This window comes from Rhea pennata, chromosome 9, assembly GCF_028389875.1.
Source record: "Rhea pennata isolate bPtePen1 chromosome 9, bPtePen1.pri, whole genome shotgun sequence".
NCBI classification, from domain to species: Eukaryota; Metazoa; Chordata; class Aves; order Rheiformes; family Rheidae; genus Rhea; species Rhea pennata.
The window spans coordinates 19,746,107-20,034,464 of NC_084671.1; the positions used below are offsets into that span (position 1 = coordinate 19,746,107).

At 41.9% G+C, this 288,358-nt stretch overlaps 2 protein-coding genes across 7 annotated transcripts; one reads left to right on the forward strand and one right to left on the reverse strand.

The window, feature by feature from the left end:
* Window positions 1-104,460: 104,460 nt before the first annotated feature.
* On the forward strand, window positions 104,461-234,786 carry DOCK10 (dedicator of cytokinesis 10). 6 transcript variants are annotated; one of them, XM_062582210.1, is made up of 56 exons: window positions 104,461-104,625; window positions 138,007-138,126; window positions 145,032-145,121; window positions 154,419-154,501; window positions 158,941-159,013; window positions 159,323-159,454; window positions 159,671-159,805; window positions 164,807-164,990; window positions 166,605-166,690; window positions 168,614-168,697; window positions 169,772-169,927; window positions 171,403-171,624; window positions 172,349-172,471; window positions 173,133-173,215; window positions 179,791-179,913; window positions 181,183-181,262; window positions 183,755-183,942; window positions 184,579-184,644; window positions 185,520-185,612; window positions 187,303-187,426; window positions 187,574-187,695; window positions 188,315-188,401; window positions 188,974-189,066; window positions 191,022-191,140; window positions 193,722-193,791; window positions 196,083-196,196; window positions 197,372-197,443; window positions 197,945-198,091; window positions 199,630-199,713; window positions 200,432-200,528; window positions 201,296-201,340; window positions 201,845-202,020; window positions 202,145-202,261; window positions 203,509-203,620; window positions 204,342-204,463; window positions 204,544-204,658; window positions 204,810-204,876; window positions 205,616-205,663; window positions 206,302-206,403; window positions 208,625-208,749; window positions 209,694-209,806; window positions 210,539-210,676; window positions 212,236-212,418; window positions 213,007-213,117; window positions 214,523-214,738; window positions 215,465-215,522; window positions 215,853-215,951; window positions 217,348-217,454; window positions 217,933-218,061; window positions 219,084-219,197; window positions 224,635-224,781; window positions 225,793-226,003; window positions 228,191-228,381; window positions 228,976-229,076; window positions 229,414-229,552; window positions 234,253-234,786. In XM_062582210.1, exons 1-56 carry the CDS (start codon window positions 104,461-104,463, stop codon window positions 234,370-234,372), a joined length of 6,621 nt encoding a protein of 2,206 aa, XP_062438194.1. In that variant the 3' UTR covers window positions 234,373-234,786. The 6 variants fall into 6 exon arrangements, with proteins under 6 accessions (XP_062438194.1, XP_062438195.1, XP_062438196.1 ...); XM_062582211.1 differs by having other exon boundaries at window positions 217,939-218,061; XM_062582212.1 differs by having other exon boundaries at window positions 204,357-204,463.
* A 30,062-nt stretch (window positions 234,787-264,848) lies between these two features.
* LOC134144272 (guanylate cyclase soluble subunit beta-2-like) lies at window positions 264,849-281,261 on the reverse strand. Its single transcript, XM_062583066.1, has 16 exons — window positions 280,443-281,261; window positions 279,611-279,684; window positions 278,754-278,848; window positions 278,404-278,564; window positions 277,922-278,021; window positions 276,445-276,665; window positions 276,256-276,358; window positions 274,738-274,841; window positions 273,720-273,936; window positions 270,538-270,858; window positions 269,649-269,797; window positions 267,204-267,350; window positions 266,766-266,920; window positions 265,968-266,182; window positions 265,766-265,879; window positions 264,849-265,000 (listed from the first exon to the last, which is right to left on the reverse strand). The coding sequence occupies exons 1-16, from the start codon at window positions 281,259-281,261 to the stop codon at window positions 264,849-264,851; spliced, it is 3,147 nt and encodes a 1,048-aa protein (XP_062439050.1).
* Between the last annotated feature and the right edge of the window lie 7,097 nt (window positions 281,262-288,358).

Here is a 288,358-nt window from a genome sequence, read left to right on the forward strand (position 1 = left end):
ATAATGCTTGCCATGTGCTAAGAAAACAAAATTTCTTGTGGCCAACAGGAATTATTGTTGAGCAGCAGCAGAAGTTCGGGCAGCCTGAGATGCAATGGTCAGAGCTCGCTCTAGGGTTAAAATGGGCAATTTCACTTCCTTTTCATTGGTAACATGTGAGTGCATTTGAATGGAGTTACAAAGAATGTAAACTTACTATTTCTTCTGATTACAGAAGTAATATAGTTGTCAAAACATGCAACATATAGTAAGTTACCAAAAGATTCTGGATATTCATACAGTCAGTAACCTTGTTTTACAAGTATGTAAGAGCAACACACTTCAGAAGTCATTTAGTGTTTCCGGTTGTCTGTCGTTCACGTAGGAATGCCTTTCTGGGAATACATGGCCAAAAGAGAATCCCCTCACATGCCATGTGCAGGAATATATATTAGGAATTACTGCATTAGACTTAGCATACATTCTCTTATACCATAATTTCTCCTTTACAAGGAGAAAAAAGATGCTCACGGATATCACAATGTGCATAATACCGTCCCCTGATTCCTATTCAGTGCTCTTGCTGTAGGGCAGGTTTTCAGAAAAAGACTTGTTCTGTGAAAGGCGTTTGGAGATGGGGAATTTATCTCTGGGAGAGATGTGGAACTGCTGTAAAACATTTTAATCAGGCATTTTGGCTCATTCCATTCCTTGCTGCTTAAAAATTGGCTGATCAGTTTTTACGACATGTGGGCCACACTGCTGCCTGTCTTGTGACAGCATTCTTTATAACTATTTATTTTTAAGTGAATTTAGTGCTTGTGAAAGGTGACAGATTTATAGCTGTAAATAAAGTGGGATTTTCAAAACCACTTGAGGGCAAATCAAACAAATTCATTATGTATTTCTGAAAAACTCAGTCTTACAGAACAATTCTCTGAAATGAAACAGAACCTGTTGAATATTATTTTGAAAGGTACGCTTTCGAATCATGTTTAACTGAGACCTTTTTTCCCTTGGAGATACACAGAAGATAAGGCTCTGATTGACTCATAATGTGACAGGCCATAAAGTGATTTAAGGCCCTACATGTAGTCTCCCAAAGGATAGCACAAACGTGAAAGTTGTCTTTCATAGCAACCTTCTCAACAGCATGGCTTGAAAAGAACAGCATTTTTAAGCAGTAACTTCCCTGCACTTTCCTTTACTCTGAGCAGGGTATTTTTCATTCCTCTTTGATCTCGGACCTTTTTATCATCACTAACAGTACCAGCACGGTTTGTGGATAATGCATCTTTGTTTTACTGCTGGCCTGCTCAACAACTTTCAGGAAGTTATTTTACCCCTCTCAGTCTGTTTCTTCCTTTGCTAAGGGAGAGCTATCATATTGGTAAAGCTCTAAGCAATCTACTTACAAGAAACCAGTATTATTAAATGCCTTGTGCTTTCTGAGAAATTACCATTGTAATACCACCAACTTGCATTGCATATTGCAGGTCACTAGTTTCTTGTAGAGATAAACTTACCATTTACTGGAATTCTTGCAGATTTTCCAGGTTGTTTTATCTACGTAATTATTTATATAATAAATAATATAAATTATAATAATAGATAAGCATATAGCGACTTCAACCCTTAAGGGTTGAAGATAGTATTTCTTTTCTACAAAGAGGGCATGTTAGTAGCTGCAGCTGTTTACTCTTATGACCTGATATTGTATTGGGAAAGAGCACTATCAAACCCTTAAGCTGGGTGACTGAGTAGGTAAGAAAGAGCTGGATTTTTTTCAGCCTACTACATACACTTTTTTTTTTTTAATTCAGATGTAATGGAAATCATCGGCAAACAGACTAGTAGACTTATTTATGCTCCATACCTGTGAAATGACATTGCTAAAAGAAACATAAAATTAATGTTTAAATTGCCTACACTTATATGCCAAAAGTTCAAACCCAATTTTAAAATATTTCATTTTCTCCTCTGTATTTCATGGATGTGTTCCAGATTTTGATACTGTTTTTTGTTTAAAAGAAAATCCATAAAAAAGAAGAGTCACAGACTGAGGGCTGTTAAAAGTAGTAAAGATCTCCTGAAATATCCAGTAAGACAATTACTACTAGTATGTGTTTCCGAAAGTTTTTTTCGGTATGACTCTGTAAGACTGAAGTGATTGTGTTTGAACTGTATTTTGTTGCTTAACAGGCCTCGTTTTGCCTGATATTTCTTGTATATATTTATTTTCATTCTATTAGCTCTGCTCCTTCAGCTTGCTGGTGTTTATTCTCTTTAAGTAATTGATTTATGCAGTCTTGTTTTGTTGCTTTTCAGCCTCACTTGGTCAAGCTGTCTGCATTTAGCATGCTCAATCCTTCTTCCTCTGTGATTGAGGCATGATACTCGAGGCAGGGAAGTATACACCTCTTCCAGCTATCCGTCAGCATTCCTCTAGCACTGCATAAATCTGCCTTGTTGTTTGATGAGCTGGTCCTTTAAGTTTAGCAGAGCTGAGCTGCTTTCTGCCTGGAGTTACCATTTTACAGCTGCCTAAAATATTTCTTTCTTTCATTTAGTAAGTGTTAATTCCTGATGTGTGTCTCTCTTCATGCTCCCCTCGAACAGAAATTAGTCATTCGGTCATTTCTGTTCATTTTGGAAAATGTTGCTCCTTTCTTACAGCTGCGTGGGGGAAGCAGTGGCTATAAGAAAATATGATATTTGAAGTCTTGTCAGATCTGGGTCATGTAGAACCAGATTTATCTGCCTGTCTAGTGATATAGCAGTTTCTGCATATGCAGCCCAGGGTTGTGGCCATCTTTGTGTATGTGAATATTGCATACTCTTGGCTGTCTCGTGGTCTACATTCACCCTCAGATCTTGTTCGGTTTTATTATTGATATATACCCGTAATCCTTGGTCCCATATATACTGACAGGCAGCTTTTCAAGTGGACTAGTAGGCTTCTGCTCTCAGCAAATTCAAATATAAAGTTTTTCTGCTTGCTTGACATTCACATTTCTGTCCCATTGAAACTCTTCCCTCTCTTTGCTCCGCAGAGGAATGTTTTACAGCTCTTCTGTGCTTTTTAAGTACCACTTGTAGTTACTTTTTCAGAGTGTCTCAGAGATTGAATAAAGAACCCTGAATACTTACAGATCTGTATTATTTCTGGCTGATATTCTCTGAACAGTGGATCAATGATAAAGTAGTCACTATTGCAACCTATAGGTTGAAGTGGGCACTTCAGGTAGGTCTTGTTGCCGAAGGCAGAAAACGGGAAGGGGGATTTCCGCCCTGCAAACCACTGTTTACTGTGAAAAAAGCCTGTTTGCTTGACCTATGTGCAGTGAGGGTTACCTCTCTCCCACAGTGAATACCAGCTGTTCTTTTAAATGCTCTTCTATTGTTTTTGGCTTACAGCTTTGATGTCTTTTTTGTTTCTGTGAATAAGATGGTTTCTTAGGATAGCCACTAAGAATTTACCTGTCAAATCAATAGCTAAGCTTGCAAAAGACTTCTGCTTAATAGCTCCACTACAGCCTGTTAAGATACAGTTCTCCTGCTGAGTATCATCTTCTATTTTACTTAGGATTTTAGAAGCTTTTGAAGCTCATGTTTTCAGAAAAGCAGCGCACATTACAGAGCTAAAGGAACTGTATATTTCATAGAATTTTTTAGTTCAGTTATTTCCACTGCTTTGGTCTTTCCAGTAACTGGAGCATAAAGAATCATGCTCTACCTTAATGCATCTGAGGGAATACTTTTAATTTACCTTTAGTTTGTCAAGAGGGAGCAATGAAAAATTGAAAGCCATGACTTTTTCTAGGGAATAAATCCTCAAAACATATTTTGAACAATTCATGTGAGCTTTAACTAGTCAAAATTTTCTTGAATGCAGGCAGAACACCCTTCACTTGATAACTTATTTTTGATTAAGAAATGTGTGCTCCTATTTCCTCACGTATTTTTTAGATTTTTAACCAGCTTGTACTCAGAAGTCCTCACGATCACAAAGTCTTTTTCCATACAACTGTGAATGAAATGTCGCAGCTCCTCATGCAGTAGTAACAACAAAGTGTAATGGATAGATTTTTTCCTCAAGCTAGTGATGAGTAGCACATACTTGTGTGTAATTTTTGAAGTTGTACTTTCTTCCCTTTCAACAGTTAAAAAAAAAAAGAGCAACAATCATTGAATCATCAAGTGTTTAAAGATATTTAAATTTCAGGGCAGAAACACACTCTAAAAAATCTTGGGCCTTCCAAATCATTTCAATCTTTGTTCTGTGGCTGTAGGATGTGAATCATAATTACTGCTGTTGAAGGTACACACTTTCCTAGAAGCCATGGAATAAAAGAGACAACACACCCTTCCCCAGCTTCAGTAGCATCACAGCAATCCCCAGCATGGAAAATACCCATGTTGTGGGGATTTGGGAGGTGAGAGACGGAATGCATTCGGCAAGCCCAATGCAGAGAGAATGGGAGCAGTTCCCATAATTTCCTTGAAGCTGTGTGATGTCTTTTTTGAATCAAAGTAGTCTGGTGTTTGGGCAATTCGCATGTCAACAAAATGTTGAAATTTTACAAGAGCAGCAGACCAAAATCATTCAGTCAAGAATAATCATTTTCAACTGAAAAACAATTTTTATGGAAATTTTTCATCTTGTTCAAGAAAAAACATTTGTAAAGATTGACAAATGGAAAGTTTGTGTGGTTTTTTTTTCTGATTATCATTCATTTTAAAAATTTCTGAATTCTTTATACTACAGTAGAGGCCAGCCCTGCTCCTTAACAGCACTATTACTGTCCCAGAAGAAATCTGTATGTCTTTTGGCCCCTTCTATAGATTAGTGATTGAGCAGTTAAAATTCATGCCGCAAGAACTGCTGTCTGTTTCCTTTGCTCCCATTTTAGCTGTTTACAGTCCTTAAGGCAGCGAGGTAACTGCGTGCAGCATTGCATGTGAGTGCGCGCCTGCCTCCCGGATTCTCTGTGACATCCTCCCAAAGACGGCACAAAGCAGCGGAGGAGGATTACGGATCACATAGCTGGTCCCTGAGAGCTTCTCTTCATTTTATTAAAACTGGAGAAGCAAAAGAATAAACTCTGTCTCTCTCTGCCAGACTAACTTGAAACCACAAGAAACAATGAGTGGTATCAACAGGCAGAGGAAAGGTTGTTTCTTTTGTTTCTTACTGTGAAGGTGTCCAAATAAAAACATACGTTTTGTGACTTCCCCACCGTCTGTTCTAACCTTCATATGTACTCCGTGTGTCTGTAGGGAATAAAAGTGCTGACTTCCAATCTAGGTACCTAGCAGCTTTGCATATGGTGTCAAACTGACACCTTTTAACTTGAAACCTGGTTATAGGAAATGAGGAGCCTTGGTGACGAATGTTTTCCTGTATTATAAAGGGAAATGCATTTGTTTTCACTGCTGGGAAATTTTCCAGGCCTTCACCACAAGCTTTTGGCAGAGTTGATCATTAGTAATTACTTACTGATTTCCTCCACTAAATGGCCGAGCTCATGAGAAAGAATAATATGATTTTGAGGATTTGAAGAAGGTATACTACACTACAGTCTAACAGTTGGGACATGGCTGTGTTGTGTAACAGAGCTACAGTACAGTGCCTTGATCCTCAAAGATGCGAGGGAAAGGACCTAATTTCCTGAACTAGCAAAACTGGCACAAATGTGAAAGCTCTTCAGGCCAGGAAGAGAGAGCATTTTGCATAGTTTCCAAGTACCTTCTAGATGCAGTGACAGCTAATCTGCTCCAAAGAGAGTAGCTCTTTGAAGAGAAGAGACAATCATTGATTTAATTAATCAAGTTGTTTTGAAAATGTGAAGGATAAGAGGGGAAAACGGATAAATCACAAGTTACTAGAAGTAACTTGGGGGATCAGGGTGGAAAGGTTAGATAATTGAAATGGTCCAAAGTCTAAAGCAGCTCTGTCATCTCAAAGGCAGAGTACGACATTTTTCCAGGAAGCTTGGCGCACTGAGACCTGCAGGAGGATTGTTTGGGTTTTTTTAGTAGAAGATAGCAAATTTCTTGTTTAATCAAGGATTGATTGCTTTGTTAAGTGGAATGTCAGACATGATGGATAGCAAGTCCAATACAACGTGCTTTTTTGTGCTGCCACCCTGTTCGATGATCTGATCATTTGATCCCTTTAAAACAAAGTCTGGTCACAGTTTATCAATAGCTCTTATAAAGGGAGATTTTCTTTTTCATTACTTACAGAAATTATGATCTTTTCTTTCATTTCTGTAGCTGCACCACTGGCACATTAAACCTACATGGTCAAAGTGATTTTTATGTACTTTATAGAAATAAATCATTTGTAAGTGATATCATGACTATATCTGTCTCCTATGACAACTGAGTCATTTGCAGCTGTGCAAAATGAGAATTGACACTAAAAGCCCAGGATGATTTAAGGGAAATGACAAACTCATGCTCTTGCAATAGTAAAGTACTGGATGTTTGTAGGGGGAGGAAACCTAGACAAGTGCAGAGCTGCACATTTCCAATTTATCATGAAGACTTAAAGGCACTTGTATAAAGTCATGCAATATGTGCCTGGAAGAACAGTAACCAATTACATTTTTTTTTTGTCTTAAATGCGAAGAATATCTACTTTTGCACTCCATATGAATCTTTCTGTTCACTTGAGTGAGAAATCTCCATAATCCGTATGGAAAATTGTGGATGCACAAAAGCACAGCAAATGGGTCAGATGTGACTGGCTTTCTGGGCCCAGGAGTCTATCCTGTGCCAGCCGTGTTGGGCATAAAGGTGGAAGGAGTGATTCTAGCAGTAAGGATTCACATTGGTTGTTTTCTTCAAGTTCTCTGATGGTTGATTCTTCTCCTCAATGTATTTATCTTCAAGAAAACACCATGTTAGTAATGCCAGAATGTGGAAAATAGAATTATTATCCTATTATTTGTCATATTGTGAACTGGGTGCATTATTTCCTTTGATGTAGGTTCAAACTTCAAGTGGGACTCTAGCCTCTCTGCTAGCTTTTTTCCTTCTTTTCTTCCATATAAATATTCTTTTGCAATCTTTGTTTATGAAAAGCAACATAGCCAATGTGCCTCGTCCAGCGGCTTGTATACCGTACATCAAAAATGCCATTGCTTCTAACCACTTAATCTTTCTTCGCTTGATGGAACCTCTCGATGTTAAAGGATCCAATTCTTTTTTGCACAAGTGTAAGTCTAGGGTAGCTCCTCTGAGGGCAGTGACATTACCTGCCAAGAAAACCAAGATCACGATGCCCTGCTGCATTCACAGCACCCCTCTGTCTCTTTGCAGTCCCTCCATCCCTTGTTCAGCCAGCTTCTCTGTCATCTGTTACTACTTGTAATCTCAGGGCTTGACTCTATCTCAGAGCAAGATATTTTGTTGTTATGAAGTCAGCCCTGTTTTTTGCTTCTTTCTTAAGTTGTCACTTACTTGTGCACTGCCTGTAGAGTGAGATTTGACCTTTAACTAGAGAGGAAGGGCAGCAACAGGGAATCAAAGAACACTAGAAGACAGCAGCTGGAGGAATCTCAACATAGTCACCACAGTAAGAGATTTGGGGATGGGCTACCAGGGAGTACGGAGGGAAGCCTCCTCTCAGGAGGCTGCTCTGTGATTTTTAGATCAAAGCTGTGAGTATAATCCACTCTCTTGGGCCTCAAAACAGGGAAGTCAAATGTAGATTCGCCTTTTCTATCCCTGTAGCTTAGAACAAGGATGCCTAATCTACATCCTGTGGGCCAAATTCAGTCAGCAGACCAATTTATCTGGCTGGATTTTTGCTACCCTCATTGTCACAGGTGTGTTGAACATGAGCATGGCATAAGTTAAATTGTTTCAGGAGTCTGATCCTTACTGCCTTTTTTTTTTTTTTTCCTGAGGCTTTTTGATTCCTTCATTATAGCTTGACTCTAAGAGGACCTGGGATGACTCAACCACTATACCAGCTTTTTTTGCAGATTTTTCCAGGTTTTGTCCAAAATTCCTTTATTCAGGTGTATTTCTGAGGTGCATGTTTCTTCTTTCTTCCTTTATTTCTAATTTAGGTCATAACATTTAGACAAATAAACTGCATTACTGAAATTGCTGTTTCTTATGTCCATACATGCCATTTGTATGAACTCTCAGTAGATTTCTGGTTATAATATTCATGTCAGTCTAATTAAATGCAATTTTCCTGCTAGAATGTAACATTGTCTCAGGCAAATAATTAGATCTGTGACATACAATTTCTCTATCTTTGCATTTGTAGCTTGCTTTTGGGGAGCCCTACTTTGCTGCAGGTCTGTGAGCAGGCCCAAACCTGAGTGCAGTCAGTAAGGATTCTGCATATCTCTGGGAGATAGTCAGCGTGGCAGTCACCAGGGTTTGGAGCACCCAGGGTGATGGAGCTTCCAAAAATTTTGGGTTGCTATTGTGTCTTTGACTTTACCTCTGTGGCAGCTGTGAAAACAGCTGGTGTTTCTTTCTTCCTATGTTTCGTTTCTTTTCTCTTCAAAAAGTGAATCAAGCCCTAAATGTTTCATTAAATGAAATCTAATTACACTGGATGAATGCATAGCCTTTGTTTTATTGAAAAGAAGAAAAACTATGAAAGAAAAGTAATTATGTGTGAGAAAAAAAAATGTTATGTTTGCAGCACATAATGAATGGTGCTGCTTCTTTCAAAGCCTGGGTGCTCTTTCTGTTATTTTTCTTGGCCCTCATTCTGCTTTTTGTGTGAGCTAGACTTGAGTCAGGACTGAAGGTAATGGGAAAAGTTTGAGCATGTTCTGGGGCTTGGTTGCAGAGATATATAGTAACTAGAACAACTCAAAGCTTCCTAGAAGCCTGGGGAGGAAACCTAAACAGCTCAAATGCTCTGAACTTGAGCAGTTCTGCATGTTTTCTGCAATGTGGAAACCCTCGCCCATCTGCCGTGCTTCTCTGTCGGCGTCGTGCATTTGCCGTGGGCCATCTTGCACCATGTGAGATGTTCTCCCTTGTCTAGCCAGGGAGTGAACCAGCTGCAGCGTAGAGAGGAAATCATCCATCAGTGCTCCACGTGATACTGAGCATGTCCGCATTTGAGCAGTACCAATGGGAGAGAAAGTGGGTTAGAGAGAGCCCTGCTCTCCCGGGAAATTTGCTGTAAGCCAAACACCCATGTTTATTTCTGCCTTCTCCTTTCTGTATTAGCTGGCACCTTGATTGCACTATCCTATGGGCAAGGCTGAGTATTTTCATGCCAGATGCAAGCTTTGAAGGTGCTGGGCAGCTTTTGTGCACGGTGGAACTTCACTTTTTTTTTCTTGTTTGATTTGTAAAAGGAAAGGCTGAAGGAAAGCAGGTCTTTCTCTGAATTAATGTTTTACATACGTTCTCAGGGAGAGTTGTTGGCAAACAGTTTTGCAACACGTTTCACTTTTTATTCCATCTTAATATAAACTATTATCAACTCATTTTTACTGCTCAAATTCCTTTTCAAACTGGGAGAATGGCTGCCCTATTGATTTTAGTGAGGCATTTAGCAGCACAAAGACTGTGGTTATGGAGTATCCTCTTTGATAAGAGCTCCATGATAAGAGGGCAATTTAGGCATCCATTTAATTACATGATTTGGTAATTTTATTATGTAAATGAAACTGACTTTCATAAAAATGAGTCTCTCTCACAGGGGTTCCCCCTCCCCACTGTTTTTACTGTTTCACACTGTTTTACATTTTGTGTAAAAATGACACAAACTCATAATTTGTGTAGAAAATATTATTCAATAAGGGTATTGTTATTTTTTCATGCACCAAGGAATCAGTAGCTGTACTGGTTTGGGGATATCTACTTGTCTAATTGAGTATTCTTACCCCAACATGATACTGCATTGGAAGGATCTAATTTTACAGTCATTAAAACTTACGAGTCTTTTCACTGATTTGTATGAGGATTCAGATTAGATCCTAACTTCTTTAGCCACAGGTGGCTTAACAGGTCTCTTAACACATGAGAAAGAAACACTTTCCAGTTCATCAATATGTGCCTTAAAAGTGAAAATACATCAAAGAAAAGGCCTGTGCTTGCAGTGCATGATGAACTATACCACTGCTTAATTTACTAAGTCCCTTATATAATGTGACAAAAATATGGAAGTCAAGAATATACAGGAGAAAAATATTTTTTAGAACTCTTTCATTTAGAATTTGTCTCCTGTTTGTCTTCATACTAATGAACAATATGTAGCTAAATTATTTTTATGGACTTTCTTTTTAGAAAACTTGTCAATAATGATTTAAGTTTTCATTCCATTTAACATTATTTTTACATTCTAAATATTAGACACTATTAAAAATTTCCCCTGAGCAGGTAAGTGATCACTTCAGATAAAGCAAAGAAATTAGTTAGAAAATAGAAGAGAAATTGATTACTTTGGGAAATTTTTTCATGAATCACTATTTAAAAAAAAGATCTACAAACCCAATAACTTCCTAAGAATCATCAAATATTTAAAGTTAGTTCACTAGCAGTAAAAAAAAAAAAAAAGAAAAAAGAAAAGAAAGAAAATATTTAAGCCTTTTAATCCTGTCGTCTGCTCTGACGTGAACTCAGGAACTTAATCATAGAAACCCTTGGATGCTTGGTGCTGATGATACACCCATCAGCTTTCCTTACCCGTATAGAAAGAACAGTAAGTAAGGCTAATTTTTCAGACTGACAGTCACTTTTGAAATCAGTTTTAGTGTTGGAATAGATCTACAACATACAAAGATTATATTATTTTAAAGTGGTATGAGAAATGGTAAGCTGATTTGTATTAACATAACTATTTGATTAGGGAAATCATATCAGCTGTGACATTCTTGCTGTGTTCTAGAAATAAATTAAAGTGGAAGGGTGGAGAAGAGGAAGGAAGGGAGAGCCAACTTTGTGAGGAATGTAAGTCTTGTAAAAATAGAGGGCTTGAAAATGGCATGAAAAGAAAGAATGACTTATCGATATTTGTTGTGCACAAGCTGGGGAAATGGAAGACAAACACTGGGTGATATTTTGATATGCCATTCTTAAAAGGCTGAAGGCTTTGCAGTAAAGCTGAAATTCTTTTAAAGGCTTGCTCATTGGTAATTCATGCACATACATAGCTTCCACTGACTTCAACAAGTCGAAGAGACCTGGCAGTCTCTAGCTGTGTGTCTGCAGGGGCCTAGAAATCCTCTGGCAGTGGCTGGATGTGCCTTTCCTAACTTGCAGCTCACCTTCTCAGCTGCACCTACTTCATGCTGTACTGCACTGTGCTATCCTAGTTTGCCTGCTGATTTGCTTACCTTGGAGTTTCCCAGTACAGTTTTGTAATTAAGAACTGATTGTTAAACACTAAGTTAAAATGTGGCTCTGACATGCTGTGAAAAGCCACAGAGTCCCTACAACATCCTTGTGAGAGTCATTTGTCTCTTCGCAGTGAAAGCTTAGATGTCAAAAATGTGGAAACCAGGACCAACTGTACAGAGTCTCTCTATCTTTCTTCCCTGGAGGTAACCTCGGTTCTCCCCAACGTGCTGGGGGAAAGAAAAATGTAGCAGACAGACGAAGCAGTTTCTACCTTCAGTATCTGACCTTTTCCTTCTCTGCACCCTCGCAGAGACACCTGAGCAGACTGGGTATCTGCTTCCAGGCCTCCCCGTAAGGGCACGTATGTATTTTCTTCAGCCATCTCTGCCAGGGGGCCGCTAACCTTCAGCAGAGAAGACAAGCTGTTTGAGGCAAGTATCCACATTATCTATCTCAGCTAAAGAATATCCACTTGTGAATGTGAGATAGGACTTACCTAAGGCTTGGGATGGTTTTACAGTCCATCTGTTTTCCCAGGAACTATGGAGATAGGCCTGGAGAGAAAGTTATTTTACAACATTATTTCTCATCCTTTTACTGAGGATATTTAACCAAATATGACTGCAAAGCAACATATTGCCTATGGTTGTGAAAGGGGAAATGTGTATGAAGTGATGTTGGAATTGGAATGTCCTGAATGCATACATCTTTCAAACCTCTTTATTTTGTACAGTTAAGTATCATGCATAAACCAGAATAGAAGGTAGAACACTGTGTAAGCAATGGGTCTACAGCTCCCGTAAGTAGAGAACCAATTAGCTGATGTAAAGATCTCTCTCTCTCTCTCTCGCCCACCTCCTAATACTACTCACTTTTTCTTCAAAGCAGAGGTTGCCAAGATCAGTGTTGCAATCTCCTAAACATTTTTGGCTATAACTTTTTGGGAGGTTATTTTTTTCTATAAGAGGAGTTTTCTCAAAAAATCAGCTCTCTCGTGTAAGTGGTTTCTATTTGACAGCTTTTAGTGGGAAAAAAAGTTAACTGAAAATTTTGAAAAATTGATCCATTAATAGTTGAAAGAGCAGGGAGAGAATTGGGATATCCAATCCTCCACTAATTAGTAACAGGAACTGGCTGTGCAAATCCCTTAATGGGGTGGGAATTCTTCTTAATGACTAAATATGAACTATTTCTACCTACCTATTCCACACTTACCATCCTTACGATGGTCTAACATAGCAGCATCTTCTCGAATGAATCTTTTGCCCAAGCGTCTGTTTTCTGTCTAATATTTTTCCTGTGGTCATTGACGATAACAGAAGATTTTCTGTCAGACTGCTATCATCCTTGTTAGGATTAGGCTGCTAAATGTGCCACATAAAGACACCTCTGCAATCCCAGAGAACTCTTAAATTGTCCTTAGCAGATTACAGTGAGCTATAAATTTCACTGGTACTGTTTAACGTTTGCTACATACTGAACAACTGGGAGATCATTCAGATCTTTTGTTTTATAATACCTATAGTATTCTGAATGGATCTGGTCGCAATCAGTGGAAATGCATCCATGAATATTTACATGCTTTCCCTCCTTTTTTGCTAGATTTCTGGTTATTTATGTAAGCAGTGATAATTAGCATGATCAGTTATCAGCAATGAGAACTTTGAAAAAGCTATTTTGGATAAGGCTGTTTAGATACCTAGATATATGGTATGTACCAAATTATTATGGTAGCCAAGAGAAACAGGTTCTCATATTTCTCACGGGGTACTAGGACATAAGTAGGATAAACTCAAGGTGCATGAGCCTTCAAGTGTGAGGTGACACAGGGTACCAAGCACTGGAGATATTGTTAGAGAACTGAGTATTTTGATTCAGAAAGTTCTCATTCAGAAATGTTTCAAATAGCAGAGAAGCAGCAGAACAACAGCCCAGCAGGCAGAAAAATGTGTTATCTGTAGAGAAATCAATTTAATAATTCTGCTTGTCAGACATCCTGACTTCTATAGAGATGTCCAGGAACCTTCTTAGTACAGTTACCTTCCCTTTTTAGTGGAGAACAAACTCTTTCAAGCAATTATTTTTGCTGGTGCCTGGAGCAGCCATTTCAAGCCTAGTCTGGCCAACCTTAACACACAATTAGTCTTCCCGAAACAGAAGTGTACAGTCATGCATGTTTAAACTTTGCCGCTCCAAGCACCTTTCTATATGTGGTACAGAATGGGAGAAGGGCGATAAATAACAGCAGACAACGGAGAAAGCAGGCACAAATGTGCCATCAACTGCAAAACTGCAGAAGAAAGGCTGGCATGTGAAACTGTTTCCCCATTACTGCTTGCTGAAGTAAACGAGAGTGCTGGTGACAGAAATCGCATAGATTTGTGTTCCTACCTCATTATCTGCTCCTGTTTCTGACTAGAACATTCCCAACCTGCACAGTAGCAAAACCCCTGTTGAGAGCCAGGAGCTTGGAGCTGCTGATGAATGCTGATATAGAAGAAGTGCTTCGGTAATTTTTTTCATGTAAATGGGATCGACAGTAGGTCAGTGACAAACATGAAAAGGAAAGCAGACATTTAAACAGAATGATTTAGTGAGATAATTTGTATGATATTTTATTCCTTTCATACACTAGAAGAAAAGCTTCTGAAAATGTAAATGAAAGAAGAGACTGCAACAGTCTGGGAAGCTACAAGATTGTATAGGAAGGTTATATTTGAATCAATTAGATAACCATCATTAGATAAAAGAGCTATGAACTACCTTTCAACTGAGTTTCAGTGAGCCAGAACTTTTTTCCCCTTTCCTTCCCCTGCTGTCCAAGCTAATATATGAAAGAGGTAAAAATAAATAAAGTTTGGAGTACATCACTCTCTCACTCATGCCTCCCACAGTAAAATGATCTGAATTTCATACTGGGAGCACTGTCTAAAGTATACAACTAGTCAGATCTTCATCTGGTACAGATTAGTTGACTCCATGGAGGTCTTCATAATGGGAAATTTATACCAGGGAATGACTTTGTCCTGTGTTGTGTCCCCTGACAGAACAGATTTTAACCTCTGATTTGTCATTCATTAGCTATTCAGCAAACGGATGATTTCTGAGATCACGTCTTGCACTGTATTTATGTTCTGTAGTGTGCAGTAATTGCAGGCACCAGATCTAAAGCAACCCAAAGAGGGACCACAATGCCAAAGGAAAAGTGTAGTTGGGTAAATCAGTTTCATAATTAAAGGTTTTTATAAAATGCTGCATAAAAAAGGGTGTGTTTAATGCCAATATTGTTTTTTACTTTCATCTCTAATATTATTTATGCTCAAAACAGGTGGCTGTTTTTATGAGAAGCTCGTGTCCTAGCTTTATTAAAAAAAAAAAAGTCATTGTCGTATTGGTTTAAAGTTTTGCAAGGTTTCCTATTTGTAAGCAAAACATTTTCCAATGTGTGTTTTAACTGTTGAATAAAGTAGCTGAAGGTTAGTATTTAATGCTTCCAAATATAATACAAGTCTCCTTGAAAATGGGAAGGTGATAGTTCTGTGATTGTATCTCTCTTGTATCTGTAGCATAATACAAAATTCAAAGTTATACTGATTAGAATTCTTAATGATCAGAATAATTGCCTTTAGCTGCCTTATACTTAATAGTTCATATTCTGCATCAATATGCAGGTGAACTAAGTACATAACTCCCTCAAGCTTTGAAATGAGTGCAGGCTTTAATGTACGAGAGCCTGAGTGCCTTCACTGACTACAGCGTGTGTTCAAGGAGCGCAGAGCTCCTCCGGAGCTGCCTCAGAGTCTCGCTGGTTGGGATCTGGAAGAGGTTCAGAATAAGGCACAGAATAAAGCAGGCTCAGGACAGGCCTGTGCAAGCCCTGCGGGGGTCAGTTCCTCCTGGGTACTATTAAATGAAATGCCCCCAGCAATCAGCAGCAAGTTGGAAAGCAGTCAGTCTATGAATGCTTGATTTCAAATTCCAGCACCCTCCAGTAAGTCCCAAACCTTTCCCCACCCTTGAGAAGCCTCTCTCCTCTCTTCTTCAGAAAGCCCGTCTCTCAAAGTATTTCTTGATTTCAACATCTTTTTTTCCTGTCCAGCATTGGTTTCTAGGGAAGCAGTCCTGAGGGATGGATTGATCCCTTAGGACTACAGAGACTCAGCTCCAAACCCGTGTTCTGCCTGATTCACAGTGTTAGGTTGAACCTGGGTCGCAGGAGCCCAAGACGAGGGCTTGGATCACGTGGCTGTTTCACTCCACTGTTCTGTGGAGATCTTGCTGCCTTTGCTGGTGAATGCAAATGAGCATTTAAGGGAAGAAGGGAGCTGAACCTCAGTGCCCCATCTCCATCTTTGCCTTTGGAGCTGTGCTTTCTCTTTCTCCGAGTTAGTATTTATTTGTATAAAGTAGAAGAACTCTAACAGAAGACAGAAAAAACCCAAGCAAGAATAGTTAATAGAATGAGTGGGTACTTAGTTGATATGCAAGGCAGGTTTGGTTTCCCAGTCAGGCTCAGGCAAAGCAGCAAAGTGAGTTAATTAGGTCCAGACAAATCTCCAAAGGTCAGAGGTATTGGCTGTCAGGGATTCAGTCTCCCATCATAGTCATTGCAATCTCCCCCAGAACCTCTGTGTTGCATAGGCACAATTGGCTGGCCATATATTTTGTAGTTCTTCAGCACACGTGATAGCAAGGACTTAAAATCAACCACATCATTACAGTGTGCTGTCTATATTTAAACATCATTCAAGACTTGTAGAGTCAAAATGCCGTTTGTTTAAAAATGGCATGAGTTCAGTGACATCAAGAGTTTTCTACTGATTTATGTGAACTGCAAATCTGGTATTATTATTTTTAAAAAAATGTAAAATTTGCTGTATGCCAGGCGGCAGGTTGCTCTGTCCTCTAATGAATTGCAGTGTATTTGTGAATAAGATGAACTATGAGCCCTTACATATTGTTGAAATGGCAATTGTTAAGACTGATCAAAGTCTCAATACTAACAGAAATCTAATCTCATCTAACCTTTTCCTAATCCTGGAGTATAAATAAGGAGATACAACAGAAGAACAAAAATGAGATCAAAACGATTTTAATAGATATACAGTTATCCAAAATACCTTTTTTTTTTTCAAAAAAAGCATTAAAATTCTTGAACAAGTATCTAAAATTATTGTTGCTTTAGAATTTCTTATTTCATGACTATTTAGTGTTTTTCTTTTAAAAAGCTGAAGAGAAACATGCACGAGTGAATAAGATAAACTTCTCATAAATAGTTTATATCGGTTAATAATGAATGAAAGCTGAAACCAGGCTCTGTGTTATGCAGATGGCATGGTTTAGCCATTTTATTAAAAGTCAAAATGTGTGAATAACAAATATATGCAAAGACAGTCTTGCAGAGGATATTAAAAATCTTTGTGAATGTTTCTTGCATGAGAAAACTTCAAAAAATGCTTTCTCCTTGGGCAATAATGACAGTTTAACTTTAAAGTAATGGATATCTGAGTGAAAGATCTGGTATCTCATATGAAGAGAGTGAATAGGAGAGTAAGAGGTGAATGGGCAAAGGTGATTAGGTGATTATTTACTGTTTCTCACAATACTATGGACAAAGAAATGAACAATGATATGATCAGGTATCTTCATAAAAGGAAGTACTCTTTATGCACACCATGTAATTAAATCTTGGAGCTCATTGCCATAGGAGTCATAAAGTATAATGGGTTCAAAGAAGAAAAGACTAGCAATTGGTACCCTTCAGTCATCGTGGTCCAGTGCAGAAATGTTTTCTTCAGCAGACTGCAAATCCTTCAAGGGCCTAGCAAGGGAAGATTCGCACTTTTAATTGCCCTGGTGCTTACACTCTTTGTGTAAGCTTCCACTGCTGGCTGCTGTTGGAGATAAGAGGTTGAATTTGAGGAACCTTTGTTTTTGCAGTCCGTAAGCCTTTGCTTCCAGTATCCTGGGGTCCTGAATCTGAGATGAATTTTTTCCAGTTAATGTTGAAGGGAATGGAGAGAGTACTCTTCGCCTGTGTGCTGTAGATAGGAAGATTCTCATGAGTGGCTGCTGAGTGTGTAGAACGGCATAAAGGTATACCACAGAGTGTGCCCCTCATCCCGGCAACCCGGCGCCCCGTGGCTGTGCCTTTACTTTGTGATGGGACGAGCTGCATCTGCTCTTCTCTCTGCCTGGATTTTCTTCCAAAGGAAACCGGGGTTCATAGACAAAGAAGTTGTGGTGGCACCTGGTCAGATTCCCAATAGGCTACTTGCAGGACAAGGACACCTTCTCTGCAGTCAAGACATAGAGTTGTCCTGCAGCAAGGACTGTTAGGTTGCTGTGAAGTGCTTCTTAGTGTTGATTTAGTCTCAGTATGCAGCACTGGCCAAGACACTGTGGGGAGACGGCAAAGACAGCCTCTGCTTGACTGCTGATGACTTGCTAAATGAATTTGAATAACTTGGCTTTGCACTTCCATTTTTTGCCCTGCTTTTCCTGCTCTGGCTGTTCAGGGTAAACAAGATTTGTCTGTGCCCTGAGCTATCTAGAAGCCATGTGTTTGCATTGTGAAGGCTTCTTTTAAGCTTCAGCACAGTTCATTGGATTGGGTTTGATACCATGGCTAAGCAGTTGGAAGTGTTGAGTGTGTTCACTATCCACCTGAAAAATATCACCTGAGACAGCAGGCTCTACAGGACAGTCTCTTTTCCTCCATGTATTTGTACAGTGCCTTTTACAATGGATCTTACCTTGATTGCAGCCTGCATGAGCTACTTAAATATAATAAATTATAAGAATTAAGATTAACTGACATTTTTGAAGAAAAGACCACTGTCTCTTCTTGCAATCCATTTTAATTATTTCCCTGTCCAAGAAGTAGCTTTCTGTCAGGCTTTGTGAAAACCTTACTAAATTTCCATTCTGAGTATTAGACTAGATGCAAATGAAGAAATCTCCATGGAATTATCATATTTTTAATCCTATAAGCTAATGCAAAAGATAGCAATGCAGTTGATGCTATTTTTAGGGACGCTGCCTAAAATTCTATAAATTCTTAGAGATGTTATCGAACATCAGAGGAGTTTTACAAATCACACTATTAAGTATGTTCACTTCTCAGCATATTCATGTGACTAATTCTGGTGACTTCTCTCATTAAGTACCTGGACTCAGCAGCCATTTAAATTTTTTACTGTATCCCCCCAACTGATGTAATTTGCAGGTGGTCTTACGGGATTTCAGTCTAGAGAGATTTTCCATCTGAGAGATTTTCCATTTTGCCTTCTATGCTGATGGCAAATGCTTATCTGAGAAAATGTTGATATCATGCTCTTGAATGTGTTCTTCAGAGCCGTAAGCAAAGCCCACTGCTCGCTGTGACTGTTGACCACATGTGATGTTGGTGATGTGCAGAAGTGCCGTGGAGGATCTTCCTCTTTTCTGGCCCAGAGTGCACGCCTAGCTTTGAGTTAGATGTAACCCTGCTCCATAGTAGAGGACAATATTCATGAGTTTCTCTGATTACTTCTCTTGCCCGTTTTTGGAGAATACAACAGTGACTTGCCCAATGAATGACTGTCTACAGATGAATTTTGAGCTCTCTTTGAGAAACTCCAGACAGAGGACTGCAGTGATGCACTACGGTGGCTCAGCTGTAAGCGGAAGGAACCATGGTGCACTGAGAGAGAGATCTTTTAAAACTAACATTAGTGGGTTTTCCCAGATTTACTGTAGCTCCAAATATTAACGTGAGCAATATTTCAGACTTTAAAAGTCCTGAAACTTAAAGGTTTGGGGGGGGTACTGTTGTTTAAACTGAACCCAGTTCCAAGCCTGAATATATAAATAAAACCATGAATCTGCACAGCCTTGAAATTTTAATCTAGTGGTGAAAGTTTTCATTTTAGCTACTTTCTAATTTGATGTTTCTTAGGAATGACAGAACTTCAAAGCTTTTCCAGGGATTAGCAAGAAGACCGTTTTTATGCTCTCTGCTTTGGTTCTTTAAGTGCAATGATTTGCTTTAGAAACCATGTTTTGATTGCATCTCAGCCAGGCTGTGAGAGCATCACCCTGAAGCCAGCAGGAGTATTTCATTCTCCTGACTAGTGCTGATCCTGAGTTCTTTACAGAAGATGAAAGAAGCTCCAAGCAAACATTAGGAACTTACCCAAGTATCATCTTATGGTAGGATGATGACCAGATGTTTGTGTGGGTCGGAGTTGCCTAATAGGAGAATGCAAGGAGTTTTTTCTTCGGAGTGTAAGAGAGAGATTTATGACTGAGATAAATGTCTTGAACACTGAGATAAGTATTCAAGAAGGGGTCAGGGAGGGATACTAGATGTGGATGGGAACAGCAACAAAACCTCACTGAAGCCTCTGAGAACAGATATTGCATAAGACACCTCTTTTATCACAAAAGCAAAAATGCTTCTGGATTGAAAGGCTGCTGGCTCTCCCACTTGGCCTTTTTATAGGGTGAGTAGAGTAGAGTAGAGCCTGAGAAAGAAGGAAGGTCTGCTGGGGGGGGATTAGATGTCCCATAGAGTTGCGTGTTATTTATATTTTGGGTCTCAGTAATACCTGTCGGGTATACATACATCTGTAGATGTTTGATATCTGAAAACTTTTATATTACTAATATTTACTGCTTATGGTAATTTAAGTTCTTATTGCCCAGTGTTAAAAATAGCATATTAATCTCTTGGCTATGTTCTAATCTTGGTAGTTATTCTAGGCGTGCGAAAAATAGTCCTGTAATTTCATTTGGTGTCATACTCTTATTACTCCTGTCTAACTAGTTGTACAGTATCAGCATTAAGCACCTTGGAAGTAGATTAGTCATTTGGTAGATGGCTACTCTAGAGCAGTTCGTGATTATGAGGGAAGTATGAGCTCTGGAGAAAGAAGAGAGCTGTATGAACAGTTGGCTTCCTCAGGATTCTGAATTCAGGTCCACATTCAGATCTAAATCTAAGCTTTTTATAAACTCTGCTATTACTGAGATCAGTTTCTGTTCTTATGCAGGAATTCAGATCTAGAATATGATTTCCACAAAAATCTAGATTATAGTCTCAAAAATTATCTATACATTTAAGAAACTTGCATGGAAGCAATTTTGGAATGGTACCCATAGTTCCTTTTAAAGCACTAAGATAATGTCCTTATCAGTGCTAGGCAAGCTGAGAACATGTGCTATCTTCACAAATAGAAAGGGATGTGAAAATGAGCACTAATATTTTCCAGGACAGAATTACTTTTGATGCTTTTTGATGCCTCTTCTGTATATGGATTTGTTACGACAGCCCATTAAGAATAGAAAGAATGAGACTATAGTCTCATTAGTAGTAAGTGTAAACAGTGAGGAGGGTTCAAGTGTTGCTTATCTGATTTTTTTTTCAATCTCAGCATCTTCATATGTAGGAACTTTTTCATGTCTGAAAGCTGAATTCATAATTATCATTGCTAATGAAATGTGACAAACTAAGCAGAAGATTTTATATTCTCAGTATGTGCAGCTGGTATAGATTATCCTTTGAAGACTGAGAGCCTTTATACATACCAGTAGTGTACGCATAGCTATGAATCTCTAGCAAACTGTTACCCTACTTCCAGTTTGCTTAAAAAGACTACTAAATTAATTGTGTAATATTCTGTACTCTAATGTTCTGTCACGTTAGCAGTGGTTATTAACAGCTGTTGCCCACTGTGGTTGCCAGCACAGTAGATTGGATCCGCAGTGGAGGGTTGTACGTGCATGTGTGAACGCTCCTACGCACACACCTTCACCTGTGTGTGTGCCCAGCGTCACAGAATTGTTGGGGTTGGCAGGTACCCCTGGAGGCGTACGTGTATGCACACATATCAAATCATATTAAGCTTTTCCTGGATTTTTTTTTTCGGAAGAGGCTGTTATCTAATGAATTTAAGTTTTTAAATTCCTTTTCTATGTCAAAAAAACTGACACTTCAAAATAAGTCAAGAACTTTGAACTAAATTCGTGAGTCATGTTCAAATCCTATTAGTTCCCCTAGTTTGCCTCTCTGATTTACAGATTGAAAGTCGCACTGTTTCTTGCATTCTCCATTTAATTTAGAATGGTATGAGATGCCAGAACTTTTTATCGTAAAGAAGCTAATAGCATGGGGCTATATTTAGTGGGAATTACAGTCTACCCTGACGCAAAATCCTGTAGATCTGAATTCATCCCAGCTCTGCAAAATGAAATGTGGTGAGTCTGCTTAGATCATTTTGAATATTATCAATTAGTAACTTCTGTAGATACTCTTTTGAGAAGGTGATAAGGATTTGGATGGAGCTAATTTGATTATTGTGAGCAGATAAAATGGAGATATTATTACAGAACACCTCTTCTGTAGAGTTCAGTATTTCTTTTCTTTGCAGAATACCATAATTTTCTTTTGCTATACTGTCACCATAATAAAACTTCTATTCTCAGTTGTCATGTAGAAAGACAATGCGAAATATATTGTAATATATGTATAAGGAGCTGAAGGCATGGTTGTCAACTTTCACAACTTTCTAGGCTAATGTTAAAATCTGAGTTCCTGGAATCCTGAACAGATGAGAATTTCTCCTTTCATTTTCTATTAAAGTAAATTTCTAGGCTCAGAGAGGCACATCAAGTCCTGAAAACACAACTCAACAGCATCCCCAAAGTGTAACTCAAAAGCAAGTAAAAAGATGAAATACCGTTGTTATCACTTAAAAAAAAAAAAAAAAAAAAAAAAAAAAAACCTCTTTAATGCTAAAACTGTAATTTTACTGAGAGATTGGGATTAGCTGAATTTTCTTAATTATGAGTTTTCTGCGCTAAGGGCAGGGATAAATTTCGGTTTTACTTTGATCACCACAGTGATTCACCATTTACACCGTTATGAACTTTGTCCCCCTCTCTGCCTGTTAGAAGAGAAGCTGGAAAAGTAATAACATCACCCTGTGCATGGGGAGAGTTGCTGACACTGGCTAGTAAGAAGGAACAGCATACCTCTGTGAAAACCGTGGCCACCTTATAGGGATTGCTGGATTTTTTTAGGACAGTCTTCATCTAGTTACCTCTGCTGTTACAGGTTTTATCTTTTGCATGGAACCACGGATAATGCGAAAGTGCTGACCAGATAATACTTGGGTATCTTGCTATCTTTAATGTGATTTCTCTCTCAGTAGCCATGAAAAGTAGGAAAATGGTGCTACTTCTATTTTTCAGATGGGCAACTGAGATGCAGAGAAATTAAGGATGTAATTCAGTGCTGTCTCTTCTCCCAGTGACAAAATTTATGTAAGAGGTTCTTGCCCCACATTTCAGTTTGCTGTCACCTCACCTGTCCTATTAAGGTCCACTTTAATGTGGGTCACTGAATCAAAACAAAACCAAACAAGAAACACAGTTAAAAATGTTCGTTTTGCTTGTTTGTTGCAGGTTTCTAAGTGGAAATGAGTGGGCAGAAGCAGGGAACTTCCTAAGCTACCTTCTTCTGAAGAAAGTAGACATGGGACCATGCTCAGGTGGGGTTTTAATGGTCACACAAACCCTGCTGTAGAGTTGAGGCTGGCAACTTATACCCAAGGTTAACTTTAATGGCTAGATTTAAAGCAAGGGGAAATACCTCTTTTGTTTTGTTGAGAGTCTAGCTTAAAATGTTTCAAGTCTGGTCCTTTGTATCCAGGTTTGTGCTCGTGGGCAAAATGCTCTTCTGCACTGGAAGGCATTACTCATTTCAGTGAATTTGACCTCTGGATTTTGCACAATACTCCATTAGTATTTGTGCAATGCTCCATCATTTTGATAAAATATGAACATTTGTGCATATAACTTCTATACTTTATTGTTTGCTGGTAGAGAATGTCAAATTGATTTATGGGGTTTGGAGGTTTTTTGTTTGCTTTTAGAACAAAAGGGAACATTGTGGCTATTACGACTATCTTCTGCATAACAGATTTTGCCCTATAATCTAACGTGGTAAAGATTTTGTAGGTATAACATGCCTTTTAGAAATATTTAGAATAAATATTTCAAGTGATGGGAAATCCAATTAATCCAGTGGATATAAGTTATCCAGATAGTTAGCTATCTCACTGTCATTCTTTGAGATGACTTCTCATTTTTTTTGCCTTAATAACTTTGTCAGGACAAGTCCAGGTGAGAAACATGGCAGATTTTTTTCCCAATTTTAAACCATTTTCATTAAAAGCAAATTTTTATTTCAAAAATTTTCAAATGTAAAGTAAGAGAAAATTAACCTCCCCCAAACCCCTCACCAACAAGTGTTTTTTTTTTTTTTTTTTTTTTTTTCTTGATTCTGAGGTTGTTTCAAAGTACAGGAAAATGGAGAATTACTCTCAATGCCCACATTTGCCATAGGTTTAGTTCCCTGATCTCTTTGTATGGCAATACTCATAGTAGGTATTATATATCTAGTAACTCAGAAAAAAAATTGTGTTTTTGTGTTTTTTTTGGCAACTTCTTTCTGCTTGAGCCCATAAAAACAACTATGAAGCTATAGATAGGCGAGACATAAGACATTGGTAAAGAATGACCGGCAGGGTTGCAGATGATTGATAGTTCTCTAAGCAGAAAAGATAGAAAAAAATATTTTCTTCAAACAATTGATGAGGACCATAAGAAGTGTGGAAATCGCCAAATCCCTTTATGTATTCTATCTGTTCACACTTTGCAGCAGAGCTTCTGCCTAGAGTCCTTCCTAACTTTTCTTAGCTTGCTTCCAGCTACAGATTTAATGTGAAGTGTATGTATTATGCCTAAGACCCTGATGCCAGAGCAGATTTTTCCATGTGTTAATGAAATTCTGATGGCTAGTCCAATGCAAGTTACTTGAATTACTGTTATGAGTATATGCATGGCCAGAATCAGGGTATCTAAGTCATCTTAGCTTACCAGAAGCAAACAAACATTTACTTTTGGCCTGTGTGTAACCTTCATGCATGTATCCGCTTTTTGTTCAAACTCTGATCTGGTGCACTTGCCAATCTGATGACTGAATATAACTGTGGTTGAGTTCCTCAATGGCTAAAGTGATCACCTCTAAAATCTAGGGTCACTTTTGAAAATTTGTATCACAAAATAAGCATTTGGGGAATGAAAGAAAAAAGTTAGGGCTGCTTGACTTGAAAAGTCTCAAAACAGAAAATGTCAGAACAACATGGTTGAAGTGCATATTAATGAATGTGAATAATACAAAATTCATTTCCGTAGACAGGCTTTTGAGCTAAATAGTCTCTTCAGTCTACTGCACTTCATTTTGTTAGCTTATCATTGACATTTTAACCAGTCCTTCCCAGAGTCCATCTGGTGGTCCATCTGTCTTCAGCGTCTAGAGTTTGCTATGTGACAAATGACATATAGACTATTAAAGGATAGCAATTAGTTACAACATTAAACTTAAAGGTTACATAAATTGTATACTTTTGTTAACAAACAGTGTTTCATTAAGGCAGGAAGATTTGGCAAATCAGCCAATAAAAGTATATTTTATATCACTGAGCAAGAAATATTTAGGTCAAATGAATTACTCTATCTGCTTACACACACACACACACACACGCATGTCTTTCAAATAACAGATGTTGGCTGTACAGTATTTTGGTTATGCAGAACCTTTTCAGTACAGTAATCTTCATTATAAAGGTCAAATCTGCATGCAAAAGAAAATACTCAAATGATTCATCAGCCAAATATTCATCATTCACTACAGAGGGAAGTTTATAGGGCTCATTTAAAGCAGCATAGCACCGGGGGGAGCTCTGTGGAGAAGTGTACAACTCTAAGGCAAGTTGTCTGAGGCAAAAAGAAGCAGGAGTAAGCAACTAAACTGTGAGTCTGTTGGCAAGGTATGAGCACGCACATGTGCGCAGGGAGCAGAAGACGTGGAGGAAGGCTACAGCAAGCACTCCATGTACCACACAGGTGGTGAAGTTGCACAGTGCTACCAGTGAAAGGGAGTACAAGAAAAGTGGGAACATTAGGTTGTGAAAGATGAAAAACAAGAAAAAAAACGATATATACACATTTGTAAATAAACTGGACGGTTGTTAGAAAATTACCTTTTCCTTTCATTTCTGACTTCCAGGGCCAATTAAGAGAGAAATTAATCTCATTATTCAATATCAACAGGATAAGTCATTGCATCAATAATTGGCAGAGTATTTTTGGTTGAAGAACGGTGAGAGAGTTGAGCAGAGGCTGACTTTGGTCTACAGGCAGATAGCTCTAGGCAAATGGGGAAAAGAAGGGAATACTGCCTCCTTTTCAGTGAATGGAAGGGGCAGAGACATCAACTGTATCAAAAAACTGCAAGGCGGCGCGCAGAGAAATAAATCCCCATAGAGATTCTGTCAGGTAGAGGGGCAGAAAGATGACCTATCCACAAGGGCACTGCCTTTGCACTAGAAGGATTTAGTAGCTTAGTTAGTCTCTTTTAGTTATTTCATGCCAAAGTGGCATTCATCTGAATTCCTTGCAGCCTATTGATAGATTCAGGCAGGTACAGCACCTTTCTCCTTTTGGCCCCCTTCCTCACTCAGCTCCTCTCTAGCTCCCGTCATCACCACCGTCTCTGCTAGGCTTCCTGTTCTGCTTTAATGAACGGGCAACAGGCAGGGTCAGCGCATGGACCTACTTATAATTACCGTGTGCATGGTGAAAAAATATAAGTACTCTGTTAAAATTCATCTTGATGATGGGGAAGGAGGGCACACATTGTCCTGAGTCCTACTCAGAAAACAAATATTAACCTGAACTTTTTACTTGAAGTAATATTATTATTGTTATTATAAAAAATGTTTTAAACCCTCTGCTCATCTCTGATTTTTCCCGTGGGAAAACAGGAGGGTCTTGTTCTGCTCTGCCACACAATGAAGTGAAAATACCTGCACAAAGTAACTCATGTTTGTTAGTGGTCAGCGTGACTGTAAATTATCTGTGAAGCATGTACCATAGGGACAGGGTTTTGACCCTTTCCCTGTTAGGGAAACCACCCTAGAATATGTGGCTGCTGTTTAGCCCTGATTGCCGTGGTGAACTGGATCTGGTCTGCCCTTACAGAAGCGCAGAGATGACTCTGAAGGGATACGGAGACATCCAGGGTCCCAAGGACGTGCTAGGGAGGATAAAGGAGCAGTGACCTGAGGAGACTGGGTTAGAAGAGGAACATGTAAGTATTAGGGGAAAGGCCGACAGCGACTGAGTTAAGGAAGAATTTGGCAGTGGAGGGAAGGGGAGAAGGAGAAGCTATTCACAACACTCTCCTGTTCCTCTCCCCTTAGGTGTCAGCAGAAATGAGAAGTGAGGGAGAACCCCTATACACGTCGTATTTCCTATGAAGAAGGAGAGAGGGAGAGAGACGTCAGGGAAGGTAGCAGGTGAAGCAGGCACATGAATGCCTTTTTGGAGGGAAGGTAGAGGCAGGAGACCTGGAGGCAGAGCGGTGCCTGTGCTGAGTGAACGTCAGAGCTGTCTGGGGCAGGGGAGGGCGAGCGTTTCTGTCGCTTGGTTGTCATTGCTATATTTAAAATGTCTGAGTGTTAACCTTTTTTTTTAGCCACTGATAACCAAAACATTCATATGCAAATAAGTTAATAACTATCAGTGTGTGGAAGTAACTGACTGATGGCTGGGAGTGGAAGGCTCCAGGCCTCCGACTGTCCAGAAAAATTGTCCCCTCACAAATTTCCAGTATGATCTTTCATGCCAACAAACTTAATTTACCCAGAAGTAGAGTTTGTCAGTGCTGTGGCTTTCTTAGGGCATGTAGAGCATTGTGGATTATACGCTTCAGCCTGTGTTGTCAGAAAGGCTTGAGAATAGAGAGCAATGTATACTGCGCACTAATTGCTGGGGTCGGTTTTGCAGAAGGACATGTCTATGCGCTTTGAATAAAATGAGCATGTTCTGGGTGTGCTTCAAATATCACGCTTCTAATCCAATCCCAAACTAGTCTGCCAGCCCTTTCAGTTGTGGTATGATGGCGAAAGAAGAACAGAGTAAGTTTGAAAGGCAAAGCATGATTAAGAGTTGTTTTCATAGCCACTCCTGCAAACATTTAGGCTGCTTCCGAGTGGGACAGACCCAGTAGTGCTGGAGGAAGTCAGCTTGGCTGCTGCCCACACGTGGTCCAGAGTTCTGGCTAGCTGAATAGAAAAAGGTGGAAGGAGGAGGTCCTCGTCTGTGATGAGAAATAACTGGTTGGTTTTCAGCAAGAATAGGAATTAGCTGCAGGGTGAGCTATAGCTCTGTGTGGGGACAGTGCTTAATATCTTTACTGGTAGTCAGGAAAAGAGGCTGAGTGGGATGGTAACAAAATTTCCAAAGGAAGCAAAATTAATTAAGTAAATGCAGGCTAGACATTGAGAGAAACTTAAAAAATGGTAACTGAACTGACAGAATGATGGTGATTGAAAATCAGTAGCGATAGAATGAAAGTATCTGAACTTGCACATTTAAAAAAAAATCTTTTCATGGTATAAAACTATCAAACCATCTTTCTGTGCTGCAAAATATCCAATAACAGTAATATCCATATCTCGTGGGGTACAACTGACACTGAGTACAAGCTCTGTAGTAAAAGTTTGTACGCTTTGAGACTAGTGGCAAATGTTGCAGCAGTGAATTTGATTAGGTTAGAGTTTTCCCTTCTCCTTTCCTGTCCTACAGTACAGGAGGGAAGTAAAATCAGCTCTCTTCATTGCAAAGACGGCCCCGTTCTATTGGCATGTGAAACAATCCCTGTCTTAGTCTGCGTTGTCTGCTTGTAAAATGCGTAAGCACTCTCAAATCCTTTACGATGAATGATGTTCTTGACACGTTATTATAGTCCACTAGACTGAAGCAAAAATCATAACAGTCTCTAATAATTTTCAATAGCAATAAAACAGCTATTACTCTATTTTTAAATTACTAAATTGAAATATTAAAAAGGCTGGTGCAATTCTTTAAAATATACAGCTTTTGTAAATCCTGTCCAGAACATGTAAAGTGAATTGCTAGTTCCAACAAAAACTATTAAAAGCCTTCCTACTTTTAAGTACATAATGAGTTATATGGCTGTATAACTAGTGGTAAGACATTTTACCCATTTATTCAGTTTCTATGGTTAATAGTTGACATAACATTTGCTTTCCTTTTGTTGATTTTTTTTTAACAGCCTAATACAGAGTGCCTAAATGTTGCACTTAATTTATTTTTCTGCTTGAATGATGAATGCCAATTTGTCTTGAGGCAACAATTTCACTGTCCTATCAGCTAGTATTCCTCTGTCAGCAATAAATGCAGAATACTCTTGAAAGAATATGCAGTAGCATCAGGAAAAATCACCGCTTTTACGAGAAAAGTTTTAGAATAAAACTTGAAAGTATCAAATTGCTATAGTAGTTTCTATATATATATTTGGAAAAATCATAATCAGAGCTTACAATTTTTGAATGAGATTTTTTTTATAAGATATTACTGTTCCCGATTGTTCCTGAAAATAGAGAATGAGCATGCATGGCATGCATCTTCTAGCATGATTATCAGTCTTCGATGCCTAAACAAAACAAATTCTTTCTTAATACCGATACCCTGCAATGATTCCTCTGCAGTCGTACTCAATCTAGTTTTAATTCCTAACTCCTAGTGCAGTTAGGTGCCAGCAGCATTAAAGATCTGGTCCCATGGCTTTCAGGCACTAAGCAGGTCTTGAGCAGGGTGGTATGTAATCCTTCTCTCCTGACCCTTAAAACTCTGTGCACGGTGCCCAGGACACCAGGTAATCTTGCAGACTCTACTGCGAAACGCGCGTTGCTTCGGCTGCTCTGCTGCTGCTAATGGAGCTGGCTGCTGCTTCGTGTCTACACACCCCGCAGGTGTGCTCTCAGTGCAGGGTGGACGGTGTTCGTCTTGTTTGTGAGGGTCTAATGAAGTTCTGTGAAGTTCAGTTGGTGTGAGAAACAAGCGTTGTACTGGCAGGATGTGGACTGCTGCCAGGTGAAATCCCATCGAGTCTGAGTGCCCATGTGGATGCCTCGAATTGAAATGTTACGTGGCTCCAAAGGCTGCACCACATGGTCTGCACCCAGGGCTGGAGCAGGGCGGTGATCAGAGGGGCAGCTAAGCAGCCCTGCTCTCACCTTCTGACAGGGAGGCAACAGGGAGGAGACGGGAAGGCGAGAATGAGTAATGAGGACAGAGGAGAACATCTGCAGAGGTGACCAAACAGGTCATAGGGAGTCTTGAATGGTAGCCCCAGAACAGACTGTCCTGTTCTTTTTGAGAAACTAGCAGCCCAGTGGTGCTTATTTAAATGCTTACACTTTTCCTACCAAGCATGAGTGAAAGTCAGGCCACTCCAAGTTACTGCCGTGTAGCCTAACTGCTTTCCAGTAGTTCTGAAGTGGAAAAGTAAATGCTCATAATTAGTGTCAAACTCTCTGTAAGTCAAGGACTGAGTCTCCTGTGTCTCCAAGACTAGCCATTGCAAAGCTGTTAGATTTTTATTCCCCTTTATCATTACACTTGCTAATGAGAAGGTCATTGCTGTCTTCTGTTTTATTTTTTTCTTCATTGCCAGTGAACATGCCCAACTGATAGTCTTAGAGAATAAAATCCTCTTTTTGATCACAAAGCAGACAACTGCTTGTGAAATGGCAATTTAGATCTCAGTGTTGACCTGCAAAGACATGAAGGAACACCAAAGACGAATATTTTCAGTCCGCAGCCACTCAGAGGAGACTGCCATCAAAGATAGTGCATCTGGCAATGATGTCTTATCACAGATAACCTGCCCTCCCTGAGACAGACTGCAATTTCCACACGTATTTCTGCAGCTGGCAGAATATCCTGAGATATACTGGAAAATTTAAATTCATTTCCAGCTGAAGCAAAAGGCTTGTTTTCCTGTGGAAAGAATAAGAATATTCCTTTCCCCAAAATATGATTCTGGAACAATGAAATGCTATGTTTTAATAAGCTTGAAACATATGATTTCCATGAGGTTGAGTGCTTCTGATTAATAACTCTGGGATATGAAGCAGCAGAATTTTTAACAGAGTGGCATTTTCTGAGCGGGAAACCTCTTTTTCTTTTCTCTTTGCCAGCTCTGTTTATGTAGGAAACACTTGAGCAGTTGGCAGTGTTCAGTGGGATCGGTATTTTGGTGCTGCGTAGGGGGGAGTCGGGGCTGGTGTTCAAGCAGCAACTATTCTTGGCCATTGGTGATCTGAGGTAGATTTGAACTGACAAAATAAAGATGAAATGCCGTAGGCTGTCGTAGCGCCTGGTATTGTCCGCTGAATGACAGGCTGTGTAAGGGAGTAGCAGTTTTCCATTTGATTCCTAATCACTCTTGCTCCAGTATTCTGTTCCTCCCTGATGACCCAGGCTCCTTTACCTTACAAAGACACTGATTTCCTTTAATGGTTTAAAATAGAATTCTATATTAGCTATATTGCATTTTTTAAATAAATGTGTTTGCTTCTAGATTCAACACTCCATTTTCACAGAGCTTGTTGCCCCAGAGCCTATCAGGCAGCTTGCATATGCTGTAGTCAGGTGGAAATATTGACTCTCTTGGTGGTTGCATCAAAGGCCGTGTGTAGCTTGCAGCAATGGAACATCGAGTATAATCGAAACTCTTAGTTAAACATACAGATCTCACAGTGAAGGAATTTGTCTATATACCTCTAGAGATATTTGAACCAGTCTAGATACAAGGATTGCTGTATCCTCAGCCCTGAGGATAGAGTTCATTTATTTTATTCCTAAATACTTCCCATTGTTCAAAAGCTTTTTCCTTGATGTCAGTTGATCTTGCCACTTAGCCAATTTCAGGAGTGCTTGAGACAGTTTTTTCCTGGATCAATTTTGACAGCATGTCCAAGCAATTTTTTAAAGTAATAATACTAAATAAATAGTATTGGGTTTGGTCATTCTTTCAGATTCAGCTTTATCCACATCTCCTTTCTAATCACATCAAAAGGCCTTCTAGGTGTCTTGCTTTATAATATTTCAAATAGCAAGCTTCAGATACAAGAGGTGAATAGGAGCCTCACATGAGGGATGTACATGGCATTGCATTTGGTAGAGCTGCTTGAATGCAGTGCACAGTGATTCGTGAATGAAGCTGCCAAGTCATATTATTTGTTTCTTGTGAGTATTGAGCCCTGATATCCTGACACTTGTGGAAATTCTCAAACCCTTGCACTCCACGAACTGATTAACCATCATATTATTTCTTTTTTCGTGTTTTCTTTCCATCTTTGATCTTACTGCACAGTTGGTTTGCTCCATTTTTTCAGTAAAGCCAGCTTCAGGGTCTAACCTTGAATTCCCAGGATTTGGTATGGGAGCTAACATCAGTATAAGAGGGAAAACCTAAGTTTCCTTCACAGTTTGTTTCAGCCTAGCAGTAAGTTTCAGTGCTACAAGGACCTCTTTTTGTTGTGGTCATACAACGGATAACAGTGGCATCCCCATTATGGGTTGGAGCTTCTAGATGCTATTTTAACAGAAATAATGTAAGAAATACTGGTTGTGCTAGCAGGATCTCAAACAGTATCTCATTTGGGATTCTTTCCTCATCCTAACTTCCTTTCTGAAGTGCTGGAAAGCTAACGGAGCAAATTATCTTGTCCAGCTTATGGTACAAAGGGAGCAAAAAGGATTTATCTAGGTTTTGCCTACTGACATTAATCATTTTGTAATGGAATGTTTCCTAGGACTTCCAGAAACACTGAGTAAATAAGATTGCCATGGGCATGGTACAGTTATATTTGAAAGTGAATTCAGAATAAACTTAAATTGCAAGGGTGTCACAAATCTGTCCTGATGTTGTCAAGAGCATTGCTGTACTGAGAATGTTCTCCTAGGTGAATTATTTGTTGTTTAATGTAGAAAAGATTGTGTAACGTAGGAAAAAAAGGCAGAGTGCACATTTTGGACAAAATCATGACTCTAGAAATGTTCTAAGTAAATTCTTGAAAGACAAATGTGTCAGCACTGGCCTTTATTCAAAGGTAGAGCAAATAGATATTACAGACCCATAGATGCTTTGAAATCTTCTGCCCTGGCAGAAGGGAAGGGCACATGAAGATGACATATTTTACTTATATGTGTATGTATAGGGTTCTCAACCAAGTGGTCTGTCACTGCCTACTTTTTTTCTTGAGTAAACAGCTAAAAGGCAGTCTTTTTATGTTCCACTGTGCTTATTTATATGGTAAAATATCTTAGTGAAAAGAAAAATTAAAACAAAATCTTTCTGCATTAGTATGAAACATATTACTCAAATTCCTGGAGACGAAAGCTCTCCTCTAAAGAGACAAGAAGCATTCGAAAACAGTTGACCGATTTCCCTTTGCAGTTTTGAGCTTTGGCCTGATGGGCGAGTAGAAGCTCAGAGCTCAGAAGATTTGGATGAGACTGCAGCCACAGTTTCTAAGGCCTGGGCACTGCTCAGCTTGTGAGAAACTGAACTAGCAAGAAATCAAGCATGTTAGAAGAGCCGATAAAATTGACTCTGTCTCCCAAAACTTTTCTGTTTTGAAAAATCTTCATCTTCAACAGAAAAATATTCCTTCAGAAAATTAACAAGCTTTGGGGAAGGAAGGAGAACAGGTTTACCACCCCTCATGTGTCTTCAAAATCAGCAGGTCAGAGAGATGTTCTCATGGTGTGAGCAGGGGCTGAGTCATGGGGAACTGGAGTAAGGAAATTATTAATAAAAGGACAGTGAATGTTGGCAGTGTGATACTCTACAGATGTGATTTGTCTATTACATTTAAGCTACCTATTTCTGGGTTAAAATGGAAAGATCTGTGACTCTACAGCCTCTCAAACGGAAGAGCCCCAGAGGTGACAGGAGGCTCTGGGGCAGGCACAGCTGTGGTGTGCAGTAACCACATCTGCTCTCGACAACTAACCTTGCCAAGTCCCAGCTGAACCCAGACCTGAACCCTGAATGAAACTATTTCTCATCCTAGTGGACGTTTGGGGTTAGGGTGCAAACTCTACGAATTATGATCCCAATAGTGTGCATAACTATATGGTGTGCAAGTTTGTGCATTACATTTGGGACCAAATATTATTAATAAATATTTGATTAAACCAAAACAATTTTCTCTAACCGACTGACTAGTTAAGATGTCCAGAGATGTAATAGCTACAGTTATAACCCATACTAGGTAGTGCACAGGGCTCAAACTAAATTCAGCAAGTTGCTGTTGCTATTGACAGATTCATACAAACTGACAGTAATTTATGTTGGAAGGGACCTCTGAAGACCATCTGGTCCAATCCTGTAACCAGAGCAGGCCCCAGTTGTAAAGGACAGCCTTTTCATGAGGTAGCTTCCTAAATAAGGCGCATATTCATAATTTTTGACATTCTTGAGGCCAAACGTGAGTGCAAAATTGTACCATACTTTAACTTCAGGCTGTGCAGTGAACATCTGCAGTGTATACATGTAATTTTCTATCATATTAACAACAAAGTTTATAAAATTATAAGTACAAAAATGTCAATGAATCTGAAATAATAAACAATTAGTATGATGCTTAGGAAAATACTGCTGGTACAAAATACTTATTTGAAGAGTTTGGTGATACATAGAAACTGATGTGTCTCCTGAATTGTTAAAATACTTGCAAATTTCCTGGGACGAATTTAGTTCTGAATATATTTCCCTTTTTTACTTTAAGATAAATTTTCAGGAACTTTAGGTTATTACAGCTGCATTTTAACAAACCAGATTATAAACTATGTGCAGAACTAAACTTAATCTGTAAAAGCATATGGTTATTATGGGGTGCAGACTTAGTGGGTGTGAAAGAAAGTGAGTTTCAGCCAGCATGCGTTTATCAAGCGTTTTCAATGCCAGCTACTTGAAATTCATTTTTTGCCATTTGGAAATGTTAACATTATGATTCTTACGTTTTTCCAGACACAAAGAGCAAACAGATACTTTCTATGTGAGTTAGGTTTACTTGATTAAGCAAATAGCAAATCAAACAAAAAAAAAAGTCTCCTTGAAAGACTGCTATGGTGTGTTTTTCTTCTGATAATCTGCACTGAATTTTGTTGTGCTCCTCAGCTAGAGGCTGTCTAGGAACGTAAAGGTGCGACGCACGGGCGCGGGCATTTCCCGCTCCTGCTGCTGCCCGCCCCGTCGAGCCCTGAAGAACAGCAGGCGAAACGCAGAGCGGGGCAAAGCCGGCCGCCGCTTTCCCGCTTGGTGCAGGGGATTAAACCCAGGAGGTGCTGACTGCGGTCTGTCCCCCACGCGAGTGTTTGTAACTGGCCGTGCTGGAGAGGGATCAGAGGGAAGGCAGCGCCGGCGAGGGTGCCGGGCCGGGGAGGGCTGGGGCTGGGCCGGGAGCTGCGGCGGGAACGGCTCGTCGTAACAGAAACGGTAGCTGACGTGCCAGGCAATGTTAAATGAAGCTGTGAAAAGATGTTTCAAACCATAAAATTATATGTTTATGCGGGAAAATATAAAATGTTTTTTTAGCACATTGGGTTTATAACACAAATACAGGTTTACTGACAGTGCAAATAGATTTTAATGTCCTGGTTCATATCTTATTTTTAAGATTACTTACTGCGAATATATATAAATATAGAGTAGCAGAACTAGAGTGCTGCCTATTTGCATAAGAAAAGGCCATTAGTTTTCATGTTGTTTCAACTGAAAGAATGTGATGCATCTAATTTTCTATATATCATACAAATCAAATTCATACTTTGTTCCTCTAAATATTGCTTTTATTGAAGCTTTCTTTGCGAAGACCATCTTATAATTTTAAGTATTGGCAAAAATTACTGGGTTTGAGGGGCTTGTTTGTTTGTTTTTAAAACACGCTTCCTTAAACTTAAAAAAAAAAAAAAAAGAAAGAAAAAAAAAGAAAGAAAAAGAAAAAAAGAAAAAGCAGCCGCTCTGTTTTCTGATTTTTAAGGGTGAGCAATATGTTGCATTTTTCGGTATTAGCAGTATTTTCTGGGATATGGGTCAAGCGAAACGCTAAGCTGAATTAAATCAAAGAGGGCACCGGTTGGTAGGAAGGAGCTTTTGCAGGCTGGGCGCCCTCGGCGCGGTGGCAGCGCGCAGAGCTGGGTTGCTATGGGGATGGGAGCGGGCGAGCGCTCATCCTTCCTCGCGCATCCTTCCTCGCCGGCAGCCCCTCGCGGGGTGCTGTCGGGAGGAGGTAAACAAGTGACTCATCTGATTACGAAGGCAGATTTGAAGGAGCCGCTTCTCAGACCGATTCAGTTACATTGGCAACGTTCATCTCTGTCTTAAAAATTAAGATCTACTTACATTTTTATTGAGAAAGAAGTAAAAATCGCTCAGTGTCTGATGTGCAATTTAGACAAAAGCAGAAATACAAGGTGAATCGGGATGTCTGACCCCAGTATGTCCTTTAGCAGAACTTAGAGTCCATTTATCAAATTTCCCTTCACTTATATGCGAGTTAAAAAAAAAAAAAAGAAAAAAAAAAAGAAAAAGAAAAGAAAAAAGAAAGACTCAAAATAGAAATGACACAAAGCAAAGAAGTCTTTGGAGAAAGGTCTCTGACTTAAATCTGTTTGGATTTATTTTTAGCTCTTTAAGCTATTTCTTGTCTTTCTGTCTTATATCAATGTCAGCAAACATGCATGAGGTGCACTAGCACTAGTTCCTGTTGGTTATTAGCATTGAGATAGGAGCATTTGGAAGTATTCCAGCTGTGGAGCAATACAAATGATATAAAGTATAAAATTAAAGTGTGATGCTGTTACTTGAGAACTCAGTCGGAGATCATGCAAATATGTCTCCTATTACAGTCCTGCAAAGTTATTTTTGTATGCCAGGCAGATCATTGCTAATACTTGTGCTATGAGAAAATGAAATCTCTGAGACCACACCTTGAGCTTCAAATGTGGTTCCTAATAGGTCTTGGGCAAAGTTCACACCCAGAGTTTTCCCCCAGAATTGTCCTAGTTTGCACTAAACAATGCTATGTTGCTTGCTTTGTGCCTGTTCTGTGTTTGTACACATTTTCTAAGGTGGAATAGTAGTTACTATGAACAGATAGAAAAATACGATAATTTCTGAGTTCTGACAGAAATGTATGCCGTAGGCCAACAACATCAGAAATGCCTACACTTCAGCAATAGGTTCTTCAGAAATCCAGTAAGACACTGTGAGATCAAAGAATATGCTTTGACTTAGCTCTAGTTCAAAACCAAAATGGCACGCCAAGCATGCCTGCTACAGTGGACAAGCCTGTGATGTGATTAGTGGTTTCCACTTGACAAATGAATGCCCTGAAAAGCTAAAAAAAGGTCATGCTGTAGACACTGGAGAAGACAGAAGGCAGATTCTCTTCTCCGTGCTAGCAGAAGCGTGGAGCCTTGCCAGAGTGTAGCATGCAAGCTCTCTTGAGAGAGTTTAAATAACATATTGGTTTGAGTACCAGGGGCCTCAGCAGGTCTCTGCTGAAGTAATAAGAACTTACAGTTGGAGAGGACCTGGAGATGACTGAATCCCACTCCCCATAGTCGCGGGTGGCGTGTCACATGGTCCTTTGTAGAAACTCAGCGAGCTCCTAACGCTGGGGAGGCGTCAGGTCCCGGTGCTGGTAGGGAGGCCAGTCCTCTTAGAACATTGCTCCTCTGACAGTTAAAAACCTTCTGTTGACATTCAGTTTTAAGTTTATTCAGGGAAAGTTCACACTCTTTTATTCTTGTGCCAGAGTCTTCTATTTTAACATAAACAAATCTTCTCCCTTTTTGGCATTTATCCCTGTGAGATATTTATAGACACTAATGGGCTTCCATCCTTTCTCAGCTTTCATTTGTTAGCAGAAGTATGCCAAGCTTCACCAGTCCCTCTTCATTTGAGCGAAATTATAGGCAATATTGTAGTCAAACCTCTTCTGTGTCCTGGGCACTTCCCCCATGCATGTTTTTGAAGCAGTAAATGAAGATGTCTCTTTGTTTCTGTCTCAGATGTCACTGTAGCACCTTGTTGTCATCCCGCATTCAAGCAGTATGCTCATGTTCTTCTTTCTGGTTTCTGCTGCCTTCGTGAGCTCCCATTTTACAGCCATTTTTTTTTATTAGTCCATTAGGACCTAACATTTTATAATATTGAATTTCATTCTCTTTCTGTTACTCTAATTCTTTCTGCCTGGCATTCCAGTCTTCTTTGCTGTTGCTGATACATCTTAAATTTGTGTCCTTGGTGAATTTCATTAGCATGCTCTTTGTGGTAAGTTCATTGATGAAAATATTAAATAAAATTGGTCAGCACAGCTCATTGTCATCTCCTATATATCCATTTCCCCTGCTCTCTCACAGTTCTTTTATCAGCCCTCACCTTTTCCATCTCAGCTAATGAACTCCCACGCGGCACTTACTTTGCTGAACTCCAGAGAGTCCGGATCTTTCTTTGGATTAGAAAATCAGTTGTTATCAAAGAAACCTAGGTGAAACCAAACTGGTATGACCTGTCATGTCTTGTGCCAATTCTGTTAGAATCTGAGGCTGGAAATAACCTAATTCTGTGATTTTTCTCACTGCAATGTGTAAATTTCAGTTTTATTTTCATATAAATCATGGTCATTTTCATATCCTAATTCCTTAGCTGATCTACCTTGGCCCTTATATTCTTTTAGATTTGGGGCCATACTCTGTTTTCTTTAACAGCGAGACTTCAGCGAGCTGCAATGGAGCTGAGTATCTAGCATGTTAAATGTGGCAGACCTGTGGGTGCCTGCTCCCTTTTGAAAGTGCTAGCTCAGAGATGAGCAATGTATCTGACCGATAAGCATGGGAATGAGCCCTCGGTACGGCATGAAATATCCCTCATTGCCATAAGGACTTCTGGTGGCCACAGAGCGGTGTAGCCACTTGGTGTAGTCACTGCAGTGCTGAGGAGTGACTCAGAAACTGCCAAGGTGGAACAGTGGATTTAAGTTATTTTTCATTTAATTTCTTTCTTTCTTTTTTTCTCTAGGTTTCATGTTATGTTTTGTAATAGGAATAGAAGATTGGGAATAGTATCTGGAATACAGAAAATTGTTTGTGAATGCAAAACACTGGGTGATAGAGTTATAAGGTTCTTTTTTTAAAGAGGGGGGAAGGAACTCCTTCCTGATGAAATGTTGTTTCTTAGTATGTTCTTTATTTTGGGAATATTCCTGTCGTGGAGGGCCACAGTCAGGTCCCCTAGCTCAGGGACTGACAGGATCTGTGGAAACGATCCTTGCACAAGCTCTTACCCCATGACACCCAAAAAGAGCTGCACTTGAACTGCGCTGGGGAAGGCAACCCATCTCCACTTCTTCTTTGTCCTGGAGTTAGTGCAGTATTACAGCAAAACATAGACTGTATTTTGCTTCTATCTGTAGAGACAAGTATGAAACTAAACTGTATATGTTAATGCTTCACAAATTTCAGTAGCTGCTTCTGAATATCGATTAACCCAGCCACTGAGTATTAATGATAAAAATCTTGTTTTCGTCAGCATCTTCTAACAACAAGTATTCCAAAGTTCATTGCAGTTTTAACTTTATTTATACGAACACTGTGGTGTGCACAGAAGTCACGCTGTAACTAATTGTGGGCAAAACAAAGCAGCAAATTAAGTGTCGCAATTACTGATATGTATTAAAGCATAGGAGCAAGGTCATCTGAAAAGATAGATTTCAGGGGGAGTTATCTATATGAAAATTCAGCATGTCTACACTACCATGTTTTTGTAGAAAGTTGTCAGTAATAATAATAATACCCTGAGGTTTTAATTATGACAGAAAATAAAGTTAATTTCAAATCTTATGCGAGAGCATTGCTGTTCAAGTACGGTAACATCCTCATGGTGCTCCGGGATGAACTTGGCATTGCCATTCTGCTAGCTTCTTGTCTACTTTGTGCTTTGGGGTTGTTGTAGGGCACAGACTGTCTGCTTATGGCATGACTAACTTTAACCCACCAAATGCAATGGAGCTGCAGCAGAGCGTTGTGCATCCCTCTGAGAGGAGCATCACCGCCGCTTTACCAGTGCGATTTGGACTTGCAGGTCTCTTGGAGGCCTGCCACGCAAGTACAGACCCGCTTGCTTGTATGAGTGCTAACAAGATCACAGCTGGAGATGGTATGGCTGCAGGGACTGTACGTTTCCATGTACTCTGAGTACTGTTTAGTGTTGGGGGGGGGATTAGCAGGGAGGAGTGAGTAAAAATTAGAAAGTCACATGGTGTACATTTGAAAAATGTGAAATAATAACAAATAGATGAAAAGAAGCCAGGTGTTGCAGGGTCAAATCAGTAAACTGGAAAAAAAGAACTTACTTAAATATTCACTCCGCTCTCTGGAAATCCAGAAGAAATAGAATTGGCTGAAGATCGAATAGGCTCAGAACAACATGGACACAATGTTGTGGGCAAACGTTAATGGAAAGCTGGGAGAGATTATGATCATGTCATGTTTGCCAGTCATCACCCTGACAATGACGACGGGGGAGGAGGGCAGAAATGGGAACAGAGTCTAAAAATGAAAGGATTCATTTGTCAAGAGAATTGGAAATTCACCACTTTGGAAAAATCCATTTCACAGAATTGCATTTATTAATACTGATGTAAAACTGTTTGTCCACCAGCACCCTGAGTCTTTCAAACTGTTTTATGAAATACAGCAATTATGCTTCTGTGACAAATATGACAGTTACTCTCCTTTTTTGCAAGCTGCTTTATCTGAGAAATATCAAAAGGTGCTTCTCAGATTATTTGTACATTCCAGAAGAGGAGATGTGTAATCATTATGAGGCAGACTCTGCTGTAACAGTGATGAATTCTACCCTTAATACTTTTCATTAATACCTCTCAAGTATGAATGCATATTTAAATGGAAGTAAAGGATAGCCCAGGATAAAGAGACAAGTAAAGCGGTGTAAAGCACAGGAAGAACAATAACAGCAACAACCAAAAGAACCCCAGACTAATTAACTGGAGCTGAAGGATGAAGATAGTTTGACTTTTATGGCTATATGGCTGAGTAACAGAGCCTGAGCTGTTACGTGTGCTGATCTCAAAAACAGAATGGAAAGAAATATGGGGCAAGACATACGTGAGGGGGCCAGATACAAGTTAAGTCAGGATTGCATATCATTGGTGTCATTGCATAGCTCTAATAACCCTTGCAAAGAGATTATGGACATAAATAAAAAATCCACTTGATACTGGACTACACAGCCTTACTGTCTCAGTAGTCAGTAAGACTCAGCTAGCTCTGGATTTTCTGAAGTGCGTTCTGTTTTTTAGTGCAGGCATGCCTTAAAGATGACTTCTTGTGGCATGGTTCAAATGACTCCTTGGCTAGCTCTTCCATCAGCTGTGAGCAACAAGGAATTGGAGGGAAGGAGACTTAGCTGTTCTGTGTGGCATGAACCACACATAAGTTACTGTAGACTCATACAAAAAACAAATGGAGGTTTGGGATGGTGAGGATTACAGCTAGGGAAGACAAAGTAGGCAGTTAGGAAAGGTCATTTTTGCTTTTCATTCTGAAGTTTAAAAAAGGTCAAGGTCACTTAAGGCATGTTGATATTTTAAGACTCAGGTGGGAGATGTAGGTACTGTATATTAAGTTTAAGGTCTAGGATTGGAACTAGGAGAGTCTATAAAAGTGGTGGAATATTACAATTCTTAGTGTAAGAACAAATGAGGTCATAAATTAGAGGTAACTGGCAGAATTCAGCTAATTAGAATTTATGATAGTGTAGGAGATGCTTTCTGCTATTAAGAGATATCAGGCTACCTTGTGTTAAATACATACTGTACATTTAATTGAGTTCTGGGATTTTGACCCAGTAGATTCCCCTCAGTGCAGGACTACCAGTCTGTTATGCTGTTAAAAATTTCCCTCTAGTCCTGTAGCTGAAGCTGGTATTGTTCTTTTACTAGCTATCTCCTGTTATAGGAAGGAAAGCATGGGCAGCAGCAAGACAAAATCTCCAGTTTTTCACAGGTCTGTGATGGCTCAGTAATATAGTGATGAGGAGAGATGGGCTTTCAGAGATTTGATCTCCAGTTCTGAGCAAAGTCTGTGATGATGTGAACAAAAAAGAAAGCCCATGCTTCTCTTTCTGCTAAATGTTTGTGTGGAGTTGCCTAAAAGAGGAGATTAATTTCTTGAGAGGTGTTCAAGGCCTCTTGTCTTGTTAAGAAATACTGAAGGTGAACTTAATTCCTCCAGAAAAATGTTTTAAAGACTCTACTATATTAGAAATTGAAGTTTCGGCCAAACACTGACTGATTCTGAGCTTCTGGGTTTGTCTGTATCAAAATCTGTTCCCTGGCATCCGTTTCATGATTTAGATCTGTTCTGAGCAATTCATACTTTTTTTTTTTTTTTTTTTTTTTTTTTTTTGCATTCCTTTTGCTCAGGTCATTTATGTTTGAACTCTGTTGGTTTCACAGGTAGATGCAGCCTTCTTTTATGTACTATGGGGACTGTTGACCAGTATGTAAGGAATATAACAATGAGGTTAATGATTTTTTGTTTTTGAATTGTCTTTTTAATACTGGCACTATGTTATCTACTTCTCCTTTCCTCTGAGGATAAGATAAACAACCAGTGATGAAAACCCACATACTGGGGTAGTATCAGAATTTCAGGTCAAAAGTAACCTCAAAAGTAACTTTTTATTTATAATTCAAAATTTACAAACACCAAGGCCCTGTGTTCTACTTCTTGCCTAAAAGCCAAGTTAAATATTCATTGTCATATTTGGAGGTCTAAATCAGTGCTAGTGCTTCAGCTTCCACCTGAGTTTGTTCCTGGTCCTTGGTACAAACCTTGGTACAAATCTTGGTACAAACACTGTCTGATTTTGTATTTTCAAGGCAACTGGATGATTTTCAGGTTTATTTAATAAAGCTGAAGTAAAGACTACTTGGGATCCCACCAAAATAATTCTAATGGAACTTGAGATTGTGAGCTTTCTGTTCAAGCAGAACACAGCAGCTTTTCAAAGGCTGTCAAGGATGAAATTCAGCAGGTTCAGCTGAATTCAACTGCTTCGAGAGACCAGGAAATAATCACTCAAACTGCTTGACATTTAACTCTTTGAAATATAAAGGCATCAAAGCCCTGATGTCACACAGGTAATTGTAGAGTTCTGCAAAAAGTTGTATGAAGTTTAGATCAAGAAGAAAAACTAGATATCGTAATACTCTGCTGTCTATATAGTGCTAGAGATCTGCAGCACTACAGTAAAAGCTAGAAAAAATGAACCCAAACAGAACACAGGATAAATCCCTGAGGTTCACAAGACAGTCAAAAACCATACTGGATATCTGAAAACCATTGACAACCTACTGTGAGCTGTCAGAAAGCTAACATTTCCACTGTACCAGTCTGTGTCAGATAAACAAGTTAATGACTCTGATACTATAAAAGTATTAATGGTCAGTAAAATAGAACATTGCTATGAATTCTGCAGAAGCAAACAAAGTTTTATATCTTCTCATTATAACTGTGTGTAAGATTTCCTTATGACGAAAGGAGAACTGAATGGAAAGAGCAAACATACAGATCAAATTCCCAGCATCCAGTGGGGTTATCTCATCTGCGGAAAATGCAGCCACCAAATTCTTTTTATTCACTCATTGCTCCAGCTAGTTTCCTCCAACATAATCAAATCCTTTTATAGCTTTTACTAGCCCAATGTCTCCTTTAACAATGTCAGATTCCTTTACTGTGCTAAATAAATGCAAATGAATATTAATGCACTTGTATCTTTTGTGTAATTCTCCTAACTTAGAGCAGAAGTAAATTTTCCCACTGTGCTTAAATTGTACCAGAAGGCAAAGGACAACAGTTTTTTTCACAGACTATAATAAACAGTAATTTAGAAACACAGCATAGGTAAGACAGGTTTCTCGCTGTACGGGTTGAACAAATTAGTGTTTGCAAATAGAAGATGATCATGTAGAAAAAGTCTTTCCAAAATGTCTAAAAAATTGTGCTTCTTCATATGCCGTAATTTAACTCTGCAAGGTATCCTGTTGGTAGGTAGCGTGATGGCATCCTAATTCTTTTTCCATACAGGAAAGGAAGAGAAAGTCCTTGGATGTTTCTATGTAATGCTATCCCTTCAGGCTTTTTTAGACATAGCAACATGCAAAATGTATCTATGCATTACTGACATAATTTTACCTGAATTAAGGGGGAAAAGAATCCATCAAATAGTAGTCCATCATTCTTGGCAAGAAAAGCATCTTATTCATTCATTTTCTGTACCTTTGGATTCGGTGTTGTTCAGTAATTTTTTGTCTTATTTACAAATGAAAAGATTCCATTGTTCATCTGTGTTTTGTTACAGTATCATATCATTTCAGATAATGAGACTGATTATATTATTTGACTTGTTGTAACAGGGGCAGCGGAATATAGTTGCTGGGCTGTGAATTTCTGATTATTTTATCTACCCCTCCAGAGTGGATCTAAAAAACATGAGTTAGCAGCTTGCTTAGGACAGTGCTGAGGGAAGTGATGGACACATCAGAAAGGGGAGTATTGTAACTCAGTGAAATCATGGAAAAGATTTGCCAAACTGTAGTTTATTCTGTTTCATATTTTGATCAAAGCAGGGAAAAATTACTGGTGTAAACTGCACTCTACTTTCCTTCTTCATCCTAGAGGACACATATCTGCTTGTTCTACTTCGCTTTGGTTTGCACCATGTGGGTATAGGGTCCTCTGCTGATCTTCATCCATTCCAATTCTGGCAGAAATTCTTCTTTGAATCTCTTACGTAGTGTAACTAGAGGGAATTAATTCCCGTGGTCCAGAATTGATATGGCTGTTCACAGTCTGATTTCTTCTTAAAGGATCCATCCACCCATCCATCTATCCTTTAATACAGTTCAACCAAAACTGATATATCTATGGAAAATAAAATAAAGATCAAACAGATGGTGGGAAGGCTTTGCCCACAGATATGAAATATTTATATTTGGATGAGTTCTCGATTGTTTACAATGACGTAAATTTGGAAGGGTTTTATGGAAGGCTTTTCCATTTAGGACTGTTTGAAGTATCAGATGGCATTTGTTTAACTTCAGTTGTAATTTATAGTTACAGATTTATACCAGAAGTCTGTAGTACATTTCATTTGTTCTACATGAATTTCGCTTTGGTTAGCTTAAATTAATTAGAAACAGTTTTAAGCTGTAGGTGCACATTAACTCAGCAAGCAGCTGCAGTAGTTCAATATATTTTTTCCTTCCTATGTACTGATGAATGTTCACCCCAGAACAGGTGAGCGCTTCCAGATCCACTTCAGTGTAAAGTGCAGAGGCTTACCTCAGGTTCTGCACTGGTCTGCTACTGTTTCTCATCTCATGTTAGATACTTACTGAAGTTAGGCTGAATGAAAAGGGACAATTTCTTCTGACTTCACTGACAATATGAAGATATCTGGAAGAAGAATTTGATTCAATTATTTTATTTACACTTGAATCCAGCCTGAAGTTCACCCTTCTGGATCAAAGCAAGAACTCTTTCTGAATACATTCATGGCCTTCAGAGAGTACATATCTAGTACTAGATTTGGTGGGTATAAGTTCAAGCTTATTCAGGAAAGCTGTGTTATTTTACACCATTAGATTATTTAAAAAGCATCCTGACAAGGGAGCATGTACCATGAACATTCAATTATCCTGATTAAAAACATACTTGCAGATATCATTTGAAATGTGAATAGAGAGGATATTTGTTTTGTTACTATTTATGTAGCTAGCTATTTCCTTTTCTCCACCGTATACAAGTACGTTCTCAGAAAGCTGAAGATCTACCTCCAGGCACTGTTTTCCAAGTTGGGCTGGAGTTGAAGAGAAACCTTGGTTCAGGTCAGCACCCTGTAGAGATTGCTGCTGCTGCCTACTCTGTCCTCTGGCTCTGTCTCCAGGTGGAGCGTGTGGCTGCACCCACACGATGGCTGAGACCACTAGCTTTTCAAAGTCACGTCCTCTAACTTCTAGTAGAGCCAGAGCTGATTTCAAGAAAGTTTGTAAATGTTCTTAGCAGACCATCTGCCATGCCTGACTGACTGAGAAGGCCACAGTCAAGTTACACGTTTTTCTTTTAAGAAATGAAAATAAGTCTTTCCACCAGGTGAATTCTTTACTCTTCCTAACAATACACATCAGAAGCAGTATTCTAATCAAAACGAGGACCTTACTACAGAATATGCTTTACTGAAGAACCTTCCTGGAATCTAGGACATAGAAAATCATTCAAAAATACAAGCTCCTCTTCTCCTTTTAAAGAGGGAGGTAGATCAAACCTTAAGTATGGGCCTCATTTAACCTTTATTTTGGTTTGATTTAGGATAATTGATGATTCCAGTAGTGCAATCACTCATATTCTTCATTCCTTTTCTTCTTGTTTCTGCCTGCTCAGTTGAAAGTGGCAGGCTCTATCATGAGCAGGTTAACAAAGATACACGACTGTTTTCCAGGGATGGATGAATTCTCTCTCACATAATTTAAGATACAATAAATCATTCATTTTGCTGAGAGAACTGATGCTTGTTTCCTCTAAGTTTAGTTTAAGACTTGAATGTGGGCAGAAATTGTAAGAACCTAAGGTGCTTTAGTTAAGAATTGTGGTTATTCAGATAACAGGATGTTGCCAGAGCTCTGGTTTGTAGCAGACTGCTGTTAGAATTCACCTTCTAAAAATTTGAGAACAGTCATGATTCACATGATTAAGGCTCCTCTAGGATACCTAGCTTATGGAATTGCACAATGCTGTAAAATTCATGGTGCTTTTAAATTCATTATCAACAACAGATTTTAGTGAGATACATGAATTACTGATATTGGGAGTTTTCCAGCTTTTCAAGTTTTTTGAGTGTTCGAGTATGAAATGAGTAATGAAGTTTAGTGGCAAGTTTTTGAAAACTTGTGTTGCAGAAAGGTAATTTGTTGTAATATTACTCCTCTGTTTTTGATGCTTTGTAGTTTTACTCATAGGGGTTGTTAATTATACCATCAGATCTACAAAAAAAAAAAAAAAAAAAAAAAAATTCTTTCTTACCATAAAATAGTCATCCTTTGGCCCTGAAATATAATTCAGAGTAGTTCTTCCCTGTGCTGAAACGAATTTGATAAGAAGGGAAGAGAGCACTGGATGTAAGCATTTTGTTAAATGCCCAATTATATTCATAGCTGGAGCTATAGTGATTCTTCCATGCCCCTTAATAGAAAAGCTGCTTTGCCAGTAATTATAATTGCTTGTCAAACTAACCTAATAGTGCAGTATTAGCCCATAGAGAAGTACTTAAACAAAGATTCAGGTAACTCTTTCGAATTCTAGGTACCTCTTTTGTGGAGGCTAATTGAATCACGGAGGTTACTCCGCGCTGTCCTCTAATAGCAGCATTCTTCCTTTACCTTTTACGTTGAACGTTACTAAGCAGCAACATCTTTCTGCACACTGAAGGAATGGACTTTTAATCCTGTCTGGAAATGTGATTTTACTACTTTGTAATGAATGCTACTAAATGTCTGTTTTTCAAAAGTGTGAAATCATGTGAAAATAACAGGAAAGTCTTTAAAAATATTTGGTTTAGAAGTGTTTAAGAATAATCCCTGTTCTGTCTATGAGAATTATTCAGATTAAGGCAGATTAAGTCATCCAGTTATCTGAATGTGGAGTTTCCCATCTTCAGTGGGAGTTAAATTATAAGGGTAAAGAAAGCAGTTCAAAGACAAGATTGTTACATTAGCTACAAAAAAGGAAAATATAATGCGAGGAAGGCAGGTAAAGTAATTTAAAAATTTAAATTTGAAAATTTAGAACACAGTAATTTTTTTCTGAGTAAAGATGAGTGAGTAGAGCTGTCCCAAGTAACAAGCTTTCTCATTAAGTAAATCAGTTTGCTGAGTAACTTAAAAATTTGATTTTTTTTTTGTTGAATTAATTTGTTTGGGAGAGTATTTATGTATAAAATCCATACAGCTTTTTATGTATAAGGGTGTTTCATTTTGAAATTAAAACTCTCCCTATCTTATTTACAACATGTGGAAACATTCTGTTTCTAGGTCTTAGTCCTTTTTACCTCTCCATTTTTTTCAGAACCATTCAACAAATTCAAATTTCCAGTCATTGTAAAGGTAGACTATGGACCAAAGAAATTCTCTTTCAGAATCACTTTAAGGTATCCTGCAGCAAGTCAGAAAAAGAAATTTGTTTGTGGGGAAAAAAAACGGTGACTAATAAGATATTGTCAAGAAGAAATTCAGGCTAACTGGGAAACCCAACAGAAGGACCCTGAGAGGTCTAGCTACATCTGAAATGTCGTGAGAGCGTTGGCAACAGTGTCGTAATAAAATACAGGAAGATGTTAAAATATCCTGTAAGATGTTAAAATATCCTGTCAGTATACTGTTTCTATGAGGTGTTACTGGTTTATTGCAAGTGATTACTTTATGTCATTTGTTGTTTCAATATACAACAGCCACCAGGCCACAAAAAAAAATGCCAAAATAAGATGATAGATGATATGATTTTTATTATGACATCTTGTTTGTGATGTCATAATAAATGTGATCTCCACATGTAGATGTCATTAGAAGACCATAGAAGGACATAAATGGCTGCACCTTCTGGTTTGCTGCTCTTTAATGAGTCTTTTCCGTGTATTGTAACTGTCTGGTTCGAAATCATTGTATGCTGTAAATTTATCTAACTATTTGGAAAACAACTAAATGTTTGCTGTAAGTGTTAACAAAGATGGTGGGACCCAGTTGCAGTAGAAAAGGTACAGAAGCAAGAGTTTAAGATGTAAGAATCACAGATCTCCATTACCTTCAGCCAGTGAGGTGTTACATTGTGCAAATGAAATGTGAAGCAGAAAAACTTAATTGGATTTTTTCAGCTTCTGTCAATTGTTACTGCAAATATTCCAGGCCAATCAGTATGGGAAATTAAAGTAGAATCTTATTGTTGGAGGGAATATGTCGAAGTGATTGTGAATGACAGATACAAAAAAATGAGGGAAGAACAATAGGAACATATCAATCCTTCCTAAGACCTCATCTGATATGAGCTATTCATAGAATGGTAAGGTTGGAAGGGACCTCTGGAGGTCATCTAGCATTAATCAGAAAAGAAAATTTGGGGTTGGATTCTCAGGTAGAGTGAACTGAATTGGGTAGTTTCTACTGTCTGAGATTTTGTCCCATAGATTTGAAATTTCACATTTCATTTTAGAGCATGTTAGAAAACTTCCATTCTTTTAGCTGAGAGAAAATTCTGCTAATTATTTTTTCTGAAAATTCAGCTTGTCTAAAGTCACCAGCTGCATTTACTGCTTTTGAAATGGAAAAGAGCTTACAGTTGACTGTCTCTTTGGAGGTACACATTTAGGATGCAGTGTTGTTGTCTAGCATCCAGTAATGGTCTGTAGCTACGGAAACACTTAGCTTTAGCAGAATTAAAGAAATTTTTTAAAAAAGAAGATGAGGTATGTGTGTATGTGTATACATATATATGTATATACATATATACATATATACATATAAATACATACATATATGAATATATATACTTCAGTTATATGGTAGAAATGAGTCTTCCAGATCAGAAACTGTAATATGTATAATATGGCAAGAGGATTATAGAAAACATAGGGTGATGTGATAATAAAGCAGCTGTGCTCAATATATAGCCATCATGCCTGCATCAGTCCAGATTCAAGTATTTTGGGGCAAGGTTCTCAGGAATTATCTACTATATGCAACTGAATAAAATCTTCTTTCATATAATAGCTATTCTTGTACCCAGCTTTCTAAGCCTCTGTCTTCAATATTTATCATGCAGGAAGGAGACTGTGAAGAAGCTGAAGCTTTATGCTGTTCCAGTTTGGAAGGGTTTAGTATTTAAATCTTACAAAACATTATTTTCTACTGCATCTCCCAATGGCAGTAAAAGGAATGTAGCAACCCTTGCAGAATCAGACTGTTCCACCACATGTGCCTTATGTTTTTCCAAGTAACTTTAATACACTGAGGCATGTCAGACCAGATAGAAAACTCAGCTCTCTGAAATAAGGCCATTTAGGTCAATGTGTCAAAGAAATTAAATGATTTCAGATTGCATTTATTTTCAGTGAAGACCTGTTATCAGTAAGAGAACTTCAGACTGTCAGAGTTGAGTAGTGTCTTTATTTAAATCCAAGATTCTCCTGTCATGGTAATAAACTTCTTAGTTTATTAACAAAAAAAAAAAAAACCAAAAAAACCCAGAAATATGAATGCCGAAAACTATGTTAATTCCACCGTTTGGTTGAGGATATAAACACAGCTGTGAGGAAATTCAAAGCGGTGGTTCCCACAGCAACTGTAGTTTTACCATAGAACACACAACAATATTCCTATATTTTCTTTTATAGCTGAAAATGTACCACTCTGTAAAAATCTGAGATACTGTACATGCATAGGGAGCGTTTTATTTTTTTTGAAGGAGCAGCATTATTGGATTTTGAGCTTCAAGAGTTTTTCATTTCTCATCTATAACTTCCCATTAAGATAGGGTTTTATACCACTGTATATCTATAGAACATGACAACAATTCCTTTTACTGGCACTCATTTTTGTAGTATCTCAAATGTGAAGATCAAAGTGATTAATGGATTCCATTTCACTCAGAAGTGCTAAAGAGAGTGCTTCCTTAGCATGACTTCTGTAATCAGGTTTAATTAAAATAATTTTTTGTACTTCAAAAAATGAGATTCAGATATTTGTTTGAATGTAAGTATAGTCATTTAATTCAATCATTAGCAATCACAGAGATGACATTATTAGTTCTAGCTCACTTAACATGTAATTTAGCTTGAGGCAAAGCCATGGGCTAAGTTCAAGACAGGCACCTAATTTTTTTTTCCTTTGCATTAACATAAAATTTTGTGAATGTAGCGAATTATTATAGTGGTTTAAATTATAGCAAGCTCTAGAGAGCTTTAGCCAAGACTGGAACCCAGTGTGCTGAGTATAACAGTTTCTGAGAAAATAGAGCTCCTGACACACACAGGTTATAGTTTAAGTGGATGATACAAATATGAAGGAAAACGGGCAGATTCTGCTCCCGAACCTGCTACTAGTCCAGCTATAGGTGTGGTATACCTAGGTATAATGCAATGTCCAGTGTACCGTCCACCACCTCCACAGCTGTATCTGCTCTCTTCACTATAAATTAACTGCTTTATAGCTATTCATTGCTTCCTGCCTATATTTTGTTTAACTCTAAGGTTTGTCATTCCTGCTGACATGAAACGCTCTAGAGCGTGCGTGTCAGTGTAAATTTGTTGCTTTGTCATCTTCCTTTGATTTTGTGTCTTTATGCCAGTAAAAGATTTCCCTGATTCTATTGGCATTCCCTGGTTATTTCTGGAGCAATAGGACATAAAATTCTGGAGGTGAACTGGATGAAAATAGTACTTCTAACGAAGAGCAGAAACCTTATTTCAGTTGGATTTCAGCAAGAGAGAAAAGGAGAGAGAACCCTCTCGTGCAGAGACGCGGTGGGTACGTCCTAACAGAAGTCTCGCCGGCAGCGCCGCCCGGGGCTGGCACGCACCAGGCGTGCTGCGTCGAGGGTCTCTGTGCAGAGCCCTCCGCCCCGGCAGGCTGCGTGCTCTGGCTGGGCAGTCAAAGAGCGCGCGCAGATCTCGGCCACGCGAATGGCTAGGTCAGTATAGGGGAGTTCCAGGAGAAGATGTAATTTTGGTATTGCCACAGTCCAATCCTAATTAGCGTGTTAAAATGTGCTCTTTGAGGTGGGAGAGCAGGCAGAGATATTTGAGAGAGAGGGATGGGAGCCAGAAGCCAAATTGCAAAATATTGGTGTGCTTGTGGGGGAGTGATAATAAGAGGGTTCTCCTAAAAGCTGGAAGGACCCACAGGGAGAAGTGGGATACTTGGCTGTGCAGAGCTAGGCCTGAGCAAAACAGGCTGGCAGTTAATTCCGATTCTCTCATTTGCAATTTATGAATAGATGAAAGGAACAACTAAAAACAAAATAAAAGTGCAATTGCCTTTTTCAGTCTTCATTAGCATTCTCCTCTTGAACAGATGGGGCTTCAGTGGTTATTTTTGTGTTAGGCTTTGTTCTGTTCTGTGCAATATTATGTTATTTTAATTATTTAATAGACTTAAATTTATAAATGAGGTATCTGAATTTTCATGAAGAAAAAGCAAGCTTTTCTGCCTGTGGCTGGGTGTATCGCTTATGTCAAAACTTAAAATCCACCTGAAATTTCCTTAGTTTCTGATTTTCTTATCATCCTGGAAGTGAGGCCAGGTTCAGAAAAGGATTCTCTGTGGTTTACAGATCACATTTGCTCTGAGACCATCTACCCTGATAAGTGTTTTTACCGGTTTAAAATTCAGCTCATGTTTTGTAAAATGGCTACTGAAATCTGCAGACATGGAATGGTGTCTGCAGACTCCACACCAGCTTTACCGCCCTCAGGTGCTCGTGCGGCCGTTCCCGATATTTTGCTGTTTTATTGGGCCGAAGGCAGCAGTAAAGCTCATGGACTGAGCTGAAAGTGTATCTGAAGCAACCTTTCTCCTGTTTTTTCTGCTTGTGTCTGCTTGCCCTTGATGCATTCACGTGTTGTGATGTGGACGGGTGAAAAGTTTTTTGTATTGTCATAAAAAGTGTAGAAGTGAGTAATTTTTAAATAAATATCAGTTCACAAAAAAAGAGGGAAAGTTTCTGAAAAAACAACACTACATGTGTCAGATTTAGCAAATATTTAAGTTAAGGAAAGGAGGTGGGAGTTCTAGAACGGCATGCACCGTTTCCTTCACGTTTCGTTCTGGAGCTGACTAACCGTCTGATTTTAACATTTGAGATGCCATTTGGAGATGTATTCTCAGTTGACAAAGTGACTTAAATAGTATTGGCAGGCTAATGAGGCTCTAAATAACTTAAGCAGAAAACATCAAATTAACTGTTTTAATCTTGCTTTTATCTAAAGAATCTGGAAATGTTTTATTTAAAATTATTTTTTTCCTGAGTTTTTTTTTTCAACTATCAAACCAAAAAAATCGTTCTCCCTGAGAGCAGGTGGGCGTGATAACCATACACTCTTTGTTGTTGGGAAAGCAGAGGGAGAGAGCAAAAGAAAGAAAAATGCACTCTCCTTCCCCATTTTTCGCGTTGCCTTTGGCCTTTGTGCTTTCTGCGGAACGAATGTTCATCGTCAGGAGCTCTTTTCTGTCGGTCACTCCAGACATCAGCTTTCCTCTGTTTGTCAATCAATCCTGGTGCGACAGGATTTCAAAATAAATGATAAAAAGAAAAGCTATTGCAATGCAAGAGGTTGACCATGAGACTTGAGTGAAACTGGCCACAGCTGATGAAGAGGGTATGTGGAAGGCAAGGCCAGGAACTGGGTCTTGGTTGGCCTCTGTTTTGCTAGGGGACATCTCCTGGAAAATACACACCTTGGAGCAAACTGCCCGGGCTGCCGTTGGCCCCGTTTTCTGCTTTTAATCACTGGGGCTAGTTTTGCTGCTGTTGTGCAGGTGCAGTCGAGCAGAAGCCCTCAAAGGGTGAGGGACGGGTAACTTCCGCAGAGACATGGTAGCGGTTGAAGGGTCTCAGGCCCCTGCCGCCTTCTCTCGGTGGGGATGAGGGCTGTGGCGGCAGCACCGGCTCCCAGGACTGGCCTGCAGGGATGTGGCAAGGACGAGTAGGAAAGCGGCGCGCGCCGGCCCCGGGCTGAGCTGGAGCCTGGAGGAGGTGGCATGGGGACACCTCTGCGTCGGGGGCGGCTGGAAAGCGGGAGCAGCAGGAGCTCTGGGACAGCGGCCGCCGCTGGGCCGGGCTGGCTGGTGCAGCGGGCTGCAGCTCCGGTCTTTGGCTTGCCAGCTGAATACCTTTCCCTCTTCTGTTTTACACCTTCGCTGTCTAACTCAGGGTAGGCTTTGTATCTCGTCTCCCTCTCCTCTTCGTTCCTTCTGGTTCTGACTTAACTTCTATTCTTCCTTCTGCCTCCTTCCCCATATGGCTTATTACGTATTTTCACGCTGTTACTTACCCTTCCGGAACACACCCAGCACGGTCCCTTGCTGTACTGCTCTCGGAGAGAAAATACTTGCCCTTTTTTTTTTTTTTTTTAATTATGAGAATGGGAGAGGGACAGAAGATGAAGAAAAAAAAGAAAAATAGAAGAAGATGTGAAGATGTTAAGTAGTTAAAAGCTGGAAAACTAGCAGAGAGATCTTTTAATTAAGTTAGGAAAAGATTTGACTGAAATAAAGTGCATGATGTTGCCAGTGCGTGTTTAAAATGAGCACCAGAACAGATCAGCCGTGTCGAAGAGGACTTCCGCCTGTCGCAGCTGCAGCGCAGGGCGTCCTGGGGCGGGAGCGGTCTCTCCCTGCTCGGTAGCCCTCCATGGATTTTCCCTCTGTGAACTGGCCCTGTCCTCAGGCCTATGCGGGTATTGAACTCCGGTGGCATTCAGTGTAAAGCATTTCCACCAGCCCATTACAGACAATTGCAAGCATGGAAAAACAAAGTTAATATTAACCCACGGTGGGTAAAGGGAGCAAGTAATGCCTCTGCTACCCTCTCACAACTTCATTTTTGAGGGCCAAAGGAGATAAGACCTACTGGGTGAAAGAGGATAAAGATGTTCCTTGTTATCCTAAGAGATGTACTTGGTTGGTTTTTTTTCTACACTGTTCTGATGGGTTTTTTTAAATTTCCATGCTGGTTCTCCTTTCCTCTTTAGTATGTTCTCCTTTACCTTCTGATCATTAGCTGGCTGGGTTGCAGGACAGACCTCTGTGGTGAGAACACTGCAAACTGTTTTCTAAATAAGTAGTGGTTACGGATGTGATGCATTCTGCAACTGGATTTTTCATTATGTTTTCTTCCCTTTCCTACTTCACTCCCCCAAATTTCTTGTTTTGAAATCACTTCTTGTACCGATCAGCCTGTCTGCACCTCCCCTGGAAGCACACAATGTCCCAACTCTCTAACAGTGTGCAGTTATCTCCTTTCTGGTTTTAGACAAGGTGTTTAGGTAGAGTTAAATTCGGAGGAAATTTAGCACAATATGTTTGAAGTGTGCTATGTTTTTAACTACTCTTTGAGAAAATTTTTATGTCTAGTTCCAGTATGTATCTAATGTGCATATTGACTTGCAGTTTTCAGTTCCTGTGTATCTAATTTTCTAGACTTAAAACTGTGGATTGCAAATACTGCCTTATTTGGGACCCACAAGAATCAGTAAGAGGAAATATACCTTCTCTGTTATAGGACTGAGAAGTTTAGTATTTAGTTGCTCCATATTTCTCCACATTTTTTAAAGAATTTTGTTTACTGTTTATAAACAGTATCTGACCTGTTAATTATTATTTATTGTTTATTATGCTTTTGTCTGAAGGTAATCATAGTAGCGAAGACCCCATTGGGAGAGACTTTGTACCAGTGCACAACTAAAAGCTATTCCTGGCTGAAAGACCTTGGCATCTTCTTTGAGTTTGTTTGCTTAGAGGCATTTGTGATTTATTTCACTGTTCCCCAGTCCAAAGAGTGTAATGGAATATTTAAATCCATGTTCTGCTTCTCTTCAACCTTGGGCTCACGAGTGGAAAAAAGTAGCGGGGAATGCAAGGTATTCCTTGGCTGCTCAAGGGGTGGTCTGTGGTATCTCTGAGCTGACTGGGGAGGAGTGCCTTGCCCCAGCAGAGCTAAGCGTGCGGTGGTTTAGATCACACTGATCAAGAGTGGGACAGGGAAGGGGACAGATAACTGAACATTGTCCACCTTTTTGAATCTGGTGATAGCACGTTAAGATGCCTTCTAGTTCAGTGTTCTGTGAGTGAACACTAAGGTAGATATAGATGCAGGGAATGAAACTTAATTCCTGCCAAATTTTCTCTTCCCTCTGTACCCTGAGAGCAAGAGCATGGAGGCACAGCGACGAGAGCCCCGAGCTAGGCTGGGCACATTTGCACTTCTGGTTTTAGTCACTGACCCTGCTTTATGAGGCAAAGCATTTCCATGTCCTATGCCTTAGTGTCCCCATTTTGAAATTAGCTACAGAGATACCGACGTGCACTATAAATCCCTTGGCGCTTTTCAATGGCAGGTCTCCCAAGTAGCTATTGCTGCTCGTGGGAGCGAGCTGCCAGGGGAAATGCAGTCAGGCAGGATCACCTCAAAAAGATACTACTGAAACTAAGAGTAAAATCTGGTTCACCAGTTTTACGGTTTATCCTCTATTTTCACTCTCTTTCTCCTATCCAGTACTTTAATGGCAAATGTCTGTTTTACATCAACGTTTATTTTTGGAGCCTGCCTCCTGTCCCGCGCTGTTCCGTATCCGACTCTGCGGCTTTCCTTCCCTGTCTCCCGGTGCGCCCTGTTTCGTGCTGCCCTGGAACCGAATCTCTCCTCTGAGAGGTGTGCTGCCAATGTGAGTCCCCGGACTTCAGTAGCAATCTTGCTTTTAATGTTACCTTAATGTATTTATTAAGCATCAGTGAGCTCAAGTTTCTCAAAGATCTTTGTAGGTATTGACGAGACTTTGAAGAATTACCATGGCCTCTATTGGCCACAAATATGTTCTCAGTATGAAACTATGGGAGAGTATTTTTAATTCTGGATGGAAGGTCTTTTCGGCTGGAAATCCAGTATTGACTGCCAACAAATAAGAGAGAAATTAGGAATTCCCAGACTGTTCCTACCATATTACGAATCTGGCCTCCTTAGCTATGTTTTTGGCATTTTTCCTCACCATAAAAGTGTGTGAACATCTTCTCATACTCACTAAACCAGGACTTTGAGACACATACTGGAATATTCATCAAGAGAAACTAAGGAACTTGAAAATATGCACATCTTGAATAAATCATTTATTTTTGAAAGAGATTGATTAAAGCTCTCTTTCATCTCCTGTAGTCCTTTTATTAATATGGGGGGGGAGGGGGTTCAGAATGAAAGGGAGTGCTTTTTTTGCTTTACACTGTATTTAATGTAAAATTTACTGTGTAGATTTGGGATAATTTTATTCTTAGTTTAACGTATGGTGCAACATTCAAAGTGAAACTATGTTAGTAAGTGTTGCTTTATTAAAATCTATGAAGAAGAAAAAGAAGGCAATCTGATCTTTCTCTTTCTACTTTAAATCTAGAAAAATGACACACATACTGCAACAGTAACCAGAATTGAGAACCTCACCAATGCTAATTTTGTCTTTCTGTCTAGCATATTGTTCCTCTTCTTTCTATACCTTGTTTATGGCTATTGGATTTCAAGAAGTTCAGGATTTCAGATGAGAACGTTGCAGCCAAGCTAATAAGAAAATTAAATTATCTTCAGTAAGAAATACTGTTTTTTAAAAGTATTGTCATCATTTTGCATGGGCATAAAACAGATCCCTTTAATGTGTTTTTCAAAAAGAGAGAGAGTTTTTCTCTTGCAGTTTTCCTCTACCTCATTCTTTCTTTCTTTGCAGCTCTCTTTGGCTCAGTGAATATTTAATTGTCTACTCAAAATGAAACTACTCCAATGGGAGAGAGAGAGACTCTATAAAGAGTACTATTAATATTATAGCTTCCTTTTACAATAATACATTGCAGTTATAACTCGGGTATCAAAATGTACTTGACCATGACTCAGAAGGGTCTGGTATTTCCCTCTAGAATGCACATTATCCATTCTCTGTGCCCTTCCCCCTTTCAGCAGCAAAAATCCTGTTGCAGGGGAGGGCAGTTTTTACTCCTATTTCCATGCAGAAATGGACCATTTAATCTGCTCTTGAACTTAATCACCTTATGTTGCCAAGTGCCATGTCACCAATACAAGTAAGAACACACACTCAGGAAAATTGTGTGAATTCATGTTCAGGACCCTGATCCAAATAGAAGGGATTTGAATCTTTCTTTCCCATGTGGATGTTCTCACCACCAGGCTGTTATTTAAGAGGAAAGTTCTGGTTTTGGAAAGCTTGCATTTTCCAGAGGAAAAAAATCCATCAGAAATTCCAAATTAGTGCTCTTAAAAGTTAGCATAGAAGGTTTAATAAAAATATTTGGGGAGTTTAAAAGAGGGAGATCAGCAAATTCTCTCCAAATGTATTTGCTTGGTAGGTCACATCCGAAAGGGTGGGAGCTTTTCCTTACTGGTGCTTTCAAACCACTGTCTTATACAAGCCTCTCTGGAAATGAGTGTTTACCTTTTTGGTATAGAAGTTGATGATCCTAAAAGAGAAGTATGTTATTTTTTTGGATTCTGTATTCTCTATTCTGCCTATCCAAGCTCTTTTCCAACTCTTATTATGCAGAATTGAAATAAGCCCAAGTTGAGGGCAATAAATACATCTCGTACCATCTAAGTGCAGCTGTTTTCTTTAGGGGGTTTGCCCCTCCTGTTCCTCATGCTACCTTAGCTTTGTTCGGCTCAGAGAGTCTTGGTATGCTCCTGGTCAGAACTGCCCTCAGCAAGAAGCATTTCTGCCGTAGGAAACGGAAGTGTATTCACCTGGGACTCTTAATCCCCTCTGAGCAATTTATGTTAGTCTGTGCAATATCTCACTGTTATGGCCCACCAGTTGCCCCGTAAGAGAGCCACATTCAGCCTCGCAGTGTACAAGAAGAGAGTGACCCAGCCCCCAACCATGGTGGCCCTCCGTGGAAATCACTTCCTTTTATCAATATTTTTCACCTACTGTGAAGATGTCCTAAACAACTAGCTACCTGCAGATAACCAGGCTTGCTGACAGTGGAACGTCTACCCCACACATTACATACACATAAACATGCAGTAATACTGTCATATAGTCATTAGTAGGAAATATCCAATATCAGGCAGCTATTCACTCCAGTTGATAGAGGAAGAGACTTTAGCCTTCAGCTGTTTCAGTTCTCTTAGTGCTCTCTGGTCCCAGGCTCTTCAGGAACAGGAATATTGGTAGTGGACAGACATAATTCACCTGTCCCTCAGGTGAGTTTGTATCTTTCTGTGTTCACCTTAACTTTGACTTTCAGAGACATGTCAAGGCTGTAAGACTGCTTTAGAAACTCTCCAATAGCATCGTGCTCTCCAGGAGATGCCAGTCATTTACTGGGACAGGGCATGTTCCAAGGTTGTAGGAAGATGTTGGCCAGAGGCTCTGTGTTTTGATGGCAGACAAGCGCTAGCTGCTAACTCTTGAGCTCTTTCTTGGTACCTGGAATTTCTTCTGCCCATTGGCTTTAGCTTGTTACTAGCACAGCAGCACAAAAATGGTGACATTAGATGAGGATATGATGCAGGCAGAGAAAAGCTTGTGAAAAGGGAAGATGCCATCATCAGCACCAGCATGCTTATGGTTATGTTCAATTTTAGGTAACCTGTTGCTTAGCTTAAACTAGAAAGACCATGAGTAAAGTTTCATCACAAGAATATTCTTTATATGGTGAAATAATCTGCTTTTGGCCAGCTTCACAGGCTCATTTCCTGCAATTGCATTGCTTACAGTTTGCAGGAAATCTGCACTGCCCATTGAAGCATGATACTTTCAGAAAGAAGTAACTTGATACCTTTAGAAGGAGGGTAACTTTCTCCTCAGCATTGAGTATCCCTGTTGTAGAATACAAATGAAGGTTTACAGCTGGTCATTCAGCAAAGCTTATTAGAGTGAGCTTCATTAGCTCTTTTGTATGATTTTGCTAAAGGCTAAGCAGTATTCTTTACGTCTTTGTTACTTTTTGCGCATGCTTGTGTGCAATCTAAATATAGGAACCTATAGAGATGCAATTGGTTACAGAAGACACAGCTGTGGAGATATTATTTACAATCAAATTAGAAAAAAAGAACAATTGAAGGGAACTGAGATCCCACTAATAACTGCTGGGAGCTTTGATTGAAATACTGTTTCTTTTTTCTTATATCCAAATGTATCATCAAGAGAGTAACAATTCCATGCAGTGGCTGTATTATTGGCATACTAGATTCTGTATTTTTTTTCACTGCCAAATTTTAGTTTTATCTATGTTGTTCACCATTTTATACAACTACTGTCTCAGATGAATCTGTTGTGGCACTCTTATGGAAAAAGAATCCAAAACCCAACATCATTCTCTTTTCTAATCGAAACCAAACTGCAGAACTGGTACCACAACTGGAAAAGGAAACATCACTTTCTCAGATCAACATCACTATGTTGTTGTTCCACCGTGTTGCTGGCTGAGGAAGAGGCTCTAAGACTAACACTGACATCTGTTATCTCTGACTGAGAAATAACAAGCTTTGGGTGTATGTTTGTTCTGACCTCACTTCCTTATTTTTCAGGTCTCTTGAGTAAAATTCTTCCAGATAGCTATACATCGCCATGTTGACTTCATGCACATTTTGTCACAACATTGTCTTGTGTTGTTCTTGTCCTTTAACACTCACATTTCAGGTTGTATTTAACACTCTGCTGCAACCTACTGATGTATTGAGGAACTGCATATTTGGCAATCATTTTGTACTAAGCTGCTCCCCTACCCCAGCCATTGCCCAAGCATAAGAGTTAAAAGAACTTAAGTATTTCATTTTCAACCTTTTACATATGCAGTCATAGTTTGGTGGAGATTGCTCTTCTATTTTGGTGTTTGTACGTTTGAAGTTTCCTATAATGCAAATTTGTGAATGGGTTGCAGGTTCTAAAAATGGCTGTCAAGTTTGATGTCACAGCAAGATTAGCAGATCATAAAGTCATGAGAGATTTTCCTTCACTGTTGTATTCTTGCAGAGCTTCAGTAAATCATCTGGCTTCCTGCAAGATGGTTAATAAAAATCATCTTTGATAACAGTTAAAAGCAGCCACTGTTTAAGTGCAACTTGATCTATTAAGGTACCGAGAGAGATAATATGTATAGAAGGTAACAGAATTTTTCTCTAATGAGAAACCTTGATACCAAGGTGCTGGGAATTTTACTCCTTCTGGCATGGCAGTTAGTATGTGGCCCTGCTAGCAGTTTTTCTTAGAATAGCTGTGTGTAGATACTCTCAAAGGCATGTAGGCTCCTAACTCATTAATTCTGGTAGAAATTGGAGACCCGATACTGGCCTGTACTGGCCTGAGAGGCAGGAAGATAGAACTGTTGTACTCTGCAACACCGACGCTGGGTGCCTGAGAGTGACAGGTAAATGTTAGGGTGAGACTAGCCAGCAGAATGTCCGTGTTCCTAGCAGAGACTAGCGAAGGTCTGTGCAACACATCTCTTCAAAGAGGACAGGCAGATGGGGAGATACCCAACTACAGGGAGCAGAACTGTGACTTGGGGCTGCAGACTTATGCCCCCAGGTAGTTGTACTTTGTGGTGTGCTTTCTAATCACTACACCTACAGTCCTGTACATCTTGCTTTCTGTGTTGTCTGCAAATGGCACCTGGGTGGAGTCCACCCCTGAATCAGGACTCTCCCTAATGGGGACAAAGTGATTTTGTGGAAGGGCAGACTCTGGAGAGGTTGTTAATTCATGGGAGAGGCAGGTTGTGGCAGGAAGCAGTCACTCACAACAGGGTATTCCAAAAATCTTATTAGATGTCTGTCCATATACAGGTACAAAGCTGATCCTCCTCCTCACTGGTACTGGGGATAATCCAGCGTTCTCAAGATCAGCCTAGAATATCAGTTAATGATCAAAATGAGATTATTATTAGTAAATGGACTTGAGGAGGCCAAGAGCCTCCCAGAAGCTGTTCTTGTACACTCTTTGGGGTTTTAGCATTTCAGATGAACAGAAGTTCCACAATCACAGACCAAGGAATCGATGCCAGGCTTTCAGGATGCCTGGCTTTCCAGTTCGGTGTACCTGAGCAGGAACTGAGGTCCCTGAGAAGATAAGCATTGCTCCCTTGTCAGCAGTCTGACTTCACCGGCCTACTGAGCCACCTCCAAGATAAAGCCCACAGCTGTAATCACTGCTCAGATCTCAAGAGGGAGCTCTAAAGTACTCTGCTGGTTTATTTATTACATCCTCTACTTTTGAACTTTAAAAAAAACCCCATTTTAGAGGCATTTAGATTGCTTGTCTGACCTATGGATCTTGTGCAATTTTCTCATGTTAAATCTAACACAGTGCTATCGAGTACTGCTTTAATTTGTGTGAAGACCTTCTGGAACAGCAGAGCCATTTCTGGAGCAGGCTTATGTGCCTACATAATCAGCATAAGTCAGAGAAAGAGAACATACTTCTATTTCCTATAACAAATCTCAGAAAGGAAATAGGGAAAAAGCATTTTGATGTTTGCTGTGAAGCAAGATTCAGCAATCTGCCTCCTTGCTGGAGAAGCCAAAGTAGTCACATCCCTCTGGTATTCCGTGCCTACAGTAGTTTCCCATTGTCATTGGGTCCATCAGAGATGAAGATGTTTGGCCTTTAGTACCAGCCCAGCTCACCATCTCAAGATCTAGTTCTTATGCCGTGCAACTTACCAGTGACTTCTGGCTACAAAAACCTTAATGTCAGTCTGGCAGTAACTTCCCAGAGAAACCCCAGTGTTCATGGGTTTACCGTTAATTGGGGTTTGACTTAGCCCACATACTGACTCCATTCAAGATACATGCTAACATTGTTCCTTTTCTGAAGACTGTCTACCAATAACTGAAGCCTGTATCAGAGGACTGGAGATGGAGGAAAGAATAATCAATGATGCTAATAAGGAAGAAAAGTATCCGTCAGCCGTGCCTACAATACTAATAAAGAACAGGCTGAGACAACCTGTCTGAGAAGTTCTGGGAGCGTATTAAGTATGGAAAGCAATATGGAATATAGACCATGTGCTCCAAGGAGAGACCTCACGTGATTGCTGTCGCAGAATCATTGTTGGTCAGCAGGGCAGCTTGGGGCATGCCAGAAAGGTCCTGGTCTTCTGCCAGCACTTCTGTGTCCTGCTGTATGCTTCCAGGTCTGATCCTGAGATGTTCTCTGTTAATTTTGGTGCCAGTAGCCAAACCAGAATCATTCATTAATTTCCCCATTAGGACCTATGAGTGTTCCTTCTGCACAGAATGGTCTAAAGAAAGAAAAGCTTCTGAAGAGCAATGATCTGGGAGCAGACATTCATTAGGCCATGGATGGCTTGGGCAAAGACAGCTAGGAGACAGAGGTATGAAATACTGTAGTATTTCTGGGGAGTGGGAACTCCTCCATGGTAGTCTGTAAAGGGAAGATGATGCCTTTATTTAACACTGGCAGTGGAAGATTTATTATCTGAATACTTGGAGGAAATTGTGTGAGGAGATGAGTTAAGAGCTATTAATCAGCAAGGACTGCTAAATTGAAATAAATGCAATCCAGCATACTTCAGACTGTCCTGGACATCAGAATGCTTACACAGATTGGGATCACAAGAAAATAATTTATGCTGGAGAAGTTTCACCCCAGGAGGAAATTATAAGCATATGTTCTAGGGCAGCTCTAAGCTAGAGCATCCTGGAATATTATTCTTGCTAATTAATATCTCAAAAACACGGACATCAGCATCTGCAATAATACTACCTTTAGTATATCAGCACATTAGTCAACACTGAGATTTCTCGAGCTTGATTTTAACAAAATAATATTTGGATCAAAGAGAGAGTCCTGCTGATTAGACAAAATGGCTGTATAGAAATGGGATAGACAGTGTATTATGTAGATGGAAATTATTGTAGAAGAATGCGAAACATCTGGAAAGCATTTTTAAGACTGTGAAGGGGGAAAGTCACTGGATCAAACTTGTAGAATCTGAAATAGGAAGTGTACTCTGTGAAGCATGGAAGTTCTGAAGCTAAGGAGAGAGCTTAAAAGTCTTATTTTATTCCCACTTTTATTCTTTCCTTTCTTTCTTCATCTCCGTTATGAAATAAAGGGCGGGAAGTCTGGGAAATCCCACCATCACAACCAGGCTCAGAGTGCTGCGAGCCGGCTGTTGTGGCGGTGCTGGGTGTTACCCCTTTCCCACTGCTGAAGGGAACAGGATTTCTCTTCACACTGTTGTGGCAGTCCTGAGCACAACTTCCCCTGTAGTCGTGGTCTGCATATTTTAGTGGCAACATTAGGTAATACCTTGACTTCTACAGAGCTGAGAGAGGGATAGAATTTAAGTTTGAAAAAAGGTAGAGGAATTTTCTTACTAAATCTGTGAAAAAGAAGAGTACCTGCAGATGGTACATAGGAGGCAAAAGTTTCCTATAAATTCAAAGCTTACAGATAAATTATTTGGTAATACTTTACACTATCCTTAAAAATGTGTGACAAATCTGGAAGGTAAGAAATTGTATGCCTTTTTCTAGGCCGATGACTCTAGATAAATGTTCTAGAGTTAGCAATTCTGAAAAAGCAGTTGTGATACTATGGAACATTGTTTCCTTCACCTGTTTGCTCTTGAAAAGTGTGCAACTGGTTTGAAATCTCTCTCTATTTGGGGACTACTACAAGTTAACAGTAGATGACATCACTGTGCCTGTTAATGTCAAAGACGGTGGTCTCTTTCCACCAGTGGCCAGACAGGCCACTATTAGCTGCATCTGAACACAGCAGGAAGTTAGAGTTAGTTCCCAAAAAGTGATTAGGCACTCAGCATGCAAGCAGGTGGGATTCAAGTGACAAAGTGCACAGCTGTGATCCTGAAAACCTTGCCAAACTGTTGCCTAATCATCTAAACTACACAGACACCCCAGTTTTGTTGGATAGTTCCCCATGTGTCCAACAACTGTGTTTCTCAGGGCCCAGTAGTGCATACTGGCTCAGTTGTGGCCACGTTTTTGTTTCAAAATACAGTTTTGGAACTGAGGAATTCCATGTCTGAAACTCTCCTCCCTAAACCACTTTGCCTCTCAATATCTTGAATTTGGGCCACGTGTGTTGGAAATGGTACATCAGAACAGATTTCTGCCTTCTCAAGAAATTTCAAACCCACATTTCCCATTCCTTTGGTGATTATAGCAGGAACTCCTCTGAGTGAAGCCATACCACTGTACAAAAATAATGCAGATTTCGGGGGAGCTGGAGAAAGAGAGCACAAAAAAAAAAAAGAGTGAACATATCCTTGTGTTTTGGCATTCTGTAAGAATACTGAAGTCTTCTGTAGAACAGGTCTTAAGTGGATTTTTGATTTGGTCCTAAGTCATTCACCAGAAATTACAATAAAAATCCATTGCAGGGCTGGAACCCCAAACTATATTTCCTGCCTTCTTATCTGAACATACTGTATTCTGATATTGACCATTAGGGAAAATAGCTTCCTATTTATTTAATCATGTTGGAGTTTGGTGTTTGATATCTTTTCACCATAATTTGCATTCTCCACTGTTAAAAGAAACTGTCTCACTCCAGGTCTTTTGCTGTCCTCTTGCCCTCATCTCTCAATAGAACTATTTTTTTTATTAGAGAAGTCCTCAACCAGTGTATTAAATTCCGCTGGTTTCCAGACATAGAAATATAGTATCTCTGTGAACCTGAAGCTCTGTGAACTTAAAGAGTTGTAATAATCAGTGCTTTGGCTCTCGAGTAGCTGGGCTGAGATAGACTCTTTTGAACCCTCGTGTGTTATTCCCGTCTTGGGCATATCCATTACTAGCTACAAACTGTCTAGAAGAAAGTGTGCACAATGTTCCCCATAGGAGTCATGCTCAATTTTCACTTCAAATAGACAAGCTTTGACCTTAGCAAGAACATAACAAGCTTGTATTGTTTGTTCCTTGGTGCTATTCCTTAAAACAATTTTACAGGAATTGTTTTGTCTATAGCTTTATGTCCTTCATTAGCTACTTCAGATAGGTGCATCACTGATGAGATGTTTCTGCCCATTTTACTTCTTTGAAGCTGTGCCTTAACACTTTTCCCTCTCCAGGCCTCTGCTTCCACTCTGAACTTTTACTGTGCTTTGTATTGAGAAGGATATAGTTTTGATTGGTTTTGACTCTTACTTGAAATTCCTCACTCTGTTTCCTAATGGTGATCTTTTGAAGTGGTCTACCAAAAGCTGCTGTGTGTACCCCCCACATGAGGTAAAGAAGGCAGGGAGTAAACATTTTACTGGCGGACTGTGGGGTTTAATACCGCTTAAAGTTGAAGTACCTAGCTGCTACTTCCCCATGAAATTAAAACTTAGAAAACTCTGACTCTGTTATTGTCTCCTGCTGCAGTCCAAACTTACACCAGTGCTCTAGGTCATCACATTTTGGCTTCTGGAGATGGTCCAGAGTATCTCATGCTAGGCAGCGTTAAGAATGGAAATAATGCTTAAGAGCTTTTAGGATTCACAGGCTGCATCTTTCTTCACCTGCAGAGTTTAGTCTGATGTTTTCCAAGTGTGCCTCATAGATTGGGGCAGAGCTGTTGTGGAGAGAATCCCTCAGAGTGAGAAGTGATGGCATGCATATTAAATTCTCTAGGAGCTCAGTGGTTAGAGCACTCATCTGAAATGCTGGAAATCAGGGATCAATTTACTGTTCATATGAGCAAATCTGAGTCCCTTTCTCCCAGGATGATGCCCTTAATCTCTGGCTATAGGGTCAAGGTGTCCAGACTACAGACCAGAGTGTGTGCAGCAAACCTAGAGAACACCTCCACTCTTGGGCACCCTTTCATCTTTCGTGAGGAGTCCCCAGTCCCTTCTCACTATGTGGCTGTGTGTCTGTCACCTAGCGCAGCAGGTGACCTCCAGGAAGCCAGGCTGTACTTAGGCATAAGCAGTAAGGCTGGTCACAGGACATGGCAAAGGCTGGAGCATATGGACCTCATGTCCCTCTATTGTCCTGTTGCAACAGAAAACCAGAATATTATTGCCTTTCTGTTGTGTGCAACAATCAAACAAGGATCAGGACAGAGAGGATGTGGAAAACTAGAGATATAGGTAATGACCAGAAGAGGGAGGTATGTAAATCCCTGTTTGTGTGTTTTGTTTCTTTGAGTGTACAGTGTAACCCAGTTTCCCTAAGCCAATATAGATTTGTCAAAATATATTTATGTTAAGATAATGAAATTTTCTTTTTTGATGAGCTAACTGGCCTACCAGAGCAGGGTTATGCTATATCAGATATGAGTCATACTCTTAGCACATTCTCACATGACAGTCTCATAAGCAAGCTTGGGCAGCATGATCTAGATGAAATCATCATTAGCTGAGTACACAACTGGTTAAAAACTGTCTAAAGTTCAAGTGTCAATCAGTTTGCTAAACCGGGAAGAGATTTCAAGAGAGATCTGTCCTTAGCCTAGCTGTAATCAATGTTTTTATTAGTGACATAACAGTAAAACAGAGAGTGCATATATAACTTCTGCAAATGATGGTGTGCTGGGAAAGGGTTGCAAGTGCTTTGATGTAGAAGATAACAATATTCAGAAATTTCAGAAATGCTCTGAAATCCTCCACTTTAAATTCAATCCAGGTGCAAAGCATTGGATTTAGGACAAACAAAATGCATGAATATGAAATGAGAGGGGACTTAGCCAGGCAACAGCAGGGCACAGGAGTGTCTGGCAGCTAGGGAGGAACACCAAAGATGGTCATGCTACCAGAAAGGCAAATCTCTCAGGAGTGAGAAGAGCTAGAAGATTTAGTCAGGAAGAGAAGAAAGCAGAATGTATGTGGAGAGGGGAGACATAGTAAGCGTTATAGATACCCTTATAAATATCCTTGACCCTACTTCAGAGAAGAGAGATGAACTAGATGAGCTCTTAAGACCACGCTGACCATACATGTCTGTTCTGTTCTTGCCTTCCTTGCCTAACATGAGAGAAATTGGGGAAAAAAAGAGAGATAAAGAGTGTAAAATGGAATAAATAATATGTGAATTGGATTTTCAATATTAATGGATTGTTAACATCCTTTCTCTTTTAATCATCTATTTTTAACTTAGCACTACAGGTGGGAGGCCATTTAAGGGAGCAGAGATTATATCCCACCCGTGACTAATCAGCTGGTAAGAGTCAAGTGTCACCACCCTGAGTGAAATCTGGCTAGGGACAAAGCTTTGAAGAGGGACATTACAGCATGAGCCCAGGGAGAAGGGAGACAACAATAATATGCATGTTTTTGTTGGCAGCATGTGTTATGCCTGATTTGCATGCATCATTACACTTTTGTATAAGTGTAACATGATGAGAAATTGTGCCTGAAAGTTTTAAGCTGTTGGAGTCCACATAAAAATAATGTTTAAGGACACAGTCAGGGACTCCCTGCAAGTTAAACTGGAGATACAGAAAACTATAATTATTAATGTACCATTAATGATAACTAATTATTTTCTAGTCATAAGAGTAATCCTGAGATTAGCCTCTGATGCCTATTGTTACTATATCCCAAAGGAGCAACTTGTCTCACAGAAGACTTGAGATGTCTTGTGGTTGAGTAAAGAGAAAATATTTTATATTACAACAGAAGTTGAAGAAATGGCCAATTTTAGCAAAAATTCATTTTCAGATTTTCAGTCCATGTCCTTGAACAGCTTACTCTTTAAAAAAAAAAATGTGCATCTATCACGTCCATCTGTGCTTTCATTTTGTAACAGGTCACTTCCTAACTTGATTAGCATTGTTCGTGCTCTGTTACTCTATTAGTACTTCTGCTTATAGATGCTATCATATCCCCCAAAAGATTCCAGAAATCCATCCAAAAGAGAAGATGTTTGATTCTCTGATGTGTAATATGGTCATGCTGTCTGTTGCTTTAGTTTAATTCTTATGAGATAACATTCTGAGCCTGACCTCAAATTGACTCTGTTGTTGGATGGGTAAGATAAGGATTTTTGTTTAAAAGTACACTCATTCACTCTGATTTGTCTATGTGTCTAAATCAACATATTGCCAATTTAGTGTTGGTGTTTGGAAATAGCAAGTGCTTGCTTGGAGACCTACACAAACTTAAAATACTTACATGATGCAAACAAACCAGACACAGAGGCAGATTTTAAACTCATAGAAATTAGATTAGAATCTAGATTTTCACTTACATAAATCAGTTATAATCAGATGCTATGCAAAGAGTTTATTTTGTGAATGCTCAGTGTGAACAATCTGAGTTCATTGCAGTTATGCATCAGGTTTTCAGGAGCGAGCTCCATGCCTGCAGTAGCCGTGTCATGTCAGTATTTCCACGAGGACCTTCTTCCCTCTTCCTCCTGCAAAAGCATCCTTGAGAGCTGGGGAGCTTTTTGCTTGTTGGCCTCTTTGTGACTGGGTGTAAGGGAGACAAGAAGAGAATGTGAGTATTTCTCCTTTTGCCCCCAAACACTCCCCTGGCAGGGAAAAACAATGCAACAAGCTGTGGCGAAATAAACCTCAATTAAGCATATTTCATGAGGCCGGTTTACATTTTATTCCTGACTAGTGTTTACAGTGTAGCACTATGTCGTCTGATTCAGAAGTAGAGGTGGGCCCCAAAGTCTTCTAGTCTGGAAAATACAGGTCTTTGGAAGTTTTACAGAGTACTTGGTTATATCAATTTGTTCTTCAAAACTATTCTGAGTGTTTGCTGGCATAAGTCATGTCTGGCAATGGCGGTTTTGTAGTGTCCAGACTAGATTCCAGGGAGGCCATGGGAGGCACTTTAAATCTTTCTGCATTTTGGTGGCAGAGTGACTGGGGAGGCTTGGCCTTAGAGCTGCTGTTTGTGCAGGCAGTGAGACTAGAAGTAATTTTGAACGCTGTGTGCCAGGCAGCAGGGGAAGGAGAGAGCAAAGCTTACCCGAAGCGCACACGATGGGGCTTATGTTCCCACTTTGAGGAACAGGGTGTTTGTCTGGGGGGTAAAGACTAGACTGTGCGTGAGAGGCGGAGACGGCTCCGTGCTGCTGCCGGGCGGTCCGAAGGGGCCGGGCCCCTTCCCTAGCACACCGGCTCGGACGGTAGCCACCGGCTACGCGCAGGAAGGGCTTGTGCCTCCCCTGCTGAGTTGGACGTAGTTCCCTTCAGCAGTGGAGGCAGAGTTTTCCAACGGGAGAGGGAGGAGGAAGGCAAAGTTAAGGGGAGAGACTACCTGCTGCAGTTCCTGGCTGCAGTTAGGGAAGTGCGAGCTGGTGGGACGTGTTCACTGCTCCACAAGTGGTGAGCTCTGATCGTGAACTGCAGCAAGCTGACTTGCACTGTTGTCCATTTTTTTTGCTCAAAAGGAGCAAAAAAAATCCCTCCTGCCCCAAAAGAAGCTACTGGAACACATCCCAAAGATTTGTCCTTTTCCCTCACGCTCTGGCACACAATCTGCAGGCTCCGTGCTGCTGGCTGCAGGCTGGCCGGCTCCCGCGGCCGCTCAGGTGGCCGGCCCTCCGCACCCCGGCCAGCCACCTCGGGAAGTGGGCGACGGGGGGCTTTGCTTCCTCCTGCTTCAAACGTCACTTGTTTTCTTTTGAAACCTGCTTCCGGCTTTTTAAAAATGATTTATGTACTGGGCTTTCTGCTTCATCCCTGTTGTCCATTTCTTTATTTCATTTTGGTTATTCTCTCCCTTTTCAAAGGAGTTGACTGCCTTTGGGCCTATGCAATGACCAAGAGGTTGAGGGGAGAGGGAGAGAGGAGCTGGCTGATTTTGCTGTATGCTTTTGTAGAATAAATCCTATTGTTTACCTGCTCTGCATTTTCATAAAGAAAAAGAAATTTGTGCAATATCTGCTTGTAAAAAGGAAAATGTGGCAAAGCCTCTGACTTTTACCAGAGGTAATTCAGTTAAGATTGCATTCAGCCCTGGTTCATTTCCACTGTAGCTTCTGATTCTTAGTATTTGTACTTGTGAGGGAGCAGGCTAAATACATGCACTTTAAAATCAAATTTAGGGGTCATGAGACCCATCCTACTGATGATTTCAGGCATTACACAAATCAAACAGACTGTATGTTTTGAAAAGAAAAAGAAGAAGTCTCCTGGAATGTAGTCCTCAATGCCAAGTACATTTTGTATAGAGTACCATGGAAAAAACAGCATTTAAAAATGGAAAGGTCAGAATCTTGACCTGATTGGCTTCCACAAATGGCAAAATGTGATTACTGTGGAAGAAGAATATATGCCATGGAGGCATAGAACATGAAAGTGAGAGTTAATAGCACAAAGACAATTAATCTTTTATTATCCATAATAAGTAGAGTGACAAATGTGTAGATGCTTTTACTACAAGTTTCAAGGTGCTCTGATCATTCCTAAATGGAGATTGTGATTCCATGGAATGACCTAAAGCTTCTGTAATTTTATATTCTGTTTTTTCAATCAACAGCAATAGTTCTAGTGATTGGGACTTGTCAAGTGCCAAGCGGAATGGGTGGACTTGCTATTTTAAAAAGTAAAGCCTGTTTGACCTAAGATTTTATCTTCTTGGTGAATATATGCAATTTAAGTAGTGCAAAATGTGACACAGACATGCACTTAACATGACAGCTGACCCAAGTCTGTCTACAAGTGCCTTGGTGATGCAATTAGATCATGAACAGAATTGTATCGGAGATTCCAGTTGGTTTCTCTCGGCAGTTTACATTTGATGTAAGTGGTAATGGAGAATTAAGAACACATCAGTCATGCAATGAATATGATAAACCTGATTTCACATTATTTTCCTTGCAGATCCAATCCTAGAATTTTGTGAGAATTTCTAAAATGTGCCTGATAACTTAGCAGAGAAAGGATGTGAAGGACAAGACTCAGAAGGGTTGTTCAGCACTGCCAGGTCTGAAAATTAATAGTAGCTTTGCAGAGAGAAATCTATAAACACCAATCCTATGTTTTGTGCATGTTCAGGAAATGTGCTCTGTATCCTGCAGACAGAAATGTGCTATCTGTCTCTAAAGAAGCCTGCACTCCTGCGGGTGCCAAACCGTTTACAGGATAAGGCAAGTGTCTTGTGAATCACTGAGTAATGATGCTTCTGCTCCATAAAGGTGCCTAAATACATGGGTGAATCTTCTCCTAAGCAAGTAATGGCAGTGTTGCAAACTCAAGAGTACAGTTTTGCACAGCTGAAGTGGAAAGCACTTTTTAATGTTCTACCTAGATATTTATAAGCCTCTCCTCAGTGCAGTGTCTGAGGGTCTCATAAATAATGTTGATCTTGCACAGGTAACAGCGTATTGAGGTGAGGAAGTCTTGATTCCTTTTTACAGGGGAGAGTGAATACATGAGAACTGTATGGTTGACCAGGAAATGGGATACAGTATTTAGGAGAATGATTTTAAAGAAACTCTAGGTTTGAATGAGCCTGATAAACAGTCAAAAATAGTTAAATTAGTAGTAATTCATTGCGTTTTTAAAATCATTTACCTAGAGCCATATCTAGCCTTGTTACTCGCCTAGCCCTTGTGAACTGAGCATTTGAACACCTTTGAACTATAACCACGGTGAGGTAGCAAAGTGCTATTATTCCCATCTTACAGAGAAAAGTGAAACAGATTTAAAAAAAATCTGCAGAAGAGTAAGAATCCACTCAGGTGTCTGTAGTATTGCTTTAACCGCTAGACAGCCACTCCTTTACATTTAACATTACACAGACCTAAGACCATGCAAATACTGCTGCGTGCGAACTGTCAGCAAGCACTCGGTTCTCAACAGCACGGCTTTCGTAGGGGCGAAGATGGAGAGCGGGCGGCTGGATGGGGCCTCTCTTCCACAGACCGGGAGAAAAGGTCAATTGTCAGCCTCACATTCTGGATCTCTTAAGCCGGGTGAAATTGTGGGTAAAATTAATTCTCCCTTAACTGTTTTTGCTTTCCTCGTTTGTCTCGTACAGTGAGAAAAGACTTACCTTTTGAAGTAGCCATTCTACGTAAGGCCCTTGCAGTTAGACTTAGGTCAGTTGTCACGCCACATCTGTAGCAGGTAGCTTTACTTGTTTTGTTACTGCAAGAATAAATGAACCTCCTTGGAATAAAAACAATTCCTTTTCTCTCACGGGGATATCATCTCTTACTCTAACAGAGAAAAAATGAGGATTTTTCCGGACTTCAATGCATAATTTGTGCCTTATTCCATTCATAATGCAAAGCCAAGTTAGCCAAAAGCAACTGGTTTGGATGCATTAATATTTCTTGTAGCATAAAATTAGAGGAGGGGGATGTATATCTAGAGTTCAGAAGCATGGATGAGGTGTGATCCACAAGTCATGTTCGTTCTTCAGGCCATTTGTCTGCTTTTTGCTCAGAGATACCCTTAAAGATATATGCAAGCTTTGTTCTCATTGAACCGCTGCCCTTGAATACAATGTATCCTTTCAATGTAACACATACCACCCTACTCTTTGTCTGCAATTTCACATATTTGACACTCCAAAAGGACAAGAATTTTGACACGGAATTTGATTAAATATGAGATCAAATCAGGTATTCCTTAATTAATAATAATAAAAAAATCTGACCTCAATGAGCCTGTAAAGTGAGTATACAACTTGTATTCTAACAAGCAATGTTATTTCTATATTAAGCCTTTTTATAATGAATATCTGTTTGCATGGTGTTTGAGATTTATACCTAATTACACATTTGATCATAAAAGTCTTTAAAGCTGTATGTATCTTATTCAATATGAAATATTCAACTCAAATCAGTTAATTACAGCTCTTCAGTGATCAGCCTACAATTCTAACAGAAATAGTTAAATTCGTATTGAAGCCATACCTAGCCTGTGGTAGGGTTCATTAGATATTTAGACCCACATTGTGACCGCCTTACCAAGCCTGCTAAAATAACCCTACTGATGTCAAGTGTGGCTGCTTGCTCAACAGCTACACCACATCTGGTCCTTTAGAAAAAGGTTGGCTGAAAGCTGAGAACCTTCTTTCTCTTGATATTCTTTAAGCTAAAAAACTGTTTATACAGAGTAGAAGCTGAACAGTAAAGTGGACCTACAAATGCAGCTATGAAAGAGAGATTTGCAAGCATATTACTTCTCTAATTTTATATTTCAATTTTGGAAGGGAACATTTTGTTCCATTTCCATATGTTCATTTGCTTTTATTATTATTTTGCATTTTGACAGGATTGACTCTGCATTAAAACTTCAAAGAGATGATGTATCTCCCTGAATTTGATAGATCCATCAATTGTCAAATGAAGATGCCAAGGGAAATCAAGTTTTGGAAAAATAACCCAAGCACAGTGCAGTTAGCAACCGTAGAGAGATAAAGCAATCCCCACCACTGTGAAAATGCATTCCACCTTGACAGATTGAATGGTGTTCAACGGGTGTACGGGAACAGCACCTAGGGCTGCTTGCAGGTAATGTTCTGAAGGTAACATAATCATTACAGATTGTGCAGTGCTGTCATTTGTAATAAGTCAGATGATAGAAAATGGGAATGTGAGTGCTAAAGTACTTGTAATTAAGATTTTTTTTTTGTCCCTGAAATCTTCATTAATTACATTAGTCCAGCAGTCATTAGCTTTCTTGTATTTCTAAGCTGAAGCACAAATTTCAACAAACATTTTTCTTCCATTGACATAACACCTGCCCCCCCAGCTTCTGTCACTGCTCATGACCGTAGTTTTGTATCACATCAGCACACACGAACTGCAAAAAGAAACTGACTGCTGTGGTTTTCTATTATCTGAGCTGCAAAAGCCTAAGTGCACTATATAATCAAGTTAAACTTTCTTTAGGGTTTAGAATCCCTCCCTGTATGTCGGTAAGAATATGAATTCTTTTGACCATGTGGCGTCCTATCGCTTCTGGTAAAATTCTAAGAACTCACTAACTGCTGACACAGCTGATTGCAAAACACAGAATTTAATAATTGATGTTACAGCTGCCAGCACAAGAAAGTTAATTCTTTAACATGATTTTTAACTCAGTAACTCTTTGGCATAATCTGAAATCCCCAGATACCGACGCTAGCCCTCTACGTTAGAAGACTGAAACAATACACCGGGTGAATTTGCAAGTACAGGTATAAAAAATGACAAATTCACATAATCTGCTTCAACAACCAGTACCTGAAATTTGAGATTATCAGACCTGTTAAAAAGACCAACCTAAATTGAGTTTTGCTGAGTGTTTTGCTTATTCCTGCTGTATGCCTGTGGGAAATGAGTACTGGAGGAGGCAGTCTTTGTTTTGCATGAGAGAAAGGGGAGCTGTTGTTCCATTTTAGCTACCACACAGATGTGAATGAAAATTGTTTGAATTCTATTGCAAAAAAGAGACCTAGCTTACATGATCTTACAACTTAATGCAACTACACATTTAAGATATTGTGTCCAACTAGCAATGACATTGAAACAAAATTGCTCAAAAAAAAAAATCATGAGCTTTGAGGAAAACTGTTCAAGATCCAAAGCTGGTTTAAGCTGGAAATTTGGTCCAGACACTCACTACCAGCCATTACATGTAATACTAAAATTAGTCTCCATTAATGACACTATTACAATCACTCAATTCTATGGTCAGTCATAAGCAGTAGTAGGAATAGCCTTCAAACTCACATTTTAAGAATGCCTTGTTCCTGTAACTCCAGTTCCCCAGCCCAAGACATACAGAATATCCAAAGCCACTATTCTGCTGTTACTGCTACTTACACTATTTCAATGCTTATCAAGCTGGAGTATTAACAGGATATGATGCATACATTTCTTAGAAGTCAGTCAGTTTATTGCTTTTGATAGTTCTCTCATTCTCATACATAATAAGAATACCTGTTGGATGATAGAAATATCTAGACTCATATCTTTAACTGTTATAAACCAATTTGGGGGTATTTAACACAATTCAGATAATTCACCTTGCTGGGAAATTTTTCCCTTGCAGACAAATGATTAAACTTTCAGCTATGAAGCAGTATTATTCTTGTTAAGTTGTGCTTGGCATCTTTGGTTAGTTTGGGAGAGAGAACTGAGAGCTGTGCACAGGTTGCAGTGAAGTCACAGCAGACTGGTGCATTTTTGTTGGTCGTACTTCAATTACTAGGTCACGGCTATGGAGAGTGGGAAGAGTTACTGCAGTTATTGTTTTCTTTTTGCATTACTTTTTAAGGAGGGATAAGTAAATTACCTGAGGCAGTCTTTTTAAAAAATAATTGTTATATCCAGAAAAGACGAAAAAGTTAAGTCAGAAAGCCTAAAGTTACATTGGCCAAAACCAAATGAAGTCCTGAAACATAGGGGCAGGTCACTGCCTGGTATGTGTTTGTGCAAAACCCGGTACTTCCAGTGCCTTATAGCCAATTACCTCCAAACAGAAAGGGTCTTTTCAGTGAAGGTAATGTGTAAATGAGGAGTACTTGCAACATTTATTACTCAATACAACAGTTTAACTAAATGTTAACTAATACTGTTGAGTTTTGTGCCTGGTTAGTCCTGAACTCAAATGCCTCCTTCACACTTGCGCAGCGTCATTGCCCATTTAAGGATTGGATGTGTATGAAGTTCTTTAGGTTTTATTTCAAATTTTTCTTACATTGATTGCTATTTACTTGAATGTGTGATCGCTCGCAGTTGTCTCCTTTACGAAACTTGCCACATCAACTAAATTATGAACATACTACATCATAGATGGCAATTTAAGTATTCTTGAGTAAGGAAATGCAAACGCAGTTCTCGGAGCAATCCTAAATTCTCCACACTGCGGCTTCGTGTTGAGACATAAAGTAGTGTTTCCGACAGCAGAAGATGCAGTCGCGATGCTGGGGGAAGAGCTGACTGTTGTCTAACTTCTGTGGGCCTAAACGGCCAGGCTTAACCCTGCATCAGCAGAGTTTCCCATAACGCAGGCACAGCGATGCCAAGCAGACTGGGGGGACAGGGCAAGCCTCCCGCAGCGCGGGGGCCATCGCAGCCGTTGCTGCTTGGCGAACGCTTCCCACCAGCTCTGGCCATGGCGGGGAGCCGATTTCCGATGAAGCCGGGTGGCCAGGCTGCCGCTCGGCCCAGCGTGTGCCCCAGCTCCCGCCGCGGCGGTCCTCAACCCCGGGGCCCGCTCTGCCTTCCCCGGCCGCCTCCCGGGACAGCCGGCGCGCAAGGCGGGCGCGCACCGACGGGCAGTGTGCCGGGCGCCGGGCCACGTCCGCGGCTGCTGCCGGGCCGGGCCGGGCCGGGCCGGGCGCCCGCGGGCTGCGGGCCGAGCCCTGCGGGTGCCGGCGGCACCGCGTGGGGCGCCCGGAGTGCCAGCGGGTCGCGGTGAGGCGGCGGCGCCCCGCCACGGTGCCGGTGCCGGTGCCGCCGCCTCGGCGTGCCCAGCCCAGCGGCTCCGCCGGGCCGCGCCGGGCCGGGCCGGGCCGGGGGTGCGGGCGGCGGGGACGAGCAGCCCGGCGGGGCGCGGCGTGTGCGGGGCGGGAGCGAGGGGAAAACCCCAGTTCCGCTTCCTGACGCGGAGCGGGCGGCTCGGCTCGGCTCGGCTCGGCGCGGCTCGGCTCGGCGCGGCTCGGCGCGGCTCGGCGCCCATGGCCGGCGAGCGGACGCGGCGCTTCACGCGGAGCCTGCTGCGGCCCGGGCAGGCGGCGGAGCTGCGGCACAGCGCGGCCGCCGCCGGCCGCTTCCAGCTGCGGGTGAGTGGCGGAGCGGAGCCGAGCGGAGCCGCCGGGGCGCCGGGCAGCGCGGCGCCGGCCGCCCGCCCCGTCCCGCCCCGTCCGTCCCGTCCCGTCCCGTCCCGTCCCGTCCGGCGGCCGCCGCCGTCGGGAGCCCGCGGCGGGCGGCGGGGCCGGGCGAGGTGCGAAGCGCGCTGCGCCCGCGGGCGCGGCTGCCTCGGCGGAGCCGGCGGCTGCCCGGCGCGGCCGGTCTCGCCCTCCGCTCGCGAGCGGCGCCTGTCCTTCTCACGTCAGTTTCAGCCTTCTCTTTCCTTTCTTCCTTCTGAGCGAGCTTTGCACAGGCAGATGTGAAATATGAAGACCCACGTATCAGTGTCAAAATAAACCTAATAAGCCTGGGGGATGGGGGTGGGGGGGCCCAAACACTTTGATGAAGTAGTTGTCAGTCAACTAATTTGATTAAATAGTTGTCAGTAGTTGTGATTTTTAGGTACTTAACAGCCCAAGTGTTTGTATATGTTTATAAGTACTGAAATGTGCGTACGTTTGTGGTGATTTCCACTGGAAATCCCTTGGAGGGGGGCTGAGGTCCTGCCCTGAGCCCTGAGTCTTTGTGGTGGCTTTTTATTCTAAATGATGATGCATGAGGCCAGAGTGTCCATCTCCCCCCATCATTAAAGTAGAGTAAAAAGGATGTAAACTGGATGTATACTACTTTAATATCATTTTCTCTTCCCTCACGTGACTGTAAGAGCTTCCTTAGCTGGGAGGCATGGGTAACAAATGGTTAGGGTTCACAAAGAAATGCCCATCTATCTTTGAGAATTGTTAGCACCATTTATTAGTCATTTTTATAGAAAGACCCCAGTGGACTTTTTTAAAGCCATGTGTTATGAGGGATAGATGACTCCTTCTTAGATGATTAAGGATATAATGATTTTGATTATTCATTTTTGACCATGACTACATGTTTTCTCTTCCAGTTTTTCAGGCAAGTTCATTAAGTGGAGTAAAAGCTGAAAGAAGAAAGTAAGTTGTCAGTGAATGTCATAACTAATCAAAGTTTATTCCACACTAGGGAAGTTACTAAATGCAACGTTTCCTGGCTCTCACTCCTTAAAACAGAGAACAACTTCTGCAACTCTGTTCCCACAATTTTAGTGGGCATTTTCTTCCTATGAGGGGCCTTGTCCACTGAGAACGGAGAGCAGCACTAGAATGGCCTGCTCTGCTGGAGGCAACAGCCAGTTCACACCTCCTGGCCATCTGTGTACCAAACACAGGTGGCTTTCTTTATGTCACCAAATTTGTGGGGCTTCTGAAGTCAGCTCTAAAAGTATTTTTAAAACACTTCCAAGTTTCCAACCAATGAAAGCTGGCAGAAGCTTATTGTCTCGCCTGTCTTCCTGGAAAAGGTCTAGGTGTCACTCGACAAAATCCTGAAGTGTCTGCACAACTATATGGCTGGCAGATTCCCCCTTTGGCATGTAAAGATGGGAATTTGGGCTGTTGTCAGATTGGATACATTAACTTGATAAAGCTTTTGTGGAAACAGTCTAAGAGCCATCAAGCTTGGTTAGGGCTCTGCTCAAACACTGTGCTGAGAACTCTTGCACAAAGGAGTCTATTTAAATTGGTATACTGGCTAAACTACTGCATTTTCTAATTGCATCTTGAAGTATTGTAAATGGGATCAAATTATAAGCACTTTTAAGAACTTTTATTTTTAATGTGCTCTGTCTCAACTGCAGTAATGCAAGAAAACCAAGAATTGAGACTGATGAAGCGAATCTGAATTTGATGGTCTAGTTCCTTTGAGTAGAGTGTTTTCTTAAGAAGTTGATAACAGATCTTGCACTGGTAATTTAAGAATACTATATTTAATTACTACTTATGCATTTGAGTTACATTTTATTCAGTCTCTCTTTAAAAGATCAAAACTTTATTTGTGGGGCAAAAAACTGAGTCTGACTTCCTGTTGACTGATGAAATGTACTGCTGCTGGATTTCATCAGGCCCTTTGATTTGGTTTCTAAAGCAAATGCTGTCAGATCTACAAAGATGGTCTTTTAAAGATATTAAAGTTAAGATTTGAAGAAGTCAGGCCCAATTCTGGTTTCAGTTATACAACTCAGTGGGGGCATTTAGGGACTTCCAGATGTTACGTTTCTATTCCTCAGCAGGCGTAATGGTTCTGAAGTCTTGGTTGCTTGCTGTGTTGAATATGCATGTCTCAGGGAATCTTAATGAAGTCACAATCTTTTCACAATATCTTTTTGGGTTGCCAGTGAAGGGCAAATTTGTAAATAATTCCTCATGCTGAGAACTTCATGCCAGGGTACAAAGCTATTATCTTTACGATTAAATTTCTTCTATCTCCATAAACCGTGAAAAATTGGGCCCTAGCATGAAGATAGGGAGAAACAGTGGGGTAGTTTAAGTAAACCTCCTGCCAGTTGCAGCGTATTTGACTAAGGAGGAGCAGGAGTAACTATCACATCTCAGCTAACAGGCAGGAGATCCCTGGGCTGCAGTAGCTGTGGCTGTGGCTGCCCACAGGCAGGCTGAGGGCTGCAGCGCGGGGCCGCAGGGACAGCAGGCGTGGGTGCTGGGGCCAGAAGGACCTCAGTGTTCTGGCTGAACTTGTACTGTTTTTGTTGTTTGTTTGTTTGTTTGTTTCCACCAGAAACAAATATTCCCCTGGAAGAGAAAAGTATAGTGTATTCAGTGAGAATACACTATATATAGTGTATTCAGTACTGGGAGCTACTGTGTTCCTCTTAACCTATCTTACCTGGTTTGTAGGGGAAACATGTTAGGGGGGAGGTATGGTGTAGCTCTTTGGAAGAGAGGAGAAGGTATTCTTTTGCACTACGTATATGCAAATGCATACATGAAAAAGGTATATATATACATATAAAATCATGGACGATTCATCTCAACTTCTGATCTCTAATGCAGATTTTTTAAGTCCATATTTGCCCAAAGATCGTATTGATTCTTTTGGCTTATCATGGGAAGCCTTGGTTCTCCCTGCATCTTGTCCAGGACGTACTTGCATCTTGTGTTTCAGTTATGCTAAACTTGACTTGTTTTGGAATGTCCTGAAAGTCATCACAGCTGCCGCCAAAAGCCTCCACAAATATCTGGCTGCTACCAGGCAGGGAAAGTGTAAAGGTGGGTGAATTAATCTTTCTGGTCCTGCTTTTGCATGTGTCCTGTGTTAACTTGCTGTTGGGCCTCTGTCAGCAGGTCTCGTAACAGCAACTACAATGGGGGCTTTTGTATCTTAGTGATTTGGTAAGAGCCTTGGGATCAAATGCCTGTTTGACATTAACTGTATTACAGAAATGTAGAGTATTGAATTGTGTTTTAGTTCTTTGCTATCTTCAAGTGTGTTGTTTTTCTTCTGTGTATTTTACCTGTTCTTTTCATTTGTTAATACTTATCCACTTAACGTGGAAAAAACAGGTGCTAGTATGCAGCACAAAATGCTCTTTGTAGGCAAGAAAAGAGTAATTAGGGGGTTGGGGATGGTGGCAGGAGGGATGTGTTTATCACTTGGAGTTGTACTCTGTAAGAAAAAAACTTCTTTAGTGCCCTAAAATAGAGAATATGGAAACAGACTGAAGGTGTCACACATGCATCAATCTTGTTTAGTAGGGATTAGTAGCTGTTTCAACAGAAGTAACATATTCTGCATTAATTACCCAGCTCTACCCACCTGCTAATTATTCAGCAGGTGATGTAGGGGTGGAAACATTTCAGGTGGTTTCAATCATTGCCTGGTTACTTACTGCGTCATCTTGGGTGAGCATTTCTTTTTCAGTTAGCAAAGACAATCTGTGAGTTTGGTCGGTGGAATAGATAGTTTTTAAGCATCATCTAGCAGAAGGTAAAGTGTTTATTGTATTTTGAAACTTTGCTGCAGAATTGTTTGTATCTTCTAATAGAAAATGCTTGTTTGATAACCGCTCTGTGAATGCGAAGTGCAGCTGCCCGCTCAGGCAGAGTAGTTGTGTGTGCAAGTGGCAAATTTGTTTGCCTGTTTGTTTTGTCTGCAAGTGCAGAAATGCTTTACTGGGAGTGAAGTAGGAGGGGCTAGTCACAGCTTCTAGAAGTAAGCTTGCTAGCTGCTTAGCTAGCCCTCAGCTAGCCCTCAGCTTCACAGTATGCCATGACTTGCAGGTCTTGGTTAAATTGTCAAGATACTAGTGGCTGCAGCACTCATCCTTAATGTGAAGTATTGTGATGCTTTTTTAAAATTATATAAATGAGTTGTGAGAGAGTCTTGCTCCTCAATAGTCTTGTATAGTTAAACAAGTTAATAGTGGTCTGGGATTAGGCTGTTGCTTCACGTGTCTCTTTACTTTGGCAGAGGTTTCTTCCCACTGGGCAGCAGCTGAGCACAGAAATTGGTGTCTAGTGGCCTCTTCCTGGCAGTGTTTCTGTGGTGGAGTGGGATTACGTGGCGTTTACTTGGCAAAAATGGGCTTTCTCTCTGTTGTTATTTTACTTTGGGCGTGTATAATTCCTCCTTGAAAGAGCAGGTTACATGTTTTAAATGTGCATTTCGTGTAGTATGTTCCTTATAAGCAATAAAAAATTTGATTTGTGTTATAGTTGCATATTTCTACTTTTAGAACTATTTTTTTAATTCTGAAGGTAGGTACTGAACTGTTGGTGGTTTCTTTATGACTCCAGGGATACACCTGCTGTTTTTTTTTTTCCTGCTATCTTCTAAAAAGTGAAACCCAAAGCTGTTTGCGTAGCATCAAAAAGAAGACCCATTGCTTTAGTACTTCAGGTAATGATAAGGGAGCTCTGACGATGCTTATGCTGTTAGATCACGTGGTGCTTTCTTATTACATGGCTATGCTTGAATGGGACTTCTGTGTACAAAATAAGGCCAATGAACGAAGCAGCACTGTACCTTCCAGATAAACTAAGTTTTCAGTATAAATTCTAACTGAGCTATTCCATAGACAGAGGTATTTCTAAAACTGAACTACGAATGGATCCTTTTTTCCCTGGTGATACTCTAATCTTTTCTGTTTGTCCAGGGTGAACTGAAGTAAGGCATTTATACAGGCAGTGAAGGTACTGTGGTGTTGTGCATAAAATAGACAATACGTGTACCTATGTGTACATGCACAATCTTTACAGGCCATCTACTAAATTTTTGTATTGTTCTCTATAGACTTTTTAATCTATTTGCTCTTATTTTTTTTCCTTTGATAGAAGCTGAAGTGATAGCCCAGTGAAATAATCTTAAAAGCAAGCAAAGATGAAAGCATATGTATAGAGTGAAAGCCTCATCCCTGTTCTGGCAATTGGGGGAACATTTAGTATTTGGGAATGATAAAGTAATATCTGCAGCCTAGGTGCTATGAAAGAATTTGCTTTTCTGAGCCTTTGCATTGGAGATCAGTTATGGTCTGTTCAGGGCAGAGAGCTTGTCAGGTAGATCTAGGATATTAGGAACCTTTTGTAATTGCAGTGTAACGTTGTGGCATTAAACGTGTTTGTATTTTACCCGTGAACTTTATTCATGAGCCTGTATTCCAAACCTTCATTAATAACCTGGGTAACATCCTTTCTTTCTTCAAAGAAGACCCACATTGTTCTTAACCAGTTTCTTTTCTCGGCGCTTTCCTCAATGTCAGAGGTGTCTAATGAGTAATTTCATAGCTGTTCTTCAGCTGGGGTATCCCAAGGACATTGCTGTGGTGTGGATCTGACGAGGACCTGATGGTTTTCAGCTGGCTGCTGGAGTCCAGGCATAAGAGCAACCCAAGCAAAGGGCACGGACAGGAATGCATGGCTTGCAAATTCTCCAGCTATGTGGCTGCCTCCTCTGCAGACGGGCAAAAGGGCCAGATTCTTTCCTGAGCGGCTCTAGGAACTCATCTGACACTTGCACCAGGGAAAACCAATGTAGCAGGGAGGGAAAGGAGATAACGGAGAAAGCGTCAGAGGGAGTGGGGGGAGAGACAGAAGGAAGAAAATGGTCTAGAAAGGTTAAAAACCTTTGAGAAAATGCGGGGGAAGAGAAGAGACTTTGCAGGGAAAGAGAAACTGAAGAAGACAACAAAGCGAAGGAAGGAAACGAAGAGAGCTACAAGAAAGGCTGGTCAGGTTGGTGAAACTTGTGCAAATAAGCCCTGAATACGAAATCCCCAGGCAGCTGTTCAGTAGGCAGTGAGACCTATGCGCTCTAGTTGAAACGTGGAGTTTTTAATAATGTCATGAATCTGACACTTGACTAACTCTTTGTTTTAAATTCACGGGAAGTGAGTCAGCTTGTGTAACTCAAAATGATCTTGGTTTTTAGAAGCTGCATTAACTTTTCCCTTGCCTGCAGTCCGAGGTTACGTAAGGGGTCTGGAGAGGGAGCGAGCGACGAGCAGGAGAATTGGGACCGCGGAGCCCCGCGTGAGCTGCGGCGGCTGGAGGCTGGGCAGAGAGAAGGCTCGCTGCTGTTGTGGTTTTTAACAGGCAGCTCTGCAGCGTGTGCGTCGCTGCCAGAAGTCAAAACATGTTTGTAATGTTTCTAGTACAAGGTCAAAAGGCTATGAAATAGTGATACAGATGGGATTAGGACACAAATAACAGACTTATTTAATGTATGCGTCGTGCTTTCCAGGCTAGGACTGTCTGTGGTTCACAGGATAGCTTTCTGAAGTTAGGTGAACATTTGTCTGGCTTACATCGACTGAGTGTTCTTTTATGGGCAAATGCCAGCGTTATCCCTGTTTTTTCAATAAGGACTGCCCAAGATCATGCAGTAAACCTCTAATAGACCCTCAAAACTGTTATCTTTGTGTTCATTTCCACTGTGGGCAATCTTGCCACATGTAGCCAAATAAATTGCCTGGCTGAGACTGCTCCCCAGTCTGTCTCGCTCATCTTCTTGTTGATATAGGCAATTTTTCTCCTCCCCTCTAAAATCTAAGAAAACAAGAGCAGCCTGCCCAATCCACCGTCTGCCAGCTGAATGGTAAGTGGGCGCTCCCCACGCTGCTCCGTTTCGCGCAGAGCGCGACAGGCTCCGTGCAGCGCTGAGCTGCAGCAGTGATGCACGGTAACGTGCACCAGCGAAGCCTTCCACGGTCTTTCTCTCACCTGAGAAACTCGAGAAGCTTTTTCTGCTTTGAATCCCAATACTGTGTATTTTGGAGCTCAGTGTAATGCTTTGCGGTGCCACAATGCAGATGTGCCGTAAGCTGGTAGAAAGATCAACCCAGTGAGGACACCTGGGCTGGTTTTGGCATATGCAGTTTCCTGCAGTACAGACGGCAATGGGCAGTGTGGTCACCATCCCGGGGATCCCAGGAGAATACAGCGAACTAGAGATGGGTCCACCATCTCTGCCAAACAATGTTTTATTTCAGCAGGCTTGGAACAAGGGGACTCAAAAAATGAAAAAGAAAAACTATAAATTCATTTTAAATTATCACTTAGATGATTTCCTTCCACTGTTGCTGCTCTGCTGTTGATGTGTACGTTATATAGATAGTTAGCCAGCTGTCAACACTGCAGTTATTTTCTTAGTTGTGACTGTAGTTCTCTACTTCTTAATTCTTGTTGAGTGGATGCAGTATAAGGCGATTCTGTCACTGAGTCTGAAATTGGCTTGTTTGCCTTTCATCTCTGAGAGTAATGTTGGTTGATTTAAAGCAAATATGATTCTAGGTTACTTTGACATGTTGACCTAAATTAAATGATGTAGATGTAATGAAATTTAATGAATGCAATGCAGTTAGATACAGCAGAAGAAAAGCTTTCAAAGTGTTACTATTTATCAATGAGTAATACGGAAATGTCTCTCTCTGAAACTGAGATGACTAAGTATGTTTAGCACAGCAAAAAAGAAAAATCTTGGTCTATTATCTTTGGTTTCGGTTAACATAGATTTTTTTTTCCTTTGAAACTAACTATCTAGATGCTTTGTTGGCTCATGTATTTTCTGCTTGGTGAACCTGCTTCTGCCTCTGTGAACAAACTGATGCATGTCAGCTGACTTTGAATGTACTTCAAATTTGAAAAAAAAATGAAATTTAGGGCTCTTGAATGTTTCATAATATGTGCCTATGCTTTTCCTAAGCTTAAGTTAAAGCAGCGATGAGATCTAGAAAAAATTTTATCTAAAAGCTAGCTGGAACACTTTAAGTATAGGTTAAATCTGTCTGTATTTAATGCAAGTTCCCCAGTGACCTTTTGTTCTAGTTCTGGGGAGGTGACTGAAGAAAGCACACTTCTGTAACGGAGAGAATCTTCTCCATGGGTCTGAGGTTTTGCCAGACCCCAGGACAATTTGGGAGGGTTTGTAAATGTCACTGGATTTTCAGTCCTGCCCTCCCCACTGGAGTTTCCCTGACTCCCAAGAAATAATTCAACTTAAATCCAACTCATGGATTTTATATTTTGCATTAGTTAAAGAAGAATCCTTTAAATCACAGGTGGTATTACCAGCAGTTGTCCTGTAACACCTGTGTTGATTTCCTACTATTCCTTTTGATATTAGGGTATATTCTCCTTACCTTCTCTTTCTTGGTGTGTTTCCTGTGTGCAGTCCATGATTAGAATTAATTCAATGTAGAGCCAGTACAAAGACTATCACGTAAGTGCTCAGCTGCGTGGCCTAACTGGGATTGAAGTGGGCCACTGTTCTCGTATGCTTGTGCGTACTGGGTACAAGTTGGGCCATACTCCACCTCTCCATTTGTTGGCATGCTCCCTCCCTGCCCCATGGCCTTTTCTGCCCCAGAGTCTGGTGTCTAGCTGCATATATCTAGCTGCTGTTGGATTTTATTGTTTGATCTGCTATGTGGGTGGTGTGAAAGGTGTGTGTGTTCTTTTTTTTTTCTTTTTTCTTTTTTTTAAGTTTTGTATCTTTATTTTAAATGCCTTGAAGGGAGTGAAGTTGGCATCCATGGAAAATACTTGCCTCCTTTCATAATTGGCATCTCTGACGGCATTGTCAGGTGTTAAATCTGCTAGTAGAGTGTTTACGTTGCTCTGATACAAACAATATCAAGGGGCACCTACTTGAATCAGTCAGTGCCTAATGGGAGACTATTTTGTTCAGTTGCCTGCTTGATTAGTAGTGATGTTGTCAGCTTTAAATGTTGCTGGGAATGATCTCTGCAGAAGTGTTACTGGCTTGCTGACTATGCGCATTCAGTGTTTTATTGCATATTTACAGTAAATGGATATGGCTTAGGGTATTTTAACGTGCTTATGTGTTCTGAAATGACATAAAAATGACACTTTCTAGTTTTGATGCCAGCCAAGGAAATGTTTTTTCAGGAAAGTTTCTTGCAAAATGCTTTCAGGTTTTGGATGGGAGACTCTTCCTGCCTTCCCTACTTTATCTGGTATTCACATGTTCCCCTGCCCCTTCTCCCTCTGCACTGCCATCCCTTCAGCACTTTTGTCTTGTGCCTGTATTTGCCTGGAGAAGAGTGGGGAAGGAACTGAGGCCCCTGTGCTCCCTGCTGACGGTCTGAGCAGGCGCAGTGCTGAGCACGTTCACCTCGGCCCTCGCAGGCTCCCGATTCCTCGCAGTCGTGCTTAGCGCTGCTGCACGTGCAGAACGGGCCCATCCGGGGTGCTCTGTGTGCAGGTGATGTGCCCCAGGATGGGGGATGGCACAAGTGTATTCAGGGAGAAGGGGGTCTGGGGAGAGGACCACCATGATGTCCTCTGTGGTGTGTAACGGTGCTTCAGTGGTTTCTAATCCCCAAATCACTTTTTTCTTCCCTCTCTTTTGTGCAACGCCTGCTGCTGCCTCCTCCTCCTCACTGTCTCTCCAGCCCTGACTATGGTTTCTGCCTCCAGGCCCTCTTAGCCCTGTGCTGCCAGATGTGGTAGCCTCAGTGGAGAGCCCAAACCAAAAGCCAACACTGCAGAGAAAGGGAAAGATATTTATACCTAGTGTTGTGCAAAAGGGTGGGAGTAGGTTGTGGGAGGGGAAAATGGACAGTCTTTCCCTCTATGTTCTTTTCCTGCTTTGGGAGCCAGTGCAGCACTCCTGCTCACATAGGGCAGGCTGTGAGTGGGCACAGGAGAAAGTACTGGGGGCTTGTTGTGTCTTTTAGGGTAAAAGCGATTGCCTGGAATCAGCCTGGCAACTACTGGTGGGACCATGCTGATCTAGCTAATAAATCATCTTTGGAGTCAGTCCTGTGAAGGAGCTTTTTCCATCGCTGTATGAGTACCGTGGCACGTGCTGGGTGTGCTGTCTCTGCTTAGGAATGCCTCTGCTGCGTTGCACAGGCTGTACGCTACTTGTGCTATGTATAGCAGTCTTTTTTTTGAGGATCAAAACGTGCATCCCTTTTCCCGTCTTTTTTTTTTTTTTTTTTAATAATAAAAGCTAGAATAGCCTTTGTGTACCCTGGCTTGTTGTGTGAAAGTGCCCAGGCCATCTATAAAGCAAAGGGACTGTAGATGCAGAACCTTTTCAGGCAGCTAATTTTAATAGTCTCAGAAGAAATACAGTGTACCTACTAACAAAAACAATTTTCCTGATGTATTGCATTCCCTTCCAGGTATTTGTAGTCCTTGGCCTATATTAGGAGAAAGTTTAGAGAAAAGCAGCATAAAAAATTAATGATGCTTAGAGAACCTTGATTCACAAGATGGAGTACAGATGGGGTGGCAGTGATCCATGGAGCAGCTGAGACGGAGGGCCAAATTGCTCTTGCCTCGTTGTTGCCTCCTCACGAGGAGTTTGTGAAGGTGATGGTTTGGGTCTGTGGAGAGATGACGAAGTGTCAGTCAGTGTATGTTCATCTGAAAGATATGAATGCTGAAGGATGGAGTACAAGAAAGGAAAGGGAGAAAATAATGAGCACCAGCAGGTTAGATAACAGGGCAGTAGTAACTGGAGAAATGACAGCACGGGCTTCTAGGTGTATTTGCAGTCAGTGTGCGCGTATATGTATCATATGAGGTCCTGGGAGGGTTGTATGTGCACAAGCCCCTGTATCGCCATCCCCTGTGTGACAGTCCTGGCACTGAAGCTCCTCTCGTGTGTTCTGAGTCTCAAGAGTGGTTCAGGGTCTGCTTAGCCATCCTTGCAGTGGAACTTTTGTGGCTTTGAACTTATAAACTAGGCTGAACAAACCACAGGGAAGCACATGGTACTGAACAACTTTGTGTTGACAAGGGGAAAACTTGGGAAAACAAGCTCTGGATTGTGCCTTGGACTTCCTGATGTGGTGTGCAGGGACAGGGGAGGGATGAGTTAGTGCTAAATGCAATAGTGAGTAGACTTCACTACTTAGTCCAGAATCTCATGTGATCTGTGTCTGTGGTATGCACACACTTGCAGCACATTCTAAAGTACACGCTGAGCTATCGTGTCCCAGCTGTCAGTATGTAGGCACTTTTTTCTTCTGTTCGTGTGTGGGAGGTGGACTTCCACCAGCACGTGTAGAGCAACTGCCGTAAAAATGCAGAAGTAAAATCTCATACAAACTTGTTATTTGAAAGTTCCTGTTCCAAAGCTGACAACTCACTGTAAGCCATGGTCCTTTTACATGTGGAAGGACTGTCTTTTCTCCTTGAGCTGTGTGATTGTAGGGCGCATCTGTTCTGCGAATACTATTTAATTCAACAGCTACAATTGCAAGCCCTGATTGAAACCAAGTTATGGAACATTAAGCAGGATTGGATAATACAGGTCTCTCCAGTGCTGTGTGAATTTATCTAATTGCTTTAGTTCTCATTAGACCTGGAGGAGCTATGGCTGTCTTTGAGGTTAGGAGACCATGCTAAACTGAAACTCAGCATAAACTTAGTTATCCTCTTTTCTAGTCAAACGGTAGCCTCCAGTTTAACAACAATATTGGGGATTTTCTAATGTACACAAAAGGTTGCAGCCTAGTTAGGGATAACTTTTCTTCAGGCATCTCTCTCAAACATTCTACTTGTTTTTTGTTTGTTTTTCCCTTCAGATATGTGCCCAAGCATTCAGGCGTTTCTGTGGATTTTCAAAGAGAATTGGAGATCATGAAACATGGCAAAACAGTGTTTTAAATCTGCTTGTTTTAGAAATGGAAAAACTTCACATGATTTTTATGTAGTAGCGCTACCTCCAGCCTTCAGTGGATGTTGGCCAAAAAAAACCCACCCTTTTTTGCCTCATTTGAATAAAAATGAGCCAAAAAGGATAACTGTTTGCAGACTGCTTTCAGATGGAAGTTGCATGTTCTTTGCAGTGCTGTGCACAGGATAAGCGGTAGTAGCACAGGATTCAATAATTAAACTTCCTGCCATGGAACATCATCTGCTTTTTTTTTCCTTTTATGTTGCACTTCAGCCACTACATAACCTACATCTTACTTTCAATTCTTTGTTTTTGTCCCTTCCCACTCGCTGCTGGCTGCCTTCGCCCTGTCTGGCCCCCAGCCCTGACTGCTCTCTGTGTCCGTCTCCCACTCTGCCCCCAGCCTCCCTTAATGCCCCTCTGTATGCGGGGAACAGACGCCACTTGTCTGAGCAGCACCCTATCTTTGCTTGCCAACCACACCGTCTTCAAACCCACTTTTTTCCAGGAATTCTTCTTGCCAGTTCTTCAAATGCGTAATCTCGCTGCTCCTTCTCTTAACTGAACAGCTGTCCTGCGTTACGCTGTCTGGCCATGCTTCCCACTCCCTGCCCCATGCTACCCAACGCAAAGGCTTCACATGGACAGTAAGTCTGTCTCCCAGCTTTAATGCAAAGTTTTACACTAAAAAAACTTTGATAAGGGTAATAGATACTAGAGTGATTATAGTAATTAAAATATAATTCAAAAAATAGGTGATGACTCTTCTTGAAAGAGGAGCTTTTTTGCTGTAGTTGTTTTCTTAAAGTGTTTTTGTTTCAGTGACTCCAATTTAATTACACTATTGTGGAATGTCTTAATAGTGATATATCAATAAATTGAGGTTTTTTTAAATAGGCTGAAGTAAACAGGAGTCCAAATTAACATCTGTTTCCTTGGAGTCGTGAGGCCTACGTTTTTTTTGTTTGTTTTTAAGCAGAGCTGCTTGGCAGCATGGCTCTAGCCTGCACACTGCTGGACCTTGGGCTGGGCCTCTGCGGGAGCGAGCTCCTGGAGGGCCTCCGTGTCCTGACCCGCCTGCGCTTCACCTTCCTGTTGCTGTTTCCCTGTGCGTTTTGCAGAAGAGCCCAATTCCTAATCTTAAAGAATCGGGCAGGAGTTTAGATTTAAAACTGAATTTCCACGGATGCGCGCCCCCGTGACAGGAGGCAGAAGCCGCAGACGGGTCCTGCTGCCGCTGCGCCCCGCCGTGGTCGCGGGGTTGGGGAGGCCTTGTGTCGGCGGACTTTGATGGTTAGAGGGATGAAACTTAAAACCCTAACGTTTTGCGTTGTCCTGTTAAATGCTAGGCTTCGATACGACATTTCAGTGTACTGGCCCATGGGTGCTGTGTGGGGGACGACACTGAGGTCAGCGCTGTTAATACTGAAAAACGAATGCGTTAGCCTGCCGTTCTCCTCTAATTTTGCTTATAAAGACCTTTTCTTTCCTTTTTTTGAAGAAAACACAGGGAAGTCATAAGCTTATGATTTTATTTAGCTAACTGTTGTTAGTATGTATACAGCAATAAGGATAAGGCAAAAAGACTCTGGTGCGATTCTCTTTGCTGTGCTCTCTTTGCTCCAGACATTCCCCCGCCACCAGCATGCCGGGCAAGTCCTGCCCTTGATAACTAACAAGCACTCCCTAGGAATGCTTTCCCCTGTCCCAAGGGTGCAGAAAATAACTAAGAAGTGAACCACGGTGAAGGAAAAATACTTTCTCGTTGTTAAGCAGGGTTGGAACAGTGTGTGGTGTTTTTATACAGTTAAAAATGGTGAAGTGTAAGTGCTGGGTGTATGACTGCTTTTAGACAGTTTGGCAGGAAACATTTACTATTTCCTGTTCTGTTTTTTTTTTTTCTGTTGGCTTTCTGATAAATCTTAACCTATATGAGGCATCGGCATTTGTAGCTATGCTGGGATGGACAGTGTCAGTAACAGCCAAACTTAATAGTTTTGGTGGTTTAGAAAGATTGAGTGGATTCTAGTTAAAAATACAGAATTTCCTATTAATTCCTTTGGATGTGCTGGAACTTCTTCAGATTTATATCTGCATAGTTGAGTTGGAAAGCTGGGGTTAAATTTGGCTCTGAAGTATGAGCCTATACTGGTGTTTTGTGCTTGTAGATCCAAAGCATAAGAGTTTCCAGAACTTGTGTGCCTTCGGAAGATGTTGGGTGTCTCAGCAGTCGTAAATCCAATAAGGATGGTAGTGCCATTGGAGAATGTGCTTCCCAGCTCACCAGATGAATCTACATGTGGAGGAGGATGATGGATCCATCTTCTCAATTATTTCCTTCAGTTGGATTTATACTCTTGTCTCCTGAAAGCCTGGGCAAGTGCTGTCTACAGACCAACGTGGAAGCAATGGCAGGATGGAGCCAAAACTACAAAAAGTGCTTTTTGTAACCCTTTTCTTTCACCATGTGTGGTCCTGGTGGCTTGCAGTAGCCCGTGCTTGTGTGAGCAGTGGCTCTGCAGGATGCCTTCGCTTAGGGTAACACCTTCTGTCAGTGTGTAGCAGTCTTTTGTGGCTGGCATTCGCGCTTCTGGGGGCTTTCCCTCAAATTGGTTAAGGATGCTGATGGGCAAGATTTGAATGCTAGGAGGTGCTGCTTCACAAGTGGTGAGATCTAGGAGACTGGCTGTTCTGGGTGGGGGACGTGGCGTGCCTCAGTGTCCCATGTGAAAGGCTTCTGCATGCTGCTGTACTCAATGTAGCATTACTACATCAAGAGCAAAGCACTGATATTAAGAGTACAGCATTGCAACTGAGCCTGACTTGAAACCTAAGAGATTTCGGTGCATGTTCCCTCTTGTTGTTGTTAAACTCTTCCTAACTTGCTCGACTTCTTAACAAAATCATAAATGACAGCATGGTGAGAGCTCTTGTGCTGGCTGCAACTCTGTTTTTACCAAGAAAATTATTTACTCATATATCTGTGCTTTCCTTGTTTGAGCTGGAGTTACTGAGGGACAGAAGCCCAGCGAATGCTGAACTCTTTGTAGAAGAGCAAGGGGGTGGTCCAGGAAGTTAATCATCTCTTTAAAAATGCAGTTGCATGTTCAGCACAGTTCAGAGAACAGATTGTTTCCTTAAAATACATCAGTAAATTTGCAAGTGTAAATAATTAAGATTGCTTGAAAAATACTATCTGGCTACTTTGTTCTTTATTTCCTACTTGGGTGGAGAAGTTCTGGAAAACTAAATAGAGAAGGGAAGGGGTCAGTGCTTAGGTTCTACCTAAAATTATGATCCTTTAGAAGTATATTTGAGGTGTGTCATAATAAAATAAAGGATGACATAGTTTCTGTCGCATGCTGGGTCAAATCTTTTCAGGAACTTTTCTGAAATGTTTCTGCAAGGACATGTATGGGTTTTGTTGGGCTTTTTTTTTGTTTTGTTTTTTTTGTAAATATCAGTTAATAAGCAATACCAACAGCAGACATGATTCAGACTTCAGTAATAAAAACAACTGACTTGCAACCAGATATTCATTTTGGTGAAAATGAAAACTCTTTCCACATATGTGTGTTTAGCTCACAGTTTCTACTTGTATTTTAATCTCCTTTTGAGTTTGGTATTAATCTTTCAAAACACACATGTTACTAATCAAAATATTATTCTTCTAGTTGGTATTTCAGGCAAAAATCTTTAAAGACATATGGTTTTAGAGACGGTGCTACAGCTTAGCAAATATAGGCCAAACAACATATAGTTGGGTTTTTTTGCTAATTTTTTATTTAGTTGAATGAAGAGCCCTGTGAATGTTAATTGATACCAGCAGTGTAGGTTCATTAGTTTTGATTTAAGTACAGTTTTAGTCTCTTCTGGGGTTCAAATAAAAGAGTGAAACCCTGGCAGGAGACATGAAATTAAAAACACATGTTAAATGGAAAAGCTGCCCAGGGCCACGAATGCTATGGTGTAGCTCGCTGGGTTCCCGGAGAGCTGCTCCTCGGCTCCCTGGCGCTGGGAACAAAGCGAAGCAAGATCGTTCCTAAACGGGGCAGGATGGAGATTTTCGTTATGTTTTGCATTTTCAGGCAGTTTTCACTTTACGTAGTGGTAAGGGCAGAACTGCGGCTTATGGGTGCTCGCTTAGGTGGGACGTGAGATTTGGCCGTGGAGCGGTGTGGGAGCTGCTCCTGGTGCAGCCCCTGGCAGAGGGGCGCAGGGTCCGGCTGAGGACGGGTGACCTGAGCCACCTCGCAGTCTGTGCGCTGTTGCTAGATGCAGTCTGGCTGCTCCCTTGTGCAGCCTGGGCTCTGGCTGGTGTGAGAGGAGTGGGAACAGGAGCATCCCCGAGGCTCTAGAGCGGCTGAGCAATGCAGCAGGGCCGCTCAGACCCTACCAAAATCGAGGGGAGGACTTTGGTTGTGCCATAGCAGCTAGCATAAGCTACTTGCATAATGCTAATTGCCATAAGACAATTCTGTAAAGGGAATTGTCTTATGGAAGCTAATCCTTACATTAGGAGGATCCTATGTGTGTGGATTTTTGTGTAGAAGTTCAGGATTTCCTCCATGCTCTTTTGTCTTAGATACATAATTGCTGGGACGTATATGGCATCGTGATAAGAGCAAAAGCTGCTTAGTCTGCTCCCCCTGGACCCAGATAACAACAGCTTAACCCACTAGGTTTAGGTTTTTTAAGCAGCATTTAAATTTAATTTTTTTTTCAAGATCCTTCCGCTAAAGCCTGCCAAAATTCCAAAGTCCTGATTCTGAACCTCTTTACTCTGGGAAAAAGTACCATGAGATTCTTGGCACTGCTAAGAAAAAAGGATCAGAAGACACATTATTATGCTGATAATGGAGGTAATACATATTCTTCTTGTGGGATCTTTGTCAGATAAGGGACACATCTGCTGCTGCTCAGCTGGGGGGAGTGAGATGATGGGACATCAGCACCCAGTACAATTTTGTTGGCCCCTGTATGTGGAAATATGAGGTAAAATTTCTCGTCTCCCTTATCACATTTTATGCCTCATTTTCCATTTTCCAGCTGTAGAAGCTTATGCTCGGAAATTGAGTGAGACTGTTCCTTTTGGTTTCTTGCTGCTGGCTGAACTCCTTGCATATGGAGCCTGCCTCAAAGTGAAATTGCCTTGAAATAATAAGCAGGGATTAGACAGCTGACTTTGGAGTTGAAAGAAGCCTGGTTGGGAGCCTCTTCTGCTCCTTCCTATGTTAGGTTAGAAACACAGCCTTGTGCAAATTGAAATCATGTGGTCTAAATGATCAGTTTGTAGCCACTTGTTCTTGTTAGCCTTTGGATTAGGTAGCTCTTCTGCTTCTGCTGTGTTTCCTGCTCTGCCTTACAGGGGACAAACTCAGGATCTGTTTAGCTAGGCTGGATAAACTGTGCTCCTTCAGAGTCGCAGAATAATTTAAATTGGAAGGAACTTCTGGAGATTGTCCAGTCCAGCTCCCCACTGTCCAACTAAATCAGATTGTTCAGACCTTTTCAAGTGTTGAGTATCTCCAAGGATGGAAATACCACAGTTTGTGGTGGTCTGTTCTACTGCTTACTCTTGTAGTGAAAAAAATGTTCATTGTATCTAATTGGAATTTCCCTTGTCTCGACTTCCTTACATTGCATCTCATCTCCCTTTGCATCCCCAGGGATAGTCTCAGCCTATCTTCTCTATATCCTTGCATCAGTTGAAGATAACAGTTAAGATTTCCTGATAGCCTTTTCTTAAGGGTGGACAAACTTATTTTTTCTCTCAGCCTTTCCTCATGTCATGCTTTCCAGCCCCTGTCCATTTTGATGACACTTCAGTGGACTCGATCCAGTATTTCCATGTCTATTTTTATGGGATACCTGAGAATTGGACACTGCTGGGTACTCTTCAGCACATCATTCCCTGATCATGTTAGCTGGTGTTTTCTGCAATTGTTTCCTACTGCAAGGTGACCAGAACTGCGTGTGTATTCTAGATGAAGCCTCACCAAGGGTACTCTTGTCACTAATTTTAAACATGATGGTATTAATACTTCCTTTGCTAGAGATATCTTGCATTACATGTAGGACTATGTTGAACTCTGCTCATATCTGTGTCAGTCTGGTAGTTCATTGCAGTTCTGTCATTGGCCGTGGCATGCAGTGCTCTGTCCTCTCCTGTCATTTGCAGCCAATGAACTCCTAGCTTGTGGTAGAAATCCTCATCTCCAATGTTTTGAATTAAAAAAAGTATTAATTCAACCTTGAATGCTTTAGAGAGCTTAACTCCTGGCTCCCTGGGGCAGTCCAAGAGAGTATGAGAAGGAGTTGTTTCTTGGCTTGAAAAACCAAAAGCTTCCTCTGAATGGCCTGTGCAGAAGCTGGTGGGAATCGGTGCTGGTTGCTGCCTTTCTTTCATGTGTGGAATCTGACTGTGAGGAGGCAGAAGGTGCTGGCTGCTACTCTGGCTTCCAAGAGAGGGAAAGAGAAGAAGGATGTGTACTGAAACTGGGAGGCAGCAAATGAACTAGTGCAACACCTCTGGCCTGATTTCCTGATAAAAACACACACAGAAAATGCAGCCTTTCTAATGCAGACAAATGAAAGATATGCTTTGCTCCTGAGTGGATGTGATAAAGATTGAGATGCTAAGGAATGAGAGACTGTCCTGGAAAGCTGTGACCTAGATGGAGATGCCATCAAAGTCAGCTGTCTTAACAGGGGCCACCAGTGGTGTGCTAGAGCAAAAGAGCTATTGCAATCCCTCTTGGAGAATGAGACTGTAGGTCAGTGGAGTTGATGAAACTCGGTGTATGTGGACTTCAGCATCTCAGTGAGAGGTGGGACAGAGTAGAGCAAAGTCATGTATCTCCTCCATCTTGTTTATGGCCATTGCTCAAGGCATGCCACCCATGCTGCTGTTGACTGCCTCGCTCCAGTTCCCTAAATATTTTTACTATGTGCTCTTTTGTATTTCATAGAGCCCTGCTTCTGTGGTTTATCTAGTTGGCTTGCGTTTGTACCCTATCTTGTGCAAGCAGTTTGGATTTGTGTATAAAGCCTGCCCTGTTGACTCTGTATCTGAGTCCACTCTTTTTTGATGTTAAACTTTTTTTTTCCTTCTTTAAATGATATGAGAAATGTAAAAAGAAAAAAAAAATCTCTCTCATTTAAATCTCCACCTCAAATTTTGAGTCATGTACACTTTCACTACTTGAATAAATTGTTTGGAAAGTAAAGGAGTGTATGAGTACCTAGGAGCAAAGCAAGGGATGCCTTCCATTGCAAGCTCTCATGTGAGCTGAAAAAGAGTTATTTTCAAATAATTTGAGACTGAATATGTTTCAAATATGGAACAGGTTTGTTATGCTTTCTTAGCTGGATCATGGGTGTAAAGATGTCATTGACTTGGACTGAAATTGGAATTTTTTTTTTTTTTCCTGACAAGATATCACAGTGTTAAAACTCTGCTTCTTTACTCCAGATTTGGGTAGCTTCTTTTTAAAACTAATTCTCATCTCTGTATTCTTCCTTTGTGTTCCTGGCCTATGTTTGAGCAGAAATACAAACTTCAGATTGAGACAAGCTGTGGCTGTTACATGAAATACTGAAATAGAAATTAGGTTGCACTCCCTGAAAACCAATAGAGTTTTCAGGAATACCGGTTTTTGTGGGCCTTTTTCAAGCCTGTTGAAGTCAGTGAGAGTTTTCAGACTATATTTATCTATCCTAATTTTTCTTCATTTTCCTGTTTTTTTTTTTTCTAGCTGTTTTTTTTCCTTTTCTATTCTATTGGATTAATGAAATAAAAGTCTTCTAGGAAGCAAGACTAGCTGCTGTTCATACTGGTTGTGGGGTTGCATCTCATTTAAATATGAACCTCTCTGAAAAGAGGTAAAGATTTCCTGACTCTATTTCTGTACAGTGATTTCCTGTACAGTCTTAGAGCTACCATTTTTTTTCCAGGAACCATCAGGGTTGTGTCTATTTTTCTACTATGGCTTGTTTGAGCAATGTTCATTTCATAAGTGTAAGTTTGGCCTTAATTGTAACTTCTGGTAAATGCTTTTTCCAAAGTTTATCTTAATACGTGTTTTCACTTAACATTGTGCCACAGAAAGGATAAATTTTTGTAGCTCCAAATAATACTCTAGTTTTGTGGGATAATAAAATTCTTAATTTTTCTGTTTTATTTTTATAGGTTAAATGCTTATTTTTCCTGGTATATGCTTAAGGAAACCACAACAATGCTCTTACCTACTCTTTTGAATATTTAGTGTTAGATCCAGAAACCACTAAAGTGCATGGGACTAAAGAAGTTTTAGTCGCTTTCTCTGGAGTACATTTTACTTAATCTAGGAATAAAACCTGAGAATAATCCTGTTGATCTCACTGAGACTAATTATAGAAAACTACCTTTCAAAGCGAGAAATGACTGGAGAATCAGCAGGGTGCTTCAAACCAGTTGAAAATAAGAATGTGACAATAATTCTGCATAGAAGCTATTTACCAAATGTAAAATGCACGTATATTGAGAGCCCCCTTTGTAGGTTGGAGGTCTGGGTTGTAGCCCGGTTTTTGTCATTAGCTGGCTGGAAGCTTCTTTCTCAGTCTTTTTTTATCCTGTTGTCTCCGTTTTTATCCGCCAAATTGTTGCGATGCGTCGAGCTCACTAATAAACCGCTGTGGGATCAGCCAGTGGAAAACCTCTATGTTGGGGGGTAGTTTCGGCAACGTATAAAACGGCAGAAATTGAGAGTACTCTGCATTCTATATAATTCTTCATAATTCTATATAGTCCTTTTCACCAAGCACCAATACGACAAGGTAAGAAAACCGCTACGGAGAAGCGGCGTTAGCGCCTGCAGCCACGTGCTGCCCGTTTCTGAGACGCCCCCGCCGCCCACGCTCGACGGCCTCCGTTTTTAGCAGGAGAGGCCGCAGCGGCGGGAGCCGAGCGCCCGCGCGGCGGCGGGCCCCCGGGGCTGCTGCGGCCCCGCGGGCACCAGGGCCCGGCGCGGGGGCTCCCGGGGAGCGTGCCGAGGCTCTCGCCGTCGCGGACGGCAGCGTGCTGCCCAGGCAGCCCTCGGACGCGCGCCTCTTCGTTTTCAGGAGTAAGCGGGCAGCGATTACTCTGCATATAAGTGCATATAAATTACTGTTTTTATACAAAACATAAAATATGTGTAATCTAAGAGCCCCCTGTACAGGTTGGAGCTCAGGAGCTCTGGGCTGTAGCCCGCTTCTGTCATTAGCCTGCTAGAAACCACTTAAAGGTAAATATTTTTATTAAAAGTAGTGCAGTCACATTTTTTTTAGATGTGAAGAGAAAGTTTTATAAACACAGTTATTTGTTTAACCTATGTTGCTTGTGATCCGCAGCCAGGAGAGCGAAGTGGTGATAAATTCGCCTTGCGTGTGCTACTCCCTAGAGGGTGCCAGACGCTTACTTTCTGCAGTCCTGTTTGCTCTGCAGCCAGGTGCCATCCTAGGGGTCTCATGGCAGCACCTGGAAGGCGTCCTCCCAAATAATGCCAGCCGTGCTTAGTGCTGCGGGGTGAGACGGTAAGAAATGGGCTGGGTGAATGATTTCAGCCTCTCAGTACTTTTAATTGTATTCTGCTATGTGAGAGGTTTGCACCACCAGCTTGGTAGAGTGAGTTAAGAATTGTTTGTGTCAGCCAAGGGTAGTTGCAACAGAGGACCATAATTTTAAGGAAGAAAAGTTAATACACCCTTCGGAAGCTATATTGACCAATTAATGAAGTAAATGCCTGCTTTTCCAGTTTGCTAAGGAATAGCCTGTGGAAGCTGGAGAAGTGCAAAGCTGGCATACTTCTGCCTCTGCATCACCTTTGGCAAGTCCCCTGGGCTTGCTTTGCCATGCTTGAGAATCCAGTTTTTCTACTATTTAGCTATTTTGAAGCAGTATTTTGAAACACAGTGGATGAATGTTTGTAAAGACTGTAATTCCTCAGTTGAAAGGTATGCTGGCAGTGGAAGGTACCGATGCTATTGGTGGCTTTCAGCAACTGTGACTATAAGCTTTCCTTGAAATAAATGTGTGTCTGCATAAATAAATGTGTGACTGCACTTCACTGCTTTTTCTCAGATTATGTGATTGCAGTGGTTGTCCCCTGGGCTGGCTGTGAAAGCTTTGGGGCGTAATTCTGTCGGAAAAGAGTACAGGGCATTTCCCAAAGACTCTTGCAGTCACACTGGCCTTCACTAGTGACCTGGTAGCAGAGGGAGAGGAAGGAAAAGATGTTGGAAATGCTGCCCTTGTGGCAGTGTGAAATTCCACCACAACATGGTATCCACCCTGTCCAGCTTCTTTGTTTTATATATTCATTTAAAAAAAAGCTCACTGAAAGATTTACATTTATGCCATTCCTTCCTCAGGCATAAAACGTACAGTAACATGTGAATGACTAGTGTCTTCTGTCAAGCGGGCCCCATAAAGACTGCATTTTAGAGTATTTTGTCTCTCTGACCTCAGTCTTGATGCTGATTGTTCAGAACTTGGTTAGGAGTCTGCTATTTATTTTCAAGTAACTGAGCGTGAAGAGAGACTCAAACTTGCGTAAATTTTTCCCTCTGTTTTTCCTTGGGAATGCTTCCAAGCCTGTAGGAAAACAAACTTTGGAGACGAGGACCTGTGATGTCTCTGATGGAAATTCCCTTTGCTAAGAACGCAGCAAGTCAGCTCTGGTTGTGTTAGAAGGGTGGTGTGGGTGTTAAACTAGAAGGTGCTGAGAGAAGACAAAGTGGTTCACCAGAATTTGAGTGATCTTCATCTGCATCAGGATAGAGACTGCAATTTTGCTTTTGTAACTTGCTTCAGGTGCTTGCCAGTTATGTGTATAGATCAGAGCTTTACAGGCATCTTACTGTAACTGTGGGTCTATATGTGGGGCTGCGGGTGATAGCCACTGGCCATGTGGCTTGTGTGGTGTGAGGAGCTGCTTGGCGTGTGTACCAGGGTGATGTACGTGGAATAGTTCCTTGCGTAAGTAACACATGTAAGATAAAGTTGGAAAAATGCAAGGCTGACACTACTCTTCCCAAAAGTACAATCGTGCTGTGAAATGGTAGAAGTGCCCCAAAATGCTCCAAGCTGAACTGTACCAGTGTATTGCCTTGGCTAGAAGAGTCTCAAAATATTGCTGGCTGTGCTGTTGAGGGTAGACAGCTCACCTGGCAAATTTCTGCCCTTTCTCTAATGAGGGATATCTGTAAAAGGACTTTTTTCTGTCGATTTATGTAATCACTTTGAATTTTGGGCGGATGATCGCTGTGAATCAGCTCTGGCCTGCCCCCAAGCTGCTCTGGGTGAAGGAGCTTTGTGGAAGCCCTTGCCCCCTTGCGTGCCAGCCTTGCTCGGCTGGGTGCTGCACTGTCCTTCGCTGATTCAGAACGGCGGCGTGAGCATGAGGCGCTTTAGGAGACGTTCCATGCAAAAACATGCATTGATTTTTTTTTTTCTTTCCTTTTAAGCTGGAAAATACCTGTGAATATTATGGAAAGGAAATCAAGGCATTTTTTTTATTTTTCTTGAATGTGAATACTTAAATATTAGGCTTATACATAAAGTACAGATCTTGGGTGTTTTCTGTTAGCCTCTGTTTCCTCTGCTTGTGGGAGAGTTACTAAATACAGTAAGTACTTCTTGAAATATAAAACTTTGCTTCTGATTCTCATGGCAAAACACTGTATAAACCATGCTTGCTGGTGAAACAGCCTGCGTGACAATACCTCCTTTTTTCTTTCTTTCCTTTTTTTTGTTTTCCTCTCTGTTGTAGAAGTTGGTATGCACTGAAATTCTCAGGTAGGCCACTCGGGAAAGTGCCCTTAGATGTCCCAGCAGGTAACTGCCTCCTGCAGAGAGGAGGCTGAGCCTCGGTTGCGGGCTGTATATATACCTGCATATGCCAAATGCCATTTCCCTCCTGCCTCCCCCAAAGACTGATTTACAAACCCACATCCTGTGTGTGCATCTGAGTTGTAAATTGTTTCATAAGCAAGGACTTTTTTGGTCTCACTTTACCTCTGTACGTTTCTCTGTGCTGTAAACCTCAGCTCTTTGCTATTTTCATTCATAGTGTTTCAACTTTATTACCTCTCCGTTATCTCCCCATTTTGTCGTGGGGCTTAGGCACTACAGATGAACCAAAAGCTGTAACTCTGCTTCTTCTGAGGCACCTACTGAACTCGATAGTCATTCTTAGTTGGAGTGGAGTTGTTACAGCACCAAGCGGTGAATTTGGCTGAGCTGCTACAGTATGGATGCCCTGGCCTTAGGTGATACTGTAATACTTGCACAAAGAGCAAATGAAGGAGAAGAAAAAGATATCAAAGCGTGTCAAAGAGGACTCAGCAGAACTGCACGATATTTGTACAATAGAAAAGGATGAACTCTGAACGTTTATCCAAAACCTAAGTAAAGCAGTGTACAGATGGTTTGTATCCTGTTCATTCAGATGACACACATTCAAATGACACGAAGAGAAAAAAGATTCCTTCCCACAAGCTTTATTTCATTAATTAAACTATTAATGTGATGTGTTAAAGACCTATGATGTATGAATTTTAGAGAGTGTTTGGTAGCATCTTAAGTCTTTGGGCCTGGAGAAGCAGAAGTGCATGAATATTGCAGAAGTGCATGAATATTACAGGAGAGAAATGAGTCGGTGCTTGCCAGAGGAGAAGCTTTTCCTTTGCTGCGAAGGGAGTTCACCTCTTCAGGCCTCGGCTGCCTGCTCGCAGAGCTGCAGCCTTTCAGGTGGAAGCTGATGGAGGAGGATGGTTAGCTGCTATAGCTGCTAGCTTAGAAATCCGGATGCCTTTTTTAACTCTACTCTCTTATATCTGACTTCACAGACATGTGGCCCGTTTCTGCCGTTGTGCTGCGTAGATTTGCTGCTGCACCGACCTGGCCCATGGAGGTGCCATGGACCACGGAGACCAGCGGGGCTAACGCAGCTGTCCCGCAGGCCCCTCCCCTGTGCTTTTTTTTAATTGGGATCTGATTCAGTGATCTGCTTCAGAGCTGCCTCTTGTAAAATACTCATGCTAACCCTCTTAATAGCTGATGCATGAGCAAAATGTATGCTAATGAGACCCCTACATTTTTAAAAATAAAATTGTTTTGATATTGGGATGAGAAGAAAATTGGTTTGATACTGTATATCCAGGTATTTTTAATGGGCTACAAGGCTCTCTTTCCAATTGTAAGTTGTGCTTCTGTGAGATTTGCTTAGAACAAAGTTCTTCAGCTCTACAGAGAGGTTCTTTTCGTGGTGTATCAGCTCTGTTTTTAATGAATTTTGTGTTTTTCTTGAATTTTGAGCATGGCCTGGGGGGCTAGTTTTAGCTCAATTTGGCTCATTAGGTTACTTGATTTGGGACTGAGTTTCGTTCTCCTTTCATAAGAGCGAAGGATAAAATGCCAAAATTGTCATGCCTACTTGCATCTAATATCTTAATCTGCAGATAACTGTAATGAAGTTGCTTGGACCCCTTTGATCCAAAGACCGCTGAAGTAAATGGGAGTCTTTTTTCCGAGAGCAGGGTGTTGAACCAGGCTCCAGAGTGTCGCTCCGCGTCCGCATGCACCCACATGTGCGTGCATCCGTGTGTCGGCGCTGGGCTGTGTTACGGAAACCAAATTTCATTTAAAAATTCCCCGCCGGTCCTCCCAAGCGGGCGGAGGCGGTGGCGCAGGAGACAGGCGTGGAGGCGGCCGGGCCGCCGCGGGAGCGAGCGCGGGAGCCGAGGTCTCCCGGGCGCCGAGCGGGCGCCGCGCTGCGTGCGGCCGAGGTGCCGGCCGCGCTCCCGGAGCAGGCGCGGGGCCGCCGGCGAGAGCGGCAGCAGGCACGGCTGCCCGCTCGCTGCAGAAATTGCACCGCTGCGCCCCGGCGCTCCTGTAATCGCGTTAGAGAAGTCAAAGCAGGCGCGCGGGGTGCGGGCAGGCGGCGCGTGCAGCCGGGCGCGCTGGCCCCGGGGAAGCGCCGCGCACGGGCACCCGCGCGGCTGCGGGCGAGCTTGTGCCGTCTTCCTTACACGCTCAAGGCGGTTTACTCCAAAGGAACAAAGGCGAGAAATTACTGGCAAGGAGTGTATGGCTTTTAAAGGGCATGCTGAGCTCTTCTGGCAAATGGTTTAATTAAAACGATGCTGCCTCTTGCCAGATCGCTAGGCAATTAAACTCTAATCAAACCCAGAGCAAAACATTTCCATGGCATGTTTTCAGTGCGATTGCTGATTCGTAATGTAAGAAGGAGTATTATTTGCAAAGACCACATTAACGGGCATTAGAGGGTTGCTTACGCCCTGGTGGGAATGGATGACAAAACTTACAGCCTTCGTTAGGAAGCAGAGCGTTATGTATAGGGTAAATATGTTTTTTCAATGCATGTATAATAAAGTTACACGTATTAGTTTAAGAGCAGCTTCTCTGGAAACCCTCTTGGAAATTCTTAGTTTTCCTGATGTGTAAGAGAGATCCATTTTCTGTAGATATTTTTAGTGTGAACTTCCTCTCAAGTGCTATTATCCAAGGCCATATAGCATTAGCCCTTGCTGTGGTTCCAGGTTAATCATGTGATTTTTTGAAGCACCTCTAACTGCTTTTTGAAGGGCTGGTGGGGCAGGAGCCAGGACACACAGTTGTTGCCACAACCGCCTGCAGCTTCGTTTCTCTGCCTGGATCCTGGTTGATGAAACACTAAACGCTTTGCTGTTGCTGTTCGTAGAAGGTCATCAATGTTTTGTTTCAGTGTGAGACCCTGTTAGCAGAGACCCGTCTTGTCGCATGCCTCCTGTATAGATGTAAAAATGCATTACTCTGCAGAAGAAATGCGTGTGTGGGAACACACAACAACTGTGCTATTGAAAGGCGTTTCAGGGCTGAACACTGCTGTTTCTCATTGAACCACAACTATTTTAACATGAGCTGGATGAAGCAGTCTAGCTTTTTTTTTTTTTCCCTAGCTTGTTAAATTTACAACTCAGATGAGATTGCTGTGTTTCATAAAACTGCAAGAAGTGAAAAGGTTGCAGCCCAAATCCCCCAGAGAGCTTAACCAGCTTTTGCTGTGGCAAAGCACCCTAAGCAAAATATTTTAAAAACAGCAATGCTGATAGTGACAGCTTATAACTTTCCAGATGTTTGCTATTATTTTGCTGCGTATGACTTTTTTAAAAAGGCATTTAAGCTGATCCTGCCCTGCCAGTTGTTGCTGCTGCCTGTGTGTGTGTTTAATGAACAGCTGGTTCTCTGGAGCCGGGAATGTTAATGCTTTTGCTTCCATGAAACCGGGATCAGAGGAGGAGGCTTATTGTACCAGACAGAGAGCACATTTTCTCATGTGAATTCAGAGGCAGACCGGGGGGGGGGGGGGGGGGATCTTAATACTGCGCGAGTGCATTTCAGTGGATCAAATCTTTCCTCTATCTGCATCCCAGCTATTTGGTTGTGATCAGATGATCAGGAGTCGAGGAAGCGATTGGAGAGTGAGCTGGCTGCAGCTGCACTGTAGGCTGTTTTCAGGGACAAGGAGCCACTGTTTTTCAAACATAGCATAAACATAGAAGTTATTTTGTAGGCTTCAGGATGCAGATATGGGCTGTGCTGCCAGCATTGTTCTGCTTCAAGCCTTTCGTTCTGTGGTACAGAGGAACTGTCCGCATATTTGCAGGCGGCGACGGCGAGAGGAGTTGTCACATGAAATTCTGCCGCTGGATAGCGACGATGAAATGAGCAGACCCAGAACTCTCATCATTATGGTACAGTATCCTTTAATCAGCTGAGAGGGTTGACAGAATGATTATTACAGATGTTGTATGACTTATCTTCCGTAGTGATGTAGTCAGTGAAAAAGAGTGTTTGATAGACTATTTACAACCATAGATTAGTCTCCTGGTAGATTTGCTGTCTTTGTTGTCAAACAGCTGAAATATTACTTTAATCTGAAGCTGTGAGCTACACACAGGCTGTGTAAAGTAAATGTTTTGTTATTTAATTTGCTCATGGGTTTTCTTGCTATTTGTAAGATGTGGGGCAAGCATTAGAATGGATAATGCAGTTATGTTTTATTTCTGACTGGGAATTTGGAATAACAGACAGCTTAGAAATTGTTTACTAAGTCTGTTCATCTTGGAGGAAAAAAAACAACCAAGCAATTTTTTTTTTTTTTTTTAAAAAAAAAGCCCTTTCCTTTCTGGCAGGATGCGGATGGAATTTGTATCAAGTTGTATGCAAATAATTTTCCCATATATCTTTGCAACAAACTGTTTGCAGCACTACAATGTTTGCTGGGTCACCAGTTTCCAGTTTCATGAGTTTCCTCCCCTCATGAATGAGAGGAATCTCAGAAGACTCAGTCTGAGTGTTGTTGTCTTCTGAATGAAACTTTTTTTTTTTCCTGTGGTTGAAATAAAATGAGCATGATAGGTTTATTAGGCATGAGTGACAAGGCTGTTCCTTATAAATCACTGCTTCAGGATGAAGAAGACACTTCATTACTGCTCTTACTTGCCAAATATATGTGTAGCTAGGATTTCAGACCCTTAAAGTGATTTGGGTTGGTGTGATGGCATTGTAACGTTTTTACTTCATAGATGGCAATGATCTGGTACTGTGTTGATCTTCATAAAATATTATCAAAATATTGCCAACAGTATTTCTGCTGGTTTACCTCAAAGAAATTGCACGTGTGATTTGAGTGGTAGAAAGAGCTCTTTCCTTTAAAGTTATGTTAAATTACGTCCTAAGTGCATTCCCAACACCTCACTGTAATGCACAGCGCAGTGACTTGGATGTAAGCAGGAGTTGGTAACATTAGGCAACTCAATAGCTGTCATGAGATCTGGCAGTGGTTTGAACAGTGCATTACTGCCCACAGAGGTGTATGTTGCAGTCATGGCAACTATGGTAGCTAGGATCCTATCCTAGCTGTGCTTTTCATGCTCAGCCAAGGGTCTCATCCAGCACATGGGTCATGGCTGCTCATCACAGGAAGGAAGGAGACAAATTTCATCATTGTGAAGCTGGTGATTAAGGCTCTTTTGCTTTTAATTCTAGTATCCATAAAACTAACCTTTTTTCCCCCTTCATATGGTGGTTAAATAAACCATCTCCAAGGCATTCAAACAAATAATTGTCTTCCTGCTGCTGGTACACTTCTGAGCATCATGAGATGAGGAGGGTCTGCAAGGAACTGCAGCAAGTCAGAGTATGGATCATCTGTGAAACTTGCTATGCTCCTTGGAAGAAAAGTAGAGTCCTTACACTATAATGATGTACCAACGCCCTACACCCAAATATTACCAGCAGCTTGAGCTGTGGTTCTTTGCGCAGTAAAGTCTGTGTGAGGGATCTCAGAGCAGCTGCAGAGCTGCTGCGGCCTGGGAGGGACGGGGAGAGCTGTCCACAGATCTGGAGAGCCGGGGATGCCCCAGGGGACGAGCACCCCTGAGATGGCAGTCTGCTCCCTCATGGGGCTGGGCTCTCGAGGATTTCCTCCTGGCTGCAAATCAGTCTACCCATTGTAGTAGTGGTACTAAGAAGCAGGGGCCCTGTGTGTTCTTGAAGGTAAGAGTTAAAGCCATGGTGTTTATCCTGTCAAAAGAATGTGCTCTTCCAGGAGTTTGGTGGGACCATCTTCTCCCTACTGCTTCCCTTGGAGAAGAGGAGGAGGAACAATTTGCCACATCACTTCAGGTTGCTTTAGATACAGGGACACGCTTCAGAGGAAGTAGCTAGCAAGCTGCCATACAATAGAAGACTCAGAAAAACAACTTTCTCCTCGTTTTTGTTTTTCTGCTCTTCTAGATGTGCATCATTACTGCACTTTTTCATTTATAAGCAGACTAGAAGCAGTTGAGTATAACTACCTAAAACACATTGCTATCAAGCTTTGCAGTTAGGCTTAGTAATGATGCAGAACACTGGAAAGTTCAAAACAAAGCAGGGCTACAGAGCATTTGGGTGGGGGCAGAAATAGATGGTACTGTTTTCAGTAGACTTCCGTATTTTGCTTGAAAGAGCAGCATAAGACAAGAGACTGCTGAACTTTAATTAAAAAAATGTATTATGATCCTAAAATATATATTTTCTCCTCTGTCTATTGGATAGTGGAGACAGTTACATAGATGAGCAAAAGAGTGTTTCTTTCAAAGTATCATTATTCACACTGCACAGCTTTCAGGAGTTAAACTGATTCCAACTAGACTACTAAGTTTTTGAGCCTGATGGTTGTGGGTGTTTGAGGTGCCCAAAGAAGAAAGGCAGAAAAAGTCTTAAAATGCAGTATATATGAAATATGCTTACCACTGGTAGGTGTAAGGTGGCCAAGGACTGTGCTACTGTGGGGACTGCTGTCAGATCTAGCTTTTTGTCTCTTGATGCTTTTAGGTGAGATGGTCCATCTCTCTGTAGCCCATGGGGTACTGGGTAAGTACTCCTGAGTGAGAGCGTCAATATTTGGTATCGACTGTAGAAAGCAAATGATATCTTCTTTCTGAATGGCTCTTGTAAGTCCTCAGGTGCTGCTGTGTTGTCTCAAGTCTTCTTGCCTAATGACTCAAAACTAAAATACTGATGTTGCCATGATGTGGAAAGCAATCCTACGACAGGGGAGAGCAGCTGGCCTTGCAGTACTTCTAGTCAGGTATCACTGATATGTAGTTCTATAGTTTTAGCCCCCTTTTCTCTCTCAATCCTGAGAGAGGAACATCCTTGGAGTTTTTCCAGGAGTTATGCCTTTGCCAGTCATGTTCACTGATATCAAAAATTGAGGAAGGTGTTAGAAGTCAATTTGCTCTTTTAACATGAAAAATCTGATTTGAAGGAGGAGGTGGTGATGAGGGGGGAAGTGTCATCCCTCTGTACAGCTCTAGTTGCCTTTCTCATGCCACCTGAACCAAGGCAATCTTTTGTTACTGAGTGTGGTGATCTTCAATCCTGGTAGTTACCTGTTGTTTTTGCCTGGCGGTGACAACAGAAGCAGTGTTTCTTTGCAGTGTGCACACAGCTAATGGTGTGCCACAGGGTCCTGGCTCCAGATGGTGGCACTCCAAGGCAGAGATGGTGCAGGAACACCACAGGGAAATACAGGGAGAAAACCTGAGCATAGAGCTGGCAACTGTTGCTTACTGACCACCTAATAATCACCATCATGAAGCATAAAATTCTGCTGCTTATCCTTGGGCAAGACAGACCAATAATTGCTTTTAGATCTTGATTAGTTCCATAGGATGGGGAAGAGATATAAAAAAGACCAAACTGTTAAGCATTTGTCAAAGTATTTGGGTCATCTTTCTGTTAGGTTTGGACAGAATCCTAGGAGTTGCTAGAGTCAAGCAAAATGAGTATCCTTGTGTATCCACTAACCAGGTGTACAAGTTGAATCATCGTCAAATTCAGTGGCTCTGCATTTCCTAGACCATTTTAGTCTTTTCTGTACCTATAAAGTTGTGTCTTTAAGAGCTAGTTCTCAGAATAAGTCTATGATATGGGGAGGTCAGATTTAAAAAACAATGTAGAGTGAATGCAAATGTCTACCTGCTTTTTCTGCAAGAAAAAGGAGACGGTGATGCCTAAGGAAAGGCAGCTGGTACTTGAGGTTAGGTAGTTTGGTGTTTGGAGTGGGAATGCTAACACTTGGGATGGCGCTTTGCATTTGGAACATGTGGCTTGAAAAGAAGTTGAGCTTTATCTAGCAGGTCATTCTGTGTCTCTTCACGTGCTCAATGATGAGCTCTTGCAGCAGAGATTTGTGTGGAAGATGAGAGCAAAGCATGATATTTGTTGAGGATACAATTCTTCTTTTCCCTTTGTATCCTGCTACACAACACATGCCAAAATGTTTTAAATTTCAAACAAAATGCGGTGACTTCAACTGAAATGCTACTGTCTAACTTCAACACAGCAATATGACAGTCCTACTCTGTTGCATTTTTCATCTCTGAAAAGAGACAATTTGCAAAGAGTTTTTTTTTTTTTTTGTATGCTTTTCAGTTACAAAAGAAATGGAATAACCTCTCCTGTTGCACAGATACAGGACAAATTCTCTGGCATATAGGCCAGAGAATAATAGAATTTTAGCTTTCTAAACGCAGAAGAAGTGATAGAAGTATGGCTCGAGAATCTTCCCTGGCAAGTGTCTCATCTCTAGTGCTGAAACTTGCATCTGGAATTGTGTTCCTTAAGCTTTGTTGCCCCATGTATTTTAGTTTTATGTTCCTAGATTGAGTAATTTTCAGTGCACTCATTTCCTCATCTGTATACACTTACCTAATAAAAATCTGCACAATATACATCCTAAGCATCATTAACAGGTAGCAATTCTGAAAATCATTTCAAGGTCTCACACTCATGACTTATAAAAATGAATATACATATCTGGTCATTTAGGGAGGACTAACAGTGGCTTTTGGAGGTTAGTATTAGATTTAACTCTGAAGAGAAACACCTTCCATTAGTCCCTCTTGGAGAAGGAAAGGAACATCTTTGGAAAGCCAAGTTACTAAGGGCTGTAAATATCAAAAGAAGTATGCAAAATATTCTCTTCACTCAAGTCATAACTTTCAATCTCAAGTGTATTTGAAAACAGCAACGAACATGTTTGACTTTATGCTTCACACTTAGGACCTCAACTAACTTCTGCTTTAGCTCTTGACTTCAGTAGGAATAGAAATAGGCCTGTATTTGAATAGATGGATAACGTTAGAGTGCAAAGAGACAAGAAGAAGCAAACAGTTGCTTCAGAAAGCAATTCTCACAGTGGTTCTCCAGGGTTCGTTCTCGTGCTTGAAATTCAGCAGGGCTGCTGATAGTTTCATAACGCTTGTCAGCCTCGTCCCTTTGGTGGATGTGCTCCACTGCAGTTCTTTGGGTCTCCGAGCTTTAATCAGCACAGTGGTGCAGGAGGGACAGAGTCCACCTCGCCACTTCAGAGCGGCGTTGTCCTGCTATCCTGAAATACGTTTGTGTTTGCTTTTTACTGGTTTTGGCAGCAGATATGACTCTTGTTATTGTTTGCATCATCTTCTCCATGTGACCCTAGTACTGCTCAGATTTCTAATCTGAGCAACAAGGTTTTGTATTACTAGTGCAGCAACATGTAGAGCATGTGTGAAATGTGGAATGAAATAATGATGAATCTGTCAATTGAATTCTTATGTGAAGTTGTAGTGAGTGTGAACTCAAAACAGTAAAAGGGGATGAAAACATCCTCTTAGAGAAGAGCATTGTTTTTTGAAAGGAGCAAACTATTTATTTGTAGGCATTGCAAACCTGGAGAAGTAGGGTATAAATTAAAGGAACAGGGAAAAGTTTTTGGGAGTAGCAGCCATTGGCAGCACTTCATGAAGACTAACATGGTTTTCTGTACTTCACAATAATTCTTCCTAGGATGCATGTTCAAAGAGCTTCTTGGGAGAGGAAAAAATGGAGCAATGAAAGCTAAAATAACTTGATTAAAGCCAAGAGGGAAAGGAGAGACACAAAACAAAAAAATTTCTGGCTTTGGCCATCTGCATCAAAGAATTGCACAGAACTGGTAAGGTCCGAGCGTGCAAAAGTGTGGTGCTGCCCAAGGGGCTCGAGGGGCTGCATTAACCTGTGCTTACATGGGCTGGGAGCGCAGGTGCAGCCAGACCTGGGTGCAGGAGCAGCATCTCCCACATTGCCCAGGCTCTGTTGCAGAAGCATCACCCTGTTTAGCAGCAGCATGGCCACAGTTTAGGGGAGCCCCGTAGGGATGCCTGGGCAAGAGGGTGCCCAAGGCACTTGGAAACAGGGCTGGTGCAGGTCAGCTCCTCAGCTCTGCCCTTCCAAAGGAGTGGTAAAGTAAAGCTGTACTTCGGAAAACTGCTTTGATGCCAGTCCTAAGCCCTTGCTCCCACTGACCTTAACCCTTCACTGGTCTTGGCACCCAGAGCCATCTCCAGAGCTGGTTTTGCTCCGTTGCCCCTGCTGACCATGGAGTAGAGCTGTTCAGGGTTAGTGCCAGTGGCTGCGGTTGGGACCTGTCACCAGGCTTTGGCTGCGAGCGCAGAGGTATTGATTTGGCTTGGAAATGGTGATGCCCCATAAGAGGTAACAGGGTGAGAAGGGGTGCTGGAAAGGGGACTGGTCCCTCCAAGAGAGCCGCTCACCCAGCCAGCCAACAGTGCTGCCAAAATGGAAGCTGCTGGGGGAGAGGAGCTGTTGCAGCAAAGACAGTGGGTGAGGAAGGAAGAGTTCAGCGACGAAAAATGGAGAAGCCAAGTGGAAAATACAGTTTCTTCTCATCTCAAAAGGAATTGGCACGCTGCTGTTACGCTTTTGTAAGATTTGCTATTTAAAGGCTGGTCACCACTGCTCTGCGTTGGCACACTGCGGTACTCTCACCGATACTGTTTTTTTCCCTCCTCCTTGCTCTTATCAAGAGTTTTATTTTTGTTTTACAGTGGGTATTAGTCCTCCCTCCCTGTGTTAATGCCGCCTCCTCTGTCCCCTCGTCCCCTCTTCTCAAAGGGGGACAATCCAGCTCTGATGTTGGCCCCCTGGCAACCCTCTCCATCGGACGTGGACTGGAAATCTGAATGGAGTGCAACAACACCGGGTTTTGTGCAGCTTCTCTGCTTGCAACTGTAATCTAAACAGCCTTTGCCTCTCTGTTTTGCTCCACTCCGCTCCAGAGTGACGTGATTGTAACGACGCAGAGAAGCCGCCGTTGCTCCACAGCCTTCCCAGCAGCTTTGGGCCAGCACGGTGGGTCATGTGGCGTGGCACCACGGGAGCGACTTGGGCTCCCCTGCCCTGGTAACGGCTCCTGGGCCCTCGCTTCCCAAATGGGGAGCCCGCCTCGCTGCCTGCGGGCTCGGGGCTGGGGCCAAAGGGGGAACAGAGAAGTAGGTGCCGTGAGCATGTCCACGGTGTAAAACGAAGCGCAGGTGCTGTAGTCACCGCAAAACTTGGTGCGGCTAGCGTTGGTGACCATATCTCTTGCCTTGGATCCCCGGAGAGTTGCCACCTGATTTCTAAAAACTCTCAAGAGAGTCCGACTTCTAGATTGCATTTCCTCTATGGCACAAACTCATGCTGAAAGACATTATCGTTTCATGGCTGTCTAACTGCTGTCAGCACAGGCGGAATCAAAGCTTGTTCCAGGCTGCCGTGCTGCCTGTAGCTGCAGAGCGACAGCACCAGCACGGGCGAATGGTTCTCGTGCAGCATTGGCTAGTAAGGGCAGAACCAAGGATTCGTCTTGGAGGTTAAGCAGCTTATTTGAGCCTGTCAGCTAGTGCTAACTGGCAGCTTTGTTTTGGTGACTATGCAAAATGTAGAAGCTGACAAGTGAACTCTCTGCCAGAGTCCTCGGGTAACCGAGCTCTGGTGGTTGCAGTCCAGCTGTTCCAGGAGCGCCGGAACAGGCGCAGTGTCATCACAGCACGTGCTGCTAAGGAAGGCTGCGTCTGGGAAATGCCAGAGCTGCTTCCTGCTCCTTTAGCCTTTGGGTCGCTTCCTTGAGTAATGAAGTCTTCCAGCCCCAGTTAGTGACTGGCGGGAGGAATACCGTGGTGGAGAAAGGATTATCATTAAGCATCAAAGAGCATGTTGCTGTTCGGTACCTTGGGGGTTTGGGGTGACAAGGCTCTGCCATCATCTTGAGGCACTATTCCCAGGGGGAGGTCTGCCTAAGGTAGCTCGGAGTGTGGACCATAATCTCCTACGCTGAGATGCGGTAGTGGCATGTACGTACACGCATCTCCAAGCAGAGAGAAACTCGATGCACTGATTCCTTCGCTGGCCCGGGGCGTCACTTACTTCAGCTCTGCTGGGACTCTTAGCTTAGACTCAGCAGTCTATATAAGTAAATTATAAATAAATATAAATAAATTATAACAAGTGAACATTTTGTACACATGTATAAAAATACACATTATTTAAAAGTGGAAAAATGTTCTTTCTCTGTTAACTTTGTGCCTGTAGGACAAAATGTGATGTTCTGTCTAAACAGAAACAATTTGTGTGCAATATGATACTCTTAAAATTGCAGTCTGTTAATAATTATTGCCAATTTGTGGTTAGCTTAAAACATAATAGATTTTGTGTGCATGATTTTTCAGTGAAAAATAGCTATTGTAATGTTTTTGTCAGACTTTTTTGTGCCTCAGGGATCTCTCTGAATACAGTTTATGGAAGTAACTGAACCAAACACTTCATGCCCTTAGTGTTTGCTTTTCCTCACTTCTCATCTGTCAACTTCTGTGCTCATTTTCTTTTCATTAATATTGATACTTGCTTGAAGATGAGACAGCCAGATTCAGTTCTCTGTTAATACTCATGTAAATTCAGCACAAGAAATGTTTGACTTAATGCAGTAAAACAGATCAGGAATAGAATTTTATGCTGCTTGCATGCCTCTTTTAAGAGAGGGGGAAAAAAAAAGGAAAAAAATGAGAGAGAGAAATCCTGAAGTTAAGGAGAGTAGAAAATGTGTGTGGCCTTGCTGGATCAGCCAGTGGTTAGCTATGAAACTAGTATGTTCAGAGTTGAGCGTAATATCATCAGTCAGGCATAACTTTGGCATTTCAGTAACAGTATGGTGTTACCCTGATGTTAACAACAGGTTGTGACTTAACTGCTAAAATTAGGTCTTTCAGAGGATAAATGTTACAGTTAAGTGATTAATTACTGAAATGTAAATTCCTGGAACCAGATGCTCCGCTCTCCTTTTGAGATGTCTCTTCCACTAGTAAATTATGTGTGAACATGTGGTACAGCTTTCTCTATAGCAGGTCTGATCTTAGTGGGATTGCAGAGGAGGACACTTTTTTGGGAGGAACTGAGCCCGGAATTGAGGCTTGAGAGTAAAGAATAAGAGTGGTGGTCACAGATCCCATCTTCATGTTTTTCCTTTCAGTGCCTTAGCTATTTCTGTCTTTACACCAGTCCCAAACATGCTTAAGGGGCCTCTTCTCATCTGCCTCGAGCTTCCCAGAGAAAGCAGCCAGCCAGGAGCCCCTGCCACTCACTCAGTCCATCCACCCACCGGTGGGCACCCGAGCTTGTGCTCTGGGGCTGGCTCCTGCCGTGCTCTCGGGCGCTTTTACCCCCTGCGCCAAGGGGTGTGGTCCATTAGGAGGTGGAGTTATGTGAAATGTTGTGTATGGGCAGGAATAGCTGGTTTGTTTAACAGAAAACCCAACAGCAAGACTTGAAGGCTATCTGTTGAACTGGCCTATAACATGAGAGGTCAAGCCTGTTGCTCGGTGCCTCTGCTCATGCGTGTTAGACGTGTGCTCTGTAACATGATCTTGAAGGGTACGAGAGCAGCAGGTGCGTGGCAATTACAGGGAGAACAACCTATGCCTCAAATCCGGTAAAAGTAGTAGAAAATGCCTCCTGATGGGAATTGTGTGCAGACTTTTCATTAATACCTTTTCAGATGTTGGTCACAGTTATGTTTTGTTGTTCACACTGCATCTGGTGGTTCTTGATCACAATTAGCCTCTTCTATCTTGCAATTTTGTTTCTGCTCACTGTGTACCAAAGGTGTCAGTTAGGGAAGGAGTTGTGACCACAGTGTTTGTGCATCTGTAACAGCGAGCAAAAATACTTTTGTTTAGAAACCCCCAGCAAAGCAGCCTTGACAGGTAGAGTGCTCATTCCTCAAATAGTTGTGCAAGCACAGAACAGTGTCCCAGATTGTATGGAAGTGTAAAGAAAATCCATGAGTACAGTTTGAACTGAAGAACTCTTTGGAAATAATAGAAACTGTTAATAGCTTATGCTTAATTCAAATTTTTATAGAAAAGATAAAGCAGATCTTATGAGTTTGGTAATGTAGCAGTATGTTTTAACCTTGCCTTTCTGAATCTGAATGAAACTCTTAATATTGTTTATTAAAAAGTAATTCTGAAATATTTTTGTTTTATAAAAGACAGTTCTTGAAGAGTTTACCAAAAAGGATCTGTCCAAATGAAATGTTTGAGATGAGTTGACATAAGTTTGTACCACCTTACACAGAGAACTCTCTTTACACAATATTTTTAAGCTGCCAAAAGCTTTTGCACATACCGAGTACTTGCCAACTTTCCTTTTTAAAACAAAATCAAAGCAATTTTTAGTTACATGAGCTGTAGAAAGCATCCAAAATTGGTGATTGAGCACTTCTTTTTGTAAAGTACTTTCAAAAGGCAACTGGATTTCTTGGAAATATTTTCACAAAGGATTTGCTCCCAGAGTCAGACCATGTCTGCAGTCTTTCAAGCAGAACAAGGAACTGAGTGGGGAAGAATTGCAGCAAACTCTGCTTTACTTCCCATCCACATCTTTTTCTGGCAGTTGCTCATGCCTGGCTGTAGGGTGTATCTGTAGAAAATCAGAAGTTAACCTCTTAGCTTCTGATCTTCTGACCAATTCTTTTGTATCTAGCTCAAGTGATGCTGAACGGAAATAAGGATCAGGATGTTCTAGCCATTTTTATAAGAAGAAAGTGAATTTTTATAAAATTCAACTAACTTGGGATGGGCTTAGGTTGTCAGTGTTCAGGTCTCTGATAGTAAGGCTCATAACTGAATGTACAAGAGCTTATCTTTGCATGTTGCATACAAGGAGTAAGGGATGAGGGTGGGGAGAAATGGGAGAAGGAATACCGGCTTGCTTTCACCCCGTTAGAGAAAATCAGCTTGAGAAAGTGAGGAAGCGGAACTGCTGATTTGGTGCTCTGCCTCCGAGGGCCTGGGTTTGCATGGCAGCTATACCCCGTTAAGAACAGCACAGTTCTGTGCCTGTTTTTAGCTCATTCAGAAGTCAGAAGTGAATTTTGCTTTTTGATCTTTTCTTCTAGCAGATTTCCGTAGCAGCCTCTTGAGAGGGCTTTAATGCCATGCACAATTCAAAACAAACATACTGGAATTGGCAAAATTACAGAGAAGAATGAGAAGGATCAACAAAGTGTGGAAGTTACTCTGAGTATATAGACAAAGATTGAGCCTTTAGCCTGGAGAAACTGCTATGAGGAGGTGCAATGGAAGTTGGAAAAATCAGGAGCGCTTAGAGGTGCAACTTTGCTTGCACTTGCCTCTGTCAAGAGAGGAAGGGACCATCAAATGAAAGTAGTGGGTGGCAGGTTTGAAAAAGAAACTTTACTTCACAGAATGAGTAAATTGTGGATTTCCTTGGCATTTCCCTCCCGCCACCCCTGCCCCATCTGTAATATCTGCAGAGGTTTAAAGAATGACTAGGAGAATTCATGAAAGAAAAATCTGAGAGCTATTAAATAAAGTATCATCTTTGGCCTAGTGCTTGCTTGTGTTTGGAAGCGTATTCAGGAGAAATACTGTGCTTGCTTGATGTCTTGTGCACTTGTTTCCTTAGGCACCTATAAATTCTTGCAGGTGCAAACACCTGGATTCAATAAACTTTCCTCTTACCCAGTATGACCATTCCTATATAAACCGGAATTCAGCCTGTAGTATCTTGGTGAATGTTCAGGTTTGTTCACAATTGAAACAGTAATATTGTAGTTTTTATCTTCCTTTTTACATTTGCAAGTATGTGAAATTCATTGTCTCCACTAACATGAATTACTTTGCATTTGTTGCAGTTTACTGTCCATGTGCATGGGTCTTAATGCTGAGAGTCAGCTGACGCATCGTAGCTCCCTTGCACAGGAGGACCCTTAGCAGCTGGCTGGATGTTGCTTGCTGCGAGGCTGGGATAATGGAGAGAATGAGTGTGTTATGCTAAATTTCTTTTTGTCAAGATTGGGGCTATAATTAGGTTTGATTACTTTACACAGACTCCCACAAAATACCCGTTCTGGGATCCTCACCACTGCCCATTCTGCTTCTTTCCCAAACTTTTATCTTCTTATTTTGGTAATACTGAAGACTGCACAGTTGTTGCAAGTATCAATTAGGATTAGCAGTTGTTAGTTATCAGTTTTTTTCCCAGACAAATCTTCAGTTCCCTAGCTAAATCTTAAGAGGCATTTGCTAATCTAGGTGATTACAAATGTATTAAGAACAATGCACTAATGAGCTGTGTTTGGACTCTTAACAGCAGAATGAGATGGTCCTAGCTTTTCTAGTCTTATTTTATGAGCAAAGGGAAATTAGAATGGAAATGTGGAACAACTCTTTTGATACACAGGAAGTTATGTCAGAGTGTGAAATATGGTATCAGGTCTTGGCGCTATGCATTAAACTGTTGATTTTTTTCTTCCTGTATCCCAAGAGATCAGGTAAGAGAAAAGGAAGGTCAAAAGGATGCAGGTCATTTTTTTCTTTTCTACATACCAAACTAGATTAATGTAAATCTGATTAGCAGGATTTTATACTTCATTCTTTCTTTGATAAATAAGATGATATTCTTTCCCATCTGGTTTTGAATTCCTAGGCTCTGTCATCCAGAATCCCATTATTTAACTTTTCGTTATAGGATCTAAATGATGAATTACTGTATGCAGTTGCTTTCTTAATTGCTTAAGATATTCGTGGGCACTAGAAGAGAGATTAAAGGAATTTGTAACACTGATACTGTGCTACAGGTATATGATATCAAATACAATAATGGTCGTACACTCAGCTTGCATTCATACAGAGGAAGTGTATTTTAGCAGTTAAAAAAAAGGCAATGAAAAGGTTCCCGGGGTATTTATTTATTTGGGTATTTATTTATTTGGGTATTTATTTATTTGGGTATTTATTTATTTGGGTATTTATTTATTTGGGTATTTAATCTCAGTATTATGGCGCTGCAAATACTCTTTTTGGCATTGAGTGAGTGAGTTGCCTGACCTCCTTTTGCTTCAGTCATTCCAGCTGGAAAATTAGAGAAAAATGTGGATTCTCTTTGTAAACCAGATGTTGTGTCTAAGCTGAGCTTTTCTTGGTAATAAATGAAAAAAAATCCTTTCTACAACTTAGCATAGACATCAATAGCACATATTAGAATTACAATCAGAAAAGCATGCAGTGGAAGCCAAAAAACCCAGCAGCAACAGAATGTCTAGGGATAGTAAATTTAGATGATTAGATTATTTAATGGCCTTTTATGGCCCTTCATCACTTTATATGTTTTGTTATCAAGAGCTGACTGTAGTCCAAGTAGATGAAAACAAAATGGTAATGGTTGTTTGAAATTTCCCAATGGGTCAAACTAAAGAAGAAATTAAAGTAATTGCATATCTTGCCTGTGTATGCGTCAGCAGGACTACATTGCAAATGGAAAGTTCAGTCTTCCAACCTGACTCCTGAAGTTAGAAGCAGCATTTGGTTTGCTAAAGAGAGGACAAGTAGCCCAATTTTCATCCAACCTGTGCAGAGATACTTGGAACGAAAGCCTATGCTTGACTGGGCTGTGTGCGAGCCTGCAGCTTCACAGCGCCGGAGCAGAGGCCAGCTGGCAATGCCATGGCACAGCCCCTCCTCTCTCCTTGTGTCCCTGCCCGGCTGCCCTCTGGAGAGGGCTGAACGGTTGGGAAGGAATGGCAGGAGGCATGAGACCCATGGCACTAGTTTTGTGTTGGTGGTACTGTCTGTGCTCAGCTGGAGGTCTTTAGGGTTTGCACTGGCATATTCTCCCAGGCTGTTCTCCTTTTGGTGGCAAGCAAATATGTTACATGCTTGCTTGGCACAGGCAAGTTTCCGCCTGCGAAAGCTGCTGAAATGCTGCAGTAGTTGAGTGTTTTCTTGTGGAGTTAGATGGTGCAAATGTGCTTGAAGCAAGGCTGAAGTGGGAACGTGTATGCGTATTTAGCAGCATTCCCAGATTTTTGGAGAGGCAGGAACTGCTGCTTTGTCAGCTGAGCCTACTTCCCAAATGGGAGAATAAGAAGACATTTCTCGTGAGCTGTAAAATCAGCAAAGGGGTAGCAGGTGGCTTTTGGACTGCAGACATTATCAGCAAGATAATGTGAGAGTTTATAAGGCTGTTCTGAGTTTACAAGGCTGTTTTGAGGTGGTGAAATATATGTGCTGTGAGAAGCTTTATGTGCGATCTGATGCAAATTGCCAAAATGCCCTCTCCAAGGCCTTTCTCCTGCAAGCCCCCCCCCCGGGGGCCCTTCCAACCGCAAATGAATCTTACTGACTGGCAATGCACAAAGGCCCTGGCAAGTGCAACCCGCTGAAAGCCTGTGACACCACCAGTCCAACGAGAGGGTGTATTTTACCCTTTCACACCCAGCAAAGAAACACAGAAACCTCTCTCAGATTTGTTCTGCATGAGATGCACTTATATCTGCGGCTTGATGTGAAGGTAAAAGCGCGGAGGAGAGAATAGCTGAGACCATGGCACTCTCAGCCAGAGAAGAAAAATGGATGGATGTAGCTGGAGCCACTGGCTTCAGGGGCTGTTGGTCTAGAAAGGTTGGTTAGCAGAGCTCTGGCAGATCTAAGAGGCTTCTTTTCATGGGTATTTATGCAGGGATGTTGCCACCCTGCCTTGGAGAGCTCACCTTGTGTGACAAAGTTGTTCATTACTGCGATGAATTCTTGGCCCTCTGTCTGGTCAGGGCTAGTTTTATGGATTTGTAGACAGAATGCAAGTATCAGCTATTTTATGACTTAGCAGAGTCTGTTTATATACTGGAGCTGATGTTTCAGCTTAAGTTGTTAGGCCAGGAGTGGAGTCATATTTCTCAAAAAAAAAAAAAAAAAAATACAAAGCAACCTTTTTCAAAGTCAGTCTAGTACTGAATCAGCTGGAAGCAAGTAACTTTTTTTTTTCCCCCTAACTAAATTGCTTTACTTGTTGAATTGTTCTGTTTTTATATTTTCCCCCTTAAAAACAGACACTTTCGAAGCTTGGACCACTATTGAACTTTTTATTCCAAAAGATGTTCTCTCTTTGAATTTTTGGACCACTGCTCGTGAAAGAATTGGGCTGAGATTACCGGAGAACGCAGTGCAGTTGGTACTGGTGAAAAATCCTGGCTGCTTCTGATCCCACTGTAGTAATTGGCTTTACCTGTCCAATGTGAAGCTTTTACCAGGTGCAGTTTTCACGTGCATTTGTAAACCCCTAGAGAGAAAATGCTCTTTTTGGCTTCTGGGAGATGCAGGTGAGAGCGTACGTGGTGTACGATCCCTGACAGCTCAGTCCTGGTCTCTCGATGCCGTTGGTAGACTCCCGTTGGTGCCTGCCAGGCGGAGCGTGTTCCGCTGAGCACAGTCAGCTCCCTCGCGAGCGCTCGGACAAGCCGCTGGGGGGGTGACAAACCGTATCTGCTGCGGCTCGCTTTGTCCAGCTCCGCGACCCGCTTTCAGCAGCGCTGCCCCGCGGCGCGGGGCAGGGCGCGATAAACAGCGACAGCGTGGGAGCTCGCGAGGCAACTGGGTGTGAAGCCTGGGTGAGGGGGGTGAAAGTCAGCATCAGCACGTGTGTTAATACAAGTTACGTGCTGGCACCGTTCGCGTGTCGTGGGGTGCGAAGGTGTTAATCTCCTTGTTCCCGTCCCCAGTAGCTGAAGTACAGCAGTCAGGCCTCCGGGGTTTGAGGCTCTGGCACCACACACTGCTGTGGGACAGAGAAGCTGGAAGGCCGTGTGGAGCGAGGAGGGAAGGACGGGGGCAGGGAGCCCTTTGCGGCCCCCTCCGGGGTACTGTATTTTTCGTTCCTTCTCACTGGTGCCCCAGTTGGCAGTTCACCTGCTGGACGCGTGCTAACATCAGGGTCAGTGCGCCCAGAGTTGGTTGTTTCTGCCCTGGGGGGCTGGATGTTTGGCATGACTGTCACCCTGCGGTTTTTCTTCAACCACTCTGTTGCTGTGCCGGCAGCTCCGACACTGGCCGTGCTACAGGCCGTGCTGAGGAGGTAGGCAGGTATCTCGCACGTGCTTTGAAGGATGAAGCAATAAGTTCTGATCCAGGTTTCTTTGTACTGGTCTCCGCTGCAGAGGCCGCTTGCATGATAGCATTGCTGTTGTTGCAATGGTCTGGGTTTGTAAACGAGGCAAGTTTTGCTATGAGAAGTGTATCTTCTGCTAGATAGCTTAATTTGATGCATTGGGGGGGGGGGTGCATTTGCTTTTGGATGCCCAAAATCCTTCCTCATATTTTCAAGAGCATAGTCCAAAAACTAGGTGCGTTTCTATGCGTTGGCAAAATAGGCATAATAGTCTCATGTGGCCTGTTCCAGCAAAAGGAGTTCTCTTATTTGTTAATTAAACTCCATTTTTCAAATCTGTTAAACAAAAAGTCTTTGGGCCTGCCACTTTAGAAATGTTAGCCTTGGGGGAAATAATGTTCTGGGAAGATAGATGTCTTGTTTTTAATAGAATAAAAGAATAGAAAATGAGCAAGATGATCCTTTAGCTTGTTGTAGCAGATTTAAGAGCTGATGTGTTGTTAATTGTTGGCAGTAATTATTGCTAGCATTTCAATATTTTATATGTATTCTAGTGTTAAAGGTTGGCACAGATTTCTCTTTGATTTTGAGACTGATAAGGAAGTGCTTGCACTCCTCAGCCGTGGAGTGTCTATGGTGGCTGCTGTGGTGGTAGTGAAGTCTTTTCCTCTCCGTGACGAGCCTCGATCTCAACGTGTGCTTGCAAGACCCTGAGCCTGCTCGGGTGTGACATTTTTGTGATTAGTATCTACTCTTCTAGTATTTTTCTTCCTTTCTGATTCAGAGCTCCCCTAGTCGTCTGTCTTGGAGGTTGCCCTCTCTCATTGGATTTTCCACATTTAAAGGTGTAATACTGACAAAACCCCGAGCCAGGAATTTGTGGGCAATGGCCATGGATGTGCACTTATTTATATATGCACAGGCATAAATATATATGCACAGACTTTTTTTTTTTTGACTTGCATCATGTTTGTACATGTCACTGTTCTTTCTGGACAAAAGCACCAAGCTGAAGGGAAGCATTCAGTCTCCTGTAAATTGCTAAACGTTTGACTTTGCCTGTGATTTTTCTGCTATTCACTGGAAAAAAAAATGCCAGTGTGGCTGATTGAAGCTTCATTTTGATCTTTCTTGGTGGGAGGAGGTGGAGTTTATTTTTAGGAGGGCAGGTTAATTCAGTATTTGTTATGTAGCAATTCAAGAATATAGCCTTTTGTGAGGTGTCCTTTACATCAGCTGAAGATGCATGCTTTGGAGATTGAATTTTTGTTTTTATAGGGATGCTGGAAAAACACTAGTGAAATTCATTTCCTGTTGATTAAAAAACATACAGTAGTTGTGGACTAGTTTGTCCAGCAGTACATTTGAACATATCACTATGTCATAAATTCAAACTAAAGTCAGTGAAACATGTCACAGTGCATAGATTTAAGAGAGAAGCAAATTAAGTTGGATAGAAGCTCTAGAAGAAATGGGGGAAAGAAGAAAAGAATCATCAAAGAATTCATGATCTCTACAGAAGGTAGTGCCTAGTGGCTATGAAGCAAAGGGAATATATCTTCTGAGAAAAGGCAGAGATATCAAATATTACTACTTCTATCTAGTTATTAATAAATTTCTTCAAAATTCTCTGAAAAGAAGAAAATGTTCATCAAAGCAGAGCAAAAAGTAATTAAACACTGAAATGACCACTGTTTCAACATCCTTGTTTTGACTGTACGAGCTAGATGCAGTAGTTCAATCAGCCAGGGCTGCAGTGGGTTTCCTGTGGCTGAGTGTCTCTTCCCCATTGTAAGTATAGAAGATATGCATTCGAAACAGATGGAATAAAATATAATCTTTATTTGCAGTTGCTGAATATTAGTTCTGTTTATATCTATGTTAACACTGTAGCTTATTTGTTATTTTGTTGCTTCAACCTTTTAGTGTTCAAAAAAATATAATGCTCAGTGCTTTTAGCACTGAATCAGTTAAAAAAAAAAAAGACTATCAGAGATATGAATAAGTGAGGTTTAATAATATTAGAAATGAAAATCCTTTGGAAAACAGATCTCAGTGGAACAAATTGGTTAAGGACCAACTGAAAGTTTGAACCTAGCTCCGCCTTTTATATTATTTGGAAGTTCATAAAAGTTCATCCCCGCTTCAGGAAGCAGTGGTTGCCCTCCTCTCCATGGCCAGGGTGCTCTAGCAGGACTCTGCAGCAATGCTGGGAGTGGGAAGTGTAGGGGAGAGCCTTCTGTGGAAGAGATGGGGAGGCTGAGGTTTGTCCTGGAGCATTTGGACTTTTAAACTGTTGCCAAAGTTAAACTGATGAGTGCAGTTTTTTTGAAGAGTTCAGGTCCTGTACAGCCTGGAGGAGCTGTGTACAAGAACCTTTTCCAGGTTCAGTCACTAAAGTGGTGCTTGTTGTCCGCTGCTCAGGCAATATCGCATGAGACTGAGAAGCTGGGGGTTGTTCTGTCCGGTAGAGTTACAGAAGGGAGTCGATACTCTGTGGAGCCTCTCAGAATTGATATCTGCTGAACGTTAAGTCAGCAGGACTGATGGATCCAGCATTAAATTTAACTTCTGGCAAGGACCTTTTGTCTTGGCAGCCACATTCACTATGTTATGTGAGAGCCACTTGGGACTCGGCAAAGAGAGCATGGTGGTTTGAGAGAAAACAAGGATCGTTCCAACTTGGTTAATGTTGTGGTTCTATATTGGTAGCCACTTGAAATGTCTGCATATCTTGGCAAAGGGTTTCTGTTGTCTTTTCTGTCTTCTAGTGCCAGACACAGATCCTTTTCACTGCTAAGTAGGAGTACAGTGAAAACTGTCTCAGGCAATCACAGCAGACTGGTAAAATTCAGTTTAACAGGAGTGATCATCTTAAAGCCAAATTATGAAGATACCAATGGGCTGTTTTTTCTAATTCATGACAACTAAATTCTGCTTGCTTTTCAGTTCTGCGCTATTGTATTTTACCTATGTGGAAAACAGAAGCAAACTAATCAGACTGATACATTATTTTGTAGTGCTCAGGCCTTATAGGCATTGCTCAGTGTGACTGGTTTCCTGGCGTGGAAATCCTGCATATGGAACAATCATGTGGAAATTCTGCAGAGGTTTGTTACTTTGGATCAAATACTACTAATGCTGAAAAATGCCCGAAAGAGTGCATGGAATTCAGAATTATTTGTTGGAAAAGGGGGTGGTGGTGGGGGGAACACTGAAGAAAAAGTTGCAGACCTTGAACAGAATACTTAACTAGAAAAAGTTATGAAAAAGTGCTTATATTTCAACTTGCGAAAAATTGAGAATTGTAAAACAGAAAAGCAATCGATTGTCTTGGTCGTGCACACTGATTTAAAGAATAAAAAACTCCCATTGCCATCATGGCTTTAACACAGTCGCATGGGAATTGGAAGAGTGAGAGGGCTTTTGTGCCAGCTGGGGGGCCGCAGCACTGGCCCCAGCCCCCAGAAGATCCCCCCGCAGCTCTGCTGAGTTGGAGTGATGGTGGAGGCTGCCAGCCTGCATTAAGGTGAAATTTGGGGAACCTACCTTTGTGAACTGTCTGGGAGCTTTATTCTAACTTGAGAAGATAGAGTTGAAAAATGGGATTTTTTTTTCTAAGTTACCAGGTTACAGGTGCCTTCTGACTGATGTTATTTATGGAGGCCAGCAGTGTGCGCAACAGGAAAATAACCCCTTAGCTTTTTCATTCGTGACGCTGTTGAGCTAGATTGAGTGAAAAGATCAAATACTACTCGGCTGCAATTCTGACGATATTCAAAGCCCTCCCAGTCCTTTTTGAACATAATGAAGTTGCTCTGGAATTACGCTACTACAAGAGGGGGAAATCTCTGAACATCCCAAAGCTGAAGCGGAGGCTCCAGACATTGCTGTGAGAAGTGTAGCAAACAAGGGAGGAAGAAGGGGGATGAACGTTACTTTCAGAATTCATTATTCCTCTTTTAACAGTTTATTTAAACAAAGTTGTTTGATACAAAGTCTTATGGAAGGAAGACATTATAATATCAGCGGGAAGTACTAAATCAGAAGATGGTTCTAGTAGTAGATTTTTATAAGTCAGAACTGTATTTTGAACAGGAACCTATACACTACTTTCTCTTCTTCCTCCCCTTTCTGTGGCTGCCTGCAGATCTTGAGCTTTGCAGGGCTTTGCGTGGAAAGGGGAACCGCCAGCTGGCATCAGAGCGGAGGTCGCCAGGCCTCGGCAGCCTGGAGCTCCTGTTGCACAGTCCGCTGGTCAGCTCTGCGTGCCCGGGCGTGCAGTTGGCGTGTGAGCACCTTTCTTCAGTTTGCAGGCACGTGTGCCCGTAAAACAAGGGTGCAGCCATTTTGGCTTTCAAAATCAAAAAGGGTGCTGAGAAGAAAGGATGTCGTGGTTTTTGAGACAGTGAGATATATTCAGTTTTAGGCTTTTTTTTCCTACAACTTCCTACTTTGATTTGCATTAGAGACAAGGGGGTAGGTATAGTTGTTGTTTAATGAGACACTGTCACCTTAATAGCGAAATATTATTCACAGGCAGAAATGAGTTATTGCTACTTTTCTTTTCCTTTCTGTTCCCTTACTGTGGCTGCAGCATGTCAGGTTTAGCCCTACTTCCCCCTTGAAGAGCATACATAGCTTTCATTTGTTTTGCTGAAGCTGCTGAAGCAAAGAGGTTACAGGAGCAGAGCTTTTGAAGTGATTTGTTTGCTGCTTGAATTCCTACCGTTACCATGAGCTTTCGAGGGAAAGTTTTCAAAAGGGAACCCAGTGAGCTGTGGAAGAAGAGGAGGACCATTAGGCGAGTGAATCGAGGAGAAATTCACAGATTGAGCTGCGTGAGTATGCTCTCCCCTTCTTCGGTCTCTTCTACAAAATTAGTAAAGAAATTACAGGCCAGATACTCTTCAGGCTGTGTGTATTGGAGAGCAGGATTTATTTCTTCGTGTGTATGTGTGAATGACTGAAAGTTATCAAGCTGTATGATGAGCAATTGCACACCAGGAATGATTAAAAGCAAACTTAAGACTTATAGCATGGAGAGTTCAGGAGCTTGCAGAAATCTGGTGCATTGGGGAAACTGTTCCACAGTGTTGCACTGTAGATCAGATTTGGACCAAGAGCTGTGTTACGTGATGGTCCTTCTTGTGCCTGGTAACACAGGCTCGCTCTCCATGGGAGTTGGTAACACTGCTTCTGGAGTAGCTTTGCTGCATAAATTCAGTTCTCACATTTTGCTGTGTGCAGTTCACACCTTTGGAGAGGAGGAGGAGAAAACCACTCTTCTGCAGCGTGATAACCAAATGGAGAAAGCTCAGAGCCTTTGGTGGAAAACTGGGAATGAAATTCTCCTCTGAGAATTTCTCTGCTCTGCTGAAACTGCCAGCTTGGCCATTGATGGCAACAGGACAGGATTGCATCTCTGAAAACCCAGTTGCATGACATTAGGCAGTTAATGTAACTGCTTTGTGCCTAAGGTTTCTTGACCCTAGAAAATTTTTAGGTAAATTTTAGAGCTTTTTTGTTGAGAAGACCTAAGTAAGTGCTAATTTTTGATTTTTCACTATATTCTCTTGAGAGTGACATTACTTTAGATAGCAAACACTTAACTTCCCTGAGAATGACTTTGAGACAGTGGATCCTTTTCATGAAAAGAGATGTTCAGTTTTCTTCTGTAATTTTGTGTTTGTGAGTAATTTTTTTTTTCTCTGCTGTTTTGTGAATATAACAAAGAATTGGTGGTAATAGAGTGAATAACTTTATTCTCGTTAGTCCTCTTAAATAAGAAGGAGAATATCTTTGTAGTTGTAGCATTTGGTCACAGATTCATTAACATGGTTCATGGTCCTCTAATAAAGTATTATGGTTGTGTATTTTATGTGAACATGAATCTTTTTGTCAAGGCTACTTTACAGTGTTGTTTCTGTTGCCTTGAGCAGTTGGCAGACAACTGAAGATGTTGTGGGTTAGAGCAGTCCAGTTAACTCAGAGGCATTGCTGGATTTTCAAAAGTTCAACTTTCAGAGAGTCTCTGAACAGCTGGCAGAATTTTCCAAAAAGCTTGCATTTCAGGATGCTGAGCTGAAAGCATTGCACTTAAAATTAGTGAGTACCACTGAGAATTCATGTAGTGTTAGGTACCTTAAAATGTGAAACAAAAGCAGGCTCGCATGTCTTAATTTAAGCTGTTTCCAAAATTCAGTAGCTCAGAGTTCCATGGCTGAAAAACATGACAAATTCATGAGAATTTCAAAAAAAGGTATCATCTCTGTGTACACTGAAGAAACCTGAACTTTAGTGAAGTTCCATGACTAAGCAATTAAGAAACTAGTTTGTCAGTTAACCTTTAATAATAGTAATTGCTTCATTTCACCCTGACAGCTTGGGGTAAGTCATGAGCTTGGTAGCTCATCTTAGCCTTTTGCAGTCTAACTGAATTTCTAGTATTTTAAGCTTTGGAGTTTTGAGTCCCCCAAATGAATGCTGTTTGCCCTGTTGAAAGCACCTAACCGTGGCAGTTCACAAGCGTGTGTTAGGAAGAGGACACTACTATGTGACTTCCCCTCTCAAATCCCAACTAGAAGGGATTTTAGTCACGGTTGTGCAAATCCTTACTATGTGAGTAGTGCTCATTAGAGCTGATTTTTGCCTTTTAGGAAAGAATGAGGAGGAGTAAAACAAAGCCTGAGAAATAACAATAAATGCGTGGCCTGACTGTAAAGGAAAAGAAGTATGTGTGTTCATTCCTCTTTGCATCCATGGATAACGCTGACTGTTCTGCTGAATTCAGTGGTACCAAAGAATCTGAAACTTGAATTGTTGTGTTTTCTAAGAGGGATTGAAGTTCATGTCTAACTTAGAGCACTTAGCAACTGTATACCTAAATTCTATCATGTTTATTTAGAAGTAGGTGGTGTGCCTTCTGGTCTGACACTCGTGGTTCATACTGCACCTCCGTGACACGACTGGCCATTGCAGCACCAAGGGCGCGTGCTGAGTGCCCAGGGAAGGCTCCCCTGGCCGATACCTGTTCTCTCCAGCAGTGGGATAGACTGGGACGGGATCACTGTGTCATGTTACTCTGAGTACGTTTCTCAGTAGTTTGTTTAGCCCCCAGGAAACATGGGCACATTTGGTTTTACTTTCATGGCTTGCATGCTATGTCTCTCTACCCAGTATTTTGTAATTGGAGCATGTTAGGTTTTTGACCTAAGGGCACTTTTTGCTATCAGTCAGGAGCTGGGTGTCTCCTTCGTGTTTCGGTCCTCTGTACTGCCGATCTTTCAGGTTTCAAAATGATTTAGCTTCCACAGAAGGAAATGGTCTGTAAAGGCCTTTGAAGATGAGGGTCATATTCAAAGAGAGCATTTCTTAATATACAGCAGCTAGACCTGTGTCTTCTGTATAGCAACTTGTATTATTTGCTAGAAACTTTTAAAATGAAATCAATCTGATTAACTTGAATTGATTGTAAATTGCTGATTGAGCTCAGTGTGGTTGACCAGATTTTGCTCTTGCTTTGTTGTGTATGTATAAACATCTGATAGACGACTGGAGCGTAGCTGAGGCATGGTTGATGACGAGGAAACTATTAAGTTTCATATTATTTTGAGAGCTGTGTCTATGTTGGGCTTGCATGGCTGATGCTTGTTTTTATGGATAAATCCTTAGTGGAAATACTTACAGATACATAATTATTACAGATTTTTTTCATGTTAAATATTAACTAATGAAGAGGTAACTAACCATAGAATAAGTAGGAAAAAAAAGGGAGATGCTCTGTTTCATTTAATTCACTGAATAGCATATATAAGACCTGCTCTGTGGGACAGTGACTTTCTATGAAGTGCTCTCTAGAAATTAGGTGGTATTTGTGAAAAGTTTATATAGAGCTAATGCAAGCATGGTGTTCGTTGTTTTTGCTTCAGGGACTTCTAAAGTGGTGAAGCCCTCTTTCAAAAACCTGTTTGCTGAATCTATATGTCTAGGATTTAATACCTAAATTTTGGCACTTAAGTCAAAATGAGCAAAGTAGTTTCTGCTTGTGCACTATGTTGCAATTTTGTCGTGAGTTTTGACAGTGATCAAAGCCCTTAGCTAATGCCTTAGTCAGGGCATTATCTGACGAACAGAAATTTTGGGTTTTGCGTCAGTCCTCCCATTCACCACAAAAAAAAAAAAAAAAAAACTCTAAGGTACAAAAAAGTAAGTAAAAAGCACACTTTAAATGCGAATCACAAATAATATATTTTTAATGCGGTTCTGTGCTTTTTCCTGTTTTATGCGCCTGTTTTAGCCAAAAGATTGTGCTAGCTCAGATGGGCAGGGGAACGGGTGGAGTGGGATCCCCTTGCAGCATCACTGCACACCTGCCCCAGTCTGTCCTTCCCACTGGTACTGGAGGTAGGTCACTCCGTTGCCCTTAACTGTGCTATTTGGATGGAAGCGGGAAACTGGCTTGGTCTAATCTTACTGCCCTAAGCAGATCTGCCAGGGCTTTATGGATGCTGTGGGTGTCAGAGCCAGCTTTCCCTGTGTGCTGTGAAGGTGAGCCAAACTGGGGGTTCAAGAATGGCTTTTCCCCTCTGGGCTTGTTCACCAGATAGGAATCTTCTTTTTTCCTTGCTGCTTCCTGGGAAGAGAAATAAATGCTGTTGCAACCTGTTACCTGTATCCGAGGAGGGTCAGTGCTACAGAAGACCCCAGCTTCAGGAGTCAGGCTTCCTGAAGAACTCAGGTGGGAGCAGGTTGCCTAGCCTATGAGAATCTTAATTTATAGGGAGACTGAGCACTCCCCTCCCATTCATTTGTTATGTCAGGAAAAGGTTGGTGGGAGTAAACATTGGGTTGAATTGCAAATTGGGGTAAGGAAAAGGGCTCTTCGGCTGACTAAAAGGAAATTACTCAGACCCAGATTGCTCCCAGTCAGTATCCTTCTCTGTCATTAGCATGTGAACTTATGCTTTTAGTGTAGAGGTCTGAAACTTCAGGTCGATTCACATGTCTACATCATAATTTTCTTTGTGTTTTCTGCTTAAATGCAAGCAATGGGAGTATGTTTCACACTTTGTAGAATCGATAAGGTTGGAAGGGACCTCTGGAGATCATCTAGTCCAACCCCTCTGCTCAAGCAGGGTCACCTGGAGCATGTTAGACAGGGTTGTGTCCAGGCAGGCCTTGAAGATCTCCAGAGAAGGAGACTCCACAACCTCTCTGGGCAACCTGCTCTGTCACTCTTGCAGTGAAGAAATTCCTTCCTTCCTACTTATTGAAATACTTGCAGTAGTTTTTTTTCGTTGACTGTTAACAAAAGCTTTGATTTGAGCCAGTTTTTCATAAGCTTTCTGCTGAGATTTTTGATGCAGATTGTGGACTACAGTGACAGACATGCACATGCATATATATATATATATATATATATATATATATATATATATATAAAGTAGACTTATGCTCAGTCAGAAGCGTTCTTTACATCAGTTCTGAGTTGGGTGGCTGGTGCATTTGGCTACCTGCAGGTACAGGGAGTTATGGAACAGTTTTGTTCCTGCTTGAGACCATGCACCTGCCCAGCTGAGACCATGCTAGGAGAAGCTCACGTGACTTGCAAGCAGTGTTTACACTGTGTTTTGTCAGGACTAATTTGAGCGTCTCCTTCGTGGTGCACGGGGAGGACGATTCCCTTCCCCTTCTGCAGGATGAGCTAACCCTGGGCGCCGCTCTCCCCTGTGTCAGCCTGAGCATCTCCCCATCGCCCCTCGCAGCGACCCAGCGGCTCGGGTGCTTGGGCGAAGATGAGCGATTGCACCTTTGGCTTTTGCTCATTTCTTTAGGGATAGATTCAGTGCAGTTGCTGTAAAGAAAGCCCTTTGCTGCCTCCTTTTTCTCACTAAGTTCAGGTAAGGGGAATAAAGTGGCCGAATGGTGCCAGGTTTGAGGACTGTATAAACGAAAATTTAAAAATCTTTAAGGTATTTTACCAGACTTTTTTAATTTTTCCCCTGAAATGACCTATGGGCAAATATTTAGTCCAGGCTTCAGAGGTAATTGTTATTTAGAAACTATCATTTTGATATTTTGGAAATCCAATATGTGAAATTTAATTAAAAATCTTACAGTTTCTTTAGAGGTCACGTTGTCAGTGGCACGGTGGCACTAATTCTAGTACCTAAAAAGGGGTTCCCGCTATCGATATATAGGGAGACAAGTAATTTATTTTCTTTCTACCTTGAATATTCTGCAGACTAGACTGCGTTGGTAGTTCTATCTAATATCTAAAACGTCAGGGCTCGTTGCTGCAGATCGCCATGGTGATATATGGCCTGGATTCAGAAAGCACTGCATCAGACATGCAATGTCAGCTCTATATTTGTAGTCCAGGGTGAGAATTCAGGAAATTAAGTCTTAAGGTACTTAAGATTAAGTCAAGTATAGCATTAAGCATCCCCCCTCTTACTCCCCAAGATGGATGCTTTGCTGAACTGACATTTCTGAGGTTAATGACAAATAAACAATGACTAATTATAACTTATGGAAATTAATGAAGAAATAAAAAATAATACAAATAGTAGTTGCTCGCAATTATTTGAGAATGGGTCGCTGGTTTGAGTAGTCTTAACCCTAGTGGCTTGTTGAAGTGCTTGTCTGGGTACCACTGAAGCCTTGGGAAAGCTGTAGCTGGCAGTGGAAGTTAAAATGAAAATGGCCTGAATTTAGCTCTTCAATATATGACGTGTATTATTCTTTTCCAAAAGGTAAAATATCTATTACTCTGAATTTTCTTATGTTAGCTTTTTTACCTGGAACGCTTACTCAGTAGACCTTTTGATACACAAAACAACGATGATTTCCAGTGTAAGCAATTAAGATTCATCCAGGCCAAAGCTGTATTTGTGCAGGATAAGTCTCATTTAGTCAAACAAATCCCTCACTGGCGTCAATCAGAATTTTCTTTGAATAATGAGGCTCCAATGAAAGGAGATGTATGTCTTCCTACTGTCTTGAGTCTCAGTCAGATCTTCTATAGGCTTGCCTGGCTTTGTGCTACTTAAGCTGTTTTTTACTATAGCATGTTGAAAACTGATTTCTGAATTGCTTCAAAATTTTTGGTTTGAATCACTGGGAATTATGGAGTTCAAATCTTTGTAATTGTTTGGAATTTTCCCTATATCAGAATCTTGTGGGAATCAGCAGTTCCCTTAATGAATTTTTTTGGCTTGTTGGCTTCAGCACTAGTGCTGAAGAAAGTATCAGTTATGCTGTGCAACTCTAAAAGACTCATTGGATTCCTTCCAAGTGCAGTTCCCTGAGAGTTAGTGACAGGCATTACAAATTAAACATTTTGGACCTGACAAGTGAACGTTTCTAGGAGTGAGGAGAGGGAGTGTCACTGACTATTTTCTTTATACTCATTTTTGCTTCTTTACATCTTTATACTCATTATTTTAATAAAGCTGTTGACTGTGGATCAAATATTGAGCCAAATGTAGCTTTTGTAGCATGACCAGAGGTGTTTGATAACTGGAAATAGCTGCATAACAAGCCAAGCAATCGTAAAAATGATGAGATCTGAAATAAAAGAAGGAAACATCTGACTGTGTTTTCTCTCTGTGCTTCCCTGTCCTTTCCCCGAGTGGCTTTGGTAGACACTGAATTTCTTCCTCTCTGCTTGAAATGCAAGAAGTTCACAGGTTTAATAAGTTTAAAGGTTTAATAAGTCAGCAACAAGAAGTGGAGTGTGTTGGGAGCAGGAACTTGGGGCGAGGGAGCGTTTTGAGCAAGTGGGACCTTATCTGTTACTCCCAACTCAATCGCTTGTGAGCGTGTTCGGAAAACATGATGCCCGCTGGACAGCAGGTCCGTTGGGGAAACATAATGCCTGCTGGGCAGTGCTGTCTCTGCATCCAGACCATGCCCTGGGGCCTCCAGCCAGCAGCCCTTCAGCTGTCCTACCATGTGCTGCTGATAGTCACCTGGCTGACAAGGATGAATGTGCGCTGCAGGTACCCTTCCCAAGGAAATCATCCCTTGGATTGAACTGTTGCACTGTATAATGGTAACTAGATGCGGTCGTTACTGCAACAGAGCACAAAAGTTCAAGTGACTCCATAAAAAGTATACGGTCTTCTTGCCTGATGAAGACAGACAAGATTTGGTCCAGTGCCACACTTCCTCCAAAAGATGTGAAATCTCAACTGTTTTTTAGCTTCAATTCTGACAGGCTTGGCAAAGAAATACTTAATATAAACTGGCCCACCCTGGTGAAATAAAATTAACTACGTATATTAACAATATAAAAATCATGGACTATACCAGATGCAGTACTTAACTAGGGCAAGGAAAGTAAAAACAAGAAGTCCAAGAAGCGTTTTACGTTGATGTCACCCCAGAAAGTAATTTAATTTTCTCTTGCAAGTTTTGGCAGACTTGGTTAATAGTATCACTGGGAGGGCCATAAAAATGAAGAACTTATAAAGTGGTGCTGTGGGTTCAGTAAGTGGCCCTGCCTCTTGTAAGAGTGTCCAGTTCAATATTCCAGGTGCATATTAGGATGAATTGTGATTTTTAGACAAGCCATAGCTTGGATGAAATATGAAGTCAGAGTCCTGCCTGATATCTTGACCGATCTGGCTGTTGCAATTCTTTTTGACTTTTTCGTGGCTATGCAGCAAATCTTCACGTCCTGAACGGATTTTACTTCGGGTAACCAGAGTCCATCTGCTTAAATTCTTTACTAGTTCAGATATGTCACTTAATTTTCTTCTTATTTGCATGAGGGCTTTAAAAGAAGACATGTATTTTAAACATCTTCAATAAATATAGCTAATTCTTAACACTCAGAATTTGGTGCTTTAGAAAATATTGATCTGCCATTAAAGCATTAGAAAATAATAGCAATTGGTCTGGTTTATTTTTAGAGTAGGGAAGTCCTTGTAATGACTGTCTGGAGACTGCTGGTCTCAGTTGCATCATTTCCTCCTTTAGCCACTTTAGTTCACAGAAATATGACTTTAGGAGGGTAATGTACAAGTAACTTTATCCTATAATTAAGAAAAGAAGATGGATATTAGCATCAACCTATGTTTTTCCAGCTGGAGGCAAGCCATGTGCCATATCTGGTTCTGAAAAACCACGTATGTGGATACTTTTGGTAGTTACTGCTGGGAAAATAATGCTTATTTTATCTGGACTATAGTTTAGGTCTCATTCAAAGAGTTGGGATTTTCTCAGTGCTCATGGAACAGTGTATCACTGATGGAGTTCTGGGCTGTTTGACCAGTGTGACATTAAGAAGCGACTGTCCCTTGGTGTATTGGTGTAGGTGCTCAATGGAGATTTCTGGGCTATTCAAAAAGCGTTTGGAAAAATTGTTCACATGCTAGGCAACACTGCTGGATTACAAAGTAAAGTGTACTGTTGTGATTGTTGTAACAGGTGAGGGGTTGGAGAGGGCCTTCTTACTGTATGAACTCACAAACCCGCTCAGTACAACTAAATGTAATTCACCACACACTTGAGATAGAGAATATAAAAAGCATTATAAAAATCTAAACCGGCATAACTCGATCTTGGCACAGTGATCGCTCAGCTGGTCCATTTCCAGAAAGAACAGACATGTTAACCGTAGGGCTGCCTCTCCTCAATTTATTAAAGCTTTAAATCAGCTCTACTAATTTACAAATCTCTGCTAGCCCTCTTAGGGAGAAATATCCTGATCCCACCATCACTGTTTCTGCCTGCCCATGAGAAAACTGAACAGTCATTCTCGGTGTTCTGGAGATAAACTGCTTGCTAAAACAGCTGCCAAATAGAAAATTCATCAGTGCTAAGCTTTGCCAAATTGAAGTCCTGGGTCTACAAAGGATAGAGTCACTCTCCGTATTGCAAAGTCTGAAGGTCTGTAAGAACATGCAGAGTATTGTAATGTTTTAAGGTGCAATAAAGGGTAAAGAGAGGATCCCTCTTTATTACATTGTGATTGATGTCAGCAGTGAATAGTCTTGGTTATCTCTGCAGTCAGGGTATAGAAGAGCCTGACTTATTGTTTGAATTGCTGATATATGAAGTTTATCATAATACCAGACTGCATTGTTTGCAGGTTTTTCATGTAATATTATAGAAGAAAGAATGGCATTAGTCACTGCATCAGTGGAAAAGCATCAGTGTAGCTATCCTAGTGCTTCACTGACAAGTTTTCTGGTAATTTTGATTATGTTGCATCTACCTGCGTTAGGTTACATTTTGCATTTACAAAACTATCTCAAAAAGACTTCTCTGTGCTGTTAGTAATGTTTCTACAGGATAACGCTCTGCTTTGCAGCACGGAAGGCCAGAGAACCAATGTTGTGGGAACAGTAATGTTCATACGCTCGCTGTATTCCTCCTCTTCGGGGTTTTCTTGAGTTTCGTTTTTGTCTCACAGAAGAGATCTCGTGACTGTCGGGAGAAGCACGGCCTGGCCATGTTTCAGATAGATACCGAGAGCGGGTGGCTCTCAGGTGCTGCCCCTTGCTGAAGAGAAAAGGGAGACCAGTGTGAGGGAGCTCTCCCTGCCTCCACCTGCACACCAGTCTGCTTGCTGTTCCTGCTGAAGGAGATGTAGCTACGCTCACTCCGTCCGTGCAGGGATTTCCAGGGGGAAGCAGAAAAACTTTGTTCTGTCAGCCCTGGCAAATCAGGTAGTGCCCATCTGCAGAGAGAAACCACGAAAGCAAGAAGTTTAGGGGGGGATCCCCCCCATATTTCAAGAGAAGTCCTGAAATTTGGGGGATTCCCTAGCTCGCTCTTTCAGTCTACAAATTGGATAGGCAGGCCACTACTTACATAGCTTCCTTGGGTTATGTTTTGTAAATTTTTTTTTTTTTTTTTGAAAGCTGATGTCTCTGTAGTTTCCTTGGAGCATGTGACATAGATTAATATGGTAGTGACACACTTCTGTGCTTGGAGAGTGGATGTTTATGGTTATAATGGCATTCTTGACTTACTAAAACTAAAGTTTGTTGTGGACCCATTAGTACTATGGTATGTGTTCTGGGAAGGGATGGTTTGCATATAGTTAATATCATGAACTGTCTGCAGAAGACATGTTTTTTAATGAAACTGCTGCTCAGGAAAAATGCCTGTGTGAAACACTTCAAAATTATCAATGCATGTACATCTTTACTTTTACTTTGGGTTCTTTTGTAAGTTGTTCCTGTAAGGTTGCCGACGGAAAATAACAGTAACGCTAGTACCATTTTTCTTTGCACTCAACCTGGTCTAAGCCCACTCAACTGTTCAAACCTGGTCATCATTCCACAAATTAATGGTACAGTGGAGATGATGTGGTCAGTGTGCAACTTGAGCATTTTCTCTTCAAGTCTGAACTTCCTGAAACTTGCACATATGTAATAATACTTAATAAATAGATTTAATATTAAATTTAATGAAGGAAAGCCTAAAACTTGTGGATAAAGGGTACAAGTGAGTCAATATAAGCTGGAAGGTAGTGAGAGAGAGCTATCAGTGGTGAGATGGCAGGATGAGCCTACCATAATGAGTTGTTCCTGTGGGGGAAAAACTGTAGGTGAGTAGCATACAAGCTACAAATGTAGACAGACTGAGCAAAAGCTATAGCAGGGCCAAGATTTGGGGCTAGAGTTATCACTACCTCGTATCTATCATCAGAGGCCTTCCTACTGACTTCACAAAGAGGTGTTTTTGCCATTACAGGGGAAGGAAGTGAAACATTAGAAAAATAGTACTAATTTAAGATTACTAAGAAAATGAAAACCAGGAAGAGTGGAGGGGGAAGCCTTCTGAAAGCTACACAGACACGTAGCTCTCGAGTTGCTATACAGCTTTGGAGTTAATAGATCAAACTGTTGAAAGAACAGCTCCAACTTTTAAATTTGACCTCCATTCTTGGAAGTGTTGAAGACTTCACTGAACAAGTTCCTGAGCAGCCTGGTCTAATTTTGCCTGCTTTGAGCAGGGGTTGGACTAGGTGATTTTTCCAACTTGAGTTGTTACATGATTCTATCATGAGCTGTTCAGCAGCTGACTACCTTCCTGAGAGCATCTATTTTATGTGGCTGTGTTACTGATGTTTAATTAAACTTTTCATGGATGCATTTAATATTAAAGGAGGACTTCAGCCTAACTTAGCAGGGAAAGATGGTAGATAAGGGCTGGGAGAAACCTTGAGGGGGAAAAAAGGCATTTGAGAACACAGTTAAAAGAGGGATGTATTTGGGGCTCAGGTGGTTCATTGGAGAAATTTGTTTTATGGAGATATGAAACTTTGTGATAGGCCTTCGTTCTGTACTGGTCTAGGTGAGAGGGAGGGGAAACCTTGTGTTGCTCTGGATAGCACAGTGCAAGAACAGGGAGAAAAACATCTATTTAGTGTCCACCATTGCGTCAGATTGAAGTGTTCTCAAGAAGCATTTCTGTACTTGCTCTTCACTAGGATTCTTCTTTTTCTCTCCCCTTACCTGCTTTCCAATCCCTTGTGCCAGTTCTCCTGCCCTTTCTCATTTGGTTTCTCTGATATTTCTAAATCTTTGAATAAGACAGATGTTTTCACTAATACATGAGCTTTTCATTTGTTTAATGTGTGCTAGCATGCGGGTAGGCTCCTCTTTTTCTATTTTGGGATTGTATTTGGGGAATTTACTTTTGTTTGGCTGTTCTTAAGGAGTCTTCTTGTATTACCACCATCTCAGGCAGTAGTAGTACTGATGGGACTAGTCCAGTTCCTGACAAGAGAAGCCTTGGGACTGGATGCCAAATAGCTTATTCCAGGAGAACGGGATTATTACCAAGGAAAATAATGCACTGGCACTCGCAGGCTACCAACAGTTCAAGAAGTGGAACTGTGAAAGAGTGAAGAAATTAGTCAGCTCACAGTAATGGAAACAAGTGGTAGTAAAGTAGGTCATTCATTCTGCAGCATATTAGCTGAAGGTTATATCTGCTGTTTTCAGTTCAAACTGTATCTGCCTGTCTATTTGTCTATGTGTATTTAGAGAGAAAGGGAGAGCAAATTACTGAGGATGACCGATAAGGTAATGTGGTGGTTTTGGCATCTGCAGTGAGCTGACGGATTGCTCCCGAATTAACGGAGTCGAGCTGGCTGTCACGGCAGGCCCCGCTTCCTCGCTGCCACCGCTGCTGCCCGAACCAGCTCAGCTGCCGCGGACAGGGAAGGGGTGGGGGGAAGAAGCCATTCATGTTTTGATGTAAAAATTGACAAATGCAGTAGATCTTAGTTCACAAATAGAAGGAGGGTTTCTGAACAGAGAGATTAACTGATCTTTTATTTTTCTCCATAGCAGGAAAAACCCAAACTCTTGGAGCCTTTGGATTATGAAGCTGTTATCACAGAAATTGAAAAAAATATTGGAGATGGTCAGTTTAAGGATCTGATATTGTTCCCCGACGATGACTTTTCAGTAAGTACATGGCAACTGCGTGTTGTTCTTTCTCTTGGGTTTGTCTGTTTATTCAGCTTATCCTCACTGTTAAAGGAAGAGCCAGAAGTTGCCTCAGGACTCTCTAAGATTTTCTTAATTTATGTGCAACTCCTTACTCCTCTCATGCCAAATTTGTTCTCTCTTTTTCTCCAATATTCGTAGAATCGTAGAATCAGTAAGGTTGGGAGGGACCTCTGGAGATCATCTTTGAGTGAATTTACTGTTCAGGATTAGATATGATGCAAAGCTGTGGTGGTTTTCAGACGTATTTCAGGAACTCACAAGACATGTTTTTCCATAATACATGCTTGTCTGTTTGCTCAGCGCAATAGTACTTTAGCCTGTGCTGGAATCTCTCCTTGCCATTGAATCTAATTTAATTATATTTCCATAATTTACTCTGATCCTGTATGTATTTAATATGTTTGGCAGCTAGAATCTAGCAGCCCATGGTGACTGGCCTTCTCCTCCAAGTTAGTCTTGGACAGTAGCTGTGATATATTTCCAGGCTGTCCAGTTACTGACACCAGGTTGCACAGAAAATGGTGCGGTCTGAATGGATTTGGGTTTATTTGATTTGGGGACTTCTTCAAATTCTCCTCCAATGAGGACGGACATCTGGGATGTTGTCCCTGAGCGATGCAGGATGCGGACTCCCCAGTGCCCAGGCAGTGCCCGTGGAGGTGCTAACATGCTGCAGATACTGGGAGCACTGGGCAGCTGGTGCTGCCAGAGAGGGAGGAGCCTATTGTGGTGAGGCTGTATGGCCTCCTTCGCTGCTGCTGGGCCTGGTGAGCTGCAGAGAGGTTGAGAGGCTCGGCTGCCACTGCCCGGCGAGCGCGGGAGGGCAGCAGCCTCTGCGAGGCAGGTGGCCACGCAGATTGCTGCTGGAACCCCGCCTGCATCTTACAGCAATTTCTTCAAAATCAGCCAATCTCTCTAAAAGACTTAGGTTTTGATGAATAGGTGTTCTCTGATGGAAATACGTTGCAATCAGTGACCAGCTGTAAGTGCTGTGCAGGGCCCTTCCCATCAGCTTGGTGCACTGCTGCTGTCCTGTGGGGCCCCCTTAATCTAACAGACGGCCTTGTTTCGCTAAATGGCTCTATTTCCTTGGTGGCATTAACTGAGTTAACGTGCTCATGGGATTGAGAGACAGCTGAACTGAATACGTTTCCCCATCATCGTTAATTCCTTTATCCGTTTTACACATTTGTGAGTTTATGGAATTGAAATTTAGCATCACAAAGCTGACTGGACTTGCTCTGTGTTGTCTCTAGGCCCTTGAGCTCCTTGATTTAGAGTAGCTGAGCTCAAATTGGTGGAGCAAGCCCTCTCAGTGAAAGAAGAATCATGCCCTGCTATTCATGGCCTCTGACTGCCTGTCAAATTATATTTTCATATTCTTATTTTAATTTCATTTTTAGCAGTTGTAGCCTGGCTTTTAGGAGCTACTTCTGTGGTTTTCTCTGTATTACATTTTGCAATTATTTTGTATAATTTATTAAAAACAAACAAACAAGGGTAGACCAGAGAGCTACTTGGATAGTAGAGGTGGCTCTTACTCACAGAAGAGCAGAGCCGGTGGTAGTTAGGGGCCATTATCTTGCAACAACACTATCTTTTTTTCTTTGGTGTCTTCCATTGTAATCAGCTGCAGTAACAAGAGCTTATGTTACCGGACAGGACTGCAGAGTTTTCATAGCAGACAGATTTTTTTTCAGCTGCAGTATATCTATTTATAGCCCTTTTCCTTCCTGCTCAAATATCACCTGTGCACAAAAGTCTGGGTCAGCCATTTGAGTAGAAAGAGATCCAGGTTTGACTGAATTAGGAGGTGCTCAGGCTGGCTCTGAGTGTTATTTAATGTGATAATGCCTCAGGAAATGGTGGATGTTACTGTTTAACTGTAATGATTAGAATTGCTCCAGACTTCGTGGCTCAGTGTTGATGCAGCCCTGGTTTGGGCCTGTGTTAGCACATCCTATGGGCTATGGGGTATGAAAATACCTCTGTATTGATTAACTGAGGCAGTGAATGTAAGAGAAAATTCTACTTTTAATAATCTGCTGTTTCTGGATCTGCAGTGTTCACTGCGTGCATCACATATGGGCTAATTACCATAGCTGCCATAGTGTCTGGTCCTTTGTTTCATCTTGGGATTGCTGGCTGTCTTCAGATGCAGTTCAAAGAGAGAACTGCAGTTCCTCGCACGTGACCATTGTAGGTCATTTCCAATGCCTTAGGAGAAGTCTGGGAGACAGCAAGAAGTTCTTAGTCTGTCAGATTTAGATTGGATACCCTGTTCCTCTGTTCCCTGCATTTCAGCGAAAGAACACAAGATGTATGCATTACTAAGATGCTGTCTCTGATTTAGCTCCAACTGGGGAAAAGACGCTTCACTTTTTATGCCACTGTGCTTAATGATCCTTTAAAAAATCATTGAGTTGCATCAGTCCTGCTTACAGTTTTCCAAGCAGTGCCTTGCTTGCTAACTCTCCTCTTGCCTGCTATTTGCCTTTGAAGAAAATGTCAGATCTGCTTCACTTTTCAGCTGCTCCCAGATCCCTTGACCAAACTGCCATTCCAGTGCTGTTCTGTGAAGTCATGGCTAGTGGAAATTTCTAGTTGAAAAACTTGTGCGTGTGGTAAGGCAGCAGCCATGTGGAAGAAAGCTCTGCACCGCTCGCTGTCATGCGAGTATGAGTTTGCACAGTGCTCCTTTGTAGGAAGTGGGAGGTCATAGCCTTCCTGGTGCGCTCATATAAGTGTGCGCTTGGTGGTGATGTTGGTAGGCTTGCATTTCGCCTCACAACTGGCTTACTGTGCTCCATTCACCTGCTGCTTTCCCCCACGCTTCGCCACATTCTCCCTCAATAACTGGAACTACTGCTGTGTGGCATCTCCACTTATTTCTCTCCCATGTGTTTATCAGAAAGGAGGCCATGGAGGAAGCTTGACAGCTTCATTCAGTTTTGCCTGCCCCAAACTTTTGCACTTGTACACCTCAGTCTTGCAGGGCTTTGTTATGAGGTAGAGTTAGTTGCACCTTCATTTATTCAAGCAAAATGCTTGCTATATCCTTTCCTAGGTACTTTTAAATCTTTCTTCAGGTCGCAGCCCGTACCAAATTCACCTGAATTCCAGCAGTCTCTTTCTAACCTCTCTGTTTCTCAAATTTTACATGGACCTATTGGGCTCTTCCCTTAAAGTGACAACAGACTCAGCACCTCTCTGCTAATGCTTTTGCTCGTATGGAGGTTTAATCCTGGATAAATATATGTTAAGTATCATAAAAGGGTGGCTGGATGTATTTAGTAGGTACTTCAATTTTATATAGCTTGAAACATGTGAAACTCTGGGTCATGAAAACTTGTTCCTCTTTCTTCGCTCACCACCTTCTCGTTTTAAAATTTCTGCTTAATAATGTAAATCAGACCTTCTGAAACTAATTGTGTAAATGTGACTGCCTGTCTGATTTGAACCTGCAATAGAAAGAATAATTAATTTCTGAGATTTAGGACAGGTGTAAGGTGCTGACAGCTTGCTCTGTAAGCTGGGAGTGCAAATCCTGTTAGGATTCAGTTGGGCTTGTCCTTCTGGCTCTTCTGGGCTTTGGATAGCCCGCGTGGGTGCCCTCCATGTGCTGGAGAGGCCTTAGGGTGGCTAAATCACAGGGCATATGCTCCTTCAGAGGAGGTGTGACCATCTCCAGACTTTTATTTTTTAGCTCAGAATGGGGAAGAGTCGCAACCTCCCTGCTTTTGAATTAGGTACCTCCAGTACCTAATTGTGCAGGGGTGAGAGTTGTTGTTGCAAATACAGCTGTTCACAGCAGATGCGCCTTGAAGGGGACGAGGCAGGGATGGGCGTCCCGGTCCCACGAGGAGGGGCACGCGCCATCGGGGCAGCCCTGGGCCAGGGGTGCTTGCGCAGCAGAGGTCCACCTTTGCCTGCCCTCTCGATGTAATGGACCAGCTCATCGCAGGTCTCACTGATGCGAAGTAAATCCGTTTACTTGGGTGGAAGCGGGGCTGAGCGGCTTTTCGTGGAGAGAGGTTGAATCTGAGCACTAACGCGCACGGGCGCTCTCGCCTGCGCGCGGTTAGCTCTCTTAGAAGGATGGCCTTCCCAGGAGGCGGATGCAGTCGTGCTTGATGCATCTGCCTGAAGGTTTAACCGCTGGTAACAGGCTTTCAGCCTGAAAGCTATTTGGATAGATTCAGAGTGAAAACGTTTGAACTGGCTAACGGAGTTTGGGCTCCATTTTCGAGTACCAAGCTCCCTGCGTCGGCGGGAAGCGTGCGCTGCCTGGGAGCGTTGTTCCTAATCCATCGTTAATATTGAGCACTGCTAGCATTTGGCTTTCTCTGTGGAAATACCCTTCAGTGAAGGTAGCAAGAGAGGGTGCTTTATTAAACTGCCCCTTGTAACTAATCAAACACCTGGGGCCAGCAGCTTATGCAACTAATATGGTCTGGCTGAATACTAGAAATCGCTAGATATTGGGGAATCGTATAAATAGATGCGTTCTTCCAGAACTCAGTGTGGAATTTAATGTTTTAGGTTGACAGTTGCATTGCTGGATTATCACGGTCTTTGTACACGCAAACTGGAGAAGCCTTTTGACCTCTGATTTGAACACAATTACTACAATTGCACGAACAGTTATAAAATTAGACTGCATTTAAAAAACATTCACGAATACTGAATTCTGTAAATAAAACTCTATGACCCTTTCAACATTTAGTCCGTTCTTGAAATTTATTTGTTTTCTAAAGTAAAAATATTTTGGTGAACAAATGCTATGCCTGATCAGCCTTTAAGAGCATTTAACTTTGGAAATAATGAACTTTGAACAGGAAGTGTTTTTGTGGCAAGATCTTCTGCAGCTAGTGGTCTGAACATAGCTAATTCTCAGAAGGGAAGTACTCTGTAGTTTTTAAAACAAGTTTAAATATAACAAAACACAATTTTCTCATGTCCCAAGTCCATTCTTTCAGTAGATCAAGTTTTTAGTACGGTATTCGGTAAAGTCTGCAGGTGATATATGCCCACTATTACCTCATCTTTCTATTTTGTATGATTGTATTTCATTCATTCAAGTACAATCTTTTGAAGAAAAGTGGAGGAGATGACTGCGTGCGAAACAGTCGCTCTAGGTCATGTTTCTTTTTCAGCCACGGTTTTGTTTGGAGGCAGGGTGACACCATTAAGGAGAAGGCTTAGCTGTCTTGGTCAGTGTATTGGTATCAGTTGCTGAGAAGCATTGTGTTAGGTTTTAGTATTTCTTCCCATTAATGTCTATAGTTAGTCCTTTTTTTTTTTTTTTTTTTAACCTATCTTCTGCCCAGTATATGGGGGAGGTGTTTTGTTGTGGTCAAGCGGAAGAGGCTGTTGGCTTCCACAGCTTAGTGATTGCCTGGGCAGCTCACCATTAGATCTGTAACACATCACAGGTCTCTTCCTGTGCGTTCTCCTGCCCTACGTTAGCTCTGGAAATAGCAGCTGAACTTTAGCAGTGGTGTGATGTCATGGGATGGCAGTGTGCGTGTTTTGTGGTTGCTGGTAGGTGGGCCCCAGTGCTGCGAAGAGCTGGTTCTGATGACCCTGTGGTGTTGCAGGGGGGTGGGTTTCAGCTGTGTCCTCAGATGTAGCCTTCTCGGGCTTTCAGAACGCTTTCAGAAAAGGGAGGCATCATCGTTAGTCGTGGGACCAGAAGTGTTGTAACCACATTGTGTCCTGAGCTATCCAAATGAAACAGAAAAAGTTTGGGGAATCCCATGATGTTTGCATCTGCCTGTGCCATATGGGCTGTTCTTTCAGAATTACTCATCTGGAAAGCGATGGGGGGAACCAGTGTGTTGTGTTTAAGCTGTAAGGAAAAACTGAGTCAATAATAGCCGGGTAATTGTTAAGTAGAGCCCAGGTGCTTGGATTTGTGCAGCAGTATGTACAGAAAAACAGTCACTTTCTAGTTGGAGACTGGGTTGTGAGGCAGGTCCTCCATGGGCTTTTGGCAGTGGATACTGCAGGCTGCCTGGTGGTATTACTGAGCAGTGGTTCTTCATGCTGCACCAATTACACGCCCTAGGCCTTCTCTCAGGAGTCACATGCTGATCTGTAACAGCTACGAGAGCTGCCTCGTGGGATCCAAGGGGAGCCTGGTCCACTGTGGAGACCTTTTGGAGATCCAGCTCTGTGCTTCCTTGCCAGGGTCCTGACAAACCAACTCAGTCAGGAGCTGCTTTTAGAAAAGCTCCTTTATTTGTGCAGGGCCTGTTGTTGCTGAAAGGGGATCATACGACCATCAGGAGTAGATACCCAGCTGGTGTGCTGGGCCTGCTGCTGGAAAAGCTGGGAAGCTGCTCCATGATCTGCTTGTTCCCTTGCTGTTGAGCTGGCCTGTCGCAGTTGTTTTGCAGCTTTCAGGGCTGACTTTATGCTTCACTTTTCTCTTTCCAAAAAAGTCAAAACTTTTAGTTCTATTCCTATGTTCCTTTGCTGAGAAGGGAAGAGGGGCAGTGGGAAGCATGTAAGGCAGGGGGATTTGGAGTGTATCCTTTGGGAAAGGATACTAGTAAGACTTAGGATGTTATCCATTAATGACTTTAAAAAAGTCAGAGACTGAAGCAAGTTTGCTTGGCACAGACTTATTCCCAGAAATCCGTTTGACCAGTGCTCTTCCTTGTAATTAATGCTTTAGCTGATAGTATTGGAAAGTCTGTGTGGGAGAGAGTTGGGTTGCGGTTGATGTGCATGTGTGTTGGCTGCATGACAAACTGGAAATATAAACGATAATAATACTGATTCTTAACCTCTTCATGAGACAAAAACCATTGTTCTCTCACTCTGGCTAACTTTTTATTATTATTATTTGTTAGACAGATACAATTTCATTGGAAATCAGGACGCTGTATCCTTCTGTACCTGAAGATGCAGAACGAAAAGCGGAAAATTTATTTGTTAAAGAGGTAAATACCTACTGTGTGTATCTTTTAAATAAAACCAAGGCTCTAGGGGAGACGTGCTATGTTAATAATGCACATCTTTTTTTCTTTTAGTATTTCTCAGGTATTTTTTTAACAGCATGTAGTGTGCAGGTACTTGTTCTGAAATACATGTATCTAGAAAAAAATGTAAATGTATCAGACTGTTGTCTTTCAGTTATGTTCTCTGTCACTGCTAGTCTGTAGGAATTTGTAACTTTACATAAATGCTAATCACTGGTGTCCTGAATGCTTTGCACTTTCCTGGAAAAGTATCAGTATTTTCAAAGATAGCTATTTGACACAATTTTGGAACTGTTAGAGTTATCACAACTGTTGGAGTTATTACAAAAGATATATCAAATATTCTCCTGAAACGTATGTTATCACTATCTGAGGAAGAGTTGGAAGGGTTTTATATTCTATTGTCAGCATCTGAAGGCTATTCAACATTATAATGTGCAAGCGAATTTCTTCTCTGGCAACGAGAACCTAGCTAGGAGTGATTAATTACTCTAGCTTTACCAAGCACATATTCTGTCCTGCTAAGTTTTGCTTTGCTCTTCCTGCTACATCAGGGCTACTTTTCATTGGCAATGGTTTTATCGCTTTGAAGGACTTTGCATTGGAGATGCTGGCTGCACTGTTCAAAGGAATTTACTTTGGACAGCTCTCTGAACCTTCTTTTACTGTAGCTGTAAAATATATCCAATTATCTGCATTAACAAAACAGATATACAGAACCAAATTTTCATCCAGCTTCTACATGAGATGGTATACACTTAATAATTATCCCCTAATGCATGTGTTCTGTCTTTTTCTTTTCTTTTTTTTTCTTCCCCCCCCCCCCCCCCCCCACAGATTGCACACGTGGCTTTCTGGTTTGAATGAGCCTATTTCGTACACATTATAAGTGCAAGACAATTTGTTGAGGAAAACTCAGTTGCAGAAAAACCTCAGGGTTAGAAAATATAAAATCCAAGATCAGACAGAAATGTAGCTGTTGAATTCTATGCAACATGACATTTTACAGGCTCACTCTATTTCTGTCTCCAGCAGCAAGTCTAGAAAGAGCAGTGAGAACTTACTGCTAGCTGAAATCACCTGAACCTTGCTGTCTGTCTTAATCTGACAGTGGAGTTAAAAGATAAGAAAGCTTGGGGAATTATCTGTCTTCCCAGAAGTCTCCTTGCACTTTCTACATTTTGGGGTCTGCTTTTGATTTTAAGGTCCCACAAGTTGCAAGGCCAGCACAGTCCTCACTGTTTTACAGGGAAGGTGATGGATCTAAAAAGGGAACATAATGCGTAGTATCTGGGAACCATTACAGCTGAATACTCCAGGGGGATACTAATGAGAGCCTGGTAAAATACATACTGAACAGAACCATTAGCTTTCTCTGCGATACCACTGAGCCAAGGGAAGGGGGGCAGAAGAGCAAAGCAGTGGAAAAAACAGTGCTACAGAACTAGGACTGTACACAGAATAATGGCAGGATAAGACCCTCTTTTAAAGTAGTAATACATATGTTCCACTTTGCCTCATAGCCAAAAGCTAGGTATAAGGGAAATTAAGCTCCAGGAAGAAGATTGTTTCTAGTCCAAAATGGAGCGGAACTGAGCCCCAGCTCCTGTGAAGGTCTATCGTTACAGCCTGCTGCAGCACATGTACAAACCTATACTAGGTCAGTGTAGATTTGACCCACCAACAGTCTGCTGGTGTTCCAGACAGGTGTTCAGTAGCTGTTAGGTAGTTCTGAACAACTGTGCAAGACTTGAGTTTGTGGTGGTCTTTTCCAGAGCTGTGAAAAAGCGAACATCGTGTTCATGGCGTTCTTTGAATACACAGTGGTCTCATGATCAGTGAAGGCATCTATCTTGCAACCCAGAACCAAATGTCTGCTTTCTGATCGGGCTGCTAGGGACGCTGTGCAAAGACAGTGGACAGCTTCATTTAACTGAAGTCATGCTGGTGTTCCCGGAAGCAGTAAGAGCTTTCTCTGACTGTTGATTAATGCTACACCCTTTTACTAGATTAGTAAGCTGCCATACAGAGAAAGGGAGCAAGTCAGTTAATTACAATTGAAGAGTCTGTTGTTGAAGGAGAAACTAAATTTCTTCATATGATGTAAGGTGTGACAAGGTGATGATATGGTTTTGAAACTGCTTCAACAGCCCACATCAGTGATCCCCTTACATCTCATCCTTCTGGGCAGTTAGTGCCAGTCAGTGGTCTTACCCATAAAACACTCTTAGGTCATTTATGAGCCTTGTTAGAAGCCTGTAATAACACCCTAAAACCTAGTTTGTTGCTTTTTGGAGCCTTGCTTCCTATTGGTGACAGTAGGAAGACTTTGCTTCCACCACTAGCCCTTTCACTGCTGGGATCCTTCAAGGATTCCCCCTTCCTCCCCCCTTGTTAACATCTCCATATATGAGTGTTCAGGGATTTGATCAGATTCCCTGACCAAACCCTTGCAACTTGTTGTAAAGGCTACTTATAGCCTCTCCAGAATGAATTGATGGCACATGAAATACCTGGATGCAAAACAGGTGACAAGCTAGATCAAGCAAGATGAGACTGACATTGCTGAGAAAGGTTTAAGTATAGGATAGTGCTTGGTGTTTTTCATCTGTAGTTGAGGGCCTGTGCCTTAATTTGGCCAAATCAGCACTCTAATGCTACTTTTAGATTTTGCAGTGACCAAAAACTATCACATAACAGGTCACATGAATAATACCTCTGTCATCTATGAGCAAGCTGATTCTGCTCATTTTTGAGTGATAATGGCGTGGTCTTGGATATTTACTATTGTGTCACCTCTTGGATACTCTGCAGCAATTCAGTTTACTTGAGCGTTAGGTGCTTTTTAAATTCTGCTTAGCCCGCAGCACCACTGGTTCGTCTCATCAGATACAGCAGTGAGTATGTTGAACCTATTTCTTTCTTTGACAGATCGCCTCCCCTAGAGTTTCAGTTGAGGACAGTAAGTAACTGGATTTCCTCTGGCACTGTGGAAGTCCCTCAGGTTCCAGGTGACTACAGGAGAGAGAACTTCCTTGAGAGCTGGTCGCAGATGGTGCCTTTCCCTCCTGGAACTAAGCGGACAATAATACACCCTCTGCAGTATGCACGTGCTGTATTGCTAATATTGCATTAGCTAGCATTGGTGCATATCAATATGTTTAAGGGTGCAAATGTTTTTATAAAATACTAAAAATTTCATCTCTCCCTTCCTTTTACCAAGGCCATAAGAAACCCTTGCCAAAGCATGATATAGTACAATATGCAACTCTTATCAAGGAGAGAGAATCTGTAACAGAGTTCAGTCTAAATCCTATTGGGTAATATTCAGATATTATGAAAATGACTGTGATAGAAGAATTTCCTTTAAACAAGATTTCTAACCTTCTCCCCTTTCTACTGAAACTGGTATTTGTAATACTCCAAAGATAATACATTGTTAATCTATCATTCCTATAGCTGTAATGTTCTTGGGAGACTTTTCATTATCTTTTTTCCACCTTTACTTTTCTTAGGCTGGAGGAGTTTAAGAAACTAAATCAGGTTCCAAGAACAGTGAAAATTTCAGACTCTTTTAAAGCCAGAAAAGAATTAAGTTTTCAAATTTTCTTTTTAATAAGCATTCCTAATGGCTGTGAATGCAATGAATGGTACACCATTCAGTTTTCTCTCCAGTTCTGAATTCTTTTCTCTTCCTTACGGAGTCTGGTATGTGTGTTTATACCAATCAGCATTGTCCTCGTGGTCCATTGCTTTGGCAAATAGAAAGATTCACTGCAAAAGAAAAGAAAAAAATAAGATTCTTCCTTTTACATCATGAAAATATTCCTAATGTAGCCTTTCCTAGCTTTGTGTTCCTGACTACGCAGATCAAATGGCAATCTTTTTTTTTTTTCACATTTCTTTTGGAAATGTTAGAGGACAGGGTATTTTGCAATTCGAAGTTATGCTTAGTTTGAGGAACTTAAGCTACTTTGTATCAGCTCACAGTATATAAAGAACTCTCATCACTGGTGGTCCCATCCATATATTAGCAAAGTTGGAGTTCACTTTACATTCTTAGAATCCTAGTGCCAGAGTCTGCTGTGCACTCCTCCACTGCTCATTCAAGTATGTAGCCTACTATAATGCAAAGGGGGTGGTTTGGGGCTCATAAATGTTATCAAACAGCTGACTGAAGCAGGTTTCAAATCAGGCCTGTCTCCATCAGAAATCTGCTAGCACTCTTAAATGGTGTTTGAGCATACTTGCAGCTTTACAAGCTCCTGTGGAGCCTGCGACTTCTTTCAGATCTTGGGCATCTGGACAGTTGTCGTCTTAGCAACCTGTTGGAAAAAGCCTAGGAAGAGAAACTAGTTGTTAATGGGATGTGTGATATAATAATGTTTTGTGTGGGACATTTGGCAATCTGTTCATGCATTGAACAAAGGAATTTGAGGCAGGTGAACTAAAGAGTGTAATAGTAGCTGTTTGCTTCTCCACCTGAAACTGTCCTTTTCCTTGCACAGGGTGACTTAGGCCTGTCTAATGACTCAATGTTTGATATCATGTTGTGGTGTTTTAACTTATGGAAATGACTCGGATGGTAATGAAGAAACCAGCTTGCTGGGGGAAGCTGTTGAGACTCCAGAGAGCTTTCCTGCACCCCAGTATTGGCATCTCTGCATCTGAGGGTGTGACTGTAATCCTCACACTTCATCTTCAAAGCAGGGATCCTGCCGGCTGAAAAGCACCGCATCAAAATGGAAAGCGTAACAGCAGTGAAATCTCATTTAATGGATGATGTCCACTTAATTCTGTCTGTTGTAGGCACAGGGTTCATATGCATTCCTTTTAACTGTCCTGTGCAGACTTTGCAGATACAGGAGTTGTGGTTATTAGTTACAGTAAATTTTTAGAGCCCTTGTAATTCATCTGGAGGATTTCTCTGTTTCATATGTTGTGCTTTGTCTTTATGGGACCTATAAATAGTTATTAAGCAAGAATCTTATTAGTCATAACATGAAAGCACAGCATTAAACTTTCTGTATGATTATTGAAAGTGCTTCTGTGCCAATACAGTTGATTCCTCAAGCGTTTTTGTCCGCGGGCTAATCTTGATTGTTTTCACATATTTCAAAGTCAGAACAGGAACTCCAGCTGGAAGCGTCAGAACCAAATCTTTGCTACTGTTCATCACAGGGTAGAGTTCCCCAACTTAAAAATCCAAGTGTCCTCAATATCTTAAAGAAGTGCTGTAGCAGGAGTGAGGTGTATTATTAAAGGACCGTGTGTTTTTTGATAGTTGAGGGGGTAAATATTTTTATGATGTCTAGTATTTTAAAATAGCATATTTTAATACCTTGGCTTGTTGAACTTTAGTCTTGCTATACTTTAGCACAGTTGACATACACAGTAATTTGGAGGTAGATTTTGAGAGCCATAGACTGAAGGTGCGGATCGCCTGCAGCTCCTCGTGAGGCTCTCGTGCTGGTCGCAGGCATGCAGAGCAGAGTTAACTTGCGGCGGGGGGCTGAATTTTGGCCCTCACGGCATCCTTTGGCCCCCTCGAGGGAGGGTGGAGGCTGTTGCACTGGTGTCATGTGCGTCCCTGGTCAGCAGACTGAGCCCTGAGTGCGCTCTGTGCAGCTTGCCCCGCAGCATTGTGGCTGCATCCAGCACGCCACCGTCCCAGTTTCTCTATCCAGACTCTTGCATTGCCTCACCCTTTCATATTTAACATCTTCTGCTTTCAGCCTCACTAATAGCTGCTTTTAAACAGCTCGCAAAGCAGTGGGATTCCTCTGTGCACACTGTCTTTGCTGCAAGAGGCCTGGCTCTTATGGGAATGACTTTTATATATGTGCTTGTACTCCCCAAGACTGCCCACTTAGTGGTATCAGACAGAATACAAGCAAGGAAAAAAGAGTTATGCTTGCTTTCAAGTATGAGTAGGTGTTTGCTTCAGTTGTTTCTCTTTTCTTATTTTTTTCTTCTTTTTTTCTCCAAAGGGTTGATTTGCATTGTAGAGCAAATCTTTATTAAGTGCCCCTTTCCCTGAGGTAGCCATCACACTGTCATTGCCAGAGCAAGAGCTAAGAACTTGCAGGTGGAAAATGTTTGCAGGGTAATCTATCTCTCTCTAAGGAAAAATTAGGCCAGCTGGGCAAGGAAGAAGGAAGAAAAAAAAGAAGGAAATGAATTGAAATTGATAGGCCCCTTGGGAATGGGCTGAACAGCCGCCTGGCCAAGAGTGGAATAAGAAAGTTCATGCAAATGTGTGCCAGCCCTCCCACGTCCCACTGCTTCCATTGCTCCATCTATATTTTTCCTCCCCCACACTCCACTCGAGCTAAACAGTCCTCTGGAATAACGCCTCCTTATTTGCCGAGAGTAAGGTCTGATTCTGACCTCTTGATGAATCTCTGCCTCTAGAAAGGTTTTCCTTGCTCCTGAAATCAGGTTCATGGGTGTGTTCTTCATTATTCAGGTTTTTCATCATTTTCCTTGTTGTTCAAATTCAGTAACTCAGCAGAAGTATAAGATTTTTAGTTGGGATATTCTGAAGAGAAAAGGCTGTACTACTTTTTATTATTATTATTTTAACTGTATCTGGTTTACAATAGTCACAGCTCCCAGCCACAGCAAGTTGCTTACAGAGCAGCGTTAGCTGTTGCACTGAATTGGCTTGCATCTTGTGAATTCACTGACTGATACTTGAATGTGCTGATTGTCCTCTTTGATATTTATTTTGATTAGCTTTTTCTTGGAGGAACACAAGAAACCTTCATAGTTATAAGCTAAAATACTGAGGCCTATTCTATATGTTGTCCCCAACAATTTTTTGACCATATCAGTAAAAAGCCTATACTGTTTGCATAAGTCTGTGTTGAGAATTATCTGCAAGCGTTAACTGCATCTTTTAAATAGAGTAGTAATGAAAGTGCCACAGAGGAAAATTGATCCTTTCTATAGAAGATTCAGTTGTACATTTGCTGAGCGGAAAGTAAGGGAAGTGTGAATTAGAGGGTCTGTGCTCATCCTCACACAGAATGAGCTTTTTCATTGGTACATGTGGTACAGAACATACGATGCTTCTGTAGGGATGTGTTTATAATCCAGGTGAGTATCAAACACTTCTAGAGCTTATCACACATAAATGGAAGAGTGCTGAAGATACACTAAACAAAGTCTTGCTCTGCTTGAAGTCAAAGTACTCCCCTCCGCAGTGGGAGTACTGTAGGAACATGGGTGCTGTGCGTAGGCTTTTCACCTGACCCTCCAAGTCTGGTGTTAGTCAGAGTTGAAGTCAGTTATATTATGTTTATTCTCAATAACCTGTAATTATTGTATTATTTATTATGATCTAATGGTCACATTTTATCCTGAAAGATAACCAGGATTTATATTAGACTGTATATTCATTCTGAATATAACTGCTGCAGGATGCCACTGGTTGTGCTGAACTATTCAGTTTGTTTTAATATGGGATAGAACTGCTTATATAGGTGCATCTATTTCCTTGCCTTTTTTTTTTCTTTTTATATGCTAAAACAAATAAAGCTGTCTCAAAAGATTGTGATCATGCCTTGGATGGCTTTCCTAAATTCTGGCCACATCTGCTGCATGTTTTACACAGACTTTAAAGGGAGATTTCCTAAGCCAGTTCTGCATGGCTAAGAAAATGCCACCTTTGAGTTTTCAGCTTGTTTCAGTTTTTGCTCCACTGGGCCTGATAAGTCCCCTCTGTGTCCCTCTGGGCCAAAGCCTGCTCTGCAAGCAGGGACTTGCAGAGTCGCTCTCTGCTGGGAACATGAGAAGAGGCTGGTGAATCCTCTCAGCTGGAGGCCTTGCCATGTCCTTTTGTCTGTTGCCTTTTCTGCTGCTTTTTTCTGCTTAGCTTTTTGTATTTTAATCTTTTTGCTCTATCCTTCACTCCATTCTCCTTGTCTGCTGGACTGTCATCCTTGCCGTGCCTTTCTGTGGGATCATCTTTCCTGTTCCCACTTTGAATTTCCCCCTAATGCTGCTGCTGCTTTCTCTACAGTATTCTCCACCATTTTCCTTCATGATATTCCTCCTTTTTCTGTATCATCTTGGAAAGCAGCTTCTGCTCTTAGGTTTTAAGCATCTTTCCCCCTTTTTCTCCTGTCCCTCTTGTATGGGTTGATGCAACTGTTGAAGTGGTATGTAGGGAGAAAAAAAAATATATATATATTAGAGTAAATCCTTCAGCATACTATACAGTTATTAGTTTGTATTTTACACTCTGTTGCTAGAATTACTAGAAATTTTGACAATATTTGTGTCTTTCTTGTTATAGGTGGGTACCTTACCAATAAATGTGTGTGCTTCGTGCTCTTATTCACAATTGTGTGCCGTATTTGTTAAACTGAACAACTTAACTGATGAATTAAGCTACATAAATAATTTGAGGTTATTGTATCTAAAAATGTAGTACCATGTTTAATTATGTTGATAAATGTTCTACATAAAATAAATCACACAGTTATTCTGATCTGCTTGACAGCATAGCAATACCCATTAGTATAGACTTGATTCAGGTCTGGGTTCCTTATTTAAAAGATGGGTGTATTAAGGACAATTTCAGAAGAGAAGTAGGCTAAAAGAAGAGAAAAAAGAAGAGAATAGGCTAAAAGCTTTTGGAAGATGAGAACTTCGAGGAGATGGTAAGAGGGCTGAGCAAATTCAGTGTGGAGGGGAAAATGAGCCTCAGATGAGAAATGATAGTCCTATTAACATACTGCTGAATTTCGTTAAGAGGGTAAACGTCGGTCCTTAAGGACAGAATAAGAGTAGAGCTCATGCTGCAGCAAGGGGGAATAAAAAGAGTAGGGCAAGTGTATTTACCATACAACTCTTAGGTAATGAAATGGGATGCAAAGAGAAAATCCACAGTTAATGTGCATGGAGAAAGTCATGCCTAAGCTAGACAGTATCTTTTGAGGTATTAGCCACATGATTTAATGATACTTTCTATGCAGTTGGTGCAGAGAATTAGTAAAGCATGTTATGTTGCTTTCATCCTGCTCCCTTCCCTCCCTATATAATTCAGTGTGTTTGATTTAAAAGGGAAACTGTGCTTCAAAATATGGGAGTGTATGAAATTGCCTGTTCTTCAAAAACTATGCACCTAGCTATAAAAGCAAAGAATTTGTGCTTGTCTAGTCGAAAGGCCCCTGCGATGTTTCTCTGCGCTGCAGCCTTTTCTGAGTCCAAACAGTTGTAGTAATTCTGTTATTGTTCTTTTCTCTTCAGGCTTGTAAATATTACAGTTCCCAGTGGCATGTTGTGAACTACAAATATGAACAGTATTCAGGAGATTTTCGACACTTACCACAGTAAGACCTAGCTTAAGTTATTGTTGTTGTTCTTTTTTTCTCTCTTTAGGTTTGTGTTATTTTTCTGAGCTGTGTCCATATTTGCACTTTCCTATATCCTGTATTTTCTACTTATTTTACTGTATTTATAGTGGCTTGCATTTTTAAAAAGGGGAAGAAAAGGTCCTTCAGCCAAAGGTCAAGACTCTGCAGAATTCACTAGTTTCAACAGACTCGTTTAGTGCTGATTCGAATCTTAGAGGTGTATTTGTGTATTCAAAGCACAGTTGATACAGGAAAGCTGGTCTTCTGTTTTCCTTAATAATGCATGAATCACTCACCTTTATCTGGGATTAATTCTACCTTTAGTTGCCTTATATAACAGAGGAGTGAGATTTTGCTTAAGGGTTTGTTATCTGTACAATACAGAGGAGTCTGGGCCCGTGTTACAGCTTCCATTGGTACAGCACTAGCGGTGCAAGGATGCAGCAAGGTGCCAGTGCCCGTGCAAGCATTCAGCCTGTCTGTGCTTGGAGGCCCTGTAAAGACGCTGAGAGGAGAAGGCACACCTTAACTTGAGCGGAAAGAAACGAGGGATTTGGTGTCCGTTCTTTCGTGCATGGGTTTCTGCCCATGCTCCCTTTTCTGGGAGGGAGCGTGTACTCTAAGGACGGTTTTGCAGAGCAGTTGATGAAGTCATAGGACACCTAAATGAGCAGTTACCAGCTCCTTTCTTGGAACGTGAGTCATTAAAATCATGATACTGAATGAAAGATTGCTGTGTGCATATAACACCAACTACAGGAATGAGTGCTCCAGGCTTGAGTTGGAGTAAGAATGGAAACTGGTGCTAGCCAAACTGTTAGAGGAATCGGTAAACCAGTCAGATGCTGCGTTCAGTGGACTTTGTCCGTAAGCTTTCTCTCAGATCTGCAGCTCATCTCATTTGTCAGTATTTTCATGAACAGTAAATGTAGTAGTACAAAATGCCATTAGAAGCAGTTTTGCTAATTGTTTTAGAAAATAATACATTAGTACTCAAGAACAACATTTGCAGCACAGCATTTTTTCTATTTATTAAAAGCATCTCTGCTCTTACGAAATATGCATTTGATAGTCATGATTGCATTACTTGCACAGAAGTACATTTTAGCCAGTTATATACATCCTCTTCAGTGAAGGTTATTTTAATATGATGACTTCGCTTTCATGAGTTCACACTCACGGATGTTATGGTGTCTTGGTTCTTTCTTCCCCCCTGCCCTGCAAGTAGGGGATCATAACTAAACATCTTATTTATATTATCGGAGCACAGCACTCGGGAATGTTTTTGAATGCAGCACTACTTGCTGCTCCGAAAGTAAACTTAAAGCAGGAGCATCTCTTTTGTTTGTTGAAAGTTGCTATGGCTTTTGCACTTAACATGCCTTAAACAAAGCTGTTTGGAGCCCACCAAACTTCATAAAGTTTTTGGATGAGTGTTAAGCGTGTAGTTTGCACCATGAGAAAGGTGCAGTGTTTAAAATGACACGCCTTACTGCAGCCAAAGTACTCTTCCTGCCTAATGCTGTGCTAACCCTTCTCAGGGGGCTTCACACGTAGACGTGCACGAACTGGAGCTTGGCAGCCTTCAGCAGCGTTGAAAGGACTTCATCCTCGTTCGCGTGCGAGGACAGGCGGTGTTTCACGCTGTCATACACCATGCCGATTAATAGCGATTAATTCAGATGTCTGAATTCACTTTCTGAGTACTGATCTCTTTGATTGAGAAGCAGTTGCAATTTGGCACAAAATGCATAGAACAGGTGCTGGGAATTGAACCTGTCCACAGTGTAATCCCACTGAACTTGGGTCTGTAACAGCGGGGAAGGGCTCAGTGTGCTGCAACACAACCAGAATGTTTAGCAAGTGCTTTGGTTTATTTCTGAGTGTGTTCTTCCTCCGAAGTTTTCTTCAGATCTTTCTACCTCTTAAATTCCTCTCTCTTAGCTCTCACTACCTCTTTTTATGCAGTTCTTCATGCTCTGCTCTGTTATAGTCTTGCTTTTTGAACAAGAAGGGGAGTGGAGGAAGCACAGTGCTCACTCAGTGTATGCGCAGTGGTGGCAGCGTGTTGGGGAACAGAAATTGTCAGTAGCGAAGTTTTTGCTGTTGTTTATAAAGCGACGATCTGCAATGTTTGGTAAATATTTCAGAACTGCTCTCTTGGAATTCTTCATTTCTGTATGGCTCGGCAGAGAGCAGAGAAAAGAGGGTTTGCTGAATGAATGAGGTTAACTCCTTACAACGTTTTATCTGCCGCCTTAAAGGGCTTCCACCCCAGAGGAGGAAAGGAGAAGCTTTTAAGGAAAATGGTGTGGGGGGTTGAGGGGACGAATGTTTCTCGGGTGGTCGGCGAGGGAACGCTTTTGCAGGGAGTTTCCCCAGAAATAGTTCTGGTGGAGCTGCGGACTTGCGCCTTGGATCAGCAGGCTTCTTAAAGCTGTGCACACGGTGGTGTTTTGCTGGTGGATGCAGACGTAGAACGTGACAACTGACCGGAGCGTTGATTTGAGGCAGCCCGAGTTCGTTCACGGGGCTGGCCGGTGCAGAGAGAATTCGTAATACCTGCAATGTGCTGAAGAAACTCCTTTACAAAACCTGCTTCTAACGACGTAGACTTCGCTGTGCCTGTCCCAAGCTACGGACGCCGTGTCTCCTCCTTAACGTGCCTGCTCCGCCGCCTGCGGCGCGCTCAGAGCTGCTCTGGCGGGCCGGGAGGGTTCCCGCCTTTCCAGGGAAGGTAGCGTGAGCCCGTCCCTCCGCGGGTCCCGCGTCCCCTCCCCGCTCGCCTCAAGCGTCTCCCTCCCCTGGCGCTGGGGTGGCCGGCGCCCGAGCGGTGCGGAGCCTCGAGTCCGTCTGTCCGCGTCCCGCCCGGGAGCGTGACGGGTTCTGAGCGCTCGCTGGTGAACAGACCCCGTGGGTTCCTGTCTAAAACCAACCGCCTGGAAGGGGGCTTTTCTGAAAAGTTTGGCTTCTTTGGGGCAAGAGGTAGTGGGAGATTTTTAAAAATTTTTCTTGGCTGCATTGGAAAGCCTCTGATGGGTTTCCTTGACAAAAGCTAACTCTTCTGTAGAAGTCATATGTCGATTGCAAAGCCAGACTAGTTGATTATGTTAAATAAACACTGAAAACGGAACAAATTAAAACAAAAAGAAATCTTGTGTTCTGTTAGCTGCACACGTTTCGCTGTGCTGGCTTCTCCGAAGTGCTGACCTCAGTTACCATAGGGCAGTGGCGTCGCGATAAAACTGGTTTTGAAACGGAGAAAGCGAAGAGGAAATCAGCATTGCAAAAGAGAGATCCTCCTGTTCGTTCGTACGCAGGGTACAGATCGGGAAGATTAAAGGAAAAGCAGCTAGAGGTGTTTAATGTCGTGTGCTCGCGTGGGCTAACGCCTGCTACCTGTGGAGAACCACCTTGCTAGTGGGGATATGGTTTCTAAGCTCCCGCTTGCGTTGGCTTCCTTTTACCGGAGAGTGCTGCTGCCTTATTTCCTTTCGAAGTCTGACTAAGAAAAACCAGAACCCCTCAAAATCTGTCTTCCTGAAAAAAAGTGGGATTTAATGTAACTTTTCTAGGTTTTCACTTGATGATTAAAGGTTTTCAAGATTATAAATCAAGGTTTATAATGTTCAAGAATCTGAAAACAATTTTAATGCTTCTCAGACCACAGAAAAAAAAATCTAGGATTTGTCCTTTTAAAACTATCTTTTATTTTCTGCATTTGTGTGGCTGTTAGTTAAGGTTTGATTCCGCATCTTAGTACTTTAGGCCTCAGTGCAATTGCTTATGTGCCTTAAATTAGGCAAGTGCTTAAGTGCTTTGGTGTTTTTTTTTTTTTTTTTTTTTTTTTTTTTTTTTTTTTTTATTCAGTGCTGTTTAGCAGTCTGAAATGTGAAGCTCTTGTGTGGTACAGCGTTGAAAAGATGTCTGTATGTTTTTATAATTCACTTTAAGACTTTTTTTGTATATAAAGAACTTAAAATAGTAAAAAACTATGGAAGCTTTTGGCAAAAAGTTCTACTTTTCTTCTTGGTTAGAAAAAGTTTATAGTTTGCCCACGCTCATTTAACAGCCTTAAATGAGATATTTCTTTGGAAACTGCTTGTTTTTGTTTCCTCTCTGTTACGGAAGAGCAGAGAGAAGAACAAGCAATGACCTTACCTTGGATTTAGGACTGTTGCAACTTCGTATTATTGGCAAAAAGAAAAGGTGTGTGGGCTTAAGAGAAAAGCTGTCTTTGCAAACTGTAGTGATTTTTTTTTAAAGGATCTAATAGAATCATAGCAATAGGGATATTGAAGATGTTTTGGGGAAGTCAGGATGGTTGCATCTCTGAAACAGCAGGTATATTAAATTAATAGTCCATCTCAGATTATATTAACGATTTTTTGAACATGTTTTTCCTGTCATGGCAGGAATGAATGTAGACCCGAGAAACTGCCTTCGCATTCCTTTGAGATTGATCACGAGGATGTGGATAAAGATGAAGTATGTATTCTGGTTTGGGTTCCCCCCACCCCCCAAGAAAGATATTTGTTGCTCTTACATCAAAGAAAGAGTGCAGATGGAGCCTTGTTACTACCTATAAAATATTTCACGTTTTAAATAACTCTGAATTGAACAGAACAGCTTTGTTTCTTATGTCATGTGCACAGCAAGGATATTAATAAAGTCTTATTTCAAAAGGAACACAAGGGTGATTATTTGTTGTCAAGCAGATATTCACGTTATGGTTTATCTTTCACCTTAAAACTCAAAAAGAAAATCAGTGCAATGTTAATCATGTCTTTCATACAGGATACAACATCCCACTCATCTTCAAAAGGTGGCGGTGGTGGTGGAGGAGGATTAGCAGCGGGAGTTTTCAAGTCTGGTTGGCTTTATAAAGGGAATTTTAACAGCACTGTAAACAATAGCATTACTGTTCGGGTAAGGAAATAGCATTATTCTTTCTTCAGTTTAGATTGTGCCCCACCAAGGCACGTTTGTTTGCTGTTGTCATTTAGCTTTTTATATCTCAAATTATGTTTAATATTAATACTTCAGATGATCATAAAATAATGTTACAATTGTCTGCCTAAATAGTGCAATTGCATTTAAAAAAAAACAATTTTCAGTACAATTGTGATTTTTTTCTTTCTTCAGTCATTCAAGAAGCGCTACTTTCAACTAACACAATTGTCGGATAACTCATACATTATGAATTTTTATAAAGATGAAAAAATATCAAAGGAGCCCAAGGGATGTATTTTCTTGGATTCTTGTACAGGAGTTGTGCAGGTAAGTTTCATTTTACTTCATTGTTGTTTTGATGTCAGATAAACTTAAATAGGAATTACTAAAGGCACGTATAAGCGCACGTACATGGATTGGAGAGTGGTCTTATTCTCCATTGCATTAGATGAAAGCACTGTTGCGTTTGTATTTTTAAGTTAGGATGAGATCTCAGATTGGCAGGGTACAGTAAATCAGTTGGACTGTGATAACAAGTCTTGTATACACACTTTGCCTGTGGCAAATGAGGAAAAATATAAGTTTCTTTTCATTGAAATTACTTTTTTTAGTTACTAGGTTTTACCATATGCACATTAAAGATTAAGAGCACAATTGCTATGCATTAGAGAGATTCGGATTACAAAGCATCAACTATTGAACAGTAGTAAGTCAGTCTAGCATTGAAGTCCTGAGCTTAGATTATTTAGATTATTCAATAGGCTCCTTGAAGAAGGCTGTCACATTCAGAGGTAACAATCTTAAAAGCAGCAGATTCTTATTGTTTATGCAGCTTAGAAAAATGAATAGCCGGATACATCCAACTTTGCTTCCAAAGGCTGGATTCTTAACTTTCTTTTCTTTCTTGCTACTTTCCCTCTTTTTAAACTATTTTTTTTTAAACAATGTTATTTTAAATAATATGTTGCTTTGGTTGATCTAGCACGATGTTTCAATTTCTTCCCCCCCCCCATACTTTGTTCTTCCCAACTAGTAAAGATTGATAACATTCCACTGACTAGCCCAGACTGATCTGGAGGTTGCTTTGAAATAAACTTTTCAGCTAATGCAAGGGAAAAACTTTGATAAACACTAGCCTTTTTTGACCATAAAGTCCCTTTCCCCCAAAATAGGGTCTTTGAAGCAAGAATAATCAGTAAGAGGAATTTACTCAGTGAACAAATGTTTCCTGAAAGCCCCTGCAGAACCTGATTCCCATGGTTGCACCCAGGGAAGTACCAAGCTGTAGGGTTTCCTCTGTGTAGTTTGGAGAATGCTTCTCATTTCAAACAGATGTTAGAGAAGGTAGAGGCAAATACATGGAAGAACAGTGATGTTTGCCTGTTCTAGCCTGTTGGCTTGGAAGTCCCTAGCAGGTGTAGCCTGGGAGTGTGGCAGAAACCACAGAAGAGGTTCTGATATAAAAGTCCTCTTTAGGAGTGTCTGAAGTCTGCAGTCGGTCTTGCACTGAGATTTGAGCTTTGTGTATCTGCAATAATTATCAGTATAGTGGAGGCAGTGTAAACTGCTCCAGGCAGTTGGAGAGGTCCTGGTTCTCCTGCTAAGGAATTGCTACTGCTACCTGATTAATTATGGTTAAGAGACCTTAACTCAGTTATTGTCAGTTTTAGGCTATCTGTTGCCACTTGATTTTCACCAGGCCATGTGAGTTGATGTTGCCTGGTCATTTATAAGAGTAGTTAAAAAGAAAGGAAAAAAAAGGGGGGGGGGGAGAAATGCTCCTGCTTGCTAGTAGTATGTGCTTTTTTTTAAGATAGGCCTTAGCCAAAACCCTAGTTAAGCCCTGAATGTCCCTGTAGTGTGGTTTTAGATACAGACTGAATAGTAGCTCAGAAGGTGCCTGTTCTTCAGTGATGTTTCCGATGCAACTCTGCAAAAATGTCTTGATTTCAAGATTTTGGGGCTTTTTTGACAAAAAACAGCTGAAGAAACTTTTGAGAACATCCTCCTGAACGTTGACAACTGCCTTCTAAATCTCCAGCATCCCTGTAAACTGTCCGAAAGTATTGGAACTCTAACTTTACCTCTCGTCTACCACCAGATATTAGTTTCCTTGATTATATATGTATTATATAAATGTCTTCACTAGCAAGAGGTGAGTCTTAAAGGGGTAATAGTCCGAGGATCGTCAGCTGTCAGAGTCTCTATTTGCAAAACATGATGAGCTTAAAATCTGAAAGATGAAACATTGCTTAGAGTTGCCATAAATAAGGAGAATTGGAGCCATAAAATTTGGAGAAAGAGTCTGATAAAACGGAAGGCTTAAAGGAAGACTGTGATGTGAAATATTCTGCTTTCACTAGTTTTGTACTACTATAAACCATCTGACTGTAGATGAATGGCTTCTGAGCTGCTGGCTGATAGAGGTTTAGTGTCTAAATTGAGATAAACATCCTAAAGAAAGCATCTCCAGATGAAATAAAAAGTACCTCCAAAACAATTCCATTATTTTGGAAGAATGACCCTGCAGGCATTAGATTTAGCCTGATGTTTCATGTATAGCTTATCCACAGTTTTTTTTGGTTTTTGTTTTTTTGTTTTTTTTTTTCCTGAATCCAATATTATTTCCTTCTGGAAGAAATTTTCAGTTTGAAATTAAGTGTTGAAGATTACAACAAGCCAACCTCAGGGTCCACATACCATATGGAAGGGGTTAGAGAGAAGCAAACTGAGAAAGGGCACATTTTTTTCCTATTAGCTGATCAGGAGGAAAATAGTTGGCTTTAGATTTGAAACAAAGACTTTGCTGTAGATCTCATCTTCTTGCCAGAAGTCTGAAGTGCAGATGGAAAAGTGGATATTGAAGTTTTCCTGCCCTAATATTCTTAAGATTCAGCATGTGAGACATATTGCTCTTTTAGATAATACCTAATAGCATTACATTACCTGGTATAAAGATCTTGGCCATGTCTGTAAATGGAAGTACATAATACAGACAAGAAATGCATTCATTTTAATGCTCTTTGTACTCTTTCAGAAGAGAAATTGAAAGGTAGCATTTTTTTTTATAGATCATGCATAAATTGATATACATAATCCATTTATACAAAGACTCTGTCTTCAGGAGCTTTGAACATGCGGTAGCCTAAGGTTCTTAGCATATTTCTCTTCAACATTTAACCCTTGGTCAAACCATTACGGTTCATCATTACAAACAGATTTCACTGGAGTTTTAGTCATTGTTTTACGTTAATTTGAATGTATACAGTGATAAATTTTGCTGTGATCATAACTTCAGGCTCCCAAGAATTAATTGCTACAAAACCCAGCTATATTCTTACACTAGTCTAGTAACTTTTAGTAGCTTGGATGAGCTAAAATTTATGTATATGATAGAATGTTCACTTTAATGTAGTACTTTATGGAAGAATTAAAACAAAACTTTTTGCTCCAATCCAAAATCACTTTGGGAAGTTGAAACTTCGCTGATTCAATTGACCAGAATAGCTCCAAAACTGTCTGTGTTCAGCACTACCGATTCCTAAGCTGGATCACAGAATTGTAATATGAAGACTGGAGCAAGCAAGTAATAGCAGATTTTCATAGAATTCTTTTTAAATCATCTCTGTTGATGGGGAAAAATGTACATGAAACTTTATTCTCAGTGCCTGGAGTTCTCTCTCTCTCTCTGCTAATCCAACTCAGTATTTAACTCTTTCTTGTACACAAAAGAAGATACTGCTATAATCTCACTATGTGAATTATTGGTATAGGACTATGTTTCTCTGTATTGACATTGTGGTATATAGAACTAGAGGATACCATTGCCATAGGATTTAAGACATCTAATAAAGAAAAATAAAACCTAGTGCAATGGCCACTTCCAGGAGGCGATGAACTCTTTTTGGGTTCATCAGTGTCACTTCAAGGTTAGATGTGTCAACAGTGTCTTAATTTTAGTCAACTGCAATTTTCTGGACTATTGAAAGTAAAATGGTAGCACTGATGTCCGTAGTCAATGGTTGTATAATTTGGATTAAGTAAAAGGGAATAAGGAGCGTAAGTGTTCTTGGAGATCCAAGCCCAGAGGATAGACAATTGATTTAACTGTTTCTATAAGACTACCACAGAAAAATCTTTGATAAATTTGAGGAACGAAGGATATGATATTAGAAAATCACATTACTACACTTAATTTTATCGAGCCCTTTCCCTATGGACCTGTTGATTTTCATGACAGAATTTGATGGATTAACCATCTACTGCAGGTAGAATGTAGTGTTATAGAACAGAACTGAATCTATTGCCAGTATACTGGGAATTGATTCTAATTTTATATTTTGGAAGGGTAGAATTGCAGTGACTGAGTGGTAGTATGTCCCACCTTTTGTATGCTGCAGAGAGTTATTGAAATTGCTGTAGTCATTTTTAAATCATTCTAACACTTCAAGGTGACGATACCTGTCAGAATTGTCCACTCTGATCTTTTCATGCAGAGGAATTTTTATCCTTCCAGTCTTCTGGAGAGATTTGGTTAATTTCTGTTCCAAGTTTAGACTTACTTTTCTGAAAGAGCTTCATGTAAGTAATGTAAGCACATAGTGCATGTACGGCTCCTCTCATCTTCCTGCCCCCATCCTCCAGAATAAAATTGTGCTGAAATTTTCTCATCCTAACCACAATATTTCTAACTTCATTAGATGCTCTGAAATTTAGTTAGCTTGAGATAGCTTGTTAGTACTTGAAATAGAAAACTGTATAGATTGTTCTTATTTAGTTCTTTTGACCTATTTGCACCTAATCTTAGCAGTCAGGAGTGGGACACACTAACCTCATGGTGACTTTTTTGCTTGCATCTTGAATTGAACCTGGTGAAGTCCATCCTGTTCCTACTGAGCAAATATTCATATTACTTAGCACTGTCTTGTATCTTTTATGTCTGGCATGCTGATTAGACTTGAGCTTTTAGGGTGTTCTCTCCAGACAACTATAAATCATGTAGCAATACTCATTTCATATATAATATTTTCACCCTCACAGGTCTTTCATTATTCCACCTGGGAGGTATTCCCTACCAAAGTTTCAAGTGTTACTGTCCACAGTCTTAGATGTTCCTTGGCTAGAAGTTTTCAGATGCACAAAGACTCAGGTTGACGTAAATTTGCATTAATATCATACTGCTTAGATTTTCTTTAAAGCTAGTGAATTTTGCTTGAATTTTAGTTTTTATGGATCAACCATACAAAAGCCCATCTTATGGATGTCTCTTTCAGTACCTTCTTATAAGAAGTTCTGATGCTTATTTTTCTTTTCCTTTTGTTACAACAGAATAACAGGCTTAGGAAACATGCCTTTGAGCTGAAAATGAATGACCTCACATACTTTGTGCTGGCAGCTGAAAATGAACAGGATATGGATGACTGGATTTTCACTCTCAACAAAATCCTGCAAATAAATCCAGAGGGGACCATTCAGGAGAGGAAAAGTGCAGATCTCACCGATCTGAAACTTGGTAAGAGTGAATAACTTTGCATTGCATTTCAAATCAAATGCAAAAAAAATTGAACCTTCAGATTTCACTATTGAATCAATTTAACTGCCTGAATCTCTAATGGATTCTGAACCTATTGATTTCTGACGAAGTAGCACCAGTCTTTTGGCAATCCCTTCACAATGTCAGATAAGTCCCCGCAGATCATTTTTAAAAGGCTATGGGGGAGGTTAAACTGCTCCCAGTACAGTTAGTGGGAATGATGTGGCTGTGCAACATCATATGTGGCATATGCAACTCTTTCTCAAATACAGTTCTCTCTGTTGGAGATCTTGCTGGTACTTCAAGTATTACTGCCTTGAGAGTCTGAATGCTTTAAGGAGTTTTCTCCTGAGAGGTCAGATCAGTTCTTTTCCAGCATTTTATTTTCTTTAAGCATCTGGAGCTATTTTTTTTAACACAGCTGTGTTATTTTGCTCTTTTAGTGGAAGCTTACTGACTTTTCTTTGGTGAGTTTGTGTATTAATGTGCCTTCATTTTGGAAGGAAGGATTGGATGCTCTGTTATACTGTATTCTTCATGTGGCAGTAACTCATCCCTTCCCATAATAAATCTGTGTTCAGTTGGGTAAGCCCCAGCTAAAGTCCTAGGACCAAATATACTTGAAACTGCAATAGGGATCTGAAGTGGTACTCTGAACTGAATCAAAGCTTTGAATCTACATACACCTGAATCTTGGGGAAGTTTAGAGGCAATTGTAGTCCTTTCCCTGGAGTTTATAATAAAGTCTGATTTTTGAAAGGGTAGGATATTCTTTCAATATAGCTAAAGATTATATGATTTGGAGGCAGAGACTTGCACTTTAGAATCAGAGAAGTACTCTCTAAATTCCCAAGCTCAAGTCTAATTCTAAATAAGGGCGGTAGACAGAATGGGAAGAAAAATGTGCACAGAAGGTCAAAGACACAAGGCTAACAGAAAGCAAAAGTCTCGACTACTGATGAATCCCCTGATAACTAGCAAGAGGAGTGTGCTATGGAGTTAACTCATCAAAAGGCACGATGCTTTCTTGGCAGAAGAGCCCTAATTACTCATTTCACGTTGGGCTGAAGTACCTTGTGGAAGCAGAATGGTCCTTGTTGAGAGTGTAAGAGCTGAATAAAGGGGTTGCTCTGTAGTTCTGTTGTCTGGATCCATAGATTTGCAGTCCCCAAAGTCGAGGCTAGATCTCTTGCCTTCCCAAAGACTGGGTAAGCCCCCCGTTGGCCTCACCGAAGGGTGAACTGCTGGGAGTCTGGAGTCTGGGTTGGAATAAATTCTCGGTGTTGCCTCAGGAGGGACTGAGATAGCAAAGAAAGGCGTCTTTGTTGTGGGCATGGATATTTGTCGTGAATGTGCCGGACATTTCACTGAATAGACAGAGATGGGGCCCTTGTTCGGAAAGCTTAAATGGAGACAGTTATAGCGAACACCAGTGGGAGATGAGCCTGAGGAGGACAGAGGTTACATTAGTATTTCTTACGTTTTATAGCTTGATGATGATAAAAGGGATTAAAAAATAGAATGAGGATTGATATTTAAGACTGATAATAGCAAGTATAATAAGAACATTTGAATAATTGTTTTCTTTTCAAGATTCTGCAGAAGTTTCAGTGAATTATGATGGCCTTCAAGAAGAGACTGATTCTTCAGAGAACACCTTACACCCAGACTTTGCAAAAGTAATGGATGCTATGTTTTTCTTTACAAGCTTAATGTGAAGAGCTACCTGTGCCAAAAATGCCTAGGACTGGATTATTATTAATAGGGTGAATGGCTTAAAAATATAGCACAGCCCATGTTAGAAACATGACAAATAATGGGAATCATTTTCTTTTTGAACAGCTGATGACTTTGTTTAAGGGAGAAAGGCTTCATCAGGAGTAACTCCTAGGTATTAAGGAAGTAGGTGCTCCCTACAGTAGTAGTAATACCAGTCTAAATAAAGACTGCTAAAGTCAACAATTGCCTGGCCCCCATAGTTTTTTGTTAAATGTTTACTCTTTTTAACTGCACTTATTTGGCCCCTAGAGAGACAAGATTTCTTGTGTAACATGCAGTATTTTAAGGAAACGAGCTGTGAACTGGTTACCACCTTCTGTAATTTCATTGAAAGATGCTTGTTGTATCAGAGGAAGCGTTTTGTCTTCTGAATTTCAAATTTCTTCATGTAGATGAGATAATTGTAGAAGGTGTTAAACTTTTTGAAAAGCTGGATCAGAAATATTTCAATGTTCTTTCTTAAAAGAATATATGATTTGTTTGTAATCCTCTGTCACTGAGTTACTATCTATATATATAGCCAGATGTTGTCTGAGGATGTTACTCCCAGTGACTTGTGCTGAAAGCTGTACAGGCAAATGAAGACAGAATTTGATCTAAATTTTATTGTAGATGATTGTATTTATATTTGTGAAACTGTTATTTGGAACTTAAAAAAAAAAAAAAAGGAAAAGGTGTGGCAGATAAGATGTATCTGAGTTCGTGGGTTAAAGACAGCAGTAGTGTCTGATTATCTCATCTGTGCATTGAGTCATTACTGGAAATGGTTTAGTTAATGTAGATATCTCAAAAGTGTAACTAGCAGATCAGACTACTGGTGGCCTAAAAGGCCAAAACAGATATTCTGCAAATTTTACTGTGCCTGTACAGCTCTTTATATGGTTAATTCCTATTCTTCCTCTTTGCTGCCTAACCCGGGCTGCGGCAGGGATCTGTGACCTGTCCCCAGCCAGTGACATCTGATTCCACCTCTGTCTAAACCCTGTGCCAGGGGCACATCAGGACCTGCTTCTGCATGCCAGCCCAGGGGCAGGGGTGGTTGGGACGTGATGCAGAGCTCTGGGTCTTGCTGTGCTGCGTTACGTACTGTGTGTCAGCAACATCATGCCACTGTGGAAAGCACAAAGCCTGAACGTGACACATGAGCAAGAGCAGAGCCTGAACGTCTCCACTGAAGTTTGTACGCAGTCTGGGTCAACCAGGGAAGTTGTGGGCTCCTTGAATGGTTCAAACATTGAAAATAGTGAAAGATTAGGAAAAATGACCTACAAAGAAAGACCAAAGGAATTGGAGCTATTTAGATTAGGAAGAAAAGTTTTAGAGAGAACGTAAGGGGTTTGTAAAGGGAAAGGAATGTGTAGGGTATGCTTTTATGTGGAAAAAAATATTCAAGTTAGACATAAAAACAAACTTTTAAATGACAGGGTAGGGAAGCACTGGATTGCCTGGGAAAGTTGTTGAGTTGGTTTTATCAGAGGACTTATTATCAACTTAAGCGCATGACTAGCGGAAATGAAATTGTTGTGGCTGGTCCTGCACTCTGGCAAAGGGATGAATGAGGAGATGTCTCCCAGCCCTACGTTCGTATGCACTTCTGTAACATGCATGATTCTGCCCTTCTCTAAGACTGAGCTGCACGTTTCTACCCTCCACTTTTTGCCTCCCCCCTAAGAAAAGTGATTTTGTCTGGGGGAGTTTTTCCCCCCAGTTGTGAATCCTCAGAATATTTCGAGTGAAACATTGATTGTTCATTTAAAGGTTTAACAACTGTATCTGCATTTCTTTCTATATGCAGAAAACTAATTTGTTATCTGTCACCACAGTACATCACAGAAACAGAAGAAACAGTGAAAGCCTCTAGAAATGCAGAGCGACTAAATCTGTTCTCCTTGGATCCTGATATAGCTGTAAGTGGAAAATCCTTTTTTGCGATTTCTTGGAAGTTTTAAAACAGAGGTGGCCTAAGCTAGTCAGGCTAGCTAGACCCCAGCGTGGTTCGGAGCCCGGAAAGCAACCGAGTATTCCCGGGACTTCCAGCCTGTGCCAGTTTTGCTTGTGCCCACAGGACTGCAATATTCAAGTGAAAGCTAGACTCTTTCAGCTTGGAAGTGAAAACAAAACTCTCACTGATCTGTAGAGATTTATGTAGGCTTGACCCATAGCTGATCTGTAGCTAAACTTTGAGTCCTTAAAGCAGACAGTACCGCACTTTGGTTTGGAAACATTTTTAGAATGGTGTTTTAATTGGTTTTGAGAGCAGAAATGGGAATAGATGTAAAAACAGTGGGAGGAATAATTTGAAAAGATTATCTATATGAGAGGCTTGGTTGAAAATTTAGGGAATTGCAGGTTGTTTTTCACTTCAGCTTGCTTATTATGAACTATTAGAATCCAGAAGTCGAAGATTGTTATTGCTTGTGCTGAATATATGTTTGTCAGTGATTTATTTAGAAAACTTCTTTTACTTAAAAAGAAGACTAGAAGAAAAACTGAGATCAGTGTACTCAAACTGGAACCAGTGGTCAAATTTGCTGTAGCGGTGCTATCGAAAAAACATTAATTAAGCTGAAGTACTGACATATTGTATAAGTATGTGGGAAGGAGGGTCAAGGTGTGAGTTGTATTCCAAAGATGTGGAGCTATAGCCATAAATTTGAAGCTATTGCATCTAGATCAGGAAATTATAGCTGAAATTTCAAGTAGGGTAAGTAAGCAAAAAAAATTTATTTTAAAAAATCAAGATTCTGCGCTGAAGTTGTAGGAAACCTAACTATGTCCTCAGGCAGTATTTCTGCTTCACTCCCTAATCTATAGTTTAGGGATGACACCCACCTACTACGGTAATATGAAGGTATCAGCAATGGTTTTTATGAGATTTTTCATGGGCTTCAGTGATAGTAAACATCCCTTAGAAGTTTACTTAGTTTTGAATTACCTTGCTTTTTCCATATCGAGCTAATGACCCAACTTGTTTGTTTCAGTCCTTGAATCCCCAGAAGAAGGAGTTTCCAGGGACATGTTCGGTGGTCAAGCCATTTGAGGAAAAGGCTGCTAAGAGGATCTTGATAACTTGTAAATCCCTCAGTTTGAATCTCCAGGCCTGTGTTACTGAAAATGAGAATGATCCTCCAACCAACGTAAGCTTTGCCTATTTCCCTGTGGGTTTTTTCCTCCTTTCCCTCTAGAAAGGGCTTCCTGAGCACATGCTGCTTTCTGTTTGAGAGAACAAGGTAAACTGAAAGCTGCACCACGCGTGCGTACTGCAGTCCTTCCTCGTCCTCTGCCCAGCCACTTGTGATGAATAATGAAACTAAGGAACCTTTCAACAAACATTTCGAAACTTATTTAGATTGTGGACTTTTAGCTACCCTTGAATGAAGAATTTAAGACGTCACTGAGTATATAATTGCTGTAAGAACAACAAGCTTAAACTGCTGAGACTTACGTAGGGAGACTTCTGAATATCAGCTCAGCTGCTGAAACGAAGGCTAGTAGAAAGGATTGTCTGTTTCCTTGGGCAGGAAAACCCAAATAAAAGTAGAACAGGACAGAAAGTTTTGCTTATTCTTACTTTTAAAAAGAGGCAGAAAGTGGAGGGAGCAGGGAAAGGCAAACTGTTCCCCACTGTGCACAGCTTTTAGTTTCACTCTGAAACAGGAGAGTTTAGAGTAGTTTGACCAAATTACTGTCCTGACAATTCGACTTTAATGCATTATGTATAAGGCATTGATTTTTATTTATTTATTTTCATTTAAAGATGACCTCTATAGTGACTACACATGCAGCATGATGTAATCAATACTTTTTTGGCAGACTGGAATAACTCTTTATTGAAGTCACGATAGCTGTACCAAGGGCATGCAATAATTCATGACAGTAGCTGAAAAAAACACTCTACTGTATCTGCTTTTGCATGGATCCTTATCTACATAATTTTAGGATTCTGATTTCCAGATAGCTTAGAAATTGTCATCACTAGTTGGTGGTTGTTATTTTGTGACTGATTTGTTTCATCAGAACTGTGGAGGCCATCTGGAGTTTACTGCCAGTCATAAGACTTCAATTTGCTAGTAATACGAGATACAATGAGTGGGTAATGTCAGAGCTGTTTGAATGTTCTTGGTTTCCTGGGAAAATGGAACATGCATTTCCCACAGAATAATACACCCACACGTATTCATTCATACCAGGAAGCGTTTTTCGCCTCCTTACCTTTGTCACATTTCTGATATCCCTCGAAAGCCCTTCACCATTCTTTCCATATTTTATAGTGACTGTGAAGCTACATTAGGAAATTCTTTTGTAACACATTTTTCTGTGGCTACGCTCAGTTACTGCAATGCTTGTTTGTGTCAAATATATCTGCATATTTCTTTGAGTGAATTAGCTGTCAATCACTGTTCTGGCTCGGTGTTGAATTATTTGTAACAGCCCCTAAAATCACCTGGTTGAATACTTACTTCAGAGGGTGGGGGAGGCTTGGAGTCTTACAATTTGTAAGCAATCTTTGTTTGCCTTTTTTTTTGGTAGCTGTGCAGATGCAATAAAAGCTAGGGTTTAAGTCTCTTGCTCTCAGTAATGGCTGTGGTTTGTTTCTAATGTCTTTCTCCAGGTAGAGCCTTTCTTTGTGAGCGTGGCATTATATGATGTCAGGGATGGCAGGAAGATCTCTGCTGATTTTCATGTGGATTTGAACCACACACTTGTTAGACAGATGGTTTCAGGTTCCTCGTTTTCATTAGAAAATGGCACTGTTGAAAGTATAGACTCGAATGAAATGGAAGAACCACAAGTCAAAGGGTTCCCAGAAGAATGGCTGAAGTATCCAAAACAGGTATTCCGTATGTGACTTGTATGGCTTATTTTAGTTCAGTAAAGTTCTTACGTTCAACAATACTTTTTTTTGTTGTATCAGTGGTACTTGCTTACACATATCTGATTTTGAGTTCCTTGGGTGCATTTTAAAATCATTTGTAGTCACAGCTTTTTAAAAAGTTGGCATCTCTATTTAGAGAAACCCACTCTTTTTTGTGTGTGTGTGTGTGTGTGTATGCACGCTCTTTGGGTTCACCCAGTGACAACCAGCCAAACAAAACCTCATGTAGATGCTGCATTGATCTCTAATTACCTCCACGTTCTTGCAGTTACTATCCTTGCCCTTCATTCCCCTTATGTTACCTTCTCCTCCACGTTATTCCCTGAGTTGCAGCTGACTTAGGCCAGCATTTAGGGATTCTGCAAGAGAAAAGATGTATTAGCATAGGTGTTGCTAACATGGTCATACTGCTTCTTGACCTGAGCTAATATTTTTGCAAGATGCTGTGCGTGCACCAGCTTACTTCAGCACTAGTGCAGAGATTTAAGGGCAGGGGGGAGGGACTGCTTGTTTGTTTTTCCCTCTTCCCTTAGCTCTCTTGATTATGTAGGTATATGCCAAATACTTTTTTCTGAATTTGCTTTGTTGGCTTTTCCATCAACCAAGAACACTGGCAGTATTTCATTTCTCCATTATTTTTGTACGCTTTTTAACCGTCTGTTACTTTCTCTCTTATTCACAGGCTCTTTTCTCCATAAGTAATCCCCATTCTGAGATTGTATTAGTGGCAAAAATAGAAAAGGTGCTTACAGGAAACATTGCCAGCAGTGCTGAACCTTACATAAAAAATCCCGATTCTTTTAAGGTAAAGTAACAAGAACATCAATTCCTCCTTTGGTATTTTCAGCTTCCAGTAAGTTGAATGCATGGCAAACTGTGCTCACAAGTCTTACCAGTCTCTAGTTGCTTAACACTGCAAGCCTATCTCTAAGAAGACAAATATTCAAACTCAATTAATTTCAGTAAAATGAAATCCTTACATGCAGTGATCAGCTACAGTATGGTAGATGCTGTTTTCATTCAGTTCGAATGCATTAACACTTTGATTGCAGTGTAGGAATCCATTTGTGGTGTGTTCCTAATGCTGATCATACTTTAGTAAAGTGAAATTCTCCTTCAGCAATTCTTTAGAAACTGCAAGTTAGTGCACTTTGTGTAGGAGCAAAGCTGGAGTAGGCACCTGCTGGTCCAGTCTCAGAGCAGGCAGTGTATTTACATTGGATAGGTTACAACAAGCTGGAATAATGATTGTAACTAATGTAGTTCTGACTGGAGAGGTTTCATTCATCAGCAGGTCTGTGATGCCTTTGCCCATCCCAGAACCTGTTCTGTCAAGGGTAGTACAAGACTAAATTAATTTAGGGACATTATTACCTTTTCAGCAGAGGGTTACATGGATGTATTCCGTGCTGCACTGTAGGTATTTTAATGATGTTGATGAAACAACTCTTATTCTCTTCTTGTAGTGTGCACAGAAAGTGTTAAAATCCAATAAACAGTTCTGCAGCAAGCTGGGGAAATACCGTATGCCGTTTGCCTGGTCAGTCAGGTATGTATTGTTTCTTTCTATAATTTGTGGCTGTATCTTCTAGGTTATTCTGCTTACGAAATTGTATCCTTTTGCACTTTCTATGCTTGAAGCTAAGCAAAGTTTTCCATATGGGTTAAGTCCTCAGCACATTTATAGCTTTATAGGTTTGCTACCCTATTTCTTCTATGCATATGAATATTGGTTACTTTCTCATTAAATATTAGTATGATATAATCTTTTATTCAGGTATGTAGTGAAGTTACCAGGGAACAGCAAGGGTGACTGACGGAATATCAGTTGATGATGAGCTCCACCAGTTATTTGGTGCTAAAAATTATCAAAGAGATTTCGAAGTCATAGTTATCACAAGAATCTCCTGTGCAGGTGACGATTATCTGAAACAGAGTTGTAGTAGCCACCTAAAATATAGATGTACAAGTCTGAAGCTCTGTTCTTGTAATGATGCCTGTCAGATTTTAAGCAGCTCAAATTAAGGATCTGGAGATTGTTGTGTCAGAAACGGCATCTTTGCGGTGGTATCAAGAATGGAGCGCTTCCAGTCCTCTTGCACTTTTAGTAGTTGCTAGGTGATAGACGGTTGTTTTCATCTTTGGTCAGCTGGGTTTTCTTGCAGCTAAATTTAGTAGCAATAATTTATTTTTTTTCTTTCTCCTGCATGTCCCTGTGACAGCTCTCTGTTCTTTTTCCTATGCGTGGGGTAGGGCGAAGCTCCCCGTAATAAGGAAAACCAGGTGAAAATATTGCTCCTCTTCTGTGGCCTCTGCTCTGGCTGGAGGTCTGGTCTGGTGGAGTGCTAACTGAGACTCTAGGAGGGAAAGAGGAAAGAGCATTAGATTCGAACTCACGTGCGGCATTGCCCATGGACCTGGGGGAGAGCTGGGTGGCTGGTTGCCTCTGCTCTGAGGGTACAGAGCACCAGACGGGCCTGATTTGCCGCTTCACATGCAGGTGGAAGCTTGTGATTCTTAAATGGCAAAGATGCTTAGATGGCAAAGTGGTAAGGGAGAAAATATGCGGTAAAGTACAACCATTTGAAGAGTTCATTTATTTTTTATTGCCATATATTTTTGTCAATATCCAATAGGAAAAGGAAAAGCATGTGCGTGTTCAAGCAAAAGGCGGATAATGTGTTCTGTTCTGTCGTATCTAGCTTAAGGATGCTCGTTAATATTTATTGGTTCTGTGTAGCTGGAGGACCATTCATCAAAGTGATATTGGTGGGTGTCTCTTGGTTTGACAGAGCTACTTTTAGCATATAAATAATGAACAGTATGATGGTAATAGATGTGCAGGCTGGGCATCAAACTCAGCTGAGGCTTTTTTTGAGCTCTCCTGCCTGATTCTTGTCTGTGGCTATCCTGTTAGTGGTATTTGCTGGAACTTGGCCGTTGTTACAGCCATCTTTAGGTACCATGGTCATTTTAACCACTAGGTCAGGACCAGGTTCTGGGTAGTCACTTGTGCACGTGGAGAAGGCTAAAACATTCCTCCCTCTTCAGCAAATCCTATCTCAGAGTATTTCTTGGCATAAAAAATTCAGAACGGTATTCTTGCTTTGAAGGACATACCTTCTCCTTTCATGGAATCCTCCATATGGCAGCACTGAGTTGTCTTCAGTGGGATGGAGTAGGCAGAAGAGGAGTTTAAGGGCTTCTACACACATGCTGTGTCCATACCATAGCTGTACTGCTCGCAGGCATTATGTAGCCCTGTGCCTCAGTCCAGGGTTGTAGCGGCAGGTCTGCCCTTGCTCTGCCAAAGTCAAGCCTAACAGACGTGAGTTAAGTTTTATTTCTATCCCTGTGAGGTGGTTAGCACCTCACTAGCCTGTCAAGCTATGCTGGACTTAAGTATAGCACTTTTCAGAAGATTTTCCACCTCCTTTCAGTTTTGTTTCCTGTTTCTGATTTTATCTTTAAAATACCAGTTGGCAGCTCTTTGGTCATCTCAGGCATAGCATTACAATTGCATTCATTTATTTTCTGATAATAGAGCATGTAGATGTGGACTAAGGAATGAAATCCTGATCGGTTAAGGCCGAGTAATAAATACGTAGTGCTCTGCTCGAGTCAACCTGCTTGCGTGTGCCGAAGGTCTGTGGAAAGGTTGTGCTACTGCCTGCTGCCCGTTGACAGGAACTCGGCAGCACCGCTGCTGCTCCTGCCCACAACGGGGCTTAGCTGGGTGACTGAACAGCCGTTTCCTTCTGGAATTCCATGCAGAATGCTTCGTTTGAGCAGGCTGGAAACTGGCTAAGAACACATGGTCACAAGAAAGCAGTAGAAATTCATATGAGAGGAACCTGCATGTTGCTTATTCGCTACATGCGATGTCCTGCGGTGCCCGAGTCTCGGCCTTCCTCAGTCTGTCTCCTCAAGGGTTTTTGTCAGTGAAAAACTTGGCTTCCAGTCCCCTGCTTTTTCAGTTTCAGAAGTGGCAGTGACTTGTTTCATCAGGTGTTTTCTCTGAAATTAGGCTTTTTATTTTTCCAATATGCAGTCCACAGTCTTAGAAGATGAGATTGAAAAGCTCTCCAAATTGTATTATATGCTTGCTTTTGCTAGGTTCAAATCCTTTCTAAATGTGATTGTCTAAACAACACGTCGGGCTGTGAAACTTCCCCGTGTACACGGGCATACGTGCTTGTGCTGTTAGAAAAGGCACAGCGCGTTCAGCACTTCACAGACTTACGCTGCACGCGTTACACGGGTGGCTGGCAGAGGGCAAAGCTAGGATTTGTGGATGTCCCTCGGTTCCAAGAGGCAACGTTTCTGCATGGAAGAAGACCATCTGGGGAAACGGGGTATTTGGTAGCTTTAGTCTGATCTCTTCCTAAAAACATCCGTAAGCCCCCTAGGCATCCTAAATCAGTGCTTCGCTACTCATTAAAAAGCTTTCTTCCCATCTGTAGAACTACAGAAAATATTCTTGGGCATTTTAATCAGCTTGTCTTAAACTTTCTCTGTTATTAATCATATTGAGAAGATGAAATAACAAAATAACATGGTTTTTTTTGTTTGTTTGTTTTGAAACACTGTTCAAATATACCACATGTACTTGTTGGTATCAGTGAAGTTACATGAGGGATATGTTTAGTTCATTAGGTCAAGTTCTGCACTCATTTATGTCTGTTTAAGTATTAGCATTATACAGGACTCTTGCTGGTATAAGCAAAGTGTACTTTGGCCCTATAAATTCTATTTCTAGTTTCACAGCTTGAAAATAGATGTTTCCACAGGAGACTATCACACTACAGGGGAAAAAAGTGGTTTGGCTATGATAAATAGTAAAAACCTGGGACTGGAAATGAGTTTTCCAGTTATTTAATTCTGGCAATAGCCACACTCCTGTTCTTCTATGGAAAGTTTACCCCTTAAAGCAGTTGCAGATGGCCACAGTGTGATTTTTTTAGGTATATGTTTAGTGAGCCAAAATCTGACAGTCATATGTGTTGTGCATGAGATTAAAACTAATTATCTTACGTGGCATCCAAGCTGCGAGCATCGTTCGGAAGGCTGACTCCGGGTTCCCCCCGATGTGCCGGAGCCGGCGTGCTCCGGCGCTCTGCGTGCTCTCCCAGGTATAATTACAGCATGCGGTAGAACTGCAGTGTGTCGAATCGATCTTCCGGGCTCGTCCTCCTGACACGGCTGCCAAGGTTTGCAAATACACGCCTCGTCTGCAGGGGGAAACTTCGCTCGTGGAGATGAGCTTTTGCACGCTGCTTTTCCTTCCAACCTTCTCCACCTGCACAGACCTCGTGTTTCAGAGCCGAGCGCCTGAATCTGCGCGCTGCTCCCGCAGCTGCTGCCTGGGTTCGGGGCTGGTGTGAGTTGACATCGCTGATCTTAGTGAAGCTGCGCTGATGCTCAGTAGCAACAAGCCTCACACTGTATCTCTCACCTTGAAGGTGAGCAATTTTTTCACAGAAAAAAAAGCCAGTGCTTTCATAAGTATCAGTTTCAGTACTAAATTGTGAATGCTGTGTAGGTTAAGGAGCTTGTATAACTGTGGTGTATCAGCTACCAATATCAGCCCTACAGAAACGGTTTTTAAATATTGAGAAAATATCTCATTTTCTTTAGGGAAATCTGTTTCCTTGCTTCCCTTCTTTTCCCCCTCCTCTCCCCAAATAATTGCTTTAGAATCTCTTAGGGATTTTTTGCTCTGTGAGATTTTTCTCATTAAAAGCGCTCTGATAATTAGGTAGCAGGCAATAAGGAGTCATTAATATATTAGACACATACTGGACATCTGGATAGTTGAAGGGTTTTACCATCTTTTCCTTTGACTGGCAGTCGTCATTCTAAAATGCTGTCAGCGTATTTTCTGTAGTAAGAAGAAAATAGTTGATCTTTGCCCAGCAACCCAAAAGGGCAGAGCAAATCTTAGGAGTGTATTTACTCAACTACAGCTGTCGTGTACATAATACTTGTTCCTCCAGCCATCCTTCAGTTTTCGCAAGCCCTGAAAATGGAGATGAATTACGGTTTGACAAGCGGAAAGCCATCTAATTCTCCAAATGCATAAAAGTACGCCTATTTCTAGGAAGGGTAAGGTTGTTTCGAAGGGACGTCTGAATTGCGGACGTAGTGGCAAGACCTCTACGTGCATGGAGCATTGAGGATAGGTTGTAGGAAGAGGAACGCTTGCGTATTTTGTGTTGAGGATAGCAGATTTCATGCCTTTAATTTTAACTCTTTGGGCTGGGCTGCGTTGCTCAGCCGCCCGCCCACGGTGCTGCGGGAAGGGCAGGCAGAGCCCGGGGAGTGCTGACGGTGGGGACGCCGTAAAGCCCGCCTGGCCTCCGACCCGCGTGGCCCGGGGGGTGGCGGCGGCAAACCCACGTACCCGAGCACGGCTGGCAAAGCCCCCAGGGCAGCGCCCGGCCTCAGCTCGGAGGCCAGCACCGTTCCCCAGGGGTAAAGTCCTTCCACCCATAGGCGTGTTTTTTTTTTTTTTTTTTTTTTTTTTTTTTTTTTTTTGACAGCTCTTTAATAGGATTTGGAAGCAAGTGGTAGCTGCCAGGAATTAGTCTTTCTCCCTAATAACTCAGGATTGTTGGCATTGTGTATGTTTAGTCCATGGTTGTAGATTGAATTCCCTGTAACTTTCAGTGGCAAAAATCTAATAGGAGAGAGTTGGTTACTTTACTTTTCTACAGAGAAGTGAGACAGAGGTTATTCTCTCAGTTAATTAAGATATGGTGCATTTATACTTATCCTTAGGATCCTCTTCTAAAGGTTTACTCCATTATTTTGTATCTGGCAACAATTTGTGCTGGCATTGATTCTTCTTCTCACTGGCAGTGGGACAGAGAAGTAAATTAAGGAAGAAAGATCGGCCAAATGATTCACAGAACAACACTTAGCGTCAAGAACATGTTACTTTTGTTAAGCAATGTTTTTGCATACAACAGTTGCATCCAAGGTTCGTTGGTGTAGATAGCTGTTACGTTAGCTGGTTCCACCAGTGCGCGTGGCCCTTGGGGCCGGGCAAAATGCACTGGGGTGTGTGAATTAAATCCTGCAAGTGTCAGCGAGCAGGAGTGTAAATACCTGAGGATGTTTTCCAGGGTGCACGACAGCTGGTATTTATTGTCCCCAGTTACAAAGGGTTATCTTCCCCCTCCTTTTTGTTCGGTATTTTATAGCTGATTCACCAAAAATGGAATTGATGCTCTGCAAATGCATTTTGTGAAGGAAAGTTAAGCCTAAGTGAATTTGTGTCAGACTTCTGGTGGACACAGAACAGATCTAACGCGTAGGAAAATGCAGTAAAGGTCTCTGCTAGCCTGGTCCTGCACAAGCCTACACATCTTTACATGATAAGATCTGGTGATCAGGAGTTAACGTAGTGCTATAATTTGTTACTTAAAATTATCGTGATTTTCATTGAATAATTATAACCTGTTGGACCAAACTACCTATTTGTGTGGTGAATTCTTCCAAAGGAGTTGGTGTCTGAACTGGGAAGTCCTGTGCCTGATGTACGAGCAGGTGGCAACGTCTCGCCCGGTGCAGGTGATCCTGCTCTGAAACGGTGGCTCCCAGCCGGGCAGCGAGGGCACGGGCTCGTGCCGGCTCCGCTGCGAGCTGCGGGGAGGCCGGGAGCAGCCAGGGCGATGGAGCGAGCGGGGGGACGCTTCCCGCAGCGCTGGGCGCCCCCAGCTCACCGAAGGGAGGCTTAGCTACAGAAAGGGGGGGGAAGGGGACGAATGCTGAGCTAGCCGTTGACAGTCTGTCCTAGCATTAAAACCCAGGAGCTCCGAACTGCAGCGGTCACAGCGTGGCTGAAATCGGTGGGAACTCTTTGCGTGGTGTAAGATTAAACAACATCTTGGGTCTTTGCACGACTGCAGCTGCAGGTAAATGGGAACTGTCTGTGCTCCAGTGGATGTGCAGCTGGGAAGGGCTGTCCTGCTTGAAAGCCCCTTAAAGCAGACAGCCCCTTAATTTTGTGTAAGAATTTGTATTGTATCATATCCCTGTTAAAAGATCATATGACTATTTAGAAAGCTTAAATATGTGTGAGTGAGTGTCTATAATTGTGTTATTTTTCTTTCTTTCTAGACCAGTGTTTAAAGATAATCAGGGAAATGTTGACAGGGACTCGCGATTCTCACCTTTATTCAGGCAAGAAAGTAATAAGATTTCAATGGAAGATTTGATTAAACTAATAGCAGAATACAGAAGGTAAGAAACACTTCTGAATTTGGTCTGAGAAGGGTCTGTGATTATAAAGCCATACAGAATATTTTTCACAGCTTTTCTTTTTTTCTTCATTTAATGCAGTGTGCCAAAGTAACCATATTAACTTAATGTTTTTTACATTAGCCTATTATCTGCCAAAGACCGCTTCAGCCTGAGTTTTCCAGGAAAACTGAAATGTCATTTGGCACATAATTAAATGTTACTATAGCCTGAAGATAATGATGCATTTAATTATCTTCCATCAGGAGAGATGCAGGTGAAGTAACCAAAAAGAAAGCATAGTTTTAAAAAAGAAAGGGGAAAAAAGGGAAAACGAGGGGAAGGATGAAAAAACAATCTTGAGTGTTTTTTTGCCTCCATGCTCTTGTTTGTTTGAGTTTCCATGACAAATGGCAGAGTGGACATTGGAAGAAAACAACTTTTCCAAATGTTTTATAGTACGTAAATTAGTGGATAGTTAGTTGGCTGGATATTCTTTCACACAGGTGTAAATCAGATTTAACTCTAAAGCAAAGACATTGTTTATACCACATAAGTGACATGAGAATTAAACCCAGAATTTCTTCTTGTCTACTCTAGAGCACCTAGTAATGAATTAGTCTAATGAGCTTTTCCTATTCCATTTGTATGAGGTCGTATGACAAAGATCGAATGTCCACTGCAGAGATTAGATCAGGCCTTTAATCTCTTGCCCTGTCTTGCTGTTTTGGGAGTCTAAACTTTACTGATGTTCCCTGTGCTCGATGAGGAGTTGCTGGTGCTGTGTTTGCTTGTCTGAAGCATCTCGTAGATAAGAGCAACTTAGCATCCCCATGCTGGCACTTCTCAGGTTGCCTGGACACAAGAAATATATGTCTTGGTGCCTTTTCAGCACAGTGCTTGCAGAAGCCATGATGCTGTAAGCTCTCACAGAATGCCTTTTAGAGGATGTTTCTTTCAGACTGTAGAGAGGAGAAGTAGGTAAGTCAGTTCTCTTGAGATTTTTTGTTAGTTCATCTGTTTATCCCTCTTCTACAAAATACCCTATGACATTGCTTCCAAAGAGAAGGCAGGAATGCAGCCAAAAAACATTTCTTTCCTGCCATTGCATGTGATTTGAATCTGACTGCCAATGGGTGTATATATTTAATATGTTAAATAAATATCTATTTCTGAAGTCAGAATCTGTTTTTCATTTTAGATGAGTTCATGTGTTGGGTTGTAACTCCCGTGTTCTAATTTTCTAAAATGTTTTTATTTCTGTCATTGCAGAGCAGAGAAGATCAGCAAAATACAAACCATACCTGGCTGTTTGGAGATTGCAGTTGATTGTGTCCCTTTGGAACATCCAAGTATGATTCCGCCTTATAATTTTCTAGGACATTGTCGTAGACTTTTCTGCTTTAGTTGTTGCCTTGAGACAGTAAAATCATTGCACAGAAAACTATGCAGTTTGGGAAGTTGCTAGTTTTTTTTTTTTTTTTTTTTTTTTCCTTAAACCATTTTATTAAGTCAGTCTTCATTTCCTCGTGTACCTGGCCAAATATACTCAAGTGGTAAAGACTACATGTACTGTCTTCACGTGAGATGAAAATCCAGGGACTTCTTACCCGTCTGCAAGGGATTAGACCAAAGAGCTAAATGATTGAGCCTCTATAGCTTGCGGTTAAGAGCCCATCTCTGTAGGCAAGGGCTGTGATGGTCATGTCCTCTGTGAGTTAGCGCGTAGGGGATGTGACTACCAGTGGGTTTCAAGATTGCTGACTAGGCAGAGGTACTTCTGAAAGTACCTCTGGCATCAGGGCAGCAGCTGCTAATGTGGATTCTTCTACCTTGGTCCTTTTGTCTCTCCCTCCCAGTGCTGTGAAAAGCTCAGGACTGTGAACTTCTTTGAAGTCTTAGAATTCAGAGCAGTTGGTTATTTACAGTAGGGGGCCCCTGGAGATATAAAGATAACCGTCAGGGACTTTGCTTGTTAAGATTCTGCCTTAAGTAAGGGGCAAAAGCTGTTGTGCTTGGGACTTTTCCACAGGAAAAAAGGGGATTAAATTAACAGTCACTGTTGTTTTGATGTCAGTGCAATCAAAGGAACATTTGTCTAGCTCATTTAACCTGCTCAAGCAGAGCAGTGTCAAGATGGGGTTAGATTTTGTTGGGATGTAGATAAAGTGTATTCTGTGTAGAAATAGTATGTCACACGGAAGTGTTAAAATGAGTGCTCATCAGTTTTGGGACATCTCTACATACTCTTAGATAAAAAAAATAATAATAATTTCACTAACATTTCAAAAGCAAATTGTATTTTCAGTATTAAAAGAAACTGGTAGCTCGTAGAAGGCAAAATGGGCCAAACAGGATTGGAGCTCACCTTGCTAACTGACTTAGTATGCACTGTGATAGTATGAAGTTTTGAGCTTAAATATACGTTGTATATTAAGGTGTCCAGTACCTGTGGAAGGTCAATTAAAGTTCATTCAGTATAAATTATAACAATTTAAACAGCCCTTTGGTATCAAAAAATATGTCTTACTCTGAGACTGTAAAATCATTATAAAAACTGTATCAGAAAACTTACTTGCTATAAAATTCATTGAAATCCGTGTGAAAATTCAGTCAGCTTCAAGGGAAGCCCTGGTAACAGCAGTAACTGTACTTATACCACCTTCCCATTGGTAATTTTAATCATGCTTCGCTAGTGCTAAAACGCTGTATTGCCAAGAGAAGCCAATGAAAAGGAAGTTGGCCACAGATTTTGTCAAGAAGTTGCCAGTGCGATTGTGCTTCTGGGGACTGACGCTGCTCCACATTAGCATCAATTTGCATTAGACAACAGAAGTAGATCTTTGTTTTAATACGGCTTTATTTACTGTAGCTACACTAAGAGCTGGAGCCAGCGATCTATCAGATGTTGTCTGAGAGTGTTTAACATGATGCAAAACTTCTGCCCTTGCTGCTGTGTAAGGGGAAACAGATCTAGAATAGGGAAAACAGCTTTATGAAACTTCTGCCTGTGCCGTGTGGTCCCCGACTGTCCTTTGCAGGCAATCGTGGTCCCAAAGGCAGAGAAGAGGATGGTAGCTGTTATTACTGGTGTGTCCCTGCTACTTCAGAACAAAATACGTATTAAAACCCAGAACTGAACTCCAGTTGTGCGGAGCGCGGTCCTGGAGAACAGCTCGTGGCCTCGCAGCTCGCCTGGGAGCAAGCTGTTCAAACTGCTTTCCTCAAAGTAGCTCAGGACAGCCCTGAGTCCGTGCCCCAAACCCTCTCAGCTGCTTTTGTGCAACCAGCTCTGGAGATTTCCGTGCTGAGGCCAAATGTCTCGCTGTTCAATGGCAGAGAGAAGTGCATTGGTTTGTGATCTGTACCGGTGACTTTGCTGTCTGGGAGACAAAGCGCTTGTTTTCTTCACTTGTTCCGTGAACTGATTTCAGATATCCCAATTGCATCATATACTTAATCATATACTTAATTTAGTTCCGAGCTACTTGTTTCTTCATTTCATTTACTGTATTACTAGACAATAAAGAAACTTAAATGAGATGCTGGGCTGTAAAGTCAATTAGAAACAGTATCACTTCTGCTGTATTGAACATGTCAGTGTATCAGTGGTGCTGCTAAACCGCGTCTCAAATGCAGCAGGCGTCAAAGGAATTTTGTCAGCACTGGGTTGTTTAACTTAAATGAGATAAAGCATTTGAGGATGATATATTGCAGTTCTGGATTTATATGGATGCAAGTGAAGGCACGATTTGACCCTTTGCATGTCATTATTACTTATTCTTAGTAGTATGACTGTAAAAACAAACATAACATGATGATTTTCTTTTCTGTTCTTTTGAAGACTGTGTAACTTCATCTTTTATTCCAATCAAGCCATTTAATGACGTGAAGGAGCACCAACCTACAGTGGAAGTAGAGGAGTTTGTACAGGAATCAACAAAATACTCTCGACCTTACAGAGTATACAAGAACCAAATATACATCTACCCAAAACATCTCAAATACGATAGTCAAAAATATTTTAATAAGGTACAGTATGTGACTGATTCAGGCTGACATTGAGTAGGTGTTTATTCCAAAGAGTGAGCACTCATTGACATCAACGACTACCCATCAGGAAGGATGGAAAGGTGGTGATGTGAGTCACTGACCTGGCTTTTGATCTTTTTCAGTTTTTTGCAATCATAAAATTTAGATACAATTGTAATGAAAAACACGTAGAGATTAAGAAAGCCTTTAAGTTGCATCAATGAATCAAAGAGACATGGTAATAGCTTTTTTGCCCTTTTCAAAAGGGCTATATTTAATGAAGTGATGCATGCAGGCTAAATGAATCTATAGAATATTTGTATTTCTTAAATGAAACTTTAATACAACTTGCATTTTTGTGCTGTTTGAAAATGAGTTAAGGACAAGACACACGTAAATGCTAGTCACTTTTTCTAATTTGCTTTTGCAGTTTATTTGAGGCTGAGCTTGCATTTTTTTAAATTCATTTTTGAAACATTTTCTGGTAAAATTATTGTGACTTGAAGGTATTTTAAGTTTTTATCCGCCATCTACATGTTCTCCTAGATTTTGAAAAGAACTTATTTTCACCCCTTTTAGTTTGTCTGTGTGTTTATGGATACTCTATTTCTGATCCAACACGTTTCTGTTTTCCAGGCACGGAATATAACGGTGTGCATTGAATTTAAAAGCTCTGATGAAGAAGGAGCAAAGCCACTGAAGGTGAGTCATGACAAAAGTCTATTTGGGGATCACTGTTTCCGTGTAAATATTACATACAAAACCCAGCAATCAAGACTATACTAACCTGGAATATTTAAAGAGTGAATGTTGTCCCACGTTCCTCTGAATTTGCACTGTGTTTTTGTTTGCCTTTTGTTCACGAATCCCTCCAGCCCCAAATGCCATTGGGCAGTGCTGGCTTTCCAACTGGTGGAGGGAAAAGAAGGAGAAAATTAGAAAAACTTAAGATTTTTCAGTGCAACTTGCTTGAGGTAAAATTCATCATCAGCCAGAAATTCCCATAGAGGTTGGGTTTCTAAGCCTAACCCTTGATTGAAAAGTATGGGATGCAAAATTAGAAGAACTCCGACCTTAACTCTTAACTTTGCTATGGCCAAGGGCACAGTGTTGCTGGGCGGTGGTTTCGCCATCAACAAACGACTTTAATGTCACTCGGTAATCAAGGACCCCTGGACTGTACTGTGCTGACAGCAGAACTGTTAACTGTTGTAGCTTTGGTAACATTGAGAGGTCAGTAAACTTACTGTGCTGTACTGAACTGAATAAAAATTAAAGAGCTTTTGTAAAGCCTCTTGCAGAAAAGTGTGAAATTGGTAACAGGGAGGAAGTAGTTTAAAGGCTCTGTGTTGCTTAGTAAAATACAGGGTAAATTCCATGGAATCAATAGACTTTGATGGAAATATGTGTAAAAACAAATTTCAGGTGTGAACACTTAAAAATACTTTAAGTATTTGATCAAAATATTTGTCGGTCTTTCATGATATTGAATTCATTGTACATGCATAGTAGATGTATCAAAACTAGTGTCATCAGCAGAATTTGACAATGTAATTAAAGCATATTACTTTTATCAGTGCATTTATGGGAAGCCAGGTGGACCTTTGTTTACAACGGCAGCCTACACAGCTGTGCTACATCATTCCCAGAATCCTGATTTCTATGATGAGGTCAGTCTGTCTTTTCCTGATTAAGTCTGTTACTCCCATATGTTTGCCATAACACACACACATATGTGTAAAGAAAGTTTGTGTTACAATTGCTTGTGTATCCAGATGGAATTATGTTATGCCAATTTACGTATGGTCTCACCTTTTTTTCTTTAATCAACTCAGTGAGGCTTTCCTTTGTACAGTGTTCTGAGTACAGTTAAGATGCTGTAGAATGAATGAATGCATTGGTGTGTGCTGGCTATGGCTCATGGTTCAGCTGCTGCTTTTAGGGTTGCAGCTCTAGACTAGAGCTTATACATTGGTCTTTGCCAAATGTTAGTTGCACCTCATCTCTCTAGGCATTTTTGCACTTCATCAACACAAAGTATAGTATCTCAGGTTTCTCGCAGGTGAATTTACTTTCACTTTTCAGTGACTAGCATGTTTGGTGGCAGGTTAATGTGCTCTTGGTTGCTTTGTGGGTAGTGATAATGCTGGCAAACAACACTATAGTTAGCCAGTGTTTTCCAAACTTTTGCCATGATTTTGGACGACCTTTATCGTTCATTTAAAATTTGCTTTGATAAAGTTACATGAGCAAGACCATTGGATGAAATACAACTACATGCAAAATATCCGTTTAAGATTCATGTTTAGGAGTTGATGTGGAAATTAAAGCATTATATTTTCTGAGGTCTTGAACCCCCTGCTTGTTTCAAGTTGTGGTTTGGATATTAGCACATCTGAAAATGTGCCTGAGCAGATCACTTCCAACTTGAATGAAGAACTGAATTCAGGTCTTACCAGCTGATCTGGATGGAAAAGGTGTGCGCCTATCCTAAATGTGCATAGTACTAATAAGAAAAACAGCAAATGCAGTCTTGAAAAGAATGCAATACATCATCAAAAATGCTTTCTCAGTCTTCATGTCTGCCTATTTCATATCTGTGCTTATACTGCTGGATTTTCACTCGCAAGCTGATTTAACATGGGAAGCATTTACCAACAATTCCTAAACCATGCTTTAATTATAGGACTTAGCTTGGATAAGCATTATCATATCCCGAAGGGTCTTTTTCATTAGTTTTTTATGCTAACGTATTTTGTTTACTTTGTATTTTTATTCTGATAGGTTATAATAACTCAACTATGTAGGGATTAGTGGATGACATGATGCACATTTTCCTGGATGATATTTGTAGGATTTAACACTGACCTGGAATCTTAAATAAAAGCTGATTTTCATGTCAGCCTTAATTTTTGTTTTGTTTATGCCATGAAATGACAATGAAGCAATAGCAGAAATTTGGGGTTTTTTTATTATTTATTTTTGTCTTGAAAATATGAGAGTGGTGATGGCTAGTTATGGTTGCTGATGCTTGTTTCAAAGTAGGGTCTTTTACTCTTTAGTTCTGTGCTCTTTCATCTTATACTATTTAATCATAAATGCAAATATACATCTATAAGACAGAAAAGGGGGAAAAAAGAAAATCCTCTTTTAGTAAAAGTAGTATCTGATCATACTCAGCAATTTCCGTAGGAGAACATCTGTTACTCAAATAGCAACAGCACCATGCAGACAAACAGCTACCAGCAAAGGCAGGCTGTTCCTAGATCTCTGTGTAAAAAGAGATGTCACTCATTTAGACCATATCTAATGCTTGGTTTAACTGACTTTCAAACTGAAGTGTAACATTTTACATTTCAGGTGAAAATTGAACTTCCCACTCAACTCCATAAGAAACACCACATTCTGTTTTCGTTTTATCATGTCACCTGTGACATAAATGCAAAAGCTAATGCCAAAAAGAAAGAGGCTCTGGAAACACCAGGTACCTGTAGTAGAATTACTTTCAATTCTAAATGTAAATGATGTATGTTCAAAGGATTTTGGAATTTCTGGCTGGATGTTATTGTCTTCCTTTGAGCCTGAGGAGCCTGTTTTTCAGAGCATCGTACTGATTTGTTCTTGTGCACAGTGGGATACGCGTGGCTTCCTTTGTTGAAAGATGCCCAGTTAACTTCCCAAGAGCATAACGTGCCAGTAGCAAGCAGCCTGCCTCCCAGTTACTTAAGCCTGCAGGAGCCTACGAGTGGAAAGGTATTAATTCATACTTTTATATTATTCAGATAGCGTAGTGGACTTGTTTTCACGTGATTTGCCTGAGATCAGGTTTGTATTTTCCCTTATCTGGAAGTATACATGATAAATAGGTTACCTGTTTTAGACTGTTCATGGGCGTATCCTTGAGCTACTGTATGTAACGGTCTGTGAGCCATACATTGCTGATTCAGGGGTGTGCATGTGAGAAGTGTGTTTTGTAACTGTGCATTCTTTAATGCTGTTACCTAACTTCTCCAAAACTTGGAGAGCTTGTCAAAAAGGACTCTCTTCACAAATTCAGGCCATATTCCATTCATTCTCTGGCTGACATGGTCACCAGGATCTGTGAAGTGCGATTGTATTTTCCCACTGATACTGCGCAGTTTGGGTTATTTCTGCCTCCTTGTTTCTTTTACTGTGTCAAGGGGACGTAGATCTGGCCTTTGCGTGGTAACGTTGATGGGCTTGTGCTGAGATGCTGGGTTTTATTGCACCAGTTCTCTAGGCATTTGTGAAAGCCAGCACAGTTCAGATGTGCGCTTATGCAAAGCTATACAGTAAAAAGTGATGCAGACTTAAATAAACAAGAAAAATATTTTTTTTTGTCCCTTAATAGCAGATCAGCGGTGATGTAAAATGGGTGGATGGTGGGAAACCGCTTTTCAAGGTGTCTACATTTGTTGTATCGACAGTAAATACTCAGGTAAGCTGAATTCTCTCTCAGCTTCATTACCTAGTTACCAGCCAGAAGTATCAAGGAATTGCCAAATAGTTGCTTTCTCTCAAATCTTTTATGAATCTATTTGCTTAACATTTAAAGGTTATTTGAATGTAGGAGGGCAAGAAGACAATGATAGAGAACACCCTTTAGGGAAAAAGATAAATTATTTATGATGATAATAGCAGAAAAATTGTGGAATATCAGTTTAAACAGCAAGAAAATAAATTGTGATCACTGCAGAGCTTGGGCATTGAAGGCCCTTAGGTTGTGAGAAAAAGCTCGTTGCTCAGAACACTAAAAAAGGACTGTACAAAGCACCTGGAAATATATTTTAAGAAGCAGCCTATGCTGGCTGATCGGTTGGGCTGCATAACTTGATCTCTTTTGAGACCTTATTTCTAAGGCCATAAGTACCAAGTGTGCCCTCTGGTATCACATGGTTTCTGTATTACACAGTTACCTTGGTATCACAAGTTGCTGTAACCAATCTATGGAACTGAATTCTAATCTTTTGTATAATATGCATTAATCTGAACATTCATTTATCATTTTAGGATCCATACCTGAATAGCTTTTTCCATCAGTGCCAAGAAAGGGAAAAGGATTTCTCCCAGCCTCCTACCTCAACCTTTATCAGTTCTTGTAAGGTAATGTTGGCCGCAGTAGAGAACTGTGCTGTAAAACTGCAATTAGGGCGCTCTCGCTAGTGATCCATTCTGCGCAATTCTGAACAAGGCACAGATTTACCAGGGGGCAGTGGGTCCGTGAAAACTCCCTTCAGACTTGCTTGGTGGGGTGGATGTATTACTGGTCACAGAGCTGTCTTCTGCCCCCTCTCTGACTGAGAGCACAGCTGCATCCTCAACTCGGATAATCTGCCCTGTGCCTATTCTCAAATCCCATTAAAGAGTGATGTGATGTTGCTCTAGGAATGTCCAGAAAAGGAACTGTGGCCTGTAGAGCTGCAGCATTCCCGTTGTCCTCTCTTGCCTCAGATATGTTGCAGCTTATTTCATACTTGTCTCTTCACGTTTTCATTCTAAAAACCTGGATGTCACTCGAAGGATGCTGTATGTCGAGGATCAAATGTCTTGGTTCCTGTCAAGTTCTGAGATCCGAAACATACCCCTTCTGCAGGGACAAAACGAATGAGCAAGAACTACATTAAATGCAGCTGTATTCAGCAGAGGTCAAAAGCCGTGAGAAAGGGACATAGCAGTAGCCAGCAGATTAGAAGAGCAGCAAGAAAATACAGTGCCAAAATGCTTGACCTATTCTTGAGTGGCTGAATTCAGAGTTCGGGCTTTGCAGTCTGCTTGCTGAACTCTAACAGGAAGAGAAGTGAGACGGTCGGAGGGTGGCTGTGACGTTTACCATTTCACAGTGCTAGCCCTGACACGATACGCGTGACTTGTATAACGTTCCTTTCTGGTAGTCTGTGAACTCTAGTAACTGTTTCAGGTTTTGATATTACCATCATGTAGGTGTTTGGTCCCTTTCCTTTGTTGTTACGTTTTCCTATTTTGGCGTACCTTAAACAGATCTGGTAAAGCTGCTTGCAGAAATAATTTTACCTTACTGTTTCAGTAGATCATTACATTCTCTGGGCAATTTCCTAAAAGTGGTGACTGATTTTATTGATAGGTGCAGGTAGACCTGAAAGAGATTGCTTTGTTTTTAAATACTGTCAGTTAGTGCTAGCTGATTTAAAGAAATGATAATTTGATTAAAAATCAGAACACCAAGGTTATGTTTAGATTTTCTACCTCTATTGAATAAAGTCACTAACCGAGTTTTCAGAAAGCCATAGAGTATGTGGAACAAAGCTTAGGAATCCATAAAAGCTTCAGAACTTTCCAGACAGTAAGCTAGTTAATCTAAACTGATAAAATTTCAGTTTTTACTTGCTATTTTTAGCTTACTTTTTCCAAAAAAAAATCAGTATTTTTATTAAGATATAGAGATAATGTTTTATGAGACAAGGGATCAGCTGTGCAATATAACCAAAGAATAAGAAATTTCCACCAAAGCATTTTGACTTTTGTTTATAAAGCACTATTAATCTTGGAAAAATTCTGGAATGGTTTGGAAATGACTGAAAAATAAAACCATGAGGGAAGAATTTAAAAGATTGTTTTTGTAATTAATATCTTAATGCTCTCCTTTATCAGAGCAGATAATATAATGTTAGTCCAGTCAGGTTAGACTGTAATACTACTTTCTGTCAGTGTACTTCTGACATAAATATTTTATCTGCAACGAGTTCAGTTCATCACCTCTCATCATAGAAAGAAGGGTGGGTGTTTTTCGTTTTTGGGGGTTTTTTGCATGTTAGGAAACGAATGTCTTTTTTTTCTTAATCCCAAGTAGGACAAAATGTTGGAATTCTGAAATCTGAACAATGCATGCAGTTGTGTGGGTGGTCGTGTTTAAAACAAGCTTTATGGGGAATTGGTCCTCCACCAAGTTGCCTTGTTTTCCTACTGCTGTAGCTCCAGTGACTACACTACATCTTACCTGCTGATGAAGCAGAGAATCAGCTTTCATTGCTTGGTGGTTTGTGTGGAAAATGTCTCATTTTTCTTCCTTATGTCCATTACAGAATTTGCTGAGGATCGAGAAGATCCATGTAATTATGAATTTTCTTCCTGTAGTCCTGAATCAACTCTTCCGGGTTTTGGTGCAAAACAGTGATGACGAAGTTACAACAGCTGTGACCAGGTAGCTGAATATTTTGTTATGAGGAATAGTACTCATCTGGAGCACAAATGTAGATGTTAGTCTACCTAGAGCTGCTTTTATTGAGGCTGACCATGGCCTCTACTAGGTTTTAGTAGAGGAACTCAGCTTCCTAAGAATGCCCACCTCTTAGCCTGGCACAAATCTCTGCAAGTAGTTCAGGTGACATAGAAGAGCATGATGTTATGTGGTCAACTGATACCCCCGGGAAACTATTGACCATGGTGGACATACCTCTATAATCTCAGGCAATCATAGCTAAAGGAAAGGACTCATTCTCCAGGAGCTAAGTGGTTCCTGATGAAGCTGAATATCAATCTTGTTTTTTGTTTGGATTTGAAGATGTGGAGTTCCTCGTAAAAAGAGCTCAGCATCTTGCAAGGTCCAATGCAGAGTCAAACAATCAAGTCACGCTCTTATGGGGCATTTTGTAATTAGCATATTTGAGCAATAACTAAAAAGCAATGGAAGCGTTATCCAGTGAGCTAGCAAAAAGATGGAGTGCTTTGGTGCATCTCACCCCTCACATAATGAAACTGTCTTTATTGATACTGTTAATCAGGGCAGCAGAAAAAAATGCTGGCGAGATTATTATTATTATTATTCTCTACAGGAGGGCAGAAAATTGCACTGCATTTTTTTTCTTGGCTACAATAGTGTTTTGGTTGTTCATCTGCCAGTAGCTGAATATTGGGACTGTAGCTAGAAGGAAAAAAAAATAACAACTCTCAGCCCTCAGCAACCCTATTAGACTCATCTATTTTCAATGTTTTCTTTAATTTCTCAATTAATTCTTCTGAATTAATTCTTGAAAAAGATTAATTAGGAAAATTTAAAGACACAAGGAGGCTGAAATCCTCATGTTAGCCTTAGGAAGCTAGTGTTTCAGTACTTTATCAAAGGATCTTGGCTGCTTGCAGGACAGAGCCCAGTTCTGCCGCACCGGGTCGCTAGGGTTAGGGGAGCCTTAGCCCTGTCGTTTTGCTTGTGACCGGGTGTGTTTCATGACTCCGTATTGTCCTCCGAGGAGGAGAGGCACTCAAACCTCTGCACGGGGCTCTGTTACGTCCAACAAATTAAGTGGCGTTACGGCCAGGCAGAGAGAACGAAGGACTGTCTCAGGCTAGAATTTAGAATTTAAGTATCAGCTAAGATGATTGGAGAAGAAATGCTATAGAAAATGCTATTTAAAATTTAAATGTAATAATTAGATTAAAAAAAAAAATGAAAGGATGCTGTTTCTTTCATGCTCTAAATTTTGACTATACACCCACCTGCCAAAAAGTGGACCCTTAGTGCTTTCTGTGTCTGTGTGGTAGCTTTTGTGCTAGCTTTGTTGATGTCAACAGGAATATGCGCATCTTCTGTGTGCGCCATTCATTGATGTGTCCTATATATGCACACATTGTATTTTGTTCTGAATAGCTTGAAGCAGCTTGTGTTGAATGTATTAAAAGCAACAACAGCAGAATGAGAGCACAGAATTGTTTGTATGCTGGGGGAAAAAACATTATCCTTTTTTTTTTATTCTCTCATGGTTATTTACTTGTCTTAGTGCCCAGTCATGCCATCATTTCTCTCTTTGCCAGACCTCACAGCAATTTCAAATCAGAGCAGAGGCTGAAGGATCAGAATGGAAATAATCAGTTTTCTCAAGGCTATTGTGTTTTGCTAAAGATCTCAGTTCTCTTAGCAACATGAAATATGTGAAAAATATTGATTGTAAGAATTACAAAGCTTTCGAATTTAAAACTGAAAATTAGCAGAACGCTCAAATCACCGAGCTAGCAGAAATGACTGCTTGTATGCAGACCACACTCCAGCAGTATTTCTATTGATGTATTACGTGTTAGTGATCTATTTTAGTTGTGCAATTATTACCAAGTGCCTTTGAATTTGAGAGCTAGATCACCAACTTTTGACATGTAAGAGCCACTGAACTGCCCCGGCCCCTCCGGGGTCTGCCCTGGCCGCCCTGTGCAGCACCGAGACGGGTGCCTTGCACTTCCGAGCGCCCAGGCGCCCGGGCCGTGGCTGAGCCGGAGGCTGTGTGCAAGCCTCTGAGGCTGTGCAGGAGAGAGGCGAGCTTGGGATCGAGCTGACGCACGTCTTTGTCTTCGATTAATGCTGTAGACATCAGAGCTTCACAGCATTACCAGCAAGCAGTGTTCCCAGGGAACAGGGATCTTGCCTTCCTGTTTCATTAAAATACTCTAATTTCTCTTCTTTTTAGTCGTTCAGGGTTTATATGAGATTAGTTAACAGATACATTCTGTTGGAATGGCCTCAATATCAGTACAGGTATAATCATTAAATTGGGTGCATTTTGTGAGCTTTTAAAGCAAAGAGGTACGTAGCACCGTGACCCGTGCAAGTGAAGTGCCCCAAGAGTGCCCACGTGCTGCCCAGGGGGTTGGTTTCCGCATGTGGTATTCATCGTTTGGATCATATCCCTTCGGGGCTGTTTTACATCAGATTATGCTAATGGAACTATGTGGTGCATCAGATGGACTCTTTCTCTTATGACACAAAAACAGCTCAAACTTCTTTTTTTCTCTTTCAGGGTTCTTACTAATATTGTTGCTAAGTGCCATGAAGAACAACTGGACAACTGCATCAATTCTTACGTGACGGTATGATGAATCAGTTGCTTTTATGCTGTTACTGTTTTCTGTGTTTTCTCTTCGTTGCATTTGCCTGTAGCTTTCTCTGCGTTTGCATTGTAGCTTCCTGTGGCTTTTAGGCTGGATGACTCGGTGGTTAGGAAGCTAGCAGGAGGCCTACAGGAGGCTGGGCAAATTTCCTTACTCTGCCATGAGCTTCTTGTGCGACCTCGGGTGGGTTAAGGTGCCTCTTCAGCCACATATTATACAGCAGGGACATCTGTGATGCGTCCTACTCCTCCAGTCTCAGCAGCACCCTGGCTCACATCTTTCCTCTACGTAGAAAGAGAAAGGGCTGCTCACGTTCTGTCTGCACCGTACAACTTGCTTGCAAAACACCACTGAGCTGTGCAAGCACAGAAGGAAGCTGCAGTGCCCTCCTGCAGAGTACGGTGCTGTGCGGTGCCTGATTCCCCATAGTCAGGAGGCAACAGGACTTGCCTCTTACTAGCAGGACCGAGAGCAAATGCACTGCACAGAGGTGCTCGGAAGGCAGGCTTAGCAGCGGTCTCTGTGAAATGGAGAGAAACGGAGAATTTTCCAACTTGCAGGGTTTTGGGGGAGGATAAATACATGAAAGAATACAAAACTTCAGTTAGACAGATACCTGCGAGAGACCAATTTAATGCAGTTTGACAATTTGCAGCATTCCTCTTGACTGTGATGAGATTTATCACTTTAAAATATTTGACCAGCTGTATTGGCTGTAAGTACAGCGTTACCCTTGTAGTTAACACGGATCCGTAAGTGGTCATTTTTATGAAAGAACTGCTTCTTGGTATTTTTCAGGGTTGCAAAATTGCTGCATGTTTTTAGGAAGCTTTTCAACCAAGCTTTCTATTGTTTTCTGAAGTCAGGATTTTAGTTTCAAGTTCCTGTGTCTGCGTGTGTGCTATAGTACAAGAATCACTTTCTCATCTGTTGGGTCCAAAATTTTTGTAACTGTGTCCAGTTTGCTCAGCTTTTTCCACCTAGTTCTTATTTTTGGAGGGGATATGTTTTTTCAGTAGAATATGCATGAGTATATTCTCTGCTTAGAGTTTGGTTCCAGCGAAGTTAAAGTATTAAAAAGCCAAATGGGTGACGTCTCTGAAGATGATGATCTTGTTATCTGCATTAACTGAATATCCAGTAGATTAGCATAAATAATGCTATTGACCAGCAAGCACCTAATCCATAGCATGTTAGGGTAACAGTCTTAGCAGCTGACAATTTTGTAAAGAAGCATGTTTTTAAGCACAAAGATAGTTTAACCATTGACACTGTGGTGCTGACAAAAGAGTTCCTAAATAAGTGAACTTTATTTAAGGGTTTTACCTGTTTTTTTTTCTTCCTTTTTTGGAGGGAAAGGAAGGGGAGGAGGAGGCAAGGCTGGAAAATTTGGTTCCAGCATTACTAGATGAATCAGCAGTGAGTAAGTTGTATCTTTGAGTGGTGTAGTTTATTACTGTATTTGTTTATTTCAAATGGAGCGTAGAGGAGCATTGCGGGTTGTTGGAAGAGCTAGAGGCAATGCTACTGTCGCTTTGCCTCTTGGCCTGCTCCGGTTCAGTGGTGCCTACCTGTTTGTACCAGAAAGGTGTTTTCTCATAATTGATGCAGTGGCAGTGCCCTCATTGGAGGGGAGCAATAAAGAATTCCAGAGCAAATTATTAGCTTAATAAAATGCTGAGTAAAACTCGTACTAGATCTATGACTTCTGAGCAATTTGGTAGAGGAATTCTTTTCTTTAGGGGTTGATTTCTAGAGGAGGGTGTAGTTGTCCCCTTCTGTCAGTTCTAGTGGGTGCTCTACACCTTTCTGGATGAAGAGTTGCTACCAGCTCTGACTAGCTGTTGTCACTGGAAGAAAGGAGCAAGTGAAAAAGTGGCCCTGACTAGGTGGGTGAAAAACCCTCCTTACTTTCTCTGCTTGCTTATTCTTTTTTTCCCCATGGTGAAAAGCAGTTTAGAAGAATCCCAGGATCTTATGCCCTGTTGGAAACAAATATTTCATAGCAATGATTTTAAGCAGAAATTCCTCTTGGCTCAAATTAAGTTGAAATCAGTAGGGAAGTCTGCTTAAAATTCAGGTTTTGTAGGGGAGTAGTGTAGCCATTGTTGCTAGGTGAATTAAGCTTTGTGTGAATTTGTTTTTCATTCAAGTTATTTTGGCAGTCAAGGATTGTTGGTTGTTTTCAGTGGTGTGTAAATAATTTTATCGTCTCCTACTGAAACTTTGTATATGTATTTTATATACATTTTTTTCCTCTCCTCCTTCAGTATGTGTTCAAGACCAAATCATTTGAAGAGAGAACTGTTCATGAAGAGCTGGCCAAGAATATGACTGGTCTTCTGAAGTTAAATGACCAAGTAACAGTGAAACAGGTTTTAAAGGTAAATGACACTTTGAATTAGCATACTTGCATCATTAACACTAGTTTCTGCCTAAACCTTGCTTGTTCTAACTTTCTTCCCTCCCACTTTGCCATATGAGCTTTGCAAATCCCATGACGATTCAGTAACTTCATCAGACTTGCTACAGCCTCTGAACAAAATGTTTTCAAAATACTTTGGTTTGCATAATACCATTCATCCTTTCTATTAGTGTTCAACTTGTATGAGAAACCTAATTCTTACATAATGTGAGCAAAGAAATGACTCGAGGGATGCTTCATTTTAATTTTTGTTTTGGAAGTTGTTGTAGGGAGACTACTTACGTGTAAGGGGGCATTTGTGTCTGATTTCAGCTGCTGCCTTTAATTGGCAGTGAGAAAAATGAGAATGACTGAGACTTTGTGATGCACTTAGTATGTTGACCAACATGCATTTCTTCACATCAAACCAGCTGTAAGTCATACACTTGCAGTTTCCAGCACTGAAACTACAGAATATGATTTAAGAGCTAGCTAGTCCAGCTCAAAAGTCCCTGTAGCAAAGACGTGCTCAGCTGTTTAGAGCAAAACAGTTTGTTTTCTGTGCTGAGCCAACAGAGTGACAAAAATACTGAAAAAAGTAGAGAAGCTAGACTGTAAGAAATCTAGACCACTAGAAAGTACTTGTGGCTTTGTTTTGCAATGTGTGAGCTTTTTGAGTATATTTTTGTATTAATCTGTATGCCATCTATTCACTATTAAAATAGTATTTGAAGAAGTGCCATCTTAGTCTGGGCCAAATCACCACTCTGTTGAAACTAATGGAGCAATTTATTCTCCACTTCTGTTTTCTGCATCGTGCATTTCTGCCAGAGTTAAGACAGACATTGGTAGGAATGGAAAGATTGTAAGAGTAGTATTTGTGGACTCCTTATTCCTTAAAAACTGAAGAGCCACAAGTTCAAAGTGCCTGGTCAGGGAAGGCCTCTGCTTCTTGTAACCCTTGAGTTGGCTTCCGCTCTCTGAGGGGCAGGATACAAACTTACTCAAATACACAGCACTCACACTCTTAATTTGTCATGTAGAGTCTACCCACAGGCATTATTGAGAAATGCAGACCACCTCTACAGAATGGAATTTGAGTTGAAAGTATCTGTCAGGTAACTGTTTTTCCTAATCTCTTTTTCTTTTGAACAGCATTCCTGGTTCTTCTTTGCAGTTATTTTAAAATCAATGGCACAGCACTTGGTTGATACAAACAAAACAAAGGTAAGTGTATGTGCTGCTTTCAATTAAAAAGGGAACCAAACTGGTGAGCCTAAAGTTAATTTGCATCGGCTTTGTAATGGATGGATTAGAGTGGAATGAGAAGTCATTAATGTTGGCTGAGTAACCTGCAGATGGATACATCAGATGTCAAATGAATGATCTAGAGACTCTATTTGGGACAAAGCTGATGAAGCTGGAGGCCAGTGCTTGTGGGTTATTTTTTTTTTTTTCTTCTTCTGTTTGGGCCTCTCTTCTGCTGTATTTCAAAGCTGCCCTTCCTGTACTTTTGCTGCAATCTGAGAATTACATTTTCTAGTTTCCTATTTACAAGACTTTCATTTGAGGTTTATACTTGAAATGTGTTTGTGGAAATCTAGACCTATTTTTATCTTTTGTATTGAATGACCTGTGTTGTGTTGTCTTTACTCTAAACCTGAAAATACATTCGGGCCAAATGTGCAACACTGTACACTCTCAAGCGATGATGTATTTTCTGCTTAGGTTTCTCGAACTCAAAGGTTTCCAGAATCATTTCAAACTGAGCTAGATACGCTTGTGATGGTCTTGGCAGACCATGTTGTTTGGAAGTACAAAGATGCTCTTGAAGAAACCAGAAATGCAAGCCACAGCACTGCCAGCTTTCTCAAGGTGAGATGTTCTGTCATTACAGCATATGCAATTATTTGCCCATACTTAATGCAAAGCTGAGGATATTTTACTCTAGTTGAAGGGAATAAAAACAATTCTACGTGAACAATGACTGAATTTCCAAGCTTATTGTTAACCTATGGTTCATTTTTTGTCTGCCGTTGGGTCTTTGAGAATGAAAAAGCTTTAGATAAATCTGCTTTGTATTTATCTCTCTTCTTTAAAGAAGCCTGAATTTGCAAATGTGATGGCCAGCCACTTATCAGAAATAAACTTTTTGGGGGAGGAAACAAAGTACAGAACTGTCAACAAAGTATTGAACATTGTACGTCATGTGCACTGAAACACAGACGCAAAGCTTTTTGTGACAGGTTGAAGCACAGCATTAGGGCAGAGCTGTATACCAGCAATAAAAAATTCTTGTGAGGTTATCAGGAAAACACAAGGTGTGTTTTTCTCCTGTCGTACATAAGTAAAACAAATGGTAGCTCCACTGTCCGCTGTGGGGGCCTCTGGTGGCAGATGGAATATGGAAGCTGTTGCTGATACGTTGGCGTAAAGCTGTATCTCTCCGTAGTGTAATATCGTTTGGAAGATGATGTTGATTTGAGGCAAGAGCGTAGGTGGAGGGGCTCAGTCGGTAATTGTGCGGTGCTGCAGCTGTAGTACTGTTGCAGTTTTGCATGCTGGTTTTGTGTTACTCATGTCAGCAGAGAAGTTGGTAACGCTATGCTGTATGATGAGACAGACAGTTCTGTTCTACTTTCTTTTCAAATCTTGTCTGCCAGAAAGAATTACATAGGTTAGAGATGATCTGACTTTCTCCATATTGGAGTTTGCAGCAGTCTACTTCGAATGCTGTGTTACAAAATGTGTCTGTGTTGGCGGGGGGGTTGCTGGCCTTGCAGAGTTCAGGAGCACCAAAGATTACATCCCCGGGGGATCCAAGATTACATTCCCCCTCTGGTTGGTTGACTCCGCAAAGAAAAAAAATATAAGTAACCATAGTACCAAGGCCCTCAAAGACCTTTACACCTTCTAGCTATTTAGCTTCATCAGTCAGCAAGAGCCATGTTCTCATGATAATGTAATGTAGCGGCTTGAGTATTTGCTCCCAGAGACATAATGTAGTTTGCAGACAGTGAGTATTTCAGCTGGATTGATTCCTCAAGAATCATTGCTCCGTCGCTGAAGAGATATTCAGGTCAGCTCACATTGCACACCACCTCTAGCTATTGAGTGTTACAGTACACGATGACTGTTCCATTAGATAAGCTTTCTCCTAGCGCACAGTATACTCTGATAGTTATTTTAGGCAGTAGACACAATGAAAATGAAAAAATTTGATCAATTTGTTACTACATTTTTAAAAATTGGACAGATTCACCAGTTCCCCCATTTTCTTTGCCCTGCTCTAAGGGTGGCTTCATCAGCCCAAGTGATACGAATTTTAGATGAGGCAAAACAAGCAGCTAGGTAAGTCAGACCATAGACTGCTTTTTTTGCTATAAAATCATAATTCTTTCTTCCTTTCTTAGCGCTGCTTCACATTTATGGATCGTGGTTTTGTATTCAAGATGGTCAACAATTATATAAGTATGTTTGGAACAGGAGATAGCAAGGTATCATTTTTTTTTCTTCCCTCTTCTCAGGGTCGAAACTATTTATGATGCATTCTGTGTCTTTACCATGCTCAGAACTTGAGTTGGTTTTTTTTTAAAAAAAAAAGAAAAGGCGTTGTGGTTGAAGCCTTAATTCTGTAAAAGGTTCCCTGCAGATGAGCTTTGTCCAATGTGAAACTAACTTGTCTGACTGTTTCCAGAAGATGAGTAAAAATCCACTTATGTGGGAGTACTGTGAGATTAAAACACTTTCCCCTTTCAGATGAGCAAAGTATTAACAAATGCTGCATGTAAACCTTGGCTAGGTGGTAAAAATTGTTAGTAATTATCAGTCTGGGCCAAAACTATAAACAAAAATTATGTTTCTGATTCGTTGACACCCCCCCCCCAAAAAAAAAGTGCTGTAGTATATGCCATGAAAAGAATTGGTGTTACTTTAAATATGCCTTAAATATGTAGCTTAAGCAAAACTTAGATTTATTAATACAGCTTCAATGAAAAATCCTATTCATGGAATTCATAATAAAGCTTGTCTGACTATGACAAGTTCCTTTGATAACAGAGCAGAAAACCGAATGTTTATTCTAAACTACAGCATGACATAATAAGCTCCAGGGTTTCACTGTGGGACATAAGCATGGATTTTGAGGTAGAGATGAACATTCCTGCAGCTCCATCGTATCATTTTCCCAATAAACTGACTGTTGTGATTTTTCAGACTTTACATCAGTTCAAGTTTGACTTTCTCCAAGAAGTTTGTCACCACGAGCACTTTATCCCTCTGTGCCTGCCCATACGGTCTGCAAACATCCCAGGTAATAATCCCCCCAGAATCATTTCTGTAGGGTAGAATTAACTGTCAGCACGAAGGGCTGAGAACAGTTAACTCAGGGAAACATCATCTGCAATTAGGTATGAAAGTCCAAGTGACTTTACAGGTGTGACACTTCAAATGTGTGATGACAATAATGTGGTTTCCGTGCATCTACAACCCTTTTGGACTGAATAATCTGGACACTGGTGAGATCTGGCACTCCTAGCTGCCATGAAGCTGTAGAAAATGTGTGTTCTCCAAGCAGCAGACTTTGGAGAAGTGCAGAGCGTTGATTAATGGTTCATTTTTAGCAGTTGCAGTGCAGCTGGGGGTGGTAGGGGAATGCCATGTTTGCATGGTGTAGCCTTCACTGGTACAAGCTGTGCCTCTATCGTCTGTGGAACCATGAAGCTTATGAATCTTTGACATCGTTTGGACAAAATTTGTTCCCAGCAGTATTTGACGAAGAAAATGATCTGCCCATTCCATACTGTTTTAACGGAGTAAAACACCTGAAGTTTATCAGAGTTATTTCTTGTGCATAGTGAATTAAAAATGTTCACTCATCAACTCTTTTGTATGAAACAGTTGTTTAAAATTTTACTTAAAGTACAGAGCAGTAGAAGCTGTTTCGCTGAAATTTCTGGGTTTTCAAATACCGGAAAAAAAAGGGGAGGGGAAATGTATTTGATACTATACTGTAAACGTATGTTCAGTAAAAATGCATGATTTCTGCCTGTTGCTGTTTTATTTTTATGACAAATCAAGACCCCGTGACACCTTCAGAATCAGGACAGGAGTATCGAACATCAGGTATGAACAAAATGGCTGCATAAAGAGTAAGTAGAATTGTGCATAAAGAGCTTAAATATGTACTTCCACCATTGCCATTGAATTGTGGCAAATTCTGGCACAAATTCTCCATCTTTTGTAAAAGTGTAATTGATCTGGATCTCTGATTCAGAACTCTTCTACCTAGAATATGGGAATAACAATTTGGACTCTGCCTCAAAGAAGTGAATAGAGTCTTATTCCTTCTCTATGAAGCATTTGAATTTCTCATATTGTAATGTGTATATGCATATAAACTGTTTTTCATTTTTAAATTATGCAAACTGGCAGATTTCTAGAAATACTAATATTAGATCAATTCATTCACACAAGTGTGAGGGATTCGGATGTCACGATCAGATCAGGAAATCGGGGATTATCAGTGGTTTAAAGCAATAGAAGTTATTGAAAATTTGGAAAATGGGCAAGGATCTTTATTTGCAACCCGTATATTAATACAGACATTCTTGTTTGTTCTGTTCAAAGATATTCCAGAGTACACTTTGACCAATGAGTTCTGCCGTAAACATTTCTTAATTGGAGTACTGCTGCGGGAAGTTGGTTTTGCCTTGCAAGAAGACCAGGATATTAGGCACTTAGCTTTGGCTGTACTTAAAAATTTAATGGCAAAACATTCATTTGATGATCGGTATGCAGAACCGGTAAGTAAATCTTTTATTCTTTTTTTCTTCAGTATTTTCATGTAGTACTATACATATATGAAACTTTCTCAGCTATCAGTCAACATGAATTAGTTTCTTCAGATTTGTTTATTATTATTTTTAGGCAAAACAGGCACAAATAGCAAACCTGTACATGCCACTCTATGGTATGCTTTTGGACAACATGCCGAGGATTTACATGAAGGACATGTTCCTTTTCAATATCAATACTTCCAATCAGGTAATTTAACGTGGTTGCTAGAAGAGCGAAAGCCTCAGGCTGAGGACTAAGACTTGGGACTGGCTGGGGAAACATCCAGGTTTTTCTGCTCAGAAATTCACTAGCACAGCGCGGTTCTGGAAGCGCTGACCTGTTAGCGCCCAGCGGGCTCAATTCAAAGATATTTCTACGCGGCCTTGGCATGACTCGCAAGATGAGCAGCCTGCGGAGCCTCAGCTCCCTCTGTCTGTCGCCGGCCTGTGTTTAGGTGTCGTTGGTGCCTCTGCTGAGAGTCTTGCTTGGCTGGTGCAGCCCCTCTCGCTCTTCTGAGGTTCCAAGTAAAATGACTCGTTTTAGTCACCCCTCCTGTTTCCTGTGTGCCCAGATAGCGTGTTTACATGGGCAAATAAGGCTTTTCATGTGGTGATCGTGGTGGAGAGAAGGCTCCCTGAATTATGTCAACAAGAAACTCAGGACATGTGGCTATGTGAACATGGTTTCCAAAAGCATTTTAAGAAGTTCTTTCTTTTTCTCACTGCCCTTTGCTATCCTTTTTTTCCTCCTTTTCCCCTCGCCCAAAGTAGCTTTGTAGGGCCACGTTTATGAACCAGACTGGTGAAACGGCCTGCGTTAGCGGAAAGCAAAACTCCCGTCACGCACAGATTCTTTTCAAAGTTATGTCATGGCCCTGCAAACAGTTTTATCAGTACAGCAGAGGGACTGCGAACTGAAGCAGGAGGCAGAGAATGTATATATACAAGGAACTGAAGGAGGGGCGGGATACATTAAAATCTTAAAACAGCTTTTCCATCATAGAAAAAGTCTGTATAAACCAGGCACTTGGAGCAGCATGTGGGCTTACTCCTTGAAGAACTGGATGTGTTGTAATCATAGCCCAGCTCTAAAAACTAGGAACAGATTTCTGCAAGGATGCTGTGTCCTTTAGTCCTTCCAGCAAACCAACTTGTTTCATCTGATAATTGCTGACAGCATTTAATGCTCCTTTGCTAAGCTATGCAAATGTTTCAGAAGCAGATACAGACTTGATCTGTCACTTTGAACTCTACTTGTGGGATGGTTTCACATTGCAGGTAGCTCTTCAGTGTGTTATAATAAGCCTTGATCTTCTAAGACTGTCATGCCTCATCAACTGAGAGTGGGTTTTCGAGCTCCATGTCTAAAAATGCCTATGAGGTGTGCTGTAATTATAAAACTTAGGAGTGATACCATATTGCTGAGTTGGTTCTTCTGTTTACTTCAAAATGCAGGGATCTAGGGATGACTTGAGCACAGCTGGAGGATTTCAGAGCCAGACAGCGATGAAACATGCAAACTCGGTGGATACTTCCTTTTCCAAAGATGTGCTGAACTCTATAGCAGGTATAAATTGATAAATTGCACACACGGTGGGTTTCTGTGCATCTCAATCCATTGTGCTTTCTGCTTAGTATTCATGAAGGGTATCATTAACTCATTTTGTATATATGCAGAGAAACATGGTGTACAATGTTTCTCTTGCCTTGGGATGTTTTTTGGGTTGATTTTATTTCTCTGGTGAAGCGGCTCTTTTTCCACTGCTTCACTTACTCTGCTGCCATGGAGTGATGCCAGTATTCAGGCTCTCACATGTTTCCATGTGCGAGTCCATTCTTGCAGTCTCTGCATGATGTAAGAATAGTTCCAAGATTTCTCCTGAAAATTCCTCAAATCTCTTGGAGGCAAGTTTTTTTTTTTTTTTTTTTTTTTTAAAGATTAATGGAAAGGAACATAGCTTGCTTTGTTCACTTCAACCAAAGCCTATTTCAAAGTGCAAGGAAGTCCATGGAAATCTTTCCACTGATTTTGATGGCTTTGGGATCAGGCCTTACGGAATGCAAAGAGCCATTTTAATGCCATGAATAATGGCAAACGGGATCATTTTACTTCAACTTGTTGCATGTTTTCAGTACCAAACATACCCATCGCTGGCTTTACTATTGAAAGTTCAAAGCGCTAGTGTCAAACTAGCATGTGATACGTTTTGATTTTTCCATCTTCCCTATTAGTTTTTGTATCCATAAATGTTTTGTTTTAGCATGTTTGCTGTGACTTTCATTTACAGCCTTTTCATCAATAGCTATCTCTGCAGCAAACCATGCTGACTCCAGAGCTTCCTTAGCGAGCCTTGACTCTAACCCAAGTACCAATGAAAAAAACAGTGAGAGAACTGACACGTGTGAAAAGGTACATGTGCACAAGTTGAAAGCGATTGCTAGAGTTGGAAACCTGTCCCTGTACTCAACGCGACCCTTTGAATTCAACAGATCATGAGACCTTTGTCTTTGATTGGCTCCACCCTTCGCTTTGACAAGCTGGATCAAGCTGAAACTAGAAGCCTTCTTATGTGTTTCCTTCACATTATGAAAACCATTTCTGAAGGTGAGCAAATGTGCACTACTTTACATGGGTGGTTGTAAAATGCTGTTGAAGACAGTTAAAATAGACAGAATTATCAGGGTATTTTGCAGGCTTTGGGTCAAGTTTAATTCTCTGTAACAGACGCATAATGTATTTTAATATCTCTTTTCAGATGCACTGATTTCCTACTGGTTGCGAGCTCCATTCTCAGAAATAACAGACTTTTTCAGCATTTTAGAGTAAGTTCATTTTGTGGTTAGTTGTTTGGGTTTTTTATGTAAAATAATGGTGTTCTAAGTCACTGCTGCAAATAATTTCTCTTTGGGTTTGTCAGTGTAGTGGTATAGGCTGAGATAGATGTATTTTACATTATTTTGCCATTATTTTCCCAAGTTGTAATGGGATATTACTGATAAAATCCATGTCCTCCAATATTTTGGCCATTTCCACGAAGGAGTGGGCTTAATACTTTGGGTTTTCTTCTCAGAAGAGATTTTTGTAGGAGTTTTTTCATTTGGGGTTGAGATTCTTTTCTCCCCTTGGGAAAAGAAAAGCATTTAGACCTCCAAAACCTTCAAACTCTATGAAAGCACCACGTAATGTAGCATTAACTGCTCTTCCCGTAGCTGATCTGCTCATTTTGGTGTGTGCATGTGTGCTGAGCCCACGCAGGTAGATGTTTCCTGGAATTCTTCACTGTCGCATAAGTGAAACGTGAACTGGTTATTTAACTCCCAGTGGTGAAGCTTGCAGCCGAGTCTATAATTTTGCCTCCTCACCAAGCAGGAATTCTCAACCATGGAGAAGGAGAAGGGCATGGACAGTGCCAGCTGCAGGGTGTGTGTCCCTAGTCTGGGAACTGCTGCATCTTTTTCTGTTTGCTTTCGCCACAGGTCTCCTCAAAAGCACCAAGATTCAGCATGTTCTCGTAATTAGGAAGCCGTTGCTAAACAGAAAATGTGCTGTTTTATCTTTCAGGGTTTGCCTGCAAAATTTCAGATACCTAGGAAAACGCAATATTGTAAGGTAATTGTTTTAATTATAGACTGCACGCCATAGTGTTTATTAGTGCATGACATCAGGCTTAAGGGAAGTTATTGGTGTATCAGTTTCTCCTGGCGGTATTAGTCTAGCATACTGAAGCTGACGTTTTTACTTTTACCCAAACAATGTTGTTGTAATGTTCTGGACATCTGAGTGCTTATGTAGTGTAAAAGATGAATAGCTTGTGATGGTAACCACTCTCACATTTATAACCCATTGTACTGGACTTCTCAACCATTTTTCTGTGCAAATGCAAAATAAAGGAATTTAAGTGCTTTTTTTCACTCATGTAATGGAAAACAAAATGGTTTTCATGTGTGATAAGTGTTCCACAGCAATCAAAAAAATATACTGTCTCTACCCACCCTCTGAAAAGCATGAGATCACTTTCTAGCTGTGTACTGTGAAATGCACACTTATTCTCAGATGATATGTCGTTTTTAATTTCATGCTACAACTGTGAAGTTGTCTGTATGTCATATTGTAGGAAAATGAAAGGTCACCACATGAACCAATCCTCGCTCTATGGCAGGTTTACTCGGGCCTGTATTTATTCTTCAGAGGCACGGTGAAATCAATGTCACATCCATAACAGATTAACAATTATTTTCTCTTAACAGGAAAATTGCTGCTGCATTTAAATTTGTTCAGGCCACTCAGAATAACGGCACCCTCAAAGGTTCGAACTCATCTGGCCAGGCGTCGGGTCTGCTCCCGCAATGGTAATGCCGCCTTGCACTGCTAGCGCCGGTGTAGTCACGGGCTTTGTTCGTCTTGCAGCTCTCCCGCATCCTCGGGGTCGGTTGTAATGGAGTTGACACAATATGCAACACGTTTCAGAGACCCCAAAACCATAAACCGTAAAGCAATTGAGTCTCTTTAACTTCACTTATTATCTAATTTACTGTTTAAAACATCTTTAGGAGAAATGTTACGTACTGTCAGTGAAGTTAAATATTACAGTAGCTATCGTTTTCAGGTAAGATCCCTATCTGAGGAATAATCCAGAGCTTTCCCAGTCTCAATGAATTCCTGTGTCTGCAACCTTGTGCTTTCATGGAATCTTACTATTTTAGGGGTAAACTTGTATGGCTGCAGTTACAGTATCAGGCGTTTAGTTTCTTCCCTAATATTCCAGGGTTGGGAAGAGGTAGGTGTATAGCAACACAAAATTCAACTTAAGAGCAGGTGGTCTTGTCCCACGTCTTTTCACCTCCACGCTGGTGTACTGTTACGTCCATGTTGCCAGTTAGAGAGTTTTTCTCTTTCCTGGTCCTTTTTCTCCCCTCTTGCTAGTCTAGGCATTGCAACATTTAATCATTCTAACTCGTGGCATGGTAGTAAACTGAAAGCACAAAATGTATTTAATAGTTTTTCTGACCCTTGTAGGGGAAAGTGTGAAATTTTTCTTGCTTAATAATGTAAAATAAATGTAAAACTAGAAGAAAAGTGACCTTTGACTCAGTAGTTGGTGGTAGTATCTGAGCAGGCTGGACGGGTCCCCATTCTTCATGTATTGGATTCACGACTTTTTATGTATAGCTACAATACATGCACCATTATAAGCACGTGTCTTGGGAGAGATGGACTAAAACAGAGGAGGATGGCTAAAGCAAAAAAAGATGCTTTCCGTGCCATACCGCTTGCTTTCTTCGTCTGCTGTGCAGTCTTCAAGTAGCAGCACTGATATCATTTTCCCAGCTGGACTGGCAAGCAGTTTTCAGGAGGCTGTTGTTTTGCTGCACATTTGCAAATGAACCAACATAGTGGCAATCCAGAAAATAAAATCACACTCCTGCTGTCTCCAGGGCCTTTGCACCTTACATCATCGCAGATCATCATTTGTTGTCTAAATAGCCATTTGTTTGGCCAGTTGGAATACAGAGCATTTTTTAGTGAGCTGAGAGGTGAAATATTGCTTGACTTGTGCTTATATTTATGTATATGAATTTGCAAAGTATCAGTGCTGTGACACGTTCGTATGGAACCAGACTTTCAAAAAAAAAAAATAATAATTCCAAAATCAGGTTGCCAGGTGCCCCAAATCCCCTAGTTTGCCTGGGTATCCACACAAATCCTTCCACTTTGACCCATTACAGGAGGATTTTTATTGCAAAATTGGCAAAAGTCTAGCCAGCAATTTTGTACCTGAGTTGGGAATTTTTTTTTGAAAATCTGAAACATTAATTTTCTAAATTATTTTTGTAAAAGTAGTCAGCAAATAAAAGGCGGCTTTGGATAGGGACAGGAAACCATTCTATCCTTAGAACATTTTCAAATCACTCAAATTTAGAGCTTTTTTTTCCCCAAAGATTTAAATACAAATGGATTTAATTTAGTGATCTGAATTTTGAGAGATGCTACTAAATCTTGCTGAATTCTGAAGTGCTATAGTCATTACAGATTCCAAATCTTTTCAAAAATTAGGATAAGCACTGGTATTTCAGTTCTAAGTTTCCTTAGCATGCTAAATGAAATATTTTATACTGTTTGTCAGCATCAAAGGAGTTAAAATATATACACATGCACAAACACAAACATATATACTTACTTACATTGTCAGTCTTGTCATAATACGACCCTTCATGGCAGCTTGTAGCTCTATTACTACTTTAATGAGCAGGATGAATTTCTTGTGCGTTCCAAATTAACAGAAATAATCTGTTTCCTCTTCCCCTAGGGCTGTTGTCCAAACATCAGTCAGCTATTTAAGCTGATGCCTTTTTTCTGTGCAATCTCAAGGAATCTGAGCACATCTGTTTGTTTTGTCTACTTCACTGACTTCATTCTTCATCTTTGCTCTGAAAAGTTTTGCATGAATTTGTTTTATTTAGCCTCTGAGAAGTACTGCAGAAAAATGAAGTGATGAGGGAAAAGTCTGTAGAGGTATGACAGTGTTTTACTTTTTTTTTTCCTGTACTTAATGATACCTTTCCATTTCAGGATGCATTCTGCTTCTAGTCACGATGGCCACAAACATCACAGATCTCAAACGTTACCGATAATCCGTGGCAAAAATGCACTTTCTAACCCCAAACTCTTGCAGATGATAGACAGCAGCACTGCAAGTAAGTACAAAAAATGTGCAGACTTCTCTCTAGATACCTGCGGGTTTAGGATCAAGATCTGTACAATTAAATGGGTTTTCATGAATATCAGTGAAAGCCTGAAGAGAAGTACCTAAACATAGAGCTGTTGACTCTCTTTTTGTTTCAGAATATTAGGAAAATTGAGCTTTAAAAGTTATGTAAAGATTAAAATTGATTTTGTTTTTAAATGAAAGTCTGACATAATTTAAATTAACTTAATGACAAGTTATTTCTTCCCATCCCTTACTGCTGGTATCTCTTTCATCTATAGATGTGTGCCTTGCTGTACAATCAGATATATACTGACTGAAATGTTGTAATTATTAATCCTAGTAATAAAAGTGATTTGCAAAATTGAGAGTGGAAAGTGGCTAAAAGATAGAAGATTTTTATAAAGAGTGGGTGTCCCAAAGTTTATTCCCCGTGTTCTCCAGAGGTGAGCTATGTGCTTTTGAGGAAGGGTTGCACCCAGAAGTAACTGCTCCCCGAACGCCTTCTATAAACGCTACCCAATTCACATACAGCCTAAAAGATGGGATGTATTTCCCAAGGTGTCGTCCTGAATAAGACACGCAAGCGCTGGCATTCTGGCTAGCAGAATGTAACAAGTATCTGTTCGTTGAACATGGAAGTTTTCAAAAGGATCTGAAATGGTGGGATCAAACTCAGGTGCCTGACTTTCCAGCTAGGCTGCTGTCTTCCAGTGAGGACAAACAGAGGCAAGGACAGAATATTCTCAAATCATGGGTGTAGCTGCGAAAATCTGCCTCTTTCCTTTCCACGAGCGGTTTTCTTCACAATACCCTTTCAGCTAAATGTGCAGTTAGGACCCTATCTCTATCGTCCAGAGGCTGGATTACCAGACTGCATCATCTTTAACTATACATAGAAGTTTGTTTATTTTCTTGGTTCACGTGTTATAGGTAGCTCCAATGAAACGGACATTGTGCAGTATGTGGACACAGAGGCAAATATTGCTACGGAGGTGTCCCTCACGATTCTTGACCTGTTATGTCTTTACACTCTGAACCACCAGGTACGTTTTGCCATTTCAATTTCTGCTTGAAATGGTGCCCTGTGGGAGATGTGGTGGAGGGAAAGCTAAAAGAGGTTGGGAGGGGGGAGGTGACAGAAAACTCAACATGCCTGAGAGAAATGAGATGTGATAGTTCTTTGCGAAGGTATTTTGTGAAAGAATTAGTTCGTAGCACCCAAACTGAGTGGAAGGATGGGGAAGAAGTGTTCAGAAGGACACCCTAAATGTCCAGGGCTAGATACATCCCTGCTCTGCATGGAAGGGTCACACGTGTGCTAATATCGCCTCATCTGAATCATGCTTGTCCTGCCAGATTTCAGAGATTTTGGACAAAAGATTTCAAAACTGCCCCCCATCCACACCTCCCCAAGGCAGCAGGTGGATCTGCTGCATCTTCAACAAAATACTGTACGAGACTTACTAAAAGTCTCACAGTTACAAATGAGCAGGCAGCACCAGAAACTGGATTTGGTAGCTCCCTTCTGCTTCCTTAGCTATTAGATCTGATAAATACCATCCACAGGTAGCCATGGAAAAGCATTGTCCTTGAAAAAACTGCAAGTCCAAAGAGATTCTGCAGCGTGCTGGGACTGCCTCATCTGCAGAGATTTTTAGGAAAGACATTTTTAAAAACACCTCTGAAGGAACACTGACAAGATGCAAAATCCAGAAGATCCTGTTTCTGTTTATTCACTTTAACATAAATGTCTGTTCTGTGTACAAACTTTTCAGAGGCAGCTCCAGCAATCGGATTGCCAGAATGCATTGATGAAAAAAGTCTTTGACACGTACATGCTCTTTTTGCAAATCAACCAGTCTGCAGCAGCTCTCAAGCATGTCTTTGCTGCCTTACGGCTTTTTGTAGGCAAGGTAACTATGGCTTTATTCTGTTAGTCTGACCTGTTAATATGGTAAAGCAAGTGCAAGCTGAGGACAACTGGGTACTCTGAGAGTTCTCAGCCTTTCCCTTCACTGTGTTAGTGCTTATGACTGAAAAATATATTCTGATTTATTGCTGACTGAAAGTGCGAAATTCAGAATATCTGAAAAGTTATTTCTGTTTTGGAAAATGAACATACTGAAATTTACTAAGAAAGGAAAACATGTTAAAAAAAAAAAAAAAAAAAAAAAAAAAAAAGTCCAGCTCTGTGGTGTCTGCCTGTGTCACAGTTCTCAGAGCTTACTGCCTATGGAAGAAAGCCTGAAACCTTAGAGGTCCTTGTGGCAGATACCAGAGTTGCAGAATCCACAGTGTGTGGTTGCAGCTGTCCCCAGAGGAGGTGATAGGAGAGTATTTCATACATTTCACCAAAAAGTCATTTGAACTAAAGCATTTTTGCAAATATCTTGATGTACAAGAGTTTGGGGACAAACATGCCTATTTTGGAAAAGTAATTGTCAAGCTCTGTTCACTTCCTTGCGTTGCACATACATAAACAATCATGGGCAATTAGGCACTTTTTGTCCACTGCAAATGCTGCGCAATTTCCTAGTTGTAGACTGAGTTGAGAACGTCTTAAGCAATAATAACCAAAATGTAACGTATAGATAAGAATTGCAGACGGGAAGTGAAGATAAGCGTAGCTGGTCTGATCTCCCAACAGTCTGTGCGCAACACAACCGTGTAGATAAGCGTGAACCACATGGCTCCTCCTCTGATGATTATCTTGGGAGGAAAGAGGAGAAAATCATGCCTCTCCCATGAACACAGAGAGGGAGGAAACTTAGGGGAAACACAAAGTAAACCAGCTACAGACAGCTTTAAGTAACGCACCAGTCGGGAATGGAGCATGTACATGCAATGGGGAAGGCAACAGATGTCCAAGATTGCCCTTTCCGTGTGTCTTGTAGCTATCACCATTAAATCCTCCCTTCACAGCTCTGCGGGAGCAGCGGTCCCGTGGCTCGTACCGTAGTTGAGCTCTGTGGCCAACGCACCACCTCTGGTCGTTCCCCGCTTTCCCTGGCGCTCGTCCTGCCGGCGCAGAGTGCGCGCGGTCGGCAGAGCCGCCCGTTACTCTCCCTTGTCTCCCGCTGCCCAGGCTCTTGGGAGCTGCCAGTTCGCTGGCTTCAAAGTATTTTCTTCTTCCTGAGCAGCTTTCGTGGTAGTGCAGAACCTTCCCCCTGGCTTTTGCCGTCGTTGCAGACGGGCTGTTTCGCTTCCGCGTGCGCTGGGCACCAGCTGCTGTCTGCAGGTCAATTGGGCGCACGTGTTGGATACTGTGGGTGTGTGAAAACCCGTGTGCGGTTTTTACTGCATCTTAATTTGCACGTGGGATTACGTTTAGCTAGTGGGTAATGTTTTTGTTAAACCTTGTGAAAGAGTATGTCAGAGACTTGTTTTTAGTGAAAAAAAAATGTATTGACTTGGAAGAAGTGTAATGAGGCCTGAGAGTAGTATTAAACATACCCACTTTTTTTTTTAATAGTTCCCATCAGCATTCTTCCAAGGACAAGCAGATCTCTGCGGTTCACTCTGCTATGAAATCCTGAAGTGCTGTAACCATAGGTCACGTTCAACTCAGACAGAGGCATCTGCTCTTCTTTACTTTTTCATGAGAAAGAACTTTGAATTTAATAAGCAGAAATCAATAGTCAGATCTCATCTGCAGGTAAGCGAAGTGTAAGATCATCAGTATTTAGCTGTCCTGGATTGATTTTTATCATTTTTATTATAATATGCATTGTAGCAAAACAAATTTTTTGAACTCCTCAGACAGCCAATTGCCTGCAGCAGTTTAATGTTTCTGCCAGGTTTGGAGACACTGGGCTGGATTCTCTGCTGTTCTGGGGCTCCTCACTGTGCTCCAGGGAGACGCAGCAGCTGTAAATCTAGCCACCTAGCCAAATAAATCAAATGTATGACTGTTCTTGAATCCTGTGTGTTGCTCACAGCATTGAGAACATAGCTGAAGTAGCAGCTAAACAGATCTTATAGTATAGTAACAGAAAGGTAAAGTGCAGTGTTAATGCCCTTCCTCTTTACATTGCAAAATGTGGTTGCGTTTACGAACATTGGAAAGATTATTTACAATCATTGCATTTGTATATACTGTCTTAAAGTGTGCAAAGTGTAGCTCTGCTAGCTGGAGTCATCAGCTTACACTAAAATATGGATTTAAAAACTATATATAAACTTTAGTTTTTCTTTAGCTGCACCTCATTCTTGCTCTTTTTTTCTCCCCCTTCTGCACGTACAGCTCATCAAAGCAGTGAGCCAGCTGATAGCAGATGCAGGGATTGGCGGGTCCCGCTTTCAACATTCACTTGCAATTATAAATAATTTTGCTAATGGAGACAAGCAGATGAAAGTAAGAAACATGTTTTGTCAATCGTTACTGCTTTCAAAAGGTCAACAATTTCGGAGGCGCGAGTGTTTCTGTGAACAAAATTGCTGACCTTATTGCACCATGGCTTACACATTCATGGTGTGCCTTTCCCAGGCAACCAGAAATTCATGAACGTGTCCGTGACTCCCGGAAGCTTAATAATTTTGCATGTGAGGTTTTTATATGAAAAATGTGTTATTTGTTATTCACTGCTTATTTTGATCTCCAGAAAATGTCTCATTTGTGTGATCGCAGGGACGGTACCGTGCCTTCTGAGTAAGGAAGCGCTCCTGCAGCTGACAAGCAACACTTAGTCTGGGAACTGTCCCTTCAGCCTGTTCAGTAAATGTGTAACAAAAACAAATACAGAACAGCTGGGGTTCTTAACCTGCCTCCCCTCTTACCATTCTCCCTCCCTCCTAAAAAAAAACCAGTTAGCTCTCAAGTTAGTTATCATTACAATTATATTAATTTTCTGAGCTGATGGTGTTAGAAAAGGACTCAATTTTTTTCATTTTTCCAATCCTTGGCCAAGTATTTCTCAATATGCATTTTGAATTTTATACTTTGGAGCTAGTTCCCTTTGAGGGTGACTCAAGGGTATCTGAAGTGAGGCTAATACTAAAATTAGTGTAAGTAAATAGGTAGATAATCAGCATGAGTAATTTGGTGTATAATTGCATAAAATATATTTACAAATGTTTATGAAATCCAGCTTTGATTTCCTAGCCCCGTAGTCGCTCAGCTTTTCATCCCTGCCTGGCACAGAGGAGGGAGCATTTCATTTCATTTCATTTTTTCAGGACATTTTTTGCTTTTAATCAAAAGGAACAAATGAAAAGAAAATCTGAAAATGGAAACATATGTTGTTATTGTCCATCTGAAAAAGAAATTGCAGAGTGAGTTAAATACGTTGAGAAAAAGCTGATCCGGATAATATGAGGACAGTGCATTAATCTTGTGCAGTGTGGAGAGGCCGGGAGCCAGGCTACGCACCCTTATTCCCTGTGGGAGAAGGTGCTGCGCCCAGTTTTAGTGTCTGTGCCACACGGGGCTGCTCATCCGCTGTAGGTGTTTGAGCATCCGGCTGGAGCCATTGAGCAACCAAGGATCAAATGTTTCAGTTTGCTGCCTTCAGCAGAGGCACCCCGTACGGTGGGATAGCTGACTGCCTGGGATCTCTAATAGCTCCTTTGCCACATCAGCAAACAAATGTCAAGGAACTGTGCAAATGTGCAAATACTTTTAAACTATGACTCTGCTTTGAAGCCTACTGAATGGGGGGGGGGGAAAGAAGGTCTTCCATAAGCAGAACGCGAATGCATTTGGGGGTGCTGCATGTGGTTCTTCGGATGCTCTTAGTGATGTATGCTTATCTTTCCCAAAGAACGTTAATTTCCCAGCAGAGGTAAAGGATCTGACCAAGCGCATCAGGACAGTTTTGATGGCCACAGCTCAAATGAAGGAGCATGAGAAAGACCCTGAGATGCTCGTGGACCTGCAGTACAGCCTAGCCAATTCTTATGCCAGCACACCTGAATTACGTCGGACATGGCTTGAAAGCATGGCCAAAATTCACGCAAGAAATGGAGATTTATCAGAGGTAATTTTCATATAAGTGAATAGGCAATCCATTTGTCTGCAGGCTAAGACGTTCTGATGAATAGGGCTGTAAAAGAGATGACGACAGTAATGATTTGAGTTTTACAGTGTCTCTCGTACCACTAAAGCTAGAGGAAGACAGGTCTGAAGAATACCTGAAGATGTGATGTGCTTATTATTCCTGTCTGCTTAATTGTGACTGGCTGATATGTGGTTGAGCAAGACTTGGATGTGTGTGACTGGGAGCTGTGGTCAGCATCACCTTAGCATCACCTTAGTCTCAGCTGCTCGATCGGAACAGACGCAATAGCTGTAGTGTAGGTGAGGGTGCGGGCAGTGCTTGCTTACGTAAGGGGCCGTCTTCCCTCATACGGCATAGGAGAGGAGCTTGGTTTGCAGCACGTTGTCCTTTTGGTGAAAAATCAGAGGAATCTCCAGTGCATGGCCCAGCTATACCTTGTTTACCAGGTAGTCTTGCGCTGTTCTCTTGAGCAAATCCTTGACTTCCTCGTTTAGTCTGTGCTCTTACCTAAGGTGTTCAGTGAAACTAACACTGAATAAGAGTTGCACTCTTTAATCTATTATTTTCTCAAATTCTTGTATTAATTTTGTCTTCCCTTTTCTGCACTGTGACTTGACAATGATGAATTGTGCACTCTGTATCACATGTATGCCACAAGCTATACAGTGTTCTTTAACATACATGTATATTGGTGTCTCGTTACAGGCTGCTATGTGCTATATTCATATAGCTGCTCTCATTGCAGAGTACCTGAAAAGAAAGGGTAAGAGTCACATATTCAAAATCAACCATGTACCTATAAATGATATTAATTAAAGATAATTTTTGTTTGTCCTACTTCCCTATGTGTATGTAAATTATTCTTAAAGATGCTTAAATTCTTCACAAATATTTAATTTTTAAAATATATAATAAACTCTAGTCTTAGCACTAGAACAGTGAAAGTGTATGCTCTGTGTAAAAAGGGTTAAGTAAATGTTCAGTAAGCTAGTGCTAAAAGAGAATGCTTCACTTGTTAGTGTGTTGTTATTAAATATGCATGTATTAACACATTCCAGTAGCAGTATACTAATACCATCTTACACTATCATAGGTTACTGGAAAATGGAAAAGATTTGTACCTCACGTTTGCTCCTGGAAGATGGTCAAGTCTCTGATAGTAATGTGTTACTAACAACTCACAGTGGAGGAAGTGAGTGCTCTAACCGTGCCTGTTTCTCAGTCAAATAACATGAGTAATGAATCCAATTACTGTTCTTCAACTGATCTGGAAGAATATCTGCCAAAGGGGAAAGATGTATAGTGCATGTTTATGGCTGTAATAGTAAGCAAGAAATGCCACAAATGTTCTGTGTTCGTTTCTTGATGCTCTTTGGCTGGTTTGATGAGTTGCATAGAAAGTCCCTGGCTAAGGGCTTTTCCAGCAGTAGAGCAGTCTGCTCTTCACCATGAATACAAATCCCTTTCAGGTCAATTGGCATTCAGCACACAAATCCATGTACGATTCCCTTGGCTATCAAGTGCCATGGGGGAGTAATATCTGGGGGTTCATATATAACGTAGATGAAGGCTTTTTAATTTGTAATGCTTGTTAGAGAAATAAAATGCAGGCTGATATTTTTGAAATGCTTCCATGCCAATGGTTATTTGGTTTATGAAATGTTTCAAAGTAATGAGCTATTTTAGCATGAGATAGTTTAGCAATTTTCATAAAGAGCAATCCCTGTGAAAAAGGGTAAATAACTAGGGAAGAGGAAGATGCGAGCTTTGGGAAGACTGGGGTTCTTTGATAGCTCAGAAGTGTCTGTGGGTGAGATAGGAAAATAAATAAATAAATCAAAAGCCCTGTTAGAAGTGGGTTTTCTCTGAAGGAAGATATTACTGAGCTGAACATGAACCATGTCAAGAGTTCATTGCCTTTGCTGGCAGATATTTTTTTGCTATTCAACAGGAGCATTTCAGAAAAGCAGCTAAACTCACTGTGGGTCAGACTCTGCGAAGCTGACCTACAACGTGCAATGCCTGTGTCTAAAGTCATTGCACTACGTACGAAGCTTGACCCTGGCTTAGCAAGCATTACATGTGCACTTGGGTTTGTGCTTGTGAGCATCCCCCAACACCTTCTGCCCCTAGCCCGAGACCCTCGCTCAGGTGGGAAGGGTGCAACCCCCAGCCTGTAGCACTATGTGCATGGGATCCAGCATCCAGAGCCGTGGCGGTGGCTTCATGCGGATAAATGACGCCACCTCAGCCTGTGACTGTGGTCCATCCTAAAGGCTGTGGATGCCCACGCAGTTTCACGAGTTGCCAGTGCTGCGTGACAAAAGAACTGACATGCCCAAGGGAAGAATGAGGTTGCAGTAGGAGAATGTTATAGTTACTCTTGCCTAGACAAGTGGATTCGTATCATAGGGAAAGCTGATAAGTGTCATAAATTCAGTCAGTTCCATTTCTTATTACTTGGACTGTGAAAAAACATAACTAAGTCAAGCAAATAAAATTAGCTTTGTTTTAATAGTATCTAGTAGCTTTGTAAAGTGTGGTGTTACTTGGTCATTCAATGACGTTGTTATGGCTTGCATTTCAAGGCTTATTTTCCATGGGATGGCCTGCTTTTCTGAGCATTACCCCCAACATTAAAGAGGAAGGTGCTATGAAGGAAGACTCTGGGATGCAAGATACTCCCTATAATGAGGTCAGCAGCATTAACATTTATATACTCAGTCCAAATTTACAGCGTGTGTTATTTCCAAAGGAAGCCTGCCATAGGCATTACAGTAAATTACGGTAAGCGTGTGCTTCACCCAACATTAAAAGTCACACGTATTTGATTGAGCGAAATATTATTGCTGTTTTTTTACAAAATGGTGAGGGTTGGATTTTGGCAAACTAGACCATTAAGTAGCAGAGTTGGAAGTTTGAGGTGTGAACTGCACAAAGCAAACCTGTTCTTTTGAACAGGTTGCTGAGTATTTTCTTGTTACTATTAGTTTAGTTATTTGCCTTAAGAAGGGCTAGGTCACCAATGCCTGGCTAAACACTGTGTAGTTGAACTAAACTGTAGTGTAGAAGATGGAGAATAAAAATAAAACAGGGTATATGTACTTCTGCTGTGCTGTTATTAATAAAGTGCCATCAACTGTCAAGTTACTATGGAATTTGTATCTGTGGAGTTGCAGAACATTCTCGTGGAGCAGCTGGAGCTGTGCGTTGAATACCTGTGGAAGTCAGAACGATACGAGCTTATTGCTGAGGTTAACAAGCCTATCATTGCTGTTTTTGAGAAGCAGAGAGACTTTAAGGTAAGTTGCTTTATTTTTTAAAACTTGTATTATGACAACAGTAAAGATCAGACTTCTTAGGGAGGGAGGAAAAAAGTACTTCCTTCAAAAGAAAATTTTTTTTCCTCTGTAATTTCTTTTTTTAATGCTTTGCATTATGAGTAAATGGAAAAACTTTGATATCATACCTTCCTCTTTTCAGCATCATTACAGCCATAAATATAGAAAAATATTTCAAATAATCAAACCTATAAAGTTCATCAAAACCACAGCAACAGAGTTCTAGCCATGCTTTGCTAAGGGACTTTTAGTTATGTTCCATATCACGTGCCTGTTAGAGAAAGCTAATCTCTGTTATACAAAAATTCACATTCTTTGGTCTGCCTTTTTAGATCAAGAGCAAATTTTCATTGTAATTAAGCTTAGAAACTGCTGTTAAATTGTTATCTTGTAACCGTTCCAGGATTTCTTCATTTCTTATTCTCAAGTTCATTACATAAATTATCACCAGGTTATCCTTTAACCTTTGATTTTTTTTTTCTGGTTTTAAATTATATTAAAAAAAAAAAAAAAAAAAAAAAAGTAGTGCTGTGAGGAAGCAGCTCCCTGGTTGAACTTTCAGTTCACTGTCACAAGAAAGCGGTTTGAGCGGTGGCTGTGGATAGCATGTCTCTAACTCAGCCTGGAGGCCGTTGTGCGGGTGCCGTGTTCTAGGCTGCGTGTGGGACACCTGCACTTTTGGCCCTGTGAACAGGTCACTATTGCTGCTGTATCAGTAGGGCTGCAAAGAGGGACAGATATCTGATGCTCATCTTGTCTGCCTGTGTGACCCCCTGTGCAAAGGCACCTGCTGCTGTAAAACTGTATCCTCTGAAGAAACCTTGCAGGGAGTCTTCAGTGACTGCTGGCAAGGTTAAAAAATTCCCTTAGCGTAAATGCTATCTTCACAAGTGTTTAGGAATCCGGTTAAGGCAAGCCCTTCTCGTGCAGAGCCTTGGTGTCATTTTTTGGAATAAACCCTCTTTCTGCGTCTCTTTGTGCAGAGACTGTCTGATTTGTACTACGACATCCACCGCTCGTACCTGAAGGTTGCCGAAGTAGTGAATTCTGAGAAACGTCTGTTTGGGCGGTACTACCGGGTTGCGTTTTACGGGCAGGTAAGTCAGCTTGCGCTCTTTTGTCTCCGCAGATTCTCAGATTTCAGCCATGTTCTTCTAATCATCACGTATTTCAAGGAAGCTAAAACAGGGAAGCGTTCCGCAATGAATCGTTGGGCAAAAAGTGCATCCTGGGTAGAACTAAGGAGGGTTTTATTCGGAATAGCACTCAGTTGCGTCTGTGTAAACCGCTTCTGTGGATTTACAGTGGTGTAATGGAGAACAGACGTGTACATCAGCTTCAGTTCACGACTTTCTCGAGCAAAGCTGAGACTGATGCCAGGGCAGTTTCAACAGTAAAGCTTAAATGAAACCAGAGTACCATCTTTGGGATCTGGTCCTCATTTCTAGTGGACCTTAAAGCAGAGCTGTATGTAGTAGTAGTTGTTGTTGTGTTTCTTGCTCACTCTGACTTCTGCTTTCAGGCCCCCTCTGATTCTTTGCAATATACTGTAGAGTAGTTGTATTCCCTCTGCTGTGCTTCAGCATCCTCAAAGCACTCCCTTGGCATTATTTTGTGCTTTCTCCCAGTATAAACCAGCTTAGGAGTCCAGCGTGTTCTTTTAAGACCTGTTTGGCAAGTGTACAATTTCCTTTACTCTGAAATAATCAGGTGTGTAAACAACAGACTGATGTGAATCATTCTGTTTGCTAATTAGATTTTAATGCAGAAATTTGCTCTTTTCTCCTTTTGATCTTTTTCAAGGCTGTGGTAAGTCTAGTTCTTTGCATGCTTTGTTTAATTCTCCTCACATGTCCTTCATCCTTCCCTGTACTGTTACTTAACATTAACGTTCCTGTGCTCTTGATTCTTCGGTTTGTGCCAGATGAAATAACGTTGTTCCATTTGTTGTTGCATCTTAAAAACTAATTTCTGCTTGTTCAGTTAGCTGAATTACAAAGCTGTATCTGTCACCATGCTGCGTGTGCGCTGTGGGGCCCAATGCTGTGTCACCTCACCTCAGTGCAAGGTTTTCTCTCGACTTCACTGGGAGCAGGATTGGGCCTCTTCTGTTGAAAAATTCAGTGTGGCACTAATGCTGTTTGAATGCAGGACTGCCTTCCTGGCCTGCGCAGCAGCTCCAAAGAGTGAGGCTGCTGTGTCAGTCCCAGATCTATTGCTGTTGTGCTTGGAGCCCTCTGGGCAGAGCGCAAGCACGTGCCTGACGCTGCCTCCTGGCAGAGAGCGTTGGGAGTCGGAGGGCAGCGACAGAGTCGTGGCTCTTCACGTGGACTAGCAAAACTGAGCTTGCCAAATGCAAGGAGAAAGCAAGCATCATCTGAGGAAGGGCAGGGCTTTCCTCCTGCCCAACCTTCCTCAAAATGGGGGCAGCAGAGGAGGAACTGGGATCTCCTACCTACAGCTTTGTGCCAGGGCTCTCAATTGCACAGCAGCGCAAGTGTATGCCATCCCTCCCAGATGTCCAAGCCCAGGACTCAAAGCCAGCTGGAAGCGGGTAGACAAGCTGCAGCAACGCTGTCAAATTGTGTTAAAATCTCCATTACAGTGCAAGGACTTCTCAGCTGCCGGTGCCAGTAGGGCAACTTCATTTAAACAGCTTTAGTGCTCTAAAGTCCGACTTTCACAGCTGCATATTGCTTGGTTTATTCACTGGTGCACATGGATACTAAGCTCTAAATACAAACAAGCACAGCTTATTTCCTTCCTTTTCCAGGAGATATTTTACGGGGTAGGCAGTGGGACTGTTGTGCTTTACTTCTTGCAAAGGCATAATAACAAAAGTGTATGGTGCAATGCAAATAATTAAAGGCAGATAATTCCCATCAATGTTTCTTGTGCCTTACTTACCAAGGAAAATATGACTGGATGCACAGAACTGATTAAGAAATATCCTCAAATGCAGAAGGTTTTCCAATACACCAAGCACTGTATCAGGTATAAAAATTATAGGTAAGGCTTGACCAGGAAGGAAAGATAGAGAATTGTCCGTTCCTGTGTGTTGGTTGTCCCCGCGTACTTCTCCCTCTGGAAGGTATCCTTCCCTCGGTTCTGTCAGCCCCTTTTTCCCGTGTGCCACTTGCTTCTGTTTTCGCTGCGTGGGTGGAAGGAATGTGGCCTTCTGTTCCCTCTGTCGCCAAGAGCCCATGCAGGCCTCTGGCCTGTTTCAGTGGCCAACTGATGTAATGTGCTGTAAGCAATTTATTTTTTTGTGTGTGCGTTTCTGGCAGATTTTGCACACTTCTTCCCAAAAGCTAACCAGCTGCAGGTTTTACTCGTGTTAGACAGTTAAACCACTGTAAATGAATATGAATTGCTTTGCCCAGGCAACTACAAAGGATCCCGTAGCAGGAAACTCTGTGTGTAGGAATGGGATGCTCAGTGTGTAGGTATGGGACTCCTTTACAGTGTTACAGACACATTGCTCTGTAACATACCTGTGGGTAAATATATGTTTAAGCTCACACACAAACAATATACTATTGCACACATGTATTCATTAAGCATTTTAGTTGTATATAAAAAAATAATAAATGAGTTTTATTATATAAAAATACATACTGGTATTTCTCAACTGAAATAATACTGAGAAAACAAATAGTGGATGAAAGAATAGTGCAGATGCTGTATATATTTTGCAGTGTCAGCAGGGAGAATTCTAGAGATTTTTGGGGGAAAAGAAAATCTGCAGCTGCAAGCGAAAACTGTTTGTGCAAAGACGATATTTGGTCGCTGCAGGGACCATCTGGAAGGATGGATTGAACAAATAATGGTGTAGCCCTTAGGGAGGATGTAGTGGGTCGTCTTTACCCCGGAGCATTTTACCTGCCAGTTCAGAGAGTGTGTGATCATGGCTGCTGCGATGTTTCAGACTGCAAGTTCTGGTAAGGGCCTTTGATGGCATCTCATTGCACCACCGAGTGGCCATACTAGTGATGGGCCTGTTCCAGTGATTTTATTCACAAATGGGTGTTCTGAGACGTCAGGATCCTTCTTGTTTAAAAAAGTGCAACTTTTAAATATGCTGAATAGATGAAAACTTGTATTTTACTGATATATTTAAGTAGTCTTGCTCCTTTTCAGAGCAGTGCTAGCTAAAGGTACAGGTGAGGTTTTGTTCTCTCTCTCATCTGTGCAAGAAGTTGTAAAGGTTGGATGGCAGATTTTCAGTGGTAAGCGAACAGCAGTATTTCTTATCTCTGAAGATCAGAAGATGTTTCCTCCCTTTCAAATATGATTCAGACTTTCTTATGTGATAAAATGGTCATGGTAGTTTCCTTACTGGAGAATGCAAGAAGCCCGCTTGCCGTAGGAAGTGGTGTGGACACTGGCCCACTGATATAGATGAGAAAGATCCTTTCAAAAACTTTAATTCCTGGCCCTTCTTAGCTATAGATAAGTGTTCAGTGTAAAGTTGTCTGTGCAATTCTTGCTTTTCCTGCAAATTGGAAAAAAAAAAAAACATTTCCATAAACACTCACTGAACAGCTACTTACACGCAGGTGAGTTTTAACCTTCTAGTGAGGCTTTTGCAGATCCTCCGTAGACACACAGCAACCATGTATTGAGTAACTCTATCTGAAACTACATTGCTTTTATGCTGCTCTTCAAGATGGGAAGTTACAACTTCCAGATCTTACCATGCAGCAGGACTATGTACCATGGAAGAACAGCACAGGCTATATAGGGCTCTAAGGGAAATCAGCTGTTGAGGTGCATTTCCTCCCCACCCCCTGCCCAAGTCCTAGGAGTCCAGTAGGTGTTTGGCCCTGTTTGCCCATGCACTTGCCCATGCAAGTCTGGACTGCCGTTCCCTGCCAGGATGCACGTGGCTGCGTAACGATCTGCTGAAGGTGAACAGCAGCTCCGGCTCCCCGCGCCAGCTGTGGGGCCGGGGAGGCTTTTCCGGGAGAGTCGGAGCTCTGGCGAGCCCAGCGGGCCGGGGCGGCGGGCGCTCCAGGAGGGCCGGCCCTTGCGGCCCTCCCGGGCTGCCTTTCCCGGGTCACAGCTGGACTCTGCAAATCCAAGTTCAGCAGAAGCCAAAAAGCTCTTACCTGGGCGGTCGCTTACCTTCCCTTATGTTCCACTGACCAGTGTAACGGAGTTACTGCAAAGCTGCCTTGTTCCTGCAAGGCGATAACCGTCAGTATGAGAACAGTCCGGGGGTGTGCATTGATAATGTGACCTTGGCTGCTTAGTATTCTAAAAGTCTTAAACTGGAGGGAATTTGGCTCCTAAAAAGCACTCAATCTCACTTTCACTGGTCTTTGCCAGACATGTAGCATATGGCAGGCAGGATTATTTATAGCTCCCAATTAACTTATGCTTGTCACTTGTCAGTTGAAGTACTCTAGGGAATATGCACTTAAATGATATCTTTTGCATTAGAGGCGAGAAAAAGCCCATTAGTTGTTTGGGGGGGAGGGAAAGCACGAGCAAAAGCATTAACGCAGATACCATCCTGGTGAGCCATGCAGCATCAGCACACAGGTTTGGCACTTCTCTGTAAACACTGTGTCCCAGCTAGCAAACATTTAGAGTACACTCCGAGGAGAAAGCCATAGTCCAGCTTGCTGAGTGACTAATCTGGAAAACACATGTAGCGGTTGGGTGGGGTTTGAAATATATTTTAGTTGAATGATAACAAAATCAGATAGCTTTTGACAGAAGCAATCCTGAGCAGTGTGTTTGAATAAGGTTGCATGGAACTAATGAAGTTTTCAGCTGTTTTCATCTCAAGTCTCTGATTTTTTTTTTTTTTTAATGTAAATAATTTATTAATTATCTGAGAAAGCACTGCAGTTCCCTACTGCCTCTTGGTCTGCACCGAAGCAGACCCGGCTCGGTTCGTTGGCGCTTGGGGTGCGACGGCCGTGCTCACCACCCCGGGGACGTGGTTTTGCAGCGCCGGTGGGCTGCCGGGGCCCGGGCGCAGGAGGCGCTGCCGCGGCGGCTCTGCCTGCCCACGGCTCCTAGGTAGGACGTGCCGGGAGGTGGCGAGCTGCTCGCAGCCCAGACCCAGCTGTGGTCCCCTCCAACAAGTGCTAAACCCGTGTCTGGTAGCCAAAAGTGTTTGCAGAGTGTTTCAGAAATAGTTTAAATTAATTAGATGATTTTAAGCAGGTGATAGAGTATTTTAATGTCCAGTTCTGAATTTGTTAGGGTTTTTGTCATTCATATGTTGCAGCACTTTAGAGAAAACGCTCACTGTTTAAACTGCTAGATATCTTACATTAATAAATCTGTGCGAGTTATTTCCTGGGTAGCTTAGGAGATACTGAACCAACGTAAATGCGCACATCTAGGTATGTGTATAGTAGGAGTGGAGAAAAGAAAGCTTTTAGCTTAGGTGCTGGAAATGGCATTGTGGAGGCTTCAGCGGGTATATAGATGCGCTTGCATTAGGAATCAAGGCTTTCATTCAGGCTTTTCCCTGCCTGCTGTGTTCATTGTATCCTTCCATTTCTTTCCATACAGGGCTTTTTTGAAGAAGAGGAAGGTAAAGAGTATATCTATAAAGAACCCAAATTAACAGGCCTGTCTGAGATCTCTCAGCGACTGCTGAAACTTTATGCAGACAAGTTTGGAATAGAGAACGTGAAGATAATCCAGGATTCCAACAAGGTACGAAAGACGGGCTACGTCTGCACGGGGGGGAGGCGTGAAAGCATGGTCAGGCCGTAGCATTTATTCTGGAGGGAGCAGTGGGCGTTACGAGAGGGCCACAGTAAAAGCAACGCTGGCCGCAGGGAGGTGTGAACGGAGCGGAGATCAGACAGGAGCCGGAGCGCAGACTGGAGCAGGACAGGGAGCATTTACGGACCCGTGAGCTTTGCATTCAGCACGCCGTGCTCTGCCTGTCCTCTGCCTTGGTTCAGCCGTAGCGGTGTATGCGCGAGGCTCCCACCCTTCTCTCTCACCTGTGGCCAGCTCTCGTGTAAGTGAAAATGGGCCTGCAGGCCCTGTGCCGGAGGCTGTTTCTGTCCCGTGATTGGTGACTGGTAAGGCAGGTAAGGCATCTGGGTAGTATTGCAACACATCCCACCCCTCGGGCTCTGCCACTGGGCAGGATTTAGCCCCAGGTCGACAATTGGTGCCTGTGAAATAAGAAGTGGGATTACCCAGTGAAACACAGGATCGTGTGGTCATCCTTCACTGTGCAGCTTAGCATCACTCTTTCTGTCCAGCAGCTTCTGAGACAAGCGTTTAACATCACGATGACAGTATATCTACGTGTTATCAGGACTGTTTTGAGTGAATGTGAACTGAGCATATGTGTGAACTCCTACGGCCTTAGTTTTATAGCAGAATAAGCGATCCCAACACTGTAGCTTGGCAGGGCATCGCTGTCTTGTGCAAGCGGGAAGAGTGCAGATGCAGGTGTTTATCCTAACGGAAACCTGCGGAGCCAGGTTGTCTTCTCTCTCGTTTAAGTTTCATCCACTTTTGTCACTAGCTGTACTCAAAAATCCCACTGTTTTTGAGGGCCTTTTACTTAAATATTTTTGTATTAATTTGTGGCCTAAATATTATGTTTATCTGTAATGCCACGATAGATGAAAGCATCAGACTTGCAGCAGATGCTGTGGCAGTAGGTCACACTCAACAGTTTCATTGTTTGCCTCTGTTTCACAGGTGAACCCCAAAGACTTGGATCCAAAATACGCCTATATCCAGGTCACGTATGTCACGCCTTTCTTTGAAGAGAAAGAAGCTGAAGATCGGAAGACCGACTTCGAAATGCATCACAACATCAACCGCTTTGTGTTTGAAACGCCTTTCACGCTCTCCGGGAAGAAGCACGGAGGAGTAGAAGAGCAGTGCAAGAGGCGCACGATCCTGACAAGTACGTCTGCTGCTGCTCCCCACTCCCCGTTCAGCTTTGGTCGGTCACAGCAGTGGATAGTGCAAGTTTTTGTGCTAGTTTTTCTGCAGGCAGAGTATGTTATGCAGAACGATAAGTAATCTTTTCACTTTGTCCTTTTGCAAAGTATGCTCGCTCTTACAATCCTGCTGACAATATTAGATGAAGTTATTTTCATTTGTGGAATTACCAGCTCTTATTTTTTCTTATTATTGACATTATTTTTACAGTGATGTAATTTGGGAGTGGTTCTGCTGGAGGCAACCTCGCACTCGGAGCCCTTGCTGTTTTCATCACAAACAGGTCAAAGAAAGAGCAAGGCAGGGTGCATATATTTTTAAGAAGAATAAATCTTAGCAGAAATGAATATTTGTTCCATGTGGAAAGAGGATACATTATATAGTGCTTTTAAAAGTGAGAAGTAGGTGCTCTTCAGCTCAGTAGGTGCAGTCACTGCTTTAGAACAGGAATGCAGAGCATTCTGTATGTCTGTTCTTACTAAGTAATGTTAAACAGAAGATGATATTCCTCATCATGATTGAAACCATCTTTTTAAAGAGAAATCTTTGAAACTACTACTGAAACTTGACCTGCCTGAATTTTGGCTGGGAGCACGAGAAACCATTTGAGACGCAGGCGTCGTTCTCGTAAGCAGCAGTGAGCAGAGAGGCCAATGTTCACAGCAAAGGCTCCGAAGGACACGCAATCCAGTTTCCTACTGACTGCAGTGCATGTGCTTCCTCCAGAGGGCAAAGTGAGGAAAGCAGCTTATAGCGTAGGCTTAGTCACCTAAAAGTCTTGTTCTGACAAGTCCGAGAAGACACACTCATGTCTGGGGGCATCTTGTTATGTGTCACAGCTTTGCTTCTAAGAAGAGGAATAGAAGAGCAGCTTGTGCGTGGTTTTGCCTGTTGGGGCTTTTTTGGTTTTTAAGTGCTTGAGCGGTGCTAGGTGGTTTTAGAGATCTGTATTCAGGGAGGTAGCTTAACTGACTTGAAAGCACACTCCTTACGGTGTGTCTGGCCAAGACGGAGAAGGCTGTTCCTCCAGCAGAACATTTTCCCTAGATTGTTACATGTTGTTTTCGTTCCTAGTGGTCTCAGCCCAGCTCCATCTTCAGTGTTAGGTGGGAATTTGACCTTTTCTCCACTGTTTTCCCCTGGCATTTGCTTCACCTTAATGCCTTTCTGTAAAGGAAACATCTTTCATTTTTCCCCCTTGGAAAAAAGAATCAAATATATTCATTTGTTGACTTTGTAAAAAGGAGTGCCCTTCATTTGAAAAGAAAACGAGGTTGGCCAGTATGCCTGGAGGAGCAGCAGAAGTTTCCTGTGCTTGGGCAGAGGTACAGGGTAGCTGGGGCAGTAAGTGCTCGGTGTGTCGCTGTTCAGCACCTGGCAGCCCGTGTTGCGCAGAGAAAGCGTCTGGCTGCAGCCTGTGGGTTGCTGGTGCTTCACCGTGCCCGGCTGTGGCCCCTGCTTCTGGCACGGGGAGTCCTTGGTCTCCTGGTGCCCCGGGGAGCAGCCGCCCGGTAGGCTGGAACTCGTTTCAGTCTGAGCTGACTTGCGGCATATGGTCACCGGAGGAAGGAGGATACAGGTGTTCGGGAGATCTTCCCAAGCGCGTAGGGAAATCGGGAAAAGACAGACAGCATGACTTAGCTCGGATGTGATGTGCGTCCTGCGTCTCTGCCAGACCCCTGGAGATACGTAGAAGTGGCTCTGCTGCAAGGAAATGGTTTTGATGATGAATAGCTCCTTTCTCAGCACCAATTAGGGAATATAACAGCATTTAGGTTGAATGATAAAAGTACCTGCCTGCTTTTTTTTCCTTTTCTTTCTTCTTTTTCTTTTTTTTCTTTTTAAGGCAGATGTTTTAATAATTTGTTTAGTAGTGAATGGCACCAATTCAGCTAAGCATTGGAGTTTCTGCCTCTAACTTGAAATACATTTTGTGGGACTTTTGAGGTGTTTGAAGTTCAGCACTGGCTTATGATTTAATTCAGATTTGATTTTAATTTTAAATTTATTTTTAATGTTTAAATTAAAATTTCAATTTAGTTAAGTCAAAAGTTAATACAACCTAAACCTTTGATTCAATTGTTTTGCTTTCATAATTACTATCTTGTTTTGGGTGAATTTCTCTGATAAATTTCTTTCTTTTGAGTAGCCAGTCACTTGTTCCCCTATGTGAAGAAACGTATTCAAGTCATAAGCCAGACAAGCACAGAGCTGAACCCGATCGAAGTAGCGATTGATGAGATGTCCAAAAAGGTCTCTGAACTCAATCAGCTCTGCACGATGGAGGAGGTGGACATGATCAGGCTGCAGCTCAAACTCCAAGGGAGCGTCAGTGTCAAGGTAATAACAATTTGCCTTTGGTTTTATGTATCTGCCTAAATTTTTGTTCCGAGATTTCCCTCATTCCAGCCATACTTTGTCTATTTTGTACTTTTGGACATATTTTTGTATTCCAGTGCTGCTGGAGCCTGCTCTAAACACTTGAGATAATGGAAATCTTTCCATTGGTGTTGAAGTGTGTTGGATTTTATGTGCAACTATAATTAATTCTGTCAGATCTTCTCTAAATAAATGTTAAGACCTTTCTAATGAGTCTGTCTTGTGCCACTACTGTCTGTCACATAGCCAAGCATGCAGCTACATTAAAGGGAGCTTTTTGGGGATTACTTTGGTCATTTCTTTCAAATGTGTAGCTTTCTAGATGGTTAACTGGCTGAGCATCCTCAAAGGCAAGCACAGACCTTCAGTTTGTGTAAGCTCCCTTTTTCTCTTGGAGTTCTTGGAGTTTCATCCGGACAACATCGCGACTGGTGAGATGTTTTTCTCACCCACTCGACTGCCTGAGGCTAGTCCCAGGCTCTAGGACACGAGACATAGGTACTGGTTGTGATCTTGGCTGTTCTCTGCGCTCTGATCTGTACATCTTTCCCCCAGGTCAATGCAGGACCAATGGCCTATGCACGAGCTTTCCTTGAAGAAACAAATGCGAAGAGATATCCTGATAATCAAGTTAAGCTTCTGAAGGAAATCTTCAGGTAAACGTTAAGTCTAGGCTTGCCCCTTGCTGCCTCATATGAACGAATGACCAAGGAGAGTGACACTAAAGCAGACTGAATCACTGAATTGAAACAGACTGGTTTACACCTGAGTTTACCCACTCTTACAAATCATTCTCAAGAAAGCATTTACTGAAGTTTTGGGCTATCCTATTAGCCTATGTTCCTCTTGATCTAAGTTGTGAAATTCACTTCTAACAAGTTGTAATTTGTCGAGGACGAAGGGAATAGTTGAATATATATATATATATATATGTATATATATTTGATTACTAAAATATTTGTATGGTTGTTCTTTGTGTGTTTGTGCTTGTAGGCAGTTTGCAGAAGCATGTGGGCAAGCTCTTGATGTCAACGAACGCCTTATTAAAGAGGACCAGTTTGAATATCAGGGAGAAATGAAGTCTCACTATAAGGATATGCTCAGCGAGCTCTCTGCAGTTATGAATGAACAGGTTAGATCATCTATTTTAGTGCTGGCTGGGCTGAATGAGGGTGACTGGTTTCTTCTACTGACAAATGAAGCTGCAGAGCAAAACGCTGGCAGTAAAAACTGGCAGCGCAACAGTCGTTAAGCAAACTTACTTCTACTTTTTTTTTTTCCATCCACTTGTACTATATATAATGAATCTGATGAACAAAGATTTGTCATTTCTGCCTGTCTTGCTACGTATTGAAAAGTTGAATATATGAGAGACTAATGAGGACTGAGGTCTAGAGGCATGAGAAAATAATCAATTAAGCTGGTATTTTATGATTTGCTTGCTTTTATCTAAAAGCTACGATGCAAGTATTTAATTAAACTAGAAAATTGCTTTTAGGTCCGAGCTTGTAACTGGAGGAAGTATCTTCCACGGTTCCTATTTGTATTCAGCTTTTGGAGCAAGAGTGGTTTATTATTATTATTATTAATGCTGTTTTAAAATATATACCATATTGAAGCTCCATTTTAAGTATTAGTAATTTCAGGAAGATAAGCGTTCATGGCTGTATTATGTAATGTGCGTCCCAAAATGCTGAACTGGACTTCAGCTCACGCTTTCAGCTGTTCCATTAAAGTGTCTGTGCAGATACTTTGTTTTCTCATTTAATTTAAATAATAGTTGAGTGATTCTGCCCAGTAAAGTGGAAATTAAAGCCTGCTTAATTTTTTCTCTGCATGGTTGTGTGTAGTTCACCTCATTGCACCTGAGAAATATTTATTCTGTAATAATTGCACTGTACTTCCAGGTGTCTGTAGCACACACCAAAGCACTGTATACATTTACCTTAACTGTTGGTATCCGTGACAGCATCTCACAGAAGGGTGTCTAATTCGTGTCCCATCGGACCATACCATTTTATTCCTCCTCACATATGAGGAGAATAACTTTTTTCATTGACTTTTTTTTCCCCCCTCCATTGTTGTTATTACTGTGGTATCAAGCTAAATTTTCACAGAGCGTAAGCATATAGTTGCATTGAAGGCTTGGTACGTGCCAGGTAGGGGAGAGAGCAGCCCAGCAGTGGTGGTTGCTGTTTTTGCAAATTGTGTTTCCTTCCACGTTAGGAGTATAAAACTTTGTGAATCTCGTGCGTTCCATTAATGTTATTGTAACGAGTGTTTATCAAATTGCTTGTTACATTGAATGTGTAAGTGTTGAGAGCATCGTTTATTACTCACTGTTCATGCTTCTCCTGTGGAGAATTTTGCAGTTCTGTCCATTTGCATATTCTCCTGTGGAGAATATTTTTGTAATTTTGTCTATGTGCAGAGACAGTACCATATGACTTATGTGAACTGCTATTCCCCACAAAAATGAAAAAGTAATGTTAAATTAGTTATGAGCAGCCCATGTGCTTCAGTGTTCATAAAATACATTCAGTGATTGCTATTAAATACTTGTACCTTTATTCATTTTTATTTCAATGAATTTTGAGGCTTCTTCGTGTAATTGGAGACTGAATGTTACAAAATTACTTGTGCATAACTATATTAATATATTGATAGGTAATGTTAATGTTACATTTAACAACATCAGAGTTCATCCAGCAAAAGTCAAAATTGTCGTCTGTTTAATCAAAATCAGCAAATCCTTACTGAAAACCAGCTTCCCGCTTGCCTTCCGTGTTGGGCAACTTTTTAAACGAAAGCCCAGTTTTCCGAGCAGGATGGCTTTTTGGCACAGCTCTAGTCCTCTTGCAGCGCGTGAACTCCCTGCTTCTCCGCAGAGCATTGCCCCAGGCAAATGACACGCGGTAGGCTGTAGCCAAAATATTTATCTTGCGGTTGGAAAGCGCTGGGCTCTGCCCTCTCTGTACCGTTCCTTACCATGACAGTGAGATTTGCATCTTTCTCACTGTTGTATTCAAGATGGTTGTGTTTGCTCACCCACCTGTAGTGACTCTTTCATCACTGTATGTTTTTTCTCTTCTCTGTTTTGTTGTGTCTTTCTTTTCTGACAGCTCTGTCATGGTCCTTGCTTATACAGCTTCTCTTCTTCCCTGTCTAACATTTCCCTCAATGCTATAGCCAAAAGTGGTATGTTCATTTTTCTTGCATCTACTTTTTTGTTCAATGTCATGTACTTTCTTACTTGCTGGTTTTCCTATGTGGTATGTTCGTTTGGTTTCATGTCTAATGACTCCCTTGCTCAGGGAGTTTAAACAGAAAAGCCAGGGTGTACGTGAACTCCACTCTGTGAACACAGCAGCCTCCTAATGCCAAAGCACCCGCCAGAAGCCACGTGGTGCAGTGGCGGCAGCAGAGGTGACGGGCCGGGAGCCAGTGGAGCAGAAAGTGCCCTGGAGCTGGAGGTCTGATCCATTAAGCCAAGCCTGCCCACCACCCGCATACAGGTGTAATCAAAACACAAATTTAGCCGTGCTCTTGGTGCCACTGAGGGTGCCGACTTGGTACCTTTGTGCAAGCCTGGATTTTTGCAGCCCAGAAAGACAGGGTACAGCCCTGCACAGCAGCAGCTGTCCCAGGCTTTATTCTTCTCGGGCCCTTGGGAAGTGCTTGGGATTTGAGTTATAGGTGGGTTAGGCGGCCAGTGCGGACAGAAAGCCTGCGTGCCACAGAGTGTCCTTGTGCTCTGCTGCGCTCCCTGGCTGTCACTGCTGCTTTTGCTGATGCTGCTGGAAGCTCCTGGGGAGCATCTGAGGCACAGATGACTGCTGCTCACCCAGATTCGCTCAAACAGATACTACCGCCTAGTTTTTAAACACGATATAATCAAATTTCGGAAGAGGTCAAAAGGAGAAGGGACAGTACACAGAATTAGTTGAAATATTCTCCTGACGTTTTTGTGAAGTCAGACTCGGTGTTTATGCTAGTGCCTGAGACACCGGAGCTAAGAGTGCCTATGAAGCTGAGTGGAATGAAGAAAATAAAGTGGTAAAAAGCAAAATTGTTTTTTAGGGCCAAATTTTAACTTGCCAAAAAAAAAAAAAAAAAAAAAAAAAAAAAAAAAACGGGGGGGGGTGGGGGGAGAGAGATGGAAACTGGCAAAATTTGAGGCACTTTTACTGTGTGCACAAAGTTCTTTCATGTGTGTGCATTGTATGTATGCCCAAACATGCTCGATTGCAAAATTAACTGCATTTCAAACAGTCCTTTTCCATGCAAGATTTCATTTGTGTAATTGTTGTTAATTAGGAGCTAAGCTCTTCTGCCTTAAAGAGAGCAGAGCTTTGGGGAGTACCTGCAGAAAATGTGAAACTTCGGGTCTGACTCAATTTATGCAGTGTTCCCCTCTAATGCCTGTACGTGTGATTTGGGGAAAAGTGGGGATAGCACTTTAAAACCTTTTATCTTACTCATCCTCGTTCTTAGAGGGCTGAGGATGGTAGGGGAGTTTTTTGTTTAAGTAAATGGAGATGCTGCACCCAGAATCACACTCAACATTTCTAACCCTCCCAACCAGAAGATGGTTGTTGCACAGGTCCCGGGAAAATGAAAAATGCTTCCTTCAGTCATTCCTCTGTCAGGAGGTCCCTGTTCTGGGGGGATGCAGTGAGTTAACCAGAATGTCTCCCAGCTCGCGCCGCGATCTGGCTGGCTCAGCACACCAACAGATCCCTGGTCAGCGCTTCAGGCGCAGGCGTTAAATCGAGCGGTGGCACAGCTGACCGGCAGCAAAACCTCATGAGCAAAGGGAGGGGGTGTGGAGGCCTGCAGATGGGTCCACGCACCCCTGGCCCAGCAGACCTGTGCCTTAGTTCCCCTGCGTGTGAGCTGGGGCACTGCTAGTGCCTGCCTCTGCAGAGCGCTGGCCGCGTAGAGCTGGGATGTCCCGAATAACGGCAAATGCCCGGGCAATGTGGGCAGCGGGAGCCCGGCATGGAGTCACGTACCTGGACACGGGCAGTGCCGCTGTGCCGCCGCGGGGCCTCTGCTCTGGTCCTCCCTGCCGCGCAGGGGCGGCGAGGGCTGACACCACCGGTGTCCCCGTTGCTGGAGGGGAAGGGGGTGATGTCCAGGTTTCTTTTGTGAGTGCTCCAGCGTGGTGCCCCGGGACGAAGGCAGGTTGGCAGTCTGCATTTATTGAGTAGGAAAGATAGCTATGACGATGGCTAACTGGAACTTATCTAGAGTAAAAGCTTCCTCAAGCAAGACTGCAAATGGGAGGAGGCAAAGCAAGTTTGGCCACTGTTTCTCTCTGAGCACGCAGCTCTGTCCGCAGCTCGGCTTGGCCTGCCTGTGCTCATTCCAGTAAAATGGCCCAAATTCATCTACCAAGCGTATTTTTGCCGCTCCCCTATGTTTTAAGCTCGGTGTGATTCCTGCATGCCCAGAACGACTGTATGGATAGAGCTGGGGCCTGCCTGGACCGCGGTCTGTAGATGCTGGATGCCAAGTTTAAAAAACGTGGGTGACTTCTTGGTTACATCTGCATGGGAGTTGCTAGGGGAACATGTCTAGGGAACCCTGTGAAGTGCCGGGTGGCTCCACCTGGGGCCCCTCTGAAGCCCGGCTCAGGGGACACTGACGCCGCTGCGCCTCCGGGCAGCTCGGGGTCCCCGAGCAGGGGTCGTCTTCCTCTGTCAGCTCATTAGCATCACCCTGTAATAAAGCAGCTCTGAAATCCCTGATTAGAGAGTAAGCACTTAGGAAACCCAGGTACTTACTCACTGTTGCATTTCTTTCTCTTTTTTTTCTTTTGATGCGAAGATTGCATACAAGGAGGAGTCAGCAAAGCAGCCAGGCATGGAGCGCACGTACTCGCGAGTCATCCATAGGGGCAGCTCGGCGGCTCCGGGAGCGACAAGCCCCTCGAACCCGGACACCTGACCGAGGCACGGGACGCGCGCGCCTCCGGAGGACTTCCGTATTTTTTTCCTTTTAGATTAGTAATACTGAAAATTAATTTGATCACGGACAATGCCAAGAAAAGGATTTGTGGGTTATAATTTTAATTTATTGGAAGCCTTCACAGTGGTATTTTTTAAAACTGCAAGTTTTTTTCTTTTTTTGTCTGCCCCAATATTTGCACATTTCCTATCTTTTTTCAGTTGTTGATTTTTGGTTTTGAACAGTCTTTATTAAGCCGGGCTGATCATGAAATTTCCATTGAACAGATAGCTACACAGCAAACGCTAAGTTTGCTATAAATTATAATATATCTAATACTAAGTCCTAGTATACATATATTTTAAAGGTCAGAGTGGATGTTTTATAACATTTAAGTATATTGCAATTGTAAATAGAAGATGTGTAAAATATGTCATTTTTACAAAATTTAAAAAAATATCTTTTTAGTTAATTATGACAGTACTAAGAATACGGATAACATTTCAGTTACTGTTGTATTAAAATATTTGTGTCTGTGTATAAAAGCGTCCCGAGAGCTGCACCTCGGTGGGGAGCCTCGAGGAGGGCGGTGGCCCGGCTCCGCCGGGGAGGCCCGGCGGTGGCTGCCGGCCTCGCGGGGCGCGTGCCGCTGCGTGCTGCGCGTGCGCCCCGGGAGAGCCTTGCCGAGCCGGGTTTCTCGCCTTCGCGGGGATGAAACTTGCGGGCGAGGGACGTGCGTTCGGCTGGCCCTGCCTGCACCGGGTGTCTGCCCCTCCGGCGCGGTGGCTGCGCGAGCTCCTGGCCCCCGCTCGCCCCTGCTGCGGTCGCTAGCCGTGCTGGAGGGGCTTGCGTCTGGCCCAGGCGCCGATCCGCTGCGGCAGGGCGAGTCCCCGACCGCCGAGTCATCTGGCCGTAGTCTCCTTTCGGGTAAGGTGGTCTCGCTGGATTCATCCCAAGGATTCGTTTTGCATTTATGGTGATTCGGGTACAGACTGTTTCTAATGACTGTTTACAGGAAGCGCAGCAGCTGGAGTTGTTGGGCGCCTTTGGAAATAGCCCCTATTGCAAAAGCACGGTTTGTGCTGAGGGAATGTTGCAAACTGACATTAGGCTGATCTGGAGCCAAGCTGTGGTTCGGAAAAAGCAGGTAAGGAGATCCCTGGGTGGTTTGCTCAATAGCTCGCAGGCAAAACGGGTTTAATTCATAAGTGTAAGGGTGGTGGAGCTTGTTTTTTTTTTTTTAAGCTGCTGGGTTTGCAGCTCCTCTGCAGATATGAAAATCCAGCCCACTTTCTCGCAGTTACCTTATTGCTGGTGTTAAAGATGCTCAGACTTGAACTTAGCTGTGTCACTCTTCCAGATCGCTCTTTCTCTCCTGCTGTGTTCAAGCACTTTCAACATAGTTGCAGGAAAGCAATTAAAAAACACTAGCCTTAAACCAGGGTGGCAACAGGGAGAGAAAGCAAAGTATTGAACAGCAATTTGTCCCAGCCTTTGAGGAGAAGGGTGGAAACGTGTAAGGCAGCTCCTACCTTTGGAATGAAAGATGTGAGGATGGAAGATTATTACAAAGACGTGGCTTGGCCCTTCGCAGCCGTGAAGTCTAGCAACCAAAACTGCAGAGGAGAGATGTGCCAGAGCTGAGTCCAGTATCCACTCTGACCCACGAGCTATAAAGACCTAACGCAACTAAAAGGCATTTAAAACATTAACATCTACTGTGACCTGTACACACTATAGGAAAGGGCTGTTTTCATATAATGACTGCTTTTCAAGCTTTTAGGATTTCGTGAGGGTCTACGCTAATTCTTTTTTTCTGACAAAAAAAGTTTATAAAGCTGCTTTCTGAAACTCATTGTTTAAGGCAGCCACCAGAACATGTTCACCCATTCTCTGGGTGGAGGTTTTACCCAGTGAAAGGTCATAAGCAATTTCACGGTGTATTCTTACAGCTGGATTTATTTTTCAGTCACTTCTGAAAGTGATTGTCTGAACTTATCTTCTTAGGATGGAATTTTCCTCCAAAAAACAAACAACTTTTTGTCATTTGTTTTCTTTCACGCTTTAATGATCAGCTGAAGGCGGGTAAAACACAGAGCACGGCAGTTTAGGGAAGGAGGTCGGACGAGGCAGGCAGCGTGTGCAACAGCAGGTGCATTTCCCAAGTGCTAACGTTTGTAGGTATTACTTTCGCTGCAGGATGGAGAGCGCTGTAGTGGCATGAGCATTAACATCACGGGGGACCGGACAGACGTGGTGCTGAGAAATGCTGGAGTCAACATTTTAATCGTACTGCTTGAGTAGGGGGAAGGAGTAACTTAAAGATGGGCAGTGACTACAGCTACCAGTATTACCTGAAGTCTTCATCTGCGCTCTTGATAGTGTGTAGAATTGCATAGATGTTTTAACAGATGAAATGTTGACAGCAAGACAGCGTAAACAAATATATATTACCCAAATGACAGATTTTTAGGCTAGCAGGCAGAACGTTATGTACATATGCTAGAAGCTGACTTAAGACTAGCTGTTGATATCTTTGTTGGTACTCAGCATGTTCAACTCTTTCAAATTATTTAAGAGTGAGAATCTCCATTTTTCCCTGTTAGACCTTTATGGCAAATAATTCTGCATACAAAGACTTTTAAATGCAGACTGAAAAGTTGTAAACAGAAGAACCACAGTTACAGGAGAGGAATGTTGCATCTTCATGTAGCTGCTGGAACGAGTCCACGTTTGATCCTTTGCATCTCTGACAAGGAATGAGCAGGATGGCTGAGTGTGGTGGGCTCCTCGCCAAGAGAGCTGGGGCCAGGCAGGTTGTATTGGCCTCTTCGGGTTTGTCATGCTGGAAAGTGATAAATGACTTCATTTAGGAAAAATCGAAAGTATTTCAGCACACAGTATATGTTTGCAGCAGATTTGTGAAGAGATAATATCTTAAGGTGAGCAATCAAGCCAGGAGCCAATTATCCATAAATTAATTATAACTAGGATTGGTTTTGCTACATTATTATTCTTTTTGTACCCTATGGTATGACTCTGATACTGCTAAAGAGATTAAATATTCTGCTACTTGACTTACAACAAGCTTATTTTCAAATTTTATTTGTATAAGAAATCATGTCCCTCTTTGCATTTATGACTAGGAGAGTGCTCTTGAGGTTTGGGGGAAGGTGTGTGGATTTTTTAGGCAATGTGCTATCTTGGCACTGTATACAAAAGTAGTGTGACAGCACAGACAGGTGGTGGCTTCTCCCAGGGTGCTGTTAAGATTTTCAGGAAGTGCTAACATCTACCTTCAACCGTGGCATCTCAGCTAAATATAAGGAAAAAGAACCACTTGTAGTGTCTTTGCAGTCTATTTGCACTTCTGTAGATACCATTTTATGTTAAGGCTTGATTCACAGAAAAATTTCATGAAGAGTTAATAAATAGCAGATACTTTGATAAGCATTGATAGAGAGTAGAGCAGATAGCAGTTATTAACTGTGTCAAAAGCTCTAACACCTTTGAGTGGTGTTATCTGTGAAAGTGGTTTTTAGCTGGTGTCCCTGGGGATCTATGGATCCCTGTATATGATCTTCAGAAGAGAGCTAAGCAAAGCAGGTCTGTTGGCATTAGTTTAATTTACAGAAATCCACACTGCAAAGCTTTTATGGGTCTGAGAGAGTCTGCAAATCAAAATGGTTTGGAAATCTGTAATTTACAGTGTGTAATGCTCATGTGTACAGTTTACTTGTTGATCATTTAGTCATTTTTAACAAAAATAAGCTTTTTTTTAAAAAAAAAAAAAAAAAAAAAAGTGGTCTGGGGAGGGGCTGGCCAGCTGAGCTGAGTCTTGGTTTGCAGCACTTTCCTATTTTTGCCCTAGCTTTTATTAAATGCCTTAGTGATGGCCAAGGGGACATCACAGAAAAGTGAGGGGGTTTTTTTGTTTTGTTTTTGTTTAGTTTTGTTTTCCTGTGAACCTGTTCCATCCCTGCTGGTGCCTCCAGCACAGTCTGCACTGACTCTGCAGTCCTGCTGAGGGACAAGGCAAGGGACAATGCTCTTATGCCAGTGGAAGTGTCAAAGCAAGAGGTCCCTTTTTCAGCAAGGCCAGTTCTCAGGGGACATAACCCCTTCCTGGCACTCCCGTGGATCAGGCCAGGGTCCGGGAGCATAGCCCTGGACACTGACACTGGGATATGCAAGTTGCTGCAGAAACCATGGCCTCAGCAGACATGAGGCGCTCTGTGGTCCTCAAATTTTTTCTTAAGTGTGTAGCAATAGTTCTGAATATTCAATGATAAAGATACCTCTCCTTTTACAGTTCCCACTAACCCAGTGAATTGCCTGAGCTAGCTGAAGAATTGGGGAAGTTGAGCATGTTTCATGTAAACGGCAGGATCTCTAAGGCTGGGGATTGCTTGGAGCAGAGGCATCAGAAGGGCACAGAGAGATGAACTCCTTTGGACAAGGATTTGCTCTCTGCTTTGTCCGTGCAGTACATCACGTGCTGTTTCTTTCCCACAATGTAAATAATCTAGCTCTCATGGTTCATAAGAAGTTTTGTGTGTCTCTTTTTTAGGATGAATTAATAAATGCGTGGTTATGTCATGCAGTTTAACTCATTTGAGTAGGACTCATCTCTGACTCTCAAGATACCCTCCTTTCCAGGCCAGATACACGCTTTACATTTTAACATCTCCCTAACAAATCTTCTTATTAGCTCTCTTGTGATATCTTTGCATCGTAAATTGTTGCTTGAGTCACAAATAAATATCACGGTATGGTAATTAGAGGGAAAATATCTGTAGCTTAGTTCCTGGGCAGACTCAGTAGCTGGTGGGAGAAGGCTGTGAAGTTTCTCTTTAACATTTTTAACATGCCATTACTGTGGGCCCCCTTGTGATGCCTGGCCAGCATCATGGACTTGAGGAGGTGCCTTGCTGCCCTGACAGCTGGTTTTCTGCAGTGTTTGTAATAGAAAATTCCACCTTAGAAACTAGAAGGACAAAACACAGTCTTTCAACACCAGGCACAGCCCCTTGGGTGCAGATAAGGCACGCAAGGAGCATCTGAGCCTCAGGGACTTTTGCCACTACTTCAATTTATTATGTGAGTAATGTGAAGCTTCTGGTCATTGGACATAGTACCTTCCAGAAGCCCTAAACTCAGCCTAAGAAGCAAATAAGCATCTCCTAAAGCCAAGTGTCTAAACCGCTCTGGGAGAATGAGAGCTCAGCTAGCAGCAGCCTCAGTAAACTTCATCTTCTGGCAGTCTCCAGCACAGGCTGCCCAGCAGTGGCCTGCGGACTCTGCCTGGAAACCCAGACTGACCCCTGCTTGGGCTAGAGATCTTGAGACTTTTGGAAGTGTCTCAGGCTGCTCCAGAGCCTGGAGCTGCAGGTGCTTTGCCTGCACAGCCTGGGCTTGGCTTTGGGGAAAGTAGGTGTACCCTCTAAAGGCCTGGCTGGTTTCCTAGGTGAGTTCCCATTTGTTCCTTTATTGGTGCGAGCTAGTGCGGGAATGCAAGGAGCACAAATGGAGACTGAGCATGGCCAAGCTGGCAGGACAACACTGGCACCACGACCCTCTTAATTCTTCCCACACCAACTATTAGAAGTGAAAATACTAAAGGAGTGTGGGAGAAGGTAGGAGGTGTCAAAGCACGGGGGCTGCAGCGTGATGGGTTTTTTCACATCCCCTGTGAGCTGGTCTCCATCCCCTCAGAGTGCCATGAGGGACAAGGCATGATAAGGGTATTTTATTTCTTGTATCTTGCTAAATGAGTTCTGAGTCAGAGCTGATGGGGTTTTAGGAGTGTTATTAACGATCTGGTGTCAAGTGCTCCTCTCAGAGGGCAGTGTGGGAAGCAGATGCCTTTCACCAGCATGTGCTGCTGGGAAGCTGCCATTGGATCTTTCTAGATTAAATGTTTTAACCCCTTACAGACATCTCTGCTACCTCTGTTGCTACACTGCCAAAATTAGTGAAAGTTTCATTTAGATTAATAGCAGGTTAAGAATATCAATGACCTGTACAAACAGAGAGGGGAGATTTAGCCGTTGTCTACAGGATAAAACAGTAATCAAGATGATGGGTGTATCACTCAGCTCTCATTAAAGCAATGTCACTCCATAGACTTCATTGGAGCTCCTTCGAGCTCTCCCCATCCATCGTATATGAGTTGCTTGCTATCCTGAATGTCCTGGGGGAGCAATCTAGGGGAGCTGCTAAGGAATAGTTTCCCACGAAAGTTGGGAGAAATGAAGCTGAAAAGCCAAAAAGCCCAGCTGGTCCTACCTGCACCCAGTGCTGGTGGGGGCAACTCTGTCCTGCGTGGGACCTGATGTGGCTGTGACCCCCCAGGGCCAAGGCAGAACAGGAGCTGCCACCAGCACCTGCAGCCATTTCTGAGTCCAAAATGTCACGCTCGTGCTGTGGCCTCTGAGCTGGATGGGGGGGTGCCCAGCATACTCAGGGAGGGACTTGCTGCTTTGCAACCTGCATGTCTCTTAATTGCTGGTGAGAAAAAATGGAATTTTACCTTGCATGCCTATCTCTGCTTTATAGCAATTAGTGACCTTAATAGTAGGGAGAAAGCAAGCACAGCAGTGTGTGGGCAGGCGTGCCACCTGACTTAGCTTCCATCAGGGCTCGCTGTTTCTCTCCCCTTGAACATCTCTGGTCAATGTGAGAGACAGATGCATTTGTCTTGATTCCCAGATCAATGATCGTACAAAACTCATCTGTTTTGCTCCCTTCCTTTCATTCTGTAGATGTTTTACACCGAAGGGAGTTATGTGACCCCTAAAAGGAGGGAGAAACTTGCTTCCCTCTGAGCCTTGCTCACAGCCCATTCTCTGCCCACCTTCATGCTGGACCCAGTCAAACATCCCCAGTAAGGAGTCTTCTTTACCGAGTCCTCTGCAACACTGGCAATGGCTCTAAAGAAGTCAAAACCCATCCATTTTGTGTTTGTAGTGAAGGAAAGGGAACTCTTCTCCTGCCCTAAAAGCACTGGCAGAGGTGACTTGAGGGAAAGGTGAGGCAGGTGGAAGCTTTTGGGGCTGCACCAAGCCTTTCAAAGGGGCAAGAACTGAAAGGCAGAAAGACTGAGGGTGAAGTCAGCCTGACTTCATTTAAAGGTGAGCTTAAGGGCTCTCCAATTCCTTCCCCGGCTGCATAAAGGGAGTTGATGAGAGATGTCCTTTCCGCCAAGGAAGGAGACCTTCCTGCACCAGCCTAAAATTGAGCAACTTGAAAGAAACTTTGTAGCACACAAGAAATTATTTATGTTTGTTACTTAGTTGAAGTTATCTCAACACCCCTAAAGGAGTTAAGCATTATACATATTTTATGTTTAATCACATCTTTAGTGACACTCAACCACAACCAAAAGCTTAAATTTCAATTAGAGGGAGATGTATTAAATGTTTAATAGGAATCATTCCTTACAGGGTAATTATATCTTAACATTCACTAGAGAGATGTTACTTTGGCAACGTAATGTTGATCTGAACAGGGATTTTTTTTTTTCTGGATAATATCCAAATGAGAAACTGGATGATGATCTGTACCAGTCATGATTGTCACACTTGCAATTCACAGCTGTTTTCCATTTGATTTTTGGTGTGTTCATGGCTGTTTTCCTAATTTGCCTCCAGAAAGGCCTTGTGCTAGCTTGCATATTGCAAGTATGTAGTTGCAATCCATGCTGCCTATGCACAGGCCCAGGTTTGAAAAGAGTGAAATTAGATTCATGTGCAACTTTGAAGGTGTATTTTTGGAGCTCAGTGTGAGAAATGTTGTCTAATGTGGCTAAAAACTGTCAGGCTTCATGTACATTTTGTTTCAGTTCTGAGCATTTTTGAAATTGGTATCTGCTCACACAAAAGAATATTTCAACTACAACTAACATGAGAGGATGAATTCTAAAGACAAATGGCTTATCCAGGATGTGTAGAAAGTATTTGCCATGGATTTGACTCCAGTTCCCAATTTTTAATGAGTTTAGTATGCATGTAAAGGACTTCTGTGGTAATACTTATTATCACATAAATACTCAGTTTCTCCCTCTCAACAAACAAATTAAAGCCATAAGGTAAAGTTTGAACCAAGGGATTTAAAAGTGAAGAATGTGCATAATATTGAATGCAAAAAGAGATGTGCAATTTTGACAAAAGCATCCAAGCACTAGGCAGAATGAACAGTTAATTAGAAAGTGTTTCTCACTTAAGAGAATCATACTCCTATAACTAAAATGAATCCAAAAGATGAAGACTAGGCAGGCCCATGTGTAATTATTATTAGAATAACAAGAGGGGCCTTCAGCTTCACCACCCCTGGATCATCTCTGTTTTAGTGTGAGCTATTCATGCAGGAAAAACTCAGTGCAGACTCACCTGGCCCCATATGTGTTTTCCTGCTCCTCTTGTCTTAACCTTTGGTTTCTGGTGGCTCCAGCCCTGGAAAAGTGGATTATCTTCTCCAACTTCCTTTTTGCACTAAGAAGGTACCAAAGTACTTGACAGTGATGTGCATTGGGCATAAGAGAAGGGATATCAGATGTCTCCTCAGGTGAGTTTTGCACATATGGGAATATTCGATAGTTAATTACTGGGCTGTTCCTTAGTAGATCCTGGTCACATTGGGGGTATTGTGAAAACACAAAAGGGCTACAGGGCCATACACTACTCAGACTGCTGTAGTAATTTGCAGTCTGTTTATTTGTGTTTTCTGTTTTTATGCATTATTTCCTCCAACCTATTTTGATCCAGAAGCTGGAAACACTGGTAACGAAACAAAACATTTGTATTTGCCATAGAAACTAGTGAATAAAGAGAAGGCACAAAGCATCGAGAGCTACTGAAACCATGTGCTCGTGGGACTGATAATGGAGGAGTAGGGCTGAACGAGAAGAGCCTGGAAATGCGTCCTTCCAGGTAAATGCACCAGTACCATTACATGGCTTTGCTGATGAAACACTAGTGCTACAAGACAGGAAGAAAGGTGAATACTAGTGATGAACATACTAGGCTGAAAGCTAAACACCAACTGAGACAGCTATACAATCAGAAACCTGATGGTTTAAATTATTATTCTCTTTTCACTATCTTGTTTGGGTTATTTGCTTTTGTGGTAGCCCCAAGTATTTGCATCCTGACAAGAAAGGACACAACACCCCTGCCAGGGAGCACACACTGCAGAACAACAGAATGAAAATCTGCTTGTAAGTCTTTTATGCTCCCAGATTACAGTGAGTCAGCGGTGCTACATAAAACCACAGACTTTTCTTTTGCTTCCAGGTTTAATGGAAAGTCAGATGTGCATGCACAAGACAAAAAAAAAAAAAAAAAAAAAAAAAAAAAAAAAAACAGCTCTTGAGAGAGATCAAAGTTTGAGTGCAGACTTCAATATGCCCAAAGTTAAGAACTGCTTGGTTAGATACTTCAGAAAGATCAAAAGTGCTTGAAAAGCCCAGACTCCTAACTCAGTGTGTCCAAAGGTAGTAGCATTCAGATCGCGAGGTTAAAGGGACATTAGTTCGTGCCTCGCTATAAACTGCATACAGTTTTAGAGCAGTTGTAATCATGCAGTCTCCACTGGGCTACAACAAATCTTCCAGGTATTTCAAATGGATGCTCCTCTCTAGTATGTGCTGAGCTACAGGTGTGATCAGAGCAGATACCAGAATGCAGACTCAAAACTGTTACTGGAGTTAGAGTCTGCAACTTGCCCAGTCTTTGAGAGAACAGGTTTACAAAGAGATTTCCTTCCTGAATAAAATGATCAAGAGTCATAGGTAGATTTGTGAGCTTGGGAGTAACAGCTGGCTTGAGGTGTCCAGCAGTTATCAAATTATTTGTTGTCAGATGCTTATCTCAAAGGACAAGTTTGAAAGCTACTGTTGCCTACTTGAATACACAAAATGAGATTTTGGAGAGGCCTACTTCATTTGGAAAACATATGGCCAGCACAAACTGTGTTTCAGGTCATGTTGTTAAAGGAGGCTAGTGTTCATGGCACATGCTCTGAAAGGTAGACAGATTTCTGTGCTGAACAGCTAGCTACCAGCTCCCAGGACTGCTGGCTGCTGTTGGAGGCTCTCACTTCTTGCAGGCTTCCTGATGGAGTCAAAGGGAGGAGTTTCTGACATAGTTTTTAGAGGGTCTATTTGGATGGGACCAATTTGCAGGAAAGCAAAGGTTTATTGGATTTGGTTGTCACTTGTGGAGAGTGCAACTTCCAGAGCTGCAGAGCCTCAAAATGCTTTATGAATGAGGGAGATACTCCAAGTGTGGGAGTCCTACAAGTAGGACACGAGCAAAAATGCAGAGGGAGTCAAGGGAACAACTTCCTCCCACGGGAGCTCTTCTCTGCTCCTCCCATTGCAGATGAGCAAACAGTGGTACAGATGGAGCTGTGCTCCCCGATGGCCTTCCCGAGCAAAACTGACCAGGCACAGGATCTGGCGCAGCGAACGGCCTCCAACCTACACAACTCGTAACTCTCCCTTTGAGAGAGCCAGTCAAACATTTTTAGCCCAACAAATTTGAGTCCACAAACAATAATTCTAACCAGCCTATGTATCCGAAGAGAAGCTTGAAGCATAAATGAGAATATTATTATTTTCAGAAGTCCAAGCGCAGTTCCTTGGTGGAATATTAGCTATAGAAAATATCAAGTAACTTTTCCACCTTCCAGGTGCAGGTTGGAACATTTGGAGATGGGAAAAAATAAAAATAACAGCAAAACTAACAGGTTTAGATAGTCTAGACCATATGACAATCTATCAGACCAAAACCAAATTAGTGATTTTCAGTGAGAAAGGTAAAATACTTGTTTAGGAGCATGAGGATTAGCAAGTCGTGTGTCTCTTCTCTATGAAGCATGAAGACTCAGAAACGAGGGCATTGCCCTAACAGTCCTTGCTCATGGCACTGCAGGAAGCAAGCGTGTGAGCAGCAGGACGCTGTGCGGCCCTGTGCGCCGGTGGGTTGTGGTCCTCTGTCCTTTGCCTGAGAACAAGATGCTGAGCAAATCCAGGCAACTTGTTCCTGTCACATCTCAGGCAGAAAGACCCTGGACTTGGCACAGGATTAGCCTTGCTGTCGCATGGATGCAGTCAGCTCTTACGCATTGACAAGACGCTTGTCATAGTAACATATGTTCAAGGCAATGAGCTGTGCCTGCTTTAAAAGGGAAAAGCAGCCCCTGGTTTACCCATTTTGAGTGTAATAAAACAGTCCGTGTGATTTGGCTGAGGGCCTGGTTAGTCATGCAGCATCCACAGCCAATCTTCAGGATCTTCAACTCCGTTTGGAAAGCCGTGGCCAGACTCAGCATGTGAGGCTGCTGTCATTGTGGGGAAGTGGGTCCAAAAGTGGTGCCAAGGTGGTGCTTGGGTGCAGCCCTGCACATGGTCACCTACATCCTGTGTGACCCTGGGGGTGTCCCTTGGGCCCAGCGAAAGGAGAGTGAGAGTTACGAGTGTCTTACAGGACATACGTCTTAGTCTGGGATAGACACATGGTTGCCTGTAACACTTCCTTAAGCTGACATACCTGTGATTTGCAGATTGTCAATAACACAACTGTGATCAGAATTACTTAATTATCATTCTAAGTTGTTGTGGTTTTTAGCAAGGAGAAGCAATATTAGCTGAGAGGCCACTACTTTGAAGTTCTTGGCATGAACTTGACGTGATCTTCCCTTGAATTTTACAGAGCTGGTAGTAACGAAATGCACATTTCTCTTTCATCCTATGAAATACCTATCAGATTTAAAGATGTATTTTATATTTGCTTTTTAAGCTTTGTTCCTCAAATGTTTTAGTTAACTATAGCCATTCTTTTTAGATGGAGAGCAGTTGTGAATACATGGGACCACTACTATATATTGCTCAGTGAAGCAAAGAAGTCTGGGGCAGTAACCTGACCCACAGCGATGCGGCACAGTTTCTTTGGTAAATAGGCTTGCGATGGTCTTAGTTCCTAATACTACGAGCAGAGTGCAAGGATATGAATGATTTTCATTACTGAAACCCAATGGGATATTTAATAGTACTGCTTGGTACGGGTGGTTTATCAATACGTGTTCTTAACCTGCAAATGTCACATGGTGTTTCCTAACGTTTTGGAGTTGCATAAACATTTATAGATATATTTATGTGGATTGTATATGGTATAATATTTTATACCTATATAGATACACTTACATGTGTTTTATATGTTATCTCTTGTTTGAGAAAATGAGAAAAAGTGATTATTATTCCAATTAGGATGGCTTTTTTGCTTTGAGCTGCTTAGCAATTGAGAGACTATCTCCCATCAGTGATTACTTGCTTTAATTCTAAAGCTATCAAAAACTCTGTGCAGGTAACTAAGGGCCCAGTTCTCTCTCTTTTATGAAAATCTCCTACTGAGCGCATCAATTTTCTTGCATAAGGAATGCAGTTTTGTACTCCAGAACATATGTTCTGCTTGCAGGGAGTTGGCATTAAAAAAAAAGATTAATTCTGATTATTCTAGACTAATTTGAGGACCCATTTAAAGGGAAAGAGACCTTGGGAATGCAGCATGCAGGCAGTGGAGGACTCTCCAAAAAGCTCCAGCTGTTCATTCTGCGTGGCTCAGCTGCCAGCCCAGGCCAGAACTGCAGCCCAGGTTTCCAGACGTGACTCATGTATCTTAAGTGTTTCTAGCTCCCGTGTTCAGGTTAAGCCAGGGTTACCGAAAGCATTGAGCATCCCCTGCTGGAAGTCAGGCCCCTTTCCAAAGCAACGTATGTCACTAATCTTTCTCTGTGATTCCTGGCCAAATCCACCCAAATGCTTGAAATCTAAGGTGCCAGCCTCGTGTGCTGCGCGGCCAGCGGGCGCTGCGCGAGCTGCGGCGGAGCAGGGCTCGGGGGCGAAGGGAAGAGCCACCTCTCAGCTCCCCTAGCCCGAGCTCAGCGCCGCCCGGCTGCGAGCGGAGAGCCGGTCTGGGGGACCAAACCCCAGCGCGGGGCAGCGCTGGCCCTGCCGCGCTCTGAGGCACCGTGCCCCAGCGGTGCGAGGAAAGGACCGCGGTGGGAAGGGGTCGTCCGGCTGTGAACCGCCACCAGGCAGGAGAGGCTTCAGCACCGCAGAACCCGAGAAAAATACGGAATAATCGGCTTGTGGGCTGTGCTATATATATATATATGTATGTATGTATGTATGCGTGTGCGCACGTTGAGCTGAACTCGCCGCCTGCTGCGCGGGCGCTGGCTCCTTGCCCCGGCGCAGCGAGCGGCGTGCTACCGGAGGGTTTCTTCGCGCAAGACATCTGCGGTATTTTCTGCGTGCGGGTGGGGAGGTCAAGGCAGGCGCCCAGGTGGAGCCGCAAGGACGTGTGTCGAGGAAGGATGTTGAACGGACGCGCGCGGGTTAGATAACGCCTCGTCAAACCAACAACTCAAACAGCTCTTCGTGCCGCCGTCACCTGGTTAGATTACGAGAACTGAGAGCGTTTCGAGCGCTACTGATTTTTGCCGTTTTGCTGCGTTTTCGCTGCGTTTCCGCCACGCGGCTCGCTGCCCAAAGGGCCCCGCCGCGGCGCGGTCAGTCGCAAGCGTAACGCCGGCTCTCGTTCGCGCGCGAGAAGCAGCTGGTTTCGTGTTCTCTCGTGCCCGGCTACCGGGAGGTGCTGGACGTTGTGGCGCGGGGCGGCCCCGCTGCTGCCCCTCGTGCTGCCGGGCTCCCTCCGCCGGCGGGCGAGCGCTGAGGCGGCCTTCCGGCAGCGCCAGCCAGCGCCCTCGGTCGTTGTCGTTCTGCCGGGAGCTCGCGGCCCAGCGCGCCCAGGAAAGGAGCTTTCCACGAGAGCGACAGGTTTCGGTTTCTTTCCGCGGCCTGGTGAGAGACACGCGGCGCGACTGCGGGGCGGACGGCAGGAAGCGGCTCTGCTTGCGGCTCCGGCGCCGGGGACGGCGGCTGGCCGCGAGCGGGAAGGGACCTGGCCCCACACCGGGCAGCTGTCTGGACTCGCTGGGGCTCTGCCGAGCGCGCAGGCCGTTCGACTGGGCTCGCGCCAACGTCCGCTGAAATCAGCGTCCCTCGTCTTTGGGCTAGGCTCTCGTTCGCTGAGGCTCTACTAAAAGCAGATTTTCCTCCTAGATCTGGGAACTGGTGCAAGGCCAAGGAAAGGGGCAACGGGCCCTTCCTCCATCTCCTCTTGGCAGCGAGGTGCGTCCTGTTAGGCAGATTTCTGTCAGCCCGTCTGAGCCGCCTGGAGCAGGCGGCAGCGTGAGCGCAGCTCCGCGTGTTGCGCGCGGTCAGTGGGAGAAGCGTGTCTACGTCCGATTCCCTGAGCTGACAGCCCGTGTGTCCGAGTCATGCGTGCGCAGAGACAAAATGCTCTCAGAAAGATTTAAGGACTGCATAACTCTGCCACCGTCTTGTCCTACCTCGGCCTAGCGCTGTTTGTTCTCACGATTGCTTGTGCTTTGCCACAGCAGAACAGCGTGTGCAAGACAGCCTTAGTCATCTTACTGCGATTAGAAAGAGGTTTCCTTCACAAGATCGGGTAGACCCCGAGGAACTCGGACTCCAGACTAACATCCCAGAGAAGGGAGGGCAGTCGTTTTGTTTATGGGATGATAGGAAAGAGAGAACATTGTCTGCTGTGCTAATGAGGTTGAGCTGAAGGAGAGCGACGCTTACACTGCCACCCCCTCGCAAAGGTGCCCAGGTGCTGCAGTGCCCTGCCAGTGTCTTCAGAAGGAGCTTGGGGCCTGCGGATTTTGGCTGTGCAATAGCTTGGAGTCAACATTCACGCTTTCAGGATACATACTGAAACTTTCCAGCATTTGTGGCTGTGGTCACCTACCAAAATGAATCCTGGGACTGATCTGTTGTGCTCCAGAGCGATAATGAGAGTAGGAAGGGGGGAGGTATTTCCATGGCTAAAACTGGGAACTCTTTCTAAACAGAACAGCAATTCGATGATTTTAGTAAATAAATAAATTGCTGAAGGCCAAGATATGGGCCTGAGGCATTGTTTAGAAACTTGCAGTAGACCCTGCTGCTGCCTTTGCAGGGGGACTAGAAGTGTGGGCGAGGAGCCCTGCAGGCGTGGGAGCACCAGGCCAAGCACCCACGCCAGAAGAAGGCCTGCCCCAAGGGGTCACCTGGTCAAGGAGGATGGGAATGACGCCAACACGCATGATGCATGGCAAAGGTATCTCAGGAAATTGTATTACAACACGAGTAGGATAAACAAATATTAGAAGCCTAGCTGTTTTGTCCGATTATTAGAACATTTCCAATTTGTGCTGTAAAATCTCGTCTGTCAAATCCTTGCACTACAGGAAAGAGGCGTTTCTTTGCACGGCTGAGCAGCTGCAGATGCAATCTGGAACAGCAGATTAGCGCCTGCAGGACGCTGATGCCAGCCGGGGCTGCGGCTGCTGTCACGCCAGGCTCGGGTGAGCAGGAGCCCGGTAAACCGCGCGGCGCGTCCACCGCGTTGGAGTCGCTAACAGAGCGACGGAAAGAAAACGCATGAGACAGAGGCAGTAGAACTCACCAAGTAAGGATTGTGTGTGTGCGTGTATATATATATATGTATATATGTACTTAAATGCGTATATATGTGTGTATAAGTATATACGTATATAAATAATAATTTTACTACTAGTATTTTAAATGTCTGAAGGCCAGGAACTTTAAGAAGAGTGAAAGTGGAGAAACTGAAATGGATCATAAGGAGAAAACATATCTCTGCCTCTTGATTGAAATGCGATGGCCACAGAGATTTAAATCAGGAGAAGGCCAATAAGAAATCAAATAAATCTATTCAATCTCTTCAGATGTTCAGGAGCAAGATGATCAAAGGTGCATGGCAGCAAGAGAAAGCATGAACTTACCACAAAACCTTTCCTTTCTTACGTTTTTTAATCCAATTAAGTATTCTTTTCCCACTTCTTTAAGTTAGGCAGGCACCTTCAGACTACAATTAGGCTCTTTCACACCATAATGAGATATAAAGCATAAGTTAAAGGAAGAGCTCAGGACATGACAGTATTCTTGTGTAGTGAAAGACAGTAGCAATAAGAAGAATTTGAGCTGACCGTGACTAGTGACTCTGTTATGCTTTTGCTTAATCGTTTTTTATAGGATGAATACATCCAAAGAGCTATTTATGGCTCTGTTTTCTGCGTTCTCTGTATTTGTGGTTGCTAAAGGCATCCTTGTCTTAGGAGGGCACCTATGGGGGTTCCTCAGTGCAAGGCAGCGATCCAGGCGACACCAGCATATTGGGTGCATGTGTTGCAGTCCTGCTTTTGGGCATACATTTACAGAAAGCTGGAGGCTGGATATTTATGTCATACCAATAGGATTTAGCTCAAGAGAGGAGGAGACTTGGTGTTTGTGTACAGAAATTTGAGTTTCACTGAGAAACACGGCAAATATGTATCTGCAGTTGGTCATAGAAAACATCTAAACACTTAACTGTTAATGTATTTCAAAGACAAATTATTGAGATTTGCATAAATATTTAATTTTAACAGAGTAGTAACAAATCCTCTCTGCTTTTTATCTTTATAACCTTCAGGAAAGCAAGAGAGTGGATTTGGCAAGCAGTTTAACAATGCCAGGAGCTGCACAGATGTTGTTTTCCGCTGATGGCAGGTCTCACTACGTATGCTCCTCACTCGCAATATATTTGTCTCCTTCCCCAGTGATCCCACGCAGCAGTTACATACACACACAAATATCTTATGTCGTTGTACAACACACGCAGGAAGCGCTAGAATTTCAAGTAGATGCAGAATAAAGGTCCAAGCTCCTCCTGTGTCCTTTTTTTTTCTTTCTTTCTTTTTTAGTGGACTGCTTTGCAAGGCTTTTGCATTTTGTTCACATGTTTTCTGTTGCAATACTACTTGGTATGCAATTCATGCAACCCACTGACACACAGAGAACACACTGGCAGTTAAATCGGGGTATTGTTGTGAGACTGCTAGATGGGGTCAGCTGCCAAAAATGCCACATTTGCATTCAGTTATATTTTTTTCTAGTGAAGGGGTCTGGATATGACTGAAGGTGAATAAAACTTTAGCTAATTCAATGTTCTATGAACTACAACTTGCAAAAGTGGCTCAGATGTGAAACACTGCTCTTTGTATCAAATGACTTCAAGTTCAAGTGTTCTACAGGGAGAAAAAAAAAACGCAGTCATAAGCTTTTGTAGCAGGAGCACGGGATACATTGAACATCCAGTCAGAGGAAATCTGCAGCCTAAGCGTGGCACACCGTTGCAAGGCAGCTTTGCTGATCAGTGGCAAATACTCTAGGACTGGCGTATCGCTGTCCAGGGCTGGCAGACTGATAGACAGGCAAACAGATCCTGCAGGGGAAGGAGCACATTTCCATCAGTGCCCCATAGGCCCCACTGAGGTTTGTGTGCAGGGCTCTGTGTTTAGTTACAGGAGAGGATGCTGGCCAGAAGCAAATGGCTCCTTGCTAGTTTTTATAGTACAAAACTCTTGACTTCTACTTTTCCCCTTTATCAGTTTCCAGGAGGAAAACACACCAGGAACATCAGGTATGTGATTCTAAGAAAAACTCAGTTTTCTCAAAAGTCTTCTGGTACGGCAAAAGGTTCGCACCCGGTGCTGGTCCAGTTCCAGCGGACTGGAGAGTGTGAGATCAAAAGAGCAGATGTCTTCACTTGCAGCCTGTGTAAGCTAATTGCTGTGCTGGCAAGCTTCCCCTGCCCATTTGAACCTGCCAATTGCAAGATCAGCAGTGATATTATAATTACAGGCAAGTGCTGTCACATATCCAGTACCTGATCCACTTGCTGGAAAAATAGAAACAAATTTGAAACTTAACATTGGAAGGTTGCAGCTATGAGACTTGTTTTGAGTCCTTGGATGACTCCAAAGCTGGGCAGATTTTTATTACGGTTCCAGCATTTGCTAACCACACTTTGTCCCCAGTGTGGGTGCACCTGCACTGCTATTTAACCCAGTTCTAGGGCCGCTTCTGAGTCCAATTTTGCCCTCTTGTATGTTACATGCCCTAAGTGACATGAATCTCTCTGGAAGGGAGAAAGCAATGTAGCATAAGCCCCTGCTCCTTTCGAAGCAATCTGGATGGACTGGGGTGAGGACAGATGTAATCCACCAGGAGGTTTGCTAAGATTAATGTGAATGCTTCAAACCCAGACTGCAGCCAGACCAACAGCTGGCAGCAAGGACAGGCAATACAGCAGGACTTCCCATGCTCTGCCCTTGCATTACAGCTATACACCATATGCTCACTTGCCCATTGCCAGAGATCTGGTTGCTATCGTTTCCATTTATTTGAGCAAACTATTATGATCATGTGCCATCATGTTCTGCACTGATTGGCTCAATCCATCAGGGCAGGAATAACTTTTTTGACCAAGGTTATGGCGAATACATAGCCCATGATTTTGTGAAGGTCATGGACACTTCATACATTGTTTGTGACCCAAAAAACCCAACTACTTTATTTGGGTTTGGGTGTGGGATTTTTTTGTTGTTTTGGTGAGGAGATAGTACTAAGGCCAGGTGAGCACTGGAGACCTTGCTGTGTCCCGCCAAGGTGCCCAAGTTGCATGGAGCCCTTTGGAGAGGTTCCCTAGACAGTGACAGTCACCAGGAAGCAGGGCTGAGTGTTACTCCCAAGGCTCCTGATTCCCAGCCTCACCTACATTGCTAGAATAGTTGCATATTCAGACAGGTCTTATAACAAGTCCTTTCTACCCTAGTTTTGGAATGTGTGTTGCAGCTGCTCAGAGAAGTAAATGAATGTGGAGTGAAATACTGGAATTGCTCCTTCCTTACTAAGTGATTTCTGAGGAGACTGATCCTGAGAAGATGGCAAAACCTGCGCAGGAATATGCTGCTGCTTCAAGGCCTAAGGTCCTTGGATGTAACAGTTTTTCTCTTGACTCCAACAATTCCTACCCAGCCTTCGGATAGCTGCTGAATGACTCTGCCTTCCCATAGACCCTATCACTTCCTCAAGCTGACCTTCCTCTGGCAACTTATGGAAAAAACAAAAATGAGTCATCTCTTGTCTTCAGCACCTCTCACCAATTTTGCTTTCTCTTTCATAGGCCTTTGGCAGTAAAGAGGAGAAGTGGGTAAGCAATGTTATTTTCTCAAATGTTCCTGAGTCTTTTTTAAGCTAGTAGAAACAAATTGAATTTTCTCAAAGTTGTTTTAAATTATTTTCATGCTGGCTTTCTTGCATTCTCAGATTTAAAATTTGAAGTAAATTGGGGGGGGGAAATGGATGTTCTACAACATGGTTTACGAGGCTTTTGCATTTTATTTTCAGTGGGAAGATAGCTTTAGGCACTAGATAATGAGAGCAGCACAAAGGATTGTGTTTCCTTTTCTAATGCAAGATTCATGTCTGATCTGTCTTCCCTTACGTTCCCAGGACATTGGTGCACAAGCTTCATTCAAGCAGGCTTCCCAAAGTGCGAAACGAAGGGCAGCCTGAGCGAGGGCAGTATCTGCTCTGTTCTGTCAGGGAGAGTTTGAGGGTACCTGCTGTTCCACAGCAACTGTTGGCCCATCTAGTTAATAGAAGGGATCTGGTAATGTTTTAGAAATTTATTAATTTGGAAATTTAATTTTTCCTTTGAGAAATAGCTAATTCTTTTCTAGATGCAAAGAGCAGAAATAAATAATTCATCCAGTGGTAACAGAGAGATTAATTGTTGTAAAGCAAAGGCAGCTCCCTGCCTTTCTGCCACAGAGACATGCCCTTAAGCTGAAGAAACGGGGCTCCAGGTAGATCTTTCCTTCTTGATCTTTCTGGAGAGAACCAAAGCCTTGAGGTAAGTGAAGGGGGCAGGGAAGGATTTTTTGGTGATGTGACAATATTGAGCTGACAGCAATTTGTGTAAATGTGTAAAAGAAAAGCTCTGATCTGAAAAACGAAACCCTGAATGAATAAATCATGGGCCTTCTCTTAATAATTTGGCAGCTTAATCCAGCTCTCCTGGTGGTGAAAGATGGCCTAGCTTTGAGCGCAGGGAGGGACTCTAATTGTCTGTATGCTTTTAAGTTCGGAGCCAGCCCACCATCGGTTCAGGAGCTTCTCTTCAAGGCAAGTACAATTGATGCAGGAGCCTGGTGACTGCTCAGAGTGCGATGATGGAGGGAAACACCCACCTCCTCCAGGTCATCCGCAAGATGCATCTGGAAATCAATAAACTGGAGAGAGAAAACAGGGCCCTGCGAGGAGAGCTCCAATTCTGCGGGCAGAGAGCTCTGCAGAAGGAGCAAAAAGCAGGAGGAAAAAGTGGAGATGGAGAATCCTGGAGCCTCGCTGACCATAGCGAAGAGCCTGTTGGTGCACCGGTGCCCCTCCGCAGAAACATTTTGACTGGTCCCATGCTGGCACCAAAGGAGCAGAAAGGTATGCAGAAGCTAGGGTTATTAATGACAATAATGCTTGCTTTCCATTCAGGATCTCCCAGTTCTGTTTTTACATATTGCAGGGAACGTGCAATGACCCAAGAACTGTCTCTCTAGTTAACTTGACTGAAGTACTTTGCATTCCTTCAATGCCCATCTCCAACAAAATATTAAGTATGTGCTTAACCCTAAGACCTTCTATAGTAAGTACCCATATACACCCAGCTGGCCTTACTGGAGTGTTTTGCTGCTCCAGGATTCAAGCTGAGCTCAAATTGTCTTTCTTTAAGTAGAATTTGACTTACTGTTTTGAATTTTCACAGGTACATGCTATCTTGATGTTTTCTTTTTGTCAATGACTGACCTCTCAGTTTTCCAGACATAAAAGAACTAACAATTGTAATCATGTTCTAACATCTCTTACATTACTAAATGGTAAGAAAAAAACTCTACAAATAGTAACTAATGGTGATAGGTTGCATATATCACACCAGATGTAGAGTTTCTGTTTATTTTTGTCTAAGAAAATTCTATGAGGAGCCTAGACAAATCTATGAAAATGATCAAGTTAGTATTAATGGATTTAAGTGAACCTGGATGAGTGCTGGAATTGAATAAAGCCTACTGCTAAAGCCTGCCAAACTCAATGTCCATGTTACTAAGCTAAATGCCTTTTAAATTGAGGCTTTCAGTGGCTACAAATTTAATTACTATCTTGGGAAAAGCTGACTAGTCTTTCAATGACTGTGAAAGGTGTGCTAACTTTGTGGCTTTTACTCTCCAGCTATGTTCTCTAGGAAAAAAAAAAAAAAAAAGGATTAAAAGGGATCTTTAGCCTCTTCTGCCTTTCACTCTCCCCGCATTCAAAATGTTTTGAGTCAAACCCCCCCAAATAATTAAAAGCACATCAAAGAATATCTGAATTCTGAGTTTAAACTCCTCCTGATAAGGCTGCAGAGGTGCCGGAAGGGCTCAGAGCAGACTGAGAACCAATCTGTCCAATTTTCCTGGTGAGTCAGAGAGCGGTCCCTGGCCCTGTTTTATTTTGCGATAGTATTGGTGTAGCCAAAGCGTTAGAGTGTGGGGAGAGCTGATGGGGCTCCCACCCCCTAAAAGCACCAAGCACTGTGGGCAGTGCCTTGGTGGGGGGTGGGGGGGGCAGGACATCAGGGCTGCCTAGAGACCTGTTTATGTACAGGAGGTGAGTGGCTCAGTGGTAACTCCAAGACCTGTCCACGAGAGCAGTATAGACCTGGCCTATGAGCTGCTGTGTGATAAACTGCTCAGCAATTTGAACAAGAATTTCAGAATTATGCCTGCATAAACATGACCAAATGGACTTTCCTTGCTCATCATCTTCATGTTTGAAATACAAAAGGAAACAAATTCCACAAATGATGTCTAAAATCCTCTGGACAGCCCCACGTGCCCTACTGCTTGTATGTGCAGTGCTTCTCTTGAATATACATTTTCTTACATACAATTTAAGTTTTCACTTTTTTAAAGATTTTAAGATTTCCAGCTACCTAAATCAGTATGGCTGATACATTTACCGAATTTATTCTCAGCTTTGCTTTTGGTTTTGCTACTCAGATAATGCCATGACTGTACGGCGCTACTCCATTGCTTCATCAGTGCAGCCTGCTTCTGGCATCAGGCCCCACAGAGCTGACAAAAGGCCTCCAAGCAATGGGCTCCTGGAAGCACAGGGGAGACATCAGCCCCCGGCTGGTCCTGCTGCAACACAACTAACTAGAGACAAAGAAGAGAAAAAAGAGGTTGAGAAAACTCCAGCTAATTGTTTCTCCAAGAGTAATTCCAGCAAAATGAAGCTGTTTCAAGAGCATGTTTGTAAGTGCAGGTAGGCTGAGTTGACCTTCACAGCATAGGTTACCTGGGCTGGTATGCTAGTTTTGCTTGTTAAAACATACAGATGCTCTTTTGGGTTTTAGTTCACTATCAGCAAAATCTTAGGCTGCTCAAATGTATATGTACCATCAAACATAGGGGAGATCTGTTTAGGTTAGGATGGCCTGCTCCTTCTTGCAAGGTATGTAGAATCGTCAGCATTGGTAGTTTAAATTTACTATAAAAAGTGTATGAGGGAAGAAGGCTGAAATCGTCTTCCCGTTAAAGCCTGGTAGAGTTTTGCAGACTGATGTGTTGCGCTAACAAGCTAAGCATTAAAAGGATTTTTAAAGTTTGAATGAAGATATTAAGGAGCTCTGAACTATGCTTTTGAAAGTGTGATTAATATGATCCATGGATTTAGATTCGCTGTATCGTTTTTCCCCTGTAATTGAAACATTACAAGTTAGTGCTTTCAGCCTTAAGAAAAATATTCTCAGGATGGATTCTGACTTAAGTGAAATGGCTCCTGAACAAGTCCAGCATCTCTCTGCTCATTGATGAAATGCTCTCCAATATAGGCCAACAATCAAAGGTAAAAGCACTAATAACGAGACTGTGATATATGGCAGTGCTGGCCATCTCCTGGTGTGCTTACACAAACTACTTTGACTACTACTTTCAAAGGACGTGTCAGGGTCAGATGCTTCACAGCATTTAAATGCCTAAATTTAGTCCCTAGCAGGGAATTGCTGTCATTTTCAACAGCTCTTTGACCCTGAAACCGCATGGGTTTCGACACATGCTTCCCTGAGCTCTGGAGGCGGCACATTTTCCCCCGGAGCCGTCTCCCTGGGAAGGAAGGAGTGCGAGGAAGAGCGCGGGCAACCTGCAGGACCATCAGTGGCAAGGGCAAATAGCAGGGCTCTCGCATACGGGGAAGAGAGTCTTCCAAGTAACTGAGACGGCAACCTAGATCTCTTATAACTGATGTTTTGAGACCTATAGAGGAAAAGTACTGGGCAGTCAAAGGAACGTTACTGATTATTTTATCACTATCTTCGGAGCTGCCTTGTCAGCTCTGAGCAGCAGGGAATTTGGCACGATGACTCATGTCTAATCATTGCTGGCTGCTTTAGGAGAAGCAAGGAATTATTATAGAAAGAGCTTTTTAACCTAACCCCATCAATAGACTGACTGGTTTATATCCTGAAGCATGAAGCCGTGTTCTCTTATTGAGGGGGAAAAAAAATAATATATTTTCTGATTGCAACGGTGAACTTCTCCATTATAAGTACAAAAATCTAACACAGGAATCTTGGTAAGCTTTTAACTAGTAGGCTAATTTGTGTCAGAGTTCAGAAAGCTAATTAAGCGTAACTTTTTATAGTGAGGCCATTTTTGCTTCCAAGTACGCTATTCTGTGACAGGTTATTCTATTCTTTGTTTATTGTAGTTTTCTCAGGTTTGCTTTAAAACTACCATCATATATGAGGTACTGGATACTTTTACCTTCAAAAATTGACTCTTTGGAAGTATCATCTCAGATTTATCTAGAGTGCAGTTGCATCCAAGTAATAAAATAACAACAGTGCTACCAGATCGTTACTAATTTGTATGTCAACAGCACTTTCAATGATGTATGTTAAAGCACTGTTCATTCCTCATTATTCCCTCTTCTAGGGAAAATGAAAAAGTAGTAAATATTTAAACGTACAAGACAGGATAAGAAAGACTGAGCATTGTTTTCAGGACCATTGGAGTAAATTACAAGGTAGACAAAGTCTGTTTGGTACAACCATCACCAACACATACTCTAAGCCCATGACATGCACTGGCCTTTTGGTGGTTTGACAGGGGATGATGTGGGAAGGAGAAACAAAACTCTCCCTGCATAGCACTGCTCTGGGTGACATATATCCTCCCCATACGCAGCTCCACCACAACAGGAAGAGCAGCCTGTGTGCGTGGGGAGGCACAGGAGGGAGACAGCACCGCCATCCCTTCAGAAGAAACCAGCAGCATGGGTCCAAGGAGTTGGCAAGCCTGCCTGGCAAAACTGATCTGCTGGCATTTATCTTGACTGCAGTATGGGCATTCCTTTCAGGGCTGAGACACAGGAGCCACTAATGTGCAGGCTGGAAAATCAGACCAGCCTACAAGGAAACTGTTATGTATATACCATGATGGGACTGTGTACACGACCCAGAATAGACTGAGAGGTCAACTTCTTGCAGCACCACCTCAGTGCAGGGCTCCACACACGGTCCTTTGCTTGACCGTGGGTCAATTCCAGCCTTGCAGGGGATGCTCTGCCTCCTGTGTCAAGCTCACACAGTGCCTACATGTGACTTGTGTCTCATTTTAAAATAAGTGAGATAGGACTGATGTGGTGCACAGGTTTGATGGCTTGATCTTCCAGTGGGGTAGGTCTAACACGCAGGCAAGAAGGTTGGAGGACACTGAGGAGGCCCTCCCCACTGTGAAGGCCCCCCTTACTAGCTGTGAAGAGGCACTTCTGCAGCAGCTCACAGTGACAGCAGATCAGAGGATCAGAACAAAAACAAATGAACAAAAGGCCCTGCAAAGCCTGGTCCATTTATTTGCCAAGCAGCTTCAGAACATGCATAAGAGCATGCCTCTACCTCTGCTTTTACGGTGGGATGAATTTACCGTGCACCCTTCTCAAACTGCTCACACTTTCGCACATCAGTAGCCACCTACGCATACAAGTATGAACCTACTGGAACATTCCTCAGATTAGGAGTACCTCGATGCTGATATAGACCTTGAGGTTACACATGTGCTTAACCCTGTATCCAAAACTTTGGAGCTGATTGAGAACCAGAAGGCTTAATGGAAAAGGTAGATGCTTCCAGGAGACAGACATACAGCACCTAGGCTTAGTGCCCAGGCTGGCTATGTGACTGCTGTCTTGGTGCATGAGATTCTGCCCCTGTGCAGCAGGCGAGTGCTGGAAGCATTTACCTGTTGTTTGCTGGGAGGAGTGGGGGTGGAATTTCTTTGCATGTTCTATACATCTGTAATCCTCATAATCCTTTCTCATTTTTCTCCAGGGGTAAAGTGAAGGCCGTTAGTTTCCTGTTACCAATGGATACTTCACCATACGCTGAAAATCCAGGTTCTCTCAAATGCCCGCAAAATCAGAATACAAAACAGTTAACCACCATCACTGAAAAGGATATGTGAGCTGGTGAATTTTTAAAGGCCCATTGATTCTTGAGATAAATTGACCTTAAATGATAGCTGTGTGTCAGGTTCCTTTTCTGCAAAACGCTTTGGCAGGATGCCTTCAGAGAGTCACCCAGACTGTGTTTCGGGTCACTGGCCTGTTGTTTAGCAAGGAAATGGAAGCCATGACAAAAGCTGTTGGGAGCCTGTACACCATGATGAAACCACATGATAGCAGAGGCACAGCCACAGAGCAGCTTCTATGCACAACATCTCCAGGATCCCTCACCTCGAGCATGCTTTAAATAGGATGTTAAAGCTGTTTTTGCTGTGTTTATGTCACAAAAAGGCGAAACTGTCACCTCTTGCACTTGCTGATCATCTTCTCAGGCATTTGTTGCATGTGATATAATAAGAGCTGTTAAAGAACCTGTGAAGTTTTTCTGCATGTAAAAACGCTAAAATTTCACGATCCCAATACAGTTAAATTTGTAGGGCATTACAGATTCATTTCACATTACTCTGAATATCTAGAAAGCTGACAGTGGCTGTGAATGTCCATTTTGCATTCACTGTCTGCAAATGTTGTTGCAAATGCTTTTAAAGACGATCATGTTCACTCAGAAATGTGAATCTCTGAGGGAGAGCTGGGGAGAATAAGTACTAACTGGTATGACAGTGGGACTACAAACTTATTTCTGACTTGGTATGTTCATCATGACTAGAGTCCAAATACTAAGTCAAAACAGGTAAAATTCTGAATATGAGAATTTTTAATGAATGGTTTTGGAGCAAGGCTCAGATCAAGAATTATTAGCAGAAATTCAGCAAAAAAAAAAACAGGTACAAAATAGATGTGAGAAGAAAACACAGACAACTTGTAAAATATGAGGATAAACAATGTCCCACAACAATTTAACTTGACTACAAGTATTTATGGACCAAACAATACTGCACATACCTCACCATTTCTTTATATGCTGGTAGTATTGACAGTGAATTGCACAACGAATGCACAAACAGTAGATGTTTGTATTGATAATTTTCAGGAAGACTTTAATCTCTTTGCCTGCTCTTAAACAACATACCTCTTTGGAGCCTTCCAAAGTGAAAACAGAGACTTGGTGGAAAGAAACTTTCTTACTGATTTTTCAGTGATCTTTTGCACTCTTATAGAAATAGGTGCTCTGATTTTGATTTTGAAATTCAACATCTTTTGTATATTTAAGTATATTTTTAATATATTTTCACTAATGAAGTGAAATTTCAATTTCACTACTATTTTTCTGTGGATCTTATTTTCAGCTTGGGTCTGCACAGAGTTGCTTTGTAATGTTAGTAGTGGTAGCAAATAACTCAAAAAAAAAAATCAGTCCACAGATAACTTGCCCAGCAGAGAGAACTGAATTTCATTGTTTGCAGTGGATGGTTATTCTAGCAAATGAGGTTACAGCTTAGAAAGTTTACTGGGCAGCTCATTTTAGAAGGTCTTTTCAGGGAATGTGTTTTTTAAATGTCTTAACGAAAGCCTTATTGTCAAAATCCAGACACATATATGTTTGATTAATTACCTAAATCCAGTTGACTTCCCTTAGCACAGCAACACCAACTGTCTTTGAAAATCTGGCCTTTAAGGCACTCAAGCACTTTTCAAAACTTGTACTTGAAAGCCAGCTTTAATGGGACTTGAGTGTCCATATGCTCTAGATAGCTTTGAAAAAAACCTCAACTTTTATATTCCCTAAGCCTGCACTTCACTGAACAACAGTGAAAATTATTTTCTCCCGTCCGTGTCAACTCAAAGTACAGTCTCTGAGTCAAAGAGTGTGTCTTACTAAGCATATGATGATGTTAAGTGCAGTGGGTTGTTGATCCCAGTGACACAAAAATACATACAACTTTGTGTATGGCCAAGAAATTAAACTCACTTGACATTTATTAGAGGTAAAACATTCTTAAAGAATTCCTGGATAGTCATAAGGAAAAAGAACAAAAAATGTGGAAGGGAAAAGAATCAAAGTAGTTATTGAAAATAGGAGTCAATATATCAGTGGAAGAATTTATTTCTTAATGATATTTTTGCATCATTTCTGTCTCTAGGAGTGCCTAGTTTTAAGAAAACATGATGATACTCCGGCACATTTATTTTTAAACACTTGTGCAGGTGTGACCTAGCTCTGCATCTCCAGGACAGAAGCAGGAAAATGGGACACCTAGGCCCAAAGAAACCACTGATCACATCAATTTTACTAAAGTACAGCATAAAATAGACTACCAGGGAACATTTAGTGGCAGTTAAAACATTACAGTACCAGGTATTCACAGACTGTTCAGTGAAAAGTGAGTGTTAAAATTTGGGAGGAGAGATTCAGGCAGCAGTTAAGCCACAGGTCTTTTTTTTTTCTTCCTCCCGAAGAGACCCACACAGCTCACAGAGGAGCCCTGGGCTTTTACCTTAAACTACACTGGAGTACATACTCAATCCTAAACACTGACAGCCAGGCGAGGAACCTGTTGGAGCTGCACCGTGTTTCCAACTGGAAATCCTTCCTTTGGGAGGGCTGGTCAGTGATAATCAACCACACAGGTAAGAGCCTGCAAGAGGAGTTGAGGCAGCAAGCGGTTCCCTCCCGCAGTAGCCCTGGCCACTGGTAGATACACAGTCCTGTGTCACACTGCGCTCGGGCACAGGGGCTGCCCATCTCCACGCACATGCAGATAAAGAGCAAGTCTATCAGTGACATTTGTTAAGGTGCTCTCTGTTCTACCAGCACAACTAGTCAAGAGCAGTGAAATGAGTCTCTAGGCTGGAGACAAAAACGTCTTGTTAGAGTTAATTTTCAGCTTAAATCAGCAGAGCAGCACTGTTTGATCTGCTACTTTAGATTTATGCTACTCTGAGTGAGAGAGAATTGGGCACTATCTCTTTAGGAAAGTCTTTACAAAGCTGTGGTCACCGTATGCAAGTGCAGTGCCATGAGCTCTGGAAGGAGGTGGGAGGACTCCTCCAGGAGGAGTTACTAGGGCTGAACATGAAGTTTAGATGTGTGTCTAAGCGTGGCACAAAATCAAACATTTAAAATCGGAACACGCAGCTTAAAAATATTTAGGCTTAGACACATTTTCAGTTCAGAGCAAATATCAGCCTCTCCAAAATAATGAATGTTTCCAGGATGGCAGTGTCCTGAACTTTCAAAAATAGATAAAATCCTGGCAGTCATCAAACTTCACTCTTCCAGAACGGTATTGCTCAGCTGTATAGTGGAAAGTGCTAACATTAAACCATTAAACGGTGTGTCTATATTAGCATTTTAGTCAGGATCAGGAGTACGTTTCTGAAGTGAATTTCCTGTTCACGCCCACTTCCCGTGACTTGGTTCACATTGTGGAGTCATCTCAAAGCATATGAACTGATTTCTTCTGGATGAAACTAAACCAGAAGGTGCACTCCTAATGTGTCCCCAAACTTAACAGATATTTAGTCTATGAGACCACTCTAGCAAAACCTCTGAAACACTTGTAGGGTGGAAAGCAATGCTCTGCATGTCCTTCTCCTTTGGTCTGCACTACTTGCCGAAATGGACAGAGCCACAGAGCACCCAGACAAAGCAACTACTGTCTCAGAGCTTTACAAAGGACTTTCAACCAGGTGAAATTTCATCTTGTTCTACTACAGAGAGGTGGAGATTCTTTTTGTTAGTTTTACCTAGAGTGAGTCTTGCCTGTGTTTAAAGAAGAGCTTCACTCTTCCTGCAGATACTCAGGTGGAAATGTGATGCTGCAGACTAACTGAGGTGTGACAGCATCATCTCTAGTGAGTTCTTCCTCCAAGAGCAACTGAGTCTCCTCTTCACATCCTTGGGCAGTGAATCCACACCCAAAGACAATAAATCAGTGTATGGTGCACCTAATATCAAAACCCCCAGTGTACAGTACAATCCATTCACTCCAAGCTGGATTCATAGGAATGAGAGAATAATTTATGATGTGCCACATTGTCCAGAATCTTTACATCCATTTTATTCGTGATCCTAAATCTTAGATCCCTGCAGCTGAACTTCAGTTCTGCTCTGCTGTTACTGATTAAGAATATATCAGAATGGAAGTCATTCATTCATCTAGGAGCCTCTGATAACAGGTAAGTGATGTTGATCTTTAACATTGTTGTTTTAAACGATGTTAACAGCATTAATTTCAGCACTGATGTGCTCCTTCTGGGAAAAGAACATGAGAAACCAAAACCTAGACTGAAGGTCTAAAGTGGTTCATAGGCAGCTTGAACTGGCGTTCAATACTGTGCTGAATTTGATGCTAAATACTTCTGATATGTGCATTTCCTTCTAATATCTTCTAAGTACAGAGTGGACAACTGGCTCAAAGAGTGCACATTGTTTTCTAACAGCTATGTGCTGTGAAGTATACACTATTGTCTGCTCATGATGGAAAATACAGGTTGTATTAGATCTAGATCTGTTCTGCAGTTCTAGCGTACGGTGCCTTTACCCAGCAAAAGACTTGTTAAGAGATTTGATTGTCATTTGTAGTAGTAACATAGTAGTAATGTAGATCAAATGCTGCTGACCTTATTCAGGGAAGTTGCTGGTTGTGCTGAAGACAAGATAGATGATTGCTTCAAGGAATGTTCTTTCATTGTAAATGCTCATTTGAGTAGGAATATTTCTAGTTGTATGAGTCACCCCTTTCTCAACTGCTGCATGAAATACCAAGAAGTGGTTTTTACATAGGGAGTTTCAGAGACAAGGCAGACACCAAAAAAATACATCTCCAAAGCATCTTGTAGTGTTTTCATTCTCCTGTAGGAGCATTATGTGGCATACGTAGCATGATTAAAAAGTTATCCTCTATTGTTTTCTTTTTCTTGAAAATTGTGATGAAATGCCTTTTTTCTTTTTCTTTTTCTTTGTAATAGTATGTGCTGCTTGATACACAAAATCAGTTCTACGATAGCAAAATATAGTAAATCATAAATAACATGGTTCTGTTTAATGTAAGTCAGAAACTTAGAGTAAATTGCAAAAATTAGAGCGGACTTCTCTAATCCGTGGCTCTTCAGCAGCTGGTTTGACTTGTTCCTGGTTTAGAGGACAAGGATCATCATCTGAATGCTGGTTGCCACGGAGATTCCCATAGCTTTTGGAATCATAAGTTTTGCCTGAAAGGAAACACTCCTTCAGTGTGAGTTTTTAATGACTGTAGTGGTTTCTGTTTGTCAGTGCACCGTATAGCAGATTAACTACTATGTCTGAGCAGGTAGAAGGGAAGGGAGTAAAATATTTTCTTGTAATCAGTGAAAGCATCTTAAATCTGTATAAAATCCTAAAATATTTATGCAAATAGCATTGTAAGGCTTGTTGGAATAGATTAGACTGTTATGGCATCGAATCTGTTATCTTTCAGTATTGGCTGCCTCAAAGGAGAGTGAACTTTGGTTGTAGAGCATGGGCATGGCAATAAATCCTTCTAACGCTGCAGGAGAGGGGCCTGAGGACTGACAGGCTGTATAACCAAGGACGTCTCTCTCCCTCAGGCTTGAGCCTACAAGGCCTTCCCTACATCTACAAACAATAAAGGTAGGTTTTCTAGGAAAAGATGTGAAAATGAAAGAATTGGGCCTGCCCACTTGTATAGCTGCCTGTTTATCAGTCCTGTTTGCGTTACCAGAAGGACTCTGGGGTTAGACAGCTATATCAGCTTCTTTCTTTTATTGCAAGTGTAAGACCAAGGGCTGAAGGTGAATGTATTTGGCTCTAAACAATGCGCACGATGGTTAATTTAACCCATGTGGATATATCAGTGTGAATTGCTGGCTGGAGTAAAACAATGGTTATTCAGAAGAGAACCACAGTGAAGCTCCGAGATCAAGCCCCAGTAACTTCCGAGTTATGTTATCTTTTCTAGGTGGTAACTAAGTAACTACCTGTTAAATCTGCTTGATTTCTTCCTTTGAGGCTGTTTCCTGCATCTATGGGACTATCAATATACTTCATAGCAATGGGTGGCGGCTGGTCCTTCTCTCGCTGAGCCTGCGTAACTGAAAGAACAACAGAAAAGGTATTTAATTGAATTGTATTAACATCCTTTTGTTCAAGGAGGAAAAAGTTATGTCAGGTTGACTCTACCTGGCTGATGAGAACTGGGTATTGTTTCAATCCCGCCCTCTTCAAAGGACTGAATGGATTCAAGACCAGAATCCGACTCTTTCACTGGCCTTCCCATAATCTCCATTTCAGTCGCAGTTTTATTCCTAACCAGGAAGTAGGTGTGCATTTTCCCTTTGCCTTTCACTTCTATTTCTCCTCTTTCAGTCATCTCAAAATTCTTGTATTTTAGGCATCTAAATTATCAGAAGCAAAAATGATACCAGTGTTTTAGAAGAGCTATTATAATATAAGCAATAAAATCAGAACAAGTACAGAGAAACAACAGTATTGACCGTGAAAAACTGATAGAATTTGTTCCAACAGTTTATTCAAGCCTGCTTTACTTTTATAAAGTTTTACACATACAGTCTGATCCAAAACCAGTGGATAAAACACAATCAAATACTTTGGTATGGTAGAAGCTTCTTATTGACCGGTAAATAGAAATTAACAATTGATGTAGCCAGTATCAGTTAGACAAAATTACATCTAGTCATCCCACCTTAGAAGGCAATCAGGTTGGTCAAGCATGATTTATCCTTCGTAAACCTATGTTGGCTACTGCTCATTGCTGCCCTCTTCATACGCCCCGAAAAGGCTGATACAGAAATAATCAGAACAAACAAAACTCTTTGCCAGCACTGACTTTCTTCTTAAGTACGCTGCACAAATCAGTGACAAACAACAGCATCGCCTATAGCTGAAAGCTGCAGCTGTCCAAGGCAGTGTCTTTCAGCACAGCTTTTAACAGAAAAATATTTAATCACAGCTACTCACTGATAGGCACTGGAGCTTAGATGAATTTTACTGGCGACACCATGGCTCTCCATCCGTGAGGCTATATTCACTGTGTCTCCAAATAAGCAATAACGAGGCATCTTTTCTCCAACAACTCCAGCCAAGACGGGACCTGTATGGATCCCAACTCTAATCTTTACAGAAACACAAAACACCCCCAAAAAACATCACTTGTTATTTAACATCATTGTTAATGCTCTCTAGCCTAAACCCTTATCCTAACACAACACTAGGCACCACTAAAATACCAAATATCCACAGAGAGAGGCTCTTTGTGAAAAAGGCACCCATACTGGCCTTGCTCAAGGTCACAGAGGAGTCAAAAGGAGCTTTTTAAAGTCCTACCACAGTACGCTAACCAGAAGCCCGACCCACAGAGCAAACAACCGCACGCGTATCTTTGTGTTAGCAACTTACTTGGATAGGATTCCCAGAAACGGGGTTCTTTACTCCTTTTGCAGCTATTATCATCCCCAAGGCAAAGTTAGCAACCCGCTCTGCATGAGAGGATATGGGCACAGGGACCCCTCCGACTACCATATAGGCATCTCCAATCGTCTCCACCTTTAATTGCGAGGGAAACACGCATGAGTGTGCCATCTGTATCCTGTTGAAGTTAGTGCTTTGCTGCCCGTGGCTCTCCTTACCTGCAGCTAATCCCTCTTCCTTCTAAAAGATGTTCAGGATCACCGGGAAGCTCTGGCGTGTGTGATTTTCCTAGCACCAGGGAGCCGTTCCTTAACTCCTCACGAAAAGCATCAATGAATTCTGTCCCTGCTTACTGGACCCACTTGAGCTATCAGTGTGAGAGGCCCTAAGGAGTCGGGGATGCTGTGCAAGCACCAGACTTCTTGCCTGCCACTTAACTTAACCAGGGTGGACCTCTATGCAAAGGACCATCCCCAAGCACAGACTCCTGAACCAGGAGGTAACCAGAGAGCTCAGTGCTATTAATGAGTTCTCTCCACACAGGTGGTGGTAAAAGCATATTTCTTAAAAAAAAAAAAAAAAAAAAAAAAGTAATGAATCAAAGGCATCTGTTCACTGTGATTATTCTTAAGTGGTTTACACAAAAGTTAAGAAACTCTAAAGTTAGGATATCAGTGAATGCAAAGCACAAACTAAACTATTTGTCAATATCCTAAAATCAGCTGTTTTCCTACAACATGCTGCAGCATGTTTGAGTGAAATTCTGAAAGGTTAGTGCTCCTTTGGGCAGCCAGGCTCCTTGCAACGAACGGCACGGCACCTGAGAAACGCTTGGGGATTTGGCCCAGTAACTAGGAATTATACTGGGAACAGAATAGGCCAGCTTGAAACATGGAATTTTCAAATGTTTAAAATTCACTGTACAAGACTGTTACACAGCACAAAAAATTTGTATACTGGTCTTATGAGGCTTCATTGTTACATTCACCATCAGTAAATGAGAGATTAGTTTAAATTGGATTTACTGGATACCTTAAAAAAAATAACACCAATAAGAGAGTGGGAACAACATTTAGTCTTTGGATTGTTCATTAGTATAAAGCCTTAAAACAGTCCAGCACATTAGTCTTGCAAAATGTGTTCCTGTACAAACCTTCTATCGAAACAGTCTAGTGCACAGTAATGCCAGTAATCTTCTATAACAACTTAAAAATAACTGTAAAAAGCTACTAATGCAAATAGATATTCTAATTATGTTTTAGGCTGTGCTGGGAGATTTAATTTAAAAAGATTTATTCATAACTTCAGCCATTTATAAGCTTGGACCAAATTTCTTTGATCAGTTTCAATATTTCATTTCCTTCTAGAATACCTGAAAAAGTAATCTTGTCCTCCCACCCTGTACCCTAATAACTTCCTTCCATATTAATGGCAGTTATTTACAGACGTCAAAAGGAGATTATTGTAGCGACAGATAATTTACTCATGATGTATGATTTAAATAGAATGGGATGCTAATTTACCCTAAAATCTCTGTGTCAAATCCTGAATGCTTCAGTTATTGAATAGTTTCCTTGCCAAGGTAGAAATTCTTCTGATTTCCCAGTACAAACTGTTGCAGCATCAACTGCAAGTCTTGCAGGAGCAAGGAATGAATGAGATTTGGATTTCAACCTTTGCTATTTCTGCCTACCTAAATATTTAATATGTTGGGGACAGATATAAATTTAGGACTTGCTCTTCAACTGCTCTAATCTGGGTAGCTCTGGAGATGTTAATGACACTTTTTTATATATATGTGTGTGTGTCTGATCCTTCTAGCAAAGGATCACACATTACAGTATAGATATAATCAATCCTCTCTGAGGTCAGGAGGCAGATCTATGTGATCATCTAAATCTCCATGAATCAAAACAAAGTTTAAATGCTAACTGGATGTTGTTTATAAGGCTTTTTCCACCAAGGGACATACTTAATAATACAGTGACCTATTTTACAACAAGTTGGACCAAAAGAGCAAAGAAAATTAGTCATAATGGTTCATAAACTAGCATATCCTGTTGTGTTGGGTTGGCTTTGAGAGAAGAAAGAGCGGTGTTTCAAAGAACAGCCGTCCTGATACTAGCATTGTGAAAAGAGACTGTAGCCCATGCTAGCAGTTACGTTCCTGTTCCGATCTTTTAAACTCATTTAATCACACCTCTGCATGTTTGTTAGTTCCCATATCAAAATCATGTCATCCCTTTTAATTAAACATGAAATAAAAAGAAAAGCATGTAGGTAGTTTCTCTGTGTGGCCCCTACAAATAAGCGACTCTTTACAGCTTCTCCAAAAGCTGGGGAAGGAGGATGGGGAGTAAATGCAGTAAAACAAAACAAAGAAAAAAAAAAGTTTCCAGACTATTTCTACAGTCTTCATCAATCAATACCTACCTTGTACACATCATGCACTGTAGTCAGTCTGTCAAATAGTAGGTACATTGAATTCAACATGAGGACTATCTGAATAGGTTCACATTGGGCACAAATGTTGGTAAAGGTCACAACATCGCTGAACAGTATGGTGCACTCTTTGAACTCTCCTGTAAGCAGAAAGGCCAGCAGTAAGTAACTGTAATGCTTAGGCAAGTGCATCTGTCTGAGATTTGTTTGTGAAGACTTCTTTCTCACCATTTTTTCAAGACACATGTCCATTCAATTGTAATATTCACATATGGGTGTGCATGAAGAGATGTTGATATAGGAAAGTATCAAATATGAGGATTATAGCACATCTTGAGCAGTTTAGACATCTGATCCTGCATATGTCCATACACATTCAGGACATCCTTAGCTGTTTATCTGCAACACCATAGAGATTTACTGAAGGGGGCTAAGGCATATTCTTAGGTGCTGCCCTTAAGGTAGATGTTTTCTGGAATCACAGTGATGCTAGGTTTATAGATAGCATAAAGGAATTATGAATTTTCTAGGAAAGACCATTTTCTTTGGTTCTTTTATTTTTGAGCTCTCATTTGCCTGTATACCCAGGTCAAAAACAAAAGTTTGGTTTGCTGTTGAAACACTGAGTTTTGTTCCCTGAATCGGCAACTGCTATGACTTTTAAACTCCTAAGAATCAATAGTAGCAAATAGCTTCTAAAACTTTGCCTGACAGAATAGCCTAAGTTTTGTTATCAACAACATTAAGGCACTGTGGTCCTCCTCTCTACTACCAGTGAACGTCACCAAGCAGTGAATCTACTCCAGGGCAGGTGACGATGGACCACTGCCCCCATCTCCCTAACACCATCACATGAATCAAATGAATCCTGTGCATTCACCTGCCTCAACTCGCTTCCCCTCCTTTAGCTGGTTGGCCACGTGCTGAGGAAGCATGGCATAGAGCAGAGCTTCAGTCTTTTCCTTTTCTTCCTCCAGGTGCTTTGAGAGCATCCGTAGCTCTTCCTTCTTCCTCTCCAGCTGGTTAGAGAGCTCCATCTCTGCCAGTCGTTGCTGATTGAGCAGAATCAAATCCCTGGTCACATCATGGGGGGCGATGTCTGCAATGTGCATCTGTCGCTCTTCCAGCTCGTGCAAAGTGCGAAGCAAAGGGGAGCAGAGGTAGAGCATGCACTGCAGGGGCTCCATCCAGATCATCTGGCCTGTTTAAAATAGTTATCGGTGAGCATATTCAGCAGCCTGGACTTTCACATGATGCTCAATATTGCTGCTGTTCACATTAATGGATCAGTTCTAAGAACAGTGGCTTTTCCTAGGGCCATGGTCATCAGAGGAATTAATCTGTAACCTGTAATCACAGATGGACTTGTTTGGATGAGGTGGTCAAATAAAAAGATTTCAGAATGATTAAGAGGAACATTTAAATTTCACAGTGGGTGAAATGTGGCCCCAGTGAAGCCCATGGCAAAATTTCCCTTCTGTGGAATATGGAGCTTGAAATCACTATGATCATACAAATAAGCAGATATAAAAATGCTTGAAAGGCATAGAAAATTTTTGGCATGGGGTTGGGTTTTGTTTTGGTTTTCTGGGGGGACAGAGTCTTTTTGGATTTGATTTTGCTTTCCTTTATTTGCTTCATAAGTACCCTTGGTTTCTGAATAGCAACATACTAATTCCTACCGTTTCCTTCCTCCCCTAGCCCACTCCTGGGGAAACTGGGTGAATACCTTGAAAATTAGTAGGCTTGTGATATAATAGACACCATGGGAATTAAACCTGAATGAATAAGAGGAAGCAAAATTTTACCTCTAACTGTTTGAAATTCCTTGTTTTATTAACATCACTTTTATTCAAAATCCCCTAAATTCTTAATTTTTTCTGAATCTAGGGAATACTAGATTTGACAATCGTCACGTAAAGGAGAGAAGGGGAAAATTAGGTCATATTATATAGTTCAGAGAAGTAAAATTGAAGTTTAAAAAAACCTTTTAAGACAAATGTCATTACAGTTAATTATATGAAGCAGAGAATCATTCTGTACTCATTTCTCTCAGTAAAAATAAAGCAAATAAAATCTCTTTATAGCTACAATAATTTTAACCAGTAAACTCCTCTGTAGCATTAGTGAGAGAAAAGAAGACAGAAATCAGAATCTGAAAATGTGAGTACAAAAAATAAAAGCCTAGTTAACTAATGTATTTTTTTACCCACATCTGAAAACCAGCCAGTAGCAAGTTACTCCCCTCAAAGGTATAAACAAAGATTTGAATAACGTATTCCCATTTTAAAAATCAAAATGCATGGACTCACGGGGAAGATAACGCTTTTCTCCAGCTGTAGAAATTTTATCGAGAATTTGTGTTTAATACTTCCCTCTTCCCTTTCCCTTCCCGTCCCTTTGCCCAGTAGAACTGGAACTGCTTGCTGGCAGGGCCGATGCATTTGTTGCATATTGCTCACCTGGTGCTTTAATTATTTTCTTTATCAAAGACAACCCTTAGCAAGGCAGAGAAGTGGTTCTATTTCAAGTGCATGTGCTGATCTCTAGCGTTCTGGGGAGGTTAAACCTAGACAGTTACTTTCACACAGCCCAGTGAGCCTTCACGCTTACCCTGGTGGTTCCAACAGCAAAAGCTAGCTCCGTGGGTGACCTGGTCTTCCTTCACCTTCCACTGGTTCCCAGTGAAACAGAAGACCTTGGCTGGGTGCAGGGGAGATCCATCGGACAGCAGGATGTGGGACTCCCACCCAAAACCAGTGGCAATGCAGCCAAGCTGAGGAGGTTGCCCCTGCCTAGTGGCTTAAATTCTCTCTTTGATTTTAACCTCTGCGAATGCTAACACACAGGGCAGCATTGCGGGGGACGCTCTCACAGGTTTTCTGGGAAATCAGCAAGACGGGGCGCCTCTCTGAGGCACCTGCATGCGGATGTATGCAGCAGTGGAAGCAAGCAGGAGGCAGCAGAGGTCTGTGCAGTTGCAGGGCTACGATCTCTTTGGGATCAGGGAAACGTGGTAGGTGGCTCACGTGACTGGAGTACTGCAATGGACAGATATAAGCTCTTTAGGAAGGACAGACCGGGAAGGTGAGGAGGAGATGGAGTTGTCTCGTGTGTGAGACAGCGGGAATGTATGGAGCTCTGCCTAGGGAGAGATGACGAGGCAGCTGAGAGTGTATGAGTTAGGATCAGAGTGCAGGCCAATGTGGGCAATGCTGTGGTGGGTGTCTACTACAGACCACCTAATCAGGAAGAAAAAGTAGATGTGGCCTTCTTAAGAAAACTGGAAGAAGCCTCACGTTAACGGGAGACTTGAACCAGCCCGATATCTGCTGAAAGGACAACACAGCACAAGCAAGTTGGGAAATTTCTAGAGTGTATTGATACACAGATGAAGTTGATTTTCCTGACACAGGTGATTGAGGAACCAATGATGGGAGTGCTCTGCTGGACCAGGTATGTACCAACAAGGAAGAATTGGCTGGGGATGTCAAGGCTGGGGGTAGCCTCAGCTGCAGGGACCACGAAATGGTAGAGTTCAGGGTCCTGAGAAAGTAACAAGTAAAAAGGATCACAACCTTGGACTTCAGGAGAGCAAACTTCGGCCTGTTTGAGGGTTTGTCTGGAAGAATCCTATGGGATACAGTCCTGGAAAGAAGAGCAGTTCAGGAGAGCTGTTTGATTATTCTGTGAGTAGCCAAGGCTAGAAGTGACTCAGAACACAATCTAATCTTCCTTTGGCCTTGCCCCCATTATTTGGGAGACCTCCAAAGATGTGGGTCTTGCAGCATTAGAAAAAGTAGTTCTAAGCCTTTCAAATGGAAATGTTGTTGTTTTTTTCTGATTGGAAGCTTTCAATATCTAGTGAGTAGTATCAAAATTTATCTACAACTACCTTAAGGTAGTGTTTCTATAAACAGAACCATCTAATCTTCTCCTCACTGCACAAGGCCCTTTATAGGACTTATGTGAAGCTAGGAGTCCATAGAAATGCATTACTTCAAATCCAGCATTATTCTTGATTTAATGTGAACACTTGTGTTACTGAAAACACTGAAGTACCTCTCAGCTCTAGCATTGGCCGTTGTTTCCACGACTCTGGCATCATCTCCCTCCTAGTCTGGAAAACAAATTGGCTGTTGATAAATTTCTGAATGCTAGAGATGGTGAAGGGTACTTCTGGGTGAATGATACTGAAATAGTGATTCAGGCAGATGCCCATGGTCTGCAGTCCAGGAACAATCTTCTGAATGCTCACCCCAGCTTGCTTCACTCTGAGCTTAAAAAGAAAATGTGGACAACATGTTATAATTCATAGTCTGTTTGGGTCCAGGCCAAGTTATAGCTGTTCACTGTTTATACAAGCACTAAAAGCTGAAGCAGCCACCAGGCTTGCTGTAGCACGTGGCTTACTTCTGAGCAATGACCTTATTGACCCTGAGGTCTTGTATGACCTCAAAGCTTTGAATGAGGGTCTTTCATAGCAAGACATGGCCTGCAGGAAGGAATCTTATTATTCAAATGCTTTTCACTATCAATTGTTTTTTTTTTAAAAAAAAGCTCCTTATTCTTGGTTACCTTTGTATGGGTCTAATGTAACACCGCTGATCCCACCACAGTTAGTACTGAAGGAAGAAGATGCAAGTACATTGCTTTATGGCAATATTCTGTAGGGTGATAATGCAGGGTGTAATTTTCAGCATGCTTGCTAAAGGTCTAGCAAAAAATGGTTCAGGCTCATCAAGCTTTTCCATTCTTTTCCATCAACTCATTCCTCCCTATGGAGTATCAATGTCATAGCAACTCTGGAGAAAAGTACATAGAATTTGTACTGTGTGTCAGGGTTGCTGTGCTATCTCCCCTCTTCCTCATTTGGCAACAGCGTTAGATCACGCTGGATTGAGTATGAAAAAGTGGTAGTTTACTATTTATGCTGTAACTGTAGAATACCTAGGGGAAAGAAAGGGGAGAAAGGAGACAGCAGCATTGCAACAGAGAAGTGTCCAACAGTCAACACAGAGGAAGATAACTCTACAGTTTAACTCTACAGTTAAATGCCCTTACCTCGTGCTTTCCCTACCTCTTTGTCAAAAACCATATGAAAAGGAAGTCCATTGCAAAAGGTTTTTGGGTCAACCCAGAGACTCTTGGGATAAACAGGATCAAATCCCCTCAGGAGTTTACCTGTAGCAAGATAAATACGTAGTTTTTAATCAGATTGCGCCGTGTAAAACTAATCAGCATCACTGTAGCACTCAATCTACCGGACTCTAGATTACGACAAGGGAAGATGGTGCGAGTGATGCGGGGATCCAGAGGTACACGCATGTCTGTGCTGAAGGCTCTGGAGCTTAACACACAGCTGATCCGATTCGGTTGAGAATTTAAAATTTCACCCCGCCCCCCCCCCCCCCAAACACACACACAAAAAAGCACGGAACGTGTGACATTATATGGAAACAAGGAGAATATATGAGTGACTGTAGACACTGCTGTTCTGTGGATTTATAGATATCATAGCAATATAGCACAGCTATACCTCATAAAAATGTACACAAAAGTGGTATTTAATATGCAGCTACATAACACTTACGGAGTTAAAGCACAGGAGCACAGATTAATGTCCTCAGAAGGAGGCGGCCACTCTTATTTTTAAGATCTATAGATCTATATAAGATTTATAGCCCAAACAAAGATCATATTCTGCTTTTATTTTACTTAATTTTACTTTACTAAAAAAACTCAGTTTTTTAAAAAGCACTCGCAATGTGCAATTTTCTTTCTAGTAAATATATATTTTTGTGATACATACACAGAATAAAATAGGTAAAATAGTCAAAAGCACTCATCTGACCTAGACACCTCAATACTTCGATCTCTCAGTATAAACCAGCATGCTCTGGAAACCCACAGTATTCACATGCCTGCTTATTTCAAGGGATCTCTTTCCACAAATCCGCCACCAGAAGGTGGCTATTACAGTCACTCGGGTAAATGCTGTTCGGTAACAGCTGCTCAAGTCACCCAGGAGGCTTGGATGAAAAGAGAGTGGTGATAAAGAATTTAGGCCCCAGCTCCCGGAGCCTGGCTCCTACTGCTTCCGTGGCATCAGCATGGGTTTATCATCTCTGAAATTCAGAACTCCTTCTCCGTAACTCCTAGCATTTTCTTAGTCTGTGTAGTGCTGTTAGAAGTTTTTTTTTTTTTTTTTTTTTTTTTTTTAATATATTTCTTATTCAGTGTATCTGTATTCTTATTCAGTGTATGTTACAATGCAGTCAGCTTTACCCTGGGTGATCCCAGGCTCAGCTTTTCACCCCTTCCAGAGTCCAGACTGCAGTGTGATGTTGAGCTGAGCTCCGAATCCTCCAGAGGAATCAAGAGACCCCAGCAGGGGTAACCAAACTTCCTGTGGTCCCAGGGCGGGATAAGCAGAGATCCTGGCAATGATTACCATGTTTAACCAGAAGAAATTTAACCAGAAATATTTTGAAAAGATGCAGAGGAAGTACGAATGGATGGGATGAGCGGAGCTTACTGACTTTCTTACTGAAGAGACCCGTAAGCGATGCCAAGCTCCCTCTGAATGATCTCTCACCTTTTCCTAAGGTAATAATTCCTCTGATTGTTTTCCAGTGACTTTGCCTGGCAGGACAGGCAGAGTTTCCTCCCTCTCTAATTCTATTGGCTTTTTCAAGGTCCTGTGGAATAAATCAAAGGGGGAAATCAAGTTTATTTTATTTTTGGAGATATTTTAATGATATAATGATAATGACTACTAAAATACCTCCTCATTCAGTTGGTTTTCAATTTGTTTTTCAGAGCCAGCAAGATATTGAGGTGAGGAAGAAAATTTCTTTTTTTCTTTGTATGAAAATACAGGGTTTTGAGTGACAAGGAAAACAATATGTTCTTTTTTCCCAGTTCTTTCTTCTTCTTCTGTCTGACTGACTATTTCCATTGAAATATCAATGTTAAAAAAATCCAGGGCTGCTGCACTGATGATTCCTGCAGGACAAACAAAAGCCAAAATATTGCCAAGGACAAAACCATTCCTTTTTCATGTATTTTTCTGAAGTCATGTACCAGTTCAGACAATTCCTAGAGAGCCCTCAATGGAATTTCACTGTTTCAGAACTCAATATACCAAGTGACTCAGGAAGAAAAAAGCAACATATTGCTACCTATGTAATTTCTTACTATGTTGCCATTAAAAGAATACGCACGTAGGAGATATGCTTTACAGTTACTGTCTCTTTTATTTTGTCTGATGCCAAATGCTTATTTTCATGGGAAAAAGCTCAGCAGGATATCTGAAGAATGTGTCCTAATAGTCATACCCAATATCAATAAGAATTTCCATTAATCTAAAAAGTGGAGGGGGTCTAAAAGGAAATATTTTCTTCAGATTACAGATTTCTGCCATAAAAATCTTCTATTTTAGTATTTGTGGAAAATTTTCTCTTGAAAGAAAATATTTCATGAAGATGCATGATCAGTCCTTTTATTTCCACTTTGTTATTAGGCATGCTACTGGACAATGACAGTGATACGAAAATCTCTGTCTGAAAATCCAAATAGTCCTGCGCTTCGATAAGAATATGAAATGAGTTGTGATAGAAGGTAAAGTTTTGATATGCTATTAATTGAGAAGCATTTGTGAAAGAAATGTAAATGATCATCTCTACAGACTTGCACCTGCTTAACTCTTGCACAAGTACAATTGCAGAGTTTCCATCAAAGTCAGAATAAAGACTTTTACTCCTACAAATATCAGAGTAAAATCCAGTGCTGTGCAGGGTCCAATAGTGCTTTTGCAAGATTTCATGGACTATAGGAAATGTCTGTAATGTATTCGTAGTGTATGTATTCAAGTTAAGCAAGGTTTCTACTTCATTGCAATTTAAGGAGATGAGTTCCTGGGAATTAATCAACTGTTAGACACAATATACACCATAAACTTTAATTTTCCTTCCCTTATGAAAGTCTGTATTAAGACTCCTACAGAAGAAACAGGCACTTACAGCCTGGGCTGTTATACTGCCAACCTTAAGGAAGTCAGTGGGAGCTACAAGTTGTTGGGCAGTCAAGAGACTACCAAGCTCTGTTGGTCAGATGATTGATGACTCAACTCTGCCAGGCTTCACTACCGTGGCCAGTCCCCATTTGAAAATATTTTGAAACCTGAACAAAGTATATCTGTGAATACGATTCGTTTGTCTATTATATGTCATTACCAGCTGATCTGTATTCCAGCTGATTACCTGGCACAATATGGCACAGACCTCTTCTATCTGAATAGTAATGTAAATGCATCGATCCATCTTCATTCTTTTCAACTCTAAAAGATGGTGCGTTCATCTCCTGAGGGAAAGAACAAACAAAAATAAAACTTAAATATCCTTTCCTGATAAGGAATAGTGGTGGATTTGTACAAAAGCATCCTGTATATCAACGAAATAAACAAGCGTAAGTAATATGAGTAAGTTGAAATTTCCTTCCTCTGAAGGAAAATCTACTAGGCATTAGAGCCAAAGCACTGAATAATATCTAGTGCTGAGGATTACTCAGAGAAACTATTTTAATAATTGTCCTAATATATAGCAGTAATTATTTTCAGAACACAAGAGAGCTTGTTATAGTCTCTCTTTCTATTATTATTCACATCAATGAGAGACTGTTCCTTGCGTTACAAATTCTGGCAGAGTCCATCCCTCGCTGCTCAGCGATTTTGACTTGAACTTGCCTGGTAAGAAAGGGACAGGTAGCTGTGCAATGCATCCAGGTTCTCTATGAACTCAGAGAGATTTCCACCCAGCGTTCTCAGCATGTGGTCGTAGCCTGAACGTTTACAAAATTCAAAGAAATACTCTCCAAATTGCCTCAGAACTACCTCAGCCGGAACACCTGCCCCAAAAAAAAAAAGGTATCTTAATGAACACGGAAGGCTTGGGAGCGCTTGCAATGCATTAATAATGAATGTAGAAAATCTGCAACACCAGGAAGATTTTACAAGAAGCTGAAGAGGCTAAAATCTGGGGTGCAGCCTCAGGCTTGAGCGAGGACAGTTCCTTCATGCGGTGTGGGGACACATACCCAGTATTTTGCAGGCTTTATCAATGAGTTGCATGGTAATCTCATCTTTGTACACTTCAAAAGTCAGAAAAGTATCCTGAACTCCAGCCTGGAGTCTGCAACAGAAAATACAGTATTCTTGTCTCAGAGATGTTGTAAATGCAACATGCTTGGATTTTTTGCTAGTAATCCATTCCTTAAATTCCTTCAAGCGCAATATAGGGAATCACTATTTTTTCTAAGGGTTTAGGAGTGTTACTTTAATATATTATGGCATTATGGTAAATTTTATCAAGGATTAGGGCATCATAATGTAGGGTGCTAGAGGAATTAGGGCATTAGTCTTACGGCACAATGTGGCTCTTGGGCATCTATAGTCCTGACCATAAACTGGCTGAATTTTTACACTGGCCTCAATGCCTATTGTATTTACGTACTTTGGTTCTCATTGTGCACTTTATTTGTGTATCTCTGTCTCCTGGAAAATTCCACAGACCTCATAAAGGAATGGTGAAAACTGAGAAGATGATACATTTAGCTGCTTTTGTGAAGGAACTGAGCTGACTTCAAATCAAGGGTGACATCTATTCAGTGTAATTACTTTCCAATATTGTCACAGTGAGCCAGTGAGTCTATTGCACAATCGTCCAGAAGACAAAACGTCATCCTTAGTTATCTGGTATAACAAATAAAGTAAATGGGACAAATTAATACCATAAGATGAACTGTTAAAAGGTAAGAAAGTTTTGCTTTTGTTCCCCCTAGCTGCTTTTAGTGATCTCTCAAGACGTGCATCAGCAGATATTCACCAGTGAGAAATTATAATCCTCTACTGCTAAATTCCTGCGTATTTTCTTTCAATTGTGGGAGCACATTACCTTAATTTTTCCCACGTTTCTTCTCCATACTTATCAACCACCAATGACTTCAGGCATGTATTTATAAATCCATACTGCAAAAGCAAACACAGGAACATGGAAAAGATGCACTGGTTTTTAAAATACAATCCCAGCTCACCGTCCTGTTCCACCTCGGATTCCTCCGCCAATCTTACAGCGCGAAGGACGAAGCGCCCGTGCTTGCCAAGCGCTGCGTCCTTCGGGGAAAAGCGTAACCTTTTGCTCGTGGAGGAGAACAGGGCTAAGGTCCCCCCTCGCCCCCCGACCCGGCCTGGCAGAGAAAGGCTTGGGAAGGGGAGGCCGGGCCGGGCCGCGCCGCGCCGGAGCGCGGCTCTCACCCCCGCGGGGCCGCCGCACTCACCATGCCGCTGCCGCCGCCCGCGGGGAGCGCGCTGCCCCCGCCGCCGCCGCCGCGCTGCCCCCGCCGCCGCCGCCGCGCTGCCCCCGCCGCCGCCGCCGCGCTGCCCCCGCCGCCGCTGCCGCCGCCGCTCCCGGCCCGAGCCGCGCTCCCCGCGGCGGCGCTGCGCGGCCCCCCCGCCGCAGCCCCAGCGCCGCGGGTCGCCCACGGAGACGGGATCCAGCAGCGTGCGCCTGAGGAGGCCCTCGCCGCTGCCCCACTGCGCGGCTTGGGGTTTTGGTTTGCCGTTTTTTAACGGAGAGTATTTTTTTTCTTTAGTTGCTGGTGGTGCAGATATTAGAAGTGATGCCCAGAAGCATATCTGGAGATCGTAGTAGCTTCCTGATTGCATTTCTGAGCTGCTTGGATGCTGCATGCTGCAGCCTGGCAGGACATCGAACGGTGTGACCAAACTGGAGACCAGACAGTGCTGCCAGGCTGCACACCGTGTGGCACGGCCGGGCTGCCCAGCACCCGGTGCATCCGGGCTGGCCGCTGCACGGTGCTGCCAGGCTGCACACCGTGTGGCACGGCCGGGCTGCCCAGCACCCGGTGCATCTGGGCTGGCCGCTGCACGGTGCTGCCAGGCTGCACACCGTGTGGCACGGCCGGGCTGCCCAGCACCCGGTGCATCCGGGCTGGCCGCTGTACGGTGCTGCCAGGCTGCACACCGCGTGGCACGGCCGGGCTGCCCAGCACCCGGTGCATCTGGGCTGGCCGCTGCACGGTGCTGCCAGGCTGCACACCGTGTGGCACGGCCGGGCTGCCCAGCACCCGGTGCATCCGGGCTGGCCGCTGCACGGTGCTGCCAGGCTGCACACCGTGTGGCACGGCCGGGCTGCCCAGCACCCGGTGCATCCGGGCTGGCCGCTGTACGGTGCTGCCAGGCTGCACACCGCGTGGCACGGCCGGGCTGCCCAGCACCCGGTGCATCTGGGCTGGCCGCTGTACAGTGCTGCCAGGCTGCACACCGTGTGGCACGGCCGGGCTGTCCAGCACCCGGTGCATCCGGGCTGGCCACTGTACAGTGCTGCCAGGCTGCACACCGCGTGGCACGGCCGGGCTGCCCAGCACCCGGTGCATCTGGGCTGGCCGCTGTACAGTGCTGCCAGGCTGCACACCGCGTGGCACGGCCGGGCTGCCCAGCACCCGGTGCATCTGGGCTGGCCGCTGTACGGTGCTGCCAGGCTGCACACCGCGTGGCATGGCCAGGCTGCCCAGCACCCGGTGCATCCGGGCTGAACACCACGTGGTGTCTGGGCTGGGCACCCATGGTGTGGCCAGGCTTGCCCCATCCTAACCAGCTGCCTTGCTAGGGACGTGGCTGGGGACAGCAGCTGGGAGAATGACGGGAGGGAGGGCCTCTTTCTCCAGGACTTTCTCCAAATGGCTCTTAGCGGATCAGGAACAGTAACGGTGTGCCCCACAGCTGTGATTGCCTGCAGAGGTGAGAGCTGTAGGTAGAAGTAGCATCTTTTATTAGGCTAACTGATACTCTGGAAAAATACATTGCTGTGCCAGGCCTGACGAGAGCAGGCGACCCGAGGAGCCCGTCTGTGAGGCAAGGACAGCAGTGGCGATGTTGGCAGCACTACAGTAACGGGTTTAGATGCAACAGATCCGTGAGTTTTAGTACCCAATGGAATTACGTTAGCTCTTAGCTTTATTTTTCAAAGAATATTTTGTAGCTTGCTTTTGAAGATGAATCCTGACAAGTTAAGATGGAGAATCTGGTCTGTGAAAAATGTTCTCGCTGCTGATGAAGACGAGTTTCGGCTCTTGGTCAGCCGGACGTGCGCAGAGCTCTGGGCCGGCGGGAATGCCCCGTCCCACCCGCGCGGCCCCTCTTCCTGGCGCGTGGGTGTGCATGTGTGGGGAGCAGGGATGGAGTCGGTGGCTCTGGCTCAGCGGATCTTGCTCATGCTGCGGAGAGCCTGTGTTGACGTGTAGTCCTTTGCGCCGGCCAACGTGACCCAGCGCAGCAGATGAAGCTGCTATCAGCTTGCTGCCCCACGGCGAGCACCACCGCCGTGTGCTGGCAGCTTTGGAAGGCACCAGCTGAGCTTTTGGTGCCGTCGTTGAAGGGCAGTGGGCTGGCAAACGTGGCGTAGCCCTTCTCGCCCCTTCTTGCTTGCTCCGGGATCAGCCCGCTCTCGGGATGAAGCCCGGGCGGCTCTCACGCAGCTGGGCGGACGCTGCGGGGCGGCGCCGGCGCCGTCTGCGGGGACCCCGCGACCCCCGGCGCAGCTCGCGCCGCGTTATGCCGGCTCGTTAGCGCCCCGCGGCCCGACCTGGCCCGCCGCGCTTCCCGCGCTTCCCTTGGGACGAGGGGAGTTGCTGCCGGCGCGGGCGCGCGCCGCCCCCTCGGAAGGGCGACGGTGATGCTAGTTCAATTACCTTAGAAATGAGCATATACATTACGCAGCCAGACTGACTGTTTAATAACACCTACGAAGTAACTAAAAATAATGGGATTTTGAGTTTGTGACTGTCATTGTCATCAATACAGCTGTAACTTATTATGCAATATCACTCTGATTTCTGTGCAAATTTTACCCACGTAAGCCTGCTGTTGATATGAATGCAAATAATTTGATATTAGAAAAGATGAGTTAAGAAGCTAAAAGTAAAGAACATGGAATAAGGAATAAGTACGATATCATCTAAGAATTACGTATTTTTGCTTATCACTATTTATGTGTATAAATACTGATTACAGGTTTAGAAATCATGAATTACTGGAGAGATCTGCAAATAAAAAGCTTTAGTATCTTTTACTTTTCTTATTGACTGCATGACACAAGTAAACAATCTAATGATTTTTAGTAGCAAAGATAAGCAACTGTAAAAAACTTTGGAGATGCAGTTCAGATAAGCTATCCAAAATTCAAATTAATAACTGTAGATTAAAAACCATGGTCCACAAGGACATTTAGACTGAAGCTGAATTTATCATTATAAGTCTAGGCCTTCATTTAGTTAGTGAATTGATTCCACTAATTTTCAGGACTATTTGTCACTATTAGATTAGATTAAAGAATTTTCAAACCAGGATTGTTTGCAGGCAGGTTATTGGACTGCTTGTCCTTCGCAACCGTTGTCCGTGATGTGTCTTCAGTCACCTTCGTCATCTCTAGCTGGATAACAGAAGCTTTCTAGAAGGGAGAATAGAAAGCAAGACAGAAAATACACTTAAAACTTAAATCACGTTTCTAAGGTGATTCTTTTTTTTCTTTTCTTTTTCCCTTGGCACGGTGTAATCAGTGCTACCATTCATAAAATTTTGGAGATCAGCAGTTATTTCTATGAGTAACCATCACTTTTTAATAACAGGCAGAACACCCTACCTGCTTCTGTATCTCAGTGCAACACGTGTAAGATGAAGATAACGCTACTCCCTTTCTCAGTCTGTCTGCATGCTTTGATGCTGTGATTACAGTCTCTCCTGGCACGGTGCAGTCAGTTGTCTCTGTGCTGCGCACACGCTGGCCCACCGCAGTGGCCTGGCAGTCAAGCCAGAGGCCACCTTCCATGGGGGCTGCAGAGCTGGTCCAGTTTTGATATAGGAAGGAGAGGCTGGAGCAAGATTTCTTTGGTTTCAGAGGGTTTTTGGAATTGCAGAAGGATAGAGTGAATGCGGAGAGATAAACTGGGACAGAACTGGGCTGCTATTTTCCCAGCCTATGAGACTGAGTCTTGTTGCAAAAGCAGGAGATACCTTCAGCTGAAGTATATTTGGAAAGTCTTCAGTTGTCCTCACCTACGAATAGCTTTTCCTTCTTCCCCAAACCAGCTCAGTGCCCAGGCCTGACTGAGTCAGCTACTGATTGTGTGTATCTGTCCTTCAGGAACTGCTAAAAGTGATGCCCCAGAGAGCAGAACAGCAGCCAAGTGTTGTACTGCTAATGCTGAAAGAGTCTACAACCTTCCCAGAAATTTGTGAGCACGTTATCTGTCTATCTGTCTATCTATCTATCTCATATTTCTTCTGCCTTTGTGTTGAAGGATCCATTAATTTGGAAAGCGGGCGTTGTGGCCTTGCTAGAAAGATATTCATCCATGCCCATCAAAAACAATTGTATTGAGCCAATTTCCCTTGGCCTTTTGTTGTACTCGTACCTTGCTGGTAGTAAAAAGCATCCTTGAGGTCCATGGTGGTTCAGCAAAATAGATGGGCTATCTGTAGGAATTTATTCACATGTTTTCAATTAGAGGAGAAGTGAAAATAGGCAATACAGCAGTTCATAACTTCTGGTTACAACCCTGGAGAATGCAGCTGTAGATCTGCAGTCTGTGCATGTAAGGACATACTCTTTTTTATGTCTTTTTCTTTCTGTTGTGTGGTTATTAGCAGCACTGGAAAGCCATGTGTTAGTTGCCATGGTGTAGGGACTACTCCCCATAACACTTAGCCGTCTGAGCAGGTCACATTCTGAACATTTCAGTCTGGAGCCCAAAATACCATAGCAGTAACAGAATACTTTCTCCAAGTGGTTGCTAGAAATCTCTCCAACCAAAGACCCCTAATACATAGTCCTTTTTAGTACACTTGCTTTAAATGTAACCTCCCATCCCTTGTTCAGATATCATGTGTTCACATTTGTCTTGAATTAGCATGCACTGTGACTTTCTAGTGACTTGAAGAGAAAAAAAAATTCTGTCCCTCTACTGAAGGAAACCAAAAAGGAAGCTTTATATATGTGCATTGGTAGGCTTCCAGGCCTTCATGCTACCAAACCATGAAGACAGCTGATGGAGAGTCTAGATTATGAATAAAAATAAACACAGAAGATGCACTGCCCTGCATAGTTTGAATGGCTACAATTTTTAAAATACATATTTTAAAACCCCAACAGTTACATTTGAATTCTTATTAAAGACCCTGGGTAAAATTTAGCTGTCATTAATACAGACTTACTCAACTTCAAAAAAAAATTGTACTAGTTCAGGCTTTGTACTCTAGAAGGCTCTCAAAAACTGAACTTCCTCTGGTTAACTGTTAAACTGCGGAGGAGTTGGAAGACTGCATCAATAGTATTTAAATCAGCTTTGCAAAACTGCCAGGCAAAATTACCGGCTCAGGTCCAAAAATCCATTCACAAGTGCCCTTTACCACACTGAAGGGGAGAGAATTTAAGAAATGAATGATTTGTTCACAGAGCCGGATAGCCTTTGGCATCGTTCCCTTTCCCTCGTCTTTCCATGCACGCTGCCCGCGTAGCTAATCTCTTCCTGTGCATGAATTGCTCTGGGCTCCTGCGGCATTTTCCTTCCTCGGCATTATTCCCTTACGAGCTGGGGAAGTGAGAACTGCATCAGCGACAATATGTGCAATGCAAAGGAGACACAAACCCTGTGTGCACATTTGCTGCCTGAAGCATCTGATTCAAAGCTCTCATGCGTATTCCTCCGGAGATTTTCTTTAGAGCTTGTCTCTTGTATCACTACTTGCAGTCAAGCAGGTAATATCCAAAATCTGTATTTTCTAGATAGAAAAATAACTCATTGCTTGTATTTTGGCCTCTGATTGCTGGTTAATGAAATTTATTCCAGCTTCAGCATCACTGCAACAAGCTACAAAGACTCATTTGTCTCAGCTGCCTGGGCCAGATTCATTGCTGGTGTAATCACAGACAGCACAGTTATCCAGGAGACTGGAAGAATGAGGTAAAGGGTAACACGAAAATGTGTAAAAAACCCTAAGCCTCATCAAACGATCTTTGGTGCTGCAGCAGTGCATTTGTGTTGTTTTCAAAGACACGTAGTTTGAACATACTAGCTTATGAAGCTGTTTAATTGCTTTCTGAGTTGTTCTTCTGGGACAGTAACTTCAGCCTTTAATGAACTTGTCAAATGATGGAATATCTAATACTAGCCTACATTGGCTGTGCTGATAGACAAGCTTGTGTTTGAGGGGCTTGCAGCACATTTGTCTTCTGTCCCACTAGCTAACCTTCCCTGGGCTTTGAAAAGAGGCCTTGATGTCACCTATAACCTGCTGTGTAATTCAAGACATCTCAAGGTTACAGTGCAAGAGCTCAGAGTGATTTTACAGCACAGCCCCAATAATGTTAAAGCAACAATAACTAGTAAATGCTGACACTAGCTTTATTTGGCCTTACTATTGTTAAAAATTACTGCTTTACTATTGGAAATGATAATCCAGCTAGCCTCCACTGTGGCATATTAAATATCTGTGGGTTTTGTTCCTACAGGATGGACTCAGGTTTCCTTTAGCTTGGGTCTTAATTACACCTGTAACAGCTAGATTGAAGATCTTTAATGAATCACATTCATACGAGAAGAAGTTGGTGTTTTCCCTTTCCTCTCGGGTGAGTTCTCCCATGTGCTGCATTGCACCCAGCCGCGTTTCAAAGCAGGTGCCTCCTCCTCCAGGCGAACGCTCGCCTCGGCTGCCTTTCCCCTCTGCACTGGCTTTCACCACGCTCCCTGGGCACCTTCAACCTGATATGCAGATTCCTTGCTTTTTTGTCTCCTCTGGTAATGTTTTGCAGTAATATTAATTATGCAATATACTTAAGTTTCTTGTATCACCACCACCAACATACGTTTACTCTGATTTTCCTTGTTTGATTTGAATCTGTAAGCTATATCTTGTGCAATATATTTGCCTGAAAAATACTCAGATCCATTCTGTGAAAAGGTGAAGTTGAACATCCCTTTCTGTAGACAGCAATGAGCTGCTTTACAGCTTTTGGAGGGGGACAAGTGCAGCACAGTTTCAATCTTCAGAGGACTACAGCTCCCATGATTCCCAAGAAGGATTGGACCTAAACTGTGGCAGTGATGCACTTTGGGAAACAGGGAGGTATAGTAAGGGTTTGCATTGCTTAAGTGACTGGAGTTTAAAGTAAGTAGGGAGTGGTGAACTCTCCTGGAAAATCTGGGTGGAAATCTGTGATGATAATATGAGTGAGGCTGCAGAGAGCGCTAAGGAAACTGTAGATTTGTAAAGCCTTGAAGTAGAAAAGCTACCAAGTTTTTAAATGTTGAAACAAGGATGGCTAAGGCGTTAGAAAAAGGTTCTGGAGAGGAAGATTAGATACTCGTAAAGTGAAAGGAAACACTGTGGGAAAAGAAAGATAGAAAAAAAGTGAAGTGCTTCCTTCTTGTCCAGTGCATGCCAGTGGATCTTGAGATGCACGATGGGGCTGAGACTGCAGTTCCTCCTGTAAAGGGAAAAATGCCACGACCAAGAGTGAGGGAGGCCCGGTCTGGTGTTAGAGCAAGTCTGGTTGTTGTACTAGGCTGTGCAAACTGGAGAGTTCAAGTGCCTTGCCTATCGCTGATGGGGTGAGGTGGTACGATCAGAAACTCAGGCACAGCCCAGCCTTGGCAGCAAGGGGTACGAGACACTATGACTTAGCCTTGGGTTGCCTGTGTCTCCACCTGCAATTGTAATCTCCTTTCTAATCTCTCCTTTTCGAAACTGGAGGTGTTGGTAATGATCTAACCAGCACATGACTCACCAGCCGCTTGTCCACGATGGGCAGGGAAGGCAGCAGCTCTCCTGGGTAACGTGAGAGTGGTGTTGCATTGCTTGGTCCCGTGGGAGAAAAGCTCAAAAACCTGTGTGGTTTTCCGTTCACCCCTAAAACAGATCTGTATCCAGTCGATGAACAGATAGAAAAGTGCAGCCTGGATGATGTGTGAAGCAGAGGAGCTAAGCTCCACGCTGCCAGGAAAACGGGGAACGTGGTTCCTCTGATTCACCTTCTGAAGTGGATTGCTCTCCTTGTGTATCTTTATACAACGAACTCGCATTGCAATGCAGGAAGGTCCTTCCTCTGACAGATCAGAACAACATGGCCAAAATAGCTATCATTAGATGCTTAAAAAGATTCACCTAAAAGTTCAGATGTTTGTCTGACTTCTGCTGTGGCTGATTATAATAATCATCAGTAACAAAAGACATCTTAATAAGGAAAAAAAGTGGTAGCAGTCCAGACTGCCTACTGAAAATGTTGTGCCATGTTCCGTTTAGGATGTACTGCATCTGTCCAATAACCCTTGCAAGTTAATTCAGTCTCCAGAACAATCTTTGTTCTTGTTTAGGATTTGTGTGTGGTTTTGCATTTTTTGCATGGTAGTTGTAATCTATAACAACTGAGACTGAGATTTTTAATATTAAAATTAGAACTAGCAGTGCTATATATATTTAAGATTTCAAGCAATTCCCCTTGAGACTGATTTTTCCTCAGATGATCAGTTTTGCTAAATACAGTGTCTTCCATACACAATTTGGCCCATCCTGATGTGAACAAAAATGTCTCTATAAAGTCTCTCCTTGAACAAAGCTAGGGAATGGA

What these genes read in the sequence shown, in the direction of transcription:
- LOC134144272 (XM_062583066.1), bottom strand. Translation starts at nt 281,261, where the DNA reads ATGCACCGGGTGCTGGGCAGCCTGGCCATGCCACGCGGTGTGCAGCCT. An exon ending in GCAGCACTGTCTGGTCTCCA is followed by an intron (nt 279,685 to 280,442) that starts GTTTGGTCACAC and finishes TTGCTTTTGCAG; the next exon opens with TATGGATTTATAAATACATG. An exon ending in GGGGAAGCGAGTTGAGGCAG is followed by an intron (nt 269,798 to 270,537) that starts GTGAATGCACAG and finishes TTCTGCTTACAG; the next exon opens with GAGAGTTCAAAGAGTGCACC.
- DOCK10 (XM_062582210.1), top strand. Translation starts at nt 104,461, where the DNA reads ATGGGCTGTGCTGCCAGCATTGTTCTGCTTCAAGCCTTTCGTTCTGTG. An exon ending in TCTCACCGATCTGAAACTTG is followed by an intron (nt 164,991 to 166,604) that starts GTAAGAGTGAAT and finishes TTTCTTTTCAAG; the next exon opens with ATTCTGCAGAAGTTTCAGTG. An exon ending in TGTGCTGAACTCTATAGCAG is followed by an intron (nt 203,621 to 204,341) that starts GTATAAATTGAT and finishes TTTCATTTACAG; the next exon opens with CCTTTTCATCAATAGCTATC.